The sequence below is a fragment of the Athalia rosae genome, chromosome 7, assembly GCF_917208135.1.
Source record: "Athalia rosae chromosome 7, iyAthRosa1.1, whole genome shotgun sequence".
Classification (NCBI taxonomy): Eukaryota; Metazoa; Arthropoda; class Insecta; order Hymenoptera; family Athaliidae; genus Athalia; species Athalia rosae.
The window spans coordinates 1,896,146-2,149,294 of record NC_064032.1 but is presented as its reverse complement, the minus strand read 5'-3'; the positions used below and the strand labels follow the sequence as shown (position 1 = coordinate 2,149,294).

The window sequence follows — 253,149 nt, the reverse complement described above, 5'->3', positions numbered from 1 at the left end:
GGGGGTTTCGAAATGAAAAGGGGGGGAAGGGAAGCGAAGGGGGGTGGTGGTAGCGAGCGGGAGAGTCGGCGGCTGAAAAGCTCCAGCTCGGTTTCTCAGCCACTGTTTGTGGCCGGGCAGGGCTGAGGAATAGGGAACGACGCGCAATTCACCCTTTGAGGCGACTCTGGTCTGACTGCATAATGAGTCCTTTTAGTCGCTCGTAACGCGCGGGGTCGGTGTCGCCGTTGGACCCCGGCTAGACTCGTCTGTGTATCTCCGTTAGCTCCGGAGAGAGTCCAGGATCCGGGGAACCGGGGCTTCGAGGAACGTCGTTTCCGCGTATATATCGAGGTAAACCTGGCCCGCCACTTGGGGAGTCGGATACATCAGCCGGTCGAATCCCGAGGGAGGACGGAGCGAGAGGAGATCGCGGTAACTCGGGGAGCAAGGAATCGCGAAGGGGTCTTGGAAATAAGAGGCTTTCACTTCGTGATTTCTCGGTTATTTCGAATCATCGGGTAATTCCTGATTAGAATATCCCGAAGGCGTACGTACGTTCAAAGTCTGATTTCAGTCGGATAAGTTTTCCCAAATGGTTCTGTTTTGTTTTTTCTTATTTTTTTTTGCTCTCAAATTTCGTCGACTCGTCATATTTCGTAAAAGCACCGAAGCCGAGAACGATACACGATTCGAAAATCCAATCGCGAGGGATTACAATTTTAGTTTAAAGAAGGAAAAAGAAATAACAAAAAAGAAGGATGCAAAATCCTTCGTTTTTTAGATTTTTTTTTTACTCTGTGAGGCATTGTGAGGATGGAAAACCTGCACCGTGTACCAGAGAACGAGGAGAAAAGGACATCAATCCCTTACTCAGGAATATCTGAGCGTATATGTTTTATACACACGTGTACGCGACCGCCCCCCATTTTCCAGAAATACGAAAGTCTCGTTTTCCTCTGCAGTTGGCTACGGCCACCCCCGAGATAGAAAGAGAGAGAGGGAGGGGCGGAGGGGAGGGGGGAGAAAGATGGCAGAAAAAAAAAATCGGATTGTCCGGTTTGTTGGGTTGCCGCTGACTCCGCAAGCTCAGCCAGTAATACATCAGAGGCTTACCAATACCGGCTACCCCTCCGCATCGTACTACCCGCCTGAGTAAAATATCCATCCACTTCAGCGCCGCGACCCCACCGAAACCCCCGATTGAAATCCCCCGTTAAAAAGTGTCACTGTACACGCGTCCCGTCGCAATCGAAAAATTCCCCAAGTAGTTTCGATACCCGAGAAGAGAAAGGAAGAAGAAAATCACACGTATCTCGACACGTCGAGAAATCGGATTCGTTAAAAACTCACAAAAACTTATCGATTTCATTTCAATTGTACTTATAAATTTCTCCGCTATTATGCTGGCAAGTTGACGGTGAGTATAAATGTTTTTTTTTTTTTTTTCTATTTATTATTTTCATTCGTCTTCCACATTTTATTAATTTATTTATTTATTTATAATTCTTTTTCTCCCCCATCTTTTCCTCGGAGTCGAACCGCATTTCAATAAGAACTATATGCCTCGGTGGATCGCGCGAGGAAATTAACAGAGGGGGGGGGGGGGGGGGGGTGGCGGAATGGGGACGGTAATGTTTAAGAAGAAATGAGAAATAAGACGTAAAAAGTGGAGGGAGAGAGAGAGAGAGAGAGAGAGAGCGAGCGAACGCGGGGTCGACGGGGTCGTGGAAGAAATAATAATGACGGTGAAAACTGTATTATGTAGGTTTCATTCTTTCCAGTCTTTCTCTTTCCCTCCCCTATCTCTTTACCCGCCGCGTCCGCAGCCCCCAAAGTCCCAAACCACTAACCGCTAACCACCCCGAGCATCGCGGAGCCGCGCGGAGGGTGGAGGGTGGAGGGTGAAGGGCGAAGGGAGTAGAGGGACTCGGCTGTCTAGCTTCCCTGTTATCGGGAATATTCGCCGCGGGCTCCGGCATCATTAGAATCTTTGTGTCTCGTTTTTGCCCACACCTTCAAATGGCATTCACCGTATTACCTTCTTTATCCTCGCGGTAATGCTTTGAAACGTTCACCCGGCCGATGTACATACTCATTTATGTATAATATCCACCATATACACGGCTATTAGGCGCAGCTAGGTGAAAATGTACGTAAAATCTCCATCGGACGTTTCGTGAATGTTCCAGCTTATTTTATTCATTTTATCGAAATTCTTTTCTTTTCCTCTTATTTCCCAGAGTAGTCTGAGTCTAGAGATAGAAATAGAAGTGCGCCACAACCGCGCGTCCCCCGACATCCCCTATTTTTTTATCCGAAAATCCGTTATTCTATTACTTTGGCGAGCGTCACGTGTCAGATAAAGAATAAATGAAGAAGAAGAAAAACCGATTGAACGTCTGGGGGGGTGGGCGTCGCCCCGCGGAGATAGAGGTAGAGGGAGAGTCGAAGAGACCGAGGTATGGAAACAAGACAAATGCCGCGTCGCACCTGTCAATCTTGTCAATCTTCATGTAGTACGTTTGAATGAAATTTCGCTTCCCGTTTCCGCTATCTCGTACCGACGTCTGCGTACAATCCCGGAACGCGTACACCTACTACACCCCGTTACGCCCGAAACTTATCCGGGTCAGTTGAAACAATTTCATATCAGGAAACCGCGAAAGATCGTGATGATAACGTGCATATCACTGTAACATTGAAACCCCCGACTCTCCGTGAGATTGAATTGAACGTCACGCGAGGCGATCGAAATTTGCTACCTGCATACCGGAACAATCGAAACACAGGAAAGGTAGCGAAACACCGAACGTGTTACACACGCGTCGTCGCAGCCGTACGAAGCGAGTAATTAAAAGCTCAGCTTATCGGAGTGTCGGTTGAGAGCAGCGGAACTTGTTAAGCTCCTCACCCCCGAAGCTACCTCAACACTCTACCGCCGCTACCGCCGAGCGATTCGTCAACGATATTACAAAACGAGGAAACCGATAAAACGTTTTCAGAAATAATCAAAGTGATCGAAGAGAAATATGATGAAACAAAGTCACTTCGAGCAGGATAGGAAGAAGAAGAAGAAGAAGAAGAAGAAGAAGAAGAAGATGTAAAAAGAAAAGGGTAGATCGCGTGACGTTCCTTGAAAATATTTTTTCGACTCAATTTTATTTTATTTTCATCTTATCTCGCATTCCCCCTTCCGTTCGGTTGGATATACTTTTCTTTTTCCACCGGAGGTTGATGATATTTACGGTGAGAAAGTGGGTGTGTATGCGTTCGACGTATATTCCCAACATACTATTGGTAACGCGGGATGTGTACCGTTAGCTACGGGACTTGAGCACGATCGAGATGGCGCCGGTGTTACAACTTTCCGACAGGCATCCCAGGCCGAAACCTCATCCCCCCCTTATAAGACGTTTATTCAATTTGACCGGCGAACAATACACGAATTTTTCTCAACGTCACACTCACTTTTGTACACTTTGGTGAAATTTCAATGTATACAAATGTTGTACGATTCTAGAAGGAGAAAAACCACACGACAATCGACTGAAATAAACAGTCTTCAAGAATGAAAAATGAGAAAATGTTTTAGAATTTATCGCTGAAGCATTTTCTTCTTAGGCAGAACGTGAAGTTGGTGGATAATTAATTTTAGGAAGCTCGTACTATGTAATTTTACGTAACGAACACGAATACGTCGATTGAATTGAGTTAGGAATAAATCCTATCAAGATATCCTTGATAATTTCGCATTTGGGAACGATAAATTGACGATAACTCGATCAATTTTATAGATAGACCAATTTTTCTTTCAGATTTGAATTCCTGAGCTAATTATACGTAAGATTACTCTTGAGAAGCAAAAAACAAAATCGATTTTTCGGCCAAAAGTAAAGTAGTTTAAAAATTGAATGTATTACACTTTTCTTACGTATTTTGACCTCGGGAATCCGAATCTGAAAGAAAAATTGACCTATCTCTAAAATTGACCGAGTTATCGCCAATTTTCAGCTTTTTGGGGTCAAAAATAAAAAATTGATTTTTTAGTCTATCTTAATGTAAATTGAGCTCAGGAATCCGAATCCGAAGGAAAAATTGATCTATCTTAAGAAATGACCGAGTTATCCCCATTTATTCGCATTTTTTGGCATAAATTTGAGGATATCTCGAAGGGAAAAAATCGTAGCTCAATTTGGACAACGGATTCGTGTTCCTGAGGTCAAAATACATAAGAAAAGTGCCATACGATCAATTTTAAAAAATAAAAAATTTTGGTCAAAATTTGAAAAAATCGTAAGGGGTACCCCTTGGAAAAATCTCAAATTTTGGCCAAAAATTTTTATTTTTAAAAATTGATCGTATGGCACTTTTCTTATGTATTTTGACCTCAGGAACACGAATCCGTTGTCCAAATTGAGCTACAATTTTTTCCCTTCGAGATATCTCCATTTTTCTGCTCCAAAAAGTGAAAATTTGGCGATAACTCGATCATTTTTATAGATAGATCAATTTAACTTGCGAATTCGGATTTTTGAGACCAAAATACATAAAAATAGCATATAAAAAAAAATATTTTTTTTTTACCCGAAATCGACAAAATTTCAAGGGGTACCCCTTTGGATTTTTTCGATTTTTGGGTCAAAAATGAAGTTGAAATTGATTGCAGGACACTTTTTCAATGTATTTTGACCCCAGGAACACGAATCCGTTGGTCGAATTGAGCTACGAATTTTTCCCATCGAGGTATCCTTGATTTTCCACTGTTCATAGCAATAAATCGATGATAACTCGATCAGTTTTATCGATAGATATAAATTTCGCTATGAATTTTGAATTCCTGAGATCCGAATACATGAGAATACCATAGAAAACCCTATATATTCCTACTCATCGAGGGTTACAGAGCTCCCTTTGTTACTTCGTCTCCGTATCTTTTTTCTGTTTATTTCTGATCTATCTGCCGGGGTTCTCCACGTCGGAAGGTTTAACGATGCTACATTGCCTCCATTTTCTGCAATGTAATTCGGAATGCTTCCGACTTCCCTAATCCCCCCACCCTTATTTGGAGAAGATGGGATACACTGGGCCCGAAATTTAAGACTTGGGCTCGAATCACGGTGAGAAAAAAGGAAGAAAATTAAAAAACAAGAAAAAGAAAGAAAGAAAAAAGGAGCGATTGTGGGACGAGAGACGAGAAAGAAGAGGAAGAAAAAATCACGTTGATGTACACAGCTGTAATTCGGATTTCGAAGTATGCGCGTAATTTTGACTTCAACGGATTCTGATGAAATTAAAACTATCCAACATTCTCGTCCCTCTTTCCGATTCCGTAACGAACGCCAAATCGACGTGAGACTCCGGCGAGAATTAGAAATAAAATGTAACAGAATAAAACTGTAAAACAAATTGAAAAAGAGCAAAAATAAAACCGAAGGTACGAAAATAAAAAAGCTAATAATAAATCAGAGTGAGAAAGTGAGGAACGCTCTTGATTTACCAAGTGATCAGTTCCGTTCGCAAGGCGAATATTATAAGGTAATTAATAGGAGATTAATTAAAATTTGCTACCGACACGAATCTCCGCTGTACTTTTATTTTTCTTCCCCCATTCGGAGCTGACCTGACCCAAGTTTCCTCTACGATTCTGCAGTCTGTAAATTTGGCCACCCCGTATAAGTTTCTACAGGGATGTGTATCTATTTTCTACGTGTGTAACGTTGATTTTCCCTAGTCGAGTAGCCGAATAGCCCAGTATCTTTGGCGCCGCGTTTACGATCTACCGGCGCCGTTCAGTCTGCATCTAGTTTCATCCGGCGCCATCCAGCCTCCCCAAACAGCGCGAGCTCTCCTAGGCGCCACTGAGGATAACGCGTCTGGGAGAGTTCGAGTCGAGAATAAAAAGGATAAAAAAAACCGCACCCCTCGTATTATCCTTTCCCCGGAACTCCGCGCGACAACGATAAAAAAATAAAATAAAAAAGTAAAGAAGCAGCAAAAAGACGCCGATGACGATGACGACGGAAAATTTACCACGTATAACATTTACCGACCGCATTTGGGCGGACGAAAAAAATTAAAAGAAGAAAAGAAATGGGAGGAAAAAAAGCGGAACACAATAAAGATGATTACAGTTAAATAAATACAGAACGGGATAACCACCCCGCACGGTATAAAATCCAGGGTTTTATACCTGTGGTAGCAATCAGGTAATTGACAGTGAAACAGATACCGCGAAATACTTCACATACATTTTGCTCTACTTCCTTTGTTGCGTATCTTTCTAACTTGGCGTATTATAGAGTAGCTCGCGGTATACATACATATATATGTATGTATGTATAATAAATATGTACGAAAATAATAATAAAAATAAGAATAAGAAGACCAAAATAAAATCCACAAAAAGAGAAGATGAAGAGAAAAGAAAAAACCGTAAAAGATTTTCAGGGATGTATTTACCCTTGTAAAGAATTCAGCTGTACCTACCCATGGGTAACGTCCCACGCCCGAGCAAAAAAAGGAAGGAACGAATAGGAAGCGGAGGAGGAGGTGAAGTATACGGCATATATATCTAATTTGAGGACTCCCAGGCTATCGTCGAGGCTCGACCGAAAATTCCACCGAGAGTCAGTCGAGTACTCAGATAGTCAGCAAACTGCGGAGATTTCCTCTTAGGGGTATGAATATTTCGCGCTACCCGAGCAAAGGCTACAAGAAAACATCGGGAAAATTTGCGCAGGAATAAAAAGAGGAAACAAACACGTCCGCGCGAAAAATAATGGAATGTAGAGAGAAAAAAAAAAAAAGAAAAAGAAAATTGAATCGAATCAGGATCTGCGAGATCGGAATTTGATGGAAAACTCGGTGTAAAAGAAAAACTGTATCTTTACATTTCCGGGCTAACGACATGTACATACATCCCGAACGTATGATAATTTATTTTTTTTTTTGCTCTCTCTCTCTCTCCTCTTGAAGATTCCGCAACAGCATCCATTAGAGATCTAAGAAGCGAGCACCCGGGCAAAATAGGAAAAAGGTAGAAAAAAAAAAAAAAAAAAAGGAGAAGATCGTCTGACGTATGTGGCTACTTATATAGAGTAGGTGGATAGGGTAGGTGGAAGTCAGGGGCAGACAAACTCCAGGGAAAATAAATGGCGAAGATTTGTAATTTTTATCCACTTTCTCATTCTTATTCTTACCGACCCCACGCCTTCCCTTTTCCCCCGCTCGTACCTCAAACTCGCAAGTATCTCTTCGCTCGCCTACATACTCGAGACAAAATTTCTCTCGCTTTTCTATTTCTCTCTTATTTATTTTGCCATCAGTAACGTTCTCATGCGATGCAACAGCGGCAACTCGCACCAGCGGTAAGTACGTAGGTATAGTACGTCGACTCCAGTGTCTTTTATACCCCGTCGTGGGCACCTGTACCGCGATATCCTCGAATCGCAAACATCGACAACAATACGCGTGTCCCGAGATAGACGCGATTTAACGTAATCAAAAAAAAGAGAACCAATTATTTCGAAACTGGACCGGCACTATGAGGGGTGAGAAGTGTCGGCGACGGGATGGAGGAGAGACAAGGTGAGGGTGTCGGAACGACCCGACCTGACCTGACCTAATCTCATCTATAATCTTATCCTGCAGGTTCCATGCCGAACGAATGTAATAGCAGTAAACTATAGCGTCCCATGAACGGGAGGAAGGAAGGAAGGAAGGAAGGAAGGAAGGAAGGAAGGAAAAGGGACATTTCGGGACGTGCGGGTGTACCGGGTTCAAGAATTCCCCCGGGTTCACGAGGACGCGTTACCATTCCTGACTCGGACAGACCGAACTACCGGCAAAGTAAGTAGAATGAGAAGTAGAGAGGAAAAAAATTATCGACGAATAAAGAAAAGAAACGTCGTCGCTCCTGAAATCGAATACCTATCGCCCCCGAACTACGCAAATAAATCGGCAAAGTATTTCTCCTATCATCTCCTCCCATTTTTCAAACGACTCTGTAATTAGGTTTCTATATGTATACGCGTATCACAGGTACACAGAAACGGGCGGCCAATTTCTACCCACCTGCGTACCGTCGGAGTATACACGGGGAATGAAAACTGGATACGTTCTAAGCGTGCATTCTCTATAATAGGTATATAGATAGATATGTATACACGTATACGTGTATCTATAAACCTATATACCTGTTTATATATACACGTGTATTACAGGTACAGATTTATAGTTGGCCAAATAACCACTCGCTGGTGCAATTCCCAAAATAGTATTGGTATGTAATTATTAGCTTCACAGGAAACCGTTACATAGATGCAGGTAAATAGTTAGGATAGGTATATCGGCCTAGGCACCATTTACCACGCGATCCCAAGGTAGGGGCGCATCCAATTCGACTCCACCAATCTGTAAGTAATTCCCTATATATAATGTACCCCCCCCTCCCCCTCCCTTTCCCACCCTCTCCCTCCGTATGTACGTATAGATAAACATGTAGGTATACATGGATACAACCCGAATGTGCGACGTGTACGTACGTGGGACATGATCGGAAATTATTCTGTATTCTATCGATTGTTAACGACCCGACCCCGCCAAATTACAATGATTTGTGGAACGGTTTTGGAGAGAAAAAAAATATTACGATCCCCCGAAAATGAATGAATCGATTATAATATCTTATCGAATTATCGTTACGTATCTCCGCGTTAATTTCCGGAACGTTGAACAACAATTTTCCGTGTATATTACACGTACCTGCGTACAATTATACGAATTTTATCCTACGGTAGTCAGATCTTTGTTGCGGATGGTGAAACATTAACGGTCGATTGATTCGCGGAGGGTGAAAAGTGGGAGGGGAACGTTAACGGGGACGGGGGTGAGCAAGGGTGCTTACGGATACATTTATATTATCCCGGTGGGAGGTAAAAGGGATCAAAATACCAGAACGAGCCAACCACGCAACAACCTCCGCGTCGCCACCGAGGTGTAAAATTTATAAAAAATATTCACCCAAATTTTACCGTACACGCATGTACGCTTGCTTTTCATTATCGCGCACGTTCTCGAACGAAAGAAACGCAGGATGAAAAAAATCGCTAAGGTGAATTTAGGTGCGAAACTTTTTTATTTCCGGAAAACTAAAAGTAACTCCTCGAACGTTCGAGTGGACGGATATTCTCCGATTGTCGGCTTCGAGAAGCCGGCGGATGTGCAGGACGGGGTATTATCTGCTCGGATACACAAGACGGACGGAGTACGGACAAGGTATGACGGTCATGCGACGTACAGGTACATGACCGTCGACCTGTTAGAAACGGCTACTTAACGTTGGCTCAGCTTCACTTCATTTACGACCCTCGAGGTCCCCCCCCCCCCCACCACTACTTCTCTCGAACCGTTCTTCACCTTTGATGGTTCCCCGATCGGGTCACGCGAATCGCTCACAGGTATACCCTGTACCTAACCGACGCGTGTATAATGCGGCAGCGTAATTCGCCCTACATCGTCGTCCTCCTCCTCATCTTGATCCCGGTCCTCGACACAAAGGAGAATCCGGAGGTGCGGCGAGGGTCGCGATTACACCTACGGGGGGTTACGAGGAGCGGGGGAGAGGGGGTTCCGTAGGAGAACCCTTCCGGAAACTGAAGGAACGAGTGTGAGATGAGGATGAGGAGGGGGGATGAGCGGCGGTGATCTTCGTCGAGGATCATCGACAACGAGCTCGCAGAATGCGAGCGCAAGTATTCCGACCGCCCGCTGCCTGCATCCTCCCTTTGATAATTTCCAAGAGAAGAACGAGGGGATGGGAGCGGGTCAGAAGTGGCCAAAACTCAAATTATCCTCGAAGGATCCTTCATGTATATTAATCGTGACCCAAGATGAATACAAAATGGTACAAACACCTATGCTACCGAGGAGGATGGGTGGTGAATCGCGCCTTTTCCCTTTTTTTCTTTCGCCTTTTTGTTTCCTTTACAATTTCCTTAATTTCTCTTTCTTTTCGTATTATTACTGTACAAGTGTATACCCGTAACATAATGATCGCTCACGTTTTGGGGAAGAAAGAGAGAAACAAAACAAAAAAAGTGCGCTCGTTTTGATCGCCAAGGAATTTCTTTTTATTCTCTTCGCTTTGCTTTATTTTTTTTTTTCTTTAAATTCAATTTTTCGTCGGTTCTCTTCGTTTTTATCCTCGTCAACTGAACGCGTCCGCATCATCGTCTTTTGAGAATTTTTATTATTTTCGTCATTATTTTACTTTCATTCTCCCTTTCTCTGCGGTTCACATACACGTTCCGCCTTTTCCAATCAATTCATCTCGCATGATTCGTTTTCAAAGGGCAGATTAAACGATGAAATTTTACGGTTTGCAGGCGTATTTCACTCGCGTGTACACGTGAACTGCACACGCCTGTACAACGTGATGTACGTGTACGTATATTCGTAATATATGATCCCCCGGAAAAATCAATAGATACATTGAATTTTTCAATATTTCATCAACGAATCAAAAGTCTTGCAATACCAAACTGTAAATGCAACCGAAATATACCCAGCAATCAACTGACAAAACGTTACGGCATTTATTAGTCCGGGCAGCGAAAATATTATTGAAAAAAAAAAAAAAAACCAAACAAATAAATTAAAGGAACAAAAAATTTACCGACGAACCGAAATTCCGATCATGATCCTTCGTATCAATAAATGAATGGAAACGCAATGTAAAAAAAAATCGAACATTTGTAATACAAAAAAAAAACAGCAGGAATTGATACGCGACATATCTACTCGTATGATTTTTCGATTCTTGAATATTTCGGAATATTGGCCAGTCGAATTTCGTACAGATATGAAAACTACGGGGTCGTGGGGGGGAGGGCATATATCTGCGGGGTGTTTGAATGGCGTGCACACGAGAAAAAGGACGAACGATGGGCCGACGCGAGATCTCAAGATAAAATATCCAATTTAAAGTTTCATCGTAATTTTACGATTCTTGAAAGTAAATTAATCGTATTATCTTTCCATCCCGCCTCGATTCCTCCCTTCATTTCGTCCTTTCCTTTCTTATTCCTTTCTTATTCCTTAAGGCTACCACCACTCCGGTGAAGAACTTCGGGAATAAGCGTACCTATCCTATTACTCATTGCTCGCCCGGCATTTTCTCTTATCGGTATCGCACTTCCATGCAGCACTCGCACTTTATTCCTGTAGGAATGACCTCGTACTATACCCGCGTTATTTCCAACCCTTCGCGATCGGCGCTCGAAAATGAAACGCCCTGAATTTTCATCGCCGCCATAGCGAGTTTTTTTTTTTTTTTCTCTTCTTTCGCCTTTTTTTTTTCTCTTCCTCTCTTTCCCAAGTCGGCGAGAGGATTTATACGGTGTCTATAGTATATCGGAGTCGAACAATCAACGCGCTAATTATAAAAGGCGAGTAATCACGTCGGGGAAACCACGTATACATACACATATATACACCCCAAAGAAAATTTACGGAACATGAGATTCCTCGTAATATTCTCGGTGTGATCAACGCCCAATGCGGTTACGTACACCGATATTACATTAATTAAAGAGAAATATAACTCTTCAAAAGAAAATACCCTCGTACACATCTATAGGGAAAATTTCGAAACGAAATATCTTACGGATGTACAGGGTGTCGCAGAACTGACAGCGAAAAATTTTAAATACAGGAGATTTGAATTCGCGCAGGCTAAAGCATCGAGACTCTGAATGTCTGCGGGAAAATCGAGTCCCCCGTATATAAGACTCAGAGACTCTCGCCAGGGTACGGTGTGAAAGTACGAAAATGTTATTAAACTTTGCAGCAGTGGGTGAAACGAAAAGACGAGAAAATGAGTAGTTGGTTGACGTCCGTCTCTCGATTTTTTCCTTCCCTTCTATTTTATTTATTTACTTTTTTTTTTGTCCGTACAACTCTCGACCCGTCTCTCGGGAAGGGATGAAAAAAGCTAGTGAGAGAATATGCGAGAAAAAAAAAAAATTACGGTCGATTTTTTTAACCGAAGATCGAAGAATAAAAATTCTAAAAAAAATCATCGACCTCCCTCTCCGGAATCCATCGGGAGAGACGTTTCTTTCGACGGATCACGTTTCGATTGAGCGACAAGTCCTGCGCGAGTTCATTTTCCCTTGGCCAGGATTGGCCCGAGTTGAACCTAACTAATCCAACTAGGCGAAAGTTTTACTCGACGAGAAAACGGGGTTGAGATAAAAGTAGGTGTAGGTGTACGGGGGGGCCGGAGAGGATGAGTTCGAGGGTGGCGAGAGGAGGGCGTCTTTTTAAAGTGTCGTATAACCACCGCTGGCAAAACTTTATACCGCGAGGGGGTGCGGTGCGGTTTTCTGAAGGGGTGTAAACGCGGCGAAGTCGAGAATCTTCATCAGCGCCGGAACTCGATTTGTTTTCCACATCGAGCCGCTACCCCTCTTTATTTTTTTAATCATCATCCCATCGAACGACGAAAACCAAAAAAAAAAAAAAACAAATAGAAACCGGTAAGTTTCATTATCTGTAACCGCACGCTGCGTTTCCTTTTCATTTTTTTCCTCCCCCGATCGCAAAAGCTCGCCAATTTTTAAAAGTAAAAAGCTAATCGCGCATCGGTGCATCAACATTTCTCAACATCGAAGAAGCGAAGGCACGTCGAGGTGTGTCGGGTCTGTTTTCCGGGTGTCGAGGGTTGGAAGCGAGCTACCTTTTTCGTTTGGGGTGGTAAACGCGAGTCGAAGGACTAGGGGGGGGTAGGTAGGAAGGATGAGGGACTCGAAGGTAGGCGGCGGAGGGAGTTCGGAGGGGGGGTGTGGGGGGACGAGGGGGGTGTGAGATGAAAACCAACATTAAGAGGCGCTGCTGAGCTGGCGACACGGCAATCTCAGGAAACTGGGAGGAAAAAATCCGGTGAAAAAACTGGCTAAAAGGTCGTTAAGGTTAATGCACGCCGAGAGCTACTAAGTCCTGTAGGAAGGACGGTTGCCGCCGGGAGCCAGGGAGGCGAGGCGGGGAAATTCAAGGGAGAAGGATGAGGAGCAACGACGGAGAAAAGCGGGCGACTACCGTGTAGCGAGATTCAAAGCTAAAATTTCCTCAAATTATGCATGTTACATCAGACGCGTCCGGGGTCGAGAGGAGGACGTCGCGTCCTGGGATATGATTTCATCCGGCGGGTGTTACCCGATACTCGACGCTCGACGATTTTTTTCCATACTTCGGTCTCCTCGAATCGCAGATCGAGCGGAACTCGGCGTGAAAAAATCCTGGAAATCCGAACGGCGCGGCGGCGGGACCGGCTGGTTGGTTAGACGTGAAAATTAGGGGCTTTAAAAGCGGCGAATGGGGAGGTAAACGTCGCGGACTAGACGCGATCAAGAGTCGAAAAAGGAACGAGATGAAAAAATAAAAGGAAAAACGTAAAGGGAAGCAGAAGAATAAGAAGCAGTGGAATAAAGATCCGCAGCAGAGATTTACTAAATGCCTGACGAGTGACGCCGCCTGCTTGACGAGCTCTTCGCTAACGACCTACTGCACCCCCTACCACCCCCCAGCCCCCGTAACCCCGCGCTTTCGCTGCCCCCGCGAACGAAATGCGACTCTTTTCGTGGGAGACATCTCTCTATCCCTTCAACGGCTCCAAAGGTCGACGAGAAGGAAAAACCGACTCGAACGCTCGGTCTATTTCTGTGCTTTTCTTCCGTTTTTCTTCTTCCCAGCTTTGTTTTCCTCTCGATTTCTCTCGCCCGAGTTTATCCCCTCGTTTTGCCATTTGGTAAACGTCAAAAATTCGAATCGAATGCAAAATACTTGAATACCGACAGGCGTAACGAAGGGGTAAAAATAACACGAGCCGTAGCGAACTAATATCGAGTGCGCGGGGGGTGAAGAAAGGCACGAAGGGTGAAATAATTGAGAAATCCTACGGGTTCCCTTGTTCCGCCTCCTTCGGCTCCTACCAACTCTTCAAACTTCTTCAATGTTTCTAGACGATCTCCCGATTCCCGCGAAGTACCGAAGAAAGCCCACGGCGCAAAACTAGTCAATTTTTTATTGCCTAAAATCCGACGGTTCCTCGTGGAACTCCGACGTCGAGACGCTTCTCATTATCCGAGCTACGAAGTAAACCTGATTACAAACATTCCTCCGTCGAGCTCGTAGCGTGGGGAAGAGTGGCAAGTTCGTAAAATTTCCAGAAAAAAAAAAAGTAGAAAGGAAGGCGAGTAGAAAAATCATACGCAAAGTTCCATTTTAGATTTTTTTCCGCCCTTCGTTCCAGTCTCAAAAACTGTACAAAAATTCAAATAACACCCCGGAGTCCCTTCCGAATCCCCCGCAAATTGTTACACCCCCTATAGTTGCGCGTGAGCATGTAGGATAAACATTGGTATAAATTCGCGTGTATGTATTTAGTTACGTATATCGCACGTATACCGCGTATCCTCACATATTTATACGCGTATACAAATACATAGTCCGGGATGTGTACTGCACTTTGCCCGAGTGGTTGATTCAATGTAATGTATCGGGTGCTGTCGTACGCCCGGGTGAGCACAAAATATATTTCGTTTTGTTTGCCTATGCGATATCATTATTGAGTTCCATTTGAACCGCACACTTCCCCGCGCACACGCGTCCGCGTATATTATATACCACGCGTGCATCATATAAATCTACCCCGCGTGTACATTCCGCGTTACTCGGCCTGCATTTCTATCCCGCGTCCGCCCACCACCCCTACGAACGTGGATAGCGAACGGCGCATCGACGCACGTTTGCGCAAAACAGTCTCCGACTGGGCTACCCTGTGTATTCGCACCACGCGACGAAGCAGCTTTTACACGCAAAGCTCGCAAACTTGCTACACACGTTGAAAATTACACACGACGACGTGTCTCGTTCGACGATACGATACAGGCACGATATACGAGCGCACGCCTATTTATCCGCGCACGGTGCGCCCTGAAAACGTTTGATGTTCGTTGACAAAAAAAAAAGAGAGGAATGGAGTGGTTTTTTTTTTTTTTTTTTGTTTTCAGAGAGAGTGATAAACTCGCGGTACACGAAAATTACTCGACACAGCTTACGATAAGATCGGGAGACGACCACCCCGTCGGAATACCTCGATCCGCGAACTCGATTCGCTGCACTTTTTCAAACGCATTTCCGCGTCGAAAGTCTCGCGTGAATATGATTTAATTTTGAAAAAAACGAAAATTACCGATGTATCTTCGGTTTTCCCCAACTCTGAGACAATCGGGAGTCGATCGATTCATCTCGAGCCACAGTACGAATCATAAATTCCTAATTTCGTTTAACTATTAAGCTGCGGGGGTGTCGAGAATATCGCTTCGCAGATAATTAGAGAAAGAGAAGAAAAAAAAAGAAGAGAATTTTTGCGCACGTCTGTATAACCCAGAGAACGGAGTAGCGAAAACGTTGTGCTCATATTACGAGAATTTTATACAATACCCCCTAGACAGGTAGGTGAATAGGTATGGATATACGTATAGCCTACATAGGTAAAAGAGCGATCGACCAAGTGCAGCAGGAGCAGCAATAGTTCCGCCTATAGGTAGCATGCATAGCTGGGTATGCAAATGAGATGTAATTTATACAGGTTCTAGGGAATTAGATCAAGAGTTCTGCAAAATGAGTTTTCGCCGATAAAATAAGTGGCGTTGAAACGGAATGAATGAAAAAAAAAATCAAAAGTCAAACAAAAAAAAAAAGAAACGGAAACGGAAACGGAGAAAATCAGACATCCCCAAAGACGCGCGTCCAGCTCGCCCTCGGTCGATCCTCCGATTAATATTTTCATCTCCGATTCCGCAATGACCCCCGTTAACTATACATACGTATACATATACAACACGTGTGTACACGCGGTACGGGATGCGATGAATAATTCCATCAACAATTTGGTGGCACATATCGAACGTATGTACACAGCGAAACGCACAGGTATAATATACATAAAGTTGTGCGGGATCTCGTGTATGAGGCTGCGGCTTGGTAATTCGAAAACTCGTGCGTTTCATTACGAAAATTCATAGCGCCGGTGTGTATTACGGGGGTCCTGTTAGCGGGGTGCGCGGCGTCGCGACGCGACGCGACGCGACTAGACGCGACGCTAGAGGTGAATGATTAAGCCGACGTCATATACCTACGTGCTACTCTAAGCCGGTATCCCCGCTCGCGCGGGTTATAGGTGTGTATTTACGTAATGGCGCAGCCAGATAATTCCTCTGGTCGTTTCAGCTCGCAGCACTCAAAGGATTGCGTATTGCCGCATACATTGCATAGCCACGTAGGTACGTACGTATACGTACGTATGTACGCGGTATACGTAGCGAGGTGTACACGAGCTTCGGGTTCGGCATCGGCTTCGGAATCCGTCAACCCCGTGGAAAAGGGTATAGGTAACCGGTAACCTACAGCGGTAGGTGACGCGGCGCAAACGTTGCGCGAACTCGATTGGGGGTGGTGTGAGGATACATGTAAATTCAGAGTAAATAAGGTTACCTGCAGAGTACGTGAGGTAATTAATCAAGTACTTGGCAGTTTAGTGTCGAGTGACGTTACCGCACCGCGAATTAACCCCCCCCCCCCCTACCTACCACCACCACCACCGACGAAATCTTCCCCCTCATTTTCACCCCGTTAACCGATGCCTAGGCGTTAAAATCTCCCGTCGTTCCGACATCCGTTCGAACAATAAAAGTTTGATGTACTTCGGTCAGAAAAAAAGATATTCGCATTTTTCAAACGTCATTTTCAAGGGGACTGATTCAGCTTCGTATCGCTATTTCGAAAAAATTTTTACCAGTTTTTTTAGAACCCGGTACGAATTTTCCAATGCGGCTCTTCGAGAATAATCCGTGGAAAATTTTTCCTTCACTTTTTCACGCGAAAATCTGAGACGTCCGTTTTTTCATTGAGCGAAGTCGGACCGAAGACCACCGCAGATCGAACGTAACGAGGACGGAGCGAAGGTTGCAGTGATTTCGTTGTACGCGAGTTCCCTTTTTTCGGCGAGGGGGCAAGGGTGTGTTTTCGTTTTGTTGGCGCGGCAGTGACGGCGCGGGCCTTTTCCATCGTTTTAATCTTTTCTCGGGGTAGATTTATTCCGGTGATTTACAGTTTCGGATTCGCACCAGGCGCTGTCAACCGTTGAGACAAAGGCGCCGCTCTCGAATGAGACAGTTCTATTCTCTAGTTCCGCAAAGTCTCTCGCCTTCGGGCGGGAAAAGCGAACAAGGAACCTACACACCCCCCTTTTATCCCCCGAACATCTACCCGCGCTTTCTGCCGCCCCCGCCCCTCGGAAGATCCTTACCCCGAACCCTCACCCCCCCTGCAACGGTATCTGAGATTGTCTCCCATTCTCTCGGCAGACCGATTTTCTAGACTCACTACCTACTATTTCCTCACACACAACTAAATCTCTCTCGCCCATTTTATTCAACCTGCAGTATATATATATAGCTCCTTTTTCTTTCAACATTTCTATATACCTACACAACTTAGAATTTTATATACAACTTGATGCCGCTGCTACTGTTTCTCCTTCTGCTTCTTCAGCTGCAGTTAAAAGAGATTTCGCGCAAAGCGTCAAAGTGCCCAACGTACGTATTCTACGTACAACAGACAATTTTATACAAAAACCAATTTTTTTTGCTTCTTTTTTTTTTTTTATATAAAGCTACATCTTCCGCTGCCTTCATTGCCCAAACTGAAGGGGTAGGTAGGTAATCTCTTTAGGAAGAGCCTGACGTGTATAAATTATTTTATTTTTCTCGGTGTTTTCGCTTTTTGGTTTTCGACGGAGGATCGATGGTGAGCGGAAAGTTCCTCGATCTTAGACGTGTCGCATTTATATTCATCGTGAACTTGGATTGCCGAAGAATAGAGGTAGATAATAGGGTGGGAAAGTAGAGTAAAGTATGACTTTTCGTCCAGGATCAGGAGATAATGGAATAGGGAAATCCTTGGGTCCCGGACTTGGGTCATTCGAGACTACAGGAAGACGCATAGAGAGAAAAAAAAAAAAAGACAAGGAAAAAAAGAAACGGAAAAAACAGGACGAAGAAGAAGTACGGAAGAGGAAGAAGAATAATACCGTACCATCGTACCACTACCCTCAGGTGGTGGTTCGAGGACGAGGGCATCGCACCGACCTTTTTATACCTCAACAATCGATCTCCATAAAATTGCGTAATGCCGCAAAATGAGTTTCCGAGTAACGAAACCGAACGACGAAGATTCGCGCGAGTCAAACCCCCCCCAACCGAGTAGAGAGTCCGTCTCTCTATCCACCCCTAATTCTCCCTGCAAATGCGATTGCTGCCCCCGTACAAATTCCAGTGTCAAATTTTTTCGCGATTTTTGCATCCGGACAAGTTTGTCTCTATTTTATTTTCGGATAGAGATTAATAACGGTGATAATAACACCCGAAATTTGCGTGGGTCCGAAAGCCGGCATTGTCTTATTATGCGCTATCGAAACATTCTATAAATAGGTGTGAATCGTCGTCGCGAAAGCCGCAAGTGTTTTCCCACCCCCTCCCCCCGCGGCGTACACGTCCCGCGATACTTCTGCCCCGTTCCTCGATTTGCCCGGTTTTCCTTCTATACGCTCCTCTTGTCGCCTAATTTAATTTACGCGCACAAAGAGACGCCGACGTTTCCTCAACGTGGGAAGAATAGCTGCTAAAGGTTCCCCTCGCCTATTTCCGTCTCTTTCTCTCATCCAAAATGTACGCGAAATCTCACCTCTTCTACCTCTTATACTTCGATACCTTAGAACGGCCGTTTCCTCGTTTCACAACAACAACCCACTTCTCTACGACCCTCCGCATGGGATTCTTCCGTCGCCGGTACACCGACCTGTACACCCTTACGTCTGGAAGCTGCGAAATATCCACGCGTTTCCGATGCGATTTTACGTTATAAATTCGGCGAAGGGTTTTTCCAAGGTAGCGATTAGAAATTTAACACCGAAATGAAACGAAAATTTCAAACTACGAATCGACGTGATGATTTTCCCTACATTGTGTGAAAATATTTCGCTTTGCCGAGGCACGGAAAAGTTGAGAGGGTAAATTTTCTACACATACATGTGTGGATGACGGGTTATAACGGATAGAGAAAATCTCTGGGGGCAGTTGTAGCGGCAAGAGGAAGGCGGCAGGGGTGGCAGGTCGTCCTAGTAGGAATTGCGTCTATTTATTGATCGCCACGTGCATCGAAATATATTCCTCCGGCACCAGCTCCCTTTGGAGAACCGACGGAGCGACTCGGACTCATCCCCGTTTCCCATTTCCCATTCCCCGCACCCCCCCCCCCTCCCCCCCGTAGCCCCACATCTCGTGTACCGTATAGTAAAACGCGACCTAGACCTTACGTCCCGAGTCATCCGCGAGTTCGTTTTCTTTTTTTGCTTTTTTACCAGGAATGATCGGTGCAGTTCACGAAACGCGTTTTTAGATTCGTTCAGACTCGAAATCTTATAGGTACACGCAGTTTTGTTGAGGTAAAGTTAATCTCGGAGGTGGGCGATAAAAGGATAAGAATAAATTTCGAGACTCGAATTATCATTTTGTTTTTTTCTTCTCGATTTTCGATTTCGGGTTTCATTGCACGGATATAATATCCTCTCGGGTCTATCGGGCGTTGCACATGGCGGTGCTATTAGCTCTTAAGTTAAGCCGGAAATTCGAATCCGGATCCGTACGGCCCCAGCTGCCGAGCGGGAAAGAGCCCTAAGAAAATTTATATCCTCTTTCAACCTCTTTGGAAAAATACGCTAACCCACCGAAAACCCCCAAACTCTGACTTTCCGAGTCAACCCCTTGATCAACCCAACTTCTTCGGTATACTCCACTCTGCGCCACCCCCCTACAAATTCTAACAAAGATTTCCACCTGATTCGTAAATCAAATCGCGATATCGAATATCGTCGGAAAATTGTAACAATTTTTTTATTAACCGTTTCTTTTTTTTCTTCTTCTCTTTTCTTGTCAGAGTAAACATGTCAAGTTTTAAAGCCAGTTGCACCTGTGCACAGAGCCTATATTTAATGAGGGAAACAAATTCTTCAATATTAGGGTAAAATAAGAAGGGGAAGAGAGTTTAGTATAAGGTAGAGTAAGCAAGGCCCCCATAACTTTGCAAAATTAGTTGATGCACGAAACTTTCAAAATATATTATAAACCACCGTATACACGTATCTATATACATATATCTGGGCGTAACACGTGCTCGGTTTGTGAGGCGAAATTTTAAGCGCTCATGAACATGAGAAACTTTTCTAGCGCAGTTACTACTACGAAATAAACTTCGAATAAAAAAAAAAAAAACAATTTTTACACGTTAAATAAATGTAAAAATTGAAAAAACTCCAACTCCAATTATATTGCCTCGATGAAATAAAAATAACTCGTGTATCATCTGACTCGCAACTGTACAACTGCAGACTGATAAAAATTTATACATAGAATAAAAAAAAACCAAAACTTTCATTTCGTTTAATTAGATTCGAAATCCATAACGCGAATGTTCGGAGAAATAGAAGTGCATTTGGTTGATCGCGTGCGGAATTATAAGTGCATCGTCGATATACGACAGGTGGCAATTTCCGTCCCCTTTTCGCAAAATCTATAAACCCCTTCGAGTGTGATATTCTGATATAGTTTTAAATTACAGTTGGAGGATACCGCAGGTATATTCAAAATGTGTAGTAATATCGACGCGCCATAAATAAATAGCCCGTATAAACGTCCCTATCATCTACTTAATCTGTGTACCCCTCGATCATCCGATCACCTCGTAGGTACGACGACAAGCTGGGAAAGTGCTGCTACCGGGTATAACGCGGGTAAGAGTAAATCGAGATGGTATTGCGACCTGCGGGAAGAAACTGCACGGGGTGCAGGTCAAGTTATAAGGGTTCCACGGTATACGTATGAGGTATAGGGTGTATACCTACCTACCGGTAAATTAATTAAATTTCTACCAAGTGTAAGGGAGAGGGAACGAGAGAGAGAGAGAGAGAGAGAGAGAGAGAGAGAGAGAGAAAGAGTGCGGGGTGCTGTGCAGCGAAACGAAGAGAGGAAAACGTGAGTCCCGGTTTCGCAGCTCAGGGGAATATTATGTAATTAAGATATGCACTTCTATTCCCTATATATTCCAACCACCTTTCCCTCGTACCCCTTCCCCCGGACCCTCTTCAACGCGGTGAAGAAGATACCATCCTGACACGATTTACGTCTCGTAGCACACGCCTTTGTCCGTCTAAGCCCCGGCTTAATTGCGACTACACACCCCCTACAACAAACCCCCGACCCCCGGCCCCGATTGCGCTTGGAATCCACATAACAAACTCAAAGATCGAGAACATTGTTTTCGTTCTACTGGCAAATCCACGGGAGAACCGATCCAACGTGGATCAATTTTTAGTTAGTTTACTTTCGGATAATTTGGCATACTTGGTTTCAATTTATGATTAGTTAATATTTTGAGGGGTCGCCGCGACAGATGCAGACGAGGATAATAGAGAAGTGAAACGCAGGATATTAGACGCCGGGATTGAGTGATTTGCGGAGAAATGGATATAGCCGCGTTGTCGCCCTTTTGAACATGGGGATCCCATCCGTTCCCTCGGCACCAAACTACGGTCGAAACGTCCCTCCGTTATGACATCTTCGGAGGGGATGGCAACCCCCGCGGGTCGATCGGTGATCGCTCGATATATTGGTAAAAGTGCGGCTAGTGGGTGTTTCGAATTTTTCTAAAAACTATTCGTGGATGTAATAAACACGCGGGAGAAAATTTCGCGATTTTCGAAATGAGAAAATAACTTGCATCACGAATGCAGTTTGATCTAGCCATTCGTTCGAAGAATGAAATATCGATTTTCCAAAGTATCGCGAGGTTTTCGGTGTCTAGAGTGTATATAGTTGTGCTGATGTCAGCTCAACACCTATTAGATATAAACACACGTTAATTTAATCCCCGTTGGATATAACGACTGAATGTGCTGGAAGCAGAGATAAAGGTAATAATTCCCTCCGTCCTCGGCTCAACAACTTTGTGGTACTTGCAGGCCACATTTTAAATGCGCTACCCGAGTGGTCGGTGGGCAATGGTCAACTCAAGGGGGTCAGGAAATATGCAATATGCGATTAAACCGCAGAGAAAAAAAAAATTAATGAATAAATAGACCTGAAATGCGGCATCAGGCTTTAATAATTATTGTTTATCTCGGAGAACGTGAGGTATTTTCGGGTTTTAAGTAGACGAATATACTATATGAATGCATGTGTGATACGTAACACAATTCAGAGAACAAAAATTCGACGTATTCATCCAATTAGGATAAATTCAATTAATTTGTTCCCCCGGTTCTGTTAGAACCGATGATCTAAAATAATTCGGTTTTCGCGATATCGTTTCGAAATAGCACGTAGGTCGAACGAATTCGACGAATGTACGAACGTAAATTTAAATTGCTCGATCAGTTGGATATTTTAAATACATGAACAACGTGACACAAAATTGCACAATATATGAAAATATTTAATATGGAAATTGATGTTTATTCACTCACCAAGAATTACCGTAAATTTTATCCTTCTCCGCCCTCTGAAGACTTTTTTGCGTAATGCAAGTTGCAGTCCTTTTAGGAGTCCCATTCGTGTGCCCTTCGTTCACCTTTGCACTCCGCTTTACCATGAGTCACTAACTGCGAGCACTTGGCGTCGATACGACAGCGAATGTAATATCTATCGACGATACGATCCTACCAGTCGGGACTCTCAAGCATGACTGAGACCTCAGCTGTTCGAGTAGAGTGACAGGTGACAGAGACGTAAGGTAGGATCAAGCATGTTGACTCACTACAACACAAGAAAATCAAATCTGTCATATTTCTTCATACTTCTCTTAACAGTCATAACAAATGCTACGACTACTCAGGACGTACAATATTGTTCCAAAGAGAATCCCACAGGGGATAAACTTTGCTCCGGTCATTCCGAGTTTACAAACAAGAGGTTGGATCTAACTCACACTGCTACTCGCATGCTTACTTTCTGCATTTCACACGATATTTTCATGAAATAAATGAAGTTGATTCTGAATCAAAAAATACCCTTAATCACCCCCTTCCTCGACTTGTTTTCAGATTTATACTGTACGACGTAAATCCACCGGAGGGCTTTAACCTCCGGCGGGATGTCTACATGAGGGTTGCGATTTTTGTCAAGAATTTATCAGTGAAAGATAAACGCTATGATTGGCACCTGGTCCTGCCTCCTTGGGGTAATGAGCTTACGTATTAATAGATAAAAAATGTGGAGCATTCTCAGTGAAGAACATCATCATTCTTGTCCTCAGGGAACTTGTACCATTGGAGAAGTACAGATGTTGGTTCACAGTCACGGATACCATGGAGCAGATTTTTTGATGTCTCGAGTTTACAAAAATATGTACCTGCAGTAGAACTGCATGACTTCCTCCAAGGTATGATCAGCTGGTTTGCATTAGACCCTACAACTCCCATAGGCACAAAGAATACTTTTTGCTTTTCAGAATATCCTGGGGTAGCCAGGATAGACCGTGTCTACATATTACAGAATGATGAGGACATGTTTAGGACCGGCAAATTTGAGGATAAGAATCAGCTGATTGATTGCAATTTAAATCAGACACCATATTTTCCAACCAGCTCTAACTCGTACACTGGACGATTTTGGGGACACTCTTCCAACATTACTGCAGCTGATGTAAAATGCCTGATCTTTCATGGAACTATGTCAGATTTGAAACAAAATCTGTACCCTGACATTTACAGGTCAATTTAATTGAAACTCATAGCTACCGAATTTGTTAGCGACTTGACATAAAACTTATCTGCAAAATACCCTCACAGCTCCGTGATGTTCGACCACATGGAAATACCACTCCATGATTCTTACGGCAGCAAGGAATACTGGGATGCTAGACGCAGTATGAGATACAGTCATACTCTTTATGAAATAGCTAACGAGTACAGACAAACATACCTCGACTCCAATGACTTGGCAGACCATACAGAACAGCCCCCAGATTGGAGGAAGGAGGTAAGTTTTGTCAAGTTGACGAATAAATAAACAAGTATTCGGTACAAGTTAACATTCTTTTACCTTCAGAGAGAACGACAGGCTTTGGGCGGCCCATACCTATGCGTACATCTAAGACGCCGTGACTTTGTGACTGCCAGAAGAAATACTGTACCTACCATAAAGGGTGCGGCATCACAACTGAACGAGAAGATGAAAGCGCTTAATCTGAGTGTGATTTTTGTAGCCACTGACGCAGAAGATTATGGTAAGATTATCACAGGTGCCTGGTTTGTTTCATTGAATGATGTGGTAAACTTGTTCGAATATTTTCAGAATACAACGAGCTCAAGTCCTACCTGGACAAATATACTGTTTTAAAGTATTCACCATCAAGGAATGTAAGGACTTTGTACAAAGATGGAGGCATTGCTATCATTGATCAAATTATTTGCTCTAAAGCCAGGTAACGCGCCTAATCATTGCTTTAGATGTATGATAAATTTTAATTCCTGAAAAATTACAATTGGTATTCATTTCCCAGATACTTCATAGGGACACACGAGTCGACATTCACATTTCGGATACAAGAGGACAGGGAAATTATGGGGTTCCCATCTGAGACAACCTTCAATCGTCTCTGTGGGAAAAAGGGCAAATGCAATTCAGGGGGTTCATGGAAAATCGTGTGGAGATGAAAAATGAGTTGAGTAGCAATGCAAGAGATCTAATTGCTTAAAGACCTCTATCAAATACTGTTCTGAATTTTACTTTTTTGTTTGATAATAAAGAAACCAATGTATACCTAATGATGGAAGACTTGGTTTCCGAGTCACTACCCTCTCAACCAACAGGTTTTGTGAAGTGAAGAACTTTGATCTTTTGAAGGCGTTTAATTTTAAGATCCGTGGAATTATACAGAGATTGGCGCTACTGGTGGAGCGTCAGGTTTGGTCACCTTAACATCGGATGATGGATAAGCAGGAAGAGTTTCCTCCTTTGGTTCCACAACGGAAACGTTGTCTGGGAGTGGCTTCTTGGGACCAGTCTTGCCAACTGGATCCCATGGCAACATGATTTTCACTTTAATTCCCAGCACCCCTATGGATGAAAGATTTAATTATTACATCTCATCAAATATGTACAATGGGCCAATTGAGAATAGTTTCAATTCTATCCTCACCTTGTCTGAGTAGCACGTGGCGTGTTGCCGTGTCTACATAGTCATTGGTTGGCTCTCCGGAGTGAATCATAAGTCCATCAACAAACTTCATCGACTTAGCACGCTGACCACGCAGTTTGCCACTGACAACTACCTCGCAACCCTTAGCGCCAGATTCCATAATAAAACGGAGTACACCGTAACAAGCACTGTCAATTTAAAGCAATTACGGGAGAGTGGAAAAATCGTATCCAAATTACACCAATATTATAGTACGTATTTCTTGAAAATACATACCGTCTAACAGCAAGACCTCCAATTAGTTTGTATCGCAAGGATTCTGCCTGTGCAATAGCGCAGAGTCCACGTGTGGCTACTTTCTCAGCGTACAACTCTACACTGTGTTCTTTGAAGTTGAACCTCTTCTGAACAACAGAGGTCAATTCTCTTATCCTACGTCCTTTTTCACCAAGGACATTCTGCGTGCGGGTAGCCATAATGATGATTTCAGTACGCGTAGGGGTAACACGTACTTCAACACCAGAGTAACCATCCTCTGCAAGTTCACGAGTCAGAAACTCATTGAGCTCAGCTTTGAAGACTCCGTCTCCCACAAACTGTAATAATTCGAAATTATTGTAGGAACAAGGGATCAAAATTAGATATCACACCTACATTTGTAACTAGTAAATGGAGTGTGTAGGTCGATGTTTACTACGACTGCCTAACCTAACGGAATCGACGTGATCTAAACACGAAAATGCTTGATCCAATAAATCGAAGTAACCACTAGCGAAGCAAAATAAAAAAATATCCAATGTCACAATAGCACGAAATTACGGTAATTCGCGGAGCATTTTCACCGCACAAGTCCAAGTATTGTTATTATTAAATTCACAAGCGGGCGGCGACAGCTGAGAATATCCAGAGCATCCGAACTTTCGACACGACTTTTTCACACGTATATTGAAAAAATATCATAGAATGGGGTTTGTTCTGAATGTATATAGATTTATTTCATGGACCCTAGCATCTTTTACTGTTCTAAATCAACTAACCTTCCGCTTCTTCGAAATCGAACGGGCTGCCATGTTGAGCGCTGTTACGAGAAAGGAGACGGAAAGCGAGAGGTTCGAACTGGAAACGGATGATGAATCCACTGCGTTTGCGTTAGTCAAATCAGAGACTAATCAAGAATTTAAATACGAAAAATCACGGTGCGAAAATCTAACTGGATAGTTTACCACCCTCAAAAAATTCTAACGTAAAAAAATTAGATTGAATCACGTAATTAACCGAGTCTTATCAAGTAATTCTGTGACCGGCTGACAGCTAGTGAGAATTCACGTGTACGTGTTTTCATGCTATCATTCATACACGTAATAATCACATTGACGTTGTCGGACTTGAGAGGCATCGAGAGGAATTCTACTTTTACAATCACCTTAAAGGACTTCAGACATCAATAAGCGCTCCGTGAACGCGCAGCACAGTTACAATAGGAATTACAAAATTTAAATAAATATAGGAATAAGGCGAGCTAATCAGATAACAGTTTTTACCACAGTTTTTACAGATGAAACGCCCGGTGTGCACCGATAAAAATCTGTAGTTATCAGTTATCATACAATGGAGTGGAAAACGTTAATAGGAGTAATCGGTATTGTAAGTTTGTGTTTCTTAGCGATACCGATAAAAATCGAGTCCCCTACAGAGATTCAAGATCTAAAGCTGTTTGAAGAATACGTTGCAAATTTTAACAAATCCTACCGACATAATCCTGCAGAGTATCATGCTCGGTTCGAGAAGTTTCAGGTGGGTAGTGTAATAGATCATTTTTTTCTCTGGGCTAGCTATTTCTTTCTCAGATCCATCATTGTTCAATGCTTACATGATCAATCGAAAACCGGGGAGGATTATGAATTTAATATTTTTATACACAATTCAATATACTTGTGCAGTATGCAACGAAGGAAAGGACTATTATTTTCTAAGAAAACCCAAATGTACTGAAAAAAGTTTCTGGCGGGCACTAAACAAAAGGAATTACAACTGTAATGTGCCAGGGTTCTTGAAATAAGATCATCAAAAGTCATGTAGATCAGTTCCCAGAAAGAAATACTTCCCTCTAATCCTATTTACCCAATATTAAAATTGAGCTTTCTATGCAAGGTATTCATTTTGTGCCTATCTGTTTTTAATTTTGCAAGAATCAAATATCCATTATTGAACTTACTTGCAGTGACTACGTTCAGAGGTATTGTCGATATGTCTTAGCAATGTAGTAGGTAATCTGATGTCATCCTCGTTATTAACATTTTGAGGCTTTCTCAGGAACTCCAACACCTAAAACATTTCATTTCCGATCACAACAGAAATACTGCTCGGTGTACATCCATTGCCTCGAGGTCTTCTCAGAGGAAGACCCCGCTCACTGCGGTGCCCTGAAACATATAGCAAATCAGATTAGTATCGAAATAATGATGAAGCAAAAATTTGTCTTATCCGAGGACTTCATCGACAAAGACCCCGCTCACTAGTAGACCTGCAACATACAGCATTTGAGATTAGTTTGAGATATTCGTGTAAGCCATGTATTTTCTAACTGAAGATCTCTGGCAGGCTAAATCCTCTCACTAGAAGACCTGAAACATTCAGCAAATGAACGTGAGTATATGATGAAAGAAGATGCAAAGTTCGAGTCTGAGCTCTAATCACACACAAACCAGCTGCGAGACTCTCAACTACGCAAACAGATGCATAAAACAATGAGAAAGATTCATTTAACTATGTAATGATAGAGACAAGGAAAAGGAAAAGAAAAGAGTGAAAGCATAGAGAATTGGTGGCATGACGGTCGACGATCCTCTTCCAGATGATGGCTTCAGGCTCAGCATCCCTCCTCGACTCAGTGCTCCACGTTAGCACCGAGACAAGAGAGAGCATGTTGCCCAGTCCCACAATCGCTTGGCTTTACATTTTTTATTTTGAAGCTAAGACTTACAATAAGTTATTCAAGCATAAGTAACTCGACTATTCTAAGCAAGAATCTGAGAATCAATTAACTGACAATGAGCAAGTTTTATAGATCTTGAGACTGGATATAAAAAAGCTATTGGAAAATGTGTGATTTTGGGAACAATGAGTGGTGTTAATAAAAATAATTAATGCCAAATAGTTGCAATTGTGAGACGCTGTGGAACGAATGAGCGCACGCGCTTACAAACTACCTGCCTAACCGAGCACGAGTCCTGCCTACCATTACGCCTATTTACCCCCCAATAAAACGGACGGATCTAATCGAACCCCAAAGTTGAGCCTGACGTTCCCAACTCCCCAGTCTCAACTCGGGGTTTTTATAAATTAAAAGCACACAAATCGCTTGACTCACACACAACACCCGGTCTACCCTTTCCTACCTATTCACCCATATTTAATTTCGATACACATTCTCACCAACACACTTACTCGATCAATCATACAACGTGGTCAGGACTTACTATGATGAGTTTCACTGTAGGGAAGGAACGGGTTAGTACATCCTATCCAAAGTTTGCAAGCTTTGAGTTGATTGTAAAAACATTAATATAGTATCTGAATATCTTATAATCTTTTGCAGAATTAAGCTGCATGTCTCAAGATGACATGTCGACTACGTTAACTCTTGTTTTAGTCAAATGAAAGCAATTACTCAAATATGTTGAATGAAGAACAAGCAAATTAATGAATCCAATTAAGAACTTGAATAGGCAATCTAAGTTATGCAACAGGTTACACAAAAATAAACATTGGTACCGCCATGCCACGCGATAGAAAAGATTGAGGAAAGTTAGACAGCAAATTTAAAGCATGCGACTTGCCAACTCTGCCGAAGTTGAATTTCTTCTTCTGGATTCACTGCATACTGGAGACCCATCCTCTGCATGCCTGCTGCCTCACTGTTCATGAAAATGTCCTCACTGTTTGAGTCTTTGCACATCACACTGCACCACTGGTGTCTTTGTAATTTTAACGCACTACTCGAGTCCACTCACATTTCACCGCACCGCACAGAATCTGTAAATTTTCAGAAATGTCATTAGATAAGTCAACGTACTGTCTCAACCGTTGTTAAATTGGTTCTCGGTTGAACATATATCACAGCCATTGGCAGATGCCAATTATGAAAAAATATCTGACGCCACTCACCACTTTGAGAAACACACTGGAGCGTTGGATCCACTTCTCCAGGATTGTACCGCAAAAATTCATCCACAGTAGCCCACCTATTTGTAGCTTGACCGCTGTTAGCTGGAAAATAAATAAATTTGTTAGTACAGGCCATGGAATTGCGGTCGAACTCGATCTGCGCTTAACACACCTCGACATCGTAGATTTGACTCAAAAATTTCTTATTACTCGGTAACAATAGCACAAAATTTCAACAATATAATGCAAGAAAACAGACGCCTTGTTAACCAGTTCCTTCTTGTTACCAGACTTTCAAACAAATGCGGATGGCGCGTTCTTGGAACTCGCCTCCCCTAACAACCGACCTAGCAACCGATCAACAACTACGAAAAATTTATTTAATTTATTTTATCCCGAATTTTATGCTTTTGCATGTCTCGATATTCCCATGAAACGAGCAAAAATAGGTGCCAACAATGAAAAAAGCTATTACTTCCGAAGAAAAAACGAATCCGCTGTGCTATATTATGACCTACGACGCAAATTCTTTTTCTGACCCATTCGGGGTCCGCACGGCTTGACCGACCCGATACCGCTTTAGAAAAATTCGCTTTTCTACTCACTCAGTGGTCGACAACTGCTCCCTGCTTCTTCTAATGTAACGATAACAGTTGTCGAAGCACTTTGATGCAATAATTCGGCGTCCAACACAAAATATTTCAACAATAAAACTGAATAATGCAGGAGCTACGTCGTTGCTAACTGGCGTCCTTCGCGTCTCTAGACTTTCAAACAAATACAGGTCGCGCGTTCTTGGAACTCGCCTCCCCTAACAACCGACCCAGCAACCGATCAACAACTACGAAAAATTTATTTTATCCCGAATTTTATGCTTCTGGAATATTCGATATTACCATGAAACGAGCACAAATAGGTACCAACAATGAAAAAAGCTATCAATTTTGAAGAAAAAACGAATCCGCTGTGCTATATTATGACCTACGACGCAAATTCTTTTTCTGACCCATGGGGGGTCCGCACGGCTTGGCCGACCCGATACCCCTTTAGAAAAATTCGCTTTTCTACTTACTCAGTGGTCGTCAACTGCTCCCTGCTTCTTCTAATGTAACGATAACAGTTGTCGAAGTACTTTGATGCAATAATTCGGCGTCCAACACAAAATATTTCAACAATAAAACTGAATTATGCAGGAGCTACGTCGTTGCTAACTGGCGTCCTTCGCGTCTCTAGACTTTCGAAGAAATGCGGATCGCGCGCGTCCCTCGTACTCGCCTCCCCTAACAACCGACCTAGCAACCGATCAACGAGTACGAAAAATTTATTTAATTAATTTTATCCCGAATTTTATGCTTTTTTATTTCTCGATATTCCCATGAAACGAGCAAGAATAGGTGCCAACAATGAAAAAAGCTATCAATTTTGAAGACAAACGAATCTGCTGCACTATATTATTAGCTACGACACAAATTCTACATTCGAGATGACTACCTACAATTATACATTCGAGATTTCTACTTACTTATAGGTCCTAGCGGGCTCATGATCATCCCAGTTCGATAATAGTAGTTCTAGCTAAACCATTCGTAATAATACAGCGTCCCTAACAAATAATTCCAACAATAAAACTCAAAATAATCGGACACGTAGTTGCTAGCTGCCGTTTGACCCTCGCTTCCCCACTACTGTTAGGAAACAAATGAAAATTGCTCTCGTGCCCAACCACAGCGCGAGACGCTTCAATTCAAATATAACAAGATTCAAAATTTTTTACAAGCCGTATTATGCCAAATTTTATTCCCCTAATGAACTATTGTAACGCAAGTATGAATGCGATGACAATGATCCACAGAAATCTCTGAGGCACATCGAGCAAATGAATCTTCTTCGAACGTCGAAGGAAAGTGCAAAATACGGCGTTACAGAATTCTCCGATATGTCAGAACAGGAATTTGCAGATTTTCATTTACGTCCGGATATATCCCAGCGGGGATTGTCGCATCTCATTCACGTCCATCATCATATTCATCGTAATGACCATCGAGATGAAGACATGAATATGCATGATCATCTCGCAAACAGAGTAAAACGCTCCACGGTCAAAATTCCTGATAAATTTGACTGGAGATCGAAAGGATTCGTAACACCCGTTCGTAGCCAACGAAACTGTGGAGCCTGCTGGGCTTTCAGTACCGTCGAAGTTGCCGAAACTATGTTCGCTATTAGAAATAATGGTACCCTCAAATCACTCAGCGTTCAAGAGGTGCGAAAAAAATTGCTGAATAAACTTGCTCCCTTATTTCGTCCTGATTTTACAATAATTTCCTTGTATTTATAATTTGAGATGATCGATTGTGCCGGGCATGGTAATTTCGGTTGCAACGGCGGTGATATTTGCAGTCTTCTAATGTGGCTGACGACGAATAAGGTCAAAATTCAGTTCGAATCCGCATATCCCATGACGTGGAAAACCGACACATGCAAAGTAACTGGCAAGTACGTATTGTTCATACGTACGTAACTAATTCACTACGGATTAATCAAAATAAATATCGCACGGGTTGATATCTCCGTTATAATTTTCAGAGAAAGTTCATCAGGCGAGTTGATTTCGGGTGTACAAGTGACGGAGTTCACGTGTGATAAGTGAGTGAATATAATTGGAAAGAAAAATGAAGTCTTCAAGCGATTTACTCACAGACAGAAATTCAAAGATACTTCTCGTCGGCTAAAATGCTCCATTTACAATCCCATACAGACGCGTTGTTTTTATTCTAAGCACGTCTCGTTGTCGATTACATAAACTCACGAGCCCGGATTTTTGAGCCCCATTCAAGGTGCAGTTTCCCCATCTTTCAGCATTTATGACGTAATAGCGTCATGCAGGATGGACTTAATCTCCTAAAACAAGGCCACAGCTGTACTTGTTACTTTACCGCCTCTGCTAACGTGACGATATACGATACAAGCTGAAGAGAAAAGAAAAACGAAACTAACTAGGAACAGTTTTGTACAGATAATAATGACAAAAGCCTATATTTCACTGTTACATAGTTTCGTGGATGCTGAAGATGTACTGATGGAAACTTTGGCGAACCATGGACCGGTTGCAGCAGCTGTAAACGCACTTTCGTGGCAGAATTACTTGGGTGGGATAATCCAGTATCACTGCGACGGTGATTTTAGGAGTTTAAATCACGCTGTGGAAATTGTTGGCTACGACAAAACCGGCGTGGTTCCTTTTTACATCGTTAGGAATTCGTGGGGACCGCATTTCGGAGACAACGGTTACCTCTACGTTGCTGCGAACGGAAATTTATGCGGTAGGTTGAGATTTTTATTTAATATTTGAAATTTTGTTTATCTGTTTTTCACACTATAATCTATAATCGTAATGATCTCTCTTGCTCCAGGTATCGCCAATCAAGTCTCATCCCTGAACGTCGCTTGAGCCATATGGCCTACTCGATAATGTAATCTCTGTAACGGAGTCATCGTTCTCCGAATAAAGCGAAGGAATCGAATGCTATGATAAATAGTTTCGTATAACACTTTAATTAGTTGAATATCAAACATTGGAGGCTGTTAAATTCTATTTTTATAAGTACAATGTTCATATCATGCGGTGATTAGTAAATACAGCGTTAATAATTGGAGAACCCGTATTCCTAGTTAAGTTTGCGCACCTATTGTAACTTTTCTACTAGGCAACAATCATCTAGCATAAACAATGTACATTTGTATACATAACGTTAGACAGTGTTAAGCACGCCATTGTTATTACATAAAACAATTACACAAAGTATCCACATATTTCATAAATTTTTTAACCGATTACTCGCGATATTAATTCGATTTTCTTATCAGATTTCGAATGTAGGTAGGTTTTTTTTTTTTAAGAATATTAATGAAATTTCTTATAAGCAATAAATTATATAGTATACTATGCAACTATTTACATGAATCATTTTCTCGTCTTACTTTTCATTTAAAATATTTGGAAAATTTTCTTCACTGTGGACGGCGATCTACATTGCAGTTGGTAATCGAATTCATCTGGTTTTCTTTCCTTTTTTTTTTTAACTTTGTTTTACAATAAAGCGCATAGAAAACGCTTTACATCGATGCCTCGGCCGAACTTTCCAAAATGTTCTGATCATCTTCAGTGCTCCAGCCGCATCCCCAGGCAACCGAAAGCTTCACTTTCATATCTCTGCTGAGTGGAGGAATCAAGTTACGAGGAATCAAAAATGTCGAAAGGTTGAACAGATCCAGGAACACCTTGTAACGATCGCTGAAATGTAAACATACGTTCCAAACTTCCAATACAATAGTCAGGATTCAATAAATTAATCAAATTCCTCACCTCAAAGTCGATCTCAGGTATTGATACCCGGAAGAACCGCCAGTTCCAAGCTGCTGCGAGCCGATCATCCGCTGGACCATTATCACGTGATTATCTGATGTCAAATCGTTGATTAAATAAATGAAAATAATGAATGGAGTTGAGCGTTGATTATCACGATTGTAATTTTGGTTATCAGAGAACTCACATCGCCATTTGGTGATCAAGGAATCGATGTCCATAAGCAGTGTTAGTATCTGATGAGGCTGACTGAACCTTGGCTCATCTCTGTACAGCGTTATCATAACGGCACCTTGAAGAGCGGCGTGAGTAAATCGGCGTTCTCCTCTGGATACGAGAGCCTCGTGTTGTACCTCATTGAATATAGTTTCAAAAACAGCCCTGCGAGAAGAGACGTCCGCCAAACGGTGCTTCCGTACCTGTTCCTTCTTCTCTTTCTATGTAGAGTATTCAATTACATAATGAGCGTACACATAGGAAGTAAATATGTAAAGTAGATGTGAAAAATAGGAAAAAAAGAAGATCTAATATAAACTCGCAGTTGAACGGACAATTTCCCGATCCGTCTCTCCGTGTTCCCTTCAGCACCCTGTCCCTTGTCCCTCCGATTCAATTTTATTACGCGACCGACGTATGCGGTTTACCGCAAAACCGCGGCGGCGCAAACTTGAGTTACGTATGAACATATATTATATGTTCGTACGTAGTATAATGATATCGAGGGGCAATGAGCCACACTGGATTGGGAATCAAGTGTATGTCGCATCTTATACTCGTATGATCTAGATTCTATTCCATACGCATAGATTATACGTTGATCTGAATATCTCACCTTGGCCTGGGCCTCCTGTTCGGCTAACATCTCTTCGACAACTCTCGTATACTTTCCCCAAAAGTCAAAATTATGGGGTTCGAGACCCGGCGTCCTCTCAAGCCACCTCTGTACCAGACAGCTCAGACTCGGTTCGCTCTCAGCATCCCCGAGAGCCCTCATAGCTTCCGGATCTCTGCCGAAAACTCTCGTGTAACTCTGGTTGTATTTTACCCTGTGCTCCTGAAGCAAACCCAATTTGTTCTCCAACAGACGAAACTGAAGCGATTGGAAACCGGAAGCCGGGCAGAGATAATCGCGAAAAGCCATAAAATCCAGAGGTGTCATTGTCTCAAGGATCATGACCTGGTCCACCAGAAGCTGGAAATAAACATCACAGCGTTTCTTTCACGATGATTTTTTTTCTCGTCTTTTTCGCTTCGAATTTTAAATTCCCATTCTTGCAGACCGTCTAATCTCGTATGTGGTATAAACTTTGCTCGATACACCTTGGATTTTCATTAACAAGGATGGACGTATAGAGAATACACGAGTAACCATATCGATCCAAATAAAGTAGCCGACGACCAGGGATGTCACGGACGAGTCCAATATATTTCTTTGGCTTCCGTAAGCGGAGACTCACTCTCCTGTTCACGCATTGACTTCACCAAATTATCCGCTATACGCGATAATGCACCTCGTTCTGCAGGCTGTACAAAATTTTTTAAATTCGTCTCATCTCCTTTCGAATAATCTTTGTCGGATTTATCGATTTTCAGAGCAATACCACGCCGGGATCGACGTTCCTCTATCTCGGAGGAGGAGAAAAAGAATAAAATCAAAAATATTGGCACGAAATCGACTTTGCTCTGCGCTTATTCTTTGACCGAAAATTCTCTGTAAAATTGCAAAATATTCGATGGCATTCGATCGGAACGAAGACAATCGGCATAAGTTCAGTTATAAAGTCGATCGAGGTGTGAGAACCGCATCGGGCGTTCGTTTGTAGGGACAAATGGGATGTCCGCTCGAGGTCGATGAAGTAAGTCGAGCCGACCTGAGGGAACTCGACACTGGTCATGATGGTGAGATTTACAACCGAACAGAAGTACACGAGTAGACGTAAAAAGCAAAAAAGAAATAACGTAACTCAAACTAACGAATGTGAGAAAAAAATCTTCGATCAGAGTTTCATATCCCTATGATACGCGTATATAGAACAAGAATTATGCAAGGTAGCCGGTTGGCTGGAATGCAACGGATGATGTAGTAAAATCTCAATGGCACATAATACGTATCTACATCACATAGCGTCAACGACGATTTGTTGACTCATATATTTGTCTTTTTCTTTTTCTTCAATAAAAAATTATACAATAATAACTCTGCGGAGCTGTCGGCGGCGCAACCCTGATAAATCAAGGAGGATCGAGTGCCGCGTCTATATCAATAGATTAGCCAGATGGAGTAAAAAGAAACGAAAAAGAAGAGAAAAAAAAAAAAAAAATTTGCTATGTACGCAAACATCACCGCAAGTTCAAGTTGCTCAATCGACTCGCGGCTATAGTAAAATTACGCAACACGTAACAAGATATTTCCCATTATTCGTAAACAATTAGGGAGGTGTAGTACAATAGTATCAACTTGAAGTGAAAAAAAGAATAAAAGAAAGAAACCGAAAATCTCTTTGCCCACCTAGCGGGTATTTGTACCTTGTACACTATGGGCCGACTAATTGACCCAGTTTAATTTTTTTCCACGCGCCGTTCGCCGCACGCGGATTGCGGATCGCAGATCGACCGCAGGCGTAATAGATCGCGTTATAGGCTTCGTGTATATCCTAAATATAGTGCGAAATCTAATACTTCCGTGATGATCGCAGTGACGTAGAGATAATTGGATTACCCATCCGTGAACACCTAATAGGTCGTTCACCCTCCTTCGGAAGGATACCCTGATGATGCTAATGCCGTACCTCCGCCACTGTCATTGTCAACGAGGGATTATTTGCCTCGCACCTACATATTTTTCGCCCCCGTCAGCCCCACGTTTGTGTCGGAGACACGAATAGAAAATACGCTTTTGCATTTTGAAAGTGTGAGTTCAATCCAGCGTGTACGGTTCGTGTGTATGTGAAAAAATATAAATGCCACGGAGAAGCCCGTACGCGTGATCGTCGAGATCAGTAGAATTTACACGATTTTCTGTATCACTGATTTCCGGCTGCCTAATTTTTGCTGATTTTTCTTATTTCACGAGTAAATCTTGTTACGCGGGGCTCCATACGCGGAAGTATAATCGGAACGGTTGTTTGTACATACGAATATATTGGCTACTCACTTTTAGTATCAGAACAATTCGATTCAATCTCTTCAATATTTCCAGCGTCCTCGACTCGTCCAGACCCTGCGTGTGAAAAACCAAACTACTAGGTTCACAAATTCTTCGATCAAATATATTATTATCGATCCGTAATCCAACTGATTGATAATCACCTCGGTATTGAAGAGCGCCCTTACGGAGTCCAGCTCGAATATGATTTGCTTAAACCAAAGTTCGTAGGCTGTAACAAAAAAAATAAAACAAGAAATCAACGTTCGTCGATGTGATCGAAGAAGAAAAAAATCTGATCAATCTTTACCTTGATGAGTAACGATGAATAGATGCTCATCGTGAACTGCCTCATTCCCGTATTGAGCGCTCAGCATCCGTTGAGCGGATAATATTTTATCAAGCCGAAGGTATTCGCCATAAAGCATTCCTGGACCTTCGGTTAACTGATCGCCTTCCTGGCTGTGGTCTTCTCTGGATGAAAAAAAAAAGTTATTCGAACCTTTTCATTGCATCCTGAAATTCATGATCCTTTCATTCTTTCGACGGTTTTTGCGGTAAGAAACTTTCGCTCCTACGTTACGCGTATTTTTTTTTTTTTCTTTTAATTTTTAAGTCGCTACAGGTGCACGTTGACTTATGAATTTTGGATCGTGATCATTTTCAGAACGTGCGCGTGAGGATATAACATTGCGACCTAATGACCCTCCGGATGCACGATCAACACGTAATTATCGCTTCTCTTTATTCGCGTCATCTGCTCACATAATTGCTCACATAATTGCTCAGATGTTGTTTGCAAAACAGAAAATTCGTGGGCTCTAATTAACGCTCTTAAAGTTCGTGCTTATCGCGTCTTCACAAATTGACCTATGACAGTGTGAAATAAACAAATTCAAATTTGTAAGAAATTTGTCGTTAAAGTAATTACAATTTTATGAACACTCGAGCAAATTTTTCTCAACCGACACGCGCACTTTTTTTTTTCAAATATATACATGTAAAAATTTATTGTTAGAATTCGACAAGATTTTAATTACTGACCCTCCGTTTCTCATCGGACACGCCATATTGCTAAGAATAAATTACTTGTTTAACGTTCACCAGGGCCTGCAGGAGCTGAAAAAAAAAAAAAATATTATTACGTAAATTATCATTAAGCAATATAGTTGAATATGTGAGAACGTGAGAATGCATATCGATACTTGATTGAAAAACACACAAAAAAAAGTAAATCAATCTGCGTTGTTTATAATCAATGGAAATTGTAAATTCAAGTTACTACAATATATGCGTTGGATGTAATAAATGTTTGATTATATACTTGTTTATTCGAAAAGCGGAAGTGAATGAATGATCTCGATTTGTTGGCGGTCCCTCTGCGACTGACACGTGAGCTCGGAGAAGCCATGGTTTGACTCCCTTTATAGGCAAGGAACCTCAGAGGAGAGAAATATCGTTGCATGCCATCGACTTGGCCTTTCGTAAGTCCCTATACATCATACTTTGAGATACACATACCTACATACCTTATTATACAACCAACATCAATTTGTTTAATTGTATAGAATTCCAATACAGAGAAAATATCGCGAAAAATACGTTATCTCCGAACATAGTCGACATTTATTTGAATTGCACAAGTATCACGGTCTACAGTAGATGGATGAAAAAATTTTACACGCATTTTAACTACGATATCAATTCATAAACAAAAATTACGTATATTATCACAGGCATGTTTATTGTATGCAGCATTGAAATTGATCATTTCCATCTAATCCGAATCGATCACCAGGATTTTTTTGATCACGCATTCAAAATTTTACCCGATGAATTGCTCTTGTCATTATTACTATCAACATTGATTATTATAATAATAACGACAACGGTGATAATGTTTATAATTATGATAATGTGACCTCTAATATCATGTGGACTATACGTATTGCATCATTCAAATGATTGTTGTTTGCTGAATTTATTGTTAGTTTCGACATGTGTTACCTACGATTATTGGTGGTAGATTTTTACCACTAGAAGGAGAAGGGAAGACTGTGACATGTAAACCAGAATTCCTGATATTCAGATTAAAAAAACCAACTGACGACAGTATTGAGAACATGGATTGGATTACAATAGTTCATTAGACGAGTTGAATTCAGGATAATATTTTTACCACGTATCGGCCTGATGTTAAAACCGTTGTCAAACATCCCGCGATTCACTTGTAAACGACAATAATAGTATGTTATTCTAATTTTTTAATATTTTATGATGGCTCGTTGAAAATTTCAAATCTCTTTATATGAATACTTGAATTCAAACTTGGCCGCCAACCTTTCGCGATGTGATTGGGCCAGGAAAACAATCGACTCTACGCGTGATCATTAGTTCTCGAAGGTTCGAGGTGAACGGCGGTAAGCAACTACGCGTCTGATTATTTTAGAAGTTTTTTTCGTTGAAATATTTCGGAAGAAATACTGTATTGTTACGAATTTTCTATCTACGACTCGTTCCATTGAATTGGGACAAGTGTGGACCCGCTGGTGACCTTTGAGTAAGTAGAAATCTCGAATGTATAATTGTAGGTAGTCATCTCGAATGTAGAATTTGTGTCGTAGCTAATAATATAGTGCAGCAGATTCATTTTTTCTTCGGAAGTAATGGCTTTTTTCATTGTTGGCACCTATTCTTGCTCGTTTCATGGGAATATCGAGAAATAAAAAAGCATAAAATTCGGGATAAAATTAATTTTTCGTACTTGTTGATCGGTTGCTAGGTCGGTTGTTAGGGGAGGCAAGTACGAGGGACGCGCGCGATCCGCATTTCTTCGAAAGTCTAGAGACGCGAAGGACGCCAGTTAGCAACGACATAGCTCCTGCATAATTCAGTTTTATTGTTGAAATATTTTGTGTTGGACGCCGAATTATTGCATCAAAGTACTTCGACAACTGTTATCGTTACATTAGAAGAAGCAGGGAGCAGTTGACGACCACTGAGTGAGTAGAAAAGCGAATTTTTCTAAAGGGGTATCGGGTCGGCCAAGCCGTGCGGACCCCCCATGGGTCAGAAAAAGAATTTGCGTCGTAGGTCATAATATAGCACAGCGGATTCGTTTTTTCTTCAAAATTGATAGCTTTTTTCATTGTTGGTACCTATTTGTGCTCGTTTCATGGTAATATCGAATATTCCAGAAGCATAAAATTCGGGATAAAATAAATTTTTCGTAGTTGTTGATCGGTTGCTGGGTCGGTTGTTAGGGGAGGCGAGTTCCAAGAACGCGCGACCCGTATTTGTTTGAAAGTCTAGAGACGCGAAGGACGCCAGTTAGCAACGACATAGCTCCTGCATTATTCAGTTTTATTGTTGAAATATTTTGTGTTGGACGCCGAATTATTGCATCAAAGTGCTTCGACAACTGTTATCGTTACATTAGAAGAAGCAGGGAGCAGTTGACGACCACTGAGTGAGTAGAAAAGCGAATTTTTCTAAAGGGGTATCGGGTCGGCCACGCCGTGCGGACCCCCCATGGGTCAGAAAAAGAATTTGCGTCGTAGGTCATAATATAGCACAGCAGATTCGTTTTTTCTTCGGAAGTAATAGCTTTTTTCATTGTTGGCACCTATTTTTGCTCGTTTCATGGGAATATCGAGTATTCCAGAAGCATAAAATTCGGGATAAAATAAATTAAATAAATTTTTCGTAGTTGTTGATCGGTTGCTAGGTCGGTTGTTAGGGGAGGCGAGTTCCAAGAACGCGCCAGCCGCATTTGTTTGAAAGTCCGGTAACAAGAAGGAACTGGTTAACAAGGCGTCTGTTTTCTTGCATTATATTGTTGAAATTTTGTGCTATTGTTACCGAGTAATGAGCAATTTTTGAGTCAAATCTACGATGTCGAGGTGTGTTAAGCGCAGATCGAGTTCGACCGCAATTCCATGGCCTGTACTAACAAATTTATTTATTTTCCAGCTAACAGCGGTCAAGCTACAAATAGGTGGGCTACTGTGGATGAATTTTTGCGGTACAATCCTGGAGAAGTGGATCCAACGCTCCAGTGTGTTTCTCAAAGTGGTGAGTGGCGTCAGATATTTCTTCATAATTGGCATCTGCCAATGGCTGTGATATATGTTCAACCGAGAACCAATTTAACAACGGTTGAGACAGTACGTTGACTTATCTAATGACATTTCTGAAAATTTACAGATTCTGTGCGGTGCGGTGAAATGTGAGTGGACTCGAGTAGTGCGTTAAAATTTACAAAGACACCAGTGGTGCAGTGTGATGTGCAAAGACTCAAACAGTGAGGACATTTTCATGAACAGTGAGGCAGCAGGCATGCAGAGGATGGGTCTCCAGTATGCAGTGAATCCAGAAGAAGAAATTCAACTTCGGCAGAGTTGGCAAGTCGCATGCTTTAAATTTGCTGTCTAACTTTCCTCAATCTTTTCTATCGCGTGGCATGGCGGTACCAATGTTTATTTTTGTGTAACCTGTTGCATAACTTAGATTGCCTATTCAAGTTCTTAATTGGATTCATTAATTTGCTTGTTCTTTATTCAACATATTTGAGTAATTGCTTTCATTTGACTAAAACAAGAGTTAACGTAGTCGACATGTCATCTTGAGACATGCAGCTTAATTCTGCAAAAGATTATAAGATATTCAGATACTATATTAATGTTTTTACAATCAACTCAAAGCTTGCAAACTTTGGATAGGATGTACTAACCCGTTCCTTCCCTACAGTGAAACTCATCATAGTAAGTCCTGACCACGTTGTATGATTGATCGAGTAAGTGTGTTGATGAGAATGTGTATCGAAATTAAATATAGGTGAATAGGTAGGAAAGGGTAGACCGGGTGTTGTGTGTGAGTCAAGCGATTTGTGTGCTTTTAATTTATAAAAACCCCGAGTTGAGACTGGGGAGTTGGGAACGTCAGGCTCAACTTTGGGGTTCGATTAGATCCGTCCGTTTTATTGGGGGGTAAATAGGCGTAATGGTAGGCAGGACTCGTGCTCGGTTAGGCAGGTAGTTTGTAAGCGCGTGCGCTCATTCGTTCCACAGCGTCCCACAATTGCAACTATTTGGCATTAATTATTTTTATTAACACCACTCATTGTTCCCAAAATCACACATTTTCCAATAGCTTTTTTATATCCAGTCTCAAGATCTATAAAACTTGCTCTTTGTCAGTTAATTGATTCTCAGATTCTTGCTTAGAATAGTCGAGTCACTTATGCTTGAATAACTTATTGTAAGTCTTAGCTTCAAAATAAAAAATGTAGAGCCAAGCGATTGTGGGACTGGGCAACATGCTCTCTCTTGTCTCGGTGCTAACGTGGAGCACTGAGTCGAGGAGGGATGCTGAGCCTGAAGCCATCATCTGGAAGAGGATCGCCGACCGTCATGCCACCAATTCTCTATGCTTTCACTCTTTTCTTTTCCTTTTCCTTGTCTCTATCATTACATAGTTAAATGAATCTTTCTTATTGTTTTATGCATCTGTTTGCGTAGTTGAGAGTCTCGCAGCTGGTTTGTGTGTGATTAGAGCTCAGACTCGAACTTTGCATCTTCTTCCATCATATACTCACGTTCATTTGCTGAATGTTTCAGGTCTTCTAGTGAGAGGATTTAGCCTGCCAGAGATCTTCAGTTAGAAAATACATGGCTTACACGAATATCTCAAACTAATCTCAAATGCTGTATGTTGCAGGTCTACTAGTGAGCGGGGTCTTTGTCGATGAAGTCCTCGGATAAGACAAATTTTTGCTTCATTATTATTTCCATACTAATCACATCTGCTATATGTTTCAGGGCACCGCAGTGAGCGGGGTCTTCCTCAGAGAAGACCTCGAGGCAATGGATGTACACCGAGCAGTATTTCTGTTGTGATCGGAAATGAAATGTTTTAGGTGTTGGAGTTCCTGAGAAAGCCTCAAAATGTTAATAACGAGGATGACATCAGATGACCTACTACATTGCTATGACTTATTGACAATACCTCTGAACGCAGTCACTGCAAGTAAGTTCAATAATGGATATTTGATTCTTGCAAAATTGAAAACAAATAGGCACAAAATGAATATCTTGCATAGAAAGCTATCGTATCCATCTCATCACACATTTCGTAGATAATTTTACGTAAAACCTTGGCGCACCACAGCGGTGGTGATCTTTTCTGTTGAGAAACTAGCAAAAATGTTTTTTAGTACTATCGTACATCTTTTACATGACTAACGAATTGGTCAGTGACATTTGGCGGTGCGAATGAATGCGAAGCGTTTATACCTGACGTTTTTCTGAATATGACGGTACCCTGGTTGTAGACAGAACCAATTTGTATTCAACATTTCCCACTTTTTTCTGTGGCAGTGGCGCCATCCCCTGGGGTTTAATACCGCATTGAACGATCTATTCAACGAATTACAAGTGTTATAAGCAACGCGATATCCAGTGATAAGTGAAAAAATAAAATAATCACGCTTCAATTCAGAAGATCAAAGATCGTGTCTAGTGAACGTGGTTGAGATTTACTTCCATCGAATTTCGAACAGGAACAAATGATGTCCTCAAAAATACTTGGGTGTTGTAATCCCACGACTCTCTCAAGATGCAAGAATATATTAAGAGGCATCAGAGAAACTTCTAGGCAAACTAATAAATATTATTCCTCCAATTGTGAGAAGAAACCTTCCACAGTTGCGGAGATTGTTAAACATTGGAGTCACCGATTCGAAAATGAAGGGATTTCGGAGCCAGTCGAATCAATTGAGCACATTCTGGCTCACATTCTTGGAACAAGAAAGGTAACTGGAATGTTTCCTGATTCTTAGTTCCCAAGAATGTCAGGAGTGCTATTCATCAGGAATAATTCAGTCTTCTGCGTAGTATAGGGGGGGTGTGTCTTATGATCTAAGAAATAATTTTTCATCCAGCGTGACAGTAGCAACGACTTATTCAGATAATGGACTTGGCCAACATCCCCGAACAACAGCTTTCCGAAGATCAAGTCAGCAAACTTCTTGCTTTATGCGAGTGCAGAATGTCTAGGTGGGTGCTCGCTAAGCGAACTATTTTGATCTTCAATGCCAAGATGGGCCTCTTATTTTACAACAAACTTCAGCAGTTTGTTTCTTCTAGAATGCCGGTTCAATACATTATTGGCGAATGGGACTTTAGAGATATTACTCTTAAGATGATACCTCCGGTGTTCATACCAAGGCCAGAGACAGAGATTCTTGTTGACATCGTACTGAGGCGTATTGCTGCAATGAAAACAGAATGTTGTAAAATTCTGGATATTGGTTGTGGCTCTGGAGCCATTTCCTTAGCTCTTGTTCATGCAAATAATAAGGTAGCAGCTTTCATTTTTCGTATTGTTGGGTAGAAATTGCGTTCCATTTTTGCAGTTTCTTTCCTATCGTTATTCCAGATAAAATGCACAGCAATAGACAGAAGCTTGTATGCCTGCCATTTGACAAAGCAAAACGCAGAAGCTTTAGGGCTCCAGGATAACATGGAGATTCTAAATGCTATTCTGCGTGAAAATGGAGAAATCAAATTACTTAACACTGTTGAAAAAGCCCCAAAGATTGAGGAGGAGCAGTTTGACATTATTGTCAGTAATCCGCCATACATACCAACTGGAAAATTACCAGACTTAGCTCCGGAAATTAAAATGTTAGTTTGGCACGTTACTTTGATCACTCTTTCGAATAGAAATTGAAATCTTTCATTTGCAGATATGAAGATCTGCGAGCATTAGACGGTGGTAAAGATGGTTTAAACACCATCAAGGCTCTAATGAAATATGCGTCAAAAGCACTGGTCCCCTCAGGCCTGCTTTTTATGGAGGTTGACCACTTGCATCCTGAATATATTGAATTCTTTACCAAGAAATACACCAAACTCAATCTGTTCCATGAACACATTTACAAAGATTACTGTTGCAATGATAGATTTGTTGAATTATCGAAATTACAGTAAAGTTAATAATTAGTTACTTGTTAGAATTCCTAATTTTAAGCTTGCACTGAAACGGTTTTTGTCAACGAAGTTATAGACAAAATTTATATTTCCTATCATTGCACGCATGAATCTTCTGATCATGGGTAATTAATAATCTTCAATAAAGAATCGTTTTCTTATATTTGTGTATAATCACTTGACTTCCGGTTATTTCATGTATCTGAGGGTGATGAAAAGTAATAATCAATAATCCATTATCGGGACGAAATAATTTATTGCAACAATAATACTGGTTAAACTATGATGGATGCGCGTAGCGTGGCAATGCGTACTTAGAGCACCAATTCTTCCATCTTTGGAATGTCTGTATCCAGACTAAATTTCCAATACTAATAAATCTCTATTACATCCTAGTAGTTAGTGTTGAAATCATTAATTTTTAACAAAGGACCACTTAAAGGCTAAGGAATTGAAACACACAAATGTATGTGTTTAAAATAACAAGTACCTTGCGAGTCTGTAATGAGATGACATTGCCCATTGAACTTTCACGACTCACAATGAGTTTTGTTTAAGTATAATTATCTAAGTACAATACGTACGCGATGGGTAAAATGAGCAAGAATCCTCACGCAAGATTGTATTCATCGATAAGGCGAACAGGCAAAAGCCTGATTGTGGGAATGTTTATTGATTCGTTCAGTGGTTTGCTTTTGTGCACATTCAAATAGCAAGAAGGAGATTAAGCCTAAATGGGTATAATGATACAAGAAATTGCAACTTTCCGTACAAAACATAGGCACCATGTGTAGGCACGTAACATAGGCATAGATAAGCCTTGCCTGATAACTGGCAGTAGATATTTCTGATAAAAAGTTCATTACTCTTATCACGACCGAAAAATCTTTCGATTTTTCTACGAATCTCACCGTTGCATCGCGTGCCGTCTTATTAGTATGAACAACCGAATTTAATGAGTGAACTTAAGGTCTTGACGCTTATCTTGCGAAAACAAACATAAAAATACCTATAATGCGTAAGCAAACAGATACCTTTTTAGAACCGTTATCATAAATGTTATTCTTTCAAGTTCTGATTCAATGAATAATGTGTCACGATAGAACACTGATTTGAGCATATCAAATGATCAGCAGACATATATTCGTGACTTATTTATAAACCACCGTCGTAAAATAATTTAAAAGACTATCAAGTTGTCTATCTAAATCGCTACTAGTCTGCATCTGCTTAAATATAGTTATATGAATCAATAACGATAACAATAACAATAATATTGATGGTGATAATAAGTAACTCGTCACTGACGATCTCTAAGTTATGCATCAATATGCATGAACTAGGTAATTTTGTGCAATGAAGCTTAAGGCGATTATTGTTAGAAAATTGTTTAAAATATTAGAAAACTTACTAAACCACAACCGAGGTATCCACCCGATATTTTTTGAAAGTAATAATTGTTCTCACTACTTGCAACTTGGGAATAACTTCAGAACATTTAATATCATAATTAGCTTTAATTTTCCTCGCACTCCCAAGTGCGATAAGGTATATTGTTACTAACGCTATACTTAAGTACGGTCCAAATTTAAATGGAATTTAGTCGTGGTTATTATCATTATTCAACTCTTATAAGAAATTTAGGAATTCTGTTAACCTTCTCAGAGCATAACTTAATGTAAGGAATATATCATACTACCTATATCAATTGAGCAGTGACGTATTTTTACATAATATAAATTGGTGACAATTCAGCGGTGATTAATACAAAGCACCTGATTTTTATCATAAAAAAGTCGTCTAATTAAAAATCGTGGTATCAATAACCGGGTCAGTTTTCACCTCATAGTAATGAAATACATATCGTTATATGGCAATCAGATCGACTCATTCAAATGTATTGTCGTTCTTGGCTTCTCTAGAATATTTTGTCTAAATTTGAAGCAGTTCGCTTTTTCTTTGGCCCCTCTAAACATGGTCACTGAAATTATCGTCTCTTGGCCTGAGTGAAATTCGAGAAGAGTGACCCAACTCGGTTAGGAGAGCCTCAGAATCGCCAGCACCAAGGCGCCCCGCTTGATTAATCTGCGTTTGAGCACTTATGCTTCTCGCAAGTTTGAGAATTGTTCTATCCCGTCTTTGTTTTTCTCTTTCCGTTTTTAGTTTTGAAAATTCGTCATCTGAACTCACGGTGCTTGAACTACTTAAACTGATATTATCAGCTTCGTTTACTTGTCCGCTACTATAGCTTGTTGCAGGCTCAAAAGCAGCACTAGAGCGGGCAGATTGCGTTGTACGCTGTGCCCTGAAAATAGATCAGCCGATCAATAGATAGTAATTACTACAGGAGTTGTACTTTGTATTCAGGGTTATCCAATATCTCAGAAATACGTACCTTGTTGGGTTGACTGATCGAACTGCAGCAGCTGGGGCGCTGGTTGATAAAATTTCTGAAGTATTACGGCCATTGACGTTTGAAACTGAGCCTGGAACATTCACTGGTGCGGTGGGTGGTGGAGGACCTTGTGGAAAAATGCTATTAACGTGAGGCCGAGTTTCTGGCCGCATTGAAGTCATAGTCATCTGTTCATCAACCTCTTCGATTACTCCAATTCTCATCGAGCCTCCGCCTGAAATATCAGGGATTAAAATTGTTTTATAAAGAAGAGAAAATGATTAGACAGCAGCTGATAGTAATAATTACCTGGGAAACGAGTTTGCAAGGAAGCTGCAGAGCTTGAATTAGGCATCCTGGCAGGAGTTCTGGTGCCATCTGCGCTCTTATTGCCATCTGGTCGATCCTCTTTACTGAATAGTCTTTTCAAAACACTTGTTACGCTGTTTACTCTTGTCAGTGAGCCACTAATGTTGCTAGGTGTCGAACCTCCGCTGAATCGTCGCTCCCTCGTACTGACTCTACTTCCGCTTCTGCATGGGCACATTACTCGGTATTAAAATTTATGAATACGTATAATCATCCAATGAAACGACACAAAGGATTATCGACTACATATGATACAGCTTCATCCACAGTCAAATACTAACAACGGTATAACATCACATCTGCATAGTTTAAATTGCTGGAAATGATTATTAAGAAAACTTACAATCCTTTGTAAAAATAATCCATCAGCCAGCTGGGGCTGCGCAAGTGCGATGAAATGAAGAGAAAAAAAATTGATAACGGAATGCCAAATGAGAAGTTTATCTGAATTCAAAACTATATCAATGAGAAGTCCATCATAATTTTTGTTTGTATTAAATGAAGTACTAGGTATACATTTTACCTGGATATTTTTCCACCACCAGCTGTAAAATGTATCCCAGAAGCAGCATCATCTGCAATCTCTGTATGGAATTTGGAATTGTATTCTGGTGCCAGATCTTCGATTCTTACTGACGATGGTTGAAGTTCCTGCTGAGCAGCAGAAAGCTGAATACCAGCTGTTGAAGGCTCAGGATGTTCTTCTCTGAAGGGCTGTGCAGCTGCAGTATATGGCAGTTCGATAGGAAAGATTTCATCCCAGTATTGATCTCGAATCAGCTCAGGATGTTCATGATGCATTTCGTCTACGATAAGGTAGCTGACCTAATAAAACATGAGATAAATTTAATAGTGTTGGAGTGAGTTTTGTTCGACTCAAGTCCAAAAAGTGCGGATCAGAGATAGCCAATCTTACTTGTAAATTCCTATCAATGATCCAATTAACTTCAAAGTCGTCATCGTCCTCACCAAATGGGTTAATCAGAGTTTCGGCAACCTTGAGCCACCCCATGTAAAAAAAGAACTGCAGAGTTGTGAATACAGGGAAATATTTATCTACAATTGTCCCAGTCTCGGCACTGCTTCCATCACCCGATTCGGTCCACTGTCTGCCCATAACACTAGTTAAAAAGTACGTATATACTGCCAGAGTGACGACCTGGGTATAGACTAGAGGTATGCTGATCATGTCGTAGTGTATGAGTCTTCCGGCATTGCCTCTGAACTTATTTAATTCGTCTATTAAAGTTTTAACGGCGAAATCATCACGGATTCGACCTTCTTTGCGAGCTCGGGTTACGATGCTTGAGGCCCAAACGATTGGTAGCCAGTGCTTGCTCGGCTTAGGAAACTTTGCATTCAAACTCTGAAATATTGCAAGCTCATTTTCTAGGAGTAAGCCTGCATCCACAAAATGGTCTAAAGTTGGAAACCGCTTTTTAACTCTTGGGGATATATTTGTGAGAACAAGTGTAAGGCAGACGCAAGTGTATCTGGAAAGAAGAAAAAAATAATGAGTAAATATGAAAGATACAGAGTATCACGTTACTGTTCATATTGATAACCGAACTCTTATTCCTTTTCGTGGTTTGCATGGTAATCAAGAACTCAAAAAAAAAAGACATCGGATACGATGCTATAGTTTCAATAAGTAATTAATGTCTACCTGGTTACCGTACCTCACAATGGTACGTCTCATGAGCCTCCCCCGTTCATCTTGGCCATGAATCGTTGCAGAAACAAAGACCGCTATGGAGTCTGGCCATGGGATTACCATGTACTGAGCCCACCACCGGGTCATCACAAGACTAACATAAAAACCAAGCACAAATGACAATGGGATAAGGTCGCTGTACTCTTTGCAATAGGTGACTACGTGTTCGAATGTTAATTTTTGTGTTTCATCCAGTAAAAAACGATAGACAAGTGAAAATGAATAGTACAGCATTAAAAAAGCCGTTAAGTCCATCCATACCAGTTTATAAACACTGGCCCTCCATCTGTAAAATAGAAAAGCATAAAATGAGGCATATTCATAAATTTACTGACTCAGTAAATGAGGACATTTTTTTCAAATTTTATTAGTTGCACGTGGATGAAATAATGATGATTCTTCAGGTGTTAAGCATAAAAAATGACACAACTCTGGAGTGTAAATTGAAAAGTATGACAGACATGTTGTGTAGGGTATCAGTGACAAGTGTCATTCAGTGTATAAAATAACTTATCTCACACAATTACGGGTTGATCAAGATAACATATTTATCACTTTGACTATTCAGGCTCTGGCACAGAAAACAAATAGAGCACAGAAATAGACACACAAGACCATCCAATAAATGAATTTCCTAGAAAAGTTTTCTCACTCTTCTAATAACTGATAGTAAATTATGTAATATGTACTCTGTGCACCGCATTACATTGACAAATTTTCGTCAATAGCTGAGGCAAAAAAAAAATCCTGAAATAGAAAATTTTCTTCTCAATACTAAACGCGACTGCACATGTATTCAATCTTTAACATCGTTTCAATTGGTTGAAATCCTATACGTTTGTTACTCAACGAAACTAGAAATTACGTACTGTAAGCCATGTGCATGTATCTCTTATCTGAATTCATAATTAACAGCACGATTAAAACCAGCCTGATTGTTGGTTGAGTTTTTTCATTTGGCTAGCATAAAAGTTTGAGCAACGTGATACAAGGAAATCTTAAATTGAATCACAATTGATAAACTTCAAAACTCTTTGTCGGTAAATTTTGATGACTAATGATGTGAATACACAGGACACAGAAACAGTAATGTTCTCAGAATTTGCAAACTAGTTAAAATTGTCACCATTTACAATGAATTGCAGAGAACGAGAAGTATTATGCTCAATTCAACTATTATATCTCTTATGAAAATCTCACTGGTATCAGCAGGATTGTGTGAACAGGAAGTGTGGTGAGCTTCTACGCTAAATTTTATCACTGTCAGGAGTTGTGTAGAAGATAGGATTCTAATTTGTAATTGAAAAGCTTATTTTTTTGCACCTTTATCACTGACATTATGATTGGTAATCAGACTTGAAAAAGGAAAAAGAACAGTTTCTGTTAATTTTTAATCTGTGTTACCATTTATATCTGGTATAATTGAATTGGATTGATAGCTGAACTATGATTCAAGTTAAGCTCTATACAGAATTAGTATTCCTGCAGTGATTTCAATGGTTTATTAAAAATACTGGGACATGAGTTCGTTTTCATAAAAATCACATATCATTAGAAATCAAGATCAAGAAACTTGAGAGGATACTGTCTGAGTAGGAGGAGCTAGTGACAGTCTAGTTATCTACATTTATCTTCCTGGAACAAAGTCTTGTAGAAAAATACCTAGTATTCTACAGCAAGAGGAAATAGCAAAATAGCAAATAGATAACTTCACCGACTATTTTCCCACCGCAATCCTTACCTGAGCAACAGTTTGAGGAAGCAGCCAAATCCTCGGCAAGAAGCAACCTCAGCTGTATAGGTGACGGTCATCTTCTCAAAGTCTTTGTCAAGATTTAATTAGGTAAAGAAATGCCTTCTTTATTCAGGCATTTAATTTCTACAGAACAAATCAGCAGCGTTAAGAAACATCAACTATTTTTGACATGTTGTCGTCTCTCAATTAGCCTGGTTGTTATCGAAAACTCCTCATTAAAAAACGTGTTGAGATGAGGCACGATACTTATTAGCATTAAGATTATGGTTCCAAATTGACGGTGATGTATTAGGCAAAAAAATGTCAGACTTCAGCAGGTGAAGGCCAGCCAGTTCACGGTTGTTTGATACCTCACACACTAGTCTCGTTGTTATGTAATCTTGCTTATTGTTGGTTATTCACAGATTTGTAGAATTGTAAATTTACGTCAGGAGGCACCGTTGGTTTTCTATTATTCATGTATTGTATCCTGCTATTTCTCTGTTATTTTCCTTATCATTTGAACAAGTAGAATTTGTTCTGAGTCATTCGTTGTCAGCGGGCATTCGTATATCTGAAAGATAGATAATGATTGAATTTTTCACACCTTGAAAACCAGAAATACTCTGCGACATATTCTCTAATTGTTTCATACGACTGATAAATGATTGCTATTATAGGGCTGAAGATTAGCAACAATAAAACGCTACTATGAACCAATTTATTTCGTAAAAATATTCAATCAATCGTGGCACTTGGTGCAAAAATTATTTTGGCAATTCCATGAAGAGGTGAAATATAATCAATGAACACAGGTAAGCGACATGCAAATAGACCAGATTGGAGGGGTCGGGGGAAATTCTATATAGCGAAAATATTCCGTAAACCGAACTATTCGCCCGCAGATTTGTAGAATAAATTATGTGGGTGAAAGTAGTGGATCTAAAGAAATGTTTACATGAATACGTCCAATAATTTTTGCACTTTACACGTTACGTCAAACTGAAAATTGCTTATAGAACAAAGAGTTTTATTTATACCAACAATTTTACACATGGCACAGCACTGCAAGTCGCTTACTTATTAATCGCCCACTCGATATGAGCAATTCACAATCATAATAAATTCTAAGTACTAATCCTCACATTAATCGAATTTCCTCATAAATCGAGTCACCGACGTTGTAATTATGTGTGTGGTACGTAATTAAAGCCAAACTCGCGCCCATGTGCTCGATTCGCCCAGACACAGCGTGCGACCAAACTCTACTGCTGCTGACAGCTGACTAAAAAGTTTTTGATGCAAAGCAATGGGCCGTGTTCCGCGTCGCGACGCCCGACAAGTAGATAATGTAGAACCCGACGTCGAATTTCATAGCGTTTATTATACATTACGGGGGTGTGTTAATATCGTTTATTATTTGCCTAATGTTTTATGATACGCAACGGAGTCAGATTTTATTAACGTTTCCGGTAGGTCGCTTAATTGTATAAAAAGTTAGTCATGTATGAAAGGGCAGAGTTCACTCTACGTTGACGTGTGTATGCATTTCATACACATGCAGTATAATATCCGGCATAAGATTCCGACGATATATTTTCTTAGAACGAACCTTATCAGACTTTTCCTGGTCGACTTAAGTTATGGCTTTATAAACGATATTGTTGCACCGTATTTTTCCAAATTTAAAAATCTGCTGATGCGTGTTAAAGTTTGGGCGTAAGGGAATAATCGTTGGCGTCGAGAACCATGAAATTAAATTTTGGCGGAGATTGAAGTTTTCAGATCCAACAACAGCCGCTCGAGGTTTATAAATAAATTGTAAGGATTGTAATTACGAGATTTTTGAATCCCAAAAATTCATATGTATCATACGCAGAGGCGAAGAGTCGTGTTTGAGGTACGCAATATGCATGTGATCGGTTGAAGTGTGAATAGCAAATAGTTCGTTACTGCGATAATACGTATTCAAAGGGGAATACTAGGTCCATTTCCATACCCAGGTATACACCGGCGATGGTATACATTCGTACATAATATTACGGCTGGTGATGCGTCACCGCCAAAAATTACGTGGTCGTTGCGAAAGGGCGATAACCGTTTTAACGACGAGTCATTTTAGCTCTGCGTTACATATTATACCATACTACATCATATATTATATCCTTATACCGATTCCTCAACGACATTATCTCGCTACTTTTGCGCGACCTCATTTTCACCCACCAGCGAATTTACTCATTGTCAGTGGTATGATTTTGGATGAATCGCAGAGAAGGAAGCCCGCGGTATATAATTTCTCCAATTTTTCCCCTTTGGATGCGAAGTAATGTCAGAATTTCTTCAAATAATTCATCGCATTCCTTTTTGCTTTTCTCTCTTCCGTTTCATCTCCCTATTTTCTGTTTCAACAATCATGTTACGTAAAACGCAACTCAATTACGATCTAATCATAGGACTGACGTATGAAAGAACCTAATTATGTAAACTGTAGGTATAATTACTCGTAATATCGATGCAGGGACTTGATACATCTTGAAATGTATCTAAGGAATTTGTTAGATCATCACTTGAGAAATAAGAATCAGGAATAATCTTTTCTTTGTCCCCAAGCTAAATTCTTTATTACGTGCGGTCGTCCGAGTATTTTTGAATTATCTATCGCATACCACAGTTTGAATTGTTGCATCTATCGATAGTCGAAACTCGGGATGCATCATTATTGCGTCCGGCAGCCAGGGTGAGATTAGATTGGGGAGAATCTTGGAAGTTTATTAACCATACGGTGGCGCCATCCGTTTATTGTTGTTAAACTTGCTATGCGAACAAATAATTTAATACTCGCTAACTCAACCTAACCCTGAATAAACCTCAACTGAATATAAACGAGAGTACTGGACGTCCGAAAAATTTATATAATTTTTCTGTCGAAATGAATAGATTTGAATACGCTGAAGCGCGGCTTCAGCTAAACGAGATATTTCTGAAGCGAGAAAAAGCTGTAAAACTTTACGATGGAGACTCGAAGGTAACGAGGATTGTTTTTGATAATTTAAGCTCCAAAAAATTTACGCTTCTAACTTGAGCGAATAATTATTTGACAGACGTCTTTCGAGGGTGGTGAAGTGGTGTTGACAAATCACAGAATTCTATGGGGAAGACCTGGTGACATACCTCGAGGGCTTACGTGCCTCTCATTATCTCTGAGGTACATAATATTCTTTGAGGAGGAAAGTCCCGGAGCATTTTCTTTTGGCAGAAGCAAAAAAATTATTTTACACCTGGCTGAACCTGCTGTTGGTAATTCATTTTAACAGACTATCACATGGAATTTTGCCTACTCCCTGGCGATGTCAATCTTTCTTATTTGATAATTCGCAGACAAGATGCCTGGGCCTGTTAATCACAGCGCTAATAACTACATAAAACTATCGTTCAAAGAAGGAATGGATCCCAATATTATTTCATGCATTGCCGACGCTATTACTAAAAGAGCCTGGGAATTAGTCACTACCATTACCCCCATTTCCTACTCACCAGGTGGTTCTGCTCACATGAAAGCAAACCAACCCCCGCAATTGCCAGTCATTAAAACGAGGACAGGTATTGTCGGTATCGAACGAAGCTTGCAGGAAAAGCAAAAGGCTACCGACGAGAGTATATCCATGGCCTTCCAGGACCTGCACAAGCTTATGGAAATGGCCAAGGATATGGTCGCAATTTCCAAGACTATTTCCACCAAGATAAGAGTCGGTACAACGCTTACTCTCACATTCTAGACTGGGCAATCACAGATTATTAAGGAGTTTCAATTTGCTCGTAGGATAAGCAAGGTGATATCACTGAAGATGAAACAGTGAGGTTCAAATCCTACTTGATGAGCTTAGGTATTGATGACCCAGTCACCAGAGATGCATATAAAAGCAGCAATGAGTACTTTAGGCAGTTGGCAAGGGAGTTGGCACAAATTTTGGAAGAACCTTTAAGGGTTTGTAGCAGAAACTTGTTCCAAATTCAAGCTCTCTTCATATTCGATTGATATCCAGCCATAAATTTTCTCAGGAGGTTGGTGGCATAATGGCCCTAACTGATGTCTACTGTAGAGTGAACAGAGCTAGAGGTTTGGAGCTTCTGTCTCCTGAAGATGTATTAAATGCTAGCCGGCAATTGGCGCCACTCAATTTACCTGTGATTTTAAGAACCTTTGACAGTGGTGCCATGGTTCTTCAGTTGGCTTCTCACAATGAAGAAGTCATTGTTCAAGCCATAGAAGCGCTGGTGAGTTGCATATTATTTTGGAATCGAGTTCCTCTCTTAATATGCCGTTTTACTTCAGTTGGAGGAGAAAGGTTCCATAACGGTTGAGGAACTGGCACAATCCGAGGGAATATCTATCTTGTTGGCGCGGGAGAGACTGATAGTTACAGAGCTACATGGAAAAGCTTGTAGGGATGATACGATAGAGGCATTGAAGTTCTATCCCAATCTGTTTCTCACCCAGTCCTGAATGCCACAGGTCCTTAAAATGAGAAAAAAGAAAACTAGAAATATCGTACGATTCGTTACATTGCTTTATGTATGCGTATATGCATAATCCACAATTTATAACGCTGTAAATCGATTTTCAATCAGCATAATAGTTGAAACAAACTTCTACAAAAAGTTACTCTTTTGAAAGAGAGCAAAAAATGCTTGTATATTTTTGTGCCTTATTTGTATAATTTTTCCTATAATATGCAGCTTGCTGATATAGGATAAGTAAACACTATATCCTCATGGAACTTGTATATTGCCAATTATAAATTCAACTATTTTAAAAAATACGATGATTTTTCGTTTGAAACTTGTTCGTAACCATCAGTGACGTCAAAAGTGATGTACAAAAATTTCTCTTTGAAGCTATACATCATCATACAGTTTGAAGTTCAAGTTCGCCGCGAACGCCGCAGTTGACTGTCATACCTAGCCACAAATGGCCACAATACGTAGGCACATACCATTGCGTACGTCATATGGCTGTCGTAGTATTTGAAGGGAGAGATAAATATTTGTGTAGATAACTATAATTTAGTGTGATTACAGTACACGACTTTTACTAGATTTGCCAATACACGAGCTGAAACGATTTTAGAAAGTGAGAATTTTTTTTAAACCTCTCATCGAAATAAAAAAATACATAGATGATCAATTGACTTTAAGGTTACTTTTCATACCATTATGTATTATGAACAATTTGCAACTACAATTCACGTGAACGAACGTGATTAAAAAATGAATCTTATTTCGTTTCCTATCATTTAATAGTCTGATTTACAAAGAAAAATCATTTTTTTTTTTACAGCAGTCTTTTTATAATGCTTTGAACGGCTCAACCTCATCGGCATATCTGTGAACCTGGCTAAAGCACGTTTATAACTTCCATGGGATTTATTGAAGATGAATTACAAGAGCTATCAAAACTGTGTCATAATGTGGTCGAAGGTAGCCGACTTGTTTCCTGTGTCAGAACTATGGTCAGGGTGGAAATAACGTAAGAGGCTTGTGAACACCAACTAAATAAATCTTGATTATCTGTATTTAATTCAATCTTCATGGCGATTTATTTACAGAAAAACTACATTTAAGAAGATCGTTATTTGCGCTCAGTTCCCTGAAGATTATCCTAAAACACCTCTGCTGGTTGAATTGAAAAGCAAAACATTGTCAGATAATCTACTTGCTGGCTTGACGAATGTTTGTGAACAGGAGTGCAAGAAGCTTTTGGGTAAAGCTCAGGTAATTCAAATATCACTATACTATTTTATTTGTACACTTCATCTCAAAGATTATTTTCTACAAGAAAATGTGTTACAGGTTTTACCAGTTCTCAAGTTCATTAGGAATTTTATTCACGAAAATTCTCTATGTTGTTGTTACGATGAAATAGCAACGCTTAAAAAATTGTTGGGAGAATGTGACAAGCTACAATTGAAACAAAAAAATTCAAGAATTAATCTCAAGATCTGTCAAGGGTTATACTATTTCAAAACTAAGATATTAGTTCCTGATAATTATCCCGATATTTCTGTAAGGTGAGAGATAATAATGGAACACTGTGTAATTATTTTTCATTCACACATTCACATCTTGCGCTTGTCTCTCTCATAACTTCTATGTAATTCAGTCCTTAATTTCCATATAGCTTGGAAGACATCGATACAAATTTTCCCCCTGTATTTACTCGTCACTTGGTGGGTCAAGGTAAAGAACTGGGGAGAAGATGCGTTGAAGCTCCATTAAAAAAGCTGCCTAATCAGCTGCCGTTCAAGCCAAAGCCCTCTCTCTGTACAGTCGTCTCTTTTCTCATTAGGTATGTATTATACTCATGTGTTTCGTTTCATGGAGCCATAAGCTGTGGCTTCGGATGTCTCATCGAGCAATACTCTTCTGATCAGATCGGTAAAAACGCTTCCGGACGAGCATTGCCAACTATGCACGGATCTCTGTCTCCCGTGTAATCCCCAAGATGCTGTGACAGACGAAAATTCAGACTTGCACATTGAAAGACTCTACTGCAGTCACTTGTTTCATCAGCAATGCCTCATAACTTATATGAAAACTCCACCGTTCCACGGTACGTACTTTATCCAGCGTTGACATTAGGCGAATAACCAAAATGGAATACATAATTCTTAGGGGGAAAAAAGTGTCCTGGTTGCGGTCAACGAGTCTACCACGACAAATGGGTGGTCAGCGAACGGCTAGCGGAAGATCGATGGGCTCATGAACAAGCGAGAGTTCGTGAACTGGCCGAGGTTGCAGATTTCTTCGAATGATTTTATATTTATGAGTAACATAAGTGTGTATCTAAGGGTTTCAGTGCACCGTTACGTGGTTTCTAACGTAACTTCAGACTCGACCTCGAAGCTCCATACTTCGAGTTATTTTTAAGAGGGGCAAAAAATTCAAAGCGCTATAAGCACAACAATGATCAGTAGCCAATAATAGTTGCTCATTATTGGCTCATTATATACTAATCTATACATATATGTCTATTCACATTCACTTAACTAGGTAGTTAATTTTTTCTCGAACTCAAAATGTAGGTAGATAATGCTATCGTGGCGCGGGGTGTAAGGGTCTTTCGCGTGGCAGAAAACAGTCACAATGCGAGGTATTAAAAAATCACGTGTGAACAATAGCTATTAGCTCAGATCGATTTTCAATTTCTATTTGCGAGTATTTTAGAAAAATTTCTAAATCATCAATAATTGTCAATAATGTATTGAATAAACCGACTGATTGTTTGTACACACGGAATAACGTCGATTCATTGATGTGCATAAATTGATGGAATTTCAATTACCGTTGATTATTACCGGTATCGATAATCCCCGCATCCTCATCACACACGCCTAGGTATAAAATCTAGAGCTAAGTTTGATATTGTCTCTAGTGTTTAGAGAGTATTGATCTTCACTACCTTCCGCCTCTTCGTCCAACTCATCTACTTCCCTAGGTTCCCTCTCCTTCGTTCCTCTTATCCTCTCGCCGTACTTTATCTCACTCTCCACGTTTCCGACCCCCGTCTCTCTCGCGACCTAATGTACCTACATGTATAACGTTAATACATACATACGTATACTTGTACATACATATTACACACTCTACAATTTTACAAAACAATATTTTTTCGTCCACATCTGCAATTCTTCAAGGGCCAGCTGTATGCCGTGATTTTTACAGAGTCTTGCAGAATTTTAAGTAGGAATTCGAAGAACGATCGACCGCGCGTTAAAATCTCCCTTCTCGTTCGTACGAGGTAAATCATTGTATTACGTCTGGAATTTTATTTTTCTGTATCGTAACATGTTATTACGTTTTCGACAGCGGAACTGGATCTCAGGAGTTGCGTTACGTTACGAGCAGCGCAACCCTCCGTAGATAGAGAAAAGGAAACAAAAATATTTAATTCTCTCTATTATCTCGACGGCGCGAGTTGCACGCGATGCAGACCACGAGGCGCCAGAAAGACGAAATACTACCACTACGACTCATTGATTTTCCATGGTTGTAAGCGCAGTGACCGCCTCTTTCTCTCCATCCTTCATTCCTCTAGCACTTTCTCGCTCCCTCCTACTTTACCCTCACCTCATCTACTCTTTTCTATCTAGGGGGTGAATGAAGCAATTCATGAATGCAACTGCAGCAGCTCCCCGTACACGCACTGCGATTGCCACCACCACCAGCCCTCGTCGTCGACAAGGAGTGAGTCATTTATCGGCCGAGCAACGGTGGACGGACGTCTGAGAAAATACAAGTTGACCCCTGAGGGACCATTAGGGTTTCGAGGGTGCAGGGTGCCAAAATATTGTTCACCGTCCGTAAGCTCCCATAAGACAATATTAGGTACCCTCCTCCTTCCAACTAGGTGGACGATATCCGGGCTGGCAGCGGAAATTCGTCGGAGATGCTGGATGGATTCTACGGTAAATCTCGCGCTTATCAACTTTGTTCTTAATTGTGTTTACAGAGATATAAAAAAAATGGGATCGAAGAGATTCAAATCCGTTCGCAACACCATTGGGATCCGGTGTGCGCATATCGCACAACGAATTGCAGACCATGTCTGAAAACTTTATTAGAAAGAAGAAATCTTAGCGGCACCAGGTTCAGGGAAGATTACATAACGTAGACAGATATTGATTCCCGGATTTAACATAAGTATAGCTAAGCTCTACGAAATGGTTGCGTTTCGTTGCGTCATAAAAGTTCAATGATCCATTAGATAAAGTGCGTGGCTGTCGGGCCCGGGTAAATGTCTGCGGTATATTATATCCGAAACCAGAAACTAATTCACCTATACCCTCGTTACGTATACGACGCGTACAAATAATAATTATACTAATACTAATTTCACAATGTCTTTATCCCAACGTTGAAAATTAACTATCGTACCTTCGGCTGATTCATGAGGGCGACCATATTGTAGCAAGAACTAATTCTAATTCTCCTTCTCCCGGATCGAATATTCATTCGGATAGCTTCAATTAAAATCTAAAGGATATCAGACGATGCGTTGCGCATATGCCGAATGGTGGGATAAGATCATCGGATCATACGATGTGGATTCGTATTTTTTAATGCGTGAAAATAGAATGAAAGGGGGGGTGGGGTAGGCGGGCTAGCTTATAACTTTGGGATATAGTTCAGCCGTAATTCATTCGGTTTCCAAGAATCTCGTGTTCGATCTAACTATAACACGCTAACACGGAATTAATAGATGTCTTTCGCGAAAATGTTTGATAAACATTTGCCCAATGTTTTATAACACCAATTGCGCGTAACGGCCGTTTATATTAAACTATAGTTGAGAAGCTCTTCTGATTTAACTCAGACGAGCGTTCGCGTTACCGTTTCAACACTTCTCTTTCATCTCGCGAAATTATTGAAATTATCAAAGAAAGAAAAGAGAATTGTTACCCAGATTCAGAGGTTTGAAATTAAAATTTTCGTCAGTCTGTCGAAGGTCTGATGTGATTCAATAATTATCGAATTATCTTCATCAATTTATTTCACCAACTTATTTCCACGAAAACTCCCAATCAATTTACTTACAGATACTAATGGTGTGTGTATGTTGCAGGTCTGTCAAGCAGACGCAGATGGGACGCTCGCATCTGAAACTGCTGCAGTGTTTGCCTGCAATTAAACGTAACAAATATTTCGTAACGGCAGAAACGGTATAGATGGAGAAAAGCAAACTTAGCAAACAATACCCCGAAGCACTCGGCACTCGTGACTTCGAATGCGAAACTGCTGCTGCTGCTGCTGATATAAGTACCGGGGGTGAAATGAAAATGACTGCAGCTATTGTTTGGCTAAGTAACGACAGCATCGCTATTAAGTTTTCACCTTTTCACTCGGAATTATACAACACCTGGAACTTTGAAGGGCTGCAGAATTATGTGAAAACAGATTTACGTTTGTTTGCCTTATAAACATATCATCAACCCTCGTAATTGGCAGGTGATCTTTTTCCTATTCTATTTTATTCTCGTACATTGTTCTCATCGCGTACGTATTTATTATCTTTTATGTTACGAGTGTCCTTACATATTTGCCGATCGTTTTCACATTTTTATTAAAACTCAGAACTGAAACTTCAAAAATAAGAATGGCCATTTATTGTATTTTTTTTTTTCAGAGAATAGGACGTGCGCTCCAATGAGAAGGACTTAAAACTAAGGTGAGCATAAACATAAAATATCGAAAAAATGATCCCTCATTTCAGTTCCCCGAGTTGAAACCCACCCTCCCTCACCCTTTCAATTCATTTACTTTGAATTGAAAAAAAAAAAAAAAAACTACCCCAGGCTGATTTTCACCGCTGGATTATGAAGAAGCTGCCGATTGTTACCGATTTTCTTTTTCATTTTTCTTCCGTACACAGTTTATATTATGAAGCGGAAATTCGCGAGGATACCGGAAGTGAATATCCATGTACCTCGTGTTATGTTTGCATGCATAATGCATGTTTTATCTACGATAATATCACATATTCTTAACCAGTTTACAGATTCTCCATCAGAATTCTTTGCCCTTCTAAAAATTGCGTCTTCTAATAATTTTGTTGATACAAAATCTTCCTGTCTCATTTCATTTATAATAAAATTATTACCTTTCCGACACTTTTTAATAATCTTATAATAATCTTGGGGAACGTACAGTAAATTATTTTTTTTTAATGCCATTTCTACTACGCCAAAATCTCTATCATTTGGTAAAAACGAATGTCCTGATATTAAAAATTTGTGATCGATGACTTCTACATTATTTTCCAAAGTTTGCACAATTTTTAACCACATTAAAGCTACTTTAATGTTTCTATTTTGCCCGGTGCACATGTCACTGTATGCTATTATGTGTCTTTCATTTCTTAAACTTTTAATATGTTTTAAGATGCATGAAACAACTTCTTGAGCACCTCTGGATGCAATAGTTTCATCCCAAAGGTACATGTGAACATTATCGTTGTGAAAATTGTGTATACCAAAATTTAGAATATACATATTGCGTTTGTAATATGCTACTGAGGTAGTCAGCTTGGGATACGGCAAAGCTTTTTGCAAGTCGAACGAGAAAGCAAAATAATAATCCGAATTACGTGATACTTGCTCCTGATCTTGTTTTAGTGAATTTCTAGCTGATTCTGCTAGTTTTAAATGCACATCGTGTTCTTCGGTGAGTTTATTCTTTTCATCATCATTATTCGACGCTTTAATTTTGATGTTTAATAAGTCGCATTTCTGGCATGTATCTTTACGCGGTTGGTGGAAATGTAAATCAAAATCTTTTTTAAATATTTTCCTATAAGTCCACTCATTAACGGCTTTTATTCCATTTTCCTCGCAATAAAGCTCATATAAATTAAACATTTTCCTGAGAGTTAGATTAGGATGTAGATATTTTCTATTAGGATTATGAGATCTGGTATAATGGGATTCAAAATTAGGGAAACTTTTAATATGGTTTTGAACGTGCTTTTTCCCTTCGTCGGATAATTGTCTTGAAGATCCGACCATCCTCCCTCGTAAATCATTGCCCACATTTACAGAGTTTAGTACTCGTTTTAAGCGTCCTTCGCTTACTTTAAAAGTATCCAAAAAGAATTTTTTACAGACAGGAATTTTTCCGTTTCTAGAAGTTAACAAATATCTAAAACTATAATTTCTTGGAGAACCTTTTCCGTTTGTTGGACGTCTTCGTTCCACAATTTTGCGCTCAACAGCTTCGTGAAGTAGTACATTTTGTTTATTAAAATCTGCCAAACCCCAAAACTTCTCAAAAATATTCTTTCTTTCTTCTACATTGAAATTTTTTGTGCAAGCGTTCCGACAACCACAATCTTTGTTTTCGAAAATTTTTTCGGGAACAATATTTCCGGTTTGAGTGCAATATCTTTTTCCTGAATTCCGTTTAATCTTCCGCACTTTTTGGATGTATGATGCATCAGTCTTTTCTCCATTATTATTCGGATCTTCATCCTCTGAAGACGAATATTGTTGTATAATTCTGTTTCTTTTTCGATTTAGGTTTAGGTTATTAGTTACTATTTCTTCTTCACTATCTGAACTAAATAGTCTTGTTCTGTTTTTCCCCATGGGTGAAATAATTTCTAAAATTTAATATTAAATTTTAAGTTTTATATTAATTAAACCTACAGATTCTTCAACTAACGCAATTGTCCAAAAAATGGGGTTAACTTGTAAATATTAATTAATTGAAATTACCATCATCACTGCTTTCCGACATTATCAATAGCAAATATCTTGATGTAAGTAGAAATGGAGTTAGGCCACTTTCAAACTACACGGTTCAGTTAGTGAAGTGATTATGAAAACTTATGTGTAAAAAATATAGCGAATTTGTTCGGAACATGAGCACCCTGAAATGCTTCGCTGATATATGACATGAAATTGTTCATGTAACCATGGTGACCGGCAAAAAATTGAAAAACGGAGTTAGGCCACTTTCAAAATAAACGGCTCATATTAAAGTCTGGTCTTGTCCGTTAGTTTAGCTTTAGCTATACACGATATTGCGGCTGACTCTGTGAGCTGCTGGCGCGATAATAACAGGAATTAAAGTTCTAGTACCTACTAGACTGGCTAGGACTGGGCGATATCGACATTTCACATAATTCGAATGTGTTCTCAAGTCATGCGCGTGTACGTATACGATTCCGGACACGTGTGAGCTGAAATGAATCGTATATCCTACTGGGAAACGGAGGTATTTCGTGACAGAGGTGCATTAGGGGTAGGTAGCTGCTACTATTTGTATAACGCTTGTGTATTTCTTTGCACCAGCTAAAAATACCCCAGACAGACTCGTGTGTAATACCCACCTACCCAACGACTGCTAACCACCTCCTCCTACCTGGCATTAGATTTTGCTATTCTTGACATTTTTGGACGGCAATATTATTCGCACATGCCCTATCTTTACGTGCCGCGAAAAACGAGACGCGCAATTATCGCAAATACCAAAGGACCGGTCGTTTTTCGGCTGGCGAAAATTTTATCCAAGACCCGTTCATTTTCCCTTCTATTTCCACGCGCGTTTTTACTTTTACTATCAGCCGTGGGGGATGATAATGACGCCGGTACGTTAGGGAAAAAAGCTCGCGTAGCCGACCGCAGCGACGAGCGCAGGGGCGTTTGAACGTCGAAGGGGGATGTTTCGGGCGTGCATTTTTCTTGGAAACACATAAAAGCACCGCTGCATAATAATTGCCCGTACAATAGCTCCTGCGTTCCTTTCAACTCTCACAGACCATCCCGCGCGTATACGTTGGCTACCTACAATAACGTTCTTGATTTCGCCCATATAATCAGACATCGGGTAACACTGCGCGCGTATACATACATATACCTTGTTCGTACGCTTTCTTTATTCCTGCAATTTTCACGATCCTTCGTGACTTTTTATGCCGCCAAAAGCAAACGATTTCTTCGTTTTCTTCTCGAAACGGTTTTTATTCTCCTATTTTATTATTCTCCTCATTTTCTTACCGACGATTTCTCGTTCTTATTGATGAAAAAAAAAAAAAAAATTAAAGAAACATAGGTATTCGATAATTTAATCAGTGAATAAAATATCTGACCGAATTATTCCCCGATATTAATTTCTGTGCACAGGTTCAATATCTGGACAATTAGTTGGAATCCGAAAGGCACGCTCTCTACAGTCCCTAATAAATTCCCGTGTTATAGCTGGTGTCTATATGCGCGTAGTGGCGGCTGGCTGGTTCGCGTTCAAAATTTAATCTACTTCAATAAATTAATCTTGGTATAATTAATTGTGGCTAGATATTGGAATAGTTTCCTTTCATCCGTTGGATATCCCTCTTAAGCCGGGTTTGTATAGCTATAGATACTCGTGAGGAATCTGCACCGCGGTCTGCTAGATCTCGAATACTCCTAATACGAACGCGCCTTCTCCTCGGTATACCAGCTATACCGGGGATAATATAAGAGATAACGAAACCAACCAGCCAGCTACTCCCTAAAATCTAAAACCAACTACCATACACCCCCGCGAACTGATATAACTTTTATACATGTGTATATATATTTTCCCACAAGTCATTTCAGACCAGACATCCATCCAGATAGAATTTTCGTAATAATTTTTATTCGATCGGTCCGGGACCGGAAGTGGAGTTTAATCGGACTCGAGATATCACGTGATAGATACATCTCGAGAAGTAAAGACGTTCGGAATTAAAATACTTGAGCGCGTAATAAAAGGCAGATATGCGGAGAATATAGGAATGAAAATTATTCGAAAATTATACGAGGTGGTCGTTTAGATATATAGGTGTGCACAATGGAGCGCAGCATCTGCAGTCTGTCCAGATCTGTCCGGTGCACGTATAATTATTTGATCTTATTTTTATTTCAACGTTCGTAGCGAGCGACGGTGCGAAGAGAAACGGCGTCTGCTGTAGGATGTATCAATTGATCTATCTTTCGCTTCGGAATATGAGGGAAAGCGTACTCTATGCATGCGTGAAACCACCTGGCGCCCACACGAAGTTTACCCGAAGCCCAGGTGCAGAAAAACCAACTTCAGTGCCGATCGTTCCAGAGGTAGTACGGCACGCTTACCTCCTGCGCGACGCACACAACCCCGCTTAAGCATTCCCCATTTATACCATTCCTCGACGGACGACGATTACTTTCGGGTTACATTATAAAATTATCCTGTGGTCTTCTACTTTCTTTTTCTTCTTCTTCTTCTTCTTCTTCTTTTTCTTTTTCTTTCCCCTCTCTCTGATGCGTTTCACATTTTTTACTTTTAAATCTGTCGTTGTTTGAAAAATGAGAATTTGAAGTTCTTCTAAATTTGTCTACTTCAAGTACGACTTCGAGGCCGCCTAAGCGGTCCGAGATCCTCGTTTTTTATCGGAGCCTGCAGTGTACCGCGTACTCGTGCTCTGAAAACCTTCATCTCTTTCCAATCGAAAGATCGTCGTCGTTACACGACGACTGACCATATCCAATCTTACATTTCTCTCCTCGTTCTCTCGTCATCTGCATAGCTCCCCGAACAAGGGGTGGGGGTTCACGTGCACCTGATGACTGTAACGAGATCTGCAACAGCCTGCCAAAAATTTTGCGATCGGCGCACATGCCGGTGCAACTGCTGTTCCAAAATGTGTTGTACTCGCGGCCGCAGGTGGTGTTCCGTCCTCGCTCTCATTCCTCCCCTGCGTGGTAAAAAATTTTTCCTCGACACGCGATGATTTCCCACCTCCGTTGAGAAAATCGAACCCGCGCCTCGTCGATCGAGGAATCATTTTTCCCTCTGATCTCACGGCTCGCCGTGAGATTCGAAATCGTTCGTTCCCTCTCGTTGTGAGACGGTGGGCATCGATTGCTCGAGTCTCCTCCGCGGTCGAGGCGTTGTGCAGGCGTCGTCGTCGGGGACATCGTCGCGATCGTAGCCGTCGAAGTCGCAGTCGGTAGTCGTGGTTGTAATCGCGGTCTCGTCGTCGTCGGCGCGACGTTGGATGCGCGCACGTATCTTCTGTGCCACCCACATTTTTTCAAACGTTGAAAATTCGACGCAAACTTCGACGGAGTCCGTGATACGGACGGACGCACGCATACGCGCCCAACGCCGCGAGCACACCGTGCCGCCGTTTCTACACGTACGTCGACGGTTTACACACCTCTGGAAAGCTTCGGGGGGCTGCACACGCGCGCGAGGAAAATCTTCACGCACGTACGGACCGACACACGGAGGGAGAATTTTCTACCGTGGGTATACGTGCATGCCCGTTATACCCGCGTACAAAATGGCACACATACAGGGATGGAAAAGCCGCGCACACGTACCATAAATACGCAGGTACACGTAACATGCGCACCACAGAGCCGAGAGGCACAGGGATACACACAAATAACGACGACGACGACTTTGGCTGGCGAACCTGCGAGTTCTGAGTCGACAGCCAGCCAGTCTCCGATGAGCTCCCTAACAAACAGCCCATGCAAGTTACGGGCTGGTTACCGCCGCTCCGGGATCAGGAACACCCCTTTGCCTTTCGACTTAAATACCAAAAAACAGAAAGAAACAAACGAAAAAAAGAAAAAAACCAACAACAACAACAACAAGAACAACAAGAACGCAAACATTTAAAATTAAAACCGAAATAGATAAATCGATATACATAAATAAGTTTAATAAATAATTCATTTTTTAAATCCGCATTACACGAACTTATAAATTTTATTCGGTACATGTACACGCATACATGTATTTCATTAATTCGACACATACCTACATGTGTGCGTTATTGTTACACATGTGATATACGTACGACATAAATCACGATCATCGCGACGATCCGTTTCACCTTCGATCATATGTATCACACACGATATGCATAAATTTGTCGCGTACATATACCTAGCAAAAATCGCGTGCGACGATATAAAATATAATTAAATAAATTCGAACGCGTGTACACGTCATCTTCCGTACGTATTACGAACGGTGCTGTTGTCGTATAAAAAACAAAAAAAAAATCAAAAAACAAAAAAAATGTAACAACAATTCTTTGGGATCACGAAACTATCGGATCTGCCGGCTGTAACGCTGCACAGGAGGATCAGACTGCATATTCGCTAATCGCTAACAACCATATCGCACCCGTATATATCGAGAACGCACTTTACCTGGACCATAAAACGTTCCTTCGCTTCGTCCTTTTGATTTTCGATCATCTTTCCTACCCCCACCCTCCGCACATGGTTTTTCGGCTATTTATCGGGCGGGATATCGTCGATGATTAAACACAGACGGTTATGATTCGGCGCCGGGAGGGAGAGAGAAAAAAAGTAAAAGGGGGTGGAGAGTGAGGATCCACACGGGGTGTACGATCATTTCAAGTTTTACTACCGCGGATGAAGGACCATTACGTCACATTATTATTATTATTAAATCTACGAGGTCGATAGTAGTAATAATAATAATAATCACACAAAACCGCGACAACAACAACAACAAGAATAATAATAATAACGATAAAGATTAATTAGAAATTAATATCCATCGAATTTTTTTTACAACAAAACGAGGAATCAACTGACACTGCGGTATACTACTGCTACTACTACTGCTACTACGACAATACGATGGAATACTTGGTGGAATTTTATTCGGTATACAATGAAAATAATCACCTCCATCGTGAAATTAACAGACGAATTAATAATTACTGTCGTCATTACGATCATTAATATTATCATTTGTCACAACCACCGGTAACTCTACATGAACTACAAACACTGTTGATACTACCACTATCACTTCCACCGCGACCATTGTTATTATTATTATTATTATTTATAATATTAATATCATACTGAATCAGTATTGAGTAATGAGAGAGAATAATTTGTTTTCAATAGATTAAAAATAATTGAAAATAAAAAGTTACAAAGGTGAGAAGCAGTCTGAAAAAATTCGAAAGGAGAGGGCAACCATTGGTGATAACGATTCAGTATTTAATGAGAATAAATAAATGAATACAAAAAAAGCAAAGGATTAAACAAATCAATTATTTAAAGAAAGAAAGAGAAAAGGAGAGAAGTTAACGTAATTGAAATATAAATGAAAATTTGGAGAAAACGTAATTTTGATTAGTAATTTATTAAATTAACACTTATACTATATCAAAAGTTCGGCTATTTCGACCGAAACGTCTCTGTACGAAACGGAAGAATATACCAAATATCTGTTGTGTACGGTGTGAGAGTGATATTAATTAAATTGATAAAAAAGAAGAGGAAATAAATTATTACAATTAGTGGGGGATTTCGATAACATCGAGGATAAGAAGAGAAGGAGAAAGTGAAAAATTTAATGAGGCGGTAGCACTCGAGTAACTGGGAAAAAAGGAAAATTGGATGAGAACGAAATAAGATAGTGAATAAGCGAACGAATAAAAAATTGGAAAACACTATTTGGGCGAGATAAAAATAAAATTGACAACGTGGGAAATTTGGCGAAGATCATTTTAATCTCGAGGGTTATTACCGAGAATTAATAAAACGTAGTCTCATATCTGAAGTTTCTAAAGCGTCGAGTGATCCCGTGTTATCAGATGATATAAATCATAAACGAAAAAAAGAAAGGAGACAAGTAATAAAAAAAATTTCTAAGGGAGAATTTAAGGGCTCATATAATATTAATAACGCTATTACCGCGAAGTGCTGCAAGTAGTAAAGTCGAGAAAGTTATTTGCCCGGAGTAGATGGTAACTGAAAAAAAAAAATGTTCTAAATATTTCAAGTAGTCAAGTGTCGGATTGTGTGTAAAAATAAAAGTTTTTTTTTGGTGTGTCGTTCAGACGTTTATAGACCCTTGGACGGTTTCAATCAAGGTTACACAACACAACGGTGTGTCGCGATACGTTCACGTTCACCGCCAAACGAACGGGGACCGCAGTTTCGAATCGCTCCGGAATACTTTGACGGTAGCGATCGAGCGATCGTCTTTAAATATTCGGGGTAAAACTAGGTGGGGTAACCGAACGAAAAATCCTGCGAAATATCGTCGCGGGGTGCCCGGAGTCAGCGTCAGCGTCGAACGGTGAGGGCGACAAGGGAGCTGGAGCGGAAGAGTGACCGGCGTTACTGGTTGTGTGATTGTGATGCAGCAGCAGCGGTGGTCGCCGTCGGTATTGGGAATAGACGAGACAGGTGGTGTTGACGGAAGACGCTGACCTGAGGAGCAGCCCACGCTGGCCGAGCCCCAGGCCATGAACGGGCCCCATGCTCGGGCCCGATCCCGTCGCCTGGACCTCAAACGTGGCTCCTGTTACCGATGTCGCCGTCGCTACGACAACCACGGAGATCGCGAGAAGCGGCGCCAGAGATCGCCGCTCAGCTACGGCGTTTCGGCCGGCAATATTCGATCCACGGTGCACCCGTGCAACCTCGGGAACAACGGGAACGAGGAAACGCTCGCCGCCGTTCCGGAGGCTCCCTCGCCCTGGCCCAGAGGGGAGAGGGAGTCTAACGATAACTCGAATAAATTATACCGGGGTGCCGGATTAGCGTTAGGATTAGTCGGGAGAGAATGTGCAAGTGGTAGGGAGTGGCGGTACGATAATCGGGATCAAGTGAACGTACAGAGACATCGAGCGCTTCGCGACAAAAAAACAACCAGCAGGACGACGACGTTCGTCGACTCGATCGCCAAAAGAAGACGACATCCGTCGCTCGCTGTATTCTTCGCCGTCGCCGTTGCAGCGGTTTCCATACTCGCCACGCATCCAGGTAAATCTAACGACTGTAAAGTATCCACGAGTCATTTTTTTTTTTTTTGTAATTCTCCTCGCCTTCGTTCCCTTCTCGGGGGAGGCACGTCCGTTGAAAGTTAGAGAGCGCTCTCGAGGAGAAATATTGTTGAACAAGGTCATCGCGATCTTCGTTTATATCCGCCTGTGAAATCTCTGTGCGATATCTTCCGTCGTCGTTTTCCTCGTGACTCGGCGAACGCGAATTCGCTCCTAACCCCCCACCCCCCCACCCGATCCATAAAGAATGAGGAATCCATCGATCAATTCCGACTCGCCGTGAATTTAATTAACCGCAAAACCGAACGATACTTGGCGGCCAGGTTACTGTAAATCTTTCAACACAGGAATAGTACCTGACGTTCGCGTTAAACGTGCAGCGATCCGACGTCCGCAGATCCGGCTAATCGTTCCCTCGCTAAACGCGTTACGCAATTCGAACATCGAACTCCGAACCAAACGTCCTTCATCTCTTGTATTCTCCAACGTTGAGATTTCGCCCGTGCGAGAAGACGCGCAACGACCGTGCTTCTCGATTCCCTAAGATATTAGCCCCGAAGGGCCTGTCTACGGGGGATGACAGTCGCCGAGGGGGGGGAGGGGGGGGGGAATAAAGGACGTTACGGGGGCAACAAGGGAAACATGGGAATGAAGAAAAGGAAGGGCGGCATGGGGCTTTGGAACGGCATGTGCGCCGCTGCTAGCTGCGCCCGGCTCTGTTTCACCCCGGTGAATGCGGACCGAACGATGTTCCTACCATCGTTCGTCGCACGACGAGCGGCAACGCGAGCGAACCTTTGGAACACGCGCCGGTTTACACGTAGCTCGCATAGGCACCGGCCTCACGCTGTCGTTGCCTCACGGGGCCAAACGGCGTCGGGGAATCGGGGAACGGTACCTGGAAAATAAATAAACACCTTGTTCGATTCCCACGGTACTGCGACCCCAACTACCGTAATCCTGGATTCCGGGATATCCCTCCGATAATCCATCTCACCGACCTACCGGGGTCGGTATATCCCTGCGCACGATATTTCGATCCCGAAACGACGACGACGACGCTCTCCACCGAATCGTCGCGATCGTTTTCCAAAGGGCCGGCGAAAACACCCCCGTAGTCTCCGAGTTCGAATCCCGCGATCACCGAAAAAAATTCCGAAGTGGTGAGAAGAAAACGGAGCGGGTTCCGACCCCGGTGGGGGTGGGGGGGGGGGCACTTGTGCCGATCGTCGTGCGTGCGTACGAAACGGAGCGTCGAATCGCCGAGGAATAGAAGGGCGTACGATTACAGGTACGATAGGAATCGCGTTGTGTAGAGGCGGTAGGTAGGGTGACAGCTGCTGTCACGGGCAGTGGCTTCGTATTGCCTATGTGCCAAGCCATACAACCATCCCGAAGAGCGCCGGCTGGCCATGTGCTCGCCGCTTCATTCGACTCGCTTTGCTATCTATCTTGGAACGTTTAAACGAACCAGGGAACCTCCACGTCGGAGTACGGGAGAGCGAAACGTCTTTTAGCCGTTCTGCGGTTCCCGGTGAATATTTTTTTTTTCTTTTCTTTTTGCCACGCGAACCGCACGTTGCTTCGTTCGTCTCGCGTGACACTTGATTTTTTTTTCTTTTCCATCTTCTTCTTCTCGTCAACGCCGTAGGTGGTTCGAACGGTCGGACGCGCGATGAATAGACGATAAAAATTCAGCTATCGGAACTGAGGTGGCGAACAAACGGGCGGATTCTATCATTATTTCTAACAGACAAACGTCTAATTCCACGGATGACGCACATCACCGAGTATTTCATATCCGCCCGTCTGACGTTTCTCTCTTAAATTTACTTCGCGCATGAATATTTAAACCGTAGTCATTGTTTGACGTTCAAAGAGAACCGAGCGAACGAAACACACCTACTGATCTAGTGATGCCAATAGTCGCCGGAATAGATAATTCCTCGTAGATACCGATGGCGGATAGATGTGAATTGTTGGCGTTGATACGCGAGCCTCCAATCGATACGTCTCGAACGATCGTCGTTTCACGTCTATCAGACGAATATCATGTACCTCGACTGTTGGAACCAACGATTTACGATCCTCTGCTCTACTTTATACCCTTCGGCTTTATTAGTTCGCCGAAATACCAGCGACGCACGAATTTCTTCGGCGATCTTTCAACGCGATTGATTGTTATCCGTCTCGAGCAGCCGCAAGTGAAAGCTAGAAACTCACCCCCACCCCCTCCCCCCGTACGCGTAGGGCGTTGACTTTTAACTCTACGAGCTTTTTGTCTCTTCACCCCATCCGAAGTAAATTTACATAGCCCGATCTACTTACGTCGGTCGACTGCGTGGCTCGAATTTGTAGCTAATCGCAAGAAAGAAATTGACGCGATTGGCGAAGTGACGTGAATTCATGTAGACGTTGTTTCGCGTGCATTCGAAGGAGGGTGAAGAGGCCAGGGATACCTGAGGGTGTAAGTAGGAGCATACGTAGGTCTGGACGGGCGGAGGGGCGTCGTAATAAGAAAGATGGAAAAGAGGAAAAGAGGGAAAGAGGGAAAGAGGAGCGGCCGGATCGGGGAGCGGGCGGAGGGTCGGAGGTTCATCGATCGGCCCCAATCACCCTCGACCCCCCCACCAACGCCAACAGGGTCTCGACGAACCCCTGAAGGCCGTACGCCGGCCCGTTCCTCTCCGTTCCACGTACTTCCACCCCCTCGCGTACGTTAGTTACTTACATCTGATCTTTTCTCCGCTCACGATCTAAACTCGCTTCCCCCCCCCCCCCCCCCGCATCCTAGAAACGGGGATCAATCGTCACGCGCCTCCTGGGATTCATCCCTCGTTTCGCGTAAAGGTGGGACCCAAAATTCAGTTAAAGAAAAGGTTGTAAGTCAGGTCAGGATTGGTTAGAGTCCAACGGTTTCTATAATTAACGTTTAACGCCGTAAGTCAGTAAGACTCGAGACATCCGCTCTGTCACCGTCGGTTCGTCCGATTCCGATTTCTCGCGTAAATTATTTTCCGTTTTTTTGGTTCCGTTCCATCGCGGATTCGCTCGACTCGACCTCGGTACGTACCCGTTCCGCGGACTCCGGTGGTAAATTATTGCCCGTACCAAGTTTCTTTGGAAGCGGCACTCGTGTGCAACTCGAGGAACGAGGGCGTAAAAATATTACGATATACATATTATATAGGCGAAGGAAATACGAGCCCCGGGTTTCCGTATCTCCCAATTACTCGGTCGATACTCGATAGCCGATCCTTCGTATAAAATATCTTCGATGTACAACGTTTATACGGGCAAAAACGGCGGCGGCGGCGGCGGCGGAAAAAAAGTTCGGTTTCAACCCGGCGAAGCCAGACGCGTCCTTTTCCATTTCCCCAATTTTAATTTTCCACCCTATCGCCCGTAAACGGATCGCCTTTAAATTTGTCCGACTTGGAACTCGGCTACCGTGCACCCCGTCACCCGCTCCACGGTGCTACGAGACGGACGACCGTTGCGATTTTTATTTGCGACTTTTCGTTCTTTGTCGTCTACTTTCTCGGCACTCCGGGTGAACCGCGAATTATCCGGCGTCTCGCTCGCCGTTCCTAGTGGTTACGGATTTAAAGTGATTCTCACCTCAATCTGTCCTTCGAGATCAGACGCATCGAACGATCGTCGTGTCTACGTTTATTTTTAATTTCCCAACAGAAATAACGCCGCGAGACTTACTCTGCATCGGCACGAGCATCGTCAGCATTCGGCGGCAGCAGCAGCAGCAACGGCAACGGCAACGGCAGAGGCAGAGGCGGCAAAGTGTCGCGTGTCGTCTAGTGTGTGTCACGCGCCTCCCGATGCCGCGCGCCGGGACGTCGCGAACGCTATCGCGGTATTTCTTATTCTTTCCCCAACTCGATTCCCTCCGTAGTATAGAAGGCTATCGCACTTTCGCGCCATATTTTTGCCCGCCCGTCCCCGCGGCTGTCGAACCGTCGGGGATAAAAAAAAAAAATGAGAAAATCGAAGGGAGGGTAACCGCCGGAGTAGAGAGAGTAGAAAATAGAGAAGAGGAGAGGAATAGTCGCGGGTGCCAAGGGGAGGAACGTTAGACACCGAAATAGGCCGCAAGCGTTGTCGAGTATTTCTGTTTCGCGTCCGGCACTCGCCTCGGTCCAGCACCACCAGCTCACGGTCGACGGACCCGAGTGACGCGATTCGAGACGCTGGGGAGACCCACCAATCTCTTCATCTTCCCGTCTTTTTATCTCCTCATCTCTTTATCCGGCTACCACCGAACTTCGCGACTGCTCGAGTTCGCTTCTCTCCAGCGTCTCTCTAGACGCCGGCTCGCCACGTTGTCGCTCTTTCCTCCCTTCTTCCTCCCACCCCCATCCACGGGAAAGAGAAGAAGTTGATAAAAATTCCTCCCTTGTTCGAGCCAATCAATTTTCTATTTTTTTTTGCCTCCCGATACCAAGGATCCGAGGGAGTCGGAGCTCCGGGGGGGGATAATCGGAGGCGACATTCTACCCGAATTTTTCGATGCGTTAAGTTTCGCTGATTACACAAGCGAGGCGAGGGGGGGGTAAGGGTCCCCACCCCCCGCGATAAACCGTACGACGAAGCGATCACCGCGATGTTACATCGAAACCCAACGCTTTCCTCTTAGTTAGCCACGAGCAAGTTTTACCTTCGGTCTGGTTAGCTGCCTCGCGAACCCGAGGAAGCCTCGCGCCGAGAACCGATCGATTCTCGTGTTCCTCGTTTGACTAACTTTCCAGTTAATTAATACCTTGGTCGCGTGGGACAAGGAAACCTCTTCTTGGGGAAGACACAAGATTAGAATTGACGAATCAATCGTAAAATACATTCGTCGATCGCCCGTTCACCTCTGATAAAGCGCAACTAATTTCGATCTTATTTTTTTTCATTCTCTTTATGCCTCTAGCGCTTCGATTCAATTCATCCAAAATCGCATTCACAGATACGGGAGTACGAAGGGTCTGTAATAATCAGCGGCGAAGGCTAATTGATATTATCGAGGGCGAGGCTAATCGAGTTTGCTGAACTTTACGTGAAAACAAGGGGAGAAGCGGGAGAGGGGGATGAAAAAATCATATTTTTTCAGACCCTCGCCGCCTACGGTCGTCCGCCCAATTTTTCTCAACAAATTACGAAAGCCAGTCCGTCCGGCAATTTAATACTCTGTTGGTCAAGTTACGGTGGCGTCACGTTAGAATTGCAGTTGAGGATCGCGGTTCGCTAAGCAAGATGTTATTCCACGTAGGGTAGGTGTATATATATATATATATACTTATAAGCGAGATTTGTCGGATGAAATGGAGCAAAAAAGAAAGAACTGAAGAGAACATCTGTCTTCGAGTAACGAGGGAAGAGGTCAACGAGGATAAAAGGAGAACTGTGAACGTGGCGCTTGTACCTATTTCGATTTCCACACCGCGCTAGTTTCGAATAGTTCTTTTTCTATTCTCCTTTTATTTTATTTTATTTTTTTATTTTTTTTATTTGTTTTTGCCTTTTTCAACGTAATTAATTGTTAACTCTTAAACGCCCATGAGAATTCGTTTCATTTGGTCTACTAAAATTGGAATTGACGGTGTAATTGAGTAAAGGGTCGTTTAATTGATTAACCGTAGCTATACGGATGCCTCAGGGAACTCCGCAATTTGGAGAATGCAGAATATCCGATTAAACGTAGTTCGTTAACCCTGACTAGAGAGAAAACGGAGAAAAATAAAAATGGGGAATTGAAAATAGAAAAAAAATCAGAACCGTTTCATCGGCAATTGGAAGGAAAAAGAAAAAGAAAATAAACTGTCCGCGTATATCCAGCTTAATTCCCGGCAATGTTGGCGACGATATTCTTAGCATTTCAAGAGAACCGTGGCCAGGTGCACCGATCGGGATTACAATTTTCTTATACAGTAACTAGGTTCAAATCGGAAGGACTCGATTCGTAGGTAAAATTTGAGGATTTTTACGCGTCGAGGAAAAAGCGTCGATTCGCAAACCTCCGACTTTTTTAAGCTGGGTTGATCCGCGGTGAGGTTGCCCAATTTTGGCAAGAGATTTAAATTTAGATGTGAACGTCGGATATCTTCGCGGTGGATCACCAGCGTAAAGAAATGTGAAGCATAAGCGAAAGCAAAAGTAAATAAGAAATGCAGTAGAAAAAAAACGTACGAAAAGAAGAGGAGAAGAAGGAGAAAGAGGAGAGGCAGCAGACAGCCGGGCAGACGAGAAATGAAGCTGTCGTCTCCGAAGGAGGCGTCAAGAAAAATAAATTGAAAATAAAAGTTTCCTCGCCGGCTTCTCCCGATCTCTCGAATATAAGGAGAACATTTATAGCCAGCTGCAAATTCAGCCCGATTCAGAAATGCGGAGAATTTCTTTAGTCCTCCCTCCCTCCCTCCCCGCCACCTCGTATGACACGCTCTCGATCGTTGCAGAAAACTTAGCGTTCAAAAGCAGCGTCGTAAAACCCCCGAGGTTTGCGAATTAAATTTAACGAGGACCCTCGTAAACGTCATTTCGATAATTTCACTACACCGAAAACGCAAAAAGATACAAAAGCCCTCGCTACACAAATCGCCCGGGGGGGAGAAAAAAAGAAGAGAAGCTCGAGAAAATAAAAAAATCTCCTCGACGTCGATCACCCGGTTTCGGACGTTGGGCGAATCGGGATGCAGCCACCTCTTTCGATATAATATTTTCGAATGGCGCATACGTACGCCTCCGGTGGCACTGGATCATCGCCAAATTCGCGATTCACCGTCTCGATCCTATCGATGGAACGAAATCCGCCGTCGCCACTCCTCCTCAGGGTGTCCGTCAAAAGAACGATCCCACGAAAAATCGATCCCCTCGACTCCGAATCGCGGTTTACTCTTTTCACTCTTAATCGGCTTAAATCCGCCGGTATTCTCGAGGCGAGGTTCTTTATCTCATTTCACGTCCGTACGGGGTGACCACCCAAGAACGAAAATTTCACATCCTACGACCGCGAAGCGGTGATAATAATAATGGATACGATATACAGCCACAAGTCTCGTTGGCTCATCTCCAGAGATCCGCGAGGTATCCAACGGGGCTATCAAAACTCCACCCTTTTACACCTACGTGTACGTACGCCGAACTGATTTACGCTCTCATAATCACTAGACTTTATCGCATTTTAGCTGGATCATACACATGCTGTACGTACCTAACTATCATCCCACCCCACGCGAGGTGGAAAAAACGAGGATAATATTTATTCCCATTTGTTAGTCAACAGAGATATCAGTCCAAACAATTTCACGATTGTCGTAATTTTTTCATTTTCTACAATATGGTTAAACAAATAGGCGATTCGTTGTTCGGAGAACAGGTGAAAGTATCGGTAGGGAGGTGATGACCGGAAGTGCAAGGTTAAGGGATCAGGGGTATAGTAGGTGGTTTAATATTACCTGTGTCTCTCGTATACCACGTACAGCGCATATGCATATATACGTAAGTCTACCGCCTTTACACTATGTACCCGCATCGTACGCTCTATGGTTTTCGCTTTATTTAATCGACATCGACCTTCTCGGCCGTCGTTCAGTTTCCATGAAAGTTGGACGAGACGAGAACGACGATTAACTCCGACGATCGGCGATGACGCGAACCCTCGTCGGTAAACGGGGAGGAAAAGAATAGTGAAAAAGCGGCTAGGAGGGCGAGAGGAGAGGGAAAAAGGGAAGGGGAAATATTGAAAACCGTACCTAGGCCGATCCGAGTGTCACTAATGCGGCGGGTCTGGCGGACGACGAGATCAAAAGAGGAGCAGCGTACGAAAGCGTGGTGTTCCAGAGGGTGGTGGAGATATGGAGGAAGAATAGCACCGTATAATTAGACTCTAAGGTTACATATACTGCAGACTCGTTACGCGCGAACCATATAGCTCTAATTTGATGATATTATATTTCTTGAGGGAAGTGAAGAGGGAAAAGGGGGGGTTTTGTCGGGGGCATTCGAACGCGCGGACCTAGGTGGTGGGCACGTGCTCCCATAATACCCGATGCACCACCCTTCGACGTCGAACAATTAACCGTACACCAGCCGCATCATCAACTTCGTCGCACACGATCGACGTTTTATTTTTTCGCTCTTATTTACCGTCGTCAGTTTCGTCTGAGTATACCAATTACGTTTGGGGAGGGGGTGTATATTATCTCGGGGAGCGATGAAAAAAATTAGCAGAGACAAAGAGAAATTGAAAAACCGCCACCAACGAACAGCGAGGGTTAAAAAAAAAGGAAAACCGGTGAAAGAGTAGCAAAAAATGATGTTAAAAAGAGAAGAAAAAAACGGCCATTCGTCGAGCGTGTGCGGCAGTGCGACGGAGGGTGCAGTACAGAGGTAGGTGCAATCGATATCAAACGACAATCGAATTGACCCAAATACATGATTCCACCTTTTTAGCTTTTATACGCTTCGAAATGTATAAACGTTTACCCTCCGACCGTACCTGCACCTCCACCTTCGAAGGTATCAACGCATCCGTACAACGAATCGAGGAATTTTATGTAAAGTAAACAGAATTTATTCAACCATTTTTTTTTTTTTTTTTCTTTGATTTTTCTCTCTCTCTTCACATTTGATTTCATCCCTGCATGCGCTGCATTTACGTATACAAAATCCCGCAGCCTCTGCAACGGGCCTATATACGTACGTCCCCCATTCCGAGCTCTTTGAAATACGTAGGATGATTGCTCATTTCATTGCATGTATATATATTTTTTTTCCATTCGTTTCCGTTTTATTTATTATTTTTTTTTCAACCATTTTTTTTTTTTTTTCGGGGAGAAGAAAATCAGGGCGCCGCGCGAGGCTGGGCAACTCGAACCACCCTTTCCAACTTCGCACAAGATATACCGCATGCGGCTGCAGTCGCATTTCTGCAAAACTAGATGTGCTTAAACTGGGTCGCCTTTAGGAGTTCCAATTCCTTTCCCATGCGTCCTTCCATCTCTTCCTTTTCTATTTTTATTTTTTTTTTTATTCCATCTCTTCGGTTCTATTTCAGATTTTCTTTCTCTTTTTTTTTCACTATACTTCTGCTGCTGTTCTAACTGTCACATCCGCGCGATATCGTTGAACGACAGGAGCGATTGAAAAAAGGAACCAACAAAATTTCTAATTCGAAAAGATAAAAAAAAAAGTAAAGGGACGATGAAAAACTCGCAGCAGCCATATGACGCGTTCGTGTAAAATGTGGGTGTGTATTTATAAGCTATAATAATTTTATGAGGCCGATTCTCGCATGTAATGCACAAGGTGCATCGGGATCGTGATCGTTGAAACGAACAGAAAAAACGAGAACGTGGGCGTGCAGGTTTCGGGTGGACATAAGGGACTCGGTGGACATCTATAAGGTGTATGAGAGAGACTGGAGAGTCGAGGGTCTGCGGTGGGCATACTACGGGCACCGAATCGTCGTTTATTATTAATTAATCGATTTTCAGTTTTCCCTTCTTTTTGTTACATATTTTTTTTTTTTTTATTTTATTTGGAAACTCGATAAAGACGCTCGGTCACACGACAGGGGTCGAAGAAAGAGGGGGTCGTTCGTCATCGGGCAAAAGGGCACGCTGCGCAGGTGCAGGGAACAGGACACAAGGACAGCGACACGGATAGGGATATAGGGACAGGGATATGCATCCGGTATTATACTACCAACACCTGCGTATGCCCCTCACGAAAATAACAGCTCACCCACGGTGCATAACCCCGCAGAACCGTCAGCCGAGACCCGAATCGGTTTTTAGTTTTCATTTTTTGAAGATACATTCTTTTTTTTTTAATTTTAAGACACGTGGGGCCGGAAAATCTCATCATATCTCGAAGGGATTAATTCGTAGCTGTAATTGGTTAACGGATTCGTGTTCCTAGGTTCAAAATACATTGAAAAAGTGCCCTGCAATCAACTTCAACTTCATTTATGACCCAAAAATCAAAAAAATCCAAAGGGGTACCCCTTGAAATTTTGTCGATTTTGGGTCAAAAAAAAATATTTTTTTTTTATATGCTATTTTTATGTATTTTGGTCCCAGAAATCCGAATTCGCAAGTTAAATTGATCTATCTATAGAATTGATCGAGTTATCGCTAAATTTTCACTTTTTGGAGCAGAAAAATAAAGATATCTCGAAGGGAAAAAATCGTAGCTCAATTTGGACAACGGATTCGTGTTCCTGAGGTCAAAATACATAAGAAAAGTGCCATACGATCAATTTTTAAAAATAAAAATTTTTGGCCAAAATTTGAGATTTTTCCAAGGGGTACCCCTTACGATTTTTTCAAATTTTGGCCAAAAATTTTTATTTTTTGAAATTGATCGTATGGCACTTTTCTTATGTATTTTGACCTCAGGAACACGAATCCGTTGTCCAAATTGAGCTACGATTTTTTCCCTTCGAGATATCCTCAAATTTGTACCAAAAAATGCGAAAAAATGAAGATAACTCGGTCATTTTTGCAGATAGATCAATTTTTCTTCCGGATTTGCATCCCTGAGCTCAAATTACATTAAGATAGACTATAAAATAAATTTTTTATTTTTGACCCCAAAAAGCTGAAAATTGGCCATAACTCGGTCAATTTTGGAGGTAGATCAATTTTTCTTTAAGATTCGGATTCCCGAGGTCAAAATACGTAAGAAAAGTGTAATACATTCAATTTTTAAACTACTTTACTTTCGGCCCAAAAATCAATCTTTTTTTTTGGTATTTCAAGGGTCATCTCACGTATAATCAGCTCAGGAATCCAAATCTGAAAGGAAAATTGGTCTACCTGTAAGATTAATCGAGTCATCGTCAATTTATCGCTTCGAAAAGTGAAATATTAAGGATATCTTCATGGAATCAATTCCTAAGTCGATTTATTCTATAGGGTATAACTACCTGACCTTTGACCCAAACTCGAGGACTCTGTGGAGGTTGTTGTTGCCGACTCGACACGGTCTTATGATAAAACGGGGGGTTCGGGAGGGACGGGTGTCTCGCGTGCGATTAAACTTACTTCGTGGTCGGCTAGCTCTGGAATAAGGGAGGATCCTCTTTAAGGAAAGAAAATCAATTTGGCGCCGGTAGAATGCCGGACGGCGTGCAAACAGCCAGGGGTCGGTTGGTCGCCGTACGACTCCACATCACCCTCCTCGAACAGAGACGAGGAGGAAGAAAGTGCGGCGAAGAATAAGACGAAGAAAAAGTAGCGGCAGTAGCAGAAATACAAGAAGTAAGAAAAAACGGTGTGGAGAATCAGGGAGGGAGGGCGGAAAAATAATAAGAAAAATAGATTAGGATGCGAAGAAGTCTCGCCTTTCGAACCTGCTGGAATACGCGAGTGAACAACGCGACTGAGAAGAGGAAAGACCGACCGAAGCAGACCGGAGACCGAAGACCCACAATGACCAAATGCTCAGACGTTATGCCTCGTAGCCGAGGACTCTACGAACGTATAGATGAACGGCTATATGCCTCGCTTAAAAAATGAGTAATATTCTTCATCGATAAAACCGTCCAGCTGAACTTCGATTGCAGCCTATTAATTTTCAGGTTCGATGCACGACGATCTCCCTCGCACCGTTTCACACTTGGCAAAAGATTTTATCCGACGTGGCGTATGCAAGGGTGCATCCGGTTGATCGGTAGGATCGATCGATAGATCAATTGATTCCCCGCCAGAACGAGGGCGAAGCTAAGAGCCGTAGAGAAAAATGGAAAAAACCACCCTTGAAAATTGCTCGATTGCAGAAAAAGCGCGGCGGGTTTTTCAGATTTGCGGAGCGGGTTCTGCACGGGGGTGGTATCTGAATATACATATAGAAGTTGCGAGTTAGCTGGTGATACAGAAAGGCGCGGACGAGTTAGCGGCGAGGGGGTAGTGGAAGTCGGAGTCAGAGTCAGAGTCGGAGTTGTGGCTGTAGCTGGGGGTTGGTACTCCGAGTTTACTGGCGCAATGCGGGGTGGCCAGACAATATGGCGGCCCCCACTTCTCTCTGTCACGGCCTACAGACAGATTTCTACATCGCATCCCGCCAAGAGAGAATACAGACCCGCAACCGACACAGGCGGGGCCACTGTGCCAACCACCCCTGTTCCAGCGTTTTCATCGTTTCGCGGAAAACGGAATCTATGTATTTCACCCGCCTGGGTATATACGCGCGGACGTAACAATCTTGCGCAACCGCATTTCGGGGTTAAATCGCCGTAGAGCTTACCCTCCTTTTCGAATAACCGCGTTATCGTCGTCGCGCAAACGTTCCTTGTTTTGAGAAAAAAAACGAAAAAAAATAATTTAATATCTTCCGAGGTGTTCGAGATACATCCGAAGGTTTTCGACTTGTCTAACTGGAGTATTGATTGGCGTCTAACGTGAATACCACAACAGTATCGGTGAAAAGTATTGATTCGTAGTCAACACTAGTCGCATGTATATTTTACGCGTCGGTTGTTTATTCGGCCGTAACTCAGAAACGAACATTTTTTTTTTTATCTCGTTACTGTCCTCTCATGCATAATTTCTCGAGACAAACATATTTTTTTTTTTTTTTTCTGTCGGACCCGATCGAGTAATTCCCCATATTCGAGTAGCAGGGCGCGTCACGCGACCGGATCGTTCGGGGTGCGGATCGATAAAATTCTGATCCTCAAGAGTCGATCCGAAAGAAAAAAAAGTCGGAAAATGACAGAGTCAAATTCGATGCCGTGGATATCAAAATTCCTGAGCGCAGCTCACGCAGGGCCGTGAATCGAAAAATCAGATTACTTTCCACTCGGATCTGCGCGATGATTTTTCGATCCGCAGTAGTCTGGTCAGTGGCAGGTCAGCCAACGCGAGCGAAGAGTGTGCCGCTTCGAGGCGTCACGGGCTGCACATCCACGATGTCCCTTCTCCCGATGATTTGCCCAAAATTTTTCTAAATTCCTCGAGAAAATTTTCTTCCAACATTTTTACCCCTCGAGGATCGAGGAGGGAAAATATCTCAGGTGAATTATCGCTCCCGCAGCAGCTGCGGGGCCTTGGCCGAAAGTTTCGAGCTCTACTTCTCCGGTATAAGGCACGTTAAATATTCAGGTTCAAGAGGAGCTTGCGAACCATTTTGAGCACGTGCCACTTATCGTTACCACCGCCTAGTATATGAGCAAAGTGTATCGGCCCTCTCGACGCTCTTCTCTCTCACTTCTCATCTTTTTCATTTCCGTTTTTCTTCCTTTTTTTTTTTTCTTTTTTTATTCCTCTTCTCATTTCTATTATCACCGCAGACACTTCTCCCCCGCCGTCTCATCCGGAATATCCAATCGACGGACATTTTTTTTTTTTTTTTGTTCGCCAGAGAATCTCGTTCGCCCCGAAGTACAATTTCCCATTAGGTTGTCCCTTATTGCGATTCTCCGTTATTATTGCGATTTGTTTTTCTTCGTCGCATAATTTGTCGAGATCTGGGGCCCCCTTACGAGGGGTATAATGAAAAGTACAAGTAACGAGGGTAATGCGAATAATATATTATGCCTACCAATTGGTTATCTCGGCCTCGCGACGAGGGGTGGTCTTTTTACATCACACTATGCGGCGTGACGAGGACAACGAAGGATGAGCAGAGGGATAAAAGGATAAAGAAACGTAAGAAACGAGTCACACAATTTGTCGAAATGACCTACAATCATATTCCAATTGTTTGGATAATTGCCATGTTGTCTACCTCCCGCGATGGCTGCCTACCTATTACCTCCTCAACTTTGCCCTTGACGCCGGCGGGTTACCTTCCAATTTCAATTTCCAACGCGGCTGGACAAATTCGCCCATTTAACTCGCGGAGGTTCTCCATCGTTCTCTCTACTTATTCCCCGATATTTCACCGTTTTCTTTTCTTCCTTTTTTCTTTTTTTTCCGCCAAATAACCAAACGAAATTCTCTTTCAACAACGTCGAACTTTACACATATCTCTACCGCCGCTGCTGCCGCGATCGACGCAGCAGACGACCGTTAAGAAAGTATTGAACGGGTCGAGGGTGTGTTCGTTCAACGTTCTGCGTTCTCAACTTCCGGTTTACCGGTAGGCCGGCCTGTGCCTGGCACATAATATCCCGATGCTACACACCCTGCACTATGTCCAGCGGTGAAAAACAAACGGGACAGAACGGCGGACAGAAAATTGTAGAAAAAAAAAAAGGAACCGATCGATCTGGAACCCTCGAGCTGGTTGAAGATTTTTTGTACACATAAAATTTGCGGTAATTCCATTCGTTCAAATGATTTCCTGCCGATCAGGACGAAGTGAGAACGCAACGAGGACGATGAGTCAGCTTCCGGTCCCAACTTTTCTCAGAGTTCCTTTTTTCCTTGCACACTTTCTCCCGTTTCATCTCCAGGGAACTTAGTCATACGGTAGGGGATGATTATTCCCGAGGGGATTTCCGCATCTCCGGGTATACGTGCAGTAGGGGTAGATTTTGCGCGGATCTATAATGTCTGGCGAGTTTCTACAAAAGGTTGGAAATTAGGGGCAAATTGTGCCGCTGCATCGTGCTCGTCGATTCGATAGGTTACTTCGGGAAGGGAAGGTTTGTCTTCCCGTAGGCTGAATTAGCGGGAGAAAATCCCCGTGGAGTGGGCTGGGCTTTCGAATGTTGAGATTTTCCACTTTTCTATCGTTCCGCAGAGATTTCGCTAATTGTTTTCTCCCTCCACCACCGATAGTCTGACAATTTAACGGTGCAATTGTCGGCGTCGGATTTTCCGGGAGGATCAAGACCGATCCTCACTTTCGTCATTTCATCACCGGCGGTGGAGATACGTGAAAAAAAGGGGTGAGGAGAGTCGGTGGGAACGTTTGCGGCAACGGGTTGGTTTCATCGAGTTTCCAACCCCCGTTGAGCTGACCGTGTCCGAAGGGGCGATATCGCGCAATTAGCAACGAATCCCCGCCGCGGCGTAGGACATCCGATTTCATCGGCTCTCTACGATTCATCGCTACCCCCCGTATATCGTCTCCATTTTTTCTTCCGCACGACCTACGAGAAATCCTTCCTTACGCTCCTCCGTTATTTTTTGCCCCCCAATTTCTCGTTTCATCTCGTTCCAGTTTTTCTTCATTTTTTTCATCGCTTTTCCGTCGGTTTTTCTTTCAATAAAACGCAGAACCATCGGCTGTCCGGAACAAGGGGCGCATATGTAACGCAGTCTAGTTTCACGGCAATACGGTGCTACTGGCAGGTTGTTATGGATCGGCGACGAGATCCGTATAGCTACTAGGTGCGCCTCTCCGTCATGCCAGAATTTCACCGAGAGGCGAAGCTATTGCGAATGACAGAGAGGCTATAAACCCCGTGACAAAGTGGCACCACCCAACCCATTTCTGCGTCAAATTGTATTACCCCGCTAGGTATATAGATGAACCATTACAGCGCGGCTACTGCGCGATCGCCGGTACATCCGATGCATAACAACGGGAATAACGTTCGCCGTGCGTTGGCATCGTCGCGAATAAAATCGAAAATAGAATATGAGAGAAAAGAAACAAAAAAAAAAAAAGGGACGGCCGAGTGGAAGAGGAAAGGGTAAATGAATGGGGTGTAATTTCATATTAGTTCGAAGAGAGGGTGGGAGAAATCTGTCTCGGAGTCTGCAGCGGACGACGTCCTCCGCAGCGACGTTGCGTAAAGCGAAACGAATGCCCTCGCCGAGATTCGTAACGACGTAAAACGTAGCGTCGCCGCGGACGTGTGTGCAAGGGGTATTAAATTGTATCAGTTACGTAGCACCGTATAACGTCTGTATGTAGTTTCTTCCATTACCCATTCGCCGGGATGTTCGGGCGTACTGGCGCCTGGCCGCGTAGCTCGGGCGGCGCCGGCATCCCCTGAGATCTTAAAGAATTAAGGGAGGAAGGAAGAAAAGGCGGAAGAAAGGAGGGAAGGAAGAAACGAAGGCGAAGACGGAGCGAAGAGGGGTCGACCGTTACCCCGCTCTTCTCTTTTCCCGTTTTTTCTTCTCTTCTCTTCTCTTCGCTACGTGGTACACGTACACCTATACACCTACCAGCGAACACGTATTCGCGGGGGGATCAGAGGGGTGTAAAGAATATCAAGTTATATACGCGGAATAATGGCCCTCTTGATGATGCGATCGGCGACGCCGGGGTGAATTGCCCATGGAACAGACTATACGACCGAGGTATACCTATGTACACACCTATATGTAATACTTACCCAGCCGTACGTACGCCCGTGCATACCTATGCGCCCCGCTGAAACCAAGGGTTGTTTTCGGGTCCCACGATATCAATTGGGACCGAAGATGTCGTGAGAAAACGATACGGCGATTTTTTTTATGGTGTTTTCTTATTTTTGCCTAATTATTCGCGGTAATATTTTTTTCCACTTCGAGCCACGGTAGATTACGTCAGTGAATTTCGTTTCGTCGTCCCCGCGAAACAGGTACGAGGTCGAGGACCTTGAGTAGGATAATATCCACGTCTTTCGAAACCAACCCCCAAACTCCGGCCGGAGGGATGATTGTGGCGTAATGTGTTTTTACTACCTTGATCGCTGAGGGGTGTCTCATTTGTTTATTTACTTTGACGTCGTTCCTTTTTGCTCTTTTCCTTATTCGCAATTTTTCGTTTTTATTTTTTCTTCTCTTTTTCATTTCGTCTTTAGTACCCGCGGTGCGGTTGATCGGTCTTCGTTTAAATGTGTCCTTGAAAGAATCTCGTTATACCTGCGGGGTCATACGCGTTACCTGTATTCCGCACCTCTGCAAATGATCGACGAAAAAAAAATTGCTGGGAGAAAATCACGAGGTAATTAGGAAAATACATCGGCGGATCGTACGCGAATCGCGGTAACGGTACGAATTACCTCGAGGTCTTTAAAAATCTTTACCAAGGATCGCTTTTCTCTTTGGTCGTAATATAAAAAAATATATAGAAAAACGCGATAGGGAGAACATCATTTTTGGCGTATGTATGCGCATCACGTCGGATCGGTCGATTTTATTCCAATCTATTCATTGGGATTGTTCTTTGCGTTTTGCCCGCCCTGTCCATTCTCCTTTTCTTTGGCCGAAAATTTACGATTCAGGAATGACAAGCACCCTATATTTTCGTAATTTAGGGGTCGGCCTCCGCTGCATATTTCGGATCTCCTTCTTCTCCCCCCCCCCCTGTACGTGCATATTATCCCCTACGCATTCGCTTCCTCCATTATTTAGGTCCGCAGAATTTTCTATCGCATAATACCACATCGCGCACACGATACCTCTGAGGAATCGAAAACCCAAATGCGCCGGCCAAGGAGAACGAGATTCCTTTTTTTGATTTCGAGTAAATTTCTCCATCAATCAGCCCTCGATCGAACGCAGGTCCCAGAGAGGAAAAAATTGTGGAAGAAATTTCCTTACTTTTTTTTTTTTTCTTTGGTTTTCTCCCACCACGAGTCGAGGCGAGGTACGATCGCACGGGAGAGGAAGGCCGCGGTTTTATATCTGTTTATCGACGACAAACACATGGAGTTTAGTAAAAAGCTATGCGAACGCGACGGGGGGATATAAAATAGAGAAACTATGGAGCATCGAAGCACGAAATTCCTCCTCTGTTGTCTCAGAGCGATAGGTGCGGAGTAACTGAAAAATCTCGAGGACGCGATAAGAAAAATAACCGGGCTGCCTCGGAGGAGAAAAAAACTGAACAAAAAAAGAAAAAGGATAAACGAACGGCGATTGAATGAAAAAAATTGTTACCATACCCCCGCGTTGTTGCTCACGCTAATTATAAACTAAAAGTTTTGTACTTCGACCCTCGGTAAACTCGGGCGACACGCGAAGTATCTCGCGGAGAAATTTCATCACTTTCACTCGGGGTACGTTCGCGAACAAGGTACGCGTGGGAAACCAGAATTTAGGGTGACCCTGTTGGAGTTGGAGATTTTTCGTCCCACCGGTGGTATAGAAAATCGATCAATCGGTTACACGCTTTCCCATCACCTGTACGGAGGTATTCGAAGATTTTTTTTTGTTCTCTAAAAATACCCGCGATGACCGTGTGCATTACGTACCTACTCTCGCGTATGAGCTGACGTACACACACACACGCGAGTAATGGTAAAATTATGTGAACGTCTCGAACGAAGCACACGCACGGTGGGTGTACCACGCCACATGGTACGACAATCTAATCTAAGCCAAACAGAAGAAACAAAAAGAGTAGGAGCATAAAAAAGAGTAACGAAAAGGAAGGAAGAGAGAAAAATATTCTCTCGGGGAATCTGAAATGAGCGGCGCGCGCTAGTAAAAGGTACACATCGCGGTGGGTTTAATATTTGGTCAAAATATTAACACCGAGCTGGGAATGCCGCGTCTGAATATAATATGTATACTTATTGTAAACGCGCAACTATAATACACCGCGGACTCGTGTGTGTGTGGGTGGGTGGGTGGGTGTGTGTTTTCGCCCCCTCGCCACCGCGCCCCCGTGAGTAAACCAGTAATAAAATATATACGTAAGATTATTTACACCTTCATCCGCATTTTTTTTTTTTTTTTTTACGCAGTTACTTCGACCGGAGCTCGGATCAACGATTGTGAGAATTTTTACCGATTCTCGGCTCGGCTATCGCGGCCGGAAAGTTTTTTCGAAAATATCCGCTGCGAATGCAACCCCGCCAGCTGGTATTTCAGCGATGCACTTTCCGATAATGTCAGGCTATCCGGGCCGCTTGATATGTCAACGATTTTCTGGACCGTCACCTTCGCATTTTACGGGCTTCGAGAACGCGGCCGCGTCTCGATCGTGTTTCGAATGATCGAAGGGGAGATGCAGTTCCGTAATCGTGTCGATGTCCGCAGCTACGAGTTAATGACCCTACAGAGGATACGTAATTACGAATTACCTTGCGAATGCGATTAGCAAAGGTTAATCATCGCATGAATGGCGCGGTTTTCTGCAAACCTAGGCAGAAGTTTCCGGTATAAATGCGATCGCGCGTGCCTGTCCGTCGCCGTTACGATAATGAAACGCCAACGGTAACGAAAAGGCTCGCTCGCTCCCACGGTGATCGAGTGTCAATAAGCGAAATGCATTTTCGCGCCTCCCAATGAGTCCGCAATAATTTCGCAATTTCCGTAGAAATCCGGTGCTAACGTACTATGGGAATCGCCGACGATCCGAACCTTTTTTTCCAGGATCAATGGTCCGCTCGAGCGAGGCACGCGTTACGGGCGGTTAGCGTTTTGCGCGTACGAGGTTTCAATTTTTCGGAGGCACGTGGCGTCCGGTTACCTTGAAGTAACAACGACGAAAAAAGGTCGGTGCGGGTTTTCACGGACGACGATGGTCGGGCATAAGTGAGCCAGTCGGTTCTTCGTTAACGGCTCTACACCGTACGGTCTCGGGTTTCTCTCGACCTCGTCCCGTCGCGTCGCGTTGCGTTTAGTTCGGTTTGCAGTGCGGCGCGGTGCTGCAGCTCCGTCACAGGTATAAACGGATACGCGTCGTCGGTGGCACGCGATCCCCGCGACTAGCGAATTTTACGAAATTGCGAAAAACGAAACGCGTAGAACCCGAGCGTGTTCCGATCGCGAATCGATCGCGGTCAGTCGCGCCGCAGTAATGTGACGGTAAAGAGCACCTCCGATCCTCCTCAATTCGTTTCGCCTGCCTATCTGCATGATTTCACCGGGTTATGAGGGTGCACGAAATAAACACCACCTTACAACTAGCTGCTCTCATTATTCTGGCAAGGGCCCCGCAACTCGGAGCTCACCGAATGGAAACCAAGTCCCCGGGGGCTAAGGCCGTCCCGAACCCTCACCACAAAGTATCGCAACCTTCGCGGTTGCAGGATTCCGCGGAAGGTGCGCCAACTTCCGGTGAGTTTTCCCTCGGACAATTTTCGTCTCGTGGCTAACGAGAATTATTTTTCAATTTTTCTCGCCTCTTTTTTTTTTCTCCCCCCGAACTTCTCCAGTCAAAAGTCTTTCATCCCTCGCGACGCGTCGTCGAGTAGATCGCGCGACGCTCATACGCGGCTAGCTAGGGGCTGGTCCTCGTGTGCCGCGTGTTTTCATATTGATTCCGTTACGTAATATAATGAAAGCTCCGCCCCTGAATGTTTTTTTTTTTTTTTCTCTTCCATCTAATTTGTTCATGTTTTTTTTTTTTAATTAATTTTTGCCGGTAGTTTTTTTCTCCCACTCGACCGGGGGGAGGAGAGGGGAGCGATTCTTATCCGAATCGAATCGTTTTCGTCGTCACTCGTGACCGCGTCGGGGTTGAAATTTCCTCGGTTTGTAATGCGAACGTGATAAAGGGATGCGGAGAATGTGAAAGACTCGAGAGTCGAGTGGAAAACGGAAAGTCAAGGAGTCGACGGCAGCGAGAGTCGTCGAGGAGACCGCGTTAACCGGTGCAGTTCGATAGCCGGTGGTGTCGCGACGCCCGGCTGTCTGCCATCTAGCTGACGTCTGGCCCTCGTCCGACGCCCTATATATAGAGCAAGCCCAATTTACGCACCGACGCCGATTTTTACCCCGCAAACTAGAACGTCCACGCCGAAGCAATCGCCTTACCCGACCAAAATCCAACCAGAGTCCACGCTCGGGGTGTTGAAAATCATCCCCTCCGCCGTATCACGAAATTCCCGGTCGAAACTCAGATGAAAAAGATGAAAACCAACGACCGTATTCGCGATAATTTTTCCTATTATAATTTCTCTAAATTTTTTAGCGATACTTTTTAAACGAAAATTATACACGTGAAATAAGAAGAAGAAGAAGAAGAAGTAAAAGTTATATTGGCACAGCGATTATGTTAAAGCTGTGGGACATAATAATGTGCGATGTACGCGGTTATACACCTGCGTTGAATTTTATTATTCGTCGATAATCAATATTGGTTGTTGGCCTAATGATTGCCTATGCGATGGATTTGTGTGTGTGTGTGTGTGTACGTACCATAACGGTAAAGGTGAGGAGGGGGACGTAGGTTTACCATTAATTATACGAAAAAGGCCAAGGACTGTACCGTACAGACCACCGGCGTTCTTGCTCGTTTTACGTCACTACGTTCGCCGTTTAACGCGAGGTGGTGGTTCTAGTTTCTATGGAAACACTAGCGACGACCACCGGCCCCGATCGCCATCCCCAATATACCACGTAGAAACAGCCCACGTTACTCAGCGGGAGCTCTTCCAAAAGCTTAACGTTCCGGTACCGCGTCCAACGGGGCCTCCCGTGCCCAGGTGCACCTCCCCCGGGATCGAGCAAAAGATGACGCAGAGACTGGTGTGCGAAAACCGGTGAATTCGAGGGGAAACCGAATTCCGTCGCAGAAACGAAATTCTCTAACAATTTTTTTTCACCATTGTTCGGTTTCAGTTTCGGGAGCGTCGTCGAGCGAAGCAACGGTAACGTCGTCGTCCGGTGTCGGCGGTCTCTCGACGAGGTCCGGATACCCCGCCGGCGTAAGGAGCATCCCTCCGCCGGAAATTAACGCTGGACTGGTCAACAACGGGGGCAGTTTGGACCTGCTAACCGCGTTACAACTCCACAACACGACGCGCCAAGGAGTATCCAGAGTTCCTGGATTGGTCGCTATCAAACCGGCGTACTACCTGCAGGGTGAGTCGGAGGATTTCTCCGTTATTCCGCTAACGAGCTTCCCGCCGATTTCTTATTCATTGCCCCGTTACGTTTTTGTTCTTTTCCGCCCCCTCCCCCCTCGATCCGCACCCCCCCAGGAGCCCACGCGATCGCGATTTAATTCCAGGAATGCCGAGGGAAAAGGGGCGCAAAAAAGGAGCAGTAAAAACGAAATACGACTCGAAAGGTCGTTCAATCATTAACAAGACTTTCGTGAGACACGAGATTTGCGGCGGGGCTACTACCGCTGGGTGGTCAACGAAGGTCAACAACCTCGTTGCCGCGACGGTGTGACGTTGCCGGCCGTGCCGTAACGTTTCACTTCGAGCGTAATTAAAAAAAAAAAAAAAATAAAGAAAAAATAGAGAAAAAAAAAAACAAGCAAAATTATTACGGAGTCTTCGACTTGTTGAACGAATTCAACTGTCGCCGGAACAACGGCTATCGATTTTCCTACGCAAACATAATTACTTTACATATTTTCAACCGGACGTTGGGACGCGACAATTTCATTAAATGCGTGAATCGAATGGCGGGGCGGTATACGCGAGTATAACGCAGTCTGTGGGGTGTATCATTCGTCATAGCTGCACAAACAGTAGGCAGTTCGGACTGGGGGTCGTACGGGGGGGGTTGACGTTACGGGAGGTAGAAAATTCACGCCGCCTTAATTAGGTCCCTAGAGATCGTAGTCGTCGTAGTCGTCGTCCCGTTGTTGGTTTAACACGTCGTAAAAGAGAAGCTTCGACACGCTCCCCGTAATAACACCACTCGCCGATTCACCCCGTAACACCAGTACGAACAGAGGCGGACGCGATAGTTACATGGGCGTGAAAATATTCGCGCGCGTCGGGAATTCGTGAATCGTTATTCCTCCCTTATTTTTTCCTCTCCAACTTTTTCCCCGCTCGTTTCCCCTGCTCCCGCATTTTCACAGCACCACCCTCCGCAGTATTCGCTTTTTCTAAATCCATCTACGTGATCTCGAGTAGTGCGAAAAAATTGAGGACTCGGAATCCCGAGTTATGACGTTGGTACGCCCCACTGGAGCGGGTGCGAAGTTTCGATAAGAATTTAATCAAACGCTGACAATAATGCGGTTCGGCTGCAATAATTAGCTCTTTACAGAGGGGTACGAAATCCCTGGCGAGAGCTTCGGGAATCCGTGCGACAATATCCCACGCTATCTGTACGGCGCACATTCCTGCAGAGCACAAAGTTTTCGAAGGGTGTTTATTATTCGAGGGGGGTGGATTTCTTTCACCCGTTTCGGAGTAAAATTCTACAAGATTCCGTCTGATTTCACGATTTCTTGTGTTCCTCAGGGGATGAAAGAGAGCTTCGGGTGAACGAAGCGGGTTTTCAAAGGGCTGCTGCGATTCTTCGGCAGGTTCCGGAGTTCACGGTAGCCGCTGCTCTTCGTCAAGAAGAGGCCAATTCTGGTACAATAATTGCCTTTTCGCACGGGAACAATAGGTTTGTAATATGTGTAAAACGGCAACACGATTGTCCGAAATCCGGCTATTTCGCATAGCGTAATTCCAGGGGTATCGTGATCCTTGCTCCCGATTACTTCGCTACTCTTCTAATTTCCACTTTGCTTTTACAAGGTATCTGGAGCTGCAGAGCAGCGGTCGTAAGGACGAGCTACGGCTCCATTATCTCTCGAGAAGGGACGGAAACGTTCACGTGGAAGCGTTCCCTTTCCGTCTGGCCGACGGCGCGTGGCACAGAGTCGCCCTTAGCATCAGCGGTTCGCAGGTTGAGCTTTTAGTCGATTGTCATCCCCTCTACAGGCGCCTACTCAGGCCCGGACCACCAGACACAAACTTCACCCGCCCCCAACTCCAGCTATGGGTCGGCCAAAGGAATGCCAAGCATTCCCTGTTCAAGGTACGCGACCGAAAAACGAGAAGCAAGAATAATATCCTTCGTTAATTAATTCGTTAACGTCAGTTCGGATTCTTTGAATTTCCGAGGGAGTTACGGCGAACGACTTTGCAATCGGCTCTGGAAATAAACGAGAGAATGAAAAGAACAGTCGACGGGAGAAAACGCGAGCGCGGATGTTATTTTAACGGAGAGGTTATCGTCGCTAATTTATACCGCAGGGGTATAAGGGGGGGGAACAAATCGAAAAGCACTTTGCGTCCCCCCTTTTTTGCACCCTCGTAGAATATAATCCACGTACGATGAGACCCGTGCCGTTGTAGCTGCGGGGATATAGGGAGGGGTTGTTTTTTTTTTTTTTTTTTTCTATACCATCCCCAAATAATGGCGGGGAGTTTATTAAATAAAAGATCAGGGTACCAAGAAACCACGGGAGACCGGCGTAGGGTGGAAATATAAGCAAATCATCGGGATACTTTCAAAGAAAACCTTCGGGGAAATCAATAATCTCTTCTCATTCCTCACGTACCCTATCGCCTGCAGTTTGGTACGTTAAAGCGAGTCCTCCGAGCGATGCAAGTTTTGAAAAAATCGCTGATTTTCCGAAAAAAGGACGCTTGAAAGACGAAAAAAAAAAGCCAGAGCGTGAAATTTTTCTTCTATTTCCGAATCGCGAACATCGCAGTTGTCGTTTCCCAGAGTACCGGGTGCGATTTTCACATGTGTGTCATTTATTTTCTTGGGATTTAGAGCAGCTGGAGTTACTCCGATAGCCTTCAGAGGGTCCGAGCAGTCGGGGATGAAATTAGAGAGGAATATCCTTCGAGGAATAAAGCCTGATCCTGTTAGTTCGTTCGGCAATCTTGGGACGTTTTCTTATCGCGCTTCGCTCCCCGATGACGTCTTATTATAAATTGCCTCGCTACACGCGATATTCTCGAATGCCCCGATGTATTTCAGCTCTTTTAGCCCCTTCCGTTCTCCCCCCCTCCCCCCGGCTGACAATTGGCGACTGTCTCGTTTCAGCCCCGACCATGAGAATTTCGAGAACCGTCCAACGCTCGCACTTTTGCCTCCCTTGCCGCCCGCAGTTTTCCATCTCACAAATTAGATGGCGGAAAGGGACGGTGAAAATCCGAGTCTTTTTACCGATAAAGAAAACCCTCCCCTTCCGCCGAAATAATATTCACGATAATAAGACGTCGCGGGTAATGTCGAAGAACGCAATCCTGTTAGCAGATATGAAAGACGAATGACCATTGTTTTTTTTTTTTTGTTTTTTTTCCACCCCTGCCAGCGGATCTTGTACGATTTTGACGAGAAATTTTTTTTTTCCACTTTTCGCACACAGGGAGCTTTGCAGGACGTTAAACTTATACCCGGTCCGCACGGGTACCTTTCGCAGTGTCCACAGTTGGATTCTTCCTGCCCAACTTGCGGTCAATTTTCCATGCTGCAGAACACCGTCGAACAACTCATGCAGAACCTCAACGAATTGACTCAAAGGGTATGCGAAATATCGACGACGCGATCGAACTAGTCTATCGCAGATTTTTGAATTTTGAACGAAAACAAAAAAAAACATTTTCAAATCCTTTCAGTTAGCAGCTGCAGAGGGTAGGATCAGCAAGGTGGAGGAATGCGAGTGCCAAAAGTCCTGCAGAGTCAACGGTTCGGTACACTACGACGGAGAAACTTGGGAAAGAGGATGCAAGCAGTGCTCCTGCGTTCACGGCGTTATAGAGTGCAGGCCAATTTCATGCCCCAAGGTGAATTGCACGAGCCCCTACATACCGGAGGGAGAATGCTGCCCGAAATGTCGCAGTAAGTAAACGTCCCACGCCAACTCAATCCACGTAAACGGTGGATCGGAGCGAGGAATTTCAAAATTAAACCCGATCACCCCCGCACCCCCACAGCTATCGTTGGTTGTAAAATCGTGCTCGGATGCGTGCAATGTTCGTCGAACGAATGAATTTCTCTACTTTTCGAACGAATGAATTTTATTTTACAATTTCACGTTCGTCCGTATTCACGTTACTCGATCCGCCCAATCCCCGACCGTTTTCGATTCCCTGACGAAGAGAAAAAAACAGAACAATTCTCTTTCGAAAACAAGCTACGAACAATTTCGTACAACGATCATTTTCATTTGCTACAGTGCAGTGCTTGCTCTTCGGCGTTTTGTACGAGCACAACGCCAGGGTGTCTCCGAAGCCGTGTACGTTGTGCACGTGTAACGACGGCAGTTTTACCTGCAACAAAAGCGATGCATCGGAAATTTGCCCGCCCTTGCCTTGCCCGCTAAGTCAGCAGATCAGCGTGGCTGACGAGTGTTGCAAGTTTTGCCCAGGTATGCGTTAAACGATTGGCGATATAATGCTTATTTTTTTTTTTTTTTTCAATTGATATTGATACGCCGCATTTCTGTGATGATAATTACAGCGATCGATACTAACTAATTTTACTAATTGCAATTTATCGAATAACTCCAACTAACTTTTTAACATTGCATTTCAAACTGACTAACACAGGTGTGGATTACTGCGCGGACAAACCTAAATGTCATATCAACGCTTCTTGCCTGAATCTCCAGACAACTTACGCCTGTCATTGTAACATTGGCTATCAAGGAGACGGACATAATTGCCACGGTATCTAATATTAGGCTACTAACATTGCCTGTGAATTAATAAACGCTCCTTTGCTCTCGATAATCGAGCGTGCTTTTCATCCGTTTCTTTTTCATCAATTCATTAATCTTTCGTCAATTGATCCAACAAGATTAGTAATAGAATATTGATTTAGATGTCGACGAATGCAAACAGCAAGGTGGCTCGGAAGGACATCACTGCAACGCCAATACCCGATGCGTCAATACGAACGGCTCGTACATTTGCGAATGCTTGCCCGGCTATCACAGAACGGATAAATTCAATTGCGCCGAATTGGACGAATGTTCTACCGGCCAACACGGTTGCGACGAACACGCGATCTGCATAAACACGGCGGGCAGTTACAACTGCAAATGTCAGGACGGTTACGTCGGCGACGGATACAGCTGTAGGCGTGAGTACCAGGCGACGATGTTCGAATTCATTGACTCTGTAGGAAAATAAAACTCCCGATCATCCGATAATCGTTCGTTTAATTTCTCGCAGCTGTATGCAACCGCCCTTGTCAGAACGGCGGGGAGTGCGTTGCCCCGGGTAAATGCTCCTGCAGACGCGGTTACACCGGAACAAGTTGCGAATTAGATCTCGACGAGTGCGCCAGCGACCTTCACAGATGCCATCATTCTTCCACGTGCTTTAATATGCAAGGTTGGTATTATTGTCGCTGCAAGCCAGGATATCACAGTGCTCTGCACGACACTACTCAAGGAACTCAATGCCAGGACATAGACGAGTGTAACGATCAAACGATTGGTAGAAAACACACCTGCCACCCAAATGCTCGGTGCGTCAATACCGATGGTGGCTACATGTGCGTTTGTCCGCCCGAACGTGGGCCTGATTGTAAACTGAGTGAGTCTTCCGATAATCGGTCAAACCCTCGATCGACGACTTCGAACGGAGTAGAAATTGATACGATCCCCCCCCCCCCCCCATTTTTTTAGGCTGTATATTCGAAGACAAGGAGGTGAGAAACGGCGACACGGTCGCCCCCGCCGGATATCCGTGCAGACGGTGTACCTGCCAAGACGGTGTTATTAGTTGCAAGGAACCGAGCTGCAACTGCAGCGTTTCCGCTAGCCAGAGGGACAAGTGTTGCCCGCAATGCGATCCATCCGCCTCTTGCAGACACCAAGAGCTCCACCATCTGATATTCAGGAGCGGCGAAAGATGGATATATCAGTGTCAAACTTGCGAATGTTTGGTACGAACCGAACGAAAGATGATATTACTTTGTTTTTTTTTCTTTTTCTTCTCATTCCTCCATCGATTCAGCGCCGAATAAATAACCATATTTGTCGTTAGAACGGAGAAATAGACTGCTGGCAAATGGAATGTCCACCGGTAACGTGTTCGAATCCCGTTACCGAGGACGGTGACTGCTGTCCAAGATGCGAGGACGATCCTTGCGCCAGAGAAGTTTCGTCGAACGGTACTTCTCTCACGTCCAATCATCCTCAGCCCTGCAGTTACGCCGGTATAATGCACGAAAGTAGCAGCTCGTGGAAGGACCCCCACGACAAGTGCACCACGTGCGAGTGCAAGGTAAGCAACTTTGTTCAGTCGCGAATGCAATTTTAACATATTTTTACATCGTTACGTTTCGGTTGTACGTATAGTATACGTAGAAGAATTAAGTTTACCAGATTTTTTATCACTAGAATCTCGCTCCAACGTACACGTCATTCGTTGGGATTATCGGAAACTTTGTCGTTGAATTAAAAAAATTTTTAAAACGATCGATGCTCGTCACATACGCGTGTACCTTGGTGAGAGTTAAGGAGAATGATTGCGGGAACCGACGAGAGAAAAAAAAAAGTAATATAGTCGGGAGAAAAAGAACTATAGAGGGATTGAACAGATTATCTTTTATTTCGACCGATTGATTTATCTTATTCCCGTAACGAAAAGAAATATACATCTAGGTACATAAGTATATTTCTAGATAGAAAAAATTAAATATTGTCTTTTAATAAAATCTATATATTATTATGAATGTACTACATACCCTGATAAGACTTAGCATTTTATGAGTACGCAAGGTTAGTAATTAAAATACTTGTGAAGAAAAGAAAAAACGAGCATTGCCTTTTGCTTACAATTAGTTGAATGCATATTAACAATATATATATCATATATCATATCATGTATATGAGGTATACATATACCCCTACATATGTTATATATATATACAATTTACCAAAATACATGAGTTTTTTTTTTCTTTTTTTTTTTTCACTTAATAATTTTTTTTCTTTCTAATTTTATGTTGCATATTCGGTGCAGTGTGCAAGATTGCTACCGCTAGAATTTTAATTGTCATTAGTAATTATTATAATATATTGTTAGCATATTAGCGTTGACTTTGAGCCACATACAGGGGCGTCCCTAAGCTAGCCTGAGTTTTATGTTGCCAGACTGGCAGCGCTTAGATGCTGAAGTATCGCTGCTTTTCGGGTGTCGATCCGAAAAATTTTTTCAAAAACTTTAAACTAAAAGTACACGATTTACAGACACGGTTGAATGAAGAAAGAAAGAAGAGATGACGAAATTCTGACATTTTCTTTGAAAGCATACGGAAAAATATAAGCGCTGCCCTGCGAATTGATCAAAGTATTTATCGCTAGCTTGCTTATGTTGGAGGCTTACGAACGTCACGCGGTGACATTTGCTTCGGGTCGGCCCTGCATGGATGATCATTCGTACATTGACTGTATATCAGCGAAAATTATCACCATTCTAATGCGCCTGACTAGAAAAATCAAAAAACTCAAATTCAATTGATTCCAAAAATTTACCAAATAGTGCACGTGATGTGTCCTCCATGCGCAGACTGTATAACAACGCTGACTAGATCCGACCAATAATTATCAACGTCCAATACACATGACACACGATCGTGAATTCTGTTCACCCTTTAAACGGGGCCATGAAAAACCCGTAAGGATATTATTTATTCATATAAAACACACACACTATCGATATTTTGCACGTAAAATATTATCGATGTATTGCCTATATTATTTTATTCTATTTTTCTAGGAAAGATCGTAACGATATTTTGACAACGGTGGAATAATTTTCATTATGTATATTTTTGTACTTTTTTTTTTTCAAAAATTATTTTGGTTTTTCATATACCAGTGAAATGACGATTGATTTGTAAACCAGATAATACATTCGTCTGCGAATAAAGAATAAATATCGACGGTCCTCTTGGGCGCAATAGAATGATGACCAGTATATAAAAGATAAAAGAAAGAAAAAGAAAAAAAAAAAAAGAAAAAAATTATCATAGCGACAGCAATACCTAACATGCTAACATGCCTTAGCTTGAGACTAACAGCCTAACACTGGGTATCCTTGCAGGTGCCGTACTGCGCCCAATTGGTGAGCAATAGCGCGTGTTGTGTGCATCGGTAATCACGTCACTCTACCTCACCTACCTACCTTTAAATCTACTACTCTTAAATAATTATTTCATCCACTTTCTTATGTAATCAATTATCACTCTGATCATTCGATAACTCTTATTCACTTTTGCATTCGATGATGATATTATTATTATTGTTTTCTTCTATTTTCTATCCGTTTTACAAAATCTTATCGAATATTTCATAGCACGCAAGTGGCCTGTATTTTATCGTTTATTTATTTGAAATTATTGCATCGAATGTGCATTTCCTTTCGACACATTGAAATGCAGGTCACGGTTCGTTATACAAATTTTATATCACACGACTACACTTGTAATATTTTGGATCTATTCGCAAAGAAATGATTAATCGATGAAGTGCCCTTCATGCAGTCACTGCACGATCACGAAGCATGCAATTTTGTTATCAAATTTACATCCATTTACAAATCTATTAATCCCGTCAAGTCAGTTTTAATAACAGCTGTAAACATCAGTACGAACACATATCAAGCATCTTGACACGGTTTTGATCTATTTCAGCATTTCTTGCACCATTTACTTCTTTAATTGCATATGAAATCTATATAACCATAGAAGCACTAGGATTTATTTGTTAATTTATTTTTATCTGTTTCTTTTCTAAAATTTATTACTTATCAAGATATATATAATTCATATATATACATAAACTACAGCGACTGACACGGGAATATTCGCCGGCTGATCGATCTTTTCTTAATCGTTGAAATCAGAATTTTCCTTTTTTAAAAATCGCCGCTGAAAATTTCCGTCAAAGTCGCTGCAGCGTAGACCAGCGTAGATTCTACCTATTCAGACTGAAGACATATTATGATAATTCATTGTTTTGATTCGTACATCCGCATGATTATTATGAATGTGTGTGGATCCTAATGGTACTACTTATATGTACTCGTAATTTGTGAAGTGAAACCCCCGCCCCACGTTAGTTCGGAGCTATTGTATCTGAAGAGCGACTACTCAGAGGTAATGTCTAATACCTTCCTAATTCTTAACTTAGACTCTTCGTTTCCTTCAGTTTTATTAAACTTGTTTCGTTCGATCCAATTTTTCTTTCACATTTACTTATTTCGTCGTTATTTTCCAAGTCAACGACGAGCTGATCTCCCACGGGGATCTCAAAAAGCCAGACCCACAATCAGAATCCAGAGTCGTCACTCGCCTGTTTTATCGCACGAAAGAAAATTTCAACTTCTCAAAAAAAAAAAAAAAAATGGAAACTCTTAATATCTCGCGCTGACTTTATCCTCCACGCCATAAAAATCCAGCGGTTGAGAGAAAAGAATATAAAATATACTCTGCACATGATCGAGATGGAGTCGTTATCAAACGAAACAATGAATTACATGATGTACTTCGTTAATACGTAAATTCTCTTTGAATGAGAAAAATTTTGTCTTCGTCGGTTGAAAATTTTCCCAGTCAATCGTTCGTGCGACTATTGATCAATTAAATGTCGAAATGATAATAATCGTTGTCAGCAAGTAGAGATAAGAAGGCAAAATTTTTCCATCGTCTATACGACGTAGATATAGAAAATCTACTACGATTAGTAAGACGAAAAAGTAACGTGGCCGATTGACGAAAATGAAGTTTCATGATGACTTTTCATCCCCAGGATGGGCAGTTATGCTGCAGCTATGATTACCGGTGTGCTGGTGATATCGTCCAACGGCCGGGGCAGCTTCGTAGCACTAGCTTATTGGGCCTGTCGAGGTCTCCGTCATTTGGTACATCGAAAGCAACGGTACCAACGGTCTCCTCGACTTTACCCTCGACGAACAAGGGCGTTCAGCAGACTACGAGAGCTCAGGACTCTCTGGTTATTACCAGAAGTGATATTAATGGGAAAAGGTCCATTGATACCTACTATCGTCGGGGTAACAGTGGTGGTGTTAGTGCGTATAATAAGGAAGGTAGACAGAGCGTTGTCAAGACTCTGGCACGTAGTGTCTCCGCACCTGCAGTATTACCTGCAAAATCAACGCAGAGACCTGCAGTTAACAGAGGTGGAACGACTTGAAACTTTATAAGTTGATTCGTCAGGTAGCATTCCATACGTCGGAGAGGTTTTTGATTTTTGTAAAAAAGAAAAAAAAAAAAACTAAGAAAAGGAACGAAAAAAAAAAAATACGAAAAAAAAAAACTAAAATTATAATAATAATTATTATTTACACGTCAATACCTCTCCATAGTCAACTACTCCTACTCAAATTCTCTAGTACTATATGCGCTACTGCATTACGCTGTGAAGTTGGGCGGGCTTAAGAATTGGGTAAATTATAAACGTGACTAAACTATAGCTGGCTAATTCCGCTTAAGCTCTTCACATTTCATGTACAAACTTATAGCCTATATCCGTATAATGTGGCCGTTGGTAATTAAAAAATATATATATATATATATATAAATACGAACTATGTAAGAAATGAAATGAATAACTTGATTTCTTTCAGGGGTGAGAGAGCTTATTTGCTGCTCTTTTTTCTTCGGGCCAACGAATTATAATTTTTGAAAATTTCTCACGCGACGATGGTACGTGTAGAGAATAACGATCATTTGGATGGACTAATAGATGTAGTCGTATACGAGCTTTAAATTTAAGAGTAACGAAATACGTTGAGTTCGCTCAATTCTTATATCCTTGCTCAACTACGCAACCACCAAGTACATTCCTCCTTTATTGAATAGGCACTCTATAAAAATAAATAGAATTCAATACTAAACGAAGACAAGAAAAAAGTTATATATACACGAATATATATGAATAAAAAAAAAAAAGATAACGACATAACAAAATAATAAAGAAAACGAAAGAAATAATATTGATTAGATAAATTAATGAAAAAAAAAAAAAATCTCCAAAAGCTAATTGCTATACATATAATATCTACATCGTTATACGCACCAGAGAATTACCAGTAATCGTTTGTTCAATGTGCAATAATTTATTATAAAAACAATCGCCTAATTTATAAATAATAATTATACCCTCTATATTTTCCTTTTTATTATCTTATATTTTTCAATATTAGCGCGTTAATAATATAAAGAATAAGAGAAAAAACGCTATTCGAACAAAAAAAAAAAAAAAAGAAGAAATAACAAATATATATAAAACACCAACTATTATGTATAAATATAATGGGGACAAGATTGCGCAGCTGTAAAAAAAATAATGTATATATATAAAATGATAGAAGAAACTGAATCTATTATTTGAATGAAAAGAGGAAAGATAAAGGTATATTCAGTTGATATTTCTAGTCAGTATTGAATGAAATGGTAATAATAATTCGCATATGAGGAAGCAAGTGACTCGTTGTATCCTTGGCTCTCAAAAACGAGACACGAGAAGAATAAGAATAAAAAAGAGAAACCAAAAAAATAAATAAAATATAAAATCGGGAGAAACTTCCCTCGGCAAGCTCGGGGGCTCTGTACCTTCTGGTTTGATATGCGTTTGCTCGTCAGCTACCCATATAATCTTCTATCATAGTCATAAAGTAAATGTATGTATAATGATAATTGCAATAACGAACGCCCGAGATCCCCGAAAAAACAGAACAAAATTAATAAAAAGAAATTACAAGAAAAATGTGAAAACAAAAAATATATATGTATATATATATCAAGACGTAGCAAACAAATTGAATTATTTTTTAAATGTACAATTATAGTGAGTTACGCTTATATGTATACCTGAACATTATGGTATACCTATACGCGTGACAGTTAGGCAATCTTATCTTCATATTTTTTCAAGAGCTCAAGATATACAATATATAACGGCAATTGCGAGAAAATTCTCGGATGTTTGGACTATTACAACATTCGAAACGAAAAACATAAAATACCAAAAAAAAAATAAAGGAAATCTGAGTAAAGAAAGCGAATCGATGATATATTATCATTATAATTGGGTGATTTGAGAGAATTAAAAAACAGAAAAACAGAAAAAACATTTTTCAATTCGTTGGAATACCAAAATAATTATATTGGAGATGATTATAGAGAAAAAAAAATATACCTATATGTAATAGGATATTCAATAATACATATTAATATTAATAATCATAATAACAACAAGAACAACAACAATAACAATTATGACGATAATAACCATAATAATAATAAAAAATCAACAATCTTAGAAGTTATCATGATAATCACAATAATATAATAATTATTAATATTACTATAATAATCGTAATAGGATTAATAATAACCTTGATAATAATAACAATAGTAATAGTATCTAGTAACAACAATAACAATTATGATGATAATAATCATAATAATAATAAGATCAATAATAATCTTAAAAATAATCATTATAATCATTATAATATTCATAATATTAATAGTAATAATGTTACTATAACGATAATGATGACATGAACTTGTACGGGATATAGCAAATCGGGTGATTATATAATTTACCTGCAATGACGAACTAATGATCATCAATAGATCCCTCGAAAATTGAAAAAAGGAAAGGAAGAAAATATGACGAATCTTTTAATTGTCAAGCCAGGCTCCAATTTGACGGTACACGACGTCGACCTAATCACAGAGAATCGAAACAGTATTTTACACCTTATTTGTCATATCCTGTATTATGAAATATATATATAATATATAGTTATATATATATACGTATATTGTGTATATGCGAGAAATGTAGTTCCTTATGAGCCGCTTTGGCAAGCGTAGCTCAGCGAAAATAAAATGAGAAGAGAAAAAAGAAAAAAAGATTTTGAAAAATTGAGAAAAAGAAAAAAAAATGAAATAAATAATAAATGATAATATTAATATTTAAAAAAAAAAATACAAGAGTGGCTATACCCAATTATAAGCGCTCGAGTGAGTGTTGAGTGTGTGCTAAACTGCTGTTGCTATAATGTATATAGTTATATATATCTATATATATACATATATAGATATATACGTACATATATATATAAATATAATAACGATTATTATAATAATATAAAATTAACAAATCAATTAACAAATAATAGATGACTATGGATTAGATAACTTAGTTGAATGCAGAACATTCGATCGTTCGAACAGAAACAGCAGCAGACTATATACTAAATATATCTCGTATACATACATATAAGTATGTGACCGGAGACATTTGGAAGAGAGAAAAAAAAATTAAATAAATTAATGAAAGAAACAACACAGAAAAACCGAGTTCGCAAATTTGTAATATATGGATCGATTATAATAATAACGATAATAACAATAATAATAACATGATGCAAAATTGTTTAACATTATAATATTGTCTCAATTATACATATAACATATAACAAATTAGGTTCAGCGATTCAACATTTTCATAATAAATTATTCATTCGGAATTAAAACCTCACAATTTTCTTCAACGTTGGTAATCGTTCGATTATGTTTACGTCCATTTTATGAATTTGCTTTCATCCGATAACTATGATACTGCAATTACGCTGTAATATCACACCGAGCTGTAGTAAAAGAAAAGAAAATTTAAGATTAAAAGGGGATTCGAAGAGGAAGGCAATGAACGAAATAAATTAATGGGAGAAAAAAAACCAAATATTATACACGATACAAATTAATAACGAATCATATTATAATTACTATATTACCACTATCGTAAGCGTATAATGATTATGAGTAAAAGAAATAAAAAATTAATTTAAAAAAAGAACAAAATTTTTAAAAATTACTATAGTTATATGTATGTTACATGTATCAATGCATCGATCAATGATGTTCGCGAAAATGAAAGATATACAGTGAGTTTCTGGTCAAACTCGTGGTGATTCACCCATGCGTCAAATATTCGAATTTCTCGGTCTACGAGGGGGCCCGAGCTTTGCTGGAGTCAGGTAGCCAGCCACGGGCGCGCGGTTTGTTGTGGGGTGTCACCTCTGCTCAGCCCTGAAGGTGACGTCTCACAACAAAGCGCTACCCTGCTGGCTACACCGACTACTCCAGCCCAGCTCGGGTTCTCTGGTAGAACGAAAAATTCAAATATTTCGACACATGCGTGGATCGCGACCGCTTTCGCCAAACGCTCACAGTATATATAGATATATATATCAATTAATTCGTATTATAAAATCGCATTGTTGAACCAAAAAAAAAATAAGATTACGAAATTGCCTAATTTGAAGAATTATCTTTGGAAGAAAAAATACGAAGAACATAATGCGAATGAGTAATAGAATTTGATCGTATAATTATGAAGAGTAAGAGTAATAAATTATAAAAAGAGAGGAATAAAAAAAAGATCTAAAATAATAATATAACGAAATATCGAAGTAATATACTTGGCACAAAGAATCATTGATTAACGATATACATATATCTCTATACATACATCATATGTTATATATATAAAATGAAAATAAATAAATTAATAAATTAAAAAAATAGGTAACAAAGGACAGGACCACGGTCGCGAATCATCATACTATAATCTCTACGGTATCGTTGAAGGATAAAGAGTAACGAGAAAATTAAAAATTAAAAGAAAAAAAAACTATTCTAAATGTACCTACCTACTATAGCATTCAAAAGTAACCATGCCTTCCTATCGTTATAAAAAACCAAGAATAAGAAATAATGACGAATGAAAAAACCGTAACAATAATGAAAATCTACCCCGTGTCTTTATTAGAGGGAAGAAACGCAGAATATTGTTATATCATTTGTAATTCGACAGATTTTTTTTAGTAATATTTCTAAATCATCCAGACTCTAATTTTCTCCAACATCTCGTTATAATTATGTAGCGACGATATAACAAAAAAATGAATGAAAAATAAAATAAAAAATATGATTGTTGAACTAGACCTAAAACAAACGTGAGACATTCTCGCGTCATATTGCTGTGCAGGCGCGTTTCTTATCCTAATATTTGATGAGGAGGAAAAAGATGAATCCCTTTTAACAAGCGTTACATAACTCCACTACAGTTCTTATCTTAAGGTAGATGCTTTGTCTATCGGTCACAAGTAGTCGCATTTCATAGGCTTGGTACATGTACTTGAAAACTTACACCCGTATACATAACTACATTTAACCAGATACACACACACACACATGTTTGAGGAAATAAGAGAATCGAAAAGATATAGAAAAGAGAATAAAAAAACGCTCCGTTAAACTATAGAAACTACTACACATTATACGCGGTAAATGTTGTCGATATACATATATATACTATACTACGTTATGAAAATTGATTCAGATGACAAACCATTACAATTGAACCAATAGCAATCATCATTATTATACCTGTTCTAAATTTATATAAGGTATATCATCTTTTAAAATATATTCTATCGACGACCCGAGAAACGAATTTCTCAAAACTAATGGAGGATGATGAAAAACCAAATAATTAAATCAAAAAAGCGCTCATATAGTTTACTATTTAATGTGTGGCACACATATACATTTGATAATTAATCGAGTAAATCATTCGTGTGATTTTTTATACTCTTGAAAATCAATATTTTACCACACAAATACCGATAGAAGTTTGCATAGATTGGCCGGGCGAAGGCTTCCAGTAAGTATCAATTACAAGAAAAGAATAATTAATGAATGAATGAACAAATATCATCCGCAGAAAAAAAGTAAAAAGATTATATCTGAATGGATGAAATTTAAAAACAAAAGTTCGAAACGATTACAGACGCAGAAAAAAAACAATTTATAAATGAAATGGCGTTGAATCTGAATCAATTTGAATGCGAAGAACGGTTAGTAGGTATAAATAGCTAGCTGACATTATTCAATTGTTGAACAATAAAACTCGTCGTTGAGTTAATTATGTGCGGTAATAATATATTAACAATGATAAAGATTATATATATTATACAATGTTATTAATAATATACATAATTCGTTGGCCGTGGTTCCTCGGGCAGATGTCACAATTTCCGCGTCGACTTTATCACAACCGATTAAGATTTTTCCTTTTCTTTTTTCGATTAGTTCCGGTGATTTTCTTATTAAAAATTTCGTTGCACTATACGTATATATAACTATATTACATTAGAACGTGTGATTCGTTTATTGTTTTATTTTATTTTATTCTTCATCATCAAACATTAATGTAATAGCATCGGTTATGACTGAAAATTGCCACGCAGAATGCAATTTTTCTTCTTAGGTTTTTTTTCTTTTCTTTTTCGTTCTGTACTTTTACACCTATATTATATCTGCATAATTGTTTCAATTATTTTTTGAAAAGTAAGTTGATTTCTAGTCAGAAACAATTATTATGCAAATACATAAAATATCTTTAATTTGAAAGAAAAATTAAAAAAAAAATTGATAAATAATAAATAATAATAATAATGATAATGATAATTAAAAAGTAAACAAAACAATTAAAGAAACGAATTACAAAAAAAAAATAATATATATATGTATATTTATAAGAAATATATATATATGTATGTATATATTTATCAGTTTCTCATGATTAAAATAATACTTGGGGTATATATGATGACGACTATATAGGTACGATACAATACTATTATTAATATATGTGTGTATATATATATACATATATATAATATAATTATTATAATATGATAATATCTTTGTAAATGAGAATCAAGACATTGATGGCTAGGGAACTTAATAAATTGAAATTCTATTAACCCAAAGTCGTTACTGTTCATTTTCAGAGGACCAGTTATAACACTCGATGCTCTTGGGATTACGTTATTGGTAATATTATTTTTATTATCTACTTTATCTATTCATCGATTCATTTATTGATCTATTTTTCTCGTAGTTCACTTCCTCTGCACCACTAAAATTTATTCATTTGCGCATGGTCGTACCACACCCTCTGCGGAGGGTCGGAGTACATGTCGACGTCTTTCAGAATATCCTCGATGAACTTGCGACGATCAACCGGATCTTCACTGTACGTATAAAAGTTTTTTGCCCAACGATTTGAAAAGCAAGCGCACCTCGAACTTTCAGATTTTGACCGGTGACTTTTGTACCGGCAATTTTATGAGAAAAGATCAATGTGGCCGATATCGTATGGTTTGTTTTCTCGAATAAAATTTGTTTGCGACAATAATAAATCGCGTGAAAAATGGTTTCTCAAATCTCGAGGACTTGTACCACACGGAATTTGCATGATCAGATACCGAACGCTTGGGAAATTTAGTTGTTTTTTTTTTTTCATTCATTCTTTTCTTAAATTATTCGGGCAACCCGTGCGTTGAATTCTTCATCGCTAATCGGAAGGGCCTACTTCTAGAAAAACCACATTTTTATGGTCGTTCTGACGAAAGAAAAACCGGTCTCGAATAATCGAATAATTTTTCAAAAGATCGTCGGCGACTCTTGGTCAGTGAAAATCTCGACCGATTTTCGTCCACCGTTGAAACAATCGCGCGATATTGAAAAAACCGTTTCTGTGACATTGAAAAGACATTTTCGTTCGTCGTTCGAAGAGTCCAAGGTTTGGTAGGGGATCTTCGTCGACCTATACCTCGTAACGCGTGGGTTACGGAGTAGCAGATAACGCGAAGACATAATGTGGATAGCGCGACGCCGCATAATAACTTATGCACGTACCCGATATACATTCTTTTGTGATGCGATCGTACAATGGGATCGCACGTATTGTCGGTTAGTCGAATTTCTATCACAAAGAAATAAGCAAGTAGCCAGCCGATTTTTCTCGCCGTTTAAACACGAAACGCCCCTCCGCGAGCTCTTGTCATGTGGATCTCGAGACCCCCAAGATCACGGTTTCTCTCGCGCCCTTGTAACTCGCTATCCATTCATTCCGTCCATCGATCAACGATCGTAGAAAAAAGGAAAACGATTCTTATCAACCGACTCACCGGCGCCACTCGCTTCGCCAAATAAAGGCGAAATTATATCGGACTCGATAAAATATTTTCACCGTTCACGGGAACTTGAACAAAGAAAACCGCGACCTTCGAGCGGGTACGTCCGTCGTTGGAGTGAATTTCGATTTTAGGTAATTAGCTGACCGACGCTTGATTACTGCAATCAGGACTGGGTAAACTGCATGAAGATATTATAATCACGCTCTAGTCGGGAAAAAGCTTATTGATTGTGGTTAATGCGTGTATATCCCGGGCGTTGTTCGCGTTTCGAATTTTCCCTGCTAAAAATGTCGATAATTTAATTTCATTCAAATGAATGGACTTCCGTCGCAAACGAAACAAAACGAATAAATAAATGAATAAATAAATAAACAATTTACGTCGGGTTTCCAGGATGTTATAATTAGCGAAGAAATTTAGTATAATTCCAGATAACAGAATAGAATCTGGTCCCACCACTTGCACTCGTGCTTCTGCGCCCGCTATATAAAACCCTGAGACGCCTTAGGCTCTAGGATCATTACAAAATGTACTCAGTCGCGGATAACGGCCTCGTGGCAAGCGGCAAGTTGGAGGAAAATTCAAAGACGAACAGGTACGTGTTTTGTGAAAATTCGAACCGGATTGCGCGATGAAAATCAGATCGAACGTATTCACTTTTACATTTTATTTGTTTATTCATTCGTTCACCTTTTTCCTTTCATTAACAGTAACTCGAGAGGGCCGATTCCCGATTTGCGTGATTTTAGTAAACAGGAATTACAGAACTTCCTGGATTCGTTCGACACGATCTTATCGGATTGCGATGGTGAGTCTACTTATCGTTAAAAAACCGCAATTATGTCTATCGTTGTACACGTGCGCGGTACGTGACACTTCGTTTCCGCGTGTATAGTTGTAAGGAAGAGTGGAAAAACCAGAGACTGAGAAATTTTTCCAACACCCTTGTCAATCCTTCATTTTATCAGGCGTGCTATGGAGCTGTCACACACCGATCAAAGGATCGCTCGCTGCTTTGAAGGAATTACAGGAGATGGGAAAGAACGTTTACTTCGTATCCAACAACAGCACGCTCTCCATCGATAACTTCGTCAAGAAATTGGAGAGACTTGGATTCCCAGCAAAAAAGGTAACGCGGAAGTCGCCTCCAATCAATTATCGCATCATCTGGCCAAGGGGACGATATTTGTAAATTTTCTTTTCCGATCCGCAGCACCAAGTGGTCGTTCCGTCGTTGGTCGTTGCCTGGTACCTGACATCCATCGATTTCAAAGGAGAGGCCTTCGTTGTCGGCACCACTGCGTTCAAGAATGTCCTGAGAGATGCTGGAGTGAAGATATCCACGTGTGACGTACGCGGACCAGCTAAACCCCGTGCAATAATTCATCCGCAGAGTTGAGATCCGGTTTTATTTTCATCCTTTTTTTCAGCCCGAACTCGTCGACGAGGATCTCGGAGCCGTGGTAGAGGCTCTAAAGGATTACCCGGGCGTCAAAGCCATCATCCATGACTTCGATCCGAACGCGAGTTGGATGAAGATAATGAGATCGGTGATCTCTCTGAGGCGAGACGACTGCATTTTTATAGCGGCAGCGATGGACGCCCTCGTGCCCGTTGGAGCCAAATACCCTTTGTTAGGTGAGACGGTTGACCTGGGAATCTTTCGTCGGAAATTTTCATCGAATCGAATGATAACTCGGACTCACACGTGTCGTTTTATTTTTACAGGTACGAAGTTATTCACGGACGTAGTCAGCCAGACGGTAGGACGACAGCCAATTTTGACCGCCAAGCCGAGTCAGCTGCTGAAAGAGTACGTTTTCAAAAATTGCGACCTCAACGGCGCGGAACGAACCGTTTTCGTCGGAGACACGTGAGTTTCTTCGTCCCCTTTTGGTATTTTTTGTATAAATTTTTGACACAAATTTAACAACGAATACGTGTTTTTCCAGCATTACTCAGGACGCAAAATTCGCCTCGTTGTGCGGTTTTAAAAAGATGTTCGTTACCTCCGGGGTTGCAACTTTGGAGGATGCCTTGAAGGAGGAAGAAGCTCGTCCGGATATTTGGATTCCTTCTCTCGGTGATTTTTTGCCATTGTTCGAAGGTCTCAACTCCGGACAAAATTCATCCGACCAAAGTCTTTGATGTAAGAAAAAAAAAGCGTACACTGATAAGTTTATGATTAAAAATTAGCTCCTCGTTGTGTGTCTAGAGTATTTTTTGCTACGATAATTAAACGAAAATCGTTTTTGAATAATTCTGTTCTGAAAAATCGAATCTCGGGACGCCGCAAATATCGACCCCATATGTACCCAAGTCATAGCATGATATATATTTACTTGTATTTACTTGTTACATTTTTTTTGTTACACTTACACATTTCGTACCTATAAATTTCGAAGTTTTGATAGATTACAATTTTTTTAAAAAAAATTCCTACTTCGCAAGAGCGTTGAAGTTACGTGAAAATTGCGACACGAAAAGTGAGCCATAAAAAGTGGCCCATCATCTTTAAACGCCAACAAACTAGACGTTCAATTATATACCAATAAAAGCACCGCAAAATTGATAAGAAGAGAAAAAGAAAAACTGAAAGAAATGTTTGCATTCCAAGACTCAAATTTATGATCGTCGCGTAGATGAGACAAAACCAGTATATTATAAGTATAATAAGTACGCATGTATATAATTCTGACAAATATTATGCGATGCGATATACCGCAAGGTCTGAAAGTTGCGATTTCCGAGAACAGAATGCTCCGCGTAACGAACCAGGCTAAACGACGCACCGATGCACAACCCTAATCAATTTAATCCTCTGAATTATGTTCGCCAGTCTTCTGACATTGATACTTGTCGCCTACATGTGCGTGCACTTCGATCACAGTCACAAATTTTACTATCTACACGTACGAGGTCCACGTCATCGGTATCTTCGACTACTCGACGGCCGAAGCGCATTCAGAAGCCGCCATTCCAACGAGACGGAGTAACATATCGTTCGCTGATAGCTTAAGAAAATATTCGCCGCGATTAATTTTCTTCGTTAGAAAAAATTCACCATGGGTGCATTTTCGAAGGAGACCGCTATAACTATTGGCGTTGGAGCAGCCGCAGCTGCTTTAATCCTAACAACCACCTGGTGCCAGTGAGTTCGATCCTCCGATTTTTAAATAAAACCGAATCGGTAATTGGTGTCGCGCGATATTAATATTAATTACGTTATCCGTGCTCAGATACAAAAAAAGGAGGAACAATCGCATCCCCACAAAATGGATAGAAGTAGGAACCGTCGACGAACTAGCGATATATCCCTTAAAAGCTGGAAGCGGTAAAAACGTCGATCATTTCGAATGCACGGAAACCGGACCAATCCTCCTGCAAGAGGGTAAACTGCTCCTCAAAGACAGGTGAGAATTTTTTTTTTTTTTTGTCACGCCGTTCGTTGACAATTTCGGACATTGATTACCGATTTCAACAGGTGTTTTTTGATCTACAAAGAGAAGGACGGTGAACTTAGGCACGAGGGTCATTACCCGAGAATGGTTCTCATAACTCTCGAGCCTGTGAATGAGAGGGAAGTGAAATTATCAGCGCCTGAAATGACTCCTGTGATCGTCGACACGTCGCTGCTAAAAAAAAATCCGAATTTAGTTAAATGCAAACTCTTTCACGACGAGCCCACGGAATGCATCGACTGCGGTGACGAAGCTGCTGAATGGGTGTCCAGACATCTCGGCGAAAAAAGTACAACCCTCAGACTTGGGATGTTCGCAAATTGGAAACGAAACTTGAACGCTAAAGCTACGAAGCCTCTCGTTAAATTTTATAAAAATATGAGGAACGAAGATTTGGTAATTGATTTGAAAAGTATTTTTCTCACTCGTCAAAATCTCTCTCCCTAGTTATACGGATGTGATCGACTATCGACCAAAAAATTACAGGGCATTTACTCGGACCTCAGTAGCTACATGATATGCAATCGGGCCTCCTTGAAAGATTTGGGTGAAAAATTATCGACCGAGGCTTCATCCTTGAGATTCAGGCCCAACATTACCGTAAACGGGCCCGAAGCGTTCGCCGAAGACAAATGGGACTGGGTAAAAATTGGGGATGAAACGGTGTTCAGAAGCTTCAAGCCGTGCACCAGGTGTCCGAGAGTCAACGTCGATCCCAAAACCGGAATAAGGGAGCAAAAGTTTTATCAAAAATTGAAAGAGTACGTCGAATTTCGGCCCTCGAGGCACACGATCGAATCCTCTCTACTTTGCTCATCGGTATTCAGCAACCCTTTATTTTTAATTCAGGTACAGACAGGTGACAGAAGAAAAGCAACGAGCCGTAGAAGGCGAATCTCCAGTGATGGGATTATACGTGGGACTTTATAAAATGGGAACCGTGAAACTCGGGGACAAAGTTTACGTGGGGTGATGAGTCTGAGTCGCTATTGTACCTACTTGGGTACCTTCGGACGAAAATAAGACGACGACACTCGGCAACTTTGTAAAATACTCAACCGATCGAAGATCAATATGATTTGTCTGTATGTTGAAATAAAACCTGAAGAATGTCGGATATAATCCGACATTGAGCTCCCTCCTCCGAGCGATAGTTTTTTTTATTAAATCAGCGTAGACCCAACGATGTAATGTTCGTACGTTTTACTCGTTGTTCGAGCGAGTATTATTATTTTCCGTTCATAATTATCTAACGTCCAACAACGTTGGTAGTTGATCGGAGTTAGCTACCGACTGTTATCTGCAGACAGTGAGATAACGAAATATTAACACCTAGCTGAGAAAAGTTCGGCCTACATACGAGAACCGCGCAATCGCTGCTAATTGCCCTTTGGTATATATTTATACATATGTAGATTATCGTACGGTAACGCTCTGCATTTCGTGCAAGTGCAAGTTCCCAGTCACATTCGAATGAACCGATACTTTTTTACTCTCATTTTTATCGGTAACGTGCGACCGCGGTGACGTTTTTACATAATCTCGTAGATGATACACAGATGTGACGGGAGTGATGTAATAAGCGAAGATTTATTTCACATCAATAATCGCGAATTCAAATCCGAGCCGAAATGAATATTCGCGATAACAAAATCTCTCTAATAATCGTGTGCGGTGCGACCGCTGTACTGGGGGTCGTGTACTGGATAAAGTATCGAAAAATCACGAAAGCGAAACGGACGGAACCAAAAACAGTGAACGAAACCACCTCTGAAAATATTTGCGAACGTACAGATGAGGGTACCGTGACCACCGCGGCTACCGCTGATCTGATAAAAACTGACGAAGATGAACTAGTGAAAATTTTACCCATTGAATGGAGAAAAATAGGTCAAGTAAAAGAACTTTTCATTTATCCATTAAAGTCAGGACGCGGTAAACCTCTGAAGGAGTCAGTGTTCGATGATCTTGGGATCACCGCCAAGAACGAAGAATTATTTTCGATCAGAGACCGGTACTGGTGTACTATTGTTTTATTTTTTTCTCCCGTTTTTTCTCAAAAATTTTAGACACGTTTCACAGACTAATTAGCTCTGTAAATTTATCGTCAGAATGTTCGTCGTCTACAAAGAGCAAAATGGTGACATAAAAACGGGAAAAAATTACCCAACTCTAGTCTTGGTAACGCTGAGCGCGGTGGACCAAATACACGTTAAATTGGAAGCCGTTGGAATGCCGTCTGTAATTTTTGAGGTCCCAGAAAATAATGGGAACAATCTCGCTCCCGTTTCGTGTCTAGTTTGGTGGGATGAAGAACTGGCGTGCGTCGACTGTGGATCTGAAGTCGCCCGGTGGATATCCCGGTTCGTAGATCAGTTCAACCGATTTTGTAAAAAAAAATCCCGAACAACGAAAAAAAATTAATCCACCGATATTTTTGCAACAGTTTTTTAACCGGAACTAACAACGGGCTCCGCCTGGGCTGCGCGATCGGTAGACGAAAAGAATGTTCGAAAAAAGAATCGTGGAAAAAATTCGACGACGTATTCGCCACCCTCAAAACCGAAGGCACCGTAAGTAAGCGATTCTCATGCCACTCCCACTTTTGCAGATATTAATACGACCGCCTTTTTCAGGGTTTGCTGTCCGATTTAGCCAGCTACATGGTCATGTCGGAGTCATCCGTTTACGAGCTGAACCAAAAACTCGATCGTCCAGGTCCTGCGTTACAGTTTAGACCAAACCTCGTTGTTTCTGGTCCAGAACCGTTCGCCGAGGATAATTGGGAGTGGTTGAAAATCGGTCAGAACGTCGTGATAAGAAACGTCAAGCCGTACTCGAAGTATTCCCCCAATGGAAGAACTCACTTTACGTACATTTTTTCAAAACCTAATCGATTATTTTTTCAGTTACCGTGAGCAGAGAAATCCTCAGAGAGTACAAGTGAATGGAAAATCGCCGACGATGGGAATTTACTGTGGTATTTACAAAACCGGTGATGTTAAAATTGGGGATGAAGTCTACGTGGACGGTGTTGCGAATAAAATCGGTGGTCGCGACGCGCAAAATTTTTCGCGTAAAGAAAGTGAAAAAAATGGACATTATTCCAATGCCACCGAGGAGTCATCCTGAATTTATATTCTCAGAATGTCGAAATTGACTGATCTTTCGAACCACGAAACGGACATAAAAGTATATTAGTCCACCTCTGGTATAAGAAAATTATTTATTGTACGGACTTGAATCTAATAAAATAATCAACACGTTTGTTTTTTCTTTTTTCGCAATCATTACCGCGAGAGGTGATCCTAGCGACGAACGACGACCGAATGAATCCAGCTGGAGAAATTGGATGAAAGAATTTCCCCCTCTCAATGTTTATATTATTGTGTACATGTTCAACTGGCTTCGCTCCGATCTTAACAGTCGTTAGTCCGTTTTCCGTCCGCAGTTGTGCCTATCTCGTAGATAATTGGGGTGAAGGGTCACGTACACAAGTGACAATCAAGCGTAATCTAATACTGAAAGGAGTGGCAAAGAGGGATCGAAAAGGAGCCATTGAAAGATATGAATTATCCAGCTGCAGTATTGTGCTGTACGGCATTCGTGCAACAACATGCTGTGGATATCGTGGTTCCTTTACTTCTACCATTTGTCCAGCTACGTGGCCGAGACCCACAGAGTAACGGGGATAAAAAACGACGGTGGATATAGCGATAAAAGTTTTTATTAAAACCAATCAAAGCCGATTAATTTGATAAAAAACTTTTCATACAGGTTTCCAACACACTTTGGGGCACCTCAAGCCACGTGCGGCACCAGAAGTTCAAGCAGAAGCAGCTAGAGATGTGATATGGAGGATCTTAGGGGAGGATTACAAAAGATTTCCAGTATCCGTTGACCCCAGCATAGGTCCGATCGGCAAGGACGCTTTTCAGGTGAAAGAGAAAAAAAAAACCCTCGGTCGACATTGTCTAGAAAAAAAAGAAAGAAATATCAAAAAGTGGTCATCGATGTTGTTACAGGTATTCAAAAATGTTCTCGGGCAAATCGAAATCATCGGTACCACGGGAGTTGCTGCTGTATGGGGTTTCCATTACTACTTGAAAAATTACTGCAATTCACACATCACTTGGGAAGGATCGCGTATAAATTTGCCGAGTTTTTTTCAAGACGTCAACATCACGATAACTTCCAACGACAGGCGCGTGAAATTAATCGCGTCCAATCAAATTCGCGCAAAATCAGTTAACATTATTCCCGGTTTTCAGGTTTCGATATTATCAAAACGTCTGCACCGCAGGCTACAGTACAGCCTGGTGGGATTGGCCCGAGTGGGAAAAACACATCGACTGGATGGCTCTCAATGGAATAAACTTGGCTCTAGCGTTCCATGGCCAAGAAGCTATTTGGGAACGTATATACCTGCAACTGAATCTCACCAGAGCAGATATCGACGAACACTTTGGAGGACCGGCGTTTTTGCCTTGGTAATACCAACCACGAGTTCTCCGGCTGGTTTTCGCAGATTTTTCACGATAATTTTTGCTCATCCCTAGGGCTAGGATGGGCAACATTCGCGGCTGGGGTGGCCCGCTTCCCCCTACGTGGCATCGACACACCGTCGACCTTCAGCACAAAATTCTAAACAGAATGAGACTGCTGGGAATCGTACCTGTGCTCCCAGCTTTTTCAGGCCACGTACCAAGAGCCTTCCGAAAGATTTTTCCAAATGCGAGTTTGATTCTATCCGATACCTGGAATGGCTTCGACGATCAATACTGTTGGTGAGATGATACGACCGTCGTCTTTCAATGATGTACACCGAGAACACGTCACGCTGTAATCCGTCAATAATTTTTCAGCCCTTTTTTACTAGACCCAACGGATCCACTGTTCAAAAGGATAGGAACGATGTTCTTAGAGGAGGTAAGTCTAGCCGGTATTCTGAAGCGAATGAGCTTCGTTCCTTGGCAACTGGAATCATTGAAAAAAGAAAGTAATCTTTACAGTACACGAACGAGTTCGGCACCGATCACGTTTACAACTGCGACACGTTCAATGAAAATGAACCGAGTCGTAGCGATCTGGAATTCCTTGGTGAAATCAGCCGCTCAATTTTCTCGGCCATTACAAACGTGGACCCCGATGGAATCTGGTTGGTTGCGCAGCTCCGATTTGGCTGAAAAAATTACCTAAAACTAACGATGAAATTTTTTGTCAATCGATTTCAAGGGTCCTGCAAGGATGGTTGTTCGTTCATGAATTATCATTCTGGACAGAGCCGAGGGTAGAAGCCTTCCTCACCGCTGTGCCCGTTGTAAGTTTTAAGATGAAACGTAATCCCGAAATTTTCCGAGGTGCAAATTTAATCAATCAAACTCCAGGGAAAAATGATAGTGCTGGACCTCCAATCGGAGCAATTCCCGTCGTACGAAAGACTCGGGTCTTATTACGGGCAGCCATTCATCTGGTGCATGCTTCACAATTTCGGAGGAACGCTCGGGCTTCTCGGTTCGGCGAACATCATCAACAACGTGAGTTGAAAAAATTAAATCACAATCCATTTTTTCGACTCTGTAAATCCCTAAGAATATCCTGACGAATTGATTTTATTTACAGCGAGTTTTCGAAGGTAGAAACATGAGGAACAGCACGATGATAGGAACAGGACTCACCCCCGAAGGCATCAATCAAAATTATGTGATGTACGATTTGATGACCGAAATGGCTTATCGACGTGAACCAGCCGATCTCGATATCTGGTGAGCTCGTATTTAAACGCCATATTAAAAATCACAGCTCACGCGCAAAGTTTCCTTCTCTGTTTCAAGGTTTGAAAAATACGCGACCAGGAGGTACGGCGCTTGGAACGAGTACGCGGTTCAAGCTTGGCAAAAACTTAGAACATCGGCCTACGACTTCAACGGACCACAAAGAATAAGAGGGAAATACGTGATCACCAGACATCCCAGCACCAAAATCAACCCTTGGGTAAGTAAATGGGGTGGAATATCGATTCGCGATCCTCCGAGTCTGAATTTTGGTTTTTCTGAATCGATTCAAGGCTTGGTACAAACCTGAGGCTGTTTTGTCGGCGTGGGATCTCCTGCTCAGAGCACGACACGGTAGGCGAAACGATATATTCTATCAACACGATGTAGTCGACGTCACCAGGCAGGGATTACAACTCACTGCGGATACCCTTTATTTGAATATCATCCGCGGTTGGAAGAGCAAAAACATTACTCAGGTTCGGTGAGTCTCGTTCATCGCTGGTGAATTGTATTTATGGAAAATCCCGGATCCACGGAACCAGTTCAATTATAATTCATTGTACTTTCTTTCGTCGCTCGCAGCCTGAACGGAGAGCTATTTATGGATCTGTTCGACGATTTGGAAAGAATCTTGGCGTCGAACAAGGATTTCTTATTGGGATCGTGGCTCGAGGCTGCGAAGAGGTTGGCCACGAACGAAGATGATAAAAATTTGTACGAGTACAATGCTCGGAATCAAATAACTCTGTGGGGGCCCAGAGGCGAGATCCGAGATTACGCGAACAAGCAGTGGTCCGGATTAGTCGCCGACTACTACAAACCTCGATGGGGGTTCTTTTTGTTCGCCTTGAATTATTGTCTGGTACACAAAATTCCGTTCAACGCGACTGAAATTGATCTAGCGATATTCAACCAGGTCGAACAACCGTTCGCGATATCCAACAAGATTTATCCGACCTCCCCGCACGGTAATTTCGAAACTCTCGCGCGAATAATTTCCACAATTACTCGCTCGACGATTAGAATATCCATTCTAATAATTTTCATTTTTCAGGAAACAGTGTCGAGATAGCCGTTGCGTTGAATAAAAAATGGAGAACGATAAAGCCGTCGTCGAAACTGAGAGTACTCAAGAACAATCGTGGGTAAAAATTCCTTGATTAATAAGTTATTGATGTCCACAACAAAATGACTTTTCAAACTACGTGATATTTTATCAGGGGGATGATATTCAAGAATAATTGAATCCACGACTGTATGTCCCTCTCCACAACTAAATTCTCTGTTATAGTCTCATCAAAGACGGATAAATGTGTCACATAATTTTTTCTATCAGCAAACTTGTGTTTCAACGAAAAAAAAAAAAAAATCGTTTACAGAATTAAATGATATGACGCGAGTCTTCGACTGTATTCGACGTGATTTTGAATTCGGATGAGCTGGACTTTCGGACTCTTACGGTGTATGCAACTCGAGTTGCACGAATGCAACTCGCTGCGTTACTGTTGCATAAAGTCAGGCGCTCTTCGATCAGCTTCGCCGCGAGCAGTATCTAGCCATTTAAGTAAGTGTCTGACTAGATTTCTTTCTCTACATGAGTAATCCAACGTTTACGTAAAAGGAAAAGAAAAAAAATGAGCGGCGTTAGCCAATTCTATTGGGAAGAAGCGACTCGTGAACACTGACCAAAATTTGTGCGAAGCGTTTCAATTATTCCTAGACAAAAGGAGAACAAAAAAAAAAAAAAAGGGAAATAAAATACAACAAATAAATAGTAATGACGTCAGTTGCGCGCGCGGTTTTCAACTGTATTCAATTACGTTTCCACGCTGTCATCGTTGCTCAAACAGTCGGCCGTTAAGCGTCGAGGCGAGCGGTTGTTACTATAACGGGATTAAAGTTGCTCAGTAGTGATAGTGCCTACGTTTGGTACGTTCGTTTATAGTATTAAATTTCAAAAGATTTGCCTCGCTTTTGTCGCCAGAAAATTCATCGCTAATTCAATTCACTATGTGACCATTATTCAGCCCGAGTTTTATTCGCGCCCGCAGGACCGCGCATTTTGCGCTCAAAAATCTTCGTGGGTTGAAGAGAATAAATTTCATGCGCCCATAATTGGATTTTTATTATTCGCTCGCGGTTTGTATGCGGAAAATTAATTGCCTCGTATCAGCGATTGCAACATAACTCGTGTAATATTCAATCAGATATCGTAGAACCACCGACGGCATCACCAGCGGTCGACGTGAGTCTCGTCGATGATTGATACCATCGAATAAGCATCGTTAATGAGCTTGTAAACTTCATCGTAATCGTTGGTAGTTGTTTACAGGGTAAATATAGTCCTTAAGTAATCGAGCAATTTAGAGCGCGCGGACACCGACAATAACTACCGTTATAATACTTGAGAATTGACGAACAGCAAGTGTAATTTCGCTGCACGTTGGCTTCAAACCTCCGCAACTAACAGCCGAGTGACTCGTTCACCTCATTCACGATTATAGTTAAGCAGAGAGAAACTTGAGTCGCGATTCCGCTCGCGAGAGTTTAACACCGAACGCGCTCGCGAATAAACGCCGGTATTTTTTATCCTTGAGAATATTGTGCACCGTACACACGTACGTCTGTCATAAAAGATTTCATTGGTGTATCGTTGACGTAAAACGCGCGCAAGCTGAGTTGTGTGAAAGTCGAACAGCTCGAAAGTACAAGGTGTCCGTACAGTAAATTCCCATCAATTACGTCACGAGCCGAATTGTGTTTCAAACTCGATGTTATTGTAGTATATTTGGCGAATTCAGTCATCGCTGTTAGTGTCTTAATATAACTTTACAACTCTGGTGTTATCCTTCATCGTTGTGACGAGATATTCATTTCGCCTCTGTTATGAACGAATCCCTCCGAACGTGGCGGAATTCGGGATTTTTTTCCTTCACTCGGCCCAGAAAAATTATTTCGCCATTTTTACAGACCGCGATTTTACGAGTCGAACGTGTGCTTGCAATTTTTCACATCGGTTTGTTCCGAGACCATAAAATGCTAGACAAACAGACCGCAAGTTCCCTAGCTTCTCTGGCCTTCCTTTTCTACTTCCTCTTCCCGCCCCCCCTTCCTTTTCCGCCAAAAGTCTTCGTAGTCGTTACACCTGCAGTGATTACATATCCGCTGTTTACATACCTCGTTTCGATCGCGGTTACCGGTCAGAGGATTCTGTCGACGTACGTCGACTCGTGACTTTTCAGAGTATCTCCGTGTTCTCAGGTGGCATACGACGGAAGCCGATCGCGTCGGATTAGCCGTCGATCGATGAGGTTTCCTCGCGCTCCGCTCTTCGCTTCTGAATTCGCGTCGGCGGTGGACGTGGACGGGAAAATTATTGATCGCGAAAAATCGATGGCGTTGGGATAGATGGGATAAAACGAAAAAGAAATTAGACAAAAGCTCGCGCGCCGCCACACTTCCGATTCTCCATTATTCGACTTTCTACCTACGTGGTACCACATTCTTCTGGCTCATTCCGCAGCTTACAGCAATTTAAAAATCATGTACCGCATACCACGTTCACGTGCTATTACTCCGCTACACGTGAACGTACGCGCAGATGTGAACGCATACCCCGATATTATCCCGGTACGCGAGTACGAGGTTTTCCTACCTGTTTACGTCGTCTCGAGTCTCGGCTACACGGCGAAGTCGAACCGACGTGGTGTGTACGTCCGGAGTTCCGTTACCCGTAAATGCTGCCGGCCACAAAGCGCGTCGATCCACGTCGACTTCGTGCACCGAGGCATCGAGCTCTCTCTATCGAAAAACTTCTACTCGCTATTTCGACGGGTACGAAGCTGGATGACCCTAGAATTATTTGCTGCGGCTATCTCGTTCGAATGTCCCCATCCGAAAGTTCGACACCGGGTGTCCCATGTCCGCGAAGAGGAGAAAAGAAAAAATATATATATACGCTACGTACTGTACTGTACTGTACATTAATTCACAGCATGATTCAGATGTAGATTTGGAGTTATACTTGGACTTAGTTTCCGGCTGTGCCCAAACTGTATGGTAACCGGTTATCGCGAAGCGTGATCGCTTTTTGTGCCATACACAATTCATCCGCGGAGCCGTACGACGTTATAGGACAGAGTGTGCTTTTCGGGGCTTCGAAAAAATTTTTTTTCGCACCTTTCGATCGCATTTTTCCAACAATTTTTTTCATTCTCGATCGGCGTTTCGGAATTGAGAAATCCGTCGTAGCTTGAACTAAAACTAGAACCCATGGGCAGGAAAAAGATAGGGAAATAAAAGAGCCTACAAGCCATAGCTAGCTGGGTACGTATGTACATATATAAAATACTAGAAGATTATGAGGTCGTTGTGCACGGCTGGCCAGGTGCAGCTCGCGTGTCGGTTTCGCGGCTTCCGAACATTCTGCGCGGGGTTAATTTTCCCTCGGCTCAGGGTAAGAATAACGAGAAAATATTATCTGCGAGGCGTCGCGATGATACTTCGCCCAAGTTTCGACTACGAATGCGTCGCCTTTGAAACGGAACGGAACGGAGGAAAGAGAAGCACGGCGAAGACGCCGGAGTAGACTTTCGACGAAACGAAACTTAACAAGATTCAATTAAACCTCACGCGGGTGAATTTCCGCCGCTATAATACCGTAACTATAACGTGACGACGAAATTACGGAAGTCTCATCCTCGCTGTTATACCCACGCTTTCGTCCGTATGTGACTAGATTGAAATTGATAGCCACGAAAAATCGTGTCCCGCGAGTAAGCGTAAAAAAGAAAAAAGAAACTAATCAATTCGTATTCTCGTATTCGAGATTCTCCATATCGCGTCTACACGTGCCTCTCGGTAAGCTATAATTTTTCCAGGATTGAATCGAAACGATTGCGTGTGTGATTTCAGTCGGCGACGTCGTGAATTCGTCCGTACAAAATTATACTGGTTTTTATAGAACGAGGGGGGGGCAGGGGGGGGAATAACATCCTTGCGCTGCGTTCGGATAATTGAGAAGCCACCCCGAGGCAAGTAAATTCCGTCGACTTCTGAACTGGTACTGAAGTTTATTTGCGGCCGTGCGCTTAAATTCTCTGCAATTTTTTTTTTTTTTTCGTTAAAATCGACGCTAAGGCACGGGAACGAGATCCTCGATTTCTCATAGAAATTTGGAATCTGCGACAAAAAAAATTCCGGCGTAACTTTCGCCGCGATTATTTAACTCGACTCGATTCCGACCTACTTTAGAAAATTCACGACCGACGATCTGGATTTCGGGGGAATTTAACGGTATACTTGGATACAAAAACTGTATGAAAAAACAAAAGTTTACCAATTTATTTTAGATTCGCTCGCGGATTAATTAACCTAATTCTCCATCATAATAGGGCTTGGCTCTATTAGGCCGCGTTTTTTTCACATACTATAATTCAAACTTGCGACGAAAGTGCGTGTATTCTAGTTGTACCTGACGCTTCTGCTACATAATTTCTACCGCAATTAATTTTAACGAGACATCGCGTCGGGGCATGATAACGTCGTACGATAACGATTTGCAGTGTGTGAATCACGAAAAAAAAATAATAATTATTCGGAAGCAGAGTCTCTGTTTCGAGTATCAGAAACGAAGGAATCGAGTCGCAGAGATTTTCTCGAAAAATCCGTCAAATCAAATTACTCGTCTCGATTTTCAAATAATCAAGTGCAGTTGGAATCATTTCAAATTTCACACGTCTTGTGCACAACGGAGTGTAGAATTGACAATCGTTCATCTGTAATTCCAAGCTCTCGCGGATCACACGTATGGATCGTTTTGGTCCATGACCCGTATGATGAAGTTTTTAACAAAAAAAGAAAACTATCTTTTGAGTGATGTAATTGCGCGCAAACCTGGGTCGGCACGATGACGTAATTTGAAAAAATGGCTCCTGACACCATACCACCGTAATGTCCACTCATACCTATACGCGAACACATCGATGATAAAATCGTGTGAAAATATATGCATACGCAAACCCACATAGAAACGTAAAGTTCGTACGTATACAGAAATTTTTACAACATGTGAACCAAGGTTGGCGAGTTTCTACCCATATCGATGTGCTCGCCTCGGATATTATAATGTGCACGGTAAAAGAAATGCGACGAGTAAAGCGCTGCATTAATACAAACGATTTCTATCCCTCCGTCCTCGCTCCGAAACTGAAAAATCCATGGCTTTTTTATTCCACATATCGGTCGCGCTTCAGGTAATGGAATACACGTATGTACCTACGTACGCGATTATTATCAATAACCGGAAGTGCGTACGGCCGGTTCACCTCGCGCTTTTTCATGCATTTGGTATCGTTCGTTTTGGATTTTTGCTAATTATCTCTTTCCACACACCTGGCGTACGCTGCGGCGTCGTGCAGCGGAAGCACGGGCTGATTGCGGGCACCTGGATTCGTGTGGAAAGCTTGAATTTTCAAAGGATAACTAATTTCGGTCTTCCTGCTCGTTGGCTTTTTTTTTTCTCTTCACCTTTTCCTTCTTCTCCCCGTTAAATTTTACGACGACATTTTTACGACGAACCGGCATAAACTTGGCATATGAACGCACGTTGGGCTGACATTCAAATGAGAGTCGGCGTGATAGCACTAGAAAATTCGTAGGTACCTGCGGGGCTAGTCCGATCCTTCATTGGATGGAATTCAAAGTGACAATTTGCAGTGGCAGTTGCTCGGGCGTATATCTGTAATATATTTATCTTATTCCGAGTATTCGCGATGTCGCAGTACGTGAGTCTCGATACGATATTCCTTCTCGTGCCTTAGGAACGTATCGAGTTGCGTGTATAAGGATTGAAAGAGACGATGACGTAATACGTAACACTTTTAAAGACTTCTCTACGATCTCCTCCCGCAATCACCACCTCTATGGTACGTACCTACGATGGTATATGGACTCGCGCCTTAATTGTCGTCATCCCGTACGAACCGCCGCTGCAGCTGTGCGCGATCTTGATGCTTACATTTGAATAAATCACTTTTACTTGCTGCAGCGGTCTCAAGTCCGCACCGATTTCGTGTGAAAATTTAAGGTCGCGTCACTCTGCGCTTTAATTCTTCTCGTTCACGAATTTTCTTGTTAACAAAATCTAGTTTTCCGTCGACGCTGCGAGCTTTGTTTCGAACGTTAACATTCGGCCTCGTTAGCTAGGCGACTTAATACCATCGGCTATAACACGGCTTCGTGTCCTCAATTTTGCTAGCGAGAATTTCATTCGATTCTTATGGTACACCGTGCGCGATAGGGACTCCGATATGGGCTACGGTATAGAGGTACAGACGACGTTTAACTACCTTTTATATAACGTGGGCTAATATTTTCGGACGTTTGAAAAGCTCTGAGCTCGCGATAACGGAAGTCGAAGATCTTTCAATTGCGTAAAATTCTTTAACGGTAAAAATAAACGAACCGAACGACGACCGTCGCTCCTCCTGCCCCCTCCAAAATTATTTATCGTGTAATCAGTTCGTTGATATTTTTCAGGAGCTGACCTCAAAAATGGATATTCACCGAACGCCGGCGGTGGCTAACAGATGAATAATATGGGAAAATCAAGTATTCGAATTCGATCGTCAGCTGCGGTACATCACAACCGATACACCTATGATCCTGACTTCATTGAGAAATTTTTCCTAACGTACAGAAGTAGCCTGTAAAAATCGAACTAAAGAAACCATACTTATACCATGACGACTATGGAGGGAAGAAATATTACCCAAAAAAAATGGGTCAACTCTAATTTAATATCCTTGAAATGTCTTCTGTTCTTTTTCTTCGGGGGTAATTATTATCGTTATCTATCACTTTTCACTGTTATCGTCGTCGTTCCTGTTTTTGATTTTTTTTCTTACTCGTTTCAGGGATCGGATGTCTCTTTCCATTCCTACCTTTGCACATGATCGGAGTTGGTCTTACGATCGAAGAGGCTAAAATTATATCGGTAGTTTCTCCGATAGTTGCATTGATAGGACCTCTTTGTGCCGGACCGATTGCGGACAGACTTGCCGGGCGTCAGGGTAGCAACGACAGAGCGTCGACGGGAAGATATTTGCGAGTTATGATATCGGTGGTTTGCATACTCGGAGCGGTATTTTACTCGGTTTTAGTAGCAATTCCGAGGGTGCAGAGGATCACGATCCCCCAAGAAAGAAGACCCCACATACGATTCACCTGCGATCAGTCGGGGGCGGTTATATACAAGGAAAGATGCAAGATTCCAGCGACCTGCTACGAATTGCCTGAAATCAGAGCCGCGCCTATTCAGTTGAAAGATTGCCATTACAAATGCAATTCCCTGACTGTCGGTGCTTTTGGGAATTTTACTATACCGGAGCAATTTACAGGGCAGACGATAAACGGGACGGAATTCGTCGACGAGTCCGAAAGCGATGGAGTTATGACCGTAGCTCCGATCGATTCGGGGGATGATCAACTCTGGGTAATTGAGTTTCGTAAGATTCGTCATTTTTCTGTAATAATTTCGGTGGATTTGTGAAAATAATAATTATCGATCGACAGGACAAACCGGATAAATCTCCCGAGAGTTACTCGAGGAAGGCCCGTTACGTGAACAGGGAAAACGAACCGCCGCATTTATGTGTAAAAGAAAACGGATACGACGTCTGTTACGTTTACACGGAATTCTCGTTCAACATGACCATCAATACCACCGTCCAGCAATCCATAAATCCAGAAGAAATTACCGAACAGTGCGCGTATCCGTTGACCGATCATTTCTCGTGCAGAATACCGAAACAGCTGGTGGAAGATATGACGGAGTTCAACAAAAGTTGTTTCATAGAATGTGACCTGAACAACCCCTACGGTATATCGGGTAAATAAGAAGCATCAGTTTCTGAATTTCACTTGGAAAAGAAAAAAAAAATAGAAACCAAATAAAAAATCATTGACTCTTTAGGAAGTATATTCGAAGACGCTGGCTGCCAGCAGGTGATTGGGAATCCAGAATTTACGTTTTGGATTTACCTGACGGTCCGTTCGTTGGCTGATATTTTTCCTACGACTGCGGTAGCCCTCCTCGATGCCGCTGTGGTGATCGCGACGAGGGAAACTTCATGCGGTCGGGGTGACGTTGGTCAACAATTGGCATTCGGATCACTCGGGTTCGCTGTATTCGGTTCACTCTCGGGCTTCTTCACGAATTGGATTGAAGGAAATCCTTCCTCCTATTCCGTACCTGTGGATATTTTCGCTGTCCTGATGATACTCTCCGCGGTGATATCTCTCTGCGCGAATGGGATGCCCTTAAGCCCTCCGGAATGGTGGTGGCACACGAGAAGCGGAATGTTAGCTCTCCCCATGAGTGCCGTAAAACGATACACCGGCGAAACCGCCGCTTTACTGTTCGTCCTGATGATCATGGGAACGTTCTGGAGCTCCATGGACACCTATCTTCCCTGGTACGCGTCGATAAATTAAAACGAAAAAGAAAAAAAAAAAAAACATTATAACGAATGAATTTACATTTCGGCAGGCATTTGATCCAGCTAAACGCAAACGCGGTTCTCGTCGGGGTTTGCCTGACCATCGGGGCTATACCGGCGATAATTTTCTTGTGGAAATCTGAACACCTCGTTGATTATTGCGGGCACAGCAATCTACTGATAACCGCGTTCACGATTTACATTGTCAGGTATAACGAAGAACAAAAAAAAAAAAAAAAAAAACATGACCGTCTGATTTTACGATACATCTATTAATTTTTTCTACCTTCAGATTCACCGGACTAAGCCTTGTGTCCGGAAATCCTTGGTGGTCTCTTGCTTCTGAAGTACTCGAGCTTTTCACATTGGGAATAATGTGGGTAACAGCTATTCTTTACCTAAGACACTTGGTTCCACGTCATTTGACGGTCACTGCCCAAGCTTTGCCTGTAATTGCTCATTTCTGCATAGGTGAGAACATTGCGTTAAAATTACGCCCTTTTTACGTGGGATTGTGAAAGCCCATGAGCTACAATTCTCCTTTTTTTTTTCCTTTTTTTTTCTCTCTTTCCTCGCAGGACGCTGCATCGGAGCGATAATCAGTGCGTACGTGGATGTTGCCAGAAGAAACGTGGATTCGCTTCGTTTCGTTTATCAATGTATGGCGGTCGCAGCTGCCATTATTGCGCTGATTTATTTTACCATTTATCATGCTCTACTCAAGCCCAAGTGCCATGCTCAAAGTACGCACGGTCCTCGTCAGCCTCCTACCATAATGGAAGGTACGGAGTGAAAAAATTTGACCGCACGACGTCTGTGGTTTCTTCAATGTACGCGTTTGGGTTGATTTTTCATTTATTTGAGTATTTGTATTTTCAGCAATGAATGGAAACGGTAATTACACGCCTCTGAGGGTTTACCACAATGGTAGAGGCAGGAAAGGACAGTTTCGCTATTAATATGCATGGTAAGAAACTCTCGTCAATCACGGTGCTTAATTTCAATGATTCCATATCGATAACTGGATAAATTTGAATCTGCAATCGTATATGAATCACGCATACTGATCGCAAATATGCGGTAAACTATACGATGACGTTGATTTTGTTTCGCGCTGAAATTATTATCTTCGAAAAATATTGATGATACCTGCGGCTTTATATGATTGTTTCTATATTTGCGTGGTATGAAAATATGTATTATAGTCTTCGAGATGCTGGTTACACACATTTTTATACAGAAGAAACTGAACTGTTATTGGCAGTTTATGACCAGAAATATGATTCTCAAAACGCGAAAAATGCAAAGTTCATTATGTTATAGAATTCATCAAAGTACGCCACATTATTACCTTTCGAAAAACGTCGCGACTTTTCAAGCGACTTCATTGCGCATATAATTATACATTTTTTTTTATATCCGAAAATGCGTCGCTCGTGCAGCTAACCGGTTTATAAGTATTTGTCGATATTATTTTTTATACTTGAAAAAAAATTTGTTAATGACTATATACATATACAGTTAATTTTTACCTTGTTATAAATCAACCAAATACAGAATAGATTATTTACATTTAAAAACTTGGCGTTGATTAAAATATCTCTTTAATATTTATTCGGGCCAATTAGCTGTATGTGTAAATTATTGTTGTAATCGAACAGAAGTAATTGAGTTGAAACTCTCGATTAATTTTTTGTGGCAAATATCGTTTATTACATATAGCATCAACAAAATGATCGGAAAGTTGAAAATTTTATAGAGATGAACAATAAGATTCTTAATACCTGCTTAATCTAGTACTTCTTTAGATTATATTTGGTGAATACAAATTCGACAAGCACTAGAAAAGAGATTTTATTGTTGAAATATTTCAGCACCTACCAACTGCTTATAAACTTGCTTATACATTTAATCGGGCGAAAACGATGACTAACAACTAAAAAGAATTACTTCTCAAATAACTGTACACAAATATGTAATATACATACATGTACGTAATAATAGTGTACCCTACTTTCGAATAGATATACGTGGTGTAGAGTGAAAGAGACAATGAAAAAATTCATCGAGGTCACAGATTAAGGCAGACACATACGAGTCTTGGACATCTCATAAAATAATATCAATATTAGTGTTCACCTCACAATCAGACAGATATGGTAAATTAATAAACCGATAGATCTCGAGTCAAATTAATTGTATCCCAAGCTGCAACCGTTGTAATAAACTGTGCTCCCGCAATCCAAAGGTTGAAGAAAGCAGAGCCTTCAAAACGTGAATAGAAAAAGACCAACGGGAAAACAATAACGATATAAACATAATACAAAAACATACCGAGCACTTACGTTAAAAACTGTGTCTTCATCAACACCTGGATTCCAGCTTTCAACAACGCAGTAGAATAAATAAATTCAACGCAAGACCCTCGGGTAATTAATCGTTGATCGAAGTTTTATTAACTTTGAATATTTGTATAAATATCAGTTCATCACCGCATCAGATGCAACCAAAGCAAGTGAGATTACTTCAAGGCCCTAATAAAGAATAATTGGCGGCTTAGATGAATTGAAGTTAAACCGTTTGGCTGATAAATTGAGCAAGTTCACTCGTGAACTCTGATTCAAAACGTTGTAACAGCCACATGTATCGCGGTATCTTCCGCGTTAATCTGCGATGTAGTAGAAAAAAATTGTTCCTAATCGATAATAGTACATTCATCTTCACTGAAAGAAGGAACGGCCACTTCTTCAATGGTCGACAAGCTTCGCACGTGGCATGTAACGGATTCATCGCTATTACTGCTGCTTCGACTTCGTTCATCCTCTTCGATTAAAGTCTGGACAGCAATATCTAACTCCTCTGAAGTCTCCATCTGTTGTAATACCTGTTTTCGCCTGTCCTTTTTCCCATGCTCAGAATGTTTTTTTGCCAAAATTTGGCTATCTCTACTTGTTCTTAAATCTTCAGATAATTCGTTTACAATTTGGGCGAGTTCTTTGTTGATACGTGTGCCGTCATTTATTAATTCTTTGTTTTCTTTACCAGATCCGTCACTTGCTTCGGCAACGGGTGTACTATCGCTCACTACCGTTCGATTGGGTGCTGACGATTCTATACTCTCCAGCATTTCATGCACAAAAGGAGAATTGGCCTCGATCAAATCTTTTAGTGGTGTTTCGTTTGGATCGGGCAATCCCTTTGTGTCGTCAGTCTCAATTTCGTTATCCTCTCTGTGCTGCAGATAGAATATGAACTGTTCTTCGTATTTACCATTGTACTCCGCAGGCACGATAACAGGTTTCAATATTTCGGACCCATCCGCGGGGTCGTACTCAACTTTTGTCAAGACAGAATGCCCGATACACTTTTCATAATCGCGTTCTATGACGTCGAAAGCTTGCACACATTTGTCCGCAGTTTGAATCGTATCGCCGACTCCGACATCGACCGTGTCTCTTTCTTGGAATGATTGCATGCCCTTCAATTTACCGGCTATATACATACCATCTGAGTCGTAATCATTGCTTGAGTCTGATTCCGAGTCCGAATTCGTACAAATCATGTCTAGCGGAATCGTACCTTTTTGCATCCTTGACATTTCGCAGCTTGTGTCATCTTGGCTGTGCGTCTGTCCAGTGCGATTTAACATAGGTTCTCTCCAGTTACTGTACTTGTGTATAACTTTGTCGTTGATATCAGTAAGTTCGGCAATGGCTTTAACCATCGCGAGATGAAATCGCCTAGTTTTATTACGTGTGGCTCTGAATCTATTTTGATGTGGTACACTCCGTAATTGAATCATCTTCAGCTTTGTGTAGATCATTCTGAACAACGCCCTCACTTCTTCAGTCCGCGATGTGATTTCTGTTTCAACTGCGTTACTCCTATCAGGTTTTTTCTTGATAATTGGTTCTCTGGACTTTGAAATCACTGACGAGCTTGGAAGCAGCTGAATCTTCGAAAGTGTCGGATTGTTGCGCACCGGTACAGCCTTTCCATTCGCGAGAGTAGGTGTAGCATCATCCGAATCACTGTCGATTTCAATAACTTTAACTTCTTGGACAGAAGGTGAAGGTGCAGCTACAGCCTGTTGCGATTTTGGCAGTGAAATTTGAGATGACTGTTTGCTAATGAGCACTGGAGGTACTGGAGAAGCTGTAGGAACTGGAGAAGTTGGAGGACCCGGAATCTCAACCATAGGAATATTAGGAGGAAGATCCGGAGCCCTGATAGGTAGAGGACTGTATTTAACAGTAGGGGCGCTGGGAGATATCGAACTTTGATGAGTAGAGTTTGGAGGTGAGAAAAACTGGGGACTCGCGACAGGTAAAATTTTTCGGAACAAACCAGGGCGTTTGCGTTTGGAACTCGCGGTATTACTCAAAGGTCTCAGCGGTGGGAGTGACGTAACTTTGAGCAGATTAGCTGTCGGTATAGGATTGATTTGCAGGGGTGGCGCACCACTGGTCTCTTTGCCTGAGGTCGGCGTAAATAGGGTAGCAATTGATTCGTGAACAGTTTCGTCGCTATCACCTTCAACCATGTATTGAACACAGGGAATCATGGGTAGCTCATCTTCCTCAACGTAAGTATCGGTGCCTCGTGGTACTGGTACTGCATTCACGAGTTTAGGCGTTTGCTGAATTTCCCGACCGTTAGTAAGTGGCGAAGGACGAGGTGATTTTCCCGAAATTCTACGTCTTGCTGCAACTGACGTATCCCCAACATGCGGGATATAAGTTTCGTCTTCTTCGTCTGACGCGTTGCCACTGAATTTTTGAGACCGTGATTTTCGCTTGCGCCTGCAGCACTTCGAGTCATCCAGATCCATTTTTTCCTTCAACTGCTCTCTGGTTAAGGTTGGATCGTTTTTTAGTGTCCTGAATATGAAAATGGCAGGGTAGAGATTTGTGCAGAGAAATTTTGTTAACATTGCGTGAAAAGACAGAAATAATTCTAGAAATATAATAGAATTTTGAGACCACTTACCCAGTCACAGTTTTGACATGCTGCAATAAGGCCCAACAAATACCTCTGGCACTATAGAGATCCGCCGGATTACAGACAAAGCATTTCCATTGTTCTTCTTCCTCGATCTTTTTTCTCACCATAGGATCAAAATTACGTCTGATACATTTGTTGCAAAATGTGTTACTGCAGTAAGAGCAGCAGTAAAGGTTGCCACCATTGGCACACCATCGACAAAACATGTCTGTGGCATCTTCCCCTTCAAACAACAATTTATCCCACATTTTTTCCATGACTGATAATTTGCATGTTTCACAGGACATTCTAGTGACTAGCCAAATGAGCGAGCTTCACATTTCGCAAGCATGGTTTACACAGAGTAACAGGGATAAATGAAATTCCATCAGTCTCAGCTTTACCTTGTTCAAAGACTCCATCACCATAGAATTCTCGACAAGCAGCACATAACAAAACACGGAGGACCGGGTGGGAAAACATGTTGTTAGCTTGTGATGGTGCAGAACCAATGTGAACATCACATGCCGTACAGTGAAGTCTCCCATAGCGCACAGCAGCAAGATCTAGAAATACAATAACATCAATTTGCAACGTTAGCATTTGAACTTGGTAGTATGGTCAATTCTTATGGTTTTTCAAATACTATTTGTTGATATTATTGACTTACAGGAAGAGGTGAGATTAGAAAGGACTAATTATGTGTGTATGGCGGTGACTAAGAGTCACGGTACAGGCTTAAAGAAAAAGATGTATTGACCGTAAGATAACTAAATTCAAAATTTCTCACCATCACCGAGCATCAACTGGTAAAATTGGATTTCTTCAGCAGATATGGAGGACGGGTCCGTAATTGCGGCCTCATTTTCTGTGTTAAGTGTCACTGGAATTAAGGTTAGCTTAACTCAACGGGTACCCTCAGGGTGCTACGTTCCATCTATTTAATACTGACCATTCGGTTGTTTAAAATTCTCTGCCATAGTCCAGCTTATAGGTTTCTTTGGATTTATCGAATTCCGATTTAATACAGAATCTCTCAACAAAAATGCAAGATCCGGAGTTCAAAATTCTACAATATACGGCGCCACCATTTTTATGCAGGTTGGCTGGCCTTGCAATGCGCCCGTCACCCAGCTCACGGGTTGTATCAGAAAATCAGCGGGAAATATTTATTTACATATGGCGACTGCATGTTTTGAGCATTTTGAGCTGACAGTTCACAGGGATTCATATGCGGCTACTTGTTTAAGGAAAAATTAGTGTGCAATCATCAGAAAAACCATGGAAAATGTTGATGAAAGTAATTTACACAACACTGCGAATAAATTAACAGACGATATTCAAAATATGACGAATTACAAGAATTTATACAATGAAATTCAAGTGGGTATATCCTGTTTCAAATTCGTGCCTTCTTAAAGATTGCAGATTTGATTTAATTCATTACAGAGACTCGTCGCTTCTACTACGGTCAAAAAAGAGGATTTCAAAAACACCCTCATTGATGCATTAAAGAGTAATGGCCTTGAAACAGAACTTCGCAACACCGTATTTCACTGGGCGAGAACCCATGTAAGCCCTGAACCCAACAGTTAGCTGAATAAAGCTAGATTACATGTGATGTGTTCTAATATTCCTAAATTATTTCAATATTTAGGGTCCTCTGCAGCCTGAACCAGAGCCTCCAATTCCAAGCCTTGAAGTAGACCTCAGTTATTTGAAAAGAGCCCAAATTCAATGGGAGCGCAGAATTCAGAAGTCCCTCAATTCCATGTGTAATGAGTTGAATGTTCCACTTGCTAGAATAAGATTTAATGCAGATAGAGATGAGATGGCTGACAAGTGGGATGAACTGAGCACATATGATATTGGTAAATAAGTGACAAGTATTGGGAATTTTACTTTGTTATCATTCTCCTCAATTCCCTTGATTCTGTCTTTTTGAAGTGTCTATAAAAGTTATTTTTATACAGATTTATCCCAGTACAGGCCTCTATATGCGCCGAAAGATTTTTTAGAAGTTTTATTCATGGTTCGTGATCCGACTTTCAAAAAGCAAACGTGAGTTTATCCATGATATGTGATTGATGATTTCGTTACCTCAATAAGTAGTAAAAATAATCATTTCTTTGAAATGCAACGTCAGAGGGGAACCAAACTGGGAATTTGGTCACATACAAATTCGTGTAAAAACTCTTGCACAGTTGGTAAGTATCCTATCAAATTTCCAATGAAAAACCCACCCACAAAATTTCGTATGATGAGTGTTACTTGTGTTTTTTTTTACTTCTCTAGCGGATCATGTACCCAGAGTTATCCCAAGGTATCCCATTGCTGGGAGTTAACCCAAATATGCCTGCTGTAGGGAATTACCCCAACCTGGAAGCTGAGAGAACGGCATTAGGTGAAAGAGTACTGGCATCCAATCATGCTCCAATCGCCCAGGAATTTCTTAAACGAGGATCACCAAGAGCTCTTCGAGGACGACTGTGGTCTCTTGTTCTAGGCTCTATAGTAAAAGAGAATGTATATATGCCCTTAGCCTTGCATTCCGTAGCCATGGGATCAACAATACAAATTTTTTGATTCAACAGGATGAGGAATACTACGAGGAACTGAAGTCTTTGGTTTTGCAGTATGACATCATGGTGGATAAATTGATAATCAAGGTAAATTATGTCAGCGATGTGGTTGCACCCCCTTTTCAACCTGTTACAAATATTTTAGGATGTTCAATTAACGGCTAGTAATGACGACCAGTACTTCGTATTCGAGGACGTTTTGTATAAAACAATGCTATGCTTCTCAAGAGACTCTGAAGTTCTGGCACCAGTTACCACAGACCGAAGCGCAGGCGGCCAGGTTATCCATGCAGTGCTCCAGGGTAAATCAGCAACCCTTGAAAATACTTTGGTGTTTCCTCCAAGCGGTGTTATACCTTTCCATGGGTTTACTATGTATGGTAAGATCAGTATTAGATCCACCTTTGTCTGGCGCAGTGATCTTCAATCTTTTTTTAATTTAAAGTCCTGGATCATTATTTGCAGCAACTCCATTTTGCTATCTTTACGACAATCCATGTGCTATGTATTACACCTTCAGAGCATTTTACCTTCGCTACTGGTTCAGGCTTCACACAGTATCTAGTCACGAGCAGGGAATAGTTGCCCTATGCCTGCTCTTTGAGAGATTACTTCAGTGCCATGAACCCCAATTGTGGGCGTATTTTAGGAACATTCACATTCAGCCGTAAGTTTATTGTAACATCAATCATCTGCAATATTTATTCCTACAAATGTAAATTAATAGAATTTTCATTTTATTAACAGCATTAAAGTAGTTTTCAAGTGGTTAATGAGGGGTTTTAGTGGACATTTACCACCTGAACAGCTCCTTTATCTGTGGGATTTGATCCTAGGGTATGATTCTTTGGAGATTGTCGCTCTTCTTGCTGTTACTATACTGAGTTTCAGGAGAGAAAATCTGATGCAAGTCAATACACTCCACAATATTGAGGTAAGCGATTGAGGTGAGAAGTACTCTGCAATACTCACGAGCACAAAAAATCAGTAACTCAAATTTGGAATTTCAGGCCGTTTTAGCTGATCTATCATCCTTAAAAGTGATGCCTCTGCTGCAGCTAGTTCTTTTGAAAGAATAAAAAATATGAACGGTTAGAATCTAGTACGCATTCATCAAAAATATTTCAAATAATTCCATCGCGCAATCCGAGATCATGATTCCTATCCTGATGAATAAAAGTTTCAATATTAAATATTCCCGCTCTAATTTACGTTTACCACTTTATCATTCGAGTCATGAGCGTAGATCTACCAGCTTCCCAGTTGATCCGCAACAAGGGTGGGGCGAATAACTAGCCAGAGGAGGACGGCACCAAGCTTCTACTCCGTTTGTATAACGTGTGGAAAAGAGAGAAAACGCGTTAAAAAGGGGAGGTTTCCCGTTTCCGGCTGTCACCCGACGAGACGCTGTTAACCGCTGGCTGTTTATACGTGTTTTATACAAATATTTCTACGAATTAATTATAGTACGATTTTACTGTCTACTCAGGAAGTAAATAGCCAATTTTCTGTGAGTATCTGGTACCGTTACTTAGCTCACTCCGAAATCTAACAATAATCGTTCACAAAAGTTATTCAGCGCTACCGTATATCGTAACTTTTAAGGGTGGGGTGTATCTCACCCCCAAATTATTAGTCATACAGATTTACCTAATTTGCATATGTGAAGACCCACTCGCTTTTAAAACTTCAATTTTTCGTAAAAAGCAACCATCTGCAATCCATGCCAAGTCAGCAAACCTCCAAGAATTGGACTTTGTTTATAATTTACCTGTGAATGAATTCTTGTCCTAATGAATACACTGTTACATTGATTGGAAGCTGACAATCCCTTTGAAGTAATTGCTATATGAGTATTTTTTTTATCCGATTACCAGTAAAATATAATTGTAAGGTCCAGGCTTTAAGTTGTTTGAATATTATTGGGCCAAATGATGACCAGCCTTTGTATTAAGTCGGTGGTTAACACACAAATTCAATACTTACAGTTTGTGGTATCCTTTATTCCATTGCTTGAAGTAAGGATACCTTATCTAGGATAGATACATCTCCAGCTTAGATATTTTTATCAACGATTATCAAATGAGTAATTTTTATCGAATAGGTTGTTGCCAACTTTTCATGAGTAATTCAGAGATAAAATAGCTAAGCCCAGAATTAAAGTTCGTTGTCAGTAATTTTACATATCCTTGTTGACAAGGACTTGTAAAACTCCAGTGAAAACTGATTGTTTCTATGAGTATCATATTAGCCTTTGCAGCTGCAGTCTGAAACAAATATAAGTAAATCCCCCATTTATACTAGCAATTCTGCAATAAGTATAGTTGCAAGTATTATTATTCACACATTATTAGTACATGAAGTAAACAGGGTTTTTATTCGATCTTGCCTGATATCATTTCAGCAGTAATTTTCAACATAAATTTATTTGAATCACTGATATCAACAAAAATTACTCATTGGTACTCCTCCTTTCTTTTGCTATTTGGAAGTCGCGATATAATTGAGCCAGTGTGATTCGATAGAGTAAAATTTTGTTCATATGCAGATTCGTCAATTATGTTGATTGCCTGTTTTTTCTCAGATTACATGAGTTAAGTGAAGTGAGGGAGAACAGTAGTCAGCAGTCGAAAAATGGCTTGGCGATTCAAAGCATCCAAGTACAAAAATGCTGCGCCTGTTGTGCCTAAGCCAGAGGCGTGTATTAGAGATATTTGTGTTGGATCGTATCAGACCTATGGGAACAATATTGCAGCCTCTGCTGCCTTTATGGCCTTCAATGTCGACCATAATGGTAAGATGTGTAGGAAGTTCAATAGTATAAGTACAAATGCATCCTGCTTTATGTAGTGTATGAAATTCATATATGCTAGTTGCAGTCAATTGTGTCACTGATAACTGTATCTTCTGTGTCCGGTGCTGTTTTACATTTTTTGTACTCACTCACTCATGGTATATCAGTCAAGGATATTTAGCAATCAGAAATACTGATATCAGTCACTAATTGATTCTGTCATCGTTTATGTTCATTTTTTCATATTTACTCAACAAAATTCAAATCTAGGGTCTAGTCTTGCGGTACTGCCCTTGGACGACTGTGGGAGAAAGAGTAAGACCATGCCTCTACTTCATGCGCATACCGACACTGTAACAGACATGGATTTCTCTCCATTTCACGATGGTATACTTGCCACTGGGTCACAAGACTGTCTGGTGAGTCAAATGTAGTTGATTGCATAAAAAAGTTGCTGTGCAAGTAAAATACGTCTTTCTAATGATTTTGCCACATTTCAGGTAAAACTATGGCACATTCCCGAAGCAGGTATCGAAGAATCTATTCATAATCCCGAATGCACATTTTCGCATAGGCAAAGAAGAGTTGAGGCTGTACGGTGGCATCCGACTGCGGAGCATCTTCTCACCACTGTATCTTACACAAACCTTTCGCTCTGGGATGTCATATCTCAGCAAGAATTGTTTTGTGAGTTTCTACACAATTATCGTGAAACTTGTCTTCAAATCTTCATAGTCAAGTTAATACTTATATTCTTTTTCAGCCAACAACGAACACGCTGAAGTTATCCAATCCTTGAGCTGGAAACAAGACGGAACAATCTTAGCTACTTCCTGTAAAGATAAACAAGTCAGAATCATCGATCCGCGTGCCTCCCGTTGCATCGTTAACAGTACCCAAAGTCATCAGAGTATTAAGGACTCAAGAATTGTTTGGCTGGGTGACAAAGACAGAATATTAACCACAGGATTCGATTCTGCAAGATTGAGACAAGTCTACATCAGAGATTTACGGAACCTCAGCGACCCCGTTAAAACGCTCGAACTCGACTGCAGCACAGGGTGAGCATTCCTTGTTAGAAATTTTCCAAATAGTTCTTTCAGGCTTGATCATTTAAATATTATATCCGTATCTCCAATCGTCACAGAATCCTGATGCCTTTGTTCGATCCTGACACAAACATGCTGTTTCTTGCTGGGAAAGGAGATACAACTATTTTGTACATGGAAGTAACGGAGCGAGAGCCTTATTTCGTCGAAGGAATCAGACACAGTGGAGAACAAACAAAGGGTGGCTGCCTGGTACCTAAAAGAGCACTAAATGTAATGCAAGCCGAAGTCAACAGACTTTTGCAGTTAACATCTAACATGGTTATCCCTATAATGTACCAAGTACCAAGAAAGGTACCGAATTATTATCATTAATATTCCTGAGTTTACATCAAGAAACTTCACTCCCATGCTAATCGTCGCCTAATTTGTTGTAGACTTACAGAGACTTTCACGCCGACATTTATCCTGAGACCGCTGGTTGTGTGGCACAAAACACAGCAGTAGCTTGGATTAAAGGTCATGATGCACCGGTTCCTAAATTGTCACTCGACCCTGCAAAGCGAGCAAAAGGCGAAGACCCTATAACGGTGAGTCAAGCAAGTATATTTTATTCATCAAATACTTTTAGAGCAAGCACCAAGTTTGAATTTCTTTGTAAGGTTGTCGTCATACACCTCACAGCTGATTTTTTGATTATTTCTTTCGTAAACTTGAACAGCGAAACGCCCGCGTTTGATGAAAATTTTATTCGTTCGTTTGGTTCTGTTGACGTAAATATTTTTTTGCATCGTTAACAGTGCGCGTACTGTTGCCTAGATATGACTGTATCCTTGATCTGCTTGTTAAGAACAATTTTTTTTTCTTTAAAAAAAATAAAGAAAAAAACCACTGTATTAGAATTTTGCTGATGGAGGTCACACAGCTATCCCGACAGTAGGCTGCACACACTCATTCATGCGCACCCTTACCTATCCTAGAAAAACCTGAAATGTGAGCATTTTATGTTTGTTGTATGATTGAAGATTTGAATTAGGCACCCTTAGATAACTTATGTCAGGCACACAAACTATCGCAATTTTTACGCTGTGTAAATGACCCTTGCATTCAATAAGTCTGAGGCTGTGGTTTCGTGGCAATAATTTCTTAGCCAATATAAGCTTGATTTCTGCGGCATTAAATCTTGAAGAAAGCAAATGTCAGTTAATTCGAATCTATCGGACAATTGTGGTACAATAGACCATTTGAAAGTGTTATCATTTGTAATTATCATTTTATTTCGCCTGATTATGCCTGATTGACATCATTATTTCAAGTGTGTAACTACCTTGAACTTCGTGTGTATATTTTTCTTCATATTTTCCAGATTGCTAAATGTATTTATTTTATTTTATGTATTAGCGGTCGTCTAGGCGTGTTTTGCAATGCATCTATCATAACTGACAGTCGATGTCTGTAGTTCGTATTTTTATGTAAGTAAAAATGTATCAGAATTATTTTCGTTTCGAAATATGTCTTAGATGTGATAGACCTTTGACAGTGCTATGAATTATCTCCAGTCCTGTATAGTGTCAAAATTTTCTTCTCCTAACTATCAGATGTAAATATCTATTGTCGTTTAATAATTTTATCCTATTCTTCTGGCAATAATTTTTGATTCCCAGTTCAGATATAATTTTCTTCCTGGTTGTAGGCTATCACAAGATCAATCGGTAGTAGTTTGATTGTTTGAAAAGCACTATTTATTATTTAGGTTGTAGAAAATTAGAAAATATATGAGGGGCAAATTTTCATTGTAAAATTTGCCGTACTCTCAGGTACACACAGGAAACTTAACAACACTGAAAGAAAATCATCGGGAAATACAAATCGTACAGCCGAAGTCGAGCAAGACAATTACCATCACCTCGTCAAAAGATCTTGCACATGTTCAATTTATGGTCCAAGAAACAGAAAAGAAAATTGATCTAGACATCAAGCAATACGAAGAGATAAGACAGAATGAAATGGAGAATGATGAGGCAAAAATACAGAATGGCAGCCAGAATGTTCCTCCAAAACCCCTACCCAGGGCGTCAAGGGCAAACAGTATTTCTGAGGAAGATCCAAAACCGGTTGCCCGACCACGCACAACACCGAATCCTGGATGTGTTGTTACTCCAGTAAATCCCAATGCAGTTGGAGGATATAAGGTCAGACTCAACCAAACGATTGTTTCGAAGCGTGGTTTGATTATTTTTCTTATGATCTAATGCAGTTTTGCATAAGATTCTTTGTTAGTCTAGCTAGTTTTTACATGAACATAGACGTATCAGAATGCAATCAGTTTCTAATTGCACAAAGAATTTTTAATTACTTCGTTCACCACTCAAAATCTCTGCAAAATAGATTGTTGATAATGTCTAGGTTTTGTCCAGGAGTGCTCAACATATGTAGGTATAGGTATTGTTGAAGAAAAATAGGTTTTGTGTGCGTGAGTTCTGTTATAATTTTAATCCCTCTTAACCATCCTATTCCATTCCATTTAATGTGTTGTTTATTTTTTACGAAGGTTTTTTTCGCACTTTTTTATTCTCTATTTTCCGTTGTAATTAGTTTGGCTGAGATAAATGCTATTTAGCTGTTTTTCAATTTATGGAAATTTTTTATCACAGCCACGACTAGGGCCCAAGCCGTTTCAAGCAAAATCTGGAAGCCAGGAATTCTCCTTTGACAAAGTATTCTCTGTACCGGTGGCTCCAAATTCTGAGAGCAATGGCCATCAAGTCGAAATCAGTGGTTCAGCGGATAGCAACATTGAGACCGACAAGTCTCCAACTTCAGAAAATGAGCAAGTCAAAGAGTCTGAGAATGGAAAAAGTGACTGCAGTTCCATGGAAGAAGATGCCAACTCAAGCGACTCAGGGTATAAACCAAAGACACCAAGTACAGCCGAGCGACGTAAATTATTTGAGACAAAAGTTAAAGATGAGTCTCCCGAAAACGAGGAATCAGGAAACTTTGAACGTGGTAGTGGAAACAGAAATTCTATAGCAGAAAGAAGAAGATTGTACGAAAGTCGCTCCGTTTCTGTCACTGATGGAAACTTGGCGGAAAAAGCAATGGGATCACCAACACCGCTGAGACGACGTGATTCGTTCAAGACAAAGAGTGATGTTATCAAAGAAGATGAGGTCAAAAAGATTATTCCAGTCTTGCGACAGCAAAGCATGGATCCTCGACTAGAAAAGCCAGAGCCAGTGACTACACCAACTCCTAAAAGAACATCGACTGTGTTTGGTAAGACGTGATTGCTATCTAAGAGAATTTCTTAACAAATTAAAATACTGTAAATAAATTGCTTTTAAACGTTCTGTATTTACAGGTCGAGTTTCTAAGTTCAGACACCTCAAAGGAACCCCTGGACACAAATCAATGCACATTGAGAACATAAGAAACATTAGCCGGCAAATTTCTGGAGAATGCGATGGTTTTCATGGTAAACCATTTGGATAAACTTACTATATTTTCACCCCAGTACTTCCATCTCCCATCAGAGCTGTCAGAGGTTTTTTTTTTGTAACATTCAGCAAATCCCGATCGAGTCGCAGTTCCCCTGAGTGGCCCAGGAGGAAAAATAGCGGTGCTGGAGCTGAAAAAAACTGGGCGACTTCCAGATGGAGTTATGCCAGCACTTGTTCATGGGGCAACAATTATGGACTTTCAGTGGGATCCATTCAACAATCAGCAACTTGCTGTCGGTGAGATACATTTGGAAATAGAGTAACTGTAGATAGCTTTTATCATTAAAGAACACAACTGCGAAGAAATAGTTGTGTCAAAGTATAATTTTGTTACATTTTGATCTAGCCTGTGACGATGGGATGATAAGACTATGGGAGATTCCACCAGCTGGGCTTGAAGAACCCACCAATGAGCCTCGCTCTGTGATTGAAGCTCACGGAGACAAAATATATTTAATCAAATTCCATCCACTTGCTGCCAATGTTCTTGCATCCGCCTCCTATGACATGACCGTAAAAATTTGGGATCTCACCCCACTGGAATCTGGTGAGTCTGCAGCTGAAAAAATAACTCTGACTAGCCACACGGATCAGATATTTAGCCTGGCTTGGTCCCCGTGTGGACAATATTTGGCAAGTGCTTGCAAAGATGGAAAGTTACGTATTTACAAACCAAGACAAGGAGATGTCCCAATTAGAGAAGGAAAAGGACCAGTTGGAACAAGGGGAGCTAGAGTTGTGTGGGCACTTGATGGAAGATTTTTAGTTGTGATGGGCTTTGACAAGTGAGTAAATTTTTACTAGAGACTTGTTTTATAATTTGATCGATTGAGATTTATTTAACATGTCACTTTAATTTTCAGGGTTTCTGAGCGTCAGATTATGTTATTCAAAGCGGACAATCTCAATTCACCCTTAAATACAGTAGGTCTTGATGTATCACCTGCCATATTGATGCCATATTACGACGAAGACAGTTCTACGCTCTTCCTCACTGGTCGAGTATGTATATTACATAAATCTTCAATACGTGATATTTATTTTCAAATTTGTAAAAATACATTTTGTCAGATTTTGACAAGGACTGAATACATGGAATCGTATTTCAGGGAGACTCAACGATATACGCTTTCGAAGTGACGGAAGAAGCCCCCTACTGCTGTCCACTGAGTCACCATCGCTGTGCTAGTTTACATCAAGGTTTGTCTTTCCTTCCCAAGAATCACTGCGATGTTACCATTGTTGAGTTTGCCTCTGCCCTGAGATTAACCAACAACACGATCGAACCTCTGAGTTTCACAGTGCCACGTATAAAGGTAAATACTGCACTGACAATCCTAATTAGAACGACTTCACATTTTCTGACATATTCAACAGAGCGAGCTATTCCAAGACGATTTATTCCCACCTACGAGGGTGACGTGGAGCCCAACACTCAGCGCGCACGAATGGTTCAGTGGGGCTAATAAACAAGCGCCCAGAATCAGTCTAAAACCTCCTGGAATGGACAGCTGTGAGTCAGAACTTGAACAATTGAATTTTTTGACGAAATCTTCCATCAAAGTTCAATTAAAATCAATCATTATGTATAATTCTGTAACTCAGTAACTGAAAGTCAAGGACAAGGGATTGTGACTGCTCCGGTATCTGCTAAGCAGTCTACTGCCAACACGATCACGACACCGTTTATAGGAGCAACCCAACCATTCAACAGACTAGGATGGAATCCAGATCTGGCGGGCCAAACTAAGGCGAAACAAGAAGAGGTATGTATTTGATCATACAATTTATTTATTATCGTTGCATGCTGTAAGCGGTTTCTATGTAGTTTAATCGATTTATCTTATTACGTCCTATTCGTTTCCCTGTTCATTTGTACTACGAACTTTTTACGATTAGCTTTCTCTGTTTTAATCGCACGTAGTAATAATAATGTTGGAATGAAACATACTTTCACCTATAAAGTAACTACCAAAGCTGCCATACTTTGAATTCCGATAAAATAATAGTGCATTTTTGCTCTGGGGAGCGAAAATGCTATTAAGACGTATGGTATAAAACCCAAAGCTATTGAAGGTTCCAAGAAATTTCAATTTCTATCCACACCCTTTACTCTTATTTTACCCACTGAGAAAAATCGAGAACAGTTGTAAGAAGTATTGCGTGTGGCGTGTGTGGTAGATTCAAAAATCAGTGAGCAACATTATGGGGGATACTGTACATGGTTCGTTGGAGCAAGACCACATGGAGGGAGTGGACGAACGCGAATGGGTAGGTTTTTACGAAAGTTTATTAATAATTACAAAGACTTTAACATTATCGATAGTAAATATTCGGTAAAACTGGATACTCAGGGGTTTATGGGTCAACACCCTCACAAGTACATTTAGATTTCCTAGATAATAGTTGGCTAATCGGGGTGATAATGTCGACTTGCTATGTGACCAGTTTATCCAAATATTATAAATATCTTTTTAGATACTTGAGTTAATTCATCATCAAATTAATTGATAATTGACAATTAGTATTGCTTGAGTGCTGTGCACAATCTATTTTTTAAATCAGAGTTCACTTTTATTGAATTATTCGAACACCACTAAATCAGTGTGGCAGCAAACTTATTGTTAGTATAATTTATGGTACGCTAGCATTTTCTTTTAACTATACATGATTTTTGCATGAATTAACATAGCAACATTTTCGTTTATGTGTTCTGTCGACGAGTCAACGCGATTTAGGAATACGGAGGTATTTGGTGGGTCTAAACAGATGTTTTTGTATCTCTCTTGCAGGATGAGTGAATACGGGATATTGCGGTAAATGGTAGGTAACTTAAAATAAGAAAAATAAGTCATAACATAACGTTGCAGTAGAGAAACAAAAATAATAATTAATTATTAACTTAACGTTTCGCACAACTGTCTAGCTGATCGCGCAACAATTGTAATACACATTAAGAACATAGGTACATATATTCGCCGCAGATGAAGTTTATAAACTGCATTGAAGTTATTATCAATACGCAGTAGAGAGATTGTGTACGTTCTAGCTTACAACTATTAAAACATTCATAGCTTTCGTTCCCGCGAGTGGCTGAGCCATAAATATTATTCCATGAGTTGACGGTGATTTATGTTCGATATTTAATACTAAAGAAAAAATTAGTGTCACGTATTTTTCGTAAACTAATTTAACCCGCTTTTATTTATCGTGGATAGAATTTCATCGTAATTTGCCCCCGTAATTTTTCAGGTGTGCAATTATTTTTACTTGGACATAAATTGTTAATATTGAATTGATGCACTGTAATAAATTTTCCTCAAGGAAAGACTCTCATATCAGTTATAGGGTCTCTCAAAACTTATAGTGTTCTTTGAGCTATCATTTGAAAAAAAAAAAGAAAAAAACATTGTTTTCCCTGAATATCATAATCGAATACGTGACTAAAGGTGCTACAAGTATCCGATTCTAAATTTTGAAAAGTCTGGAGATGAGTTTTCGTAGTTCATAACAATAATGCTTACGATTTAATGAAGCTCAAACTAATTGCTAACTACAAAAAGTGAAGCTTGTACAAGCAGTGCGATTGTATTAGAAGTTGAATTGTCCAAGGCTTAGTTAATTAATATTGTAAATTTTTCGATAAATCAACTTTAAGTTTATTGCAATCATAATTAACAAATCAACAATTAGGTTTCACTTAGCATTGGAAGATGCGTGATTGTAGCTCTAGTCCGGGGTGGTTTTTGAGGTTTCTTATTAGTATAACTGATCTTAACGGTAATTGATAACAGTTTAAATTAATCTAAGGCTATGCTAAACATAAGAAATTTAGTGAAATTAAGATAAAAGGTTCTGAATTGTAAGAAGATATGAATTTCATTCAAGGTCTGGATGTAAAGAAAACACAAAAAAAAAAAAAAAAAAGAACTAGTTGTAAGATCAATATTGCTCACCGACTGCAGAAACTGACCAATTTAAACTTTACATACCTTACTCAAAAATCTTCAGAATTCACGTATTCCTTTTCATTCCTCGAGATTTTTTTTTTTATAATTCAAACCAACACACATAATTCTACGAGACTGTATGCTGAGATATTCAAACATTACGTACTGGCTCGAATTAGCATTAAAAATTGCCATCGCATATTTCATGACAAATGTTTCCACAATAAAGATCTTGAATGAATAGAATTGAAAGTCAAGACAACGTTGATGATAAATGGTGAAAATCCAAACAATCAGGATAAAATTAAAAATGCGGGATAATCAATGTTGGATGGCTGATTTAGGTAAAAAATCTGAATAATAATTCCGAGCATACACGTGTATTGTGTTTCATGTAGTATAAAGCGTATGGGGTATTTCATACCAAGATGATCAACTTCAGAAGCAGATTTTTGACATCGTCACCAGAACCCTATTGTGTTGGCATGAAATGCCCCGTACATTATACACCAAGTATTATACAACATTTCATACGATATAATCAGGGTGATAAGACTCGACTAATAATAAAATGAAACAAGCCTCCTCAAGGCTTTAAACTTTAACTTTAAAGTAGTCGTTAATGTAATACATTAAGAATTTCCATTTTATACTTTTTGCATCTGAAACATAATTATTTTCAAGTACGAAAACGGGGAAACTCATATTTGTACCACATTGTATTTTAGTATGAGACCTTTTTGCCAAATCGGCAGTTACGTTTGAATGTTGTAGCTATACAAACAATATGTATTTTATCATTATGGTGCTATGTCCCTTCCTGGTAGAGTTTAATTATTAATGGTAAATCACCGATGAAAATTGCACTTCAACGATTCTCAAGACTCACACCTCTAGACTCGAAAATTGATCATTTCATCCGTGATTTACTGATAATTAGCCAATGGGCACATAGTATGATAAACCATCAATTTTTCAAAGACCAACAAAGGTGCCAAAAATGTCATAAAATTGAATTGGAAAAAAAAATCAACAATACTTACCAATTTCTTCAATACTGAAAGTTTATTGAAAATAGCTCAACTCTAAGAAACACTCCAATCGAGGATATTATGTATTATTAGTTTCCTACAATGATATTCGATTACATTGTGAGGAAAATTTTGTCAAGAAGACTATTTTATAATTATAAAAAAAAAGTTATACATTTCCAAAAGTTATTATACATTTAGGCAGCAGATGTTTTTGAGGATAAAGATAATTTATTGATTTTCAGTATTTTGATACTGAAATGATCGTTTTGCAAATCCCAATACTAAATTATTTTTATGTAATCTCGTTTACTTCTGCTGTCCTGCACTTGCGTCCATGTAGTCAAATTTTATTTACTTGCAATAGCATCAAACCTAAGTTCAGGTTGTGTCTCTATGATATTAAGGTACTTGTTTTATCTTTCTCTATAACATTATATTCTCCGAACAGTTCAATATTATTGTATATTTATCAATTTTTTTCTTATTTTTTTTCTTCTTATATTGGTTTATATTCATTTGAACAATTTAGATTGCAGTGGCCAGATTTCCAGTGGTACAATGCGACGGTTCGTAACACAGAATTGAAAGTCTTATCCATAATTACAGATCAGCTTGGAAGCATTTTATACTCACACCTGAATCATTAATTTATTATTTCCCACTTTTTTAAGGTTTTACAAGATGAGAGAACGTTTAATCAATTTCATCGTCATTCTGTGTTGCGGATGATCGTAAGGTATGTAGTTTATCGTGTAATGATGTCTCTTTGTATCGACCTTGTATCTTAAATGTATTTCATCTATAAAACATTTCTACCAAATACATAGGCCGCCTTACAAACTCATACCCAAGTATATGGCTTCGAGAAGAAGGCCCATCGTTTATTCATTGGCGCAGTAAGTAATTCTCCTCTTCATTCGTAATTCCCAATCACTTACAATTAGAATTTGATGCATAAATTGGCAGATGAAATAAATAAATTATGAAATTTAAAGTATAGCAAAATGTTGATAACATTATTATTGAAATTTCATGGAAAATAACACATTACAATCTTTAAATGAGTATAATCGGTTTGGATATATTATTTATAATATTTTTTAATTAATTTTTTAACGCCGATTATAACGTAACAAAGTCAACTGCACTGGCCTACTCTGTCCCTTGGGATAAGTCTCAATTCGGAGCCGTGTTTTAGAAAGACATTTCCTAGAAATTTGATTAAATGAACCTGAAGATCAGCTAATTCATGTAACGAATAATAGAATAAAAATAAAAGGTCAATAACTCTTTGATAATTATATTTAGATGGAAGAAAAAACCCTCAATAGAATATAACGAAATGAGTTTTACCCGCTGTTTGCTGTGGGTTGATTCCCACCCCATCATCCGTGATAATTGCAGAAGTTGCAGGTGCTACCTTAAATTCTTCAGCAGCAAATTTTAGGACTGCAGTAAATGGGGTATTGTCTGGTACGCTTAATCTAAAACATAAGTTTTTTTGAAGTTTTAATATTATGGGCTGGCTTCACAGAATTAAATGAATGGTAGATCATTAAGTAATTGAAACATCTCAATTTAATAAACTCTAACTTAATACAAAAATAATTAGACAAAAGTCTAACAGTTGGATTTAGTATTTTCTGATTGATCGATCTGAATATCTTGCCAAACATGAGGAGGTGGCTCAGATTTTACAAACTTTAGTAAATTATCTACATCGTCGTGAATAACGGAAGGGCTTCTGAGCAGAAGTCTCATGAAATTGAGGAGATCTTTATGTTTAAATTGATTATCAGAGAGCCATATGCCATTTTCATATTTCATATTCTTGCCAAAAAACAATAAAGCATTTATGAAGCTTGATCGAAAACTCGAATAGTCGATAAGGATTTTATAAAACAGTTTCTTATCGACATCCAAAAAACTGAGAATGAATGGTATATCGTGTGAGTTTAACTTGTACACAAAGTGGTCAATAATTATCGATCTGAGATTACTCGTTTTAGTCATCTTTATGCACATTTCAAGAAGCTTAGGGGAGCTTAGGGCTCCAGTGTTCAACATTTGATCAACAGACTTGATAACTTCTTTTTTTTTGCCAGCTCCAGCCCAGTCTTCCCAGATCTCAATTAATGCCAAGTCATCAACTTTCGTACAGTCTAGCCCTAAAATTACGAGTGATTCTATTATAGTATTATTGGTAATAGACTCCGTTAACAAGAGTTCAATTAATTCTGTGAGCCTGGTCTCTCCGCAGGATTCTATATACAAATTAATAAGTTGATCTATAATAGGAGTTGGGATTTCATTGCTCTTCAAGTAGACTTCCAATAATTTATCACAAGCTTTTCTCAGATATGAGCAAGTGTAGAGAGTTTTGCGATTTTTACCTTTCCACCAGCTATGTAAATTTTTTTCAAAAATCTCTAATTTCCCGGCTTCCTCTGCTCTGAGAACAGCTGCCTCAACAAACAGTGCCAGATCGACAATCTGAGGTATATTTTCGGAAGTCACTTGCATTATCACTCCCTTATTCTCTATGAGATATAAATACTTGTCAAAAGTGACAAAGAGGTTTTCTTTGCTAGACATATTAATGCTACAAAAATATTCTTCTATAAGATATGTTCCCAACTTAATTCCATTTTTTATTACTTGAAGAGAAATTTCCTTTCGATGCATAGGCAGTCTTCATCATTCTGAATAAGTAAAAACCCTCTGCATCATCTGTTCAAAAAAATGAAATGAGTGTACCAGACTAGAGTTTGGTTTTTATAAACGTCTGTTGAAACGTATTTATTCACCAATCAAGACCTACAAACGTAATTTATAGCTGCTATAATATGGCAATTAAATTATCGGTCGATATTTTTTTTCCCTTACACTTTGAAAGGCAGCTTTGGATCCGAAGTTAGAGTGATTTTAAAGGTTACTTTGGACCTGAAATCATCAAAAATTACATTGAATTAATGATATTCAACAACAAAATGCCAACTGAAATTGACACTTGGGTGAACATATGTTTATAACAACCTCTACAGCATATAATTTCTGCAAGCAATTCGACTGTTAAAGCGAACAAGGCAGAATTCCCGATGCTCAAATAAATAGAAATTTTGAACACCGTTAAAAAATTATACTCACGTCATGACTATTGATGTTTTAGGGGATAAAACTATAAAAGGAAAGTGAATTATCCTCGCAGTTCGCACGCCAAATAAACCCGCTGACTGAGTATTTGTGAAGACCGTCAGCCCCGGGTAAAAATCAGTCCGCGGTACGCGGGTTTGGATTCATGTAGTTTGGAGGGTTTCGCGTGGTAGGAGACTCCTGATTTACCAGCAGAATATGATTCCGATTTCGATCGGATGCGGAAAAGTATAGTTGATATTTAGGAATCTTCAGTCAACGATATAATTGAACTCAGAATGGTCCGTTGAGACTTTGCAACTACATCGCGATTAGTGCAGCAATCACTAAAATGGCAAACTCGCCAAGATAATCCCTGTTATTAGATGTTACATTACGAACAAAGTGAAAAACTAGTGGCCCGTTGGCGTTAAATTTTATTCGAGAAATTTGTAGAATATTTTGAATAGTTGATCAGCCGGTCACGTCAGCGGTGCTGCTCCATGCGTTCTTTTATAAAATATGGCGACGAGTAAGGGTTTCGCAGTTATATTTCGGCCAAAAAGTATCAGCATTGCTGGGTGGAATAAGTGGAATAAATCGTCGTCAAGCAGTTTTCAGCGATGCAGTAGCTGGCATAATCATTTCTCAAGTTCTGTGTTCGGTGCCGATTCTTGGAATAGTCAGAAATCGGATAAATGTAACTCACTCATAGATATTTCTAGATTACATCATGCCCCTCTTTTATACGTTTCTCTGTGCAATGTAAAGTTCATTTATCTAATCCTGATGTAATAACAAACGGCAGGTTAAAGTAGATCGAACCCTACCGGTTCAGTTCTCTATCCTGTTGAACCTTCTTATCGCGGTAGCTAACCTTGACACTTTTATTCATCCCCGATACACGATCTTAGAAAGAAATATTTTCCAGTACATCTATGAATCGCATACCGAATGACATGCTAAAAGTTTGAATCCTTCTTTTACAGATGTTTCTTGCAAGTCTTCCACATTACGACGAAGTTTTCATTTATCAGCAAAACTATTAGCAAAGCGCAATTACTATGAGATCTTAGGAGTGTCTAAAAATGCCTCTCCAAAGGATATAAAGAAGTCGTATTACGAACTTGCTAAAAAATATCATCCAGACACTAACAAGGGAGATCCAAATGCAGGAAAAAAGTTTCAAGAAGTTTCAGAGGCGTACGAAGTGCTTAGTGATGAGGTCAAGAGAAAAGAATACGACACCTGGGGGTCGACTTCAGAGCAAATGGGTATGGGCCAAGGCTCTCGAGCAAAAGGAGGGTCACAGGACTTCAACCAAAATTGGCAGTTCAGGTCTTCTGTGAACCCTGAGGAATTATTCAGGAAAATATTTGGCGATCAGAATTTCCAGAGTGGAAATTTTACTGAATATGAAGATTTTGCGGAGACCAATTTTGGTTTTGGAGCAGCTCAAGAGGTAAATTCAAATGGTCTTATCATAGTCAATAAAAATGACCTAAACGACAATCAACTGGGTTTTCAGGTCATCATGAATCTGACTTTTTCTCAAGCCGCACGTGGGGTGAACAAGGATGTGAATATCAATGTTGTGGATACATGTCCACTGTGCGCAGGATCTCGCTGCTCTCCAGGTACAAAAGCGGTGCGGTGCCAACACTGTAATGGAACTGGTATGGAAACGATAAGCACTGGTCCATTTGTAATGCGGTCCACCTGTCGTTACTGTCAAGGTTCTAGAATATACATCAAATATCCATGCACCGAATGTGAAGGAAAAGGCCAAACGGTAATCTCTCTAACCTTTCTATTGGCCTAAAAATGCTTCGGTCACTCTACACAACAATTAATCTTCTGTCTTTAAAATTAGGTCCAGCGTAAAAAAATTACCGTCCCAGTGCCGGCCGGTGTAGAAGATGGTCAGACTGTTCGAATGGGTGTAGGCAACAAAGAAATTTTCATAACATTCCGTGTGGAGAAATCAAAGTACTTCCGCCGAGACGGCGCGGATGTTCACACGAGTGCCGAGATTTCCTTGGCGCAGGCAGTTTTGGGAGGTTCAATCAGAGTGGAAGGAGTCTACGAGGATCAGACGATACAGATTCGACCTGGAACGCCTTCTCATACTAAAATACGACTTTCTGGTAAAGGCTTGAAAAAAGTCAACAGCTTAGGCTACGGGGATCATTATGTAGAAATCAAGATAGCCATCCCGTCATCTCTAACGGAAAAACAGAAGGCGCTGCTTCAAGCATATGCAGAGCTAGAGTCGAACACACCTGGCAGCATTTATGGAGTAACATTCAAGACAGACGGTAAGCAAAAAAGAAAAAAAACTTGAACTAGTTTCTGCTTTTTTGGTTCAATTATCTCTGATGAAATTCTTGAGAGCAATCAGAATCAATTATAGATTTTGCACAGACATGAAACTGAGGCACAGCAAAATATTAACATTGCATTTTATCACGGTTATTTGATGAGGCTGCGTACTTTATTTGAAGAATCCTGAAATATTAAGTCTTTTAAGTTTCAATTGGCCGTTCATAGCTAACTGTATCCTTTACTCTGATGTTACGCTAACGATCAGTCCTTTGTGAGGTGAAATAATCATCGCTTGAGTTTTCCTCGTGTACCTGTCGCTAATAAATCCACTTTAATACCGTCGTTGGATTGTTTTATTGATTTTTTTTGAAAAATAGATATTTTTATCGCCAGACACGCGTAATGTGTAACTACCTTAATGGTGTCGGGTCTAGAGTATCGGAACTGTGGTGCCTATTTGGGGAAGATGAGGATTTATTTTTGCGTAGTAATAATTCAAAATTCAATCGATCAAAAAGATATGTAAAGGCACAGTGTTATCATTGCCCAAGATCAATTATCACGGCTATAAATCCTACAATTTTTCTAGGGCAATCTCGCGACAACATGGCAGGTTCCGAGGCAAAAACTCAAGCGAAAGAACAGTCTGAGAACCAACAAAGTGATGGTCTACTAGGGAAAATTAAAAAGGCAATATTTGGCTAAAATTGCTCGGGTGAGTGTTGCCGATTTACTCGTTCATTTCGATTCGAAAAAATGTTTGATAATAAGTAGTAGTTACAAAAATTCAGCCCAACAAAGAAATATCGAGTTCACTATCCTACAGATCATTTAGTACAAGAAAAAAAAAAAGTAATCATGGTTACAGGTACAAAGCAGTGCACCACCGGTCCGTTGAACTTGGTGGAGAGTATTCGTGTAGCATTAGGTGATCGTCCAATTGAAAACGAAGCATTACCACCTCATATAACAGGCCCTGGGGATCAGCCTCAAGGAATGGAAAAAGGGTCACAGTCGAAAGCAACCACCGAGAATACAGTTGACTTGGAATCTGATGGAGAACAAATTGAAAAGGAGAAGGATGAAAGTATGAAGGCCAGAAGACAAAAGATGCCGTGAAAAATCTACGGAGTGGGAAAGTCGAAGCACATGGTACTCACTAAAAGTTAGTAACGTAGTAGTTAGAAAATTTGTTACTCTTTACAATTACTGTTACCCAAATCATCTTTACGGGTGTTTCGTTCAATCCGCGACACCCTAAGTGCCATTGCATGCTGCTCTGCGATAAATGGGTTGGTCGTGATTACCTAATTGCAGTCTTCTTAAATAGCTGCCTTTTATCATTTTCCATAAACTACTTTACTCAGTTAGCTAATCGTTGGTAGAACCGGCATTCGTATACACGTGTATATCTGACTAATTATTGTTATCTGTGAACCAAATGATTCGCTGTAAATTTTGACCCTGATTATTAACTACGTAGTTGACTGTATCTATATTCACATATGTATAATATCTATGTACAATATACATATGGATATTGCATAGGATGTACAAAGGCAGTAAAAAATAAATACTGCAAGTTACCTTAAAAACTGTTTGAAACGCTGCATTTTTTTTCTTATAAGAAAAAAATAATATTAAATAATCGAACAAATCTACGGGTATAGAAAATGCAAAGATGAAAAATAATAACTAGATTGTTTATTCGTTTAAAATACACAATGGATATTTCTTTACATAATTTAAATTACTGTCAACAGTGGTCATAAAATATAAAAGCACTAAGGTATCACACTTGTGTACAGCAATTGTCAATAACTTATGTGATAAAATTTACGTTACATCGTCTTGATAATCCATGAAGAAGCAAGTTGCTTTAACTTTTTGCAAAAAAATGCAGAAAACTTCGATATCATTATTTTGATTTGGGATACTTAGAAGTTACCCCGACGTTCGATTGATATGTTTGATTTTGAAAATTCTATAGAAAGGAACCCATTATTTCCATTTCCCGTAGTTTTGAGACAGCGTTACACACGGTAAAATAATTACGAAGCGAATAAAAAAATCCTACGTACGTACATACATACACATATAACGATATCATACACAACTATATGGATACACACATTTATCTGACATTCATTCAATTCTGGAATATTTAAATCATCCGCGACTTTTGGTTAAAATTGCACAAGTCTACTAAGTGTTCGTAAGAAGGCCGTACTTTAATCCTATATTAGTCAGGCCTTGGGTCGCCGATACTTGTAGTATCGCCACTGCGACTGCAGCTATAGTTACAGCACCCTCTAAATAAATAGCGTACGCGATCCTCACGGGACCGGAGGTCGTCGCGAGACCACCGGCTGCGGTGAAATCCAATGGGAACAACAAACTCGCTGCAATCGGTCTTAGACGTCCAGCTCCGAAGCAAGTTATTCCCAAGAGATAGTATCCACCTAGGATAAGAATTTGATTAGTTTGCGATAATTATCCGTCTGATCCGTCCATTTTATGTTCTATGTCTTTGGAAGCTCACCTATGCAAGCGAACGGAACTATCTTGACCCATAGCGGTACCGCGATCACGTCCTCGTCTGGATTTTCGGTTTTCTTCCCTTTTCTCCGGGTCGCGAAACCCTGGAGGCGTACCGCCAGAAAAATTCCGATGTTCAGGATCAGTATAAAGTGCGCCGGAATACCAATCGCCGCGAATACCACCGCGACTGTTCGACCTGGTGTGGTACGGGGGACAGGTGCGCCGAATCCTAATTCAGGAAAAACGTATTACAAAAAAAATTAAGGCGCAGTTCGACTATTTCTATCCGCTCTTGATTCTTGAGGCAATAGGATTGTAATCGCGATATGGATTATCGAGGGGCTGAACCAAAATCAATTTCGTGGGCTGGGCTCGTCCTTGAATAAAATCGCCGAGGCGATGTAATTTCGTAGGACGTTTGGATGATAATGTTGTCGGTTCGCCGCTATGTTAGTGGGATGGGAAAACGCGTATCGAGAAAAGTATTTTTTAATATAAAAGCTCGCCGTACGAACTCACCCAGAGTGGTCAGGAGTGATACGGCGAATAGGAAACACCCAGGAAAAGTCCAGACCTGACCTCCTCCTCCTCCACTTTCTCCGTACCCCGAACTTACGGCTGCGAGTAGAAGATTTTCATGTTTCACAACGTAACGTTGCACGGTGCTACCCCATATCGGTTCCTCGGCTTTAATCTGCCGTAATTCCGTAGCCAGACTTATTGCCAACTCTTTTTGCATCGCCGCTAATTCCGCTACTTGTTCTCGTTCGCGTGGACCTTCCGTACTGTAAAATGCGGCTGCACCTGCGACCGCCCAAAGGCTCAGAAGCCACGCGAGTCCTGCAGAAAAAAAAATTAAATCAAATAAATATCATACGATTTTCGAAGGGAAATTTCTCATCCATCTGACTGGAGAGACGATGGGAAGTTTACGTGACCGTAATCAAAGGGTTATCGTCGTTAGACTGCTATCTGTGTACACAGAACAAAAAACTTGAGTCCAGAATGCGTTTGGAGCTAGTAAACGAATATTTGATCTACAAAATTACCGCTGCACCGAAATTAAAAACGCAGATCAACGAACGGAAACTTATTCTCCGACTCACCAAACTGGCAGAAAGTAAGCCTCGCAAGAAATCTCAGATGTTTCCGAAATCTCGACGGTTTCTTTGGATTTTCGGAGGGCTCTTCGAGGTGAGGGACGTCCGCGAGCGATGGGAGCATTCTCAGACGATAGGGCATCGTTGTGCACGTTTGCACCCCCGTTGATCTCGAGGTTTCTACCTGTCGCCTGGCCTCGACATCGCCCTCCATCACACGCTCCGTCAATTTCGGAGAGCGCGTCGAACTCTGCACACCTATTAGAAATTCTTTTATAAACAATATCCATGTACATAATCGTAAGAATTTAACGTTTCCTGTGCATTTAATCAAGTTTTATTATAACAGGCCGGAAACGGGCACGTATTGCGGTCTCGTCTTAATGAAATGATTCGGTGGAACGGCAGCAATCGCTCGGTAAGAAAAAAAAAAAAAAAATAACAATAAAGAGAAAAATAGGGACGAGGAAGAGTACCGAGAAACTAGCGAGTATGCGAATTGTCCCACCCACCTGCTAGAACCATTTGTGAAGAAATTATCCTATAAAAACGAGTGGCGCCTCGTTCACTTGAATTCTCTATGCGAATGGACGTCCGTCGTCGGATATCAAGATGTTTTATACAGGCGTCGGGCCGATGTGTAATTTTGTGTTCTATCTCGTCCGGAGAAAAATTTCCTCGCGGTTACAGGAACGCGTATTAGTCGTGTTTAAAAATCGCAACAACTTCCGGGAACGTCTAGATGACGGCTCATCATTTCGGTATCTAATATGGAGCAAGCGGAACACATATTGGCTGAATTGATGTGAGTAAAATTCGCTGGTAGCGTCATCAGAATTCTTTTTACCGTTCCGCATAATACCGAAACATTTACTTATACTTTTCGCAGAGTTAATAATGAATCACTTCCAAATATTGTTAACAACCAGCCGACGACTGCAGCATGGACCACTAAAAACTACGACGAATAGCGAAGTAGCTGCGGCCGGATTCATAACCGTTGTTCTATTTTTAAATAATTCCTGGGAAAATACGGGTCACAATACTGAATAGTATTTGCGATGGTATATCGTTATTGATTTTTGCAATGACCGAGAGACGGTGGGGGACTTTTCTCTGCACACGTCTTTCACGACTTCCACGCACAAACGTCAATTGCAACAATATTTTTTCTATTATTTCAATAACAAAATTTCAATTTTTCCCCTACCCTCTCTCACCGTTGTCCGCGACTCGAATGCAAAAGAAAAAAAAAAAAAAAATACCACCTCCGCGAACACAATAGTCGTGTAGTTGATTTTCATGCGCGTGTATTAATCAACGGTTTCAGATCTCAAATCTAATTACATTCGCGCGGAACATCGCGTCGCGAAGGTATGAAAAAAAAAAAAGTTATTCAAAAACGTAACCGCGATAAATCACCGACGAGCATACGGGAATTTAGATGTTATATTTATACACTATGGCATATCCTGTACAAATAAATACGTGAATTCCTCGTACATGACACCGGAAAGGGTTGTAGTTAAATATAATTGCGGAACAATAAAAACGGAGTATGAATTCCGACCGAAAATGAACGTGGAGCCCTGGAGCACACGGAGCACTAAACACGTGTGTCAACCGTACCCGAGGTCATCCACACTGCCGCATAATACCAATAATAATAAAAAGAACAATAATTATAACAGTAATAGTGATCGTCGCAATGAATGGTATAAAATAATGAACGGAAAACTTCGATTTCTATCTCGCGCTATAGATTTTCGCGTTCGATCATTTTATTTTCATATTCACTCATCTGTTCATTTAATTTTTCTCACCCTGAAAACTGGGTTAAAATTGTAAACCAATTGCGGGATATAATAAACTTGTGTAAGAGCGTTACAGTAACTCGTCGTCGAGGGTCAAGGGTCAAGGGTCACAAGCTATATTATGGCCCTGTGCTTGCATGTAGATCACGAGAACGGGTTACAAACGTATATCGGATATTTGGACTCATTTTCATTTTACAATATATTACTTTCCATTTTAGTTTTCGATTTTTTTTTTTTTTTTCTTTCTTTTCTACTTCTCATCGCGTGACGCGTCGCCGATGTTTTATCGAGGTGTGCCTATATATTCATTAAATATGTATGAGTAAACACGTGTACACCCATGGTATACATAAGGTGCGAGCCTGGAATCGATCAGTATTACGTGGTACAGGAATATTTATCTTATACGTAAAAGTTGTGTATGCTGTTCTGCGCTCTGCTGCCGGTGCTCCTAGTACGCTACTGCTCCCGCGTTATACATATGCTAATAATAATTGTCCATAACTGTAGTTACATAAATATGATAGGCGAAGATGCATACTTTGCAAATTTACTATTCGATCGCTATGTGGGTAAATCCCCAATCAAACTAATCGAGGACAGTATTTGTACGTTTGTATACCTATAGCAAACTTCCTGTTTCATTATGAAACTCAACGCGGTTTGTTTGATTAGGTCAATTTCGTCATTATCGTACAGTGTCTGTTGTGCTTCGATTATTTTTTTTTTTTATTTCATTATTTTTTTTTTCTTTTCCAAATAAATCGTACAAGATCCGAAAATAAGGAGCAGAAATCAAGAGTCTTACGTGTGCAGAGTTGGTAAAAGTAACGCGTGACATTTGTGGAGGGGGGAAAAAAAGCAAAAAGAGAAAGAGGGACAGAGAAAGAAAAAAAGACTTGTTACAGAAATAACTTGTAGAACTAAAATTAACATTCGTTAATTCTGAACTAGTGAACTACATAATGCACGCAGGCTATTTCGCTGTCACAACGAATGCTGCGACCGCGGAGATGAGATGAGAAAAGAGAAAAGAATCGCGAAGAGTTCGAATACCGTATGCGTATGATAGAGCGACTGATATCTAGAACAACGTTAATTAATTCCGAGTGTATTTTTTTTCTTTTTCTTTTGTAATGAAAACGGGGGTCTAACCAGGAGCGCAAACGACGTCGTCGTCGGCATCGGCGTTGGGGTCGGCGTCGCGACGCTCCGTCATCTTTAGCCTGAGTTCGGTGACGCGTCGTCGGGTGGTGCGTTTCCTGGGATGAACCAAATTCTTGAGGAAGCACCTGCAACGACCTGCACCAAAACTATAAACGGCAGCAGCACCGTTTTCTCCGACGGCACCACGTGCGCTTCGCACTCCTCCACGGACGATCGCATGTCGGCGTCGCGACGCCGGAGTCTCGTGAGGCACTGAAGCTAACGATGTCAAATCGAATCGCTCTGCCTTCTCTTCGCTCATTTTACGCGGCGGTTTTGGGGGCGGTGGAAACCTCGGCACATCCATCCGATAAATCCTCTGTGCATTCTGAACCAATAAAAAGCAGACTTAGACGGAACATCCCCTACGGCCGAACTAGCCCTTGAAAAATCAACTGGTTCTTTTAGATTCTTGCGCCTATCGATTGCGACATTTCTCATTGATTTTTAGGACTCTTATTCATTTTTTGAAACTGTATAGATCGTTTTCTCAGGCCCTACAGCCTCCAACTTAATCGAAGTATGATTGTATACTTGTATAGAAAAAACCGCGACCGATAAATTACTGCGAGGTTCTTATAAATTATTGTATTTACGTTCGCTGTGCACACGGTGTATATAAATAGGTAAATATTTAAATAGGCAATCCGAATCTTATCGGTTCTGCATGCGTTATACGTACGATATAAATGTGCAAAACGGGAGGGGAAATAACCGCGCTTAAATCAACTGATTGTTAAAGTGGATAACGAATATACACATGTACATTGTTAATATTATACGCCATTTATCCAGTTGCCACTGCAGCCCCCATTGACGGACGTCGTACGTAAGTACGTATTATAGGTATAGCCCACGAGCGACCGTGTAAATCTAAAAAAATTCCCGGTACCAATTTTTTAATATAAACCTCATCGCCGCCTATCGTTGTACGGGTGTAAAGCATATTTCCCCCACGGTTAATAGAGCGATTTTTTAAAGTTTATTTTATCAATTTTTTTTTTTATGCCTGCATGCCTGTAACCTACGTACGTAGAGTATAACTGTACCTACGTATGTTTGCTCTGGTATTAGTAAGCGTATTATTAATTATAAGCTGCTCAAGCTAAAAAGAAAAAAAGTATCGCATGTACACAAATGCGTAGGGTTTCAAATCCGATAATCCCGCGACTAGATTATTTTCTCGCCAACTTCCTGTTTGCACCGTGAATGTCACCCGTGTTACCTTGATTCGCGAATTTTCTACCCCTCGCGAAAATTATCGCGTCTCACGCCGTTATTACGCAGCACAGTCCTCGTTTTCGACTCCGATCTTCGCTAATTTTCAAAATCAATAACCCGACCGTCGTCACGCAAGTGTTTCACGCATTCGGAATAAGGTCGTTAATTATTATTGCGAAACTATGACACCTATCTGATCGAACGACCGAGTCCATGGGACGGAAGTCGATCTATGCGGGGTTTCCGAACTTTACCCAAAAAAAAACCAGCAAAAAACCCGGATCATGACGACTAATTATCGACGTTAATCCATCGCCCGAATTCCACATCAGCTAATTATAAGTCGAGATTGACCCGATGTTCTAAATCTATTTTTAATCCGTGGATGATCTCGTCCTGAATTTTATTACTCACACTTATACTACCGTTGGTTTCGTGTACGGTTCGATTCCCCTCGAATTTTTCTGCCATTATTTTTTTCATCTCCTGCGTTATCTCAAGCGACGGTGTAGTTCGCAAGTGTATTTTTACAATGTCGGTGTACTTACGGCGATGTTGTAACGATGAGGTCACATAATTCTCCCCCTCGTACAAAGCGTTGTGCACCGCTCGTAGTTTAATTCGAATGAATATTAAATACCTTGTAAATTACGTGGGAAATTAACGGAGTCGGAGGTCGGGAGGGTCGCTAGTTTTCCGATGCACTTTCAGGGGTGAGTTTTTCTCAAGTAAATTTAAGGCGAACGATCCAGACACTCGACTGGGTTGATTAATAATTAAGATGAAGCCAGGGCCATGATCTTAGTCCGCAGAGAGGCCAGGCCGCGCCGCGGTAATCTTCGGATTGCAACTCGTCGGCGATTCCGCACTTTGATCAGCGCAGTAGTTCGCAATTATGCATTTTCTACCTTAAGTAAAGGGAGGTAATTCCTCACCTCCCTTTGATACAACCCCCTCGTAGCCCCGCTTTACTCTGATCTAAAATTAGCCGCTGTTCGCAATCAGTGAAGACTGCAGAAACGGTACCGCGGATCCCTGGCCATGCGACGAACTGCTGCACCCCTAAAAATCATCCCTGCAAAGAAAACCATTTTTTTTTTCTCCTCCTTCTTTTTCTTACACTCGAATCGCATCTCTTTCTCTCCCTCCCTCGACGATCGGGTTCAAAGTTACGAGAATCTAGTCTGTCGGAGATGTCGTTTCGATCGTTGCAACTTTCCCCCAATAATTGATGTCCAACGTAATAGATACTAGCCTCGAGTCTATTGTCGGGTATTTCGATATATATATATATACCCCTGACTAGCGGAGCGATGAATTTTTAACGTGAAATCGTCGTCGTACAGAGGCGGCTTTCGTACATACCCTATACCCTGAATGCCTACCTCTGCATTAGAAATTTATATCGCATGGTGAATCGCGTGCGTATTGACGAGATATGCGAACAGTTATCGTTGCACGTTTGCAATATTTCTGCGATGGTTGAAAACGCATACGATCGAAAAAGGAAGAGAGAACAAGGAGAGCGGGGAATAGAAAATTGGCAGAAAACGGTTAACGGGCGTTCGTTGTGTCGTGTCGCGTGGATTTCGGAACAAACGTTACGGCCCTGATCTCGCACATTGATCGGCTTTCTCGGTGGATTCCCCGGGTCGGAACACACGCGGTGCCCGGGGTAGGGCTCGGGGTGCCTTCGACTTCGCGGTACCATGGAGTCGATCGTTCTGTGCCTCGTTTCGAATCCCTTGAGTTAGTTGAACTCATTATAAATAGTCGTCGGTCGGACGGGCTGCCCCGTGATTTCGGTGCAGAGTTTTTGATCGAATCGCGAGTTTGTCGGGGGTACATGCACCGCGGCGTACTGTACACGGTATACATACTCTGTACACGAGTGAACCTGGACAAACTATAGGTGTGTGTATACCGATGTAAGACATACGCCGCGATTGTACGTATAGTTTTCTATATCGTTTCGACGCAAAATGGGCATGCGCCGGGCGCGAAGATTGACGGTGTGCGTCTCCGGTTTGACGATGATATTGCTCTTCGCCCATTTACTGGCGTCCAGAAGGATATCGGTGTTGGGTTGGACGAGTAAAATTCACCCCGATAAGATAACGAGTATGACCGCCGTTTCCGACCAACTCCAAGACGCCTCGTTGGCCTACGCTGCGGGGGTTTACATGGCCGGAAGAAGGCCCGGAAATGTCAGCGGATGCGGTTGGGCCTACGGACTCCCGCATTCCCTCTCCTATTCCTCGAGCAAGGTCACCTGGAGCCCCGAAGCCGGTGAGAAAGGGCCTTACAGGGTGCTGCCCGGGATAGTGAAGGGCTCGCTCAGCAGGAGGGTGCCGCCCTTGACTCTCTGCACCCACGCGACCGCTGACCAGGTGTACGCCGTCGTCGAACTCGCGAGGAGGTGGGAAGGCCCGGTGAGTTTGGCCGTGTTCGCCTCGGGCCTCGACGCCGGCTTGGCCGTAGCCCTTCTGGACAGGGCTTGCTGGTGCGAACCCGCGATGTCGAGGGTGACCGTTCATCTGGTCTTCCCGGCCGGCAGGCCGCCGTCTCTCAGACCGAGGAATTCGTTCTCCGGAGACTGCGCCGCCTCGGATCTCCAGCTCAAGGATTCGGAGACGGAGCGAAAATCGCGGAGCCTGATGTACCCGATCAACGTCGCCAGGAACGTGGCGAGAACGCACGCCCGGACCTCCAGGGTTCTCGTGTCCGACATCGAGCTACTTCCCAGCGAAAACCTCGCCTCCGGTTTCATAGAAATGGTCCGGGGGCGGCCCCCCAGGGTCGGCGTGGTCTTCGTTGTTCCGGTTTTCGAAATTGAGACCAACGAGAAACCCCCCAACACCAAGCACGAGCTTCTAATGGCCGCTAGGGCCGGACTGGCCGGATATTTTCACAGATTTGTCTGCGCGCATTGTCAGAAATTCCCCGGCCTCACCCGTTGGATGCTCAGACCGGACCCCGGAAGAGTCAGACCTTCGATCGTGACGCGAAGAGAATTTCCTCATCACAGATGGGAACCCGTCTACATAGGGACGAGGGAAGATCCTCTCTACACCGAAGACATGTCCTGGGAAGGGAGGCAGGACAAAATGGCTCAGGTAAACTTCACTCGGGAGGATATCGCCCGAGTTCGAAACTTCACGAGTCGTTGATTAATTGTCCGAGTCGCTCATTCCCCTCTTCGATTTACAGATGCTGGAGATGTGCCTGTTGAATTATCGTCTGGTCGTTCTAGACGGTGCTTTTCTCGTCCACGCGCCAGGTGTTAAGCGACGTCCCACGAGCGTCGATCATCGTCGAGAAGCTTGGAGGCGTCCTTACGAAAGAAGAAACTCCAGAATATATCAGAGCGTCGTACGACGGCTGCAGAAGCAATACCCTTCCAATCCTAGGTGCCGGCAATAACGGACAAAAAAAGAGGAGCGAGAATAAATGTAAGATAATCATCGCATCTACTTATAGCGGTAATTATGGCTCGTTGTAGAGCTGCGATAAAAAGCGAGAGAAAAAGAGAGAGAGAGCGAGAGGCGTGTTGCGGGGAAGTGAAAATAAATGACAAAAATTCAGAGACTAGATAACGACGCTAATAAATAAAACGCATATGTATATTTATATGTGTCTCTCCTAACTTGTAATCTAGTGTACCCGGGTAACAAATAATAATTACCACACTTTCTACCCACCGCTGTAATTCCAACACTCGTAAAAGAAAACGGTTGTTCATAAAAATGAATACAGTAATTTGTACGGGCGAGTAATCGATGGTTGAAAAGAATAAAAAATGAACACATTTTGTATGACCGGTTGCGATCGTTACCCCGTGTGAATTCCGGCACCAGTAGCTCCGTTTACCCTATGAAATTCCCGATAAAAAAAAATATCATTTAACCCGTCCCGAATCAGGTACGCGCTGAGCGTCGAAGATGATTTTAGAGGCCGACGAAGAGAATCGCGACTTTATTTCAGTTCAAAAGAAAGATTTTTATAAAAAAAGAAACAGGAGACCACCGCCTCACGTAGAGTTGCCCGAATACCTATTTCCTCTGAATCCTCTGAACGGCCCTTACAAGGAACATCTTTACTCGTTGAGACAAAATGCGAGACTAAAGCCTTGCGAACAATCGGAAGACTTGAAGGGAAATTTTGACCGAGTATGTTCCGATCTAATCCTCCTTTTCCATCATCGTTGTCTAGTCATTCGTTCCCCTAATACTTCAAGGTGAGATCGTTGCATCCGAACCTGATGAAAATATTGCCGGATCACACGCCTGATGAAAACGTAATCGAAACGAGGAATAAAAAGTCCTTGGGAACCGTTTATCGGGTCGATTACTCGGCGGATTTTGGTAAAAGTTTCATACCTACAAAGTGGTTTTTTTCATCTACATACGGTCTTTGCGTTCTGTGAATTCTTGGTAGATAATTATTTATCGTTGACCGCAAAACGCACGGGAAGTGACAGACCGCGTGCATCTTTACCGCAAAACTGGGTGATACCGGAAACGACGCAGAGGATATCTTACAGAAATTTTTATCACCTGGTACCAGAGTTAGTATCGGAATTTGGTAGGCGGGAAAAACCAAAGGATAATTTAGTACCGAAAGAGGAGGAAAGACGGATCCTTGGCGTGGTGTTAGTAGATTTTTATTCGTTGATTGTTGGTTACGAGAGTACATTCATAAAAAATACGCTAATCGCGAGTAGATTGTATAAAAAAAAAAAAACCTTACAGGACGGGCGAATCGGTTTACTCTGCGACGATCGGTGAAACCGGTGGAAATATCGTAGAGAAACATATGCACGGAATTCCATTGCCTCTGGAACCTCCTGTAATCCACGATAAAGGACCCGACAGTGTCCGTTCGCAGTGTTCGATCACTCTCTTGAATCCAAATTATCCACATCTGTCGAACGTCTTCTAATTATTACAACTACACGGACACCCGTGGAATTAATTGTGCCAATCAAATTATAATGGTTTTATCAAAATTTGAGAATATCCTGAATACCCATCCTAATAAAGTACACGTTTTTCATTTACTAGTTCTGAAAGAATACCGCTGTCGTAAGGCGAATGGAATTGTGACTCTTGATGCTTGAAATTGATTAAGTCACCGGGATTTTTCTTAAAATTGAAATTTTATGCATCCGACACTTCAGATTCCTATTCACATGTTTGGGTGATTATGATGATCGAAAGGTAATTTTTTTGTTAAACGTAGGTGAGAGCCTGATTAGAGCTAGAGCAAGATGAGCTGTGCGAAGCCCTGAGAGACTGAAAAGAGAAGCGCACATCCGCTGGGTGATCATAAAATTGGTGAGAAAAATTGTTCAATTCACACAGAACAAGGGAAATTTGTATAGTGAGCCTCATATTTGTCAAGGGTCGTATTTATCAATTCAGTTTTAGAATGGCATTGAATTTGTGGAGAAAAATTTCTGCGATAGGTTCACGTACCTCAATCGCAATAAATTGCACAGTAAAATAACGCGAGTCATGCATTTTGAATTTCGTAACATCGGGAATCGAAATAACTATTCTTGTGTATCTAAGGCTTGGGATTTCGAGACAGCAAACTAATCAATCTATCCATTAAAATGATGGAATTATGACCCATTTATCACTTTGCACGGCGATAAATTGCTGACAGATCTTTATTCCAAATTTTGAAAAATATCCGAGGCTTACTCACCTCCGTTCGACTCTTTTTTTCAGGAGATGAACATGGAACCTACAAAGCGGTCTGGCCTTTCGTCGGGAATACAACAGTGTACTCGGAGCATCTACAGAACTTATCATCATATATTCAGTGCGGGATACTTGTATGAATGAGTTGAGTATTTTTTAGTTTGCAAGAACTACAATGCAATTATTAATACAATGTTGATAGAAATAGAGGTATTGTTTTAATTATTTATGAAAATGAGTTATGATATACATGTGAACATGCTGTATACATTTTGAGTGCTGAATGGGAGATATCGAATGATTGTTTTAGTGGTCATCGAAATATAAGTATTGTAAACACACTATTTTAAGTCGTGACGATCATAAGAGGATGAATGTATCTGTAAGAAAGAAGCCGTTGTCATGGGCATGGCGATGTCCCATTTTTAAACGTTTATTTATCAATAAACCCTAACTATTACGAATACAGAACAGTTAATTTATCATACATCGAAACCCTCCGTACATCGTTCCCCAAATCGTCACACATCATATGCTTGCATATGTATTCAATCCTACTCCTAAAACGTATGAAAGAAAGAGCAACTAATGCATTGCATGACTGACTGCATGCATGCCTGTGTCTTTGATCGTTCAATCATGCTTTAAACCGGAAGTGATAATGCAGAGCTCTAGATTGCCGGCCCTGAAAATTGAAAGTTTGCCGAAAAGTGGAGATTTGTATCAGGAGAACAGGATACCCGAGGAGGTGGTCCGAAACTTGGTGCCTCATCATGTGCATGCATTCAATCCTTCATGATTATTCCTAGTCTGATAGAAAGAGCGACTGATTCTTTGCAGAACTAACTATATGCCTGCCTGTGTATTCATTTATTCAATAAATCGTAGATACAAAAGAATAGAATAATTTCTAGCTTTAGAACAGCGTTTCCGCAGTTTATAATTTGGGCCAAAAAATTTTCTGGGTATCAGGAGAACAGGAAAACCGAGGAGGTATTCCGAGACCTGGTGCCTCATCATGTGCATCCGTTCCACCCTGTTTATTTATTCCTGGTATAGAAGATAGAGCAACTGATGCATTGCATGACTGACTGCATGCATGCCTGTGTCTTTGATCGTTCAATCATGCTTTAAACCAGAGGTGATAATGCAGAGCTCTAGATTGCCGGCCCTGAGAATTGAAAGTTTGCCGAAAAGTGGAGATTTGTATCAGGAGAACAGGATACCCGAGGAGGTGGTCCGAAACTTGGTGCCTCATCATGTGCATGCATTCAATCCTTCATGATTATTCCTAGTCTGATAGAAAGAGCGACTGATTCTTTGCAGAACTAACTATATGCCTGCCTGTGTATTTATTTATTCAATAAATCGTAGATACAAAAGAATAGAATAATTTCTAGCTTTAGAACAGCGTTTCCGCAGTTTATAATTTAGGCCAAAAAATTTTCTGGGTATCAGGAGAACAGAAAAACCAAGGAGGTATTTCGGAATTTAAAATTTCAGCTGAAAAATTTTCTGGGTATCAGGAGAACAGGAAAACCGAGGAGGTATTTCGGAATTTAAAATTTCAGCCGAAAAATTTTCTGGGTATCAGGAGAACAGGAAAACCGAGGAGGTATTCCGAGACCTGGTGCCTCATCATGTGCATGCGTTCCACCCTGTTTATTTATTCCTAGTATAGAAGATAGAGCAACTGATGCATTGCATCACTGACTGCATGCATGCCTGTGTCTTTGATCGTTCAATCATGCTTTAAACCAGAGGTGATAATGCAGAGCTCTAGATTGCCGGCCCTGAAAATTGAAAGTTTGCCGAAAAGTGGAGATTTGTATCAGGAGAACAGGATACCCGAGGAGGTGGTCTGAAACTTGGTGCCTCATCATGTGCATGCGTTCAATCCTTCATGATTATTCCTAGTCTGATAGAAAGAGCGACTGATTCTTTGCAGAACTAACTATATGCCTGCCTGTGTATTTATTTATTCAATAAATCGTAGATACAAAAGAATAGAATAATTTCTAGCTTTAGAACAGCGTTTCCGCAGTTTATAATTTAGGCCAAAAAATTTTCTGGGTATCAGGAGAACAGGAAAACCGAGGAGGTATTCCGAGACCTGGTGCCTCATCATGTGCATGCGTTCCACCCTGATTATTTATTCCTGGTATAGAAGATAGAGCAACTGATGCATTGCATGACTGACTGCATGCATGCCTGTGTCTTTGATCGTTCAATCATGCTTTAAACCAGAGGTGATAATGCAGAGCTCTAGATTGCCGGCCCTGAAAATTGAAAGTTTGCCGAAAAGTGGAGATTTGTATCAGGAGAACAGGATACCCGAGGAGGTGGTCCGAAACTTGGTGCCTCATCATGTGCATGCATTCAATCCTTCATGATTATTCCTAGTCTGATAGAAAGAGCGACTGATTCTTTGCAGAACTAACTATATGCCTGCCTGTGTATTTATTTATTCAATAAATCGTAGATACAAAAGAATAGAATAATTTTTAGCTTTAGAACAGCGTTTCCGCAGTTTATAATTTAGGCCAAAAAAATTTCTGGGTATCAGGAGAACAGGAAAACTGAGGAGGTATTCCGAGACCTGGTGCCTCATCATGTGCATGCGTTCCAACCTGATTATTTATTCCTAGTATAGAAGATAGAGCAACTGATGCATTGCATGACTGACTGCATGCATGCCTGTGTCTTTGATCGTTCAATCATGCTTTAAACCAGAGGTGATAATGCAGAGCTCTAGATTGCCGGCCCTGAAAATTGAAAGTTTGCCGAAAAGTGGAGATTTGTATCAGGAGAACAGGATACCCGAGGAGGTGGTCCGAAACTTGGTGCCTCATCATGTGCATGCATTCAATCCTTCATGATTATTCCTAGTCTGATGGAAAGAGCGACTGATTCTTTGCAGAACTAACTATATGCCTGCCTGTGTATTTATTTATTCAATAAATCGTAGATACAAAAGAATAGAATAATTTCTAGCTTTAGAACAGCGTTTCCGCAGTTTATAATTTAGGCCAAAAAATTTTCTGGGTATCAGGAGAACAGAAAAACCAAGGAGGTATTTCGGAATTTAAAATTTCAGCTGAAAAATTTTCTGGGTATCAGGAGAACAGGAAAACCGAGGAGGTATTTCGGAATTTAAAATTTCAGCCGAAAAATTTTCTGGGTATCAGGAGAACAGGAAAACCGAGGAGGTATTCCGAGACCTGGTGCCTCATCATGTGCATGCGTTCCACCCTGATTATTTATTCCTGGTATAGAAGATAGAGCAACTGATGCATTGCATGACTGACTGCATGCATGCCTGTGTCTTTGATCGTTCAATCATGCTTTAAACCAGAGGTGATAATGCAGAGCTCTAGATTGCCGGCCCTGAAAATTGAAAGTTTGCCGAAAAGTGGAGATTTGTATCAGGAGAACAGGATACCCGAGGAGGTCGTCCGAAACTTGGTGCCTCATCATGTGCATGCATTCAATCCTTCATGATTATTCCTAGTCTGATAGAAAGAGCGACTGATTCTTTGCAGAACTAACTATATGCCTGCCTGTGTATTTATTTATTCAATAAATCGTAGATACAAAAGAATAGAATAATTTTTAGCTTTAGAACAGCGTTTCCGCAGTTTATAATTTAGGCCAAAAAATTTTCTGGGTATCAGGAGAACAGAAAAACCAAGGAGGTATTTCGGAATTTAAAATTTCAGCTGAAAAATTTTCTGGGTATCAGGAGAACAGGAAAACCGAGGAGGTATTTCGGAATTTAAAATTTCAGCCGAAAAATTTTCTGGGTATCAGGAGAACAGGAAAACCGAGGAGGTATTCCGAGACCTGGTGCCTCATCATGTGCATGCGTTCCACCCTGTTTATTTATTCCTAGTATAGAAGATAGAGCAACTGATGCATTGCATCACTGACTGCATGCATGCCTGTGTCTTTGATCGTTCAATCATGCTTTAAACCAGAGGTGATAATGCAGAGCTCTAGATTGCCGGCCCTGAAAATTGAAAGTTTGCCGAAAAGTGGAGATTTGTATCAGGAGAACAGGATACCCGAGGAGGTGGTCCGAAACTTGGTGCCTCATCATGTGCATGCATTCAATCCTTCATGATTATTCCTAGTCTGATGGAAAGAGCGACTGATTCTTTGCAGAACTAACTATATGCCTGCCTGTGTATTTATTTATTCAATAAATCGTAGATACAAAAGAATAGAATAATTTCTAGCTTTAGAACAGCGTTTCCGCAGTTTATAATTTAGGCCAAAAAATTTTCTGGGTATCAGGAGAACAGAAAAACCAAGGAGGTATTTCGGAATTTAAAATTTCAGCTGAAAAATTTTCTGGGTATCAGGAGAACAGGAAAACCGAGGAGGTATTTCGGAATTTAAAATTTCAGCCGAAAAATTTTCTGGGTATCAGGAGAACAGGAAAACCGAGGAGGTATTCCGAGACCTGGTGCCTCATCATGTGCATGCGTTCCACCCTGATTATTTATTCCTAGTATAGAAGATAGAGCAACTGATGCATTGCATGACTGACTGCATGCATGCCTGTGTCTCTGATCGTTCAATCATGCTTTAAACCGGAAGTGATAATGCAGAGCTCTAGATTGCCGGCCCTGAAAATTGAAAGTTTGCCGAAAAGTGGAGATTTGTATCAGGAGAACAGGAAACCCGAGGAGGTGGTCCGAAACTTGGTGCCTCATCATGTGCATGCATTCAATCCTTCATGATTATTCCTAGTCTGATAGAGAGAGCGACTGATTCTTTGCAGAACTAACTATATGCCTGCCTATGTATTTATTTATTCAATAAATCGTAGACAAAAGGGGAAAAGAATAATTTCTAGCTTTAGAACAGCGTTTCCGCAGTTTATAATTTAGGCGAAAAAATTTTCTGGGTATCAGGAGAACAGAAAAACCAAGGAGGTATTTCGGAATTTTAAATTCCAGCTGAAAAATTTTCTGGGTATCAGGAGAACAGAAAAACCAAGGAGGTATTTCGGAATTTGAAATTCCAGCTGAAAAATTTTCTGGGTATCAGGAGAACAGAAAAACCAAGGAGGTATTCCAAGACCTGGTGCCTCATCATGTGCATTCGTTCCACCCTGTTTATTCATTCCTAGTATGTAAGAGAGAGCAACTGATGCATTGCATGACTGACTGCATGCATGCCTGTGTCTCTGATCGTTCAATCATGCTTTAAACCGGAAGTGATAATGCAGAGCTCTAGATTGCCGGCCCTGAAAATTGAAAGTTTGCCGAAAAGTGGAGATTTGTATCAGGAGAACAGGAAACCCGAGGAGGTGGTCCGAAACTTGGTGCCTCATCATGTGCATGCATTCAATCCTTCATGATTATTCCTAGTCTGATAGAGAGAGCGACTGATTCTTTGCAGAACTAACTATATGCCTGCCTATGTATTTATTTATTCAATAAATCGTAGACAAAAGGGGAAAAGAATAATTTCTAGCTTTAGAACAGCGTTTCCGCAGTTTATAATTTAGGCGAAAAAATTTTCTGGGTATCAGGAGAACAGAAAAACCAAGGAGGTATTTCGGAATTTTAAATTCCAGCTGAAAAATTTTCTGGGTATCAGGAGAACAGAAAAACCAAGGAGGTATTTCGGAATTTGAAATTCCAGCTGAAAAATTTTCTGGGTATCAGGAGAACAGAAAAACCAAGGAGGTATTTCGGAATTTAAAATTTCAGCCGAAAAATTTTCTGGGTATCAGGAGAACAGAGAAATTGAGGAGGTATTCCGAGACCTGATGCCTGATTAGGTGCATGCGTTTCATCTTGAATGATGAATCTTATACCTCTATATTATGAGAAAGACGTCACCAAGTTGCATCCAACGTCAATTAGACTATAACTTCCGGTTAGCTTTTCGGTTTTTCAATAAATTCTAACACATCATTAGGAATATTATTGATTTATTGAGATAGAGAAATAATCTTTGAGAACAAATATGTTACAATGAGAATTCATAGAGGTTCCTTATCGAATGATAGTTTTCATCAATTCAAAAAGTACATGATCTATGTCTACATGATAGATAATATATGTATTTTTATTGACATTCTAACGAACACTCATGCGGATGCACGAATGAGTCTTGTTTCCAAAATGCAGGGCAGCTGCCAATTATCCATCTGTAACAGGAGAGAAAGAAATCATTCATTGGGATATAACTGAACCGTAGAGTAATTAGTTAATAAGTTATCATTAGAATCATCCGCACCTGCTAACGACTAGGGATGATGATTTTCGGGACTCCCGTGAAAATGATGCACCCTGCATGTGCTTTTTTTTAATTAAAAAGAAATGATGCACCCTGCACGCGCTTAATTTTGACTTCAAAAAAAATGACGCTCCCTGCCCGCGCTTAATTTTGACTTCAAAAAAAATGACGCTCCCTGCCCGCGCTTAATTTTGACTTCAAAAAAAATGACGCTCCCTGCCCGCGCTTAATTTTGACTTCAAAAAAAAATGACGCACCCTGCACGCGCTTAATTTTGACTTCAAAGAAAATGACGCACCCTGCACGCGTTCAATTTTGACTTAAAAAAAATGACGCACCCTGCACGCGCTTTATTTTGACTTCAAAAAAAATGACGCACCCTGCACGTGCCTAATTTTGACTTCAAAAAAAATGACGCACCCTGCACGCGCCTTATTTTGACTTCAAAAAAAAAGACGCACCCTGCACGCGCTTTATTTTGACTTAAAAAAAAATGACGCACCCTGGCAATTTCTCTGACTCATGTCACGAGAATACAGCTAGCGCCATGTGGCGGAATTTTCGCGCACTAAAATTCTAAATTTGAGAGGTGGTAAAGTTCGGTCACGTGACCGGATTTCCACAATCATCAAATTCCAGGGTGTGTCATTTCCACGAGAGTCGAAATAAAGCGTAAGCAGGGTGCATCATTCTTACAAGAGCTGCAATGAAGAGTCCACAGGGTGCGTCATCGATTGCGGACTAAAAAAAATTCTAGGGTGCATCATTTTCACGAGAGTCAAAATAAAGCCTTCCCAGGGTGCATCATTCTTACGAGAGTCGAATTAAAGAGTCCTCAGGGTGCGTCATTCTTACGAGAATCGAAATCAAGAGCTCCCAGAGTGCGTCGCTCTCGACAGAGTTGAATAAAAAATCATCATGATGCGTCATTCTTAGGAGAGTTAATCAAAAAATGTTCGGGGTGCGTCATTTTGACAAGACTCAGAAGAAAGCATATCTAGGGTACGTCATTCCTGACAGCTACCAGGAGTTATTAGAAATCTAGTAATTGATCAAAAATTAATCACGGAATTGAAAAACATTCAGGAAACACAGGTAAAAAAATTAAGGATGATAAGGTGGTAATTCTGCCATTATTCTTTGCATTTTGATCTCGGAAACGAGAATCTGATAACAAAATTTGACAACGACCTGTTGAGAACTAATTTAAAGTGAGATGACTATCCCGTACAAATTATTTTTATCCTTCTAATCCTTCCAGATTCTTTCGTGCTGTCGATTCAATCACGGATAAATATTTCTTTACGTGTTACACGCACATATCTACCAAGAACGGAATTACGACAATGCAGCGTGAATATAGGGTGAATCAACTATGCCAACTAAATTCTGGGGTGTTTCCGAAGATAATTTGAATAATAATCCGACCATAAAGACTAGAGACGAAGTAAGTTGTATAAGATTCTTAGCTTGAACTTTTGCCCCTCGAAAATACGCCGCGGTGATGGAGTTTGTCTTTGATTATGGCGTGTCCAGTTCTGCTGATTCCGTCGGCATATTCACTTTTCCAGGGAGGAATTATCGTGGGTAAAGTTGACGCATCATCGGTATGCTTTATTCTTTTTTTACAAGGTGCTTCAATTCGCTTGATTGGCTTTGCTCTAGGACGCTGATCAACCCCTGGAAGCTGTGAAGGTGGAGGACAAGGGGCAACGTCGGCAACGCCGGCAGACTTGACAAGGGTATCGTAGTCTCCGGAAGGATGTTCTTCTATATGATAGTGGAAAATCAATTCAAACAAACGAATACAGCGCAGGATTGGAGTTTAAAAGGGTATCGATATTCCCAGTTTACCAAAGTGACAGAAGTCAGTCTGATATGTGGACCTCATTCGATCGACGTCAATTCTTTTTAACATATCATCCGCTGGAGCGCTTTGCAAGACGTTGTATAGATAAGGATATTTCTCTTGAAGCTATTGAGATAAAAACTGATGAGTTGATAGGAAATTGTGAAAACCTATGAATGAAGAAGTTGATTTTTGTCTCATGAAATTTCTTCAATTTTTTTTTCTACCTTCTTCAAGTAGGTGTTTGGTTGGTTCATCCTCATTCCAGGAGTTTCGGGACTAGCGCCAACTTTTGCGGGATATAATTTGGGATCCAAAAGGGGGCCCATAGGACCAAGTCTGCTCCATTCGTATGAATCAGCGTGTTCCCGGGCTACCGTTGCACTTGTTGTCAATGCTTTACTACTTGATTCTTCTGTGCATTTGCATGGATCAATTTTTGATTCTGCATTCGGCGGTGAAACCGTCGCATAAGTTGGTCCATTTCGAAGAGGGTACGTACGAACGAAAGGCCAAAAAAAGTCCTTACGATAGGTTGTAACGTATTGATTCATGATAATGAGTATCTCCAAATTTGTACGTGGCTATTGAAATATTTTTTTATTTTTCGAAAAATTCAAGAGCTTCTGATGCACTGTATATTACTAAAATTTTGTCTTTCATTCACGAATATCAATTATCGATTAGGACGTGAAAGTTTCAGTTTCATTTCTCCCTAAACGATAGTGAATTCTTTTGTTCCCAAATTTAAATCTTCTTTTATTATCAAAGATGTGATGATCTCGGCTCTGCCGAATTGTGGAAATGAAATATCAGAAATACCTTATACCGAGAGAAAGGTCTTGATTATTTATAAAAATAGTAATCATAATAATAAGTAACAAATACATAATTACTCTCTGATACATTACCGTCTGCTTACAAGGACACGATAAAGTCAAATAGGTAATTTTACATTCAATTATTCCGAAGAATAAATTATCAATTTCAAATCTCATACATATTACATTCTACTATAGATCAGATAGAGATTGGCCTCTATTTTTAAGTTCATTTTCCAAATTATTTACATCTAACCCTGGTTTCCCTGGTTCAAAATTCATCAACAAAAAAAAAAAAAACATCAAGGAAACTCTGACTTAGCTTAATACTATAAAATACATTTGAACAAAGCTGTATTTGCATCGACTCACCAATGATTTTTACAACCAAGGATGCCACGAGGGATCCATTCTACAGAGATTATCATGGCTGTTTGCAGCCGCCACTAGAGTCCCAACTTTACTGTCGGTACCGTCGAAATTAGCAAGAGAATTTAGCCTCGTCACTATCGCGGTCACGGCTCTGGTAACCATTGTAATTAAAAGTTCACCTTTCATATCCGGTGGTGCTTGAGAAGCGTTTTCAGCATCCTCTTGTTTTTTGCTGTGATCAGCTATCACTTCATCGCGTAAGATGGCTCGGAGAATCGTATGCACTTTGAAGGACGGCTGCACCAAGCATCTAGCCGTTGCTATGGCGCTAGCGGTCAGAGGTCCGGATACTCCTGATGCGACACGAGGATGAAATTAGTTCCGATTTACTCAATCTTCCGTTAAATCTTCAATAAAAATTCTTACCGGTACTAGTGAGGAATTCCAGAATATTTGGAGTCAGTCGAAACGGAACTGGACGGTTCGCATCCAGCTCTCCGGAAGTATCGTCAACGTCAAATTTAAAGTACGCTACATTGATAAGTCCAGAATCTTGGTGCACGTACATCATATCTGGATTGAGTCGAGTCAAATGAAGGACGTACTCGGCAAAACAAGCTAACGACAGCTGCAGGGTGAACTGAAAACGGAGGAAATATTTCGTTCGGAGATACGCGCGATGAGGGTTGAATTGAAAAAAAATTTCATCTCATTTTTGCCATAACTAATATATGTATATACCATTTTTCTGAATGTCCAGTAATCCGTCGCCGCAGGAAACTTTTTGACAGCCCAATCACGCAACATAGTTCTGGCGACCATAGTGGTTTGTACTTCTTTAAGAATATCTCTAAGTACTTGATGGCTAGCTTGAGCCCCCCTGGCTTGTACGGTCGCAAGTCTGTCGTAATACCTTGCTATAGGAGCGTCATGTTCAATCCCAAGTTTTGTGCAGCCCTGTTTGTAAATGTCCAGAAGTGAAATAGACGCCGGGTTGTCCTCGACGAGTCGCATTTGCGGGGAAACTGCGATTACTCTGGGTACAGTAAAATGGAGAAAGCGTCGCGACGTCTCTTTCTGTTTGGCAAGATAATGATTGAGCATTCTAAGGAGTTGAAGAACACGTTCTTCTCGTCTTGCGTCGCCAAGGCCGGCGTCGTTCACTACCAGATAAGGATATAGCCGGCCGTTATGGCCACGTATTCGTAGACGTCTAGCCGCTGTATTATGACGTTGAACAACTTCTACTCGTGGCATGAACCGAGCGACCCGCACATAGTAATGGGAATGCTGAAATGTCAGATCTATGTTTCAAGTACCAGAATAAAACTTGCAATAAAATTCACTAGAACCGTACTTAATCATTTTAGCAATCTATCATAAAACGGAAGAGGTGGTACCTTGGGCAGTAAAAATTCGCCAGGCAATTCAACTTCCGCAGTTTTTAAGCTAAAGTTACTCAAGAATCTGCACTTTTCTTCTATCAGGAAGGACCTGAAATATAAGAATAATATTTCGAGTCATACCGATGTATGTAAAAATTAATAAAAGCTTTAGCTTTGACTCACTTCGGTAGTTGCTTTGTTTTTCCTTCCAGGATTTTTATCCATTTCTTTAATTTACTTATAAGATTGTGTAGCAGTCTAGCGCCAGGAACTGTGAAGTCAAAATCGCTTGTAAATTGCCCTTTCATTTTTTGAAAAACTGGATCTTGTACAGTCGCTTGCGCTCTGCGTGCCAAAGATTCAGAGGCTGCAGAGCCAAAGGTATTATTCACGTTTTGGGAAGATGATATGTTTTCTGTAAATAATATTACATTAAAAGGAAATGATTCATCAAAAGAGACCAATGGACTTTCGATGAGATGAAGAAAAAAGATTACCGATGCCGATTCCGAAAGTTGAGACTAGTTTCTTGACAAAATTCAAAGTATGCGGTGTTATCGTAGCCTCGCTGACGGCACCACGATTTTCAAAAGCTATCGCATAGCATTTTGCCAATCCCTGTCGCAGTTGTCTTAAAACTTCTTCGTACCAAGTTTCTCTAAACCAGACCATCTGTGAAGATTCAAAAAAAGTTCAATTGGATGGACGACTTCACAGACCTTCAGAGAAGTTGGAGATGGATAAGAATTCATTCATACCTGATCAACGATACCTTCCAAACTGGATAAAATTGTTGGATGAATATCCCTCTGCATATGCATTATTTTCGAGCACCTCCACATGGGCGGTGTTGCTCTGATAGGTCCGGTTTCTGGTGCACTTTGCTGTGGTGTACCTGCTCCGGTTGTACGCCCCTCGTTACCTTCGTGAGATTTTCCAGCAGCTAATTCAGCACTTTTATATCTTTCTCGTTGTTCAATTTTCAGCGTTAAATAGAGCGTTCTGATTGAAAAGTAAACAGCTTGTGGGAACATTCGTCCAACTTGACTCAGTAGGTTTAGAATAACGTTGCCCTCATGCCTTACAAGGCACATCAGTAGCTGAGGTATCCATGGTAGCCATTGTATCGGTGGTACGCCAACAGCGTATTTATCAACTGCTTCCATTAGCGAAAACTTATCATCGTCGTAGGTGAGTAACCAGAGGACTTTGGCAAGGTATTTTCTAGACTTGGATTCGTTCTGATGTCTACAAGCGTGGAGGAAGCAAGTTATTGCGCTGACACCGATTGAAATTTGCCTCGCATCACGAGTGAAAATGTGTTCGAGGTAATCCCCCCAAAGTGCCCAGGCCTTGACAAGTGTGTCATGTAGCTGAACTGCGGCCGAAAATGCTTTGTTCGCGTCATCTGATCGCCCTATTTGGGACAGGAGCATTCCCTTCAAAGCATAAAATTCTGCGGTCATTTCTTTGGTAAAATACTTGAGATTGGTTGACTCGATGACTTCCAGTCCTTCTTGAAGTTCATTTTTACCAGTAACGGAAGCCATTTGCAGGTAACACTTCACCTGCTGTCTTATTTTCTGGAAACAATCTACGATTGGGACACTGGGTATCGTGTATATTCTGGAAAGGGAGTCGAGACAGACTCCTGAGAGATTATGTTTCCTCGCTATCTTCCCAAAATGAATGATAGCCTGGGCTGAGGCGTGAACGCCGAGCATCGAATGATTCGTTGTCTGATCTTGTTGGGAATCGTAGTGACTCGAAATAAAAGTATAGTGATGCTGTCTCCAGGTGAATATGTCCGACCAATGACTGAGGTCATCGGCGATAACCGGAAGTCGATTTCTCCAGGTTTTCACTACCGCTTTCATGTCATGCAACGATGAACTTCTGCCGTGGAGAAGACCCTGATGAATTTGCATTGCCTCCTGTAATTCCATAATTTGTTGGGCCGCTTGCAGCAGAGGCAAATGAATATGACTAACGATATGTGGAAGTCGGCGCCATTCTCGCATGCACAATCCAGATGCTAGTTCAACGTATCTCTCAACCGCACCCAGATGCTGATCTTCGTTATGACAAATGGCCAAAAATCCACGATATAAATTCACCTTCCAAGCCATTTCTTTAGGGCAGTTGTGTTCTACTTGTGCGAGGGCTTCCTTCATCATAGACCAATTGGGTATACGCCAAGAACTTTCTAGAATGAGGAACGGATTTTTTTCCGCCTTTTTACTACCGTAGTCTAGTAGAAGATCCCACTGATTCAACTCCTTGGCGCATCTTATCCAGTGTTGATCCCAAAGTATCGCCTCTCTCTGTGTTTTGAACGGGGCCGGAGTAGTAATATAATCCTGTTTAAATTTCGTCATTGCGACATCGTAGGCACCTTGAGCCTGTTCAAAAAAGCCTTGCTGCTCTAAAGCGGTTGCCTGAAGTGTTTCTTTATAATGTGCATGCTTCTGCCAAAGTCCTGACCACATGTCTTCCTCGCACAGTAAGGAATACATGTCCGACAAAGAGTCTAATATTTCCGCATGTGGACTGTTGTCCGGTTCAAAATCGTAGCAATCTGATTCTCTCTTATTTTTAAACTGATTGTTACCATTGTCGAACGCCATTTGCTCCAAGCTCAGGGTCATCCTGTGCCATAAGTTATGAGACCGACCCAAATATTTCATCAGAGCCGGTCTGATGGGAACCGGAGGATCACAATGTGACATAGCTTCGACAAATGTCGCAATAGCACTGGGATGACAATCCTTCTGAATAACGTGGGTACCGCTACATATGAATGGGACCATCTCTGCAATCAAAGTGTTATGCTGATGTTCGTCGAGGATGCTCCATAATCGCGGAAAGGTGTCAAGCCAAACGCGTTCTGCTAAATTAGTATCCATGTGACATAGCTGAGCCGTTGCTACTAAGAGTTGTTCAGTTCTAATTTTTCTCGATTCTTCTAAGAATTCCCCTTGCTTGGCAATCGATTGCTGGAGAGTAGCTTTCCGGACGGATGTTATCTCTTCGCTAACCGAAGCTGGATCTACCGCGGATAAATCCATGTCCAAAATATCCTCCTTCACATCGTTTGTTTCATAAATATCCCGTGGTTCCTCCTTAACCGAGGTGTAGATGACGAAATTCTTATGCTCCTCGCTATCAGCCATGTTGATAACGGAAGTGATACTGGGCAGCAGCGTGTCCTGATTAGCCAGTTGCACTTGAGTCGTTGTACTGGCGGTGACTATGAGCAATTCTATGCACTGTTTTATCCAATAATGAGGTCCCATGGCGTCCCAACTTTGACTGCAAACGATGTACAATAATCTATCGTGGAGACGTCTCCTCATCGAGCCATCGAAGACTTGGAAAAACTTAGCTCTAATATGAGGTTGAATGCAACGTAGGCCAGATAAAAATGCTGGTTCTAATTTAGATGTCAATTCCGAAGCTTTCAATGTTTCATCTCGATAAACGTAATTAACAAGTTCCAGAAACTGCCCGTTGAGCTCAAGATCATCGGGAAATCTTTTTTCCACATACTGCATCATTTTTACCAATAATATCGACTTCTCCCGCAAACTCGGTGCTTGATTCATTGCGATGGGATTTTTATTCTTCATCCATTCCTCCAGCATCTTAGTTATGGCCTTCATGACTTTGATATCTTGGGTTTTTTCTATTAACCCAACAAGGATCGAGCCAACAAATGACTTCCTCATCTCAACTCCCATCACAACGACTCTATTCTTAACCAGATCTAAACTAAGTATCAGTAATTCACTACCTACAGGATTAGCCTCAGGCTGAGCAGGATGCAAATGATCTTTTGCCATTCTGTGCAAAACTTTCATAAACGGTGTTATGAGACGGTCGATATAACTCTGATTATTAGTACACGCTGCTTTCAGCATCATTAATGTACCAAACAAAGAACTTGGAGCGGCAGACGGGTTTTTATCGTATGCTGCAAGCCCATCAAATATAAATTTCCCCACTGTGGTGTACAGCGTATCAAGTTCTTCGTACTTGGAGGCAACGGTTGAAGACGTTGGCTCTGTAGGAAATATCGTCATGAGTCGTGACAACAGGCCATGAACTAATCGGATTACCTTTGTATTACTGCTAGCGATACAGGCGCCTAATCCTCGTTGCAGTGGCTTGCAGCTAGCTAATATTTGCTCCCTTTTCATAACTCCGAGTAAGAGCGTCATGAGTTCAAGAGCTGTGCAAATGTTCCCATAGTTGGGCTGCGGATTATCTACACTGGCAAAAACCTTGTCAAGCCATGCTAATTTAAGATCGTATGTTTGAGGCCACACGTCTGGTTTCAGTGCCATTTTCAGCAAAGTTACACATCGTCTTGACAGTTGTTCTCCAGGGTTGCCCGGTGTTGTAGTGGAATCGTTAACTTGGCAAGCTAATCGTAATAAAAAGTTTAAAACGGCATCGGCATGAGCACGCTCAATAGGCTTTGTAGCACCGGGTTCGATTTTCGGAGTAATTAACGGAATTGTAGCGGAGCTTGTTGTTGCCTGCACAGCGAGTCTCTTCGTACCCATCGCATCCTCGGTTGATGGCCGCTTTACAGCACCCGTCATTGTCCCCGTACCCCCTGTTTCAATATTTTCAGCCTCATCTTTTATCCTGTGCAATTCCCACTTGATTATGACCTCTGCCAATTCGACAGCTAGTCGCCTGTGTTCGATGGTAGCCGTGGGGCTGAAGCCCAGTCTTTGAATAGAGTTGACCATGTGCTGAACGAGGTGATGCCTAACTGGATAGTAGACTTTGTAGTGGCGAACGACTAGCTGCAATATGTGGAAAAGCTGTTGCATCGAATGACCTTCTTCGACAATTATCTTCTTAGTCCAATGCGTCAGCATTGTATTTCCATCTTCCATTCTGACAGGCATTGCCGGTGTTAGTATTTCAAGGGCCTGTCTAACGACGTTTCTAGCTTCAACTGCGTGCGCCTTAAGAAGGCTGTGGAAAACTTGAAGGACTATGCGTTTATGAATAGCAAACTTGGCTATTATATGACTCAGTAGTAGATGCCCGTGATATCTGGTAGCTGGGTCGACGCAATTTTTACCGAGAAGACAAGGCCAAGCAAAAGTCATCAGACGACGTAGTTTGTTCCCTTGCTTTTTATTAGTGACGTCATGGATGTGCTGGGAAGCTTGTTCGACGAGAAGGCATGAGAACTGAAGCAAAGAAATTCTCACGCAATCTGCAGATCCAAAGGGATTATCGGGATCGATAATTTTACTGATAAAAACCGAGACGACATTCTCCGGATTGTCCTGGTATGGCATAGGGGCACCACCCACGAGCGTCAGTCCTTCTCCACGTTCGAAACTGGTCGCAAAGCAAGGTATAATAATCAGCTGCAATACTTTAGCTTTCAATTCCTGTGACATATTATTCGTAGGAAAGTGTTCGACAAATCTGAAGAATGCGTTTCTTTTCCATTCCACGGTGTATTCCTGAGCAACAGTATTCTCCAAAAAGTCTCTGAGAAACTGAAAATCTGGAACGAATCTGTAGCAGGTCGCTCTCAGTAGTTGAAACAGGAGATCGATGTCGTTGGGTCGATGCCCGAAGTAATGCAAAAGTATTTTTACGATCAATTTCGGTTCTTTCCAATGGCAAAAATCGACACTGTCGACTTTTTTGTGAAGTGCTTGATAGTCGTCGTTGCACCAAATTTGTTTCAGAGCTGCCACGAGCTGACCTTGTGTAGAGAACCATTGGTCGTCAAATTTAATGAGAACTGAGATTATTCTGATTGCTTGGTGCTGCAATTCACTTTTATCCACTGATGTAAGATTCGAACTTGTTTGCGAGTGAGCAAGTAACATCGTTGTTAGTCTTGCTGTGCTGTTGCGGAGAACATCTCTGAACGGTTTTCCATCTTTATGTTTTATCAAAAATTCCAGATATCTGCTCCACTGCTGATCTCTTATATTATTGTCATGTAAAAATAGATTTAAAGTTTCAGCAGGGTACCTTAGCAAGAACTTCATCAATGGAACCCTGAACGGGCTGGATGCCTCAACCAAAAGTGATTTTTCTGTCTGTAGTACGAGCCTACAGAGAACGTCTATAAACTTAGGGCTGGCTGCAGGTATCTGGTGGAATATTCCAATAATGATAGCAATTTTTTGTTCACTTTCACCAGACTTCGAAACTCCCTTACGCGCTTGAATAGCATTTTCCAATAGCTTTTTAAGATGTTGCAGAAGTTGTTCGCAAAGTGTGATACTGAAAGTGCTCGGAAAGAGTTGTGTCAAATAAGATAATCGCTTGACACAATTTGGGCTGAGATTTCTATGGTCTCCAAGGGTCAGGAGCATCGGACGCATTATGGCGTGTACAGATTCCATATCGATTTGGAATCCAGCGATGAATTTTTTCATGCACTCAAACGCAGCCTCCTGTAACTCCGAGTTAGGTTTTTCCAACGCTTTATATAATACGCCGAATATTTTCTCACGACAAGCGACCACGTAATGACAAGCTGCGAGCGCTCGCAACGCCGATTTTCTCAACGGAATTAAATTCGACACCGATTTATAACAAGGCAATTTGTTCAAATTGGCATCTTCGGCTTCGCTCAATGCTAAAAGTTCTTGGAAAAATACCTTGTGTTCCATCACGGTGAGATCAATGGTAAATAACCTTGGCTCCAGCGTAGTGCAAAATGTGTTTCCGTCCATCAGTCCGATCTGTGCATTGGCTGGTTGATGCCGAAGAAGGTGTTTCTTTGGTGGAATCATGTCTGCAAGTACCTCTTTGTGAGGTTCCATAACTTCCGTTACAGTTTTATTTTGTATTTCTCCAAGAAGACGAAGCGATGCCATGGCCTGTTCGCGGACCATAGTGTGAGGGGACGTAACTTGCCTAACTAACTCATGAGTAACTTCGTAGAGGCTCTTATTCTGTGCCTCGGTCAGATCCGTATTTCCGTCCTTGATTCCAGGGCTTGCACATACTCGTAACATCTTCTCCAGGTTTCCTTTGGCCATATCTATAGCCCCGTTGGATACTTCTCCGGTCAGATCCATCATAACAAACATGAGCGCCTTGAGGAAGACGAATAAATGATCGAGGACCCATTTGGTGGCCATTCTTTCATACAAGAACTTTATGGCGATGCAGCCACCTAACTTGGCGTACCAAGCACGTTCGTAACAGAGCGAGCACATCCTTTCCGCAAGATATTCCATGAGGGGCAATTGGCAGGCCCGTTCTCTCGAGCCCAGGATAGTCGTAGCAGTTTCCAGTATGAGAACAAGCGCCAAGTTTCCTGGTTTACACAGTTCCTTTTCCTCGTGTCCCATGATAACTGCCAGAGCATCGATTAACACAAGTGGATCGAGTCCTTGCAGCCGAATTTGTTTTCCAGTAACACAAAACGGACCGGCTTGTTGAGCGATAGCAACCATAGTATAATGTCTTACCAAAGCTACCATATTTCCCAGAACGGAATGTCGTAGTTCCTTGATAGCCGCGGCAACGAAGAGTCCTGTAAGTGCGGTTTGATGAACGTTTCTCGCGACGGTATCGGTGCATTTGTAGCGGGGACCTTGTTGCCGAGGTATTTTTCCTTCCTTGAAACGAGGATGCATAAAAAGTTTGTAGAGCGTTAGTTTGTCGTCATCGAGTTTAAGAGACGCGGCGAGATAACATCTGATAACTTCCCAGCATTGTCTGCGATAGAATGGGTCTGTTGTATTAGATTTGAGAGCAGCAAAGGCGGTTTCTATCACCTTTTCAACTGGAAAATCTATCGGCTTTGCCGGTTCGTGGAAATAGGCAACTACCGCGGGTGAATTCGTCTCCCGGTCATTGTACTCAAGTTTCTGCGGTTCTATCATCATCTTTCTATTTCCTCCGCCGAATTTTCCGAGAACTCTGAACGCAACGTGCGCTACTTGATCCGTAGGATTCCTCAAGGTTCTCCACAACGCCTGCATGAGATCAGCTCTGACGGGCTGAATATGTTCGTACAAAAAGTCTGGCTGTAGATTATCCACACAGAGTTCCAAAGTTCGGAGACCCTGACTGACCAGGGTATGGCTTCCATTCAACGCTGAAACCAGGGGATCCATCAGCATGGGAAGATACGGTAGTAGAGAGCTGAGACGTACTGGAACCGTCAGGCAAAGTTCAACGAATAAATCTTTCATATGCTGTTTATGTAGCCCAGATTGAAGTCTATTCAGTCCTTCCAGCAGATTAGGTAGCAGTGGGAGGAACTCTTGATACAATAAATCGTGTGAACCGCCGCCGATTGAACGGAAAAGCGCCCTGAGTAGTAGAAAATAGTTGTAAGGTTCCTTTGCAGACATGGCAAGCTCCATGGATCGGTTGACTATTTGGTGAAGATGGGGACGAAGCATGTGTTCATTTTCGGCAGGAAATAAAGATACGCTGCCAAATACCAGTTTAAATAATCGGAGGTAAAGATTGCTCCTCTCAACATTAGACCCCATGTCGTCCATCCTCTCCAAAAGATATTCTACGAGGACCGTAGCGAATATGGGTGACGTTGTCGGATTGGCCAGGAAAGAATTCCCAACAATTTGAAGAGCACAATTTTTAAATATTCTTTCTACCATGTAATCTATAGTTGTAGAAAATATTTCTTGAAAAGTCTGAGGGTTCATCATAGAAAAAACTCCACTGAAGTGCTCCAATACCTCTTTCTCTTCTTTGGTTCTCACTGTTTGGGGCTGTGCAGGTCTTCCCGGTTGAGCGATAGCACCGGCAGCTGGAGGTCCGATCGTGTAAATATCCAGAGCTTGCAAGGCCCATTTAACAAGCCTGATAAACACGAGCGTTTCTTTAGGTTGAAATTGTTTCGACTGTATAACTTCTCCTGATTTACAATTTGCGCATCCCCAAGTAATCGTCTTCACTCCGCAGACCAGTGTCTTGACGAGGCTTCTGTAATCGGCGACGTTATAATTCATTGCCTGGGATGCCGGGAATCCGAACTTTGATTTTCCACTGTCTTTATCGTCATTTAAATCGACGACCGCCTGTTTATTATCCTCCGTTTTTGCCTCAGTACCCGCGCCTTGTAGCTGCTTAGTCTTCCCGATTAAAACAGGCATCTGAAGTTTCGTTATAGTTTTAAATTTCAGCACAAAAACTTCTAGCATTCTCATGAGAAGTTCCCGTCCCTGGTTACTATTTTCAGCATCAGATCTCTGCCTTATGCATTCGACAAGATTTAATAACAACTTGCATGACATCGTCTGTATCGTTGTGGGTAGGCTCTGATCGTGAACATTTTTGCTGAACAGATGAACAGCCCTTGCCAAGTCGCTGAGTGGAAGAAGCTGCCTTACGTGATGAACGAGGTCAGCTAGAGTAGAATAAGCAAGCGGCCTAAGAGATTCGTGAGTCGTCCAGCCATGACCCAAAAGAACCTCTTCGTCGAAGAGTCGTTCCATGTGCGGAACAAATTTATTTCTTAAATCAGTGGCAAGTATATGTCTGGCGGCGATGAGCAGTTCTTTACGTAGGTGGGCGACCTCCATAGGGCATAAGGTTAAAAGACCTAACATCCCTTTTACCATCATGGCGCTGTGCTGGGATACGACATCCTGATAAATCCTTATTATATACGCAAGAAACGATAGGGTCTTTATTTGCGCCCCCATGAAATCAACGAACACTTCCTTGTTGAAACCTGGCGATGCCCTGTGCTGCGGACTAGGCTGAAGCGTGATCGTCGTCATAATTAACGGTATGAAATCCGAAACATCCTGATGAACGTTTTGCTTGTAAATTTGGTACATTAACACTACGATTATTGGCAACTCTTGTAGAACTTTCAGTGATAACACTGCTTTCGGGATCAAATTATACTAGAAAAAAAAACGAAGGGAAAAGAAAAAGTTATTGATCGAGATAGCTGTAGATATCTACTATACTTTTTAGTACATGTAAGTGGAATACTCACGGTGACAACAGTGCCATCGGCAGCTTTTTTCTCACTTTGAATAGCTGTTATGGTAAACGTTTCTGTCAGTAGACCGTCTACATTTATTTCAGACAAATCTTTAACCCTTAGGGCTGGTCTAGGCTCGAATATCTTTGGTAAATGTTTGGGAAGTTCGCTGTAGATTGATTTAACGAATTGCAAGAAATGTTGAATCTGTGGAGAGGCAATTGATTTATCTTTTTAAATTGACAATAAGTTTTTGGGTAACGATAAATAATTAATAAATCGACGACGATTACCTCGGGATTAAACGTGGGTCTGTACTGTTTATGGAGCTCAATAATAATCCTCAGGCAAACTAGTATGTTCTCTTCATTTTCCGTTTCAAGAAGTTTGAGCATCAAGCTCAAAATCTGTTTGACGTAGGGCCTAAGATACTCGTTGGTAGGTAGTCTGTGTATCATTTCTAAAATGAGCTTACGCACTTGTTGGATATTATATTCCGATATAAAATGTGGTTCTCCATCTTGGAGGATCTTCAAAAATATTTTCATCAAGTGATCCAGGAATGCCGGGTACTGGGCAGAGCACATGATGACCTAGATAGCCCGAGTGAAAATCAATCGATGAATTAATGAACAGAATCACTTTTTAAACGCGCATATTTACCTCAAAATTTTCTGAAAGTTCCTGAGCTGCCTTTAGCTTAAGTTCATCTTTGGATCCCGGATCGGCCAACATGGTGACGTACGACCGGTAGGTATTCATCTGAGTAAGTGGGTCCGGTGGAGCCATGGTAAAAAATTTCTTTGAGCTCTTCGATTACAAAATGTTAATTGTCAGGAAAGGATGCATTTCTGAAACAAGATTAATTACTCATTCCATCGGCGAACCCGTCCAAAATTATTTTATCAAATTCTCTCAGATACCGTTATTGGATTATCATATTCTATCAGCACTCAAATTCCCATCAATTTCAATATGAAAAGACATGAATCGCTATCAGTATTTTTTTCAAACCACAGATTACGTCGTAGTAGTGAAATCAATTAATTTCAGGGGGATACCGTGCGGACACAGATATAAAACTACAAACAATCCTTGACAACGGTATTGCAGGTACGAAATTCTGCGGAGAATTTCGACAGTCTTTGTTCTGAAAGAGAACTAAACAGAACGTGTCTCTTTGCAGTCGAGGCTCAGTTTTAACTCGGTCAAAAAATTAGAACAAACAAAAAGACCAACATAAATAGTTGATACATTTTTGGAGATCATAGAATATCAGGGAGAATATCACGGCGATGTTCAGGTTGGCGTTAAGGCCTGATAATTTTATTAAAATTATAAAAGTGTGAAAATAAATCGCACGTGAGTATCCGAGCGCTAAATTCTAACGATCATATTGTAATCAAGACTGTGAGAAAAAATAAAAGGGTGGAAAAATGGACGAGAAAACGATCGACTCAATTTTTTCGGGATCTTTGAAATCCCTGCCCCCCGTGAGTTCCAAAATTGTGAGAATATTCACCAGTTCAACATTCACAGGTAGAAAAAAAAAAAACGAAAATAAAGAATACCATTTACCGGAATGATGACTTTTCGGAAATTTTATTCTACCTTAATTTCAGATACGACAATGGAAAGAAATACTTTAATGGCTCAATGTTATCCGAAACTAAAAGATTACTGCAGAGAAAAACACGGTTTGGAATTTCAGGTGAAAACGAATCTGTGAAATTCTATTGAAAAAATTCCAGCAAATTTATCACATATGTATTTTCATGCATAGCTTCTCGAATTCCTGACACAGTAACACACCCCACGTGGTATATAATTCGACCATTTGACCTACACCAAAACTTGAAATTGATTTTACCTGGTACCAGTCGCCAAACGGCACACGATATAATCAGACCTAGATAACCCGCTGAAATTTCTATCTATACATGAATCAAAAAAGTGGGGAAGAAATAAGAACAAAAAAAACATTTCCCTCACTATTTTCAGGTTGTAGACATGAGATGGGGAGTAAGGGATGAAGCAACCGACGATCACATGACTACGGAATTGTGCATGAGGGAAATTGAGAATTGCCAACGTCTTTCTATGGGACCCAATTTCGTGGTAGGATTTTTTTTTCAGATCCAATATTGACTCTCGTTAATCACAGCTAACTTTTCCTGCTTTTTTGATTCCTTGTTTTTTCCCAACAGGTTTTCTTAGGGCAGAAATATGGGTATCGTCCTATTCCGACGTATGTTTTGAGTTCGGAACTTGAAATGTTAAGAACGGAATTGGAGAGCCAAGGAATGGACGTTATCGTGCTGGATACTTGGTATAAAAAAGACAGCAATGCTGTGCCACCTACTAGCGTGTTGCAGCCGATATCATCGATCTTAAAAAACTTCAACAACAAAGTAAGAAAGAATATTTTAGGGTCAGATTTTTCTGGAACGTGAATCAAAAATTTATAATCGTATTTTTCGGTGTTACACAGAGAATCCCAAAACTGCAACAAGAAGATCAAGCTATCTGGTGGGACACGATGACAAAAATGCAAAAACTGTTCAGAAAGGGTGCACAATCTTTGTACAATTCTGGAAAATTCGACAAGGACACTATGCATAATTATTTTATGTCAGGTGGGTATAATTTTCGGCAGCTCTGATTAATTGCGAATCCTACGATTATATTTATTCGATTAATCATAATTCAGTTACCGAAAGAGAGGTGATAAACGGTATTCTGAACGTAAAAAACACGAAGAATCATTGCCTGGCCTACGTCAGATACATAAACAACATAAATCTTCAAAATCTACGAAAAGCTGGACTTTTTCTCGACATTTTAAACCGAAGTTTAGACAACGAAGCTTCAAGACTACTCGCCGATCTCAGGGACGAACGATTACCGAATAAAATCGAGAGCGTTAACTTACAGAGGTGAGGAAAAAGGCAATCATAATTTCCGCGTTTCGAAAATAACTCGAGTTTTTAAACTTCAGGTATACCGTCGAATGGATCGGGCGAGAGGGTTTGGATCCTGAAACTCACGGCGCGTATCTACAGCATTTTCTGACACACTTTTACAGAAATATGGTAAAACTGGTCGATCGAGCTATGCGAAAAGAAGATAGTTCGGCACAGGGTCAAATAATAACAGAAATATTGCAGCATCTTCACGCCTGCAATAATTCCGTGAAGGTAAAAATTGTAAAAAGAAAACGAAAGATAGAAATCGATACTTTACTTTAATCCTTTACCCCCCCTAAGGTATTTTACGGCAGAGAAGACACTCTGGAAAGAATAAAAGCCTACATGCTGGACGAGGGCGAAAAACCGTTGGTTTTATACGGCGAGGGTGGTTGCGGAAAAACTTCACTTTTAGCAAAAAGTGCGGGTTTGACTCACACGACTTGGTTGGCTGGTAAAAAACCCATAAGTATAATAAGATTCCTCGGTACAACACCGGACAGCAGTGCCTTGACTCCAACACTAATTTCCATTTGTCAACAGGTAAAAAGATCACCTTTCGAAATTATTCTTATTTTCTGCATGAAAAAAAAATAAATCAATTTCCAGATTTCTTACAACTTTATGCTACCGTTCGAGGATATTCCGGATGATCTTGTACCATTGACAGCGCATTTCAAGCATCTTTTGACACTCGCGAGTCCCGAACAACCGATTTTATTATTTTTAGACAGTGTCGATCAGTTGACGGGAACCCAAGGGAATAAACTGTCGTGGCTACCGACCAGACTGCCCCACAATTGCAAGGTAAATTTTCTTTTGATTTGAGATGGGATATTGAAAATCAAAAAAAATATACGCCTCGTAATATCGTCAGATGATCCTTTCCTGCGCGGCGGAGGAAACGAATCCAACGATATCAAGGGATTATCATTTATTACGTCGTATGATCGATACGGAAGAAAGTTTTATAGAAGTTACAGCGCTGGGCGAAGACCTTGCGATGGACGTTATAAGGTGATCTTTTTTCTGTTCGACTCAACGTTTCGAAATTACATGATTTCTCGTTTTTTAGAATGTGGATGAAAACCGCGCACCGTGATTTGAACAACTATCAATGGCGACTTGTAGCGAACGCCATAGCGAAATGTTCGCTTCCAATATTCGTGAAACTTGTATTCGCTGAAATTTGTCGATGGCGTAGCTACACAAAACCGGCGGATACACATCTGGCGAGTACAGTAATGGACAGCATAATGATGTTATTTGAGAGAATTGAAAAACAGCACGGTAGAATTCTCGTATTTCATGCACTGGCGTATATAACGGCGGCGAAATCGGGCCTCTCCGAATCAGAACTTGAGGATTTAATCTCACTCGACGACAAAGTATTGGACGACGTTTATCAATACCATTTACCACCCGTGAGAAGAATACCGCCGCTTTTATGGACGAGAATAAGAAACGATCTTCCGAACTATCTTAGCGAACGAGAAGCCGATGGAGTTAGCGTGATGAATTGGTACCACAGACAATTTAGAGATACAGCTAAGGAGAGATATTTCAAAAATATGAACATGGCCATGTATTTTCACTCGATGATCGCAGATTATTACCTCGGTATTTGGGGCGGTGGTAAACCAAAACCTTTCAAGTACACCGAAATTCAAAGACACAGGTATGCATTTTCGCTGTTATAATTTTAAGGACGATCGGTGCGACCTATGGAAATAAATTCCAGGTTCAATCTCACGGATAAGGAAGGTATCGCCGATCGGAAGGTCCCCGAACAACCCCTCGCGTTTTATTCAAAAGAAGGAAAACTTTCCAGATACAACCTTAGAAAGGTAGAATTAAATTCGAATTTTAGTCTTTTCATTCTACGATCAACAAATTTTTCTCACCATTTCAGTTCGGAGAACTTCCTTACCACCTAGTCAGAGCTCGTAGATTCAAGGACTTGTTCGAAAATGTCCTCTTCAACTACGAATGGCTCCACGCAAAGCTTAGCTCATGTCCTCTGCAAGCGGTTCTATCAGATTTCGAAGACGCTTGCAATAATATCGACGATCAGAACCTAGTGAGGTATTCATCAAAGATCGACAAAACTATATATCATTATATCACCTTTCATCCATCATTATTTGTTTCCCGATTGAATTTAGAGAGCTAATGCTGGTCGCTGATGCCCTTCGACTCGGTGGAGCGATACTTGGGAACCATCCCGACATGTTGGCCCCTCAACTAGTGGGTCGTTTGTTGCCGGAAATAGGAGGTAACGTGAATGTCAGGATGTTACTAATGGCCTGCGACAAAGACGGGGCGAAAAATTGCGCCCTACTTCCTCTTTACCATTGTCTACACACCCCCGGTGGGCCGCTCAAGGTGCGAACGCTGTAAAAATCAAATCTTTAAGACTCAAAATTTCAAGGGCAAAAATTGTATGTATACATATTTTTTCTTTTTCCTAATTCATTTTCAAGTACTCTCTGGAAGGGCATCAGTTCGCGGTATTCGGTTTTTGCTTGACGTCAGATTTTCGTTACATAGTTTCGATATCGAACAGATTTATAACGTGGGATTTGAGCACGAGCGATATGACGAGGGATGTCAACCCCGGAATCGAAGGGATAATGCAACAGCTGGTACTCAGTCCCGATAACAGATACGCTGCTGCTTATACGAACAATAATCAGGTGTGTGATAAATAAAAGAAGAAAAAAAATAGGAATTTTTCGAATTAACTTGTAATTGTGTTTTTTAAAAGATCGTTGTTCTAAATACTTTGACGAGTGAGTTCGTGACGATAAGTAACCCTTTACCGAACGACCAGCCGGTCTACGGAACGCATTTGATGAACCAGTACGTTTTTATTTACGGAAAAATGGGATGGTGCAAGTTTGATTTGAGGGGAAATTTACTGAGTAATCACACGACCCCCGAAGATTCAAATCAATGGCCGATACTACGTGAGAAGATTTTTTCAACTATCAAATATCCTGCAGACTATTGAGAAAGGAGACTCGAAAGCTTGTATTAAATAATATTTTTTCGACAGATCTGGAGTACTCGACTTTAGACGAATACAGAATAATATTCTGGTCGGGGAACTTAGAGGATTCCGCGATGCTACTGCACTCCTATCGTCCCAAGGGAGCCTTGGATCCTTTCGGATTTCACAGGTAATTTAAATCCGCGTCAATTTCTAGGGGTTGATTTTTTAAACTAACAACGTTTTGATCCACAGCGCTATGGTGATGACTAATGATAAGAACACGCTCTACGCTTGTACGACAAAGAATGATTTTAGAGTGACAAAATACATCTGCGAAGATAGTTCGTCGTACTGGGAAAAAGCTTTGGAAATGCCCAGAGCACACAACGACGATGTCGAATATCTCCTGCAATTGAAACTGGACCGCGACGAGGAGACTCTTTTGGCTACATCGGGCAATGGTTTTGTCGTGTGGTTTTTGGAGAGTAAAAGTGATGCGATTGTTCTAATGCTACCGAATGGTATAAGGAATATTAGTACAAGAATGATGTGTTCTAATTCAATTATGATCAGCGGTACGAAAAACTACGCGGTAGCAGGAGTGAGAAAAAACCTTTATGTTTGGAGTCTGGAAACTTCAGCATTGGTCAAAGTCCTCGACGCACACTTTGCCAGGATCATTCAACTCGAGCCATTAACTATCGGTAATTGGAATAGCGTTATCACATCCAGTATCGATAGAAGTGTGAAAGTATGGAATATCAACAATATATTTGAACAAGTTCATGTAATCGACAGACATGAGCTACAGATAGACTCGATCAGGTACAAAATTTAATTCTGTGTCAAGGTAACCGGATAAAACTGAATAATGACAACCTATTCTATATTGCTCTTACAGTTTGGCTGAGCACTGCAATCTAGCAGCAACGGTAACAAGAGGATGTGTCGGAGTTTGGAATTTACAGTCGGGTCGGTTGATTTCCAAATTAGCGGATAGCCCTCTGGGAGCAATAGTAACACATGCTTGCGTTACCCACAATGGAAAGTACGTTCAGATAAGAATCCTCAAGTTTAACACAGGCCGGTGACATCTGCTTAAAATTCTAGGTATATCATCTCTACCGAGTCTGGCAATGTACTCATATGGAACAGAATAACTGAGCAGGTGCTCTTTAAAGAAGAACAACCAGGCGTTAGACAACTGACACTCATTCCAGATACGAATAAATTTCTCGCGGTTTCAAGACCTAGCAACCCCCCAGGAGTGGAAAGTGTTAGAACAACAGCAACTCTTGTTGTAAGGAGTATTCCGGGTGAGTTGATAATATCAATGCCAAATTCGATCGAGTTCTACCAAACAGTTAATTTAATTTTTTACGCACTCCTAGATGGGAGAACGATGTTCTCTTTGGAATATCCGGTCAAAAGTCATACCGGAGTACCATTTAGACAAGCTGTCTTTACCTCTGACGGAGCACATTTGGTTGTGCCTGCGGCAGACAAGGGGAATCGGGACTGCGTGATAGTTTATAATGCAAAAACAGGAGTCCTGATTAACAGGATACCAATAAAAATTCCAGGATTGAAGGTACGATTCTGAGTCTGATGAATTTTTAAATTTACTATCATGAAATTTACCGAGTGAATTCTACAGGACATCACAACCCTGGTGCCCATGCCACACCGAGCACATTGGGTAGGTATAATTGGTTCTGATAAGGGCAGTATCATGGATATCAATAAAAAGAAGATTATAAGAACTGTGCCAAAGTGGAGCGGAAGCATAAGTAAGGATGGTAAACACACTTTGTATGCTCCGAGCAGGTAATTAGTTCAAGAATAATGTCTAAAATATTCAAGGTGACAATCATTCTTACGGTCAACTTTTTTCCACAGAGGTGGCTTGGATCTTATAGAATTAAAAAAGGGAACGACAGTAAAGACTTACATCCCTAAAGTTGCGGAGGGTGTTTTCACAGTGATTTCTATGTTTAATCGAACAGATGAGTATGTTCTTTATTATCACAGTGGGCGTAAGACTATCAGAGTTTTCAGGTAAGATTCTAGAAGCTGACTTTTAATTTCTGTCTAACCTGGTTATCAACTGCTAGAATATTTCTCACACAGATCATCGGACTGCGAAATGATAGCAAACTACCGCGTTCAAGCTGAGCTGACTGCAATTGACAGCACTTATGATGGCAACAGTATAGTTTTGGGAACGGTTGACGGGTGTGTTTCAGTGCTGGCTATTGCTGACCCTCAAAAACCAGAAATGAAGGACTTTCTATCTAATCTACCATCGAGAGACGAACAGGTAAGAACCGAATAAATAGAATAAGAGTGAAAAAGAGACGAAGGAAACAGAGACTTAGATTACGAGCTCGGCTTCTAGGTTATAAGTTAATGATCGCAGATTTGTTCTATTTCGTCTATTAAAAAGAGTAATTTCTACAGGCTCCCATTGCGTATTTTTAACGCAGCTTTATAGTACTGTCGAAGTATTAATAAGTAAATTTTAGAGCGAAATAATAACAGAAAATATCGGCCTAACCTTGTCAGTTGACGTGCGATTTCTTCCTTCCTTTTTGATCGAAGTTATTTCGTATCACAAAACTACACATGTCTAGTTTTTCCAATAGATTTTCAGGCACTTGTCACATGATTGAATTTTATCATAAAAGATAAACGTTTATTAAAAAATTTAAGTTAATTTTCGTTTAACGAACTGCACCAAGAACACATCGCACACCTGCTGACAGGCGTCTACTCTGGTCTACTCCTCGACCAACGATATCTCGACTCGCGAATAAAAATTTCATCATTCGAGATATCGAGTGTTATAGCGACTTCGAAGTGCGCGCAAAGATTTGAAACGCGAATAATTCTCGGAATAATCTGTGTGTACTTATCTTTATTTTTAGTGGAAGAAAAAAATGGAAAAACAGCGTGCAGCTACGAAGTTTAAAGCTGCAGCTAGAATCGCTCGAGTCACTCACGATCTGGTTCACATAGTTCGCCAGAATAACGCTTTCGTCGAAGGAAGTAATGAGATTTCAGAGGAAGAACCTGAGTAAAAAGCATTCCTATTCCAAATATTATAGAACCTATCAGTACCCGCATACCAATATTTAAAATAAATGTTTTTCAATTATTCATCTAAACAACAATTTTCCGAAACGACATGAGGCTTGGAATATCAGTAAATGGGAAAGAGCGAGTATAATCTTTGTTGTAATACGGAATTTATATTAAATTTATTTCTGTCTTTTAGCGAATGAATTTTATAATATTTCTCTTTTTGTTTTATTATTATATCTCCCCTTCTCTTTTTCACCCTTAATCTTTAATCTTTCAACATCTATCCTTCGCCCTTCGCCTCAGCTATTCGCATTTAAACGACGAAGACGACGGCGCAAAACCAAACATACCAACAACTTAATCGCAGGTGTGACTACGGTGGGCAATAATGTTGGAATAGAAAACCAAAAAAATTTTTTCAAAAAACACGCAAATTACGCGCGTTTTAACGCACAAGAAACCATATTTAAAAAGATACTTATGTCCTCAAGTTTTATGTAACGACGCTATATTCTCTTTTATCTTTTTTTTTTAATAATGTTGTACAAATAAATATATCTTACCTAATCGTTCAAATATCTGTTGTAGATTCTGTTAATGGCGTTATGCGATTGAGGAGAGGTTCGTACCGGGTTAACATGGTATTTTGACCATTCGTATCAGGTCCGTTGGACGTCCTTGGTGCGGCCAGGATTAAAAAATCGTCAATTAAAATTCAATAACCAATAAAATATGTTTAAGAATCGTTGCACCAGTTACCATAAATGTTCGTTAAGAGCTCGGCGGAATATAAAGCTAGAAGAACAATGATAAATGGTTGACCTATGGTCATTTCTATTTGCAATACTGTCGTTACTTGAAAAAATTTTCTGCGCGGAATTTATTACTATTATTATCAGGTGTTATCTAAGATCGATCATATTCAATTTAGTAATTAGGTTACTCGTGTCTTCTGGCTCCTGTATTTCGTTTCCGCACGAGAGCCCGCTCTCCACGTTGTGCTTAGGGCTCAGGGCTTGCGTTTCTTTACTCGGATTGATTAATTGCTTCATTCTGTCGCAGCGCTATTAAAAACGCCCTACTGCAAGCTGCTACCTTTTTGCATTGTTTGTTGTTGCGACTCCACCGCTATCGCTGTATCTTTTTCGTGTTTTTCCACCTGCAAGAATCACGTTGTTCTATAACTGCTAGAAAAAAATTCAATTTATAATTATGACAGACAGTTTTCCCAACTAACCACTTTCCTAATGTGATTGTAAGCTTTGGATTGCTCGTTTCCGTGTACATTATCAAGTTTGTAAGGTGGTGCAATTGTGACATCATTTAAAACGACGATGTTAGGCCCACTCCACGTTATTTGTTGGATAGTTTTAGCTATAGCGATAAAGAGTTTTTGTCCCTCTGGCGATACACCTGCCTGTAGCGACTTCACGATACATTTTTTTGCTTCAACTTGATTTCGTACTCGTGTGTTCAGCCTGTTCAGGTTTAGACTCTGCGGTGGGTCTCCCCCGGTCGGACTGACTTCTCTCTTTACTTGAACGTCCGATACCAGGGCAAGATTAACTATGTGAACGTCATTAACGGACGCCCTACCGCAAGATGATGGAGACTCTATTTCACACGGGGTTAAGGTAATGCTTTAGAAATTCAATGGCAAAAGTAACTGGTGGAGAAATATAAAGAGGAACAGATATAAAAGCCAATATAAGCAAGGAAGTTTCATGGGGGGTTAACTTATTCGGTGACAACAACCGCAAATTTGAAAGTTAATTTGGTTAAAACGATAGGGATAATATAGACAGAAGTTCTGATTCAGTTGTAATAGATGCTATAGAGCGGTGCCTAGCTTCTGTGTACGATTCCTAGTCGACTCGAAACGGTAGGTTAAGGTTATAGACTCCGCTACAAATGTATTAGCTCCCGTTGTCAGAGCCGGGTGGTAATGGAAAGAAGTATAAAAACCGTGCAATTTGATATCACAAGGTTTACATAAAGATCGTAAAAGGATACTGAGTACAAGCATTTTGGTTTGCGGATCGAAGGCGAGTACCTCGCCCTCGATTTCCTTATTGTAACATGTTTTACAAGCCACGGTACTCCCAATGCTGAACCAGTCGCTGACGCCAGCCATTTTTCACCACCACACTTATTGCCTCCTTATATTATAAATTCCCCACTTTTTTTTATTAGCGGGATTATGGTGAATCCTTACTCGGATCCACGTTGCCACACCCCACACTTGTTACCAATTCTTATTCTTCTTATCCTCAACCTTATTACTCTTACGTTTTTTTAATAATATCTTTGCTATTTTATCTGGCTTTTAGGTCCCTCAGGAACCAATTGCCACAACGCTTTATCCTCCAACCCTACAATACTAGTGCTGCTGCCGCCTCTACCACCGGACAATGGACACGGAATTTAACGCAGCACACATATAAAAACGATCTTTCACCAACGAAAGCACACAAGGGTACACATGAGATGAAATGGGAAAATGGAAACTTGTAAAAGATTTTGTTATGGAGGAATGGTGGAAGCCGGACCGTTGCGAGTGGATAGTTGCTGCCACCTATCCTCAGCAATGTTATTAACAATAAGTTGCATGTGGGGTTGCCTAGAGTAAGGCATTTAAAAATTATACCTTCAGCAACAAATAACTGGAGTAAAACTTGCGATCAAATGTTCAAAGAATTTCAACCCATACAATAATTTTGCAATAGGAAGTTGAAATTCCTTCATATGAGCTTAATGAAAAAATTATAACGAATGATTAAATCTATATAAATACCACAGCTGGTTCGATGACGAGAAGGATTATGGATTAAACAAATTAATTCCACTTATTATTGTCCATGATTGCGAGATGAATCGATAGTTAGGCGTTTGGATTAGGATTAGCAATCCGATCGACTAATCCTGTGATGCATTTCTTGCACTTTTCTCTCTGATTCCAGAATGCGAGATGTCTATGCTAAAACATAAAAGAAAAAAATTTTTTTATCAAATAATCAAGGGTGGAACATGACCTGGTGTACCATAAATGCATTTATAAATCGTATTGAATATTATTGAGGCAGCACGTCTGCAGCTATTATAAATATGGTATACATACTTATAATAGATTATAGGTACACCGGTATTAACTTTTTAATGTGTCACCATCGCTTACACGATGCAGCCTGAATGCCGGCGAAAGCCTACCGATTCTATGATAAAATCACATACGTAGAATATTATACTTGAATACTGGTTAAAGATGAAAATAAAAAAAACAAAGAAAAGAGAAGAAGAAAAAAAGATTTGTAACGGCAAACTACTGCCGTGCTCTATAAGTATGTATGTTACCATCATGACTTACGCAATCCGTTAGACTGATCTCTAATTCTTACGTAACTGTTACTGCAGCAGGGCAACGATCAGATTTATATCCGATAAAATCGGCTCTTGTTATACCATATTATTCAAAAAAAAATAAATAAATAACTACATAAATGAATTGAAGATGAAAAAGAAAATAAAAGTTTCAATTTTCTATCACCCGCAGTTTCCAAAAATACCGATCCCAACTCCGATCACACTGATCACATGGTATGAACAGATTTTATGCAAATTATCCTACAGGTTTACGATTTTTTTTCTCACGAGATATATATGCATTATATACTTATATCTAAAAAGAAGGTAAATAATATTACCATGTTAAGAAGGGGAAGAACTCCAGACCATGGATGACGAATAATAAAAATAACTTGTTGTAAGTGTCCGTTGCCATCGATGATCAATCGCTCGAATCTTTTCTCAAGAGATAAATCGTTGTGCATACCTAGTACCGTTATGATTATTGTTACAAATATGTACGTATATATATCGTATATTCGAATACTTATATGTATATTTATGTTGTAAATTCTCGCAGTTGAGAGTCGAGAGTCTGTCTTCAAGTGTATCGCGTGTAATTTTTCTTGTCAATTTCATGGCGAACATCGGAAGGCGTGCACTCTCATCATTGTCCGTTATAAAGTGTCGGTCAGCTCATCAAGTTTAATTCCACCAATTCACCAATTCGTGATCGCTGAGAAAAAATAGAAAATCTTGATCAAATAACCAGATATAAATAAGCTGATAGTTGTTTCTTTCTCTATTTTTTTTTTTTTTTAACATTATTCGCACAAAACCGAAGAGACCAAAGAACCGAAGAAAAAAAAATTCGATTATGAAATAACGGAAAAAATGTGACGGAAAAGACTGAAAACTGTGGATAAAAAGTACGATCTTATCTCCGTAATCTTTTTATTGCCGTTGAATTTACTTGAGAAATTTTTGTGCTTTTTTATTTTTATTTTAATAAAACTGCAGGTTGCACTTGTGCAGGATTATAATGAATCGGTAAACGAGTCGTGAACAGCACGTGGTGTAGACAGTGTCTGCAATATGTAAGAAAAGTTGAAATATCACGAGATATTTGATTTTTTATTCCTCTGCATTTGACCGATCGGAAATCGTTTACGAACCGTACCAAGCCTATAGAAACGAAGTGATTTTGAACTTACAATTAAGGCTTACACTTTAGCGAGTGACGGTGAAAGTTTTTAGTTTAGTAATCATAATATTAAAGATCAAACGAGAGCAGTGCCTAACCATGACCAACATGGAAAATACAACCACCGTAATCGCCACGGACAAGGTCAGATTGTAATATGCACGTATGAGAATTTACAAAATCGAATTGACGTAATTGTTTAATTTTTTTTTTAATTTTCAGCATGCGGTTACCAGAGAAATTGATCGAGATTTTTCATCGGGGAATAAAATTTCTGGAAGAATATCAAGAGGGAATATTTATCAGGTGTGTAGTTGTTAATATGTTTTCGAATGTAAAGTAAAAATCATGTAATAAATGTGATGATAAAATGAAAAAGAAATGAAGCAAAAACAGAAAGAAGATAATATCGCAAATTAGTGTCGGATATCGATTATCTCTCGGTACAGCGGATATTGCGATAAAAAAAGGTAAAAATTGTTAGAAAAAAGGGGAAAGTGGATAATTACGTGAGAAAAATGAAAACCGTCTGAACTGGCAACATACGATTAAACTAAAAAAATTTGGAAGTTTTTTGATGTTCAGAATATTGCAAATATGGCGGTATAGATTCATATTGCACGTATACCTATACTATGCATACAATAATTGACGACTTGCAATGTTAAAACGAGTGAGAAAAAAATATCTTGTAAATACAAATTGTCGCGATGATCAATATTACTTGTTTTGCATTAAGTTGCTAATAATTATTGCTCTGAAGTTCTCGCATCATGTGTTAAATACACATTAATACATGTGATACGTAAATGTCTGGTGGTGCGATAGCTTTTTCTTTGATAAGGAATAATTGACATACGCGATCGTTATGACTCGTATTTTCGCTATATTCAGTGTTATTAATAACTCCGAAATGAATCGAACGATAATTATACACCCGCCAAAGAATAGACTATCCATAATCCGATTTCAAATTCTTTCGCAATTAGTTTACTCATTTTATAGATTGTTTGCTTTTGCTATTCTCAATTATTCATCATTCCAACGTACGACAGCTGTTTCGCGATTCGCGAAAGCTTATCTGCATAACTATATTGTAGATGTTGTTTTCATTTACACCGAAACGGACGAACAATATGATAGCCGGTATAACGACACAAGTATGAAGAAATAATAGAATAAAATAAAAACAACATTTATAAGTCTACAGGAATTTTACTATCTCATGGGGTGACTATGCTCACGATCGAATGGATTTTGCGTTGAGCAATGTGGATAAGCTTCGAATAAAGAAAAAGGGGGCACGTTTTAATCGTCGATAAAAGAAAGGAGAGGCCTTCGTGGGTCAGTAGCACAGTAGTAATAAATATTGGTGCACGGTATTGACGGATTATTTCTGCATCTAGGCAACGTGTGTAGCGCGTAACCTATATGTATACTATATGGTACATACATAATAGTACGTACCCGTTTGAAAAGAGGTTTTATAAATAAGAGACGGCATAGGCTGTTCTATTGAAGAAAATTACGAATAGAAATTCATCGCGGTTTACGGAATATAACCGCGGCCGACTACGTTCATGCAGTTGCATTCGCTGTTGAATTTTTTCACCCAGATATCAAGCGGCGCATTTACGTAACCCGTATAAGAGAACAGAGCTCCCTATAGCATATTTCTACGTCCGTAAGCCGCAAATACGACGGCGACGACGACAATTCCGAAGCGGCTCGGGGATGCCGATTTTTAAATCTCCTCCGATCCACCGGTATCTGAAAGAATATGTATACATACGATTTAACAGAAGCTGAATTCGCTGGTTTTTCTTTCATTTTTCCATCAATTTTCCAGATACTGGCCTGTCTCATCGCCAACACTTCCGTTCTCGGACCTGCGATGGGATTGGGATACAGTGCGATCGCTTTGGGTCCTCTGGTCGCACCTGACAGCGAAATAAAAATCACATTTAACGAACAGTCTTGGATCGGTGGGTTGAAAAAAAAAACTACGAACGATTTTGCTTTGAAAAAAATGAATTAAAACGCACCATGTCTTCCGAATTTCAGCTAGCATAACGGCGATCACTACACCGATCGGTTGCATTTTATCCAGCTTTTTTATGCGTCGTGGAAGACGTTTTGGAATAATCGGAACATCTTTGACATCGGCTATAGGATGGTTGGTTGTATATTTTTCCTATGACGTCAGCCAACTTCTAATCGGTAGGGCGATCTGCGGAGTTGCTATCGGACTCGCGTCCGTACCCACGACAGTTTACGCCGCTGAAATATCGTCGCCAAAATTGAGAGGATACGTCGTCACCTGGACGAGCGTTTCCATCGCTTTTGGTGTCCTCGTCGTTTATATCTTCGGATATTTTTTCCAGGTAAAAAAGAAAAAGCGCGAAATTATTTTCCTGAATAATAAAAATATTTCCACCAATTAGAGTAATTTCTTTTTTCATTACCTTGCAGAAAGATTGGCGTTTGGTAGCACTTTTGTGCGGTTTATTTCCAATAACTTCGTTGATCCTGGTAATATTGAAACTTCCGGAATCTCCGGTGTGGCTTCGTTCTGCCGGTCGTTTAATGGAGGCAGAAAAATCTCTTAGAAGATTAAACGGCATCAATAATTCCAATTTAGAAACGCCGTCCGATCTCCTATTAGAATTATCTCCATTGTCTAAAGAGATTATAAATGACACAGAAGGATTAGGTAAGAGATTGAGATCGCGAGGTGGTATATTTAGTCCTTTGAATATAAAGCCACTTTTGATAATGGTTGGTTATTTCTTTTTCCAACAATTCTCGGGAACATTTGTAGTGATATATTACGCCGTAGATTTTACCTTAGAGGCCGGTGTTTCCATCGACGGTCATATCGCGGCGATATTAATCGGTCTAACAAGATTAATAGGTACGATGTTAGTTTCTTACATATCCCGTAAATTCGGTCGTAGAATTCCTTCCATTATTTCCGGCGTTGGTATGACAATTTTCATGAGTATATTATCCATATACGTGTGGTCAGATTACGCCGGTAATAAAATAAACGACAACGGTATCATTCCGGTGATATCGATTTTGATGTACATATTTTCAAGTGCATTAGGTTTTTTGGTACTTCCATTCGCGATGATAGGTGAAATATTCCCTGCAAAAGTGAAAGATATTTTTTCTGGTTTAACGACATGTTTAGCATATATATTTAGTTTTGCCATATTAAAAATATATCCAGACATGTTACATGGTTTCGGTAAACACGGTGTATTCTTATTTTACGCAATCATATCGTTCATCGGTACAGTATTCGTTATACTACTGTTACCCGAAACGAAAGGTAAATCTTTAAAAGATATCGAAGAACTATTCGTTAAAAAAAATCGTAGCATCATTGAAAAAAATAATAAGAATCTCATTATAGAAACCGAAGAAATTATTGACAGTAAAAATCGTAATACGATTGCAATAAATTCTCGAAATTAGGATAGTTTAATATTTCAAAGTTCCTATATATTTAATTTCATCATTGTTCTTTTATTCTGATTTTTTTACTCTCACCTCCTCCCGCCATTTTTCCTCATGGTAATAATTTAAATATAAATACGTATATTTTTTACTTTATAAGTATTATTGTATTATGGAAAATAAATGAAAGAAAAAGAAAATTTTTCCCATACAAGTAAAAAATAATCACGTTTAGCATTATTTTTTTCTATTGAATTTTTCATTCATTTATTCTTTATTTTTTTTTCAATTTTTCAAATTTTTATTAGAATCTTAAATAATAAATTAACAAAAGGGGGTAACAATCACAATAATTAAATAACAAACACAACACACGACGTGAAAGAAAACGAAACATTGATGACGACGATAAAAATAATAATAGTAGGTAAGAATAGTAATAATTTTATAGTGATATTAACTTTTGAAAGAAATCATAATCATAAAAACTATAATAATGATTATAATAATAATTACAATACCATGCTAATAAAATGTTAATAAATAAACAACAAGAATATTACGATGGCGAGTCGATAATAAATTACGTTGAACCAAAATGAAATAAAATAGAATAAAAAAAAACTCTCCCTACAGAAATGAATTAATAATAACGATAATTGTAATAATAATAATAATAATGATGATGGTGATATTAATAACGAATTGAAATCTGTACAACGCCTCATACATAGATTTATGTATGCATCGGTAGTTATATACAATTATTATATACTTATGTTGAAAATTGATAATATTTGATGATTAGTGAAATATACATTTGAAGAAAAAAAATCGAAAATAATAATAAAAACTAAACGAGAAAGAAAAGTAAAAGAGAAGTCGTCGAATTGTCAGCTCTTATTCTTATTTACAGTATTAAAATGATATAAATGCGCGACGCGGATCATATAGCCGGGATAAATAATGATTAATAATATTATGTAGAGTGAATTAATTAATGACGATGAAGATATGATGACGAATTTATGAGAACAACGCTCGACTATTCTAACTCGTGAATAAGTAAAATCTAGGAAAAAACTTTCAACCATTTACTCACCTAATCACCTTAAGAATCTAATAATGTCAATATGAAGTTCGAATGTCTTTTTACCGTTGTTCTCAACATTGTGTAATAATAAAAATGATAAGATGATAACAGTAATAATCCTAATGTTTATAGTAAGAAAAATAATAGTCATAATAGTATCAATAATAATAACAACATAGCAGCAATAATAATAATAATAATGTGTGCGATGAATGTTGATAGATAAATAAAGAAATATTTCTACCTCTTTTGGAAACGGAAACTGAACGTGTTCTCCGGTAGAGCTAAATTTCCTAGTGGTATCTTGTAAGATTCACCGTCAACGGGGAGTATGGTGAAATTTTTGAGAATCGTTGCCAGTGTTGAAAAACTTAAATATTGAACCATCTTGTAACCCATGCAGGATCTACGACCGCCACCAAAAGGTAGGAAATGTTCTGGTTTGCTTATTCGACCGTTAACGAGGAACCTTTCGGGCTTGAATTCCGTGGGATCGGTCCACAAAGAACTTGTCATGTTCAACTCGTAATTGTTCAAGAATATGAGAGAACCCTTCTCGACTCTGTAGCCTGGAAACAGAATGGACAAAATAAGGGATGAATAAAATTTCGAAGAACGCTTTGAAAGATGGGAAACAAAGTAGAGGGAATAATTAAACTCACCGGCGACCGAACTGTCCTGATTGGCGACGTGGGGTACGATCGGACTCGAAATTAAACGGATGGCTTCTAGAACGATGGATTCCGTGTACGGCATGGATCCTCGTTGTTCCAAACCGACTCTTCGATTTTCCGATTTCTCCGCGGCGTCGATTTCTTCTTGGGATCTTTTTTGAACTTGTGGGTTTACCACGAGGTAGCCGAGAACTTTCATTAATAAATTACCAACGGCTGCATGACCTCCGATTATGTCTTCCAGGGCGAAAAGTGCGGTGCCCCACGATATGTTTGGCTCCGCGTTCGACGCAACGTGGTTTATCAAACAGTTGACGTAATCGTCTTCCGGCAAAATATCGGTCCAAGATTCCAATCTGTCTTCTATGATATTTTTTTCAACAAACTGACGTATCTCTTCGCTCCAATTTGCCATTCTTGCCATATTGCGGTTGTGGAGAGGCATTAGGAAGGGCATGAAATCCGCGGCGTAACCTTGATTGACCTCGTAAAATACTTTGTCAAAGTTTTTGACCATGTCGGAAAACTCGGTGTTACCGATGTCGAAACGTCTCGAGCAAAAATAGTTCGTGAATATATTGGCGCATGTCTCAAGTATCAATGGCTTAGCCGCGAATTTACTCGCGGGTTTCGATCCCAATTGGTCGATCAATACCTCCAGTTCTTGTCCGATGATCGAATTCAATTGATCGTACTTGGCCGTAAATGCTCTTGGAAATGTGTGCGCCCTGAGAGTCTCGCGTCTCGATTTCTGGACCTCGGACCAATCGCAGAATGCCAATGCTGGAATAACAAGAAAAATCGAATGAAATTAATGAAATTACAAAAATTTTAAGGTAATAAAAACACCACGGCGGTTTCGAAAAGTAATTGCCCAGACATGGGAAGAGGACGGGGCTGCAAGGGGTGGGGGAGGAGGGAGGGGAGGGAATAAAATAACTCGCGCATCAGGCTGCAACTCTTCTCATCCGGTTCTTAGCGACTGTTCGGAAGGTTTTTCACAAAAAACTCTTTCAACTCGGATCAAGATTTATTTTCTCTCTTATTTTTACTCTCTTCAGAGTGCACGGTGCGTATGGTACAGTGCGGTATAACTTGGTACAGTATAAATCAAGCATTCAAGTACGCGAACTGCCTTCGCAAAAGGGATATCTTGCGGAGTTCGTCTCCTTATAAAAGATTACGAGTTAAAAGGCGATTTTTCCTCTCTACCTTCAAAGAATTAACGAGATTTCAAACGACGAGTTTGCAGCCTCGGTCGTTCGTGAATGTGCGTTCCCCGGTGAACCCCGTAAGTGTTGTTTATTTACGGTCTAAGTCGATCTTCCGTCCCTTACAGAATCAATCTTCGATATCATCCCATTTCTGTCGAATGTCCCTGACCGTCCTGCGACCGGGCCTTCGTATATTTTATCCTCGAGGCGGTGTAGCCGGTAGAGCCGGATATGCCGGACGTGCAACGGGGGTAATAAGAAATTACGCGTTTCACGAAGGAAGGGACGAAAAAAGGAGCGGAGAGAGAAAGAAAAAGGGCAGAGCGACGACGATGACGATAATATAAAATACTTACAGTTTTCCTTGTCCCCGCAGAACAGCAGATGATATCTGGCGAAGTTCGGTCTGGAATCGAAGTGGGGTCCTTTGGTGATGAGGACTTCCTTGATGTTCTCCAGTCCGTTGACGACGACGCATTGCACCGATCCCATCTTTAATTTGATGATCTGGCTGTTGTAGATCCTCGCCAACTCGGCGAACGCTTTGTAGGGTACGTCGTAACGTCCGAGTATGTGGAGCGATCCGATAATCGGCCATGGTTTTGGTCCCGGTGGATCCGGAAGCGTCGACGCTTCGGTATCGACGATTTTAATGGACACTGATTTTCGCGATTTCAGGTAATCGATGAAAACCAATATCAAGGCCATCAACGATGTGGCGATCAGTAAGTAGGTTGTTGTGCTCAAAGCTAAGATAGACATCTTCTTTTTATTCTCTTCTACTCTCTTGTCGTTCGATCTTTCTTTTTCTTCTTCCTTTTTTCGTTTCACTTATGTCACCCTTTCAGCAAAAGATGACGATGCACTTTTTTTTGTTCACGTCTTTTTCAAGAAGGAAATATACGGAGTAAAATAAGGGACAAATATCCGCACGGTTGAGTCGCGTGAAAAGAGAAAAAAGAACTACCTCGTTTCTTTTTTTGAACCTTTGACTTTCTTTGAAAGATCGGTGGAATTTTTCGACAAAAAAGTAGCTCGGGTAAATCGACTCGATGTAAGTGAGGATTTTACGGGTTTATCAGACTGATAATGATATAGTAGCTGCAACGCCGGGGGTGGATTCTGACGATATATTTAACCGGCGCGTTGTTAGTTTTTCGTTTCTGTTTGCTTGTTTTTTTTTTTTCCTTTTGGGAGCAGAGGTGTGGTCGGTTTTTTTTTTATAAATTTAATCGTTTTTAGCGTTCAGATTTCTTCTGGATTTTTTTTTGTTCTGAATCTGAATTGCAGTCGGTTTTTCCTTTCGGGATATTATCGGCGCGCGTCTACTATCGTCTGTTAACCGTTTGCCGATCTGACTCGGTCTGGGGCTCGAAGCGTGCCGGACGATCTTATATAGCGGCGTAATGTAGGCAGCACATTTACGCCACGGTTCACCCCATACATATGGATTCGACGACGTGATCGACGTCCAAGTGTACCGGGAGACGAATTTCAAGAAAACCCCGTGTACCCCCGACCCGAGCCGACCCGGTCGCTCCCTCTTTATGTTTCGGGATGCTGATCCACCTTTTTTATCTGACAAATAAAACTCCCCTTGAAATGCGAGTCACTCGCAGCCGCAGACACCAATTTCTTACTCCGTAGATAGATTTCTAAATCGATTATGTGTTGCAGGTGGTCAAATGAGCCTTTTTACCCCGCGCCAGACTCCAGAATCGGGTTAGCGATCCGATTCAAGAAGATTCTGCGCGATCTTCTTTCCATCGATTCCCCGTTCAAACTTTCGGAGTTCATCAAAATGGCGTCTGTTGTTTGTCGTTGTCCTTTTCACCTTCTCATAAATTGATGATTTTTGCAGTTGCAACGACGATCGGTTTTTCACGATTTCGTGTACGGTGTGGACTGATTCCTAGACCCGAACGCGGATTGAACCGCTGACGCAATGTAAATGCGATGATTTATTTTCTCGTTGTATTTGTAGTACAACCGGGAACCGATTTACCGTTCGGATCTTTTACTTTGGAAATTATAATATTCTACTGCGTTGTTTTCAAATTTTTCCCCTAGCCCCAATAACCCAGAGTTGATCTCTCTCTTCATGTTTACTGGAATAATAAATTCGCCATTTCGTTTATCGGAATATTAATACCTTATCTTCCATGTTTTTCTTGGTAATCAGGAAGGATCGAGAGATTTCTCCAAACGTCGCAATCGGTCGTTCAACCGTTCTTACACGCTGCGCGACGGATCCGTTCTTTGGATCATCTGGACACGGGAAGACGAAATATTTTCACCTGTAGAAAAAGCGAAATGGAAAAAGATAATAGAAGAGAAGAAAAAACGAGCGATAAATTAAGACGTATCAAGGTGAAGGGAAAGGTGAAGGTCGTCGACTGTAACTTCTACTTGGAATTAATGAACCTTTGAGGAAAATTCATGCATACCTACCCACTAAAGTATACGGGTGCATCGCAGGTGACGACCACTATCGCAACAAAATCGAAAAAGAAAACTTCTCAGACAACGATCTAACCTCGATTAATTAATTAATCAGGAGTAGAATATAACTCGACGATCACGGGGTTCAAATGCGACTTTGTAGATAAACCTGAAAAAAAAAAAACCGTCAAATATTATTCAGTATAAAAATGATCAATATGGATGAAAAAATAATTTCCTGTCCGAACACCCCTGTAACATGTGGTTGTGGATGTTATATGTTAAATATAGTTGTCTGGCCGTAGGCCTTTTCTTCTTCTTTTTCCTATTGCCTTTAATTTTTTTTTTTTTTTCTTCTCCACTTCAGTTACTTTGTCGTGGACCTTTATCGTCATTGTTCGATCTGGAAGCTCTGCGGTGAATAAAATGAATTAATAATTTTACGCGTACACGCGTGTTATCCATAAGATGATCATCCGGAACGTGGGTAGAGGTATTGGTGCGGTGCGTGAGATCGATCCGTACGATTTTTTCAGCCCGGAAAAATAAGAACAAAAATGAGAAGGAGAAAAAGAAACAAAACGATTTTACGATATGGGTAAGCGCGTTCCAGGATCTTCTACCGGTTCTGTATGTATATACATCGGGATCATTTCCTGTCTATCCGTCTTTCTCATAAATCCAAACCGGAATCGATGAAGATATTGTTCGGAGAATCGAAGCGCTTTTTCCAGGATTTTTACACCAGATCGTTGCGTTATTGTGTAAATCCTATGTAAGCATGTTCCCATTTTATATCAATTTCAAGATCAGGGATACGAGGAATTCGTGCTCGTATGTGACGTAGTTACACGAAAGTCTGAAAAAGAAAAAATATATGAGAATCCGTTCGGACTTCTCTTTCTTATCCGTCGCAATTTCTGTCCCCTATTGTAGGTGCGCGTATGCATAAAAATAATTAATCGAGATTACAAATATCTGTACACGTGAGTCTTTGATCTGTGAACCGAATCGAACAGACCTCCGAGGGCCGAGAAAAATGGCGCGATCGTCGTAGTCGTTGTCGTTGTCGTTGTTGTTAATCTGTTGTGAGATCGACGGAAACCAATGAAATCGAAGCGAGAAAAGAAATAAGAGAATACAGGAGGCCGGACTCCGAGTGAGTCGAACTATAGCAATCGTTTGTTGCTGGACCAAACCGATAATAGTATACCAGACACGAAGGTCTCGCACCAAAATCAAGGTTGCCTTCCCATTAGCGATGCACGCTAACCCCTGCGTAATAATCAGAAAATTATATAAACGCCGACAAAAATATCTCTACCCAATCGTCCATCGCCCTTTGACCTAATCTAATTATTCCTCCTCCGCTTATCATTCCCCTCCAGAAAAACGAACGGAAAATAAAATATCCCATTCGTTTGCCAACTTTTTGCAAATTTGCAAAGATCATTTTTTTGTTCTCAGAGACGATCGGTTCCCAAACTTACAGTGAATCGTATAGTCAGTTCTTTTTTTCTCTTCTGTTCGTTTTTTTTTTTTTTTGCAATGTTGGAGCGTGACCTCGTGATTGATTTATTTTTACAACTCATCAAGGTCTGCAGTTGGCCCTAACCGATGCCTTCATCCTCTTTTTCATCTGCCTTTTCTTTTGCGAACTATATTCGATTTGACTTATGTGATACAGTTTCAATTATTCGAATATTTCATATACCTTGTACATCGCGCCGAAATCTGCAGCCGTCCTGGGATCTTCTTTCCTCCCCTCCTTGCCCACCAGGCTCGCGATATATCTGTAACGATATAATAAAAATAGATGAATGAAAATTAAAAAATAGAGGGTCAGTTTGGACGGTTTCGAAATACATGCAGAAAAAAAAAACAACATATTCGTAACGTACGTGGCATAATAATTTCGAATAGACCATTTGAAGATCGGTTAGCAGGATGCATGCAACTCGCGCGGGTGTTTAGAAAATGAGAAGAAAAAAAAAAAATAAATAATAAGAAGATATATTCCATTCCTAGCATTTAAATACATATAACTACATGGGTGTCTATTACGTACGCGGGTACCTACTACGTGTAAGCCACGATATATCTTTTGCAGTTTAAAGTCGGCGATCGCGCGGGCGGCATGCAATTCAGATGTGTCGTAGGTGATCTTTAACGGGCATATACTTAATACATATACGATAAAACGTTTTGTCAATGTCAAAATAAGTGTCGGGGGCGTACAAAACTCCGCCCCCTCATCGGCACATCACTTAAAACATGAACATCTGAGATTTGTTATACATAAAATGACCTCATGTCCTGTCGCATCTCGCGATAAATCCTCCAATACTTTTACATCGTCTGAGGTATAAAGGCACACGGGATAAATTATCAAAAAAGATGAACAATGAGAAGCGCAGTTTTCGCATAATATTTCATATATAACTAAAAGATAGATTTTCAAAAAACTGTATACCCTGTATTTGAGAAAATTGTCAAAAAACTATGAGTTTTTCTATTTTACCTCTTTATCTCTCTAAATATATAGAATAAAGTTATTCATTGTATGTACATTTTTATTTAACACCCGCATTGATCTTTATGGTTAAAGGTACAAGACGCACGTTTCTTATTTTATATTCCCCCGAAATTTAAAACGTCTGGGCCGATCGTCTCGTCTTTGGATTTTATTTATACATTTTTTTCCTTTTTTCATTTTCATTTCCTTGCAAATATTTGTCTACATATGTCCCCGTGGATACTTACGTATGACGTAAGTATAACGTGTGATAGAGGGAAGATGAAGATGTGTGTAAAAGTTCCGAATCAATGACGAACATTCTATAAGACTTTCAATAAAAATCAAGAATTCGTCACGGGAATGAAAAACGAAAGAAAAAAAGAGCAAGAAGTGCATACCAACAGATATTCGCAGACGACACTATTAGATTTTTAGAATTTCAATTCCTGGTGAATTTAGTAGTTTTATTTTATTTTATTTTTCTCTGATGTCGAGGTGGCCCAGAAGCGTTTGGTACGTACGATACGTATAGTAAGAAATACCGAAAAAAAATATATATATACCCATATATACGTATGTATACGTGTATACAGATCGTGCAGTTGGTCCTTGGTTAACAAAAAACATCCAACCTCCTTACATTTTTTTCGTCTTCTTTCGTATTTTATTTTATTTATTTAGTTTTTTGAGTCTAGGCAGATGCACCTCAACGGTATTTTGACTTCCAAATTTTCGTTGTAAAGTCGGTGCTGCTGCACAGCATCTCTCAAAAATACCAAAAAAAAAAAAAAAACCCAAGATACGAAACGATTCGAAGACACTAAATCTCGTATATATTTGGGTTTTTAATCATGTATTAAATAAGGATGGATATACTGCATGGGCAGGTATATATATGTATATGTATTATACCCGTATTTGAAGATGCGTTGCAGATTTACTCATTTTTTTATTTTTACATCCGGTACGATTAAAATAAATACTGCAGAGGCAAGACAACGTGTACACTATATACGTAGATAGTGTAAACTTCCAGACGTTTTCAAATTTAAAGAATTCAGACGTGTACCTCATTCGTTTCTTTCTTCTGTACTTGTTTTTTTATCATTCCATTTCATTTTCTCATATACTATTCTATGAGCCCCAATTAGAATCTTATTAGTTCTCGCAACCTGCGTGTATAACAATAACTACTGCACAATTTTTATTCTTACTTGTCTCCAAATTCTATGATACCTTATAAAGAGATGACTTCTGGAGCGAAGGGAATCGAATCGAATCGAATTTAAGGTTTTAAATTGATGATGCAGGTATTGCAGGAGCAGCGGCAGCATCATGTCTGATGATTAATTCATATTCTGTTCTTTTTTTTTCTTCTTCTTTTTAGTTTTTATTATTTATTTTTTTTTTTCTCTTATACATCCCGAAGCGAAGGGAGTAAACTTGATTCTTCCTCTTATCAAAAAAACCTGATGCCTCAGGGCGCTGAGAAAAGTTTTCGTTCGATCCCGGCCATCGTCCTTTGTAAAATCTGTATCGCCGATGGCGCAGAAAACCGCAAAATAAAATCGATCCGGTTGTCCCTCCATCCCAAAAATAATTACAACTGTTATCAATGTTATTATACAGTATTACACTAATTATCAGTTGCACATCGGTCTTAGAGTGAAGTTTGATTGATTGATTTCGAGATTATAAATGTGCGAAAAATGCGGTATCGATTTTCAATCGATTTGTTTTGTACGTCTATTTAAGTTGGATAATATTTTAACGGTGTTATGTCGGTTAATAAAATGGCATAACACAGAATCGCAACGGAGTTGTCTACGCAGTAGATATAAAGAGCGAATCGATTGAAAATTTGTTCTCGACTTGTTTATTTGAAAGAACGTTTTCCTTTTATTCTTTGAAATAAAAAAGGTACCAATATCATGTCAGAAGTACGTGGATATTGCATGTGTTTGATTTTATAAATTTAATGCGTACGAACGTTGTTTTCGTACTGCAACTACGCTCACGCTATTCCACCTTCCTAACCCAACCTAAGTTGAAAATATTTCAAAATCTATGGCTGTGCATTAAACAGATTTTGATGTGATGTAAGTTGAAGAGAAAAATAAATAAATACGATGCATAATGGTACGGATGGACTAAAAAAATATTTTTCACCCTCGTTGAATTTGATTTTCTTCAACCTACTTATGTGTATTATATGTTCCTGAATCCATCGAATGGACAGAATTTCTTTTTTCAATTCAAAGATATATAAAAAAAAAAACTAAAAAATTCATCCGATATCTGCATGGAACGTGATACACAGCAATGACAATGTATTGAAGAATCTTAAAATACTGTAGGTTTGTTTCTTAGAATTATATCTGCACTATGTACGCCTGTATGAGATCTACTAGAAGAGAGAAAGAGACAGAGAAAAAAACAACTATTTGCATTAGTTAGATATAGGTATAGTACATAAGTACCGTATATAACTGACACGTTTATTCCACGAACTATATCCACATAATACTTCTTCCGGCTATTTATCTATAGATTTTATAACATTCTTTATACCTCATCGAAAAGATCATGTAATTCCGTATCGTTACGTTTCTATTTCCATCATCATTGTTAACAATATTAATACTGTCATTACCGATCGCAGTAACACTTGATAACATTGCTGCGTTACACAGGGTCGTTCAATGACTCGTTTACTATAAAGTCTGCCTTGCAGCGGAAACGAACTATTGCAAAAACGAACGAACGAATGAATGAACACTGCACTGCGATTTCCTCTGCAATTTTGCAGATTTTTCACAAAAAAAAAAAAGAACAAAGGGTTTTGGTTTATCAGATGAACCTCCTACTCAATATATGCTAGTATGCATACATGAAAAAAAAAAAATGTAGGACAAAGATTTATATGATAATTATTATAATGAAAGAGTAGATGGAAAATTAGATCGTGCATACACAGCGCGGGACGATTATAAGATCGCGGTATTGTTTGATAAGTAATTTTTTACGAAAAGTACACAAAAACCACCCAGTATGCGTACTTATATATTATATCAGTTTCGCCCCGAAATATATATGGTATAAATTCTATGCAAGTCGGAATTTTATTATACATGGGTTGACCCCTGCTTATGTATCAATACGAAATCAGCATAGATAGCGATCGAGGCGTGCTGAGATTTTTTGGATGACTGACTACAGCCGTGACTATACCTACGTAGGAATACCTACATACATATATACGTACGTACCCTATAGTACCGTCTCCTTTCGTTCGGTCACTCTGTCACCGTGCAAAAGCACGAAGAGAGAGAGAGAGAGAGAGAGAGAGAGAAAAAAAAAGGAAGAAGAAGCACGATGCTCGTAGCTCGTGTATAGAAAACGAAATAAAAAATGAATAAAAAACACCGAAAAATGAAAAAGAAAGGAAGAGGAAAGAGTCAGAAGCAGAAATGAAGAGATTCCATGCGCCCTGTATAGTCGAACGATCATCATCCCTCATCGAGAAAATGATCGCTCTGTAAATAGGCATACGCAATGATATATACTACACGTAAAACAGAGAAGTGACTCATTCCGATTATTCATTCATTCATTCATTCATCTATCCGATCCCTTTGAATTTTTCTTTCATTTTTTCTTTAATCTTTTCTCGTATCCCGAAACACAGATATTATGCATCAAGGTTTGTTTAATTCAATTTCATCGATAGATGCAATAGAAAAAAAAAAAGATAGAAACAAATCAAGAGACAAACCGAACGAAATCCAAATTCTGTGATTTTTTTCATAGTTATCTTCTTCTAATTTGTTGCTTTTACACTATAGATACGTGCGATGTTAACAGACATTTTACATCATGTGGGTGAATTTTTAATGGAAGTCCGATTTTTTCTTTTTTACCTACTTATTTTTATTCTATACATCTTTAATGCATGAAAAACTCTTATCAGCCCCGACCACTCGATGGGTCGAAGAGGTTTTTTTTTTTTTTCCATTTTCTACAATCATTTTTCCTTTTCCTTTTTTTTTTCTTTTTTATTTCAACGCTTGCACGGGGGACTTTTTTTTTTTGAATGAAAAATAATTTATAAAAACTGTGTCGATTATATTCATCCTGGTTTTTTTTTCTTCTTCCCTAATTTAAATTTTTCGATCAATTACCATTGAGATAAAAATCGATGCGGGGTGACTACCTTGTTTTTTCATTTTCTCATATGCTTCTTCTCTTTTGATTTTCGACTCCGACAAATCGAAATAGAATTGTAAGATTAAATGACGAAACCAATTTACTCGGACCGTTCACACGATTATGATCATGGCAGAAAATTATTTCCTCGCTGTGCGTTTCATCACGTACGCCATTATAAAATATACCGAGCTATAAAATTTTTCTTATTCATATGGGACATAAACAATGATTTAGCCATTACATATATTGACGTCTTACGCACGTCACTATATCGTATGTGTACATACGTACATGGGTTACATACGTACACATAGAAAAAGCTTGTAAAGTAGTATTCTAATTTAATACCATACGATTTTCTATGTACCTAACCATATGATAATGTTAAATCCAGTTCTACTACGTTTCTGCATGGACACCCAGTTTGAGACGTGAAGTATATTTTATATTATAAAACGAAATTGTCTACCAGATCTTATAGACGACGACGTCTACGAGCTGGTGATAATAATACAATCATCATCCGGTATTTGTAGTGAAATTATTATTCTGCTACGCCTAGACACGTCGTGTATCGTTTTCGTCGAGAGAAAACGAAAGAAAAAAAATCACGAATGTCGAGTGAATTTGGTTTGTTTCTTTAAAGCGAAAAAAAAAAAAAGGAACTAAAAACGGAATCGCATCGAAAATCCACGGTTGCGGGGCTTTGGCTGGTTTAGACTGACATACCTGTATATAGTGGCTATGGTTTTTTATACGTATAGCTTGAATATATCTTTCGAGTCCCAGGATGCAACCTTGAACCATTGAGTTACTTCTCGTAGGTTGGTTCTGATGAATAATGAATTATGTTGCGGTACCCGCCCATAAGAAATGTCGTGTATAGAGAATCATCATCATCTCGCTCTGATGTACCATACAATTTCACCCCCCTCGCAATTCTAAAATCGCATCGAATCATTTACGTCGTTACATATTACCTAACGCATGCATGAAAATTATTACAAATAAAACGACAGTGAATAACAATTAACGATTATGCTAATAATTGATTCCGTTTCAATTAACGAGGAACAACAACAGGATAACTCGTAGAGTGCAGGTCAAAGAGAAAAAGATAAGAATTAATAGTAATAATTTATGCTATGATCGGATATCACCGCCTCTTGCAGAAACACCCTTGACAATGTTCTTCCATTCATACATGGTGTGGTGATGAAAATAAAAGAATCCGTTATTAATACCGTTAAGATCTCATGCACATATGATTCTGAGTAGAAAAAAAAAAAACACCAATTCAATTTTCGATCCAATTTCTCAATCGGTCTAATCGAATGATCCTTGTATCATTATTTCTGGGATGTTATTGAAGTAATGACGAATACATGTGTAACATGAGACAACATGTATGCAGCGATGTGTTTTTAGTTAAATGGAATATAAGATGGAATAATAAATGTAGTGCGACTAAGGAATCGGAGCGTAATACAGTTAGATGTGATCCGTGATTTTAGAGTTTGAACTTCGAAATCCGTATATTAATATACATCGTGACCCTGGGTAGTCTGCGCTCCGAAGAGATCCGCGTAATTGCATACGATTTATATACCTACTAGCTATAAAGAATTTCGCGACCTTGATCATCCGCCATTCCTATATAGTATATACGTATCAATTTTATATAGAATCGAGGGCTACAAAATCCGCAAGGGCGTATCTCGCGAAAAAATAATTTTAATAAAACAAATAAAACAAAAATTATACTTTGATTTGAATGAAACGTGATTGAACCAAAAATACCCTTATCTTATTTATTTATTAATTATTGATATTTTTTTCGGACTTTTCTTTTCCTTTTTCAAACACATTTCTTCGTTTCTGGGACACTCACCTGAATTTTAGCGCCTGAATTCGCGAATTATTTCGTCCTGTTTGATTCTATTCACCTACTTCCGTTATCTGCGCGGGAATCCATGCGTATATATCATAAGTTTATATGTATATGTGAATAAAAGTTTGTCGGAATTTATTTTTGTTTTCGTCCGTAAGTTCGAAAACTTTCAACCCCTCATGTCGACGTCTATTATATTTTCACCTGCTAGGAAAAGGAAGACAATAATTGTATTACAATTGTATCATAACTGCACATTTCGGTATGAAATTTGGAGAGAGTTTTAGTACCTGTTGCCTTTTTCAAATCAGAGCACAGCGATGCAGTTGCATTTGGACATACTTGAATAGGTGTGTACATACTTATATACAGAAAAAAGGCCATCAAACGACCGACAGCTGCAGCCTTGATTTTTCTCATAGAATAATGGGGTTCTAGGTTGGCTTACATTTTATAAAATCATCGCCTAGATCCCTCGACGGTTTCAGCATAATCATCATTGTTCAGCTTTTAGATCTGAAATGGTGACATTTTCAATGTCCCACATTTGGCTGCGCGAGTTGGATGAAAGAAAAAAAAATAAATAAATTTGGTTACAACGGCCCTTACCCAATGCTTCATTTTTTCCTTCCTTTAAATTTTCTTCTTCCTCCCAATCTGAAATCAAAAGTAAAGAACCACGATCATTAAAATCTTACCTCCGAATGGAAAATAGCTGGGAAATTAATTCAATAATTACGCTGCGGATACTGAAGGTTTTTTTATTTTTCATCTTTCAATTCTATTCACCCGCACGCTATTGATACCTGAATGGCGGGAAATTTATCTCGCCTCAAAGAATAGAAAACAAGATTTGAACAGGCGCGCGACCTCCTCTGCACGTTCTAGATTTCGTGAAATCTCCGCGAGGCCCGCGAAATAAAAAAGGCGGGAAAGGAGTCGAATAATTTACGCGCGTGTTCCGCATGACATTTTTATATTCTTTACTTCTTTCTTTTCCACTTCATAGTGTACGTGTACACGTAGGATACGAATGTGCAGTGATTTTTTAATAGTATTGCAAAGAATGTGTCGCAATAAGATGGAATAAGGTTCAAGAGAGTAGAAGAGAAAAAAAGAAGGATTGATAAAATACACGTAAATTATTAGGCAGCCCCATGCGCGCGAACTCGATCTTATTCACGTTTATATTTATTTATCGACAGCTTTTTTCTGATTATATCCTTTTTCCCTTAAACTCGAACTGGAACCAATTAAATTACAAGTCAACGCGCGCGGGTTCTCGAACAATTCTATATAATGTTTCTTGACAGCCTCAGGAGAAACAAAAGAAAGTACCGCTATTCTTAGGTCTCCGGAGATTTTTATCTCCCTATCGCCGCTTTTTACAATTGTAATTTCTTTTACGACGAATTTATCGTCGTCGTCGCGTGATATACGCTATATCATACGTTATACACTCGGAACTCGCGCGCGCGCGCGCGCGCGCGATCTGTGCAGCCTTTCCGAGAAAATAAAACCAAAAATATAAATAAATATATAAAGATTAAGTGCATGAACTTATAAAAAGTACCAAAGTTGCACCGGAACATAAAAAACAAAGAACGAAAAAATCTAAAATCAAAAACAAGAAAATATGAATATTGCGACTATGATTATCAAATATTTGTTAAATATCAACTGTACGTAAGTGATGAGTAGATAAAAATTTTGATATCGTAAACGCTTCTCAAATAGCGCAGAGACATGCTGCAGCTTTTTTCACGTTCGTACAGATAAATGAAAATAAAACGTTACGCGGGAAACCCGGAAGAATAATTGTAACGCGGTAGCATAGCCGCGTTGGACGCCACGATGTCGGCCATATCTATAAAGTGCATAGAGGTTAAATTTTCAATGCGTTCAGCAGCTACACACATCGCTCGTTCCCCTCGATATTCAACGAAGATTTGAGAATTGATTTTATCATTAAAATGTACTCAAATTTTTCACGGAAATCAAACGAATTTATCAACCAATTTTGTCACACATGCTGAGGAGAGAAAAGATGGAGAAGAAAATTTGAATTCAAATATACGAATAGCGATTTGATAAATAGAAAATAATAATGTAACGATATCATAGATGAAAAATAAGAGTAAAGCATGCAAAAGACTTCCTCAAATTTCATAATACATATGTAAAACACACGTTACAGTGATCGGGCGCGCGTTCACGTGTATATAGTAAATAAAATACGTCACGAATTAATTCAATTCGCGCGCTCACATAGGTCGCGAGACAACATTTCTGGGGAAAAGAAAGCGCTGAGAAGTTATACGATTATTATCATCGGAAATCGTTGTATCTATATATTATATGTACATTTGCAATGAAACGCCTCCAGTTTCATAGAATGAAAAATACAAACAACCGAAAACAGAAAGAAAACAAAAACAACTGTCACAGATGAGAGATTAATCAAAATTTTCGAATCTGGATTAATTACGTATACGTTAAGAAAATATCTCTAGGAATTACAGCCGCCATCTGTTAATGTATTCAATTTTCTTTATAATTTATTCATGAAGAAAATTCTGTGATAAGATCGTTATTTGATTTTCTCTTGATTAACAAAAGAAGTGAGATTAATTTTCTTTCGTATCTATAAGATTTTTCCAACATACCGTGTACAGTGCAATAAATTGCTGAACTTCATCTTTCGAATTTAATTATATATGTGCATCGTAAATTGTAAAGAAGTAGTAAAAGGCGAAAAGAAAAAAGAGGAAAGATGAAAGATAGAAAAAGACAAAAGCCAAAACCAAATTCTATTCATTATTACAATTGCATGCGAAGTAATTCGAGAATTGTATACATTCCATATACAATATCATCTACATAGACTTTTACGTGCGGGTATTCCTGAGTTAATATACGATAAAATTCTCTACTCTTGTATACGGTCATGAAATTCGGCTTGATAAAATTCCAAATTTTTATTCTCTTCCTCTCATATCCTACGGGAGCGAGGGTGTTCGAGGGGGCGATACGCCTAGCATAGCGGGGCGCGTGCGAATAATTGTTTAAAGTCAAAATCGGTGACCCGTGTAGTTGGCTTTTTATTCTCTCTTATCTTATTTCTCCTCTCTTTAACATGAGCAATTCAGCAGCTGGCATTGTACATACTGTATAGGGTACGAAACGCGGGGAACGCGCAAATCCTCCGTATAATAATTAAGATCTGGTATACGAGATCTGTGCGTACGACATATACGGGCATAAATATATATAAATGGGTTATCTATTTTATGCCACATGCGCGTAGTTGTACGCGATATAGATTATAAATTGTTTATACTGTACGTTTTCAGCGCGAGAAGAAGTTAGGAAGTAAAATTCCAAAATCTCCTCCCCGGAACGGGGGGGGAGTCGATTAAATTGACAAAGCTCGATAACAGGACTGAGCGTACCTATACCGGGTTAACTGGATCATCCTGGAGAATTGAATAAAAAATAGAGAGAGACGGAGAAGGAAATAGAAAAAGAAAAATCGAAAGCTCAGAAAAAGAGAATAGACAAAAGATACAAAACGTAGCCGAGACGCGCGTGCAACATGTGAGGCGAAAAACACGTGCGTGGATTTTATTCGCGATTTGAGTTGATCCTGTATATAATATACTACATTATAATTGATGGTTTATGTAATACACATTGTGCCTATACGACGCGGAGTAATTTTTTATGAGATGAAAATACGAAGACGCGGAAACTGCATTACATAGCTGCTGCAGAAACTGCATTGCATAGATACTGCACTTTCACACATGATGGACTATTTTATATTGAAAAGTTTTGAATATCGAATCTATGATTTCTTTTTCATTGGATTAAAAAAATAACCTACCTATACCTATATTTCACCTGATTTATGGTATCAATTTATTTAGTTGATTTGGTTGACTTGGAAAATTGAACGTACATTGCAATGACGATGGTAAGAAAATTGGAGAAAAGGAAATAAGAGAAAGAATGACGGCGTTGCATTAAAGAAAAAATGCAACGGTTGTATATGTATAATCGTACGTAAGGGCATGATAGGTATGTATGTATAGGTATAGGTAAGATACACATATCATAAATATGTATATGTATATATTTATCTATTTTGCCTTTGGAAAATTTATAAATAATTGACATTGAAATGAATACTGTCCCTGAGACTTTCAATTCATTTATATAGCTTGATATTTCAGTGATTCAATGCCGATAGAGCTAACTATAAATTGTACCACTGACTTTTCCATACATTAGAATAGCATTTTGACTTCCTGCGGTGAGAAACGCCTCGTCGTCGTCTTCGTCTTCGTCGTTTTAGTATCACGAGTACCTAACAATAAGTAATATCCCTAGTGGTTGTCGCCCGTTCAAAGTGCATCGTTTCAATACCGTCGTCTATTGACTGAATTTTACTCTCTACAGTACCACCCATACTTATACACATTTACCTGTACACATGGATTCACGTACCCGTACTATGTACCGATATAGTTTTCCCCTATCCTGCAACAAAACGCTGCAATAACAATGACCTCGCTCGAGAGAAAGAAGCTTGCATTTTATTGAATTAAATATCATTCATTTCACGATGGGAATACATTACCCCCCTGCCTCATTTCCAACCCGCGCTCTTCCTCTCGAAAGATAAGAAAGAAAGAAAAAGAATTTAGAAAAGATTTAAAAAAAAAAAAAAAAGGGCGTACGTACGTACGTACGTACGATGTCCGTCGAGTATGCTTTATTGTAACGAGCTATCTTTTCTTTTCCTATTGTTTGTTTTTTTTCTAATAAAATGAAAGAAAATAGAAAAGAAAATACTGAAACTTCAATATAAACCTCACCTTTCAGACTTTACCCCATTTCCACACATTCTATCTACTTCATCTTTTTTGCTGTAGCTGCTGGTGCATTTCTAGTCATCTATACCATACATAATATGCACCTCATGAGGGTCACTGAAGCGACATGCAGGCGTCATGCAGTAAAATGCGAAATTATATACGATTCGATCTCCTGGGGGAGTTAATCTTAACTTTCCTTCTTTTCATCCAGCTCTTTCTCCTTTTCTTCTCTCCTCCTTCGATCATTCTCGTTTTTTCCTCTTGCCCTCCAACCCTCCGAAAAAAAATAACGAAAGAATCAGATGTGTATGATGAAAAATACAAATTACTATAAATACCAATTCATCTAGTAAATAAATCTAATCAAATGGTAATTAAATCCTGGATCAAATTAAAGATTTGATTTTTTAATGGTCATTCTTTTTTTCTTTTTTCTAACTATGTAAAATACTGTACATGTTCCTATTTCATGCGATACCCATATAGGTATGGATTTTGGTTTTGTTAGTCAGTAGGTAACTAGGTAGCTCCCCGACGAGTTACATATAGTTTATATAGAACATACGCATACGAATCGTTGATTTAGATTTTTTTTTCTTCTTTGGTTTTCTTTTTTACCATTTTTTCTTTGTGCTTTTCTTTTTATTTTCTATTCTACTTCGAAAACCGTTTGTATGAATATTAAAGTATTTAAATATATAAAAGGGACCCAAATATCACAACCATACATACATATAGCGTGTATGTAGAATCCGAATAGCGATAAGGGAATACTTAGCATATACCAAACACATGTGAGGTACCTACTACCTTCGAAAAAAATAAGGAGAAAAAAGAGAAGGACAAAAAAAATATTATACGATGAAAGAAACAGAAAATAAAAAAAAAAACGTTCAGTCTAGACGTACTATAAGTATAGTGTTTTACGGTATACCGATTTATATTTCGTTGTCCCGATATATTGAAAGGTGTCGATTAATTGTTCAACCTATTCGATTTATACGACGTAAATTAATATGCCTCGTGCGTGAGCTTTCACGATTCCCTCCGTTTTCCAACAAGTTGTTCGTTTTTTTTTATCTAATTTTTTTATCTACGTTGTTAAATATATAAATATATTTGGTCGATTTAGAAAAAAGCGCGTATAGATAAATAAGAAAAGAATAAAAAAAGAAGAGAAAAGATCGTTTGAATATACGTGTCTGCGTATTCATATATGTGAGAATGTGAATAATTATATGTTATAGGTACCCATGAAGATCTCCGGTGGAGGTATAGCTGTAGATATCGCGCAGGTGTATTGAATATTATAATTGGGTCGGATATCTGGAGATATTTTGTTTGATATATTATTTGAAATTTAAAGACAGAAAGATCTTCGGATAATATATGACACCGGCATATACGATACACACTACCGATATAATGTTATATAACAGCTATCGATGTTTTTCAAAATCTAAAGGAATTTATTTATTTATCAATTTTACTTCATTTTTTAACTTTCTCGATGATTTCAGGGGGTCGAATTGATTTCTTTTTCTTTTGTTCAACTCTCATTAGGCAACCCTTTCAAACTGTATACTTTGTATAATGTAGAATAAGATTGATAAAGTTAATATTTGATTAGATAAAATACACGTATGATTGTACCTTTTTTTGGCATGTATGTAGCACGTGATTTGACGCGATGGATTTTTCGACTCTGACGAAAAATGAGCAGCGGGTTTATTCAAATATTTCTTTTTTCGGTTTTACCGAGACGATTTCTTCCAGACCCTGACCCTGACCTCGACGGGAGAGAACCATCTCGTGTATTTCTTTTTCTTCTTCTCCTTTTACTGCCTTTTTTTTCCTAGTATAATTTTCCGGATCCGAACAGCTGCGGACGTCATTGAATCGTCGCCCGTCTTGCATCGCGATGAGCATCGCATTTATTTTGTATATCATAACACACACCTATACCTGCATCAAAGGAAAGAATAATGGCAGAGGAAAGTAAAGAGCGAATAAAAGGAAAAGGAAAACAAAAAACGAAGAACTCAAATAGACAAATTAAACGAACACATACGTTTATGTATTTTGATTTTCCGATCATATGTAGGTAAATGCAACTTCCGGGTTCCTTTTCTTTTCCAAAATTCCAAAATCGGTTTCATTTCCAGCCTCTCCACCCGCGCAGTCAGCTCTGCGAATATAAATCCTATGATACAGAAGAGAAAAAAGAGAAGAAAAAATATTAGATTCGGATCGACGAATTCTATTATAAAATATAATAGTGATGAGATATGCGCCATCTTCAGAATGGTATTGGTTGATATATAGATATACGTAGTTTGAAAATCAAATCTTTAGCGGATCTCGAATTCTCGCGTCCCGGTGTGGTGGGTGGCCTTTAAAATTTGTTTCAATTTTTTTTCTATTCGCCAATTTGCATACCTATGCGTATACAGAGGTGTACGTGTGTAGGTAATTTGCTCGACTGGTGGCCCCGCGGATGTTGGAGACGCGCGTGCCAAATGTTCGGGGGCGGCATCGGATTTAAATCCACTTTGAATGGGGAATCGGCAGATTCTAACCGATTCTCTAAATAAATCAATTCAAATACCCTATACTCACTCTGTCCGATATACAGTACGAACGACCTGCTCTCTTAAAAAAGAAAAAGAACGAGCAAAAAAAAATGATGAAAAAGAACGAGACATCCAGAGACCGGACGACGAGGCGACCCCTCTTCCTCCGCCCCACGACCAGTCGAAAAACTCTATTGAGAAGATCATCGCTGAATAATACAAACTCATTATTCGCAAATCGCAAAATGACCATCTATATTTTTCTTCTTCTACCTTTTCTTTTTTCGATTTTTTTCTATTTTATTTTTTACACGATACGCAGAGGTTTTTTTCCGAATTTTTTTCTCATACGTCTTCAGCTCAAAAATTGAATCGAATCCGTAGCCTTTTTTCTGGGCTTCTTTTTTGAGAATAATGAAATTAAAATCGATCAAACTATGCGCGCGACGACGGTGTAAATGCGTTGCTACGACGACCGAGTAATGTTTAGTCGCTCATGTCAAAAAGTCTTCTGCAACTGTAAGGGTTTTTTTTTTAGATCGTCGAACGAAAGAAAACGTAGAGAAAAAACGGATAGTAGACGTGAAAGAATAGAAAAATTATCCAACCGATCCGCAGGGAGAATTTCAAGGACGAAGAGGTCCTTGCCTCTGAACAGCCCGTGAAAGATAAAAAAAAAAAATGGAAGTTGGACCGGTAAAATTTTATTTTTCTTATTTCGCCACGAATTTATATCCTCCTTTCACACTGTCATAAAATTGTAATAAAAATCCCTTGGGATGTTAGAATAAAAGGACGAACCGCGTTTCAGGCCTTAAACATAAAAACTCTGACGGACATCGAGGACGAAATAAATCGACGAAGGGAGTCGGAAAAATCATCCGGGCTCTGGAATGACCCAGGAAAATTTTTGGAGACTTTCAAAGAAGTGGAGAAAGAAATCGAGAGCGATAACGCGGTGGTGGAAAAAGATCCGGCCTCGAGTTTTGAGGATCTGAAAAATTTGTTACCGCAGGAAGGGGACGCGCACCGCGAGAACGGAGGACTAGATTTGAATGATTTTGCTGAAAAATTGCGCGCCGAAATTGAGGGTGTAAAACAATGTGCGGAATCGACGGGGACCGATTCGTTAAAAGCTGAAAATTTCGCACTCGCTGCTGACTCCGAAGAGTCGTCGATGGTTGAAAATTTCAAAGAACTTAATCGCGATGAAAAGTACTCCTCAGATCCCGACGAAAATTTAACGAACGACTCGTGTACGCCCGATGTCAATGAAAACGTGGAGCGCGAAAACGCTATGAAAAAAATTCCAGAAAACGATTCGCTGCCAACAGCTCTGGATAATATCCATATGAAAAAATATACCGAAAATGATTTTGAGTCCGACGATTCGGACGAGACGTTGTACGAAGATTTGATGAGGAAACCACCCGAAAAATTCATAAAACCTCAGAGGATTTACGAGTTTGACGAAAAGAAAGACGGTATCAGGTAACACAGCGAAGTGGACTAATGATTCGAATCGCAATGATTCTTTAATTAATTTTTTGTTTTTGTTTTTAGAATGACTGAAGAATTGATAATGAAACATTGCAAGGAGAATGATCTGTACCAGACTCCTTACCTCAACAACGTGTTGTACCTGCATTACAAAGGTGAGACGAGGATAGAAAAAAAAAAAACCAGATACGAGAAATGGAAAATTCCGTCGTGATTAAATTTATAGGATTTTCGTACATCGAGAATCTGGAGCGTTACACGGGCCTGAAATGTTTGTGGTTGGAGAGTAACGGTATTCGTGAAATAGCGAATTTGGAAAATCAGAGCAATTTGCGTTGTCTATTTTTGCATCACAATCTGATCGAAAAAATCGAGAATCTCGAATGCCTGCCGAAATTGGACACCCTTAATCTGTCGCACAACTGTATCCGGGTCATCGAGAACCTAGGTAACCGCTCAACAGAAAATATCTCACTTTTTCAAATCTTAAAAACTTTCTTCACACGCTATTCACGTCTTTCAGGTAGTCTGAAAAACTTGAAGACGTTAAATCTATCTCACAATTACCTTAAGGATTCATCTGGCCTTGAACACCTCAAGGATTTAGATTCAATTTCGATCCTTGATATGTCGCACAATCGTATAGAATCGCTCGACGTTGTAGACGTAAGTTTTTTATAATGCAAAATTTATCATTACCATTCCTTTTTTTTTTTTTCCTCCTTTTTCTCTTCTGCCGGAATATGAGGCAACCTCCGATCGGTTACGTACCATTGGATAACAACGTACCGCGTGATGTTTAGACCTGAAGAGACGATATAAAAATATATAAATAACAAAATTTTCACATAATATTCCGGCATAAAATAAATATCTGAAACGGGAAGTGACTTCGGACTGCATTGCGACGCTCGAGTTTCACGTTATGTTACATGCAACTATACTATAATAAAAACGACGCACGCGGACGCGCTGACGTGTGAATGCGAATAATTTTATTTTATCTTATTCCTTTTTTTCAACTAGTCCGTCATGTTTACTCTTCTTTAGAATGATATCTGTATAACTACGTTATAGATTTAAATTCCTACGCATGAATCTCGCCGTTATCGAGAGTAAAGGATATACCCGCATACCCAACCTAGATGACGTTTATTATCAGGATCTGTTTCTCTCAAACTTCACGAGGTGTTTGAATAAATGAAAAGAATTTTAATAAACAACAACATTCATATACCTGCAATACCTGTATACACATATAACCTGTGCATGTCTCGTTGTACGCACAGGGACTCCAATTCGCAATGAAATGCAATTCGATGCAATGCCAGCGTGTGTTGCAACTTTTGTTATTTTTCTTCCTCTTTTTATTTCTTCTTTTTATTCTTGTGTATCCCCTTATAGAACCTTCTCTTTTCCGCAATTTGAATTCTATGAACGAACAAAACAGGGAATAGAATGGGAATATTTTATTATTCGTTTATGTTATTGTAGAATTCACGCGGGAGGGGTATTTACATAGGTGTAGTATATATACATGTACGATATATATTCATAGCACATATATGACGCCCATTTTTTATTCTCTCCGATTTTTTTTTTTTTTTTCATTCATTTATAAACTTACGTTTTTTTTTTTTCCTCGTCCTGACGCAGATTCTTGGATCTATGAAAAATCTTCGGGTCGTGACGTTGACAGGAAATCCAGTGATAAAATCTGTAAAGATGTACCGGAAAACTATGACCTTGAAATGCAAACAACTCACCTACCTCGACGACCGACCTGTATTCCCACGAGACAGAGCTTGCGCCGAAGCTTGGTGAGTTTCTGTAACACAGAAATTATTGCCAATCAGTCAGAGAAAAGCAGAAAAAAAAAATACATTCTTCATTCGAATCATTTTTTAATTTTTTTTTCCCCGTGTACCGCAGGATGCGGGGAGGTCCTGAAGAGGAGGTCGCCGAACGTAACAGGTGGATTCAGGCGGAACAAAATAAAATAAATGACAGCGTTAAGGGTGAGAAATAATTATAGAACCTGTTGTTCCTTACGTTATTCGTTCTCCTTTTTTCCCGAAGCTCTCATAAAGAAGAAGAAAAATTTCGAGGCGGTAGCGGCTGCGGAGAAGGAGGAGAAGGAAAGAACGGAGAACCTGGCGCAGGAAGTGGTGGATGAATCTGAAACAAACCAGTCGTCGGAATTGGTATTATCTGTCAATAATGTCATTTTGAAAGTTGACGTTAATCTATAGCAATCACGAGCCGAAAATCTTACGAAGTTTTTTTTTCAGTTGGAAATCGAAGGCAGAGTTAAATCTGGAGCTTCTTTGCCCGATTCGTCATGCGGCGAGAATTCTGACGAGGATAAGGAAATTGTAGGAGATTCGGAAGAAATAGCGAACGACGATCGGATCGAGGAGATAAAGCTACCTTGGAAGACTGAGGTAGTATTGGAGGATTGATAATTTTTGTTCTTCCATATATCCTTCTGCTTTTCATTTTTATTCCAGATACGCGAGACGAGAGAACCTCCGCGATTGATAGAAGATATAACAGATATAAAAGAAAACGCGAAGGACGACTGTAGGGAAAAACGTCTGGATAATGGCATCGTCGACGACTGCGGTACTCGAGATCCCGAGGGAGATTCAAAAAATATTTCTTCCTTGGAAAATGACGGTGTTTCCATAGAAACGAAAATATCTGAAAAATTAAACTCACCAATTCTGATCGAAGAAATTGTCCCTGAATTGGAGGATTCTTCCTGCGGATCGGGTAATCACGTGTCCCGGGAACTCGGTTCGATCCGGGAAGAAATGAAAGAATTTTGCGACGGTATGAAAAAGTTCACGGAAGAAAACGATATAATATACGACAAGGGCGACGTGGTTGGATTTTGGGGGAACAAGTCATCGAGCAAGGATCCCGAGGGATCGGAAAACGAGAAACACGAAGATCAGGTCAAGTGGTGGAGCGCGAAGGAGAGGAAACTGAAGGTGAAAGAGGTGATGGAAAATCGTGAAAAGAAAAAGAAAGAAGAAAAAAGAGACAAGATATCGAGCTTGACGTCGTCGATGGATACCCTACTCATCGACGTCCCGGTAATTTCCCCATCCCCGGGGGATAATGAGTCGCCAAAAATTAGCGGCGGTGGTAAGAGATCCCATGAGAATATCGAGGGTTCTAACGAGGTGGGTAGGAAGAAATTCTTCATCGCTGAGGCTGGGGGTGGAGATCCTGAGTGGCAGAGGGAATCCATCGAAACCAATTCGATAAGTGCAAGATGTCGAAGGCACGTCGTCAAAGAAACTAAAAGAAAAATGTCTCACTCCTCTCCACTGATCGACAGCTGCCTATCAAATTTAATAAAAGATACGGACAGATTGAGACTCACGCTGTCCGATAACAACGAGGATTTACCTGAAAAGGATCGTCGAGATCCCGTGGGAATTTCGTTCGACGAATTTCAAGCCACTCTAGCCGCAGCCGAGAGTCAAAAGCATTTGTTAATTGAGCCGGATTATTTGAAAATCAAAAAATCCAACGATCTATCGCCGTTGGAAACGAAGGAAGCAAGTGAACATCAGTCGTCCGTTCAACTTGACACTTCGTCGGGTGCGGGTGACGGCTCGGTAAGGACTTTGGTCGATTCGGAAAGCCCTGTAGAAATAGATCACGGCGATCCCGAAATCGAAAATATGGACGCCGAGCTGCGAGCCAGAATAACGAGAAACATTAACGCGCCAAAAACGGAAGAGCAGAAAGAACGTGGAAGAATGTTGGCTACCGCTTTGATGACGAGGTCAAGGGAAGCAATGGCGCGGGGAAAAATGCCGGAACGAGATAATTCCCCGGGTTACGATTACGACGAGGTAAATTGACCCTCATTTTTCCCCCAATAGGTAATCAGGTCTGATTTCTGACACTGTTATTCTCTCATTCCTCGATTTGATTAACGTGCATTTGATATACCTACGACACATTTCCGGACATGCCCGATCATTGTCATTTAATTATCATATAAACGTACCGATAAATTAATCTACGTATCTAACCTGACTTGATTTTACATAAATATTCGATTCGTTCACTGTGCTAGTGGTACCAGAGAAATAATAATATAACCTGGTGCAGTGAAAAACAAAGCATTGAAAAAATTTTAAAGGTCAAATTAAGTGAAAAACCATCGCGTCATTTCCGCAACACCCACGTCTAATGTTTCAATTATTTGAATAATTCGAATAATTATCGTTATCGTCATTATCGTAATCATAATTAAAACACACTTACTTTTTCAATTTCCAGGATGCTGTGAATGCGAAGTTGTTAACTACTCGTCAATTTTTCGGTACAGAGGATGAAAAAAATCCATTGAATTGTAAAAAAATCATTGAGATCTCCGAAGATTCCCACAACAATAATCAAGAAAGGGATAACAGTGGGGAGGATCAGCTCAATGTTGAAATTTCTACCGATTCTTCTTCCGTGGCAAGGACGACTTCCTTGTCATCATCTTCGTCATCTTCTTCTTCGTCCTTTGGATATAAAAAAATGGTCAAAGAAATCAACGTAATATTGGAGAGCGAGGAATCCTGCAAAAATTTTCACGAAGAAGATAATGATGAAATAAAAATTGAACCTCAATCTCCAAATGATAATACCAACGTTATTTCAAGAAAATTAAAAAAAACGTTAGAAATGACCTTAGCCCAGGATAATAAGAATTAAGTTGATATATAATAAATCCAATTAATCACGTACGATGCATCACGTCGTCCTACGTGATTTCCTTGGACCAATTTCTCACAGCTGTTTTATTCTTCTTCTTTCCTTTTCTCTACGTTGAATTTTTTGTCTACCTATAATGTATATGTATATAAATTACTGTATTTTCTATATTTAATTTCTTGTAATGTTATATGTGATTGTTAGTATTATCGTTATTATTATTGTTGTTATTACCATTATTAAATATATACACGAATAGCGACGAATAAAATATTTCGATATACGTACTATGCATACATACTATACATATGTATCACATAATAGTATACTGTATATCGAATATTAATTTATATATACTAATTGATTAAATATTCTACTATATACCTTTGAGATACATAGGACATCATCGGCAGATTTCTTCAAATGGAATAATTTATTTGTTTAACTTTAATTATTTCTTCTTAATCAATTTCAATTTTAATTTGTTTCTTCACTTTTGCGCATACACACGCACATGGATTGTAATTTTAATAAATATTACCGATATATTTTATCAATTATATATATTAATAGCTAATAACTATTATTATAATTGGTAGTTTTTTTTTTTTTGCATTATTCGACGTACGCACGCATACAAATGTTCTCAGTTTGTTCTTTTAGTCGAATGATTTCTCATCATAATAATTATCATTATTAATGTGTAATAATTTTATTTTTGATCCCCCACACAACTGAAATTATATTGTTATGCTATTATTCGTGTTGACTCCAAGATTTTCTAATTAATTTTGACTTTTTATGTCAGGTGTGATTCGGCATTATGGTATTCTGATTCGCACTGTATATCTCGATTTGAATTATTTGTACTTTTAATTTTTCATTTTATGCTTCTTCCTCTTCTTCTTGTCAATCTTCTTAGTGACAGCGCGATAATTGGATGATTAATTGTTCGTTGCCATATTCTTTCTTGTTTAAATCTTTTCAGAAGAGTATATCAAAAACTCGTGGATATTTTTTTTTGTCCTCAATCGAATATCGAATAGCTGTAGATATTTTCTTCTCCTGCATCTTGTTTCGATTTGTTCGAGATTTTTTAATTCTCAGTTTTTGTTTCTTTTCTTTTCATATTATACACATACAGCATAAGAATCGATACAATATAGATACCTAATTAATAATAGCCACTAATCTAAAATTCATGTAAACTATAACAAGTGAGATTATGTTTTAGAGTATGTAATATATCATGATCCTTAATATGTATATATTTGTTTTCATTCGTCAATTTTCAAAGTTTTTCCGGATTCTATCAGTTTTTTCTTTCATTTTCTTCACATTACCTATATACCTAATAACGACGATATATGTTATATTAAACACTACAGTTTGCTCATACATACATTTCGTTCGTTATGAATGTCGCGTGTTGTATTTTTTTTTTGGTTCATTTGATTTTTTTGGTTTTTTTGGTTTTTTGTTGTTTTAATTTTTCACCATATTATACGTTGTTTTTTGTATGCATATATATTTTTCATCATTCCACATACAATGTATATGTATACTTATATATTTACATATATAAGTTCTGACATATAGGCCCCTGACTATTAGCTTGCCTTAGCCTCTGACATTGATGAAATCATGATTGTTATATCATGATTTCATATTAATAATACATACGAATATTATATATCGTTATCATTGTCATAACTATATCACTACCATTTTTCAAATAATATGATTATTATTATTATTATTATTATTAATCTGATTATTTTTCGGTACTACTAATTATACGTTTTTCTTCAAAATCATACGTCGGACGATCATCGTTCATCATCCGTATGACCATATTCTCCGCGTGGATGTTATACATATAATGTATAACGTCATTCTATTATTAATTAATTCACGATCATTCTTTGTATATATTAAGTTATTTTTCATTAATTGTGGTTAATTATCATTATTATTATCGTTACTAGTTTATACATATGAGCAGGTACTGCAATCGCCCATGTACATACTTATAATATGCAATCGAGGGACCTGCCGTTGTCATATGTATTTTTATAAAAAGTGATGGTGTCCTTATATAATAATAGGTGTATCATTTTTTTTTTAACTATTCAATTTATAGTAGAGTCGATAACAAACATATTATTATTATTATTATTATTATTATTTATAGCGTAAATTTTGAATTATCATATGTATTTATAATGTATATGTATATATGCGCGGATCCATCAACGTGTTCTAATTAAAGTTGGTGTTCGTATCGATTTATTATATATGTGTACATAGGTACATATATAGATTCATATATACGTAACTATGTACAATCGTTATGATGAATGTTAATCGTAAATCGTAAATCGTATGTAATATGTATAAGTTTATTAAGATTTAGTTAGCAGATTTTACGGTGGAACGTAGTAATTATTTTTTTTTCGTTTTCGCTTTCTCCCCTCCCTTTAATATGTTAATAATGTTATAAATCGTTTGTTTGGTTTTTTTTTTTCCTTTGAAATTGTGAGGCAGTATTCCTGATAGCTTAATCACATAATGTATAATTAGTACAATAGGTATATTAAATATTCCGTCCATTCAAAACGAGTCAGAGAAATTCACCGATGAAATTTATACGAAGATCAAACATACAGGTAATCCATTTACCATAGATACATACGATGATCGTTCAATTATCAATATATTGAATCATGATTATTCTTTCATAACGAATAAATATACGCGGAGGACGGTGAGCAATTATAGATTTATCGCGTTAACGTTATCCTGATTATTAATATCATTAATATTATTATGGATTATACACCTAAATCGTTACCTCCATGGTTTTTCATCTCTTGCACATCGAGTCGATCGACTAATTAATTCATTAATCAAAGAAAACAAAAACTATTGAAAAAATTATGCACATGAAATTCTTGAAATAGGACCCAGATATTATTCATGTTACATTATGTATAGATAATTTTTTTGATCTTCTCTCTCGTTCAACCGCGGAAATATTTCTTCATCTCCATATTATATTCGATCGAATTATTCATTTAAAGTTAACTTTTTTAATACTCCTTTTCATTAATATAGATATTAATTTCGAAAGTATGTTGGAGGCATTGGAAAATTGTCAGTTTCTTTTTTTGGAACATAAAATAACGTTGATATGGTTAAGGTCATGACAATTATCGATAATAAATAAATAAATACATTACCTATGAGATTGATAATGATAAGATCAATGACGATCGTTAGAAAACAATCACATATAATATACGTTGATTATCGCATCAGGGGGGGATTGCTGAAAAAGGAACGAGTTATGTAACGAAGAAACGAACAAGAATAGGTAATAAAATACCGATGAAAAAAATTAATATACGAATAGACATAGAAAATAAACAGAGAAAAAAATTATTTTTGGTTTTTCCAACAAACCACAGTTGAAACATTTGGTTTTCCTTTTCGCATGTTTCCACCATGTACGACGCCGCTGTAGACGACGATCATCGGACTCCTGCGAATCACCACCATGGTAGGTACGTGAGATGGTGATATCTCTCATCGCTGGATGGGCGAATATTTTAGTCGGTTTTTAGACTGGAAAAAGAAGAAAAGAGAAACCAAAAAGTGGAAGAAATAAGAAATGAAGAAGAAAAAATCAAACAACACCAAAGTATAGTTACCCATAATGGTGTGAAAATTTCTATCTTTTTCTTAACAATTTCAAAGAAATAATGAATAGAAAATGTATGAAGAAAGAGAAAAAGAAGAAGAAAAAGAAAGAGAGTAAGTAAAATAAAATCATTCAGTACCAGGTGAATATTGCTATAATTACGTCAGCAGTAGATATAGAGATAAGCTTGATTACGATCAGCTTGATTCGGTGCAAAGATGCATATTATTTATTTATTTATTTATTTTTATTTATTTATTCATTCATTATTATACTGAAATATGTATGTACGTATGTATGTAGTATTTTATGTATACTATATGAACGTGTATACTTATTTATGTATAGGTATGTAACGTACGTTCTATGGGTGTTCGTGTGTTTTCTTTCATTTTCTTTTATATTTTTTTTTTTTTTGGTTTTCTCAAAGATTTTCTCCGTGTAATACGTCTTCATATTATATTTATATATGCATATAAGCAACGAACAAACAAACAAACAAACAAACAAACAAACGAACAATCAGTCAATCAATCAATCAATTAATCTATGTATGTATATATCAAGTAAATCAGCGGCGATGATCTCTTCCGATTTCTTTTTCTTTCCTATTATCTCATTTTCTTCTTTTCTATTCATTTTCTTCTTTTTATTATCACTATTATTATTATTATTATTATTATACATGTCATAATGTATAATGTTATAAGGTATATGGTTATTAATACCGAGGCAGGGATATCCGATGTATGTAATAATAATAATATGATTAAACGAAACGTGCTAAATACGCCTTCTTCTCTGTGTAATTAATTATATAATAATCGCGTGTTTCGTAACCATATATATACACACACACACACATGTATATATACATATATACGCACAGGTATATACGTATATATACATATTTTTTGGTTTCATTCTCATTTTCATGATCATTGTTATCCTTGTTTTGTTGTTGCAAATTTTTTTTTTTGTTTCATTCATCTCTTATTTATTTTTATATTAAATATTAATAATTATAAATTACAATTATTATTATTTTTAAATGCATACACAGTTTTTTTTTGTATTTTTACTTTTTTTTTGTATTTTTTTTTTGAATTTTTTTCATTTTCTTTTTAAACACCTATTGACAAAAATGGAAAAAACTTTTTGTTATCATTTTTTTTCACCGTTCTTTCGTTATATTCATTCTCAACTTTGTTGCTGTAAAATTTTCGGTTTTTTTCTCTTCATTCTTCCTTCCTTTCAACATCATCATCATCATCATTATTATTATTATTATTATTTTTGTAATACGAAACCCAACAGACTTGCTCAACATTATCGTAATGGTGTTTTCTTGTGGGTCCTATTTCAAAAATTCATATTCTCAAATGAAAAAAAGCATTTTTATTTGTAATACTTCTTTCGTTTTCTCGCTTCCTCAATGATTTATTGGTTGTTTATTCACTCGTTTTTTCTTCTTGCTCTTTCCTTTCTTCTGCTTTTTCTATTTGTTACAAATTCAGGATAATAATTATAATAATAATAATTGATATAACAGCTACAAACTAAACGTTTACTCGTTATCTTTAGGTAGATACATATTTAGGTATTTTTTTCCTTCAAGCCCGGGGGATCCAAACCACAACCCCCTACATCTGTTTGTTTTTTCATTTTCATACTGAGGGGAGGCATTGGAAGGTGGGAGGGAGCGCTGAGAGTTGGGAAAAAGGGCCTGTTTTTTTCGCTCTCTAGCTCTCTTACTTACTTGTTAACTCAACAAACGCGCAACATTCGAAAGATTTGTGTTTAACTCTCCTCATCCGTATGCATTTGTATCCGTCTTCATTCGTTTTCCTACCGTTTATATTCATTACTTGTCTTTTCTCTACCCCTTTACCTTGAATAGAAAAACCACTTTTATTACCAGATTCTTATCCTTTTTTTTCTTTTTTCCCTACCCTCATGCGTTCTCGTTCTTTTACACCTTCTCGTTCTTCATCTCTCTTTTTCTCTCTCTCTCTCTCTCTCAAACACACACACGCACACACGTTCGCTTCAATAATTTGTATACATATTATAATAAATTTAAAGACTGAAGTCGACTTTGTGATGATAATAATATTCATAATATTAACGATAATGATAATAATAGTAATAATAATATAACATTACATTCTATCATATTCTCATCACGGAAGAGTGTGGGGGGGTAGTGAGAAAATTATTAATCGTTAAAAGTTTGTTTTGTATAATCGTAATCATTATCATAATCGTAATAATAATAATAATAACTAGAAATAATAACACCTTTGATTCAATTAGGGATTTGATTGGTGAGGGGGACAGCCCAGTTTGGCGAAGGAAAACTCCTTGGACCGTCTATGGCGATAGCTATACAAATAAATAATAATAGAAATAGAGATTAATAATAGTAATAATAATCATAATAATAATAATAATAGTAATAACTACATATACATGTGTATAGGTAGGTATGTATTGTAATGTTCGTCTGTACGTATGCATGTATATATGTATGTCCGCATATGTATGTATGGGAAATTTGGGATGGGGAGATTCGGGATGTAAGGGGAAAAAGTAAGGGACTGATAACCCTTTACTCCCATATCCTGACCTATCATTTTTTATCCACAATTTCTTTACCCCCTTATTACTGAACACGTTTTCATCTTTACTATTCTTCGAAATACTTGCAACACGCGTACGTATAGTTCTAGTATAAGAACTCCTTTACCTATCATTGTAACTTGTTTTATCATTTCTTTTTCTTTTCTTCCCCCCTCGTTTAATAATAGTAATACTATTATATTTTATTTTAATATTTGTTTGCATGTTTTTTTTTTTTGTATCTTCACATGTAAATAAATAATTAAATTACGTTTAAAACAACGCGCGTTTAAATATTCTTGTACCAATGCCTTGAGACTTGAGCTATCATTTTGTGCTGGTTACGTGTGTGTGTGTTTTATTTAATTTCTGTTTCCTAAATCCTCTTTTTCCCCTTGCTCATTTCCTTCATTTTTTCATCATTCTTTCTCCCTTTTAATGCGTGACCGCAAACGTACGTCTGTGCGTGTATATTTTATATACCTAACATTCTTTAGACACGGAAAAAAAAAAACAAATTCACTTCCGCAATTGGAGAAAATTTTCTCCCACATATGCAACGCGACATACCAATATGGATGCATTTCAGATCTAGTAATCGATTCCACCATCGATGTTTTTTTTCCCTACTTCGTTTCCTTTTCCCCCATATTTTTATTTTACCTTCAAATCTTCAATCTTATTATACAATAAATGCGACGCCAATATTGTGCGAGTAGAAAAATCTAAACCCGTCCCTAAAAAATCTCGAACAGATTTTACGTATCGCCGTGATCCGGGCGGAAGGGTTTTCTTATCCTTGACGTGTTTCTTTTTTTGTTTCTATTCTTTCCTTTCTTACCTAAATATGTATAACATAATAGGTGGGTAGGTATAGGTGTAACATGTACATGTAAGTATGTAATTATTATAATTTTTTTTTTTTTGTTGTTTTTTTTCTCTCCAATTTATTCATCTCCGCGCGATCCTAAATGATAAATTTTTGTTTCCATCTTTATTACTTATTTTAATTTAATTGTTTTCCTTTTTTCTTTCCATTATTAAAATCTCGACCTCAGATTTAAACACGTACTACATACGCACGTACGTATATAATATATATCAGTGTATGCAGTGAGATTTATGTATCTCGAATTTCAAATCAAAGCCCCGCGATAATGAATGAGTGCACTCTGAAAATGGTAGGTGTGATTGATTATGAAATGGAAGAACAGAAAACGCCGATGAAAAATCAAAAAAATTATTGATCAATTTTATCAAATATTTTTTTTTTTTTTTTTTAATCAAATAAAATGAAAATAATAATAAATAAAATAATTTTGACTAATCAATATTATTATTTTTTTACAGAAAAAAGAGTTATTTTTGGTCAATGGGGAATAAATTTCCGAACAAAAACCAATAAAAAAAAATCAAATGAAAATATATACAATGAAGGAGCGTACGTTGGTAGCTGTAGTTTTTTTCCTAGTATCCTTTTTTCATACTCCTTTTGTTCATCATCAATCGCAAGATCTGCGTCACTCACCCCTTTGTTAACTGATTTGAATCCTCCTACTTCTTCTCAATCGGATTATTCTTCGTTCTGTTATTTTTTTTTTATCACTCGCCAACGTTACGTGGTGGTGAAATTTCTAGCATCTCTTCAAGCAATATGATTGTAGCGACGAAGGAGAATGGTCGTTATTGTATCGTATAATCATATATAGTTAATAAGTTTGTTTTGTTTTGCTTTGTTTTCTTTTTTATATATAATATATATGTATAATTATGTGTTAATTAAATATGATAACCGTCAGGAGGTGAATGTGTGGAAATGTGCCTATGCGCGCGCGAAATATGTGGGGATTTATTTATCGGTGGAAAAAAAAGGGTTCGATGTAGGAAAGGTGAAGGTAGGGGAAGGTATATATGTCCTATATTTCAGTGGCTCGTTTTGTTATAAACTATAAACTAGAAACGTTGGTACTCGTGGTTTGTTACCGTGTCGGCGACCTTGGCGTTATTATTTTTACGCCATTTTAAATCGAGAACGACGCGGTGTTTCCGCACATAATCATTACCACCACAACCCAAAACGTTCTTACATTTAATACTTTGATGTCCAAAGTTCCTGATTAACTTCAACTCCGTTGTACCTAGCGAGTGATAGCTTTTTAACGATTTATTATTATTAATCGTCTTGTTCGTCATATTTGTTGATACTGCGACGACGTGGTCGTGATCGTGGTCATGATCTTTGTTATAATCGTTATAGTTATCTTTATCATTATCGTTATCGGTTGTCAAGTGGTGGTACTTGATACTGATGCTGTATGCGGATTTGCTGCAGTTGGTTCTTTGGAGGAACGTCTTGGGCTTAGCCCCAAGTTAGTTCCAGATGCGTAGGAACGAGTCCCATGAGCCCGTCGCCACCGCCATCCCGTCCTCCGTGACCCCGAGACACGACACACGGTTGTCGTGCCCAGCCAGGATACCTAAATAGACACCCAACGACATCAACGTCGAGCAGCCATTGCGGACCTGCAACGTTCGAAGAGAAAAATTCTTTCGATCGTCGGCTACTCACCGGCACGTTCGCTCTTCATAGAGTCCCAGACGTTGCAGTTGAAATCGTCGTATCCAGCCAGGAGAAGCCTACCCGATTTGCTGAATGCGACGCTGGTGATACCGCATATAATGTTGTCGTGGCTGTACATGGCGAGTTCCTGGTCCGCCCTGATATCGAAAAGTCTGCAGGTGGCATCGTCCGATCCCGTTGCGAACGCGTATCCGTTCGGGAAGAACTGTAACCGTGCGAAGAGAATACGTTGGAATGAATGAGTCTTCGCACGTCGCGGGTTTCAACGGCGCGATCGTACTGACCGTTACGGCGTTGATGTCGCTCTCGTGCCCGGGGAAGGTCTGCTTGCAAGAACCTTCGCGAATATCCCATAGTTTTGCGCTCGCGTCGCAAGCACCTGACACGAAGGTGCGCATATCGGGCGCAAGGGACAGTGACATAACGTCCCCCGTGTGTCCGATGAACGACGTGCACTGCTGACCGGTCTCGATGTCCCACAATGCGCTGTTCCCCCAAGTGAAATATTGTGTAGGTTCTACTCTCCTCGCGAGCGATATAAAAATCTAACTAAAATCTACGGGAGTTTTCGAATATTCTTACCATGACATGTCGCCGGAGCTTGTGACGATTTGGTTGTCGTCTAGGAATCGGCAGCAGGACAAGTAACCGGTGTGACCCGGCAATTCTCGGCTAACTCGTACGTTACCTTCCCTTGTCTTGAGGCTGTAGATGGAGCATATATTGTCGAGACCGCCGCAGGCCACGTAACTACCGGAGGGCGCGTAAGCGCAGGTCATCACCCACGATGATCGTAACGGGATTGCATGGACCTTGTTAGTCGTGTAACTGTCCCAAACGATGAGCTTGCCATCCTGGGACGCCGAGACTAGGTTCCTACTAACAAGGATCAAGTCACATGTAGTAGTAGCTTGTCGTTTACGGTATTCATGAATAATTGCAATCGAATCAACACATTTGCAAGAATAACACCATGCTTCCGTCGACGTATCGTACCTCCCTCAAAGTTCCTCCTCAAGATTTCTCGTCGATATCTTATTCTAAATAACGTTAAGACGTTGTATTGGTTAATACCTGGAATCGCTGCCCCAGTGCATAGCATAGATCTTGGCCAAATGTCCACGTAGCGTGCGCCTTGTACGCATCTGTATCCGTCCGATCGGTTCCATTCCCGATGTCGCTTGCGACAAACTTGTGTCGCATGCTGCTTTCCTAGCATCCTGATCGGTCACATGGAAAAAAGGGAGAAAATGACGAAAAATTATTTGAAAACGTTCGCACCAAATTCTGCAACTCGAATCGAAATTGGTGTAAAATTAATTCGTGGCTGCTCGATAATCCCGTACACACGTGTCGTCGTCGTCGTCGTCGTCGTCGTAGTTGCTGCGTGACATGGAACCAAAGTTTCTATCGTATCGTGGAGCATAAAATTTTCGCATAAATGCGACATACCTATTCACGTAAGTGGGAGATAATAGACTGGACGTTATAAAATAGAGAAAACAGGGGAAAAGAAATAAAAAAAAAAGGAATTCGGAGGGAAGTAAATGTAGTATGTATGGTAGAGAAGTAGATATGTTTCGAAAATATCTATAGGTGTACCAACGTGGAGAGACGGGACGAGATTTAAAACAGGGCGTGGGAGCGAGAAAGAGAGGGGTTGTACAACGTGTATTGATCGGACACCACGACGACGACGACGACGGTGGCGGCAGGCAGCAGAAAGGCCGGTAGTAGACCGGCACAGGCAAGAAAAGTAAGGAAGTAACGTAAGGAGAGGAAATAAAATCAAATGAAATGAAACGAAGGAGAGAACAGAGAGGAGAATAAGAGACAAAAAAGAAACTACAGAGAAGCAAAAATCTAGGGTTGTATCTACACTGGCTGCCGCGCCCTATAACTCGTCCAAAAAAGCACAGAACATAGCGAAAAAAAAAGGAAAGGAAGAATAAAAGAGCGCGTTTATATAATTCAGACATTGTCTCCACCCCCCGCGCAACGCGATTGCCCGATTTTTCCCCTCTCTAATTAGTGTCTTCCTCTCCCTACATAGGATGATTGTCGCGAAAATTATATAAATAAATTTTATAAAAATATAATCAACCGATACTCGTTCTTTTTCCTGTTTTTGTTACCCGGATTTCGAATGTTTAATCACCTATTATTCATAAATTGATGATGGCGAGATAAATTTGGAAAATATTTGGTCAATATTATCGTCAGAATTTTCGAAATAATATTTTCACTACCATTTTCATACTTCTTTTTCAATGTGCAATAAACAACGGTCTGTAAGGTCGTCATATCACATTATATGCAACGTATGTTAACAAGTTTGTAGTAGCGGAAACCACCGAGAGATACGAAATTCCGGTGAGTGACGATCACGGTCGTCCATGACGTTCGCAGAGGCTAACGATTATATTTGGAATCATCATGTCGAAGCGATCCTCTATGCCTCTATATCATCGCCATATAGTAATGCAACCCGCGGTGAACGTAAAAATTTCAGAGAAATAAAGAACAGCTAAGCAAAAAAAAAGTTAACAACGATTTAACGGACGCTACAGAAATTAAAACCAAAATTAAAATTAAACGTTTCCAAATACGTAACATATATAATAACAGCGGTTAATTTGAATTGACGCAGAAGTGCAACGTTATTATCAACTTTTCGCCTCGTTATTACTATTTATAGAAGGATATTCTCACAACAATTATTTTTTTTCGTCAGAAGAAGAAGAAACCTGAAGCTCGATCTGCATTATTTTGAAGAACAAGCGATCTTCCAGATTATGGTTGAGGATTGAAAGTGCAAGGATAAAACGAAATTATTGCTACAATCGTTTGATTTTTTTTTTTCAACTCACCCGGATGGCGTTCTTTAGCGTCTCCGCCTCCTGGCGAAGACTATCGAGTTCGTTCATGATGCTGAGTAGTCAACGGAGGGTAAATCAGACAGACAGGGGGTGATGTCCAGGCCAGATCCGTCCCTCCTTCTTTCCTTATTCTCGCCCAGATCCCCGAGTCTTATTTTTAATTATTAGTTCTTTCTAATCACCTGATTTCCTTCCTTTTCGTCTTTCGTTGTTTCTTATTCTCACGGTCACGAGAACGAACAAGGAGAAACAGAACTATAACTAGGAAGTCCTATCCTACCACAACCAGACCTCCGAGATGCCAGCCCCGCGAGCCAGCTCGACTACCCCACCTCCTCTTCTCCTCCCTTGTTGAATTTGAAACAGAAAAAAATTTCAAGAAAATTATATTTTCGGGTCAATTATTCGTCGATGAATTATCTGTAAAGAGAAGAATCAAATTAATTCGCAAACGGGGATGAAGACTCGACTTACTCTAAGTAACGAAGTGTCAGAACGTCATCTGCAATTATTCGGCATTTTGTCGGGAAAACTTTACGGTGTATATTTCTTTCGAAAATCTTACGATGTATAAAAAAATATGAACACCAACGATCTTTTTATTCTCTCCCTACTACACGCTGCCACGATAATTTTATTATTCCACTTTACCAAGTCAACTGTCTTCTTAACTATTTTTTATTTCTTCATTTATTCGGTTAATTATTTCTCTTTCAACTATTATTACATAATTCTATAATAAAAATTTTTGTACAAAACCGCGGTACAGAGCACCATACCTAGTATTTTATCGGACCATTATTTTTTTTTCTTTTCCAAATAAAATTTGCACCATCAGAGATTTTTTTATAACCACTGATTTGGTTTGTTCGAACGAAAATTAAAGAAGAAAAATAAATCGTTTCTCTCTTAGCGAATTATTTGGTGAATTTCTGCCCTCAGTAAGAGATAGAAATTCACCCAAAATTCTAGAGCACAGTAGTGTCTATTATAATGGCTAATTTTTCAAAGACAAAACGAGATGAAAAGAAAATAGTTACGAGTACAGTGATTGTCAGTCTATTGATTAAAATCTGATCGTCGTTATCAACTTTTTCTCTTCTCTTTTTTTGACTTTTTACTCCGTACTGCATTCGAGTTCTCACTGAATTGTATTCAAATGAGATAATAATTATACAAATGGGTTAGTAGTTGGTACAGTCCTCGACAGACAGGCTAATGAGTGAAACGAAAGAAAAAATTGAAATCAACTTCTAAAATGTTGATTACGCTGAATCGCACATATTGTCGTTACTATAGTTATGTCTATTATTATCAGCCTTATTTCTCTTTTTCTCTTCCAGTTACAGTTCAACTCTCGTAGACAACATATTCATCATCGTGATCATCATAGTCTATTCGTAATACGAAATAGAGAGAAAACGACGTACGCACGCGCTCATCCAACACTTTTATCATGCACACGAGAGAGAAGGAGGAGAGAGAAGGAGAAGTAGTTAATTTTGACGAGAAGCCGAAAAGCATAAGGAAATATTGGAAACAGATTTTTCCTACTTACAATGGAAAGGAAATAGAAGATGAGGAGAAATGATCGGATGAAAATTTCGGAAAAAAAAATTACCTATTCCCCGAATCAAAATGATCGTACAGGTAATGTCAATTGTAACAACAACGATATCTACACAATTTGGAAATCCGGACAATATACTTGACTATAATCCGAGAAGAAACTATAATAAACGTGCTATAGTATAAACGTTATACATATACGCGGCCGGACTCAAGCAACAGCGCGTAATCGATACGACGACGACGTCGACGTCGACGAGAACGAGGAGGTGTAGGACGACGCCGACAACGATATCATTATTTAACTCTAACAATAAAATGTATATCTACACCACGAATGTATTTGAACATACACGATTTACTGCAATATTTTTTCCTCTCATTTTAATTCACAGCAGAAATTTTTCAATCCGTAGTGCGTACGGAAATTGTCGTATTCAGGAAGAAAAAAAAAGGAAACTTAGATCCTTCTTCTTCCACAGTGTATATACATGCACAATAAACTACGAGACCTTTTGATCATCCGAAAATGTTTGAAGATAGATAGACGCGATTTATTCTCCCCGTTCTTCGTTTTCCGAACAACCCTACCCTTTTGCAACGATTTTTATACTTTCCGGTTCGCAAAAATTGAACAAATAATTAATATTCTTTTCAATTGAACAACTGCAACACCAATAATACCAACAATAACGATATTGTTCTCAGGGAAAGAAATTAAAGTAACGAATGGGTTATTCGTACACCTCATCTAGTGCATGATAAATCGGTATTGTAAGATGAGAAACCAGTTTCAAGTTAAAAAATATCCCAAATGGTGCATAGGTTTTTTTTTTTTCTTTTTTCCTTTTTTTAAATAATTTTTAAACCGTGCACAATTCGTTTGTCCGTTCGTTTATTGATATTAATTGCGATTCGTTATAATTTTTTTAAATATATATTTATTAAATTTTGTTGTTTGTTTTGTTATATATGTATATGTACGTGTACATATACATATATATATTTCCTTTTCGTTAATCGTTTTCGTATCGCATATAGAGTAATAATTTTCAACGTGATATTTTTCTTTACTTTTCTTGATATCTCTATGAACCGTCAAAAACACACCACCGAACCACCACCGACGAACAGACCACACCCAGCCGACGACGGAGCGAAGGTTTGCACGGGCAAGGGGAGCAGAGAGGAGAAACCGAGGGGGAACTTCGGGGCGAAAAGAGGGAACTAGGGAACGAGGGAACGAGGAAAAGGATGGCCGACGAGCGAGAAACGCCGAGCAGCGACGAGGTGTAGCTCGATTTCTGCTGCTGGTGCGAGGCCTGCAACGCCGTTCTGACGGATGACGGTAAACCCCTGAACTCACCGGCGCGGGCGCCATTACGATCGTCTTATGTCAGATTCAAAACGGCGAGAAAAAAACACCCCCTTTGGTCGGGGGTGGTATGTTGCATTTTCTCAAAAAAAAAAAGGATAAAAATCGAAACGATATCGATTTGTAACGACGAAAAATTGTACCGGAAAACGCGAGCCCTGCGCCGATAGCTTATTGTCAAAATAATGAAAATAGAAATGTACGAATAGATAACGTGATGAAATCCGGCGATTCTTTTCGCGTGGTATACCGGCGTCGGTAACTTTTAACCTTTAACCTTTCAAGGGCCATTGTCCTTTAAGTATAGTCAGTCACGTACCCCCGATGGATTCAGTATCAGTATTTGATTTCAACGGAGAATTTGTGATTGATTTTGAAAAAATAGAACTAAACAATTTGACAACATGTGTCGGTATGTCGATTGCCCCAAAAAATTCCGCCCTTTTTGGGCAGGGAAAGGGGAAGAGTGCGATGTACGAATTACACAGGGAGTATCGTGCGAAACGTCAGAAGCTTTAGATCTGAATAATAAAATGCAAGTAGAACCGACAATTCGTACAGCTGTACTATTAGAATTCGATTGATGTTTTTTCAATGTCTTGTCGTGAGTGAAAGTAAAATTTCGATAGCATAAAGGCTGGTGCGGCATGTAAAAATTGGCCAATCAATCGTGTCATCAATTATTCCATACCGAACACGTTGAATGAAATTATTATCATTACAATTACCGTAATTAGAAATTGTAAGTTTGATTGCATGATAATAATAACGGTGATCTTAAGAGAGAGGAATAGAAATTCTTAGAAATAAATATGTGTTTTGAATATGACTGTACAATTACGCCGCGTCTATGTCGTGTAAGTTGTCATTTCCTGTTGAGTCTAAACACAATTTCTGTAAACCTTGTACATTCGGTTTGAAAGTAACGTGAAGTACAAGATTTTCCATCTTCTCATTTCGTGTGGGAGAATTGGCAAAATACAAAATCGAGTAAATAAAAGTCAGGATAATATGGAGTCGCATTCCTAAATCTTCCAACATCTAGGAATGCGCACCGAGTGTATAACAAGACGTAATTCCATCTTCCATTTTAACGAGCTTTTGCAGCGAACAACGGAAAAATTATTCCCTTATCTTCGAGAGAATGAATACTATAAATATGACAGTTAATTTATTACAACCGAGAGAGGAAAAAAAGAAGAGATAGTAAGAAGTAAAGGAATATTCAAAGTCGCTGCAATTGTAGTTTAAAAAATGAGATTCCCTAAAAATATAACAACTCCAAGAATACTTCTTTTTCCCAAATTTGGTTGGAGTCAATTTGTTTATCTCTATATCCCCCGCCCTCTCTCGATTTCTCTCTCTCTCTCTCTCTATTTCTCTCCCTCTCTTTCCTACCAGTTGTTTAATTTTTCTACCATTATTTTTCATGCAATTCCTAGAGCTCGAGAGACGAAAATTGAAAACGAATCGGTTGATACAACGTTTTACGGACTACGGAGAGCTGTGCAAATCAAAATTGATATCAAATGAAATATGTGTAATCGAATTCGAACGGACGATCGTCATTTTCTATTCGGGCAATGTTAAAACCGAGTTTTTGGGTTCAGTGGCTCGACCAAGTTGAGATCTCGGTGATTTTCGGGCGTTGAATCAGCCACGGAAATATCGCAAGGTGGCCGGCGAATGGGTGTAACTGGGTCTCTTTTGACAGCGTCGGTCGAACCGCTACGGTTAGCAGACGCCATTTTTGATCCCCTATCGCTACGCAAAACGCCTGGCCTGGCTCAAACCGAACCGAGAGTAAGAGAGAAGGAGAACGAGAGAGACAAATCGTACATAGTACATGACATACACATGAAGAGAGAGAGAGAAAGAGACACATGGAAGCCAGAGTGAAGAAGATAGAAGAAATAGGATCTTCTTCACTCCCAAAAACTGCACTTATATTCTAGCCGGGTTTTCGTTTGTAGTTTGGATTCTTGTGCACGCTTAAAAAAATTGATGGTGTTCGAATAGGGGCGACGACGGGGGAGATTTTGGGTATTTCGGTATACCGGGGCTGGGGTGGTGTTGGTTTTACATAGGAGTATTGGTTATGACTCTTAAAATTCCAATGAGAATTTGTACCTGGTTAATCGTGTGATCCGTCGTCGTCGTCGTCGTATATCTTCTTCCTTTTCTCTCTCGTGATTTTTTTTCTTCCTTTCTCCGTCGACGACGAGGATTTTTAAAGGGCCCACCGAGTGTATCGAACTGCTTTTCACACTTTCCAAAAATATAACAACATAAAAAAATAAATTAAAAAAATGAAAAAAAAGATCAACCGAAGTTTCTTTTTTCTCTTTCTCGTTTGTTTTATGAAACTGCGAGTCTTCGCCTCAGGCTATATCCCGACACTGGCACAGTTTTATTATAATTTACCTCTTTTTATAAAATTCCAGGGGGTGAAGAAGAAGAAGAAGAAGAAGACGAGGAATATGCGACGACAGGCATATATGTACGCACAGTTCTATATGGTAGTTACGTATATCCGGTATAAAAAACAATCACACACAAATAAATTTATTATTATTAAAAATGTGTTCTTCTCGTTCCTTTCCCGGTGAGTAATTTATCCCCGATTAATTTCCTTCTGTTTTCGTTGAATTTACGTGAACTTGTTACTCCGTTGGCACACCGACCGATTTGTGAAACGTGTACCGGAGATGTAGAAGAGAGAGAAAAGCTAGGGAAAAAGGAACGAAAAATGAAATGAAAGGAAAAAAAAAATTGACGTATTAGACGAAACTCGACGGAACTAACGAACCATAGAGAAAAGCACTTGTAGTTGTCGACCGCCGATACGATACGATACGAAACTAAACGAAACGCGCACCTATACTGTGTAATAACTCGCGGTGTCTGCTATTCCTCCTCCTCCTCCACCTCTCTTATTCTTTCTACTTTTCACCGACGCTCCTCCTGTTTTCGGTTTCTATTGGCACGCCGAATATTATCAGACGTATTAATTTTATGCACTTTGATCGAGTATTTAAAATCCACTGTCAGTAACTTCACTTGTTTCTTACTTTTTTTTTCTCCTCTCTTTTTATGTTGTTCTTTTTTAACGAACGAACCGATGACTTTCCTGTAATAATAATTACACAGAGATATAGGTATAGGTATATATATACATGTACATATATATGTAAACTCTCGTTGTGTAGAGTGAGAAAAAAATATGAGGAGAAAAAAAGAGGGAGAAAAAGAGCCGCTGCTCACCGGAGAAACGGAGAACGGATAACCACTCCCCTGTAGAGTAGAAGTTTAAACCTTCGCCGCTGCTCGCTGCTCCTCCTCCTCCTCACTCGCCCGGGCAAGAATGAATATATCAGGATAAGGTTTTCACACAGCAGGTTTATGCCGAAGACGATAAAACCGTTCAACCGTTGTTACTTCAAATTGTTAAACGATAATTAGTTCACTGGGTCCAATGGCACTTGAACTTTATGTTTTCATGTGATATTTGTTAAACCTCGCCGACGGTGCCAATGAGCTGCTGATACTCCCAGAGCTCTGGCTTCCCGTTTATGCCCGTTGCTGGCTCTTTGCTGCTGCTGCGCCGATGCTGCTGCTGCCGCTTGCTGCTGCTGCCGTTCCTGTCGTTCCTGCTGCCGATGGCGATGGTGGTGGGAAACGGAGGTGGTATGGTGGAGGTGGTTGATACCCGAATGGCCCACGGAGAAGGGCGAAGTAAATACGAACGAATCAAAACCCAAACGAACGTACAGCAGGGTGGGGCTCCCTGATCACACTGACGTGAACCCCGGATGGCTTCCCAACGTCCCGATGCTTCGCTGACGTCATTTGTTTCACGCTGCTGTAGCGCCACCCAACCGGGCCGCCATTATTCGAATAATGTAAGCGCCCTTGAAGTGCCAAAGTCACCCTTTCGAACGTCTCGTACCGTCTGAAACAAAGAGAATTCTTCAATGAAATATGAGAATTATTACCGAACAAAAATTGTTGAATAGCTTCGTGATCATGCTTAATGTAAACTAATTGTAACTAAGCTCAAAATCGCAAATTTCTGATGCCATAGCCGCTACGCCAAATAGGAAAAAGGAGATTGGAACGATTGGTTGTTTCTTTTTCGTTTCTAATCAGAATTGAATGTCCTCAAATTTCCTTAGAATTAAGAGAACTCAATTAACGATCTATTAGTTTACACACGGTTTGGGATGACAGAGATTTTGTGGGATAAGGGAGACGGTTTTTCGCTACCGATACGACTTCTCTACGTTCGATTACCTAGACCGAGACGAGACGACTGTGGGGTGGCAAATTTTACGAAACTTGGAAATTCTGCTGGCCAATATCTTTTGGAAAATGTGAAGAAAACCAGCGGCAGAATTCAAGATCAGAAAACTATGCCGGGTCTCCGATTCTCGCGAGTTCATGAAAATTCCGAAAGATGGTTGGCGAATTTATGCGTGCGGCAGTAAACCGCAATGCGCAGATTCAAACGGAAAATATTACGGCACACCGGAGTATGTAGAAGATTTTTTCTTCTCAATAAGCGAGAGAATAAATAAATAAACTGCCACAATCGTAACACGGAATTACATAGCATCACCACCACCAACACACCGGACGAAAGGAGGGAACAAACGAACATGATTTTTTCACGCAATTATCGAGTCGCAAAACTAGATCGTTGTGCTGAGAAAACTAAGACAAAAAGGGAAAACGATGGAAGAAATAACGGAAATCAGGAGCAGAAAGTTTCTCGGTGTCGGGATGATGCAATGAGGGGTACGAGACGAATTATATGAGTCGGAAAAAAACAACGGCCAAGAATTCGTCTAATGAAATTGCGGAGCACGAGCCTTCCGTATCCTGCGTATAAGTATAAGAAGAGATAAGGTTGCGTGGGCGGGCTTGATGGCTACGGCCAATTTACACGCGATAATAATATACGTACCGCTACACTTTTACGTACCCCAAATTCCCACCACAGTATACAGGTTTATCTCCAAAAAACCAAGAAAAACCGGAAGCAGATATTGTAATCCCTACACGCCTGTATTAATCTATACCACACGGATAACGTAGCGGGTAAAATTACGCACGTGAATTTAAAGATCTAACGAGTAATCATCAAAAAAAGCCGAGTAGTCAAAATCACCGTTTATCAATTA

At 40.3% G+C, this 253,149-nt stretch overlaps 27 protein-coding genes and 3 long non-coding RNA genes across 69 annotated transcripts; 18 read left to right on the top strand and 12 right to left on the bottom strand.

Moving 5' to 3' along the window:
- The first annotated feature begins 22,761 nt into the window (after positions 1 to 22,761).
- Positions 22,762 to 24,925, top strand: LOC105689233 (GDP-fucose protein O-fucosyltransferase 2). Of its 3 annotated transcripts, XM_020854173.2 has the most exons (9): positions 22,872 to 22,890; positions 22,967 to 23,069; positions 23,201 to 23,337; positions 23,413 to 23,538; positions 23,608 to 23,869; positions 23,948 to 24,137; positions 24,207 to 24,384; positions 24,453 to 24,582; positions 24,661 to 24,925. In XM_020854173.2, the coding sequence occupies exons 3-9, from the start codon at positions 23,259 to 23,261 to the stop codon at positions 24,812 to 24,814; spliced, it is 1,119 nt and encodes a 372-aa protein (XP_020709832.2). In that variant the 5' UTR covers positions 22,872 to 22,890; positions 22,967 to 23,069; positions 23,201 to 23,258; the 3' UTR covers positions 24,815 to 24,925. The 3 variants fall into 3 exon arrangements, with proteins under 3 accessions (XP_048513766.1, XP_012261534.2, XP_020709832.2); XM_048657809.1 differs by lacking the exon at positions 22,967 to 23,069 and having other exon boundaries at positions 22,762 to 22,890; XM_012406111.3 differs by having other exon boundaries at positions 22,777 to 23,069.
- A 69-nt stretch (positions 24,926 to 24,994) lies between these two features.
- On the bottom strand, positions 24,995 to 26,455 carry LOC105689236 (40S ribosomal protein S3-A). The gene is made up of 4 exons (XM_012406114.3): positions 26,337 to 26,455; positions 25,576 to 25,895; positions 25,300 to 25,487; positions 24,995 to 25,217 (listed from the first exon to the last, which is right to left on the bottom strand). The coding sequence occupies exons 1-4, from the start codon at positions 26,367 to 26,369 to the stop codon at positions 25,030 to 25,032; spliced, it is 729 nt and encodes a 242-aa protein (XP_012261537.1). The 5' UTR covers positions 26,370 to 26,455; the 3' UTR covers positions 24,995 to 25,029.
- Positions 26,456 to 26,466: 11 nt separating this feature from the next.
- On the top strand, positions 26,467 to 33,296 carry LOC105689235 (cathepsin O-like). The gene is made up of 6 exons (XM_025745937.2): positions 26,467 to 27,093; positions 31,319 to 31,729; positions 31,811 to 31,962; positions 32,053 to 32,112; positions 32,521 to 32,789; positions 32,880 to 33,296. The coding sequence occupies exons 1-6, from the start codon at positions 26,908 to 26,910 to the stop codon at positions 32,915 to 32,917; spliced, it is 1,116 nt and encodes a 371-aa protein (XP_025601722.2). The 5' UTR covers positions 26,467 to 26,907; the 3' UTR covers positions 32,918 to 33,296.
- On the bottom strand, positions 28,434 to 30,962 carry LOC125501621. Its single transcript, XR_007279216.1, has 3 exons — positions 30,539 to 30,962; positions 29,467 to 29,568; positions 28,434 to 29,334 (listed from the first exon to the last, which is right to left on the bottom strand). It is a non-coding gene; the product is annotated as an uncharacterized LOC125501621 (long non-coding RNA).
- LOC105689234 (tryptophan 2,3-dioxygenase) lies at positions 33,003 to 38,441 on the bottom strand. Its single transcript, XM_012406112.4, has 9 exons — positions 38,302 to 38,441; positions 38,022 to 38,096; positions 37,288 to 37,451; positions 37,142 to 37,209; positions 36,987 to 37,052; positions 34,665 to 35,024; positions 34,020 to 34,269; positions 33,833 to 33,926; positions 33,003 to 33,760 (listed from the first exon to the last, which is right to left on the bottom strand). The coding sequence occupies exons 2-9, from the start codon at positions 38,045 to 38,047 to the stop codon at positions 33,583 to 33,585; spliced, it is 1,206 nt and encodes a 401-aa protein (XP_012261535.1). The 5' UTR covers positions 38,048 to 38,096; positions 38,302 to 38,441; the 3' UTR covers positions 33,003 to 33,582.
- On the top strand, positions 38,329 to 58,480 carry LOC110116774 (MTRF1L release factor glutamine methyltransferase). 12 transcript variants are annotated; one of them, XM_048657826.1, is made up of 8 exons: positions 38,329 to 38,461; positions 40,950 to 41,051; positions 41,184 to 43,004; positions 43,355 to 43,788; positions 43,944 to 44,032; positions 44,123 to 44,336; positions 44,415 to 44,662; positions 44,725 to 45,131. In XM_048657826.1, exons 4-8 carry the CDS (start codon positions 43,543 to 43,545, stop codon positions 44,966 to 44,968), a joined length of 1,041 nt encoding a protein of 346 aa, XP_048513783.1. In that variant the 5' UTR covers positions 38,329 to 38,461; positions 40,950 to 41,051; positions 41,184 to 43,004; positions 43,355 to 43,542; the 3' UTR covers positions 44,969 to 45,131. The 12 variants fall into 12 exon arrangements, with proteins under 12 accessions (XP_048513783.1, XP_048513780.1, XP_048513782.1 ...); XM_048657823.1 differs by lacking the exon at positions 38,329 to 38,461 and adding an exon at positions 38,604 to 39,537; XM_048657825.1 differs by lacking the exon at positions 38,329 to 38,461 and adding an exon at positions 39,832 to 39,979.
- On the bottom strand, positions 45,205 to 52,481 carry LOC105689237 (bestrophin-4). 2 transcript variants are annotated; one of them, XM_012406115.3, is made up of 8 exons: positions 52,327 to 52,481; positions 51,188 to 51,755; positions 49,412 to 49,732; positions 48,649 to 49,225; positions 48,256 to 48,557; positions 47,673 to 47,896; positions 47,364 to 47,598; positions 45,205 to 47,273 (listed from the first exon to the last, which is right to left on the bottom strand). In XM_012406115.3, exons 2-8 carry the CDS (start codon positions 51,256 to 51,258, stop codon positions 46,937 to 46,939), a joined length of 2,067 nt encoding a protein of 688 aa, XP_012261538.1. In that variant the 5' UTR covers positions 51,259 to 51,755; positions 52,327 to 52,481; the 3' UTR covers positions 45,205 to 46,936. The 2 variants fall into 2 exon arrangements, with proteins under 2 accessions (XP_012261538.1, XP_012261539.1); XM_012406116.3 differs by having other exon boundaries at positions 52,226 to 52,475.
- LOC105689239 (vacuolar protein-sorting-associated protein 36) lies at positions 54,005 to 55,693 on the top strand. Its single transcript, XM_020854174.2, has 6 exons — positions 54,005 to 54,209; positions 54,286 to 54,481; positions 54,563 to 54,930; positions 55,005 to 55,169; positions 55,244 to 55,459; positions 55,518 to 55,693. The coding sequence occupies exons 1-6, from the start codon at positions 54,114 to 54,116 to the stop codon at positions 55,686 to 55,688; spliced, it is 1,212 nt and encodes a 403-aa protein (XP_020709833.2). The 5' UTR covers positions 54,005 to 54,113; the 3' UTR covers positions 55,689 to 55,693.
- An 8,686-nt stretch (positions 58,481 to 67,166) lies between the features above and the next one.
- On the top strand, positions 67,167 to 103,200 carry LOC105689259 (protein kinase C-binding protein NELL1-like). Of its 5 annotated transcripts, none has more exons than XM_020854167.2 (14): positions 67,167 to 70,518; positions 91,940 to 92,182; positions 93,529 to 93,679; positions 93,814 to 94,096; positions 95,445 to 95,600; positions 95,695 to 95,917; positions 96,255 to 96,446; positions 96,628 to 96,747; positions 96,902 to 97,162; positions 97,255 to 97,620; positions 97,713 to 97,972; positions 98,074 to 98,313; positions 100,138 to 100,187; positions 101,844 to 103,200. In XM_020854167.2, the coding sequence occupies exons 1-14, from the start codon at positions 69,999 to 70,001 to the stop codon at positions 102,256 to 102,258; spliced, it is 3,480 nt and encodes a 1,159-aa protein (XP_020709826.2). In that variant the 5' UTR covers positions 67,167 to 69,998; the 3' UTR covers positions 102,259 to 103,200. The 5 variants fall into 5 exon arrangements, with proteins under 5 accessions (XP_020709826.2, XP_012261587.2, XP_048513738.1 ...); XM_012406164.3 differs by having other exon boundaries at positions 67,169 to 70,518; positions 100,138 to 100,158; XM_020854168.2 differs by lacking the exon at positions 67,167 to 70,518 and adding an exon at positions 90,016 to 90,433.
- A 6,642-nt stretch (positions 103,201 to 109,842) lies between these two features.
- Positions 109,843 to 113,272, top strand: LOC105689267 (glycerol-3-phosphate phosphatase-like). 3 transcript variants are annotated; one of them, XM_012406182.3, is made up of 8 exons: positions 109,843 to 110,716; positions 110,832 to 110,929; positions 111,090 to 111,250; positions 111,335 to 111,472; positions 111,552 to 111,759; positions 111,850 to 111,994; positions 112,074 to 112,270; positions 112,961 to 113,272. In XM_012406182.3, the coding sequence occupies exons 1-7, from the start codon at positions 110,649 to 110,651 to the stop codon at positions 112,267 to 112,269; spliced, it is 1,014 nt and encodes a 337-aa protein (XP_012261605.2). In that variant the 5' UTR covers positions 109,843 to 110,648; the 3' UTR covers position 112,270; positions 112,961 to 113,272. The 3 variants fall into 3 exon arrangements, with proteins under 3 accessions (XP_012261605.2, XP_048513792.1, XP_048513791.1); XM_048657835.1 differs by lacking the exon at positions 112,961 to 113,272 and adding an exon at positions 112,555 to 112,723; XM_048657834.1 differs by lacking the exon at positions 112,961 to 113,272 and having other exon boundaries at positions 109,859 to 110,716; positions 112,074 to 112,536.
- Positions 113,135 to 116,849, top strand: LOC105689210. Its single transcript, XM_012406062.3, has 10 exons — positions 113,135 to 113,272; positions 113,361 to 113,534; positions 113,606 to 113,978; positions 114,069 to 114,343; positions 114,432 to 114,552; positions 115,196 to 115,596; positions 115,694 to 115,945; positions 116,029 to 116,155; positions 116,219 to 116,424; positions 116,492 to 116,849. Exons 1-10 carry the CDS (start codon positions 113,187 to 113,189, stop codon positions 116,712 to 116,714), a joined length of 2,238 nt encoding a protein of 745 aa, XP_012261485.2. The 5' UTR covers positions 113,135 to 113,186; the 3' UTR covers positions 116,715 to 116,849.
- Positions 116,850 to 116,984: 135 nt separating this feature from the next.
- On the top strand, positions 116,985 to 120,688 carry LOC105689214 (alpha-N-acetylglucosaminidase). The gene is made up of 14 exons (XM_020854181.2): positions 116,985 to 117,286; positions 117,360 to 117,520; positions 117,608 to 117,786; positions 117,854 to 118,072; positions 118,142 to 118,369; positions 118,448 to 118,511; positions 118,595 to 118,740; positions 118,818 to 118,902; positions 118,970 to 119,119; positions 119,205 to 119,347; positions 119,417 to 119,576; positions 119,650 to 119,840; positions 119,942 to 120,327; positions 120,414 to 120,688. The coding sequence occupies exons 1-14, from the start codon at positions 117,199 to 117,201 to the stop codon at positions 120,506 to 120,508; spliced, it is 2,295 nt and encodes a 764-aa protein (XP_020709840.2). The 5' UTR covers positions 116,985 to 117,198; the 3' UTR covers positions 120,509 to 120,688.
- Positions 120,689 to 121,153: 465 nt separating this feature from the next.
- Positions 121,154 to 131,051, top strand: LOC110116776. 4 transcript variants are annotated; one of them, XM_012406067.3, is made up of 9 exons: positions 121,154 to 121,288; positions 126,899 to 127,195; positions 127,276 to 127,853; positions 127,934 to 128,249; positions 128,334 to 128,835; positions 128,910 to 129,068; positions 129,152 to 129,330; positions 129,438 to 129,641; positions 129,739 to 131,051. In XM_012406067.3, the coding sequence occupies exons 2-9, from the start codon at positions 127,102 to 127,104 to the stop codon at positions 129,816 to 129,818; spliced, it is 2,112 nt and encodes a 703-aa protein (XP_012261490.2). In that variant the 5' UTR covers positions 121,154 to 121,288; positions 126,899 to 127,101; the 3' UTR covers positions 129,819 to 131,051. The 4 variants fall into 4 exon arrangements, with proteins under 4 accessions (XP_012261490.2, XP_012261491.2, XP_048513746.1 ...); XM_012406068.3 differs by lacking the exon at positions 121,154 to 121,288 and adding an exon at positions 121,590 to 121,692; XM_048657789.1 differs by lacking the exon at positions 121,154 to 121,288 and adding an exon at positions 124,421 to 126,285.
- A 241-nt stretch (positions 131,052 to 131,292) lies between these two features.
- Positions 131,293 to 134,960, bottom strand: LOC105689213. The gene is made up of 5 exons (XM_012406065.3): positions 134,795 to 134,960; positions 134,633 to 134,725; positions 134,247 to 134,408; positions 133,849 to 134,086; positions 131,293 to 133,739 (listed from the first exon to the last, which is right to left on the bottom strand). Exons 1-5 carry the CDS (start codon positions 134,820 to 134,822, stop codon positions 131,555 to 131,557), a joined length of 2,706 nt encoding a protein of 901 aa, XP_012261488.2. The 5' UTR covers positions 134,823 to 134,960; the 3' UTR covers positions 131,293 to 131,554.
- On the top strand, positions 134,378 to 137,617 carry LOC105689215 (TBC1 domain family member 19). 2 transcript variants are annotated; one of them, XM_048657806.1, is made up of 12 exons: positions 134,378 to 134,736; positions 134,873 to 135,225; positions 135,292 to 135,414; positions 135,500 to 135,713; positions 135,816 to 135,903; positions 135,989 to 136,049; positions 136,138 to 136,356; positions 136,437 to 136,511; positions 136,570 to 136,804; positions 136,890 to 137,091; positions 137,172 to 137,358; positions 137,435 to 137,617. In XM_048657806.1, the coding sequence occupies exons 2-12, from the start codon at positions 135,124 to 135,126 to the stop codon at positions 137,501 to 137,503; spliced, it is 1,575 nt and encodes a 524-aa protein (XP_048513763.1). In that variant the 5' UTR covers positions 134,378 to 134,736; positions 134,873 to 135,123; the 3' UTR covers positions 137,504 to 137,617. The 2 variants fall into 2 exon arrangements, with proteins under 2 accessions (XP_048513763.1, XP_012261493.1); XM_012406070.3 differs by having other exon boundaries at positions 136,138 to 136,368.
- Positions 137,618 to 137,750: 133 nt separating this feature from the next.
- LOC105689211 (coronin-7) lies at positions 137,751 to 147,833 on the top strand. 3 transcript variants are annotated; one of them, XM_012406063.4, is made up of 18 exons: positions 137,751 to 137,934; positions 139,009 to 139,218; positions 139,489 to 139,637; positions 139,719 to 139,905; positions 139,982 to 140,279; positions 140,366 to 140,621; positions 140,705 to 140,857; positions 142,085 to 142,459; positions 142,922 to 143,546; positions 143,632 to 143,745; positions 143,837 to 144,007; positions 144,117 to 144,555; positions 144,634 to 144,772; positions 144,880 to 145,086; positions 145,148 to 145,283; positions 145,376 to 145,536; positions 145,952 to 146,041; positions 146,563 to 147,833. In XM_012406063.4, the coding sequence occupies exons 2-18, from the start codon at positions 139,059 to 139,061 to the stop codon at positions 146,569 to 146,571; spliced, it is 3,669 nt and encodes a 1,222-aa protein (XP_012261486.1). In that variant the 5' UTR covers positions 137,751 to 137,934; positions 139,009 to 139,058; the 3' UTR covers positions 146,572 to 147,833. The 3 variants fall into 3 exon arrangements, with proteins under 3 accessions (XP_012261486.1, XP_012261487.1, XP_048513736.1); XM_012406064.3 differs by lacking the exon at positions 142,085 to 142,459; XM_048657779.1 differs by lacking the exon at positions 145,952 to 146,041.
- A 1,909-nt stretch (positions 147,834 to 149,742) lies between these two features.
- On the bottom strand, positions 149,743 to 152,054 carry LOC105689217 (ubiquitin-fold modifier 1). The gene is made up of 4 exons (XM_012406073.3): positions 151,902 to 152,054; positions 151,641 to 151,697; positions 150,108 to 150,238; positions 149,743 to 149,963 (listed from the first exon to the last, which is right to left on the bottom strand). The coding sequence occupies exons 1-4, from the start codon at positions 151,904 to 151,906 to the stop codon at positions 149,893 to 149,895; spliced, it is 264 nt and encodes an 87-aa protein (XP_012261496.1). The 5' UTR covers positions 151,907 to 152,054; the 3' UTR covers positions 149,743 to 149,892.
- Positions 152,055 to 152,246: 192 nt separating this feature from the next.
- Positions 152,247 to 155,806, top strand: LOC105689247 (protein tumorous imaginal discs, mitochondrial-like). Of its 2 annotated transcripts, XM_012406140.3 has the most exons (6): positions 152,247 to 152,586; positions 152,876 to 153,348; positions 153,415 to 153,678; positions 153,760 to 154,204; positions 154,801 to 154,926; positions 155,080 to 155,210. In XM_012406140.3, exons 1-5 carry the CDS (start codon positions 152,409 to 152,411, stop codon positions 154,914 to 154,916), a joined length of 1,476 nt encoding a protein of 491 aa, XP_012261563.1. In that variant the 5' UTR covers positions 152,247 to 152,408; the 3' UTR covers positions 154,917 to 154,926; positions 155,080 to 155,210. The 2 variants fall into 2 exon arrangements, with proteins under 2 accessions (XP_012261563.1, XP_012261562.2); XM_012406139.3 differs by lacking the exon at positions 154,801 to 154,926 and having other exon boundaries at positions 155,080 to 155,806.
- Positions 155,807 to 155,900: 94 nt separating this feature from the next.
- Positions 155,901 to 162,782, bottom strand: LOC105689248. 2 transcript variants are annotated; one of them, XM_012406141.3, is made up of 6 exons: positions 162,645 to 162,782; positions 160,825 to 161,203; positions 157,859 to 158,110; positions 157,272 to 157,592; positions 156,754 to 156,981; positions 155,901 to 156,673 (listed from the first exon to the last, which is right to left on the bottom strand). In XM_012406141.3, exons 2-6 carry the CDS (start codon positions 161,180 to 161,182, stop codon positions 156,417 to 156,419), a joined length of 1,416 nt encoding a protein of 471 aa, XP_012261564.2. In that variant the 5' UTR covers positions 161,183 to 161,203; positions 162,645 to 162,782; the 3' UTR covers positions 155,901 to 156,416. The 2 variants fall into 2 exon arrangements, with proteins under 2 accessions (XP_012261564.2, XP_012261565.2); XM_012406142.3 differs by lacking the exons at positions 160,825 to 161,203; positions 162,645 to 162,782 and adding an exon at positions 158,365 to 158,626.
- Positions 158,518 to 159,129, top strand: LOC125501622. The gene is made up of 2 exons (XR_007279217.1): positions 158,518 to 158,657; positions 158,742 to 159,129. It is a non-coding gene; the product is annotated as an uncharacterized LOC125501622 (long non-coding RNA).
- Positions 162,783 to 163,316: 534 nt separating the features above from the next.
- On the top strand, positions 163,317 to 168,268 carry LOC105689249 (beta-1,4-glucuronyltransferase 1-like). Its single transcript, XM_012406143.3, has 4 exons — positions 163,317 to 165,212; positions 165,307 to 165,548; positions 167,338 to 167,432; positions 167,832 to 168,268. Exons 1-2 carry the CDS (start codon positions 164,079 to 164,081, stop codon positions 165,517 to 165,519), a joined length of 1,347 nt encoding a protein of 448 aa, XP_012261566.2. The 5' UTR covers positions 163,317 to 164,078; the 3' UTR covers positions 165,520 to 165,548; positions 167,338 to 167,432; positions 167,832 to 168,268.
- A 6,747-nt stretch (positions 168,269 to 175,015) lies between these two features.
- On the top strand, positions 175,016 to 175,858 carry LOC125501623. The gene is made up of 3 exons (XR_007279218.1): positions 175,016 to 175,154; positions 175,321 to 175,506; positions 175,725 to 175,858. It is a non-coding gene; the product is annotated as an uncharacterized LOC125501623 (long non-coding RNA).
- Positions 175,148 to 176,462, bottom strand: LOC105689229. The gene is made up of 3 exons (XM_025746093.2): positions 176,136 to 176,462; positions 175,914 to 176,034; positions 175,148 to 175,829 (listed from the first exon to the last, which is right to left on the bottom strand). The coding sequence occupies exons 1-3, from the start codon at positions 176,460 to 176,462 to the stop codon at positions 175,525 to 175,527; spliced, it is 753 nt and encodes a 250-aa protein (XP_025601878.2). The 3' UTR covers positions 175,148 to 175,524.
- A 23-nt stretch (positions 176,463 to 176,485) lies between these two features.
- On the bottom strand, positions 176,486 to 197,311 carry LOC105689224 (transformation/transcription domain-associated protein). Its single transcript, XM_012406083.3, has 11 exons — positions 196,978 to 197,311; positions 189,123 to 189,310; positions 188,753 to 189,052; positions 188,472 to 188,666; positions 179,245 to 188,376; positions 178,984 to 179,158; positions 178,670 to 178,901; positions 178,502 to 178,595; positions 177,843 to 178,391; positions 177,528 to 177,741; positions 176,486 to 177,454 (listed from the first exon to the last, which is right to left on the bottom strand). The coding sequence occupies exons 2-11, from the start codon at positions 189,246 to 189,248 to the stop codon at positions 177,111 to 177,113; spliced, it is 11,361 nt and encodes a 3,786-aa protein (XP_012261506.2). The 5' UTR covers positions 189,249 to 189,310; positions 196,978 to 197,311; the 3' UTR covers positions 176,486 to 177,110.
- Positions 189,625 to 197,896, top strand: LOC105689225 (NACHT and WD repeat domain-containing protein 2). Its single transcript, XM_020854183.2, has 25 exons — positions 189,625 to 189,998; positions 190,082 to 190,170; positions 190,461 to 190,577; positions 190,667 to 190,870; positions 190,951 to 191,095; positions 191,170 to 191,395; positions 191,458 to 191,656; positions 191,726 to 191,968; positions 192,035 to 192,232; positions 192,303 to 192,442; positions 192,501 to 193,103; positions 193,167 to 193,272; positions 193,338 to 193,510; positions 193,591 to 193,810; positions 193,909 to 194,121; positions 194,193 to 194,394; positions 194,484 to 194,607; positions 194,673 to 195,245; positions 195,322 to 195,468; positions 195,531 to 195,736; positions 195,812 to 196,011; positions 196,078 to 196,247; positions 196,320 to 196,478; positions 196,551 to 196,740; positions 197,348 to 197,896. Exons 1-25 carry the CDS (start codon positions 189,896 to 189,898, stop codon positions 197,498 to 197,500), a joined length of 5,103 nt encoding a protein of 1,700 aa, XP_020709842.2. The 5' UTR covers positions 189,625 to 189,895; the 3' UTR covers positions 197,501 to 197,896.
- Positions 197,897 to 198,356: 460 nt separating this feature from the next.
- Positions 198,357 to 200,273, bottom strand: LOC105689230 (protein LSM12 homolog A-like). The gene is made up of 3 exons (XM_020854184.2): positions 199,518 to 200,273; positions 198,742 to 199,118; positions 198,357 to 198,663 (listed from the first exon to the last, which is right to left on the bottom strand). The coding sequence occupies exons 1-3, from the start codon at positions 199,636 to 199,638 to the stop codon at positions 198,583 to 198,585; spliced, it is 579 nt and encodes a 192-aa protein (XP_020709843.1). The 5' UTR covers positions 199,639 to 200,273; the 3' UTR covers positions 198,357 to 198,582.
- A 979-nt stretch (positions 200,274 to 201,252) lies between these two features.
- Positions 201,253 to 205,746, top strand: LOC105689226 (facilitated trehalose transporter Tret1-like). Of its 5 annotated transcripts, none has more exons than XM_048657803.1 (6): positions 201,253 to 201,364; positions 201,867 to 202,194; positions 202,273 to 202,356; positions 203,900 to 204,035; positions 204,115 to 204,434; positions 204,523 to 205,745. In XM_048657803.1, the coding sequence occupies exons 2-6, from the start codon at positions 202,150 to 202,152 to the stop codon at positions 205,531 to 205,533; spliced, it is 1,596 nt and encodes a 531-aa protein (XP_048513760.1). In that variant the 5' UTR covers positions 201,253 to 201,364; positions 201,867 to 202,149; the 3' UTR covers positions 205,534 to 205,745. The 5 variants fall into 5 exon arrangements, with proteins under 5 accessions (XP_048513760.1, XP_012261511.2, XP_048513759.1 ...); XM_012406088.3 differs by having other exon boundaries at positions 201,260 to 201,775; XM_048657802.1 differs by having other exon boundaries at positions 201,260 to 202,194.
- Positions 205,747 to 206,032: 286 nt separating this feature from the next.
- On the bottom strand, positions 206,033 to 226,014 carry LOC105689227 (cytochrome P450 307a1-like). Of its 2 annotated transcripts, XM_048657808.1 has the most exons (10): positions 225,688 to 226,014; positions 224,437 to 224,710; positions 220,166 to 220,213; positions 219,847 to 220,072; positions 219,557 to 219,763; positions 212,653 to 212,731; positions 210,948 to 211,797; positions 208,853 to 210,793; positions 207,271 to 208,065; positions 206,033 to 207,177 (listed from the first exon to the last, which is right to left on the bottom strand). In XM_048657808.1, exons 8-10 carry the CDS (start codon positions 209,256 to 209,258, stop codon positions 206,849 to 206,851), a joined length of 1,530 nt encoding a protein of 509 aa, XP_048513765.1. In that variant the 5' UTR covers positions 209,259 to 210,793; positions 210,948 to 211,797; positions 212,653 to 212,731; positions 219,557 to 219,763; positions 219,847 to 220,072; positions 220,166 to 220,213; positions 224,437 to 224,710; positions 225,688 to 226,014; the 3' UTR covers positions 206,033 to 206,848. The 2 variants fall into 2 exon arrangements, with proteins under 2 accessions (XP_048513765.1, XP_048513764.1); XM_048657807.1 differs by having other exon boundaries at positions 224,437 to 226,014.
- Positions 226,015 to 227,565: 1,551 nt separating this feature from the next.
- Positions 227,566 to 233,392, top strand: LOC105689196 (dynein axonemal assembly factor 1 homolog). Its single transcript, XM_048657782.1, has 11 exons — positions 227,566 to 227,705; positions 227,821 to 228,500; positions 228,573 to 228,664; positions 228,736 to 228,957; positions 229,033 to 229,175; positions 230,166 to 230,329; positions 230,442 to 230,527; positions 230,589 to 230,713; positions 230,801 to 230,953; positions 231,020 to 232,381; positions 232,815 to 233,392. The coding sequence occupies exons 1-11, from the start codon at positions 227,691 to 227,693 to the stop codon at positions 233,235 to 233,237; spliced, it is 3,465 nt and encodes a 1,154-aa protein (XP_048513739.1). The 5' UTR covers positions 227,566 to 227,690; the 3' UTR covers positions 233,238 to 233,392.
- A 4,926-nt stretch (positions 233,393 to 238,318) lies between these two features.
- On the bottom strand, positions 238,319 to 251,760 carry LOC105689252 (guanine nucleotide-binding protein G(I)/G(S)/G(T) subunit beta-1). 7 transcript variants are annotated; one of them, XM_012406145.3, is made up of 9 exons: positions 251,231 to 251,757; positions 250,391 to 251,096; positions 250,097 to 250,234; positions 245,014 to 245,369; positions 243,218 to 243,363; positions 242,726 to 243,022; positions 242,428 to 242,629; positions 242,132 to 242,348; positions 238,319 to 242,039 (listed from the first exon to the last, which is right to left on the bottom strand). In XM_012406145.3, exons 4-9 carry the CDS (start codon positions 245,068 to 245,070, stop codon positions 241,933 to 241,935), a joined length of 1,026 nt encoding a protein of 341 aa, XP_012261568.1. In that variant the 5' UTR covers positions 245,071 to 245,369; positions 250,097 to 250,234; positions 250,391 to 251,096; positions 251,231 to 251,757; the 3' UTR covers positions 238,319 to 241,932. The 7 variants fall into 7 exon arrangements, with proteins under 7 accessions (XP_012261568.1, XP_048513788.1, XP_048513789.1 ...); XM_048657831.1 differs by having other exon boundaries at positions 250,097 to 250,694; positions 250,776 to 251,096; XM_048657832.1 differs by having other exon boundaries at positions 251,038 to 251,096.
- Positions 251,761 to 253,149: the final 1,389 nt, after the last annotated feature.

What these genes read in the sequence shown, in the direction of transcription:
- LOC105689233 (XM_012406111.3), top strand. Translation starts at nt 22,903, where the DNA reads ATGTTGACTCACTACAACACAAGAAAATCAAATCTGTCATATTTCTTC. An exon ending in CTGTACCCTGACATTTACAG is followed by an intron (nt 23,870 to 23,947) that starts GTCAATTTAATT and finishes ATACCCTCACAG; the next exon opens with CTCCGTGATGTTCGACCACA. An exon ending in ATTATTTGCTCTAAAGCCAG is followed by an intron (nt 24,583 to 24,660) that starts GTAACGCGCCTA and finishes TTCATTTCCCAG; the next exon opens with ATACTTCATAGGGACACACG.
- LOC105689236 (XM_012406114.3), bottom strand. Translation starts at nt 26,369, where the DNA reads ATGGCAGCCCGTTCGATTTCGAAGAAGCGGAAG. An exon ending in GGAGGTCTTGCTGTTAGACG is followed by an intron (nt 25,488 to 25,575) that starts GTATGTATTTTC and finishes TTAAATTGACAG; the next exon opens with TGCTTGTTACGGTGTACTCC. An exon ending in CCACGTGCTACTCAGACAAG is followed by an intron (nt 25,218 to 25,299) that starts GTGAGGATAGAA and finishes TTTCATCCATAG; the next exon opens with GGGTGCTGGGAATTAAAGTG.
- LOC105689235 (XM_025745937.2), top strand. Translation starts at nt 26,908, where the DNA reads ATGGAGTGGAAAACGTTAATAGGAGTAATCGGTATTGTAAGTTTGTGT. An exon ending in CTCGGTTCGAGAAGTTTCAG is followed by an intron (nt 27,094 to 31,318) that starts GTGGGTAGTGTA and finishes AATGATCCACAG; the next exon opens with AAATCTCTGAGGCACATCGA. An exon ending in ACGGAGTTCACGTGTGATAA is followed by an intron (nt 32,113 to 32,520) that starts GTGAGTGAATAT and finishes ACTGTTACATAG; the next exon opens with TTTCGTGGATGCTGAAGATG.
- LOC105689234 (XM_012406112.4), bottom strand. Translation starts at nt 38,047, where the DNA reads ATGGCGTGTCCGATGAGAAACGGAGG. An exon ending in GGGCGCTCTTCAATACCGAG is followed by an intron (nt 37,053 to 37,141) that starts GTGATTATCAAT and finishes TTTCACACGCAG; the next exon opens with GGTCTGGACGAGTCGAGGAC. An exon ending in CTTGATCACCAAATGGCGAT is followed by an intron (nt 33,927 to 34,019) that starts GTGAGTTCTCTG and finishes ATTTGACATCAG; the next exon opens with ATAATCACGTGATAATGGTC.
- LOC110116774 (XM_048657826.1), top strand. Translation starts at nt 43,543, where the DNA reads ATGATGTCCTCAAAAATACTTGGGTGTTGTAATCCCACGACTCTCTCA. An exon ending in ACATTCTTGGAACAAGAAAG is followed by an intron (nt 43,789 to 43,943) that starts GTAACTGGAATG and finishes CGACTTATTCAG; the next exon opens with ATAATGGACTTGGCCAACAT. An exon ending in TTGTTCATGCAAATAATAAG is followed by an intron (nt 44,337 to 44,414) that starts GTAGCAGCTTTC and finishes TCGTTATTCCAG; the next exon opens with ATAAAATGCACAGCAATAGA.
- LOC105689237 (XM_012406115.3), bottom strand. Translation starts at nt 51,258, where the DNA reads ATGACCGTCACCTATACAGCTGAGGTTGCTTCTTGCCGAGGATTTGGC. An exon ending in TTCCTCAAACTGTTGCTCAG is followed by an intron (nt 49,733 to 51,187) that starts GTAAGGATTGCG and finishes TCTATTTTACAG; the next exon opens with ATGGAGGGCCAGTGTTTATA. An exon ending in CGATCAGTCAACCCAACAAG is followed by an intron (nt 47,274 to 47,363) that starts GTACGTATTTCT and finishes ATCTATTTTCAG; the next exon opens with GGCACAGCGTACAACGCAAT.
- LOC105689239 (XM_020854174.2), top strand. Translation starts at nt 54,114, where the DNA reads ATGAATAGATTTGAATACGCTGAAGCGCGGCTTCAGCTAAACGAGATA. An exon ending in TTTACGATGGAGACTCGAAG is followed by an intron (nt 54,210 to 54,285) that starts GTAACGAGGATT and finishes ATTATTTGACAG; the next exon opens with ACGTCTTTCGAGGGTGGTGA. An exon ending in CTATTTCCACCAAGATAAGA is followed by an intron (nt 54,931 to 55,004) that starts GTCGGTACAACG and finishes ATTTGCTCGTAG; the next exon opens with GATAAGCAAGGTGATATCAC.
- LOC105689259 (XM_020854167.2), top strand. Translation starts at nt 69,999, where the DNA reads ATGAACGGGCCCCATGCTCGGGCCCGATCCCGTCGCCTGGACCTCAAA. An exon ending in ATGCTGCCCGAAATGTCGCA is followed by an intron (nt 95,918 to 96,254) that starts GTAAGTAAACGT and finishes CATTTGCTACAG; the next exon opens with TGCAGTGCTTGCTCTTCGGC. An exon ending in CGACGGATACAGCTGTAGGC is followed by an intron (nt 97,163 to 97,254) that starts GTGAGTACCAGG and finishes AATTTCTCGCAG; the next exon opens with CTGTATGCAACCGCCCTTGT.
- LOC105689267 (XM_012406182.3), top strand. Translation starts at nt 110,649, where the DNA reads ATGTACTCAGTCGCGGATAACGGCCTCGTGGCAAGCGGCAAGTTGGAG. An exon ending in GATCTTATCGGATTGCGATG is followed by an intron (nt 110,930 to 111,089) that starts GTGAGTCTACTT and finishes TCATTTTATCAG; the next exon opens with GCGTGCTATGGAGCTGTCAC. An exon ending in AGCCAAATACCCTTTGTTAG is followed by an intron (nt 111,760 to 111,849) that starts GTGAGACGGTTG and finishes TTATTTTTACAG; the next exon opens with GTACGAAGTTATTCACGGAC.
- LOC105689210 (XM_012406062.3), top strand. Translation starts at nt 113,187, where the DNA reads ATGGGTGCATTTTCGAAGGAGACCGCTATAACTATTGGCGTTGGAGCA. An exon ending in ATATGAGGAACGAAGATTTG is followed by an intron (nt 113,979 to 114,068) that starts GTAATTGATTTG and finishes AAAAAATTACAG; the next exon opens with GGCATTTACTCGGACCTCAG. An exon ending in CCCTCAAAACCGAAGGCACC is followed by an intron (nt 116,156 to 116,218) that starts GTAAGTAAGCGA and finishes CGCCTTTTTCAG; the next exon opens with GGTTTGCTGTCCGATTTAGC.
- LOC105689214 (XM_020854181.2), top strand. Translation starts at nt 117,199, where the DNA reads ATGCTGTGGATATCGTGGTTCCTTTACTTCTACCATTTGTCCAGCTAC. An exon ending in CCAGCCGATCTCGATATCTG is followed by an intron (nt 119,348 to 119,416) that starts GTGAGCTCGTAT and finishes CTCTGTTTCAAG; the next exon opens with GTTTGAAAAATACGCGACCA. An exon ending in AAAAACATTACTCAGGTTCG is followed by an intron (nt 119,841 to 119,941) that starts GTGAGTCTCGTT and finishes CGTCGCTCGCAG; the next exon opens with CCTGAACGGAGAGCTATTTA.
- LOC110116776 (XM_012406067.3), top strand. Translation starts at nt 127,102, where the DNA reads ATGACGACTATGGAGGGAAGAAATATTACCCAAAAAAAATGGGTCAAC. An exon ending in TCTGTTCTTTTTCTTCGGGG is followed by an intron (nt 127,196 to 127,275) that starts GTAATTATTATC and finishes TACTCGTTTCAG; the next exon opens with GGATCGGATGTCTCTTTCCA. An exon ending in CAACCCCTACGGTATATCGG is followed by an intron (nt 128,250 to 128,333) that starts GTAAATAAGAAG and finishes TTGACTCTTTAG; the next exon opens with GAAGTATATTCGAAGACGCT.
- LOC105689213 (XM_012406065.3), bottom strand. Translation starts at nt 134,822, where the DNA reads ATGGCAGAGAATTTTAAACAACCGAATG. An exon ending in TGATGGAGTCTTTGAACAAG is followed by an intron (nt 134,087 to 134,246) that starts GTAAAGCTGAGA and finishes TGTTGTTTGAAG; the next exon opens with GGGAAGATGCCACAGACATG. An exon ending in CATGTCAAAACTGTGACTGG is followed by an intron (nt 133,740 to 133,848) that starts GTAAGTGGTCTC and finishes TTTCATATTCAG; the next exon opens with GACACTAAAAAACGATCCAA.
- LOC105689215 (XM_012406070.3), top strand. Translation starts at nt 135,124, where the DNA reads ATGGAAAATGTTGATGAAAGTAATTTACACAACACTGCGAATAAATTA. An exon ending in TGGATAAATTGATAATCAAG is followed by an intron (nt 136,512 to 136,569) that starts GTAAATTATGTC and finishes CAAATATTTTAG; the next exon opens with GATGTTCAATTAACGGCTAG. An exon ending in ATACACTCCACAATATTGAG is followed by an intron (nt 137,359 to 137,434) that starts GTAAGCGATTGA and finishes TTGGAATTTCAG; the next exon opens with GCCGTTTTAGCTGATCTATC.
- LOC105689211 (XM_012406063.4), top strand. Translation starts at nt 139,059, where the DNA reads ATGGCTTGGCGATTCAAAGCATCCAAGTACAAAAATGCTGCGCCTGTT. An exon ending in ATCTCAGCAAGAATTGTTTT is followed by an intron (nt 139,906 to 139,981) that starts GTGAGTTTCTAC and finishes ATTCTTTTTCAG; the next exon opens with CCAACAACGAACACGCTGAA. An exon ending in AAGGCGAAGACCCTATAACG is followed by an intron (nt 140,858 to 142,084) that starts GTGAGTCAAGCA and finishes CCGTACTCTCAG; the next exon opens with GTACACACAGGAAACTTAAC.
- LOC105689217 (XM_012406073.3), bottom strand. An exon ending in CCAAAGCTGCCTTTCAAAGT is followed by an intron (nt 150,239 to 151,640) that starts GTAAGGGAAAAA and finishes CTTATGTTTTAG; the next exon opens with ATTAAGCGTACCAGACAATA. An exon ending in CAACCCACAGCAAACAGCGG is followed by an intron (nt 149,964 to 150,107) that starts GTAAAACTCATT and finishes TCAAATTTCTAG; the next exon opens with GAAATGTCTTTCTAAAACAC.
- LOC105689247 (XM_012406139.3), top strand. Translation starts at nt 152,409, where the DNA reads ATGGCGACGAGTAAGGGTTTCGCAGTTATATTTCGGCCAAAAAGTATC. An exon ending in TAGTCAGAAATCGGATAAAT is followed by an intron (nt 152,587 to 152,875) that starts GTAACTCACTCA and finishes CTTCTTTTACAG; the next exon opens with ATGTTTCTTGCAAGTCTTCC. An exon ending in GTTTTGGAGCAGCTCAAGAG is followed by an intron (nt 153,349 to 153,414) that starts GTAAATTCAAAT and finishes CTGGGTTTTCAG; the next exon opens with GTCATCATGAATCTGACTTT.
- LOC105689248 (XM_012406141.3), bottom strand. Translation starts at nt 161,182, where the DNA reads ATGGATGTGCCGAGGTTTCCACCGCCCCCAAAACCGCCGCGTAAAATG. An exon ending in GCTTACTTTCTGCCAGTTTG is followed by an intron (nt 157,593 to 157,858) that starts GTGAGTCGGAGA and finishes TTTTTTCTGCAG; the next exon opens with GACTCGCGTGGCTTCTGAGC. An exon ending in ATCACTCCTGACCACTCTGG is followed by an intron (nt 156,982 to 157,271) that starts GTGAGTTCGTAC and finishes TTCCTGAATTAG; the next exon opens with GATTCGGCGCACCTGTCCCC.
- LOC105689249 (XM_012406143.3), top strand. Translation starts at nt 164,079, where the DNA reads ATGGGCATGCGCCGGGCGCGAAGATTGACGGTGTGCGTCTCCGGTTTG. An exon ending in GGCAGGACAAAATGGCTCAG is followed by an intron (nt 165,213 to 165,306) that starts GTAAACTTCACT and finishes TTCGATTTACAG; the next exon opens with ATGCTGGAGATGTGCCTGTT.
- LOC105689229 (XM_025746093.2), bottom strand. Translation starts at nt 176,462, where the DNA reads ATGAATCAATACGTTACAACCTATCGTAAGGACTTTTTTTGGCCTTTC. An exon ending in CAAACACCTACTTGAAGAAG is followed by an intron (nt 176,035 to 176,135) that starts GTAGAAAAAAAA and finishes TTATCTCAATAG; the next exon opens with CTTCAAGAGAAATATCCTTA. An exon ending in GACTGACTTCTGTCACTTTG is followed by an intron (nt 175,830 to 175,913) that starts GTAAACTGGGAA and finishes ACTATCATATAG; the next exon opens with AAGAACATCCTTCCGGAGAC.
- LOC105689224 (XM_012406083.3), bottom strand. Translation starts at nt 189,248, where the DNA reads ATGGCTCCACCGGACCCACTTACTCAGATGAATACCTACCGGTCGTAC. An exon ending in GCGAATTTTTACTGCCCAAG is followed by an intron (nt 178,392 to 178,501) that starts GTACCACCTCTT and finishes CTGACATTTCAG; the next exon opens with CATTCCCATTACTATGTGCG. An exon ending in GGAATTCCTCACTAGTACCG is followed by an intron (nt 177,455 to 177,527) that starts GTAAGAATTTTT and finishes GTGTCGCATCAG; the next exon opens with GAGTATCCGGACCTCTGACC.
- LOC105689225 (XM_020854183.2), top strand. Translation starts at nt 189,896, where the DNA reads ATGGACGAGAAAACGATCGACTCAATTTTTTCGGGATCTTTGAAATCC. An exon ending in CTTGCGATGGACGTTATAAG is followed by an intron (nt 192,443 to 192,500) that starts GTGATCTTTTTT and finishes CTCGTTTTTTAG; the next exon opens with AATGTGGATGAAAACCGCGC. An exon ending in TGCGTTACCCACAATGGAAA is followed by an intron (nt 195,469 to 195,530) that starts GTACGTTCAGAT and finishes TTAAAATTCTAG; the next exon opens with GTATATCATCTCTACCGAGT.
- LOC105689230 (XM_020854184.2), bottom strand. Translation starts at nt 199,638, where the DNA reads ATGGCTGGCGTCAGCGACTGGTTCAGCATTGGGAGTACCGTGGCTTGT. An exon ending in AACCAAAATGCTTGTACTCA is followed by an intron (nt 199,119 to 199,517) that starts GTATCCTTTTAC and finishes CGTGTGAAATAG; the next exon opens with AGTCTCCATCATCTTGCGGT. An exon ending in ACAATCACATTAGGAAAGTG is followed by an intron (nt 198,664 to 198,741) that starts GTTAGTTGGGAA and finishes TGATTCTTGCAG; the next exon opens with GTGGAAAAACACGAAAAAGA.
- LOC105689226 (XM_048657803.1), top strand. Translation starts at nt 202,150, where the DNA reads ATGACCAACATGGAAAATACAACCACCGTAATCGCCACGGACAAG. An exon ending in CCGTAATCGCCACGGACAAG is followed by an intron (nt 202,195 to 202,272) that starts GTCAGATTGTAA and finishes TTTAATTTTCAG; the next exon opens with CATGCGGTTACCAGAGAAAT. An exon ending in CAAGAGGGAATATTTATCAG is followed by an intron (nt 202,357 to 203,899) that starts GTGTGTAGTTGT and finishes TCAATTTTCCAG; the next exon opens with ATACTGGCCTGTCTCATCGC.
- LOC105689227 (XM_048657807.1), bottom strand. Translation starts at nt 209,258, where the DNA reads ATGTCTATCTTAGCTTTGAGCACAACAACCTACTTACTGATCGCCACA. An exon ending in CTGCGGGGACAAGGAAAACT is followed by an intron (nt 208,066 to 208,852) that starts GTAAGTATTTTA and finishes TTGTTATTCCAG; the next exon opens with CATTGGCATTCTGCGATTGG. An exon ending in TCAGGACAGTTCGGTCGCCG is followed by an intron (nt 207,178 to 207,270) that starts GTGAGTTTAATT and finishes TTCTGTTTCCAG; the next exon opens with GCTACAGAGTCGAGAAGGGT.
- LOC105689196 (XM_048657782.1), top strand. An exon ending in CAAACCAGTCGTCGGAATTG is followed by an intron (nt 230,714 to 230,800) that starts GTATTATCTGTC and finishes TTTTTTTTTCAG; the next exon opens with TTGGAAATCGAAGGCAGAGT. An exon ending in CGGGTTACGATTACGACGAG is followed by an intron (nt 232,382 to 232,814) that starts GTAAATTGACCC and finishes TTCAATTTCCAG; the next exon opens with GATGCTGTGAATGCGAAGTT.
- LOC105689252 (XM_012406145.3), bottom strand. Translation starts at nt 245,070, where the DNA reads ATGAACGAACTCGATAGTCTTCGCCAGGAGGCGGAGACGCTAAAGAAC. An exon ending in CACTGGGGCAGCGATTCCAG is followed by an intron (nt 243,023 to 243,217) that starts GTATTAACCAAT and finishes GATCCTTGTTAG; the next exon opens with TAGGAACCTAGTCTCGGCGT. An exon ending in AGCTCCGGCGACATGTCATG is followed by an intron (nt 242,630 to 242,725) that starts GTAAGAATATTC and finishes TTGGGGGAACAG; the next exon opens with CGCATTGTGGGACATCGAGA.